Source organism: Pristis pectinata, chromosome 5, assembly GCF_009764475.1.
Source record: "Pristis pectinata isolate sPriPec2 chromosome 5, sPriPec2.1.pri, whole genome shotgun sequence".
Classification (NCBI taxonomy): Eukaryota; Metazoa; Chordata; class Chondrichthyes; order Rhinopristiformes; family Pristidae; genus Pristis; species Pristis pectinata.
This window is the reverse complement of record NC_067409.1, coordinates 4880726-5169083: the sequence shown is the minus strand read 5'-3', so window position 1 is coordinate 5169083 and position 288358 is coordinate 4880726. Positions and strand designations below refer to the sequence as shown.

The 288358-nt window shown below is 45.0% G+C and overlaps 5 protein-coding genes across 8 annotated transcripts; 4 read left to right on the top strand and 1 right to left on the bottom strand.

Annotated features, from left to right (window-relative positions):
* Window positions 1-2363: 2363 nt before the first annotated feature.
* Window positions 2364-52696, top strand: LOC127571023 (leucine-rich repeat-containing protein 24-like). The gene is given in 6 exon segments (XM_052017005.1): window positions 2364-2421; window positions 26927-27094; window positions 30025-30303; window positions 48241-48409; window positions 51437-51832; window positions 51835-52696. Coding segments are annotated over 5 exon segments (1551 nt in total). The 5' UTR covers window positions 2364-2421; window positions 26927-26944; the 3' UTR covers window positions 52392-52696.
* Window positions 52697-63597: 10901 nt separating this feature from the next.
* On the top strand, window positions 63598-87387 carry LOC127571022 (leucine-rich repeat-containing protein 14-like). Its single transcript, XM_052017004.1, is given in 7 exon segments — window positions 63598-63683; window positions 70575-70678; window positions 70681-70810; window positions 70813-70951; window positions 72649-72690; window positions 80382-81023; window positions 84451-87387. Coding segments are annotated over 6 exon segments (1581 nt in total). The 5' UTR covers window positions 63598-63683; window positions 70575-70624; the 3' UTR covers window positions 85025-87387.
* Window positions 87388-98367: 10980 nt separating this feature from the next.
* On the top strand, window positions 98368-166887 carry recql4 (RecQ helicase-like 4). The gene is made up of 25 exons (XM_052016991.1): window positions 98368-98459; window positions 102235-102371; window positions 104713-104746; window positions 105951-106081; window positions 107779-107925; window positions 108827-110040; window positions 115124-115226; window positions 116866-116992; window positions 117909-118034; window positions 120983-121123; window positions 123471-123563; window positions 131159-131295; window positions 134297-134380; window positions 135401-135589; window positions 140814-140996; window positions 145005-145209; window positions 147199-147476; window positions 149670-149807; window positions 151944-152121; window positions 154358-154487; window positions 157869-158044; window positions 160073-160259; window positions 161432-161588; window positions 163107-163215; window positions 166014-166887. The coding sequence occupies exons 2-25, from the start codon at window positions 102288-102290 to the stop codon at window positions 166136-166138; spliced, it is 4476 nt and encodes a 1491-aa protein (XP_051872951.1). The 5' UTR covers window positions 98368-98459; window positions 102235-102287; the 3' UTR covers window positions 166139-166887.
* A 1320-nt stretch (window positions 166888-168207) lies between these two features.
* On the bottom strand, window positions 168208-213982 carry parp10 (poly(ADP-ribose) polymerase family member 10). 3 transcript variants are annotated; one of them, XM_052016994.1, is made up of 11 exons: window positions 213826-213982; window positions 199311-199494; window positions 196792-197037; window positions 194278-194508; window positions 188497-189362; window positions 187295-187504; window positions 181726-181858; window positions 177534-178571; window positions 176468-176604; window positions 173394-173562; window positions 168208-171333 (listed from the first exon to the last, which is right to left on the bottom strand). In XM_052016994.1, exons 2-11 carry the CDS (start codon window positions 199483-199485, stop codon window positions 171044-171046), a joined length of 3495 nt encoding a protein of 1164 aa, XP_051872954.1. In that variant the 5' UTR covers window positions 199486-199494; window positions 213826-213982; the 3' UTR covers window positions 168208-171043. The 3 variants fall into 3 exon arrangements, with proteins under 3 accessions (XP_051872954.1, XP_051872952.1, XP_051872953.1); XM_052016992.1 differs by having other exon boundaries at window positions 168569-171333; window positions 181726-181861; window positions 213826-213953; XM_052016993.1 differs by lacking the exon at window positions 213826-213982 and adding an exon at window positions 199612-199664 and having other exon boundaries at window positions 168569-171333; window positions 181726-181861.
* Window positions 213983-226005: 12023 nt separating this feature from the next.
* Window positions 226006-276118, top strand: grinaa (glutamate receptor, ionotropic, N-methyl D-aspartate-associated protein 1a (glutamate binding)). Of its 2 annotated transcripts, none has more exons than XM_052017007.1 (7): window positions 226006-226162; window positions 255592-255962; window positions 258415-258530; window positions 265507-265707; window positions 267727-267855; window positions 268649-268792; window positions 270491-276118. In XM_052017007.1, exons 2-7 carry the CDS (start codon window positions 255617-255619, stop codon window positions 270638-270640), a joined length of 1086 nt encoding a protein of 361 aa, XP_051872967.1. In that variant the 5' UTR covers window positions 226006-226162; window positions 255592-255616; the 3' UTR covers window positions 270641-276118. The 2 variants fall into 2 exon arrangements, with proteins under 2 accessions (XP_051872967.1, XP_051872968.1); XM_052017008.1 differs by lacking the exon at window positions 226006-226162 and adding an exon at window positions 226185-226251.
* Window positions 276119-288358: the final 12240 nt, after the last annotated feature.

Below are 288358 nucleotides of genomic sequence, written 5' to 3'. Positions count from 1 at the left end.
CGTAGAGTGTTCTGGGGGCAGCCCGCAAGTGTCGCCACATTTCCAGCGCCAACATAGCCCGCCCACAACTTCGTAACCCGTACGTCTTTGGAATGTGGGAGGAAACCGGAGCACCCGGAGGAAACCCACGCAGACACAGGGAGAACGTACAAACTCTTTATTGACAGTGGTCGGAATTGAACCTGGGTCGCTAACCGCTACACTACTGTGCCTGCCCTATAACACATGTCCTAAAAGACATTTGGACAGGTATTTGTATAGGAAAGGTTTAGAGGGATATGGGTCAAATGCAGGCAAATGGAACTAGTTCAGATGAGCAACTTGGTCGGCATGGATGAGCTGGGTGAAGGGCTGTGCTGTGCTATGATTGTCTGAATACAGGATAAGTGTAAATGGGTGATGTGTAAATGTACAAGAACTGCAGATGCTGGAATCCGAAGCAACATGCAAAAAGCTAGAGAAACTCAGCGGGTCAGGCAGCATCTGTGGAGAGAAATGGGATTGAATTGAATTGGTTTATTATTGTCACATGTACCGAGGTAGAGTGAAAAACTTTGCCTGCCATCCATACAGATCATTTTATCACAACAGTGCATTGAGGTAGTACGTTAGCATGCTATATTGGCGCCGGAAGTGTGGCGACACTTGCGGGCTTCCCCCGGAACATTCTACACAAAGATGCATTTCACTGTGTGTTTCGATGTACATGTGACTAATAAAGAAATCTTATCATTATCTTGATAGGGTTGTTAAGAAGGCGTATGGTGTGTTGGCCTTCATTAGTCGGGGTATTGAGCTCAAGAGCTGCCAGGTAATGTTGCAACTCTATAAAACTCTGGTTAGACCACACTTGGAGTATTGTGTTCGGTTCTGGTCGCCTCATTATAGGAAGGATGTGGAGGCTTTAGAGAGGGTGCAGAGGAGATTTACCAGGATGCTGCCTGGATTGGAGAGCATGTCTTATGAGGATAGGTTGAGCGAGCTAGGGCTTTTCTCTTTGGAGAGAAGGAGGATGAGAGGTGAATTGATTGAGGTTTACAAGATGATAAGAGGCAAAGATCTAGTGGACAGTCAGAGACTTTTTCCCAGGGTGAAAATGGCTCACACAAGGGAACATAATTTTAAGGTGATTGGATCAAGGTATAGGGGGATGTCAGAGGCAAGTTTTTTACACAGAGTGGTGGGTGTGTGGGCGCACTGCCAGCAGAGGTTGTGGAGGCAGATACATTTAAGAGACTCTTAGATAGCCACATGAATGATAGAGAAATGGGGGCTATGTGGGAGGGAAGGGTTAGATGGATCTTAGAGCAGGATAAAATGTCGGCACAACATCGTGGGCCAAAGGGCCTGTACTGTGCTGTAATGTTCTATGTTCTTATCTTATGCAAGGGTAAGCAATAACAGAATGCAGAACAAAGTGTTACAGTTACAAAGAAAGTGAAGTGCAGGCAAATGATGTGCAAGGCCGTAACGAGGTAGATTGTGAGATCACAAGACAAAGGATCAGAAGTAGGCCATTTGGCCCATCGAGTCTACTCCGCTACCTCACCATGAGCTAAACTATTCCCATCTAGCCCCAATTTCTGGCCTTTTCCCCATATCCCTTGATACCTTGCCTAATTAGATACCTATCAATCTCCTCCTTAATCACCCCCAATGATCGGGCCTCCACAGCTGCATGTGGCAACGAATTCCACAAATCCATGACCCTCTGGCTAAAGAGATTTCTCCTCATTTCTGTTCTAAATGGGTACCCTAATGGAGTCCACCTTGTCGTACTAGGGGACCGTTCAATGGTCTTATAACAGCGGGATAGAAGCCGTCCTTGAGCCTGGTGGTACGTGCTCTCAGACACTTCTGGTCGAGAACTTGGACAGCACGGAATAGGTGGGCTGGAGGGCCTGTTTCGGTGCTGTACGCCTCTAAGGCTCTTTGAGTGCAGGGTGAGAGTAAGTGGGTGATGGGTGTGTTTGATGGACAGCACAGACTAGATGGGCTGAAGGGCCTGTTTCTGTGGTGTTTGGCCATGGCTGAGGACGTGGCCCGTTGGGAACAGGATATAATGAAGAGGGATGAAAGGTTGTTCCCTTACCTAAGCTGCAGATCGGTTGCCTGGTAACAGTCACCCTCACCACCCCCACCAACCTCCCCCCCCCCCACCCCCAGCTCTGCTCTGACATCATCCCGGGAGCCTGCGGTTGGCCAGTACGAGGGTGATGCCAACGGGCTTCAGCCAATCGGGGAGAGAGGAAGGCGGGAGGTTTGCTGGCTGGAGGTTGGGTTGGGTTGGGGTTGGTGGGAGGGGGAGAGAAGTCAGTGAGATGGCAGGGAGAGTGGAGCTGGGGGAGTGGGGCCATGGGACATGTTCCCACTGACTGTCCCCCTGAACAACAGTTGCTTAGAGAAACCCCAGCGCGTCAGGTAAGGACAGTGTGTGTGTGCGCTTCATGTTAGACAATGCAGCCAGGGAGAGCCCTGCTGACAGACAGTGCATTGTGTTCATTTAACTGCATGCAACTCTTGTCTCATCCACAGCAGCCCAGGCACCGTCACCCTGACTGACGGCCACACTCAGTTTGGGCTGAAGCCAAAATATCAGGCGCCGGGAGTGCAGGTGATTCGGATGGCAATATTCCATCTTGGGTACGGGGATTGCGGTCGGGACGTGTTAAGGTGTTGGGAATATTCCCTGTTCAGGGCGAGGGTGTATCCCATGGGAATATTTTCAGGGACAGGACGTGGCAGAATGTCCTGCATAGGGGGCGGGAAATGTTCCATGTGTTGGGTGTGGGAATATTTTACCTGCGGGGGAGGGAATTTTTCATTTACAGTGCGTGGGAATGGTCCACGTGCAGGGATTGGGAATGTTCCCTGTTGCAGGGATTGGGAATATTCCATGTATGGGGCGTGGGATTTGGCCACATGCAGTGTGTGGGAATACCTCATGGAAAACGTGGATGTTCCATGTGCAGGAAGTGGGAACGTTCCAGATTTGGGACATAGTGTGCCATGTATGATGTGGAAACATTCCTAGCGTGGTGTTGGTCACACAATACATCGACAGGTCATGGGAAATGTCCCTGTGTAACACATGAGGATGTTCCATATGCAGGATGTATGGATTATTCCCACTGAGGAAGGTATCAGTGGGAAAAACAAGTCCAGGATGTGGGAATTTTCTATGCACGTGGATGGGATATTCAAAGTACACAACACTGCAACATTCCACGTGGAGAGGACAGGAAAGTTTTGTGTGTAGGGCCTGTTTTATGGACCAGGCACATGAATATTCTACGTAGAGGGTGGGGAACAGCGTGGGATCTTTCCATGCACAGGATGACGGCAGTATCCCACAACAGGATTTGGAGAATAATCCATGTATCGGGTTTAAGTACTGACAGGATGCAAGGCTTCATGTTACTTAGGCAGCGGGAATTTTTGCCTGTGTGGGGAGTGGGAATTTTCCCTGTGAGTGGGATGTTTCGTGTACAGGTGATGTGAATGTTCTACATAAATAGTGGAAGGAAATCTTATGGGTAGAGTGTGGGATCTTTCCGTGCACAGGATGTGGTGGTGATCCATGTTTCCCACAAGGTTCATGGAAAACTTCCCATGCAAGCTGTGGGAATAATGCCTATGCTGCACATGCAAATGTTTCCTGTATGGGGTGAGGGAATGTTTTGTATTCCTTCTTGGGATCTCACCATCGTTGGCAAGGCCAGCATTTATTGTCCATCCCTAGTTGTCCTTGAGAAGGTGGTGGTGAGGTCCCTTAACGAACCACTGCAGTCCTTCTGGTGAGGGTACTCCCATGGTACTGTTGGAGAGAGAGTTCCAGGGCTTGGATCCAGTGATGATGAAGGAACACCAATGTATTTTGGGGGTGTGTGACTCCAAGGAACCCATGCACCTGCTGCCCTTTTCCTGGATTTGGGAAGTGTTGTCCTAGCAGTCTGAGACAGTATCTGCCCAGGACCGCAAGAAACTGCAGAGAGTTGTGGACACAGCCCAGTGCGTCGTGGAAACCAGCCTCCCCTCCTTGGACTCTGTCTTTACCTCTCGCTGCCTTGGTGAAGCAGCCAGCATAATCAAAGACCCCACCCACCCGGGTCATTCTCTCTTCTCTCCTCTTCCATGAGGCAGAAGATACAGGACCCTGAAGGCATGTACCACCAGACTTAAGGACAGCTTCTATCCCACAGTGATAAGACTATTGAACAGTTCCCTTATACGATGAGATGGACTCTTGACCTCACAATCTACCTTGTTGTGATCTTGCACCTTATTGTCTACCTGCAATGCACTTCCTCTGTGGCTGTGACACTTTACTCTGTACTGTTATTGTTTTTACTTGTACTACCTCAATGTACCCTGTACTGACTCAATGTAACTGCATTGTGTAATGAATTGACCTGTACGATCGGTATGCAAGACAAGTTTTTCACTGTACCTTGGTACAAGTGACAATAATAAACCAATATCAATACGTGCCTTGTAGATGGTACAGAGTCTAACCATAATGGGCACTGGTGGAAGGTGGGAACATTCAGAGTGGTGGTCTGCCAGTCAACTTGGCGACATTGTCCTGACAGTGTTGAGTTTTCTGAATCTGCAGGAGCTGCACTTGTCCACACAGTTGACAAGTACTCCATCATGCTCCTGATTTGCACCTTTTACAGATGGTGTCAAGAGATGAGTCACTCACTGCAGGGTACGTAGCTAGCCTCTGACCTGCTCTCATAGCCATGGTGTTTGTGTCTGGTCCAGTTGAGTTTCTGGTCAATAGTGAACACCCCAGGATATTAATGGTGAGGGACTCAGCAATGTTAACATGGTTGAATGTCAATGTTATATGGTTGGACTCTCTTCTGTTGGTGATGGTCATTAGCACTTTTGTAGCACAAATGTTACTTGTCAGCCATACCCGAAGGTTATCTGTCTGTACACATGGGCTGAGGGGTCGCAAACAGAACTGAAAATTGTCCAATCATCAGTGACATCTGACCTTAGGATGGAAAGAAGGTCATTGGTGAAGAACCTGAAGATGGTTAGGTCCAGGACATTTCCCTAAGGAACTCCTGCAATGATGTCCTGGGGATGGGACGATTGACCTCCGACCATCTTTCTCTGTGCAAGCAATGGCTCCAATCATTGGAATCTTTTCCCCTTGATGTCCAATGACTTCAGTTTTATCAGGGCATCTTGATGCTACACTTGTTCAAACTTTTCCTTGATATCAAGGGCAGTCATTCTCACCCACCCCTGTCCAGAATTCAGCTCTTTGGTCTGTGTTTGGACCAGACTGTGATGAGATCTGGAGCCAAGATGTCCTGGTGAAACCCAAACCAGACATCAGTGAGCAGGTTATTGGTGAGTAGGTGCACTGTCGGCGATGGTGACTCGGATCAGGCTGACTGGGCAGTATTTAGCCAGATTGGATTGTCCTGCTTTCCTTTTTTGACATTATTGATTCCAAGATTCTTTCATATATATGGCAGAATAAAAACCCAAGGTTAAGTAAGAAATATTTACAAAGATTAAAAAAGGATGGTGGTATGGCTTTGCTTAATTTTAGATTTTACTATTGGGCAATTAATATTAGATATTTAATTTTCTGGGCACAAGATTTAGATGCAACTCATTGTCCCTGTTGGGTACACCTTGAGTGTGAATCAGTGCAAGGATTTTCATTAGTTTCTACTTTAGGAGCTTCATTCCCTTTTGCACTTACTAAATTGAGTAAACAAGTGGCTAATCCAATAGTTAAACATACAATATGGATATGGTTTCAATTTCGTAAATTCTTTGGATTGAATAAATTTAATTTATCAAGTCCTATTCAATCTAATTTTTTCTTTCAACCATCTAGAATTGACTCAGCTTTTTGTTTATGGAAGATGAAGGGTATAACATGTTTCCAAGATTTATTCATTGACAACTGTTTTTTATCTTTTGAACAGTTTTCTAATAAATACAATCTGCCTAGATCACATTTTTTTTCGATATTTACAGATTAGAAATTTTTTAAAAGTTACTTTACCTTCTTTTCCGACACCATATAAAATTGAAATTATGGAAAAAAATTTCAGTTTTAATCCTTATCAGAAGGGCCTGATAGCAATAATTTATGATTGGATTATGAAAATACGTTCAGAGGAACTTGATAAAATTAAGAATGAATGCGAAAGAGAACTCCAGATACTTTTACCTACAGAGACATGGGAGAAAATTCTTCAGTTAGTTAATATATCTCCTATGTGTGCCAGATGCTCTTTGATACAGTTTAAAGTGGTTCACAGGACCCATATGGCCAAGGACAAGTTAGCCTGTTTTTATCATCATGTAAATGTGACAGATGTAATTCGGAGGTGGCTTCCCTGACACATATGTTTCGGTCCTGTCCCCTTTTGGAAAAATATTGGAAAGATATTTTTAACATTATTTCATCTGTATTGAACATTGATTTACAACCTCATCCTATCACTGCAATTTTTGGGTTACCAGTGATGGAATCTCGCCATTTGTCTGCTTCTGCTCATCGTACGATCGCCTTTGTTACATTAATGGCCAAGCGATCCATTTTGTTCAAATGGAAGGATCCAATACCCCCCCACCACTTTTCAGTGGTTTTCTCAAACTATAGCTTGTTCAAACTTAGAAAAAATTAGGAGTGGGACTGTTGATCCTTCGCTTAAATTTGAGGAAGTTTGGAGTCCATTTATTCAATATTTCCATATGATATAAGCTGACCTTTCTCAGATCCCTCTCAATAACCCTTGAATGCAGAGGAGCGGAGATGACGACATAGTAATGTTTCTCTTTCTTCTTAATTGAAGAAATATCAGTCCAGTTTTTTTTTGAAGTTTTTGGGTTTTTTTTGGTTTATTATCAAAATTTTTTTTGATTTGGGGCCCTTCTTTCATAGAATTAAATTTCATTTCTTTTCAATCTTTCCTTTTGTATTTGTTCACTTAACAAGAGAGCAGGAGGTCTAGATTACTTTTTTTTCCTCCTTGTGATTATATATTTTAACTGTTATGATTGCTATCATGATCTCCCTGCACCAGATGTAGAATTACTAATGTTATATATATTATTTTGTACTAATTTGAGAATTAGTAAAAAGATTGAAAAAGGATTGTCCTGCTTTATGTGGACCGGCCGTCCCTGGACAACTTTCCCCATTGTCGGGTAGATGCCAGTGCTGTAACCGTACAGGAACAGCTTGGCTGGAGTCACAGCTATTTCTGGGGTGCCGGTCTTCAGTACAATAGCTGGGACATTGTCCAGTCCCAGAGCCTCTCCTGTGATTGTTGCTCTCTGCCATTCCTGGATAACACCCGGAGTGGGTTGAACCGGCTGAAGACCGGTTTCAGTGACGGCGGGAATCTCGGGAGGAAGCCGCGATCAATCATCCATTCGGTGCTTCTGGTTGAGCGCGCTTCCGAATGCTTCAGCCTGGTCTCTGTCACTGGTGAGCTGGTCCCACCATCTCCGAGGATGGAACAACCTCCTCCATTACCTGTTCAATGGTCCACCATCATTCACAATGAGATGTACTGGGACTACAAACCTTTGATCTGGTAATTGGTGGTTGCTTTATTGTTACGTGTGCTGAGGTGCAGTGAAAAACTTAGTTTTGCAAGCCATCTATACAGACAGTTTCAAAATATAAGTACATTACATGCAGGCACGGTAGTGTAGAGGTTAGTGTAACGCTTTACAGCGCCAGCAACCCGGGTTCAAATCCGGCCACTGTCTGTAAGAAGTTTGTACGTTCTCCCCGTGTCTGGGTGGGTTTCCTCCAGGTGCTCCGGTTTCCTCCCACGGTTCCAAAAGATTTGCAGGTTAGGAAGTTGTGGGCATGCTATGCTGGCACCGGAAGCGTGGTGACACTTGTGGGCTGCCCCCAGAACACTCACTGTGTTTCGATGTACATGTGACTAATAGAGAGATATTAAAATAAATCTCTTAAAACATTGAGATAGTAAAAAAAAGCAATAACAGAATGCAGAATATAGTGAACTGAGAAAGTGCAGTGCAGGTAGACAATAAGGTGCAAGGGCCATGACGAGATAGATTGTGAGGTCAAAGGTTCTATTCAATAGTCTTATAGCAGTGGGATAGAAGCTGTCCTTGAGCCTGGTGGTACGTGCTTTCAGGCTTTTGTATCTTCTGCCCAATGGGAGGGGGAGAAGAGAGAATGTCCGGGGTGGGTGGGGTCTTTGATCAAGTTGGCTACTTTACCGAAGAGTCCATGGAGGGGAGGCTGGTTTCTGTGATGTGCTGAGCTGTGTCCAAAACTCTCTGTAGTTTCTTGTGCTGTGGTCCATGAGTTGTGGGAATGTGTGGCTCTATCTACTGGATGCTGTTCTTACAGTTTAGCACGTGGATAGTCTGGTATTGCAGTTTCACCAGGGCTGGTCCCTCACCATTTCTGGGCTGCTCCCAACATGCCCTCTGCCCCCCTCATGGAACCAGGCCTGATCCCCCGGCTCTGGGGATGGGACATACCAGCCCGTGAGGTTACAGAGTGTGGTCTACGTTCTGGCTGCTGCTCCTGGGTGCCCAGTGTTGAGCTGCCCGAGACGTTCTGAATCTATCCCATTCAGTACAACTACAGTCCCACACAACATGAAGTTGTCCTCAGTTTGAAAGTGGGACTCTTATCTCCACAAGGACTGTGCAGTGGTCACTTCTACCAATGTTGGCATAGAGATACACCCACCAGTGATGGATGGGCAAGAACAAGGTCCAATTGATAAGTGAGTGAGCCAATGCCTTGTGTTCGATCACCCACTTCTTGCTGCAGGGTATGGGAATGTTTCCTGAGCAGGATGTGTGAATGTTGCATGTGTAAGTAGCAGGAAATTCCATGGGAATACTCCACGTGCAGAACATGTGACTATTTCATGAGGAGGATGTTAGAATAGTCTATTTACAGCTTGTCCAGGTACAGGCATTGGAAATATTCCATGGGCAGTGCTGGTAAATATTCCACATGTGTTCCATGTAGAGGATATGGGAATATAAGATAAGTTCAGATATCTTTATTAGTCACATGTACATCGAAACACACAGTGAAATGCATCGAGTGTTCTGGGGGCAGCCCACGAGTGTCGCCACGCTTCCGGCGCCAACATAGCATGCCCACAACTTCCTAACCAGTACATCTTTGGAATGTGGGAGGAAACCGGAGCACCCGGAGGAAACCCACACAGTCATAGGGAGAACATACAAACTCCTTACTGACAGCGGCTGGAATTGAACCCTGGTCGCTGGCGCTGTAATAGTGTTGCACTCTTTAAGTATTTAAAAGGAAGTTCAGCTACTGAAAGCTATAATGGTGCATATATGTCATTCGCATAATTTCTGCACTTTGTATTTGAAAGACTGAGTAAATTATGTCACCACCTTTTCTCAAGAATGATTTTGGTCTTTCAAGTAGAACACCACTGATCCTGAATAACATATCTGTTATGGTGTACAGCGCATGTGCACATCTGGACATGCATTTAAGGTGAAAAGGAGAAAGTTTAAAGGGATGTGCAGGGCAAGTTTTTTATACACAGAGTGGTGGGTGCCTGGAACAGACTGCCAGGGGTGGTGAAGGAAGTAAATATGATAATGCTGTTTAAGAGGCTTTTAGAATGGAGATGCATGCAGAAGAGATTTAGATAGGTTAGATTTCTTTATTAGTCACATGTACATCGAAACACACAGTGAAATGCATCTGTTGTGTAGAGTGTGCTGGGGACAGCCCGCAAGTGTCGCCACACTTCCAGCGCCAACACAGCGTGCCCACAACTTCCTAACCCGTATGTCTTTTGGAATGTGGGAGGAAACCGGAGCACCCGGAGGAAACCCACGCTTATACGGGGAGAATGTACAAACTCCTTACAGACAGCGGCTGGAATTGAACCGGGGTCGCTGGCGCTGTAATAGCGTTATGCTAATCATTAATTTGGCATCATGTTCTGTGCAGAGGGCCTGTTCCTGTGCTGTACAGTTCTGTGTTCTTTGTTCTATGATGTTGTTTACTGGTCTTCTTTAGCTGGCCACCAGGAATGGGGTGAAGTGTATTCACCATTGCTGTTCAGGTACCGAAGGTACTTTCTCAATTGTACTGGAGTCATAGTGTTATACAGAACAGCAACAGGCCCTTCAGCCCGACTTGTCCATGCCGACCAAGTATGAGTTTGTCCCATTTGCCTCACATACCCCTTAAACCTTTCCTATCCATGTACCTGTTAAAATGTCTCTTAAACATTGTAACTGTACCCACCTCTACTGCTTCCTCTGGCAGCTCGTTCTATACACCCACCACCCTCTGTGTGGAGAATGTTGCCCCTCAGGTCCCCTTTAAATCTTTCCCCTCTTACCTTAAACCATGCCCTCTAGTTTCGGACTCCTCTACCCTAGGAAAAAGACTGATCATTCTCCCTATCGATGCCCCTCATGATTTTATAAACTTCTATAAAGTCACCCCTCAGTCTCCTACGGTCCAGGGGGAAAAAAGCCCCAGTCTGTTCATTGTCTCTGTGTAACTCAAACCTTCAGTCCCAGAAACATCCTCGTAAATCTTTTTCAAGCCCCCTAGTTCCAGCAATGTCTCAGGTGCCGTCTGGCAGGATTTTGAACAATGGATCCGTGAATGTGTAATCCTAGTGAGAGCATTGGTGAGATGCCTGGGGATGTGTTACAGGCTGATGGAGGGGATGATTTATATACAGAATAGCAGATTCAGATTAGTTTATTGTCATATACACCAGGGTGCAATGAAATTCCTTGCTCACATGAAGCTCACAGAGTAACCAGTCTACATGGTCATAATACATACTGCAATAAATGCACCCATTGTTGAAAAACAGCAGAAGAGTGCAAACTGAAGCAGTGCAAAACTGGATGCTAAAGTAACAATAACGGAATTAATAAGATAAGATTTCTTTATTAGTTACATGTACATTGAAACACACAGTGAAATGCATCTTTTGCGTAGAGTGTGCTGGGGGCAGCCCGCAAGTGTCACCACGCTTATGGCATCAACATAGCATGCCCACAACTTCCTAACCTGTACGTCCTTGGAATGTGGGAGGAAACCGGAGCACCAGGAGGAAACCCACACAGACACAGGGAGAATGTACAAACTCCTTACAGACAGCGGCGGGGATTAAACCCAGGTCACTGGCGCTGTAATGGCGTTACACTAACCGCTACACTACCGTGCCTGCCCACAGAGGTAACGGAGGTAGAATTAAGAGTTCGAGAATACGGCAGCACCACCAGGAAGGGGATGTGAAAGAGGTGAGTGGTTCAGAAGTCTGACAGCAGTGGGGAAGGAGCTGCTCTTGAGTCTGGTCGTCCGGGCTTTCAAGCTCCTGTATCTTCTCCCAGAAGGTAGGAGAGAGAAGAGGGAATGGCCGGGGTGGGAGGCATCCTCGACGATACTGTTAACGTTCCTGAAGCAACACACGGTGAAGGTGGACTGGATGGAAGTGTTGAGTCTGTGACGGACTGGGCAGTGTTTACCGCTCCCTGCAGGTTCCGTTAGTCCAGAGCAGAGCAGTTACCGTACCAGGCTGAGAAACAACTCAGGTACTTTCTGTAGCACATTCGCGGACAAGCCAAATCTTCTCGGGCGCCTAAGAAAATACATGCCCTGATGCATAAGCAGATACCTAGGAATGAGTTACAAGGTTGTGGAGGCAATTTTCATGATGAGCCATAATCACATTGGATGGCAGGCAGGTTTGAAGGGCCTAGTGACCTGTTCCTGGTATCTTTCTTGTGTTCTTGTATCCAGGGGATTGGGGGTTTATATTATAGAATAACAGATCCCAGGAGTGAGTTACAGGCTGCAGCCTCTATGAAAGGTTTGGGGATTTATATATAGAATAACAGGAGTCTCTGATTTGTGTTTTTTTGCACTAGGATGGACTTGTCTTTTTTTTTGCAATAATATCTTGTTTTGCATGTTTTTTTCTCTTCACTGTCTTGAATAATTTATGTATATTTTATGTATAATTTATGTTTTGTGTGTTGTCTGAATCTACATGCCTGTGATGCTGCTGCAAGCAAGGTTTTCATTGTCCCTGTACCTCACCGTACTTGTGTGCATGACAGAAAACTCGACGACCTGATTTTGCAGGTTGGAATTTAATCAAGGGAATGGGGCATTTCAGATGTAGAATAATGGATGCGCAGGAATGAGTTACGGGTTGTAATCGAGAGCACAAAATTCCAAAAACACTCAGTTAGCATCTCAGGAGAGAGAAACAGAGTCAAATGTTTCAGTTCAGTGACATTGTGTTTACAGTGAGGGGCAGGGGGATGGAGAGTACAGGAGGGAATTCTGTGACGGACTGGAGAACAAGGCCGGCCAGGTGACATAATTGTTTTTAGTGCAGTTTTGTTAGTGAGGACTGACTTCACTCCTTCATAACTCAAAGATGTTACACCTTTGCTGCCAATTTCAATCCTGCTCTCATTTTCACATGGTCCATATCAAACTCCTCCCTCCCCCTTCCTGCCCTCTCTTTCGCCCTCTCTGGGATGTTCGCGATCAACAGACCCCCACAGCTGCCTCACCTACGCCTCCTCCCAATTTGCATTTCTTTAGTTAACATCTGTTGCTGTACGAAGCAGTCTCTCTGGGTCAGCGGCATCCAAAGAAGCCATCTGCAAAACGCATTCTCAGTGCAGGAAGTGACTTCTGTCGACTGAATCAATTTGTTGCATGAAAAGTTCTAAACTGCTTCTCTACATGTGAAGGGTAGCAGGGGATAAATTGGAGCAGTTAACCTCAATGTAAGACCTGGCTCTCTTTAGTTAATTATAATTGTAGTAGGAAGCATACTGCCTTAGTCAATAGTAATGGAAGGAGATGTCCTTTGCAGGACATCAAGGACACCTTCACGAGGTGGTGCCTCAAGAAGGCAACATCCATTATTAAGGACCCTCACCACCGGGGACATGCCCTCTTCTCATTACTACCATCGGGGAGGAGCTCCACACTCAACGATTCAGGAACAGTTTCTTCCCCTCCGCCATCAGATTTCTGAACGGTCCATGAACCTATAAACATTACCTCATTATTCCTCTCTTGCACCATTTATTTATTTTTGTAACTTGTAGTAATTTTTATGTCTTGCGCTGTACTGCTGCCACAAAACAACAAATTTCACGACATATGTCAGTGACAATAAACCTGATTCTGATTTTGTTCTCGGTGTATGATGTAACTTCTGTCAACTGAAGCAATTTTCCAATAAGAGGCATTCTAATCCATTCCATTCTCTCAGTTTCTCTGCCTCTGTCATGTCTGCTCTGGTACCAAGAATTTCCATGACGTTGCCTCTGGGAGGCCTTCCTTTTCCCTGCCAGAAGTGACTTCCCTTCTAACATAACTCCCAGCTGCAACCACTCTCCTCCTTGGAAGTATATCGCCATCATCACTGGGTCTCAATCCTGGAACTCCCTCCCCATCAGCACAGTGGGAGCACCTTCACCAGGAATGCAGTGGTTCGAGGATGCTCAAGAGACGGCAGATGCTGGAACCTGGAGCAACATGCGACCTGCTGGAGGAACTCGGTGGGTCGGGCAGCATTTGGGGGGGGGAGGGGAAGGAATTCTCGACGTTTCAGGTCGAAATCAGGGTTGTAATGATGCGGTGTTTAGACTCGAAACATCGACAATTCCTTTCTACCCTCCACAGATGCTGCTCGACCCACTGGGTTCCTCCAGCAGGTTACTTGGTGGTTCAAGAAGGCAGCTCACCACCACCTTTGAGGGCAATTAGGGGTAGGTAATAAATGCTGGTCTTGCCAGTGACACTCAGATCCTGAAAATGATCTAAATATAAACACTTTGTTCCCTTGCCAACCTTTTCGAGCCTGAATCTCCTGTCAGTCTCTGTTATCTGGTTGTTCCTGGCGTTTTGATACATGCTCATTATCTGTTTACTATGGAGCAGAAGTAATTGAAGCTGTCAGCTCCTGATGTTCGAGGGTTTGGTACAGACACATTAGTTCCCTGAGAATGAATGCAGTCACACCAGGCCACCGAAACCAGGTCACATTCCTCGGCTCCTTCCAACACCCGGCATTTCCATCGGGAAAAATGCTGAGGGGTTTGAAGTCTTTCAAGTAATGGGTGTATTAATTTGGTCAAAGGGATAATGAATAAGGAGGAAAGGACATCAGTAGATCCCTGGTGACCCATTAATGAAGAAGGGGCAAGAAGATCCAGTAATAGATTCCATAGGATCTGTTACTATCACCCAATGTTAGAAAAGATGTAGTTAAACTGGAAAGAGTGCAGAAAAGATTTGCCAGGATGTTGCCAGGACTACAGGGCCTGAGATATAGGGAGAGGTTGGCCAGGCTACATTCCTTGGAACGTAGGAGAAAGAGCGGTGACCTTATAGAAGTGTTTGAAATTATGAGAGTCAGATGGTAACAGTCTTTTGCCCAGGGTGGGGGAGTCCAAAACTCGGGGGCGTAGGTTTAGGGTGAGGGGGGAAAGATTTAAAAGGGACCTGAGGGGCAACTTTTTCACGCAGACGGTGGTGGGTATATGGAACGAGCTGCCAGAGGAAGTGGGTGAGGCAGGTTCAATAGTGTCATTTAAGAAGCACTTGGATAGGTACATGGAGGGGCAGGGCTTGGAGGGACATGGGCCGAATGCAGGGAATTGGGACTAGCTGGTTGGGCACCGTGGTCAGCAAGGACTGGTTGGGCCAAAGGGCCTGTGTCCGTGCTGTATTGCTCTATGACTCTATGTGTGATGAAGGTAGATTAGGAATCCAGGATAGATCCCATTGCATGTACAAAATTCAGTACTGGCTACCCTTTAGTGTGTGATCCTGTAATAGATCACAGAGACAGGATGATAAAGAAGGAGATCAGTGGCTCTCTCACTATAGTGGGACCTGGGATCAAGTAACAGATTCCAAGGAATGTATGTTAAGAACTAGACAGTACCATCTGTTAGTGGATTCCTGAAATTGTGTGGTGCAGTGACCTGCCTGGAGATTATGTGTTAAGATAGTGGATTCCAGTAATAAATTCTTCGGGATGTGTGTTGTAGTAGATCCTACCAGAAGAGAGCAGGAAATAGTTTTATTTATTAATTAATTTGTTCACAGAATGTTTGACAGCATTTATTCCCGTCTCAAACTGTCCCAGAACTGAGAGCCTTGCTGAGCCATCACAACAGAATCACCATGCTTTAGGGTCCATAGATAAGGACAGGAATTTCCTCACTCAAGGACATCAGGGAAGTAGCTGGATTTCAGAATCAGATTTATTATCACTGACATATGTCGTGAAACTTGTTGTTTTGCGGCAGCAGTGCAGTGCAAGACATAAAAGTTACTATAAGTTACAAAAATAAATAAATAATGCAAAAGAGGAATAATGAGGTAGTGTTCATGGACCGTTCAGAAATGTGATGGCGGAGGGGAAGAAGCTGTTCCTGAAACGTTGAGTGTGGGTCTTCAGGCTCTTGTACCTCCTCCCTGATGGTAGTAACAAGAAGAGGGCATGTCCCGGGTGGTGAGGGCCGTTAATGATGGATGCCGCCTTCTTGAGGCACCGTCTCTTGAAGATGTCCTTGATGATGTGATGGAGCTGGCTGAGTCTACAACCCTCTGCAGCCTCTTTCGATCCTGCGCATTGGAGCCTCCATAACCAGGCGGTGATGGAACCGCCTGAATGCTCTCCACTGTATATCTGTAGAAATTTGCAAGAGTCTTTGGTGTCATACCAAATCTCCTCAAACTCCTAATGAAGTAGAGCTGCTGGCGTACCTTCTTCGTGATTGCATCAATGTGTTGGGCCCAGGATAGATCCTCTGAGATGTTGATGCTGAGGAACTTGAAGCTGCTCACCCTTTCCACCGCTGACCCCTCAATGAGGACTGGTGTGTGTTCTCCCGACTTCCCCTTCCTGAAGTCTACAATCAATTCCTTGCTCTTGTGGATGTTGAGTGCAAGGTTGTTGTTGCAACACCACTCAACCAGCTGATCTATCTCACTCCTGTACATCTCCTCATTGCCATCCGAGATTCTGCAAACAGTGGTGTTACAACAGTCCAACAGTTTCATGTTTCCCATTCCCAATACCAGATTTTCACTTCAGAATCACTTAATTCCCCACTTCTGTGCTGAGAGTTTTAGTTCCATAGTAATAGCATGCCGCCATGGATCCTGCAACAAATCCCTGGGAATAAGAGATACAGGGAAGGTGTGATAAGGAAAGATCCAGTTAGGGATCCTGGGATTATCAGGTGTGGGATTGAGGATTTAAGGGAAAGGTAAGGGAGCAACTCCTGGGATCAGGCCAAGGTTGGTTGTACCTGGAATGCAGAGTCAGATTTATTATTGCTGACTTGTATGACAGGAAATTTGTTGTTTTGTGGCAGCAGTACAGTGCAAAGACATAAGATCACTATAAATTACAAAATAAATAATGCAAAAAAAAAAGGGAATAATGAGGCGGTGTTCATGCGTTCATGGACCGTTCAGAAATGTGATGGCGGAGGGGAAGAAGCTGTTCCTGAATCGTTGAGTGTGGGTCTGCAGGCTCCTGTACCACCTCCCTGACGGAGGGCATGTCCTGGGTGGTGAGGGTCCTTAGTGATGGATGCCACCTTCTTGAGGATCCACCTCTTGAAGATGTCCTCGATGGTGGGGAGGGTTGCGCCTATGATGGAGCTGGCTGAGTCTACATACAACCCTCTGCAGCCTCTCGTGATTCTGTACATTGGAGCCTCCATACCAGGCGGAGATGTAACCAGTCAGAATGCTCTCCACTGTACATCTGTAGAAATTTGTAAAAAGTCTTTGACAGCCTGAATCTCCTCAAGCTCCTAACCAAGTAGTGCTGCTGGTGTCCCAGTGCCAGGCTGTGGGATTGTGCAGTACAGGGCAGGATGTGGGATGGGATTGGGTGTGGGGTTTGAGGGTGAGTGGGGAGACCCTCACAGTGGTGAGCAGTGTGGCAGCAGATTGGAGAAGAGCTGGACAAAACCCTCCGTGCACTGTGCTTGTCCCGCTGCCACTCGGAAGTCGTGGTTCGAAGAGCCTGCTAACTAATCCCTTCTGCCTACACAATGTCCATATCCCTCCATTTCCCTCACATGTGCCTATCTAAGAGATTCTTGAATGCCCCTATCGTATCTGCCTCCACCACCACCAGCTCATTCCAGACACCCACCACTCTCTGCATAAAAAAAATCTTGCCCCACACATCTCCTTTGAACTTACCCCCTCTCACTTTAAATGCATGTCCTCTGGTATTAACCCTGGGGAAAAGATACCGGCTGTCTACTCTATCCATGCCTCTCATAATCTTATAAACCTCTGTCAGATCTCCCCTCAGCCTCCGCCGCTCCAGAGAGAACAACCCAAGTTTGTCCAACCTCTCCTCATAGCACGTGCCCTCTAATCCAGGCAGCATCTTGGTAAAACCTCTTCTGCACCCTCGGGGTGTGGTCTGGGGGCTCTGGTATTGCTGCCTGCAGGATTTATTCGGCATGCTGCCCCAGCTGATGCTCACAGTGTCAGCTCCCACTGGAGTCTATCACAACACAACCAATCCTCTCTTTTATTTAAGAGCCATTTTGAAGCACGTCTCAACCTGTCAACTCAAATCTGTGAGCGTTCCCTTTGACAGGTTCTCCCGGGACTGACGCTTTAGATCTTCTCGCATGTCAGCTATCACCAGCTCCCCGTCAACACTCGAAGCTTCCCTGCCTTAGTTGCACGAGAATCATAAAATCTACAGAGATGGGCTCGTGATCCCGAGCCGAAGACTGGCGCTGGTAGCAGGCAACCTCACCCAGCCATTCAAATTCAAGTCCGTCTGCCCAGAGCTGATGTTGGGAAACACTTCTTCCTGTGAACAGCAGTGGAAATCTGGAAAACCCTTCCTCGAAGAGCTTTTGTGGCTGGGCATCAGGGAAGGGGGAGTGGTGAATGGAGAACTGGAATTGGTGGATTTTTGAAGACGGAAGAGAGATACAGACTCGAGGTAGGCAAATAGAGTGAAGATTCCAATCAGCTGTGGTCTGACTGAAAGTGGGACAGGTTTGAGGGGCTGAATGGCCTCCTGTCTGATGTACCTTCCTATGGAGGGTGGAATCACTGTAGTATACACGGGGACATCATTGTATCTGGTTTCCTTCTTGGGATAAGGTTTCCCCTGTCCAAGCAGCTTTTATTGGCCACTGTGTGGCCTGGGACAGGAGTTACTTGTAGGCCAGACTTTCTCAGAAAGTGGGCAGAGCTTCCAGCAGACACAAGATCCGCCAGGTATCAAATCTAGTCCAGATGAAAGGCCTCGACCGAACGTCGACTGTCCATTTCCCTCCACAGATACTGTCTGGCCCGCTGAGTTCCTCCAGCAGATGGTGTGTTGCTCCAGATCCCAGCATCTGCAGTCTTTGGTGTCTCCATCAAATCCAGTTCCGTTGTTTGTCTTGAGTTCATTTTTTGGGAAATTGGACGGTGCTGCCAATGCCAGCAACTTATTTGCCCTGAGGTCAACTCCGTGAACCGCTTTTGGTGGAGGTGTTCCCTCAATGGTACTGGGGAGTGAGTTCCAGGACTTAGACCCAGTGACGATGAAGGACTGGTGATAGATTTCAAAGTTAGGATGGCGTACAGCTTGGAGGAGCGATGTTCCCCACCACCTGTTTCCCTTGTCCTTGGTGGTTGCGTTGTGGGTTTGGGAGGTGCCTGGGTGAGTAACTGCGGTGCATTTAATAGACAATGCACACTGCATTGTGCTTCGGTGGTGGAGAGAGTGACTGTTTCAGGTGGTGGGCTGGGATGTCAATCCAGTGGGCTGCCTTGACTTGGATGATGTCAAACTTCACGAGTGTTGTTGGAACTGCACTCAACCAGGCAAGTGGAGAGACTGCCATCACACTCCTGACGTGTCTCGCAAGTGGTGAAAAGTCCTTGGTGTATCTGAGGTTTTTTCCTGTGTAACAGTTATAGGTTTACTTGTCACAGATCAAAACGGTTCATGGTAAGATTTCAGGTAACGTGCCTGGGCACCTGGTCCACCATATTTCTTGGCCTCACATTAATGGGGATCAAGAACCAGCCATCTTACTCTTGAGGATGTTCCTTGATCTCCTTCTTGGAGGCTTCATCCATGTTCTTAATCGTATCCCACCTGAGAAACCCACTACCCACTCTCACAACGTTTAAGAAGCATCTAGGCAAGCATTTGAATCACCAAGGCTCTGGACCAAGGGCTGGAAAATGGGACTCGTATGGATAGGTACTTGATTGGCACAGATATGATGGGCTGAAGGCCTGGCCCTGTGTTGTATGATTCTAATCTGTTAACCTGGGGCCCAGTCTCTAACTCAGAGCTGAGTGTGCTGCCTTTTGAGGCCAAAGTAAGACATCAGGGGCAGGGATACAAGGGCTAAACCGGGGAGAGGAGAGGGGGAGGATGAGGGGGAGAAGGGAAGGGGAGAGGCAGGGAGATGAAGGGAGAGCAGTGGGATTCGGTGGATGTGCGAGAAGGAGGAGGGCGGAGGTTCCGTGAGGGGAGGGGAATGGAGTGGGATGGTGGGAGGGAGAGAGAGGGCAAACCGGTAAGGAGTGGTACTGGAGTGGGAAGGGGAAGGTAGGTTGGGGGGGGGAGATGTTCTGAGTATTGGGTAGGATGGAGGGAAAGAGGGAGAAGGGTAGGGAGAAAGGAGGGTAGGGGTGTGGAATCAGAGGGGAGGGGGTTGGGGTAGGGGTAAGAGCAGGTGACGGGTGGGGAGGGGTGAAGGGCAGGGGGATGAGGGGAGGGAAGAAGTGGGGAAGTGGAGGGAGGGTGATGGTGAGGAGGGAATATTGAAGGGTAGGGAGGGGAAAGGAAGGGGACAGGTGGGGAGAGAGGAGGAGTGGGAGGTGAAGGGGTGGGGGGAAGGGTGGCGTGGGAGGGGAAGAGGGTGGGGAAGGGAGGGTGTTTGGGGGGTGTTAGGGGAGGGGTGGGATGGGTGGGGAAGGAACGGTGTTTGGGGAGGGGTGGGGAAGGGAGTGTTTGGGGAGGGGAGGGTTGGGGTAGGGAGGGTGTTTGGGGAGGGGAGGGGTGGGGAAGGGAGGGTGTTTGGGGAGGGGAGGGGTGGGGAAGGGAGGGTGTTTGGGGAGGGGTGGGGTAGGGAGGGTGTTTGGGGAAGGGAGGGGTGGGGTAGGGAGGGTGTTTGGGGAGGGGAGGGGTGGGGTAGGGAGGGTGTTTGGGGAGGGGAGGGGTGGGGTAGGGAGGGTGTTTGGGGAGGGGAGGGGTGGGGTAGGGAGGGTGTTTGGGGAGGGTTGGGGCAGGGAGGGTGTTTGGGGAGGGGTGGGGAAGGGAGGGTGTTTGGGGAGGGGTGGGGAAGGGAGGGTGTTTGGGGAGGGGAGGGGTGGGGAAGGGAGGGTGTTTGGGGAGGGGAGGGGTGGGGAAGGGAGGGTGTTTGGGGAGGGGAGGGGTGGGGTAGGGAGGGTAATGGAGTGGTGGATGTGGGGGGGTGGGGGGGTGTGGTGAAGCGAGAAGGGGTGGGGGAGGGGAGGGAGTGGGATGGTGAGGGAGGGGGGTGGAGGGGTGGGGAGTGAAAGGGGATGGGAGGGCTGGGAAGCGGGAGGGGAATGTGGGCAGGGTAAGGGGGTGGGGTGAGGAGGATGGGGGAACAGGAGGGCTGAGCTACCTCACCGCTCTGCTGAATGTTTGGCAGTGATATCCAGCCCTGTGAGCGGACACTGAGCTCTCTGTCCCAGCCCCGCAGCGTGTGCCCGTCCTGAGCTGTGAGACCGGGCGTGGTGCCCGTCCTGCCAACACCACTGGCTGGCTGAGTCTGTCATAACTAAACCATCGACATCCAGGCCATCTGCAGGGCTGGACCGGCAGGGGAACGTTCTCCACAGAGAAACGGCAGGCAGACCTCTTTCTTTTTTATAATTTATTTCTCCTTCCCTGATTCCAGGCAGCTTTGAACCCCTGTGGGGTAGATGTCCCAGGGAGAGCCCTGAGCAGGTTCCTCCCCGAGGGATATTAGTGAACCAGATGGGGCTTTGCGACAACCCAGTGGTCTCACGGTTCCTATTGCCAGCTGTATTTTCAACGTCCACTGTTACTTAATTACTTGAATTTAATCCTGTCCGTGAACCGGGCCTGCATTACAGATCCCTCGTGACCAGCAGTGGCAGCAGAGATCTGTCCACAGATGTTAAGGCAGTGACCCACGTCTGTGGGAGGCAGGCTGCAGGTTAGGTATCTTTATTAGTCACATGTACATCGAAACACACAGTGAAATACATCTTTTTGCACAGAGTGTTCTGGGGGCAGCCCGCAAGTGTCGCCACGCTTCTGGCGCCAACATAGCACGCCCACAACTTCCTAACCCGTATGTCTTTTGGAACGTGGGAGGAAACCTGTGTGTGGCAGGGGTGTGACTGGGAGTGAAAGCCACAAGTTCATCTTTGCTCAGTGGCCAATATCCTGACTTGTACCAAGTCCCGTCCAGCGATTAACTGAGCTGGAGTGACTCCTGGTCAAACAGGACATTTATCCCAACTTCTGAAATCCCTCCCTGAGCTGTCCTACCTTTGTAACTTCCTCCAGCCCCACAACCCTCAGACTTCTGCCTCAGAGACGTGGAAACAGCTGGGAAACAGGCCCTTCAGCCCATCGAGTCCATGCCGACCACCAGCCACCCATTTACACCAATCCCACACAAATCCCATTTATCCTCTCCACATTGGGGTCAATCTACAGTTGCCGATTAACCTTCCAACACGCCTTGTGGGAGGAAACCGGAGCACCCGGGGGAAGCCCATGTGGACACAGGGAGAATGTGCAAACTCCGCACAGACAGAGCCGGAGGTCAGGATCGAACCCAGGTCACTTGCACTGCAAGGCAGCAGCTCTACCCGCTGCGCTACTGTGGTGGTCCAGTTCTGGCCTGTTCTGCTGTGTAACTGCTCCACCACGTAGCCAGCCAAGATTTCAAGCTCTGTAATTCGCTCCCCAAACTTCCCTGCCTCACTACCTCTCCTTTCTTTAAGGCACGCCATAAATTCCAGCTCTAGTCATCTGAACTCACCTGGCTAGCTGTCAAATCTTCATTGATAATGATGTTTGTGGGATGTTTTAGTGTGCTCTAGGTGTGATTGAAACACACTGTCTCCTCTGCTTAAATTCCTGCTGCAGCTGTATAAAACTTTGATTAGGCCGCACTTGGAGTATTGTGTGCAGTTCTGGTCGCCCTGTTAAAGGAAGGATGTGGAGGCTTTGCAGAGGGTGAAGAAGGGGTTTTGGATTAGAGGGTATGAGCTATAAGGAGAGGTTGGATAAACTTGGGTTGTTTTCTCTGGAGCAACGGAGACTGAGAGGAGACCTGATAGAGGTTTATAAGATTATGAGAGGCATAGACAGGGTAGATAGCCAGAGTCTCTTTCCCAGGGTAGCCATGTCAAATACTAGAGGGCATAGTTTTAAGGTGAGAGGGGGTTAGTTCAAAGGAGATGTGCGGGGCAAGTTTTTTTACACAGAGAGTGGTGGGGGCCTGGAACGGGCTGCCAGGGGTGGTGGTAGAGGCAGATACAATAGTGGTGTTTAAAAAGCTGTTAGACAGACACATGAATATGCAGGGAATGGAGGGATGTGGATCACGTGCAGGCAGAAGAGATTCAGTTTAATTCGGCATCATGTTCAGCACAGACATTGTGGGCCGAAGGGCCTGTTCCTGTTCTGTTCTATGTGAATGACACCAGCTGGTCACTGTGCAGGTTAAAGGGACTGCAGATGCGGGGATCTAGAACATAAACACAACGCTGGAAGAATTCAGTGGGTCGAGCAGCATCTGTGGATGCAAAAGGTGTACGTCGATGTTTCAGGTGGAGACCCTGCAGTGGGACTGAGAGGGAGCAGTTTAGGGCAGTAAGGTAAGATATCTTTATTCGTCTCATGTACATCGAAACCCACTGTGAAATGCATCTTTTGCCTTGTGTGTTCTGGGGGCAGCCCACAAGTGTCGCCACGCTTCCGGCGCCAACATAGCACGCCCGCAACTTCCTAACCCGTACGTCTTTGGCATGTGGGAGGAAACCGGAGCACCCGGAGGAAACCCACGCAGACGCGGGGAGAACGTACAAACCCCTTACAGACAGCGGCCGGAATTGAACCCGGGCTGGCGCTGTAATAACGTTACGCTAACCGCTACACTACCGGGTGGGACGGCGTGGTGGACAAAGGCAGCAGAACAGTGCAGGTTACACATTAGCTGCTGACTGGGCGTGAGGCAGTAATGAAGGCCCTTGAACAAAGGTCAGGATGTTTCGGGAAGTGCTGGTTCAGGGAGTGGCATCAGTGAGTCGTCCTTCCCACCGACTTACGGACTCACCCAGAGGAGGAAGGTCCAGGAGGGTTTCAAGAGTCCTTGACAGGAGCAGGCAAGAGGTATTCATTTATACTGTACTGTATTCATTTGTTGTGGATTGACAGCACATGGAGCGGGGACTGATCTGGTACTTCGCTTCTGTACACACGCCCTTTGCAGTGAGGGCAGGTTCAGTCCTGGACGTGTACTTGAATCACTGAGGCAGATGAGGTGACCGACCAGATGTTGGTAAGTGGGAGTAGTGTTGATGGCCAGTCTTGACATGGTGGGCCGAAGGGCCTTATCTATGCTGCATGACTCTAGTTCTTGCAGAGAAGTGTGTGGCTATGTCAGCCTTGTTTTTGTTAGCTGGCATAAGGCTTCTTTTTGTCATGGAATCACACAGCACAGAAACAGGCCATTCAGCCCAACTCGTCCACACTGACCAGTGTGCACTCTTCCGTGGTGATCCCTTCATCCAGCACTTGGACAGTAGCCTTCGAAGCCCAAGTGATTTAAGTGCTCGTCTTGAGTTCTGGGGGCGACCCAGTTTCAACTACTTCCTCAGGTAGTGTGTTCCAGGTACTTACCACTCATAGATGAAATCTATCCCAGGGGGATCAAGAGAAGCAAGGGAGGAGATTGCTGGAGGTCTGGCAGAGATTTTTGCATCATCTTTAGCCATGGTTGAGGTACCAGAAGACTGCTGGGTGGCTAATGTTGTTCCCATATTCAAGAAGGGCAGTAGGGGTAAGTCAGGAAACTATAGACTGGTGAGCCATATGTCAGTAATAGAAAGACTATTGGGGAAAAAAACTTTTAGAGATAGGGTTTATGATCATTTGGAAAGGCAGGGATTGATTAGAGGTTTTGTGCATAGAAAATCTTGCCCCTGAAATCTGAGGAGGTTACTAAGAAAATTGATGAAGGCAAGGCGGTAGATGTTGTCCACATGGACTTTAGCAAGGCTTCTAACAAGGTTCCACATGGCAGGCTGGTCCAGAAGGTTGAATCTGGGTCACTGACAGCATTTTAGAAGTGTCTAGACGAGCACTTTACTCGCTTAGGCATAGAAGGCTGTGGACCAAGTGCTGGGATTAATTAATACACCCTCTGGTCGGTGTGAACAACTTGGGCTGATTGTCCTGTTTCAAACGCAACTCTCTGAGATCAGTGAGAATCATCAAAGGAGCATTGGTGGATCGAGTAGAGCAAGATTTAGTTAAGTTGAACAATGAGACATTGATTAGCAGATCCTTTTTGTTCAACTACAGAGCGACACCACATTCCCCTACAGGTTGTACTCGTGTTAACAGGCAGAAGGCTCAACCCACGATAGTTTAGCTCGGCCAAATCCACAAACCTCATCATCCACATCTGGGGAGGGAGCAGGATGGAAGAGAAGCAATTCAGACAGAAATAAAATTGTGACTCAAGCTATGTGAGAGACATATTACACCATGTGACAGTTTGTGTGATAACACCACTTAATGAATTTGACATTTGGAAAGAGGATGTTGGGGTGATAATTTGGACATGCAGTTAAAAAGTGTGAAAATAGGAGACAGAATTAGAAGTGTAAATCACCCTAATCCCTGTCAGAGAATACCGGAGGGTAATGTGATGATGAATGTATTCGATAAGTTGATCCAGTGACAACTATGGAAGAAACAACACAAGATGTAACACCTTCTTCAAGACAGGAGGTGGATATAATGCCAATGATGCAGGTTCCTTTGAGAAGATCAAAGAAATCCCACAGAGAGATTAAATTTTATATAGTGTGAATATGTGAACCATTCTTCATATTCAAACAAAACAAGGTGTGTTGTGTGTGAATGTCTGACATGTATGTTCTATGTGAACACGTGCAGAGTGGTTGAAGATGATTTAATAAACAATGTTTTAGTAGTTCTCCATGCTTCATGGAGATTCAGCATAGTCCTGGCACAATGTGCAGTTGGAATAAGAGCCCCACACACAATAATCTTCCAGAATGGGCTGGAGAGAGAGAGTGCAGAGGAGATTTACCAGGATGTTGCCTGGATCGGAGGACTTTTGTTATGCGCAAAAATTGGACAGGCTGGGACTGTTTACTCTGGAGAGGAGGAGGCTGAGGGGTGGCCTGACCAAGATTTATAACATTATGAGAGGCACCGATAGGGTAAGTAGTCAAACTTTTTTTTCCCCATGGTATCAAAAACAGGAGGGCATGGATTTAAGCTGAGAGGAGGAGTTTTAAAGGAGACCCAAGGGTTTTTTTTTATACAGAGAATGGTGGTGGAATCAGATATGATCACTTTGTTTAAGAGGTATTCAGACAAATAGGCAAGGCATAGAAGGATGTGGTCCTAATGTGGGCAGGTGGGATTACTGTAGCTGGGCATAAAAGGTCGGCAAGGACCAGGTGGGCTGAAGGGCCTGTTTCTGTGCTGAACGACTCTCTGAATCTTGTTACCACTGCTTTTTGACCTTCCGAGGAATCTTCCAGGGAGAGACTGGTACAGGAAGGTGAACCTTCAACTGCACCTGTCAAAGCAACAACCTCCAGCGGAACCAGCTCCTTGGGAAAACACTGCCACTCCTTCCCTCACCACAGCAGTGTCTAAATCCTGGAATTCCATACCTGAAATATATTAACCAGGAGCAAAAATCCACAGATACTGCAAATCTGGAGTAAAAACTGAAAATGCTAGGTCAGGTAGCATCTGTGGAGAGACAAACAAGAGGTAATATTTAAGGTTGATGACCTTTCATCTGACATATATCACCATTTCTTCATCATCCTGGAACCCCTTGGCTGAAATACATCTTTATTCCATCACTGTTACTGGGCCCGACACATAGATGCAATCACGAAGAAGGCACACCAGTGGCTCTACTTTGTTAGGAGTTTGAGGAGATTCGGTACGTCACCAAAGACTCTTGCAAATTTCTACAGATGTATGGTGGAGAGCATTCTGACTGGCTGCATCACAGCCTGGTATGGAGGCTCCAATGCACAGGATCGCGAGAGGCTGCAGAGGGTTGTAGACTCAGCCAGCTCCGTCACGGGCACAACCCTCCCCGCCATTGAGGACATCTTCAAGAGGCGGTGCCTCAAGAAGGCGGCATGCCCTCACCATCCGGGACATGCCCTCTTCTTGTTACTACCATCGGGGAGGAGGTACAGGAGCTTGAAGACCCACATTCAATGGCTTAAGAACAGCTTCTTCCCCTCTGCCATCAGATTTCTGAATGGTCCATGAACATTACCTCGTTATTCCTTTTTTATTGCACTATTTATTTATTTTGTAATTTATAGTAATATTATGTCTTCTCACTGTACTGCTGCTGCAAAACAACAAATTTCATGACATATAATTCAGTGATGATAAACTGATCCTGATTCTCTAACTTCTTAACTCCCTACCTGAAACCATGGAGAGATACCTCCACAAGGGCAACAATGGATGGGAGTCATCCAGAGTGATTGAAATGACGTGGATACCAGATGCTAGTTGCAAAGGCCTGTTAAGTGGGGACTATCTACATGGAAGTTGGTCAACTGTTTATTTTCACACAGGTCCTCCGGTCTGGCTGGATGGATTTCATTGCCACACTTGTATTACTCAGTGTCCAGGGCTTCAGGTCCTGGGGTTGCCTGGCAGGATGCCGGTGCTACAGTACGACGGTGGAATGTGGATCTCTGGGCTTGACGGCCGTTCCAACCAATATTCCTGCTTTTACCCAGGTAAGGTCCTGAGCCAAGTGATGCAGCCTGCTATTGGGAAAGATGCCATTAATCTGGAAAGAGTGCAAAGGAGATTTACGAGCATGTTGCCGTGTCTCGAGGCACTGAGTTATGGAGAGAGGTTGAGCAGGTTGGGACATTTTTCCATTGGAGCGTAGGAGGAGGGGTGATCTTATAGAGGTGTATAACATCATGAGAGGCATAGATAGGGTGAATGAACACAGTCTTTTCCCCCAGGGTTGGGGAATCAAGAACTTAGAGGGCATAGGTTTAAGGTGAGAGGAGAGAGATTTAATAGGAACCTGTGGGGCAACTTTTTCACCCAGAAATGCCAGCAAATGGGACTAGCTTAGATTGGCATCTTGGTCGGCATGGACCAGTTGGGCTGAAGGGCCTGTTTCCAGGACTTCCAGAAGGAGCATTGCATGCAGCAACAGCTATGGCTCCGTGCTTAGCATTCTCACCTCTGACCCAGGAGGTTGTGAGTTCCCGTCGCATCCCCTAGATGTGAGCACGTGCATCTCCTCCAATGCAGCTCTGAGGTGTGCTGCATGATTGGAGGTGCCTTCTTTTGAAAGTGATGTTAAACTAAAGCCTTGTCTGCTCCTTCAGGTAATAAATCCTGTGAATCAATCCCCAAAGAAGAGCAGGATTCTTCCCGCTGTCCTGGCCAGCAATTATCCATCTGTCAACAGTTTGTGGGAGCTTGCTGTGTACAGATTGGTCGCTGAGATTTCCTACCACAGGACAACACCTTATAAAGGACCTCATTGGCTGTAAAGTGCTTTGGAACAATCTGACATTACAGAAATAGAAGATGTTCATTTTGTACACAATACAGTGGTCATTCTTCCTACAAATTTAATATTGGCACTAGAATTAAAAAGGGAAAGGTTCGGGCAATTATCTTAATACATTTGTTGTAAGGAATAGGACAACTCGACATTAAACACGACCATTTTTTTTCAGAACTTCAATGTGACAGCCAATGAGATGCAAATTGTGTGCTGTTATCTTGGTCGGCATGGACAAGTTGGGCCGAATGGCCTGTTTCTGTGCTGTATGACTGTATAACACTGCTTGTGTCAGCTTTTTCCCGTCCAGAATCCTGGGTGATCTCCCCTCCAAATGCTGACCAGGTACAATCTGCCTAGCGAGGTAGTCACAGGGATCATCAATCTCTTCAGAGTTTATAATGACCTTGAAAATCTGAGATTTTTAGATAAGATAAGATTTCTTTATTAGTCACATGTACATTGAAACACACAGTGAAATGCATCTTTTTGTGTAGAGTGTTCTGGGGGCAGCCCGCAGGTGTCGCCACGCTTCCGGTGCCAACAAAGCATGCCCACAACTTCCTAACCTGTACGTTTTTTTGGAATGTGGGAGGAAACTGGAGCACCCGGAGGAAACCCATGCAGACACAGGGAGAACGTACAAACTCCTTACAGACAGTGGCTGGAATTGAACCCGGCTCGCTGGCGCTTTAAAGCGTTAAGCTAACTGCTACACTATTGAGCCTGTTGTCTCTTTTGTAACTCAACGATGTCCAAAAGCCAATGAAGTACATTGAAGTGTAATGGCAACTAATTGAACACGGGAGCTCCTACAGACAGCAACAGACCAGATAATCTGGTTCACTGAGGTTAGAGGTGAAAGTGTTCCAGGAAGAACTTCCCTGCTCTCCTTCAAATGCCACAGTGGACCTTTTGCATCCACTTGGGAGGGCAGACAAGGTCTTGGGTCAAAGTCTCAGCAGACGTTTGGCTCCAGTGCTGCTTGAGTTCGGGTGTTAGGCAGATCTACATCGGGGGGACTTGGGCCAAGAGCTTCAGAGGAGGTCATGCTCCCAACCAACCCAGGACAGATAAAGAACCTTTATCTTAGCATGAGTAATGGACATGCATATTCCTGTCAGAAAGCTAACAGCTGAAAGGCTTCCCTCTGTGTTAACAGGCTGAAGATGTGCCTCCCCAGGTGAAGGGCTGCTCCAGTGGTAAATTGGTTTATTATTGTCACTTGTACGAAGGTACAGTGAAAAACTTGTCTTGCATACCGTCCATACAGATCAATTCATTACACAGTGCATCAAGGCAGTACAGGGTAAAAACAATAACAGAATGCAGAATAAAGTTACAGAGAAAGTGTAGTGCAGGCAGTGCATCTTATCGTACTGGGGACCGTTCAATAGTCTCATAACAGCAGGATAGAAGCTATCCTTGAGCCTGGTGGTACGTGCTTTCAGGTTTTTGTATCTTCTGCCTGATTGGGGGGGGGGGTAGAAGAAAGAATGTCTGGGGTGGGAGGGGTCTTTGATTACGTTGGCTGCTTTCCCGAGGCAGCAGGAAGGGTAGGCAGTGTCAATGGAGGGGAGGCTGGTTTGCGTGATGGACTGGGCTGTGTCCACAACTCTCTGCAGTTTCTTACAGTCTTGGCTAAAGCAGTTACTATACCAAGCCGTGATGCTGCTGGATAGGAACTGGTATTAAAAACTTGTAAGAGTCTTCAGGGACATGTCAAATTTCCTTACTCTTCTGAGGAAGTAGAGGCATTGGTGTGTTTTATTGGCTGTAGTATCCACGTGGCTGGACTAGGACAAATTGTTGGTGATATTTACACCTTGGAACCATCTCCACCTCGGCACCACTGATGTAGACAGGGGCACGTACACCACCCTGCTTCCTGAAGTCAATGACTAGCTGCTGCATAACCACGAAACAATGCGAATGCTGCAAAATCCCACCTAATTCACCCAAGCCCTTGCCCGGTCCTATTTATGTGACCCCAAGCGCACAGCTATGAATTTGGTTTGATATCGCCCAGCCAGCCTCCCAGTCCTGGGACACAGGCATGGTCAACCGATGTTGACGGTGACCACACTCCATGAACAAATAATTAAAAGGAATATTTTTCTTCTTGGATTCTTTCAGACAATATTCCTGCAAGACAATAGTATCACTCGCATCCGTTGTAAGGACTTTTCCCATCTCTCCAAACTCCAGAACCTCTACATTCAGAACAACAGCCTGGACACTATAGAGGCTGGAGCCCTGACCCAACAGCGCTCCCTGGTGGAGCTTGCGCTCAATGGCAACCGGATCCAACAACTGGACCGCAGCATCTTCAAGGGGTTGCAGCACCTACGGGTCCTGTACCTGGCAGCCAATCAGATCACCCAGCTGGCAGGCTTCACCTTCCACGAACTTCAGGTAAACTGGGGGAGAGAGTGGGCGTGGGGGGAGAAGGGGAAGTGGGGAGAGTCAGGAATGGTTCCAGAGGACTGGAAAATTGCAAATGTCACTCCATCCTTTTTAAGAAGGGAGGGAGGCAAAAGACAGGACATTATAGGCCAGTTAGCCTGACTTCAGTGGTTGGTAAGGTTTTAGAGTCCATCATTAAGGATGAGGTTTTAGGGTACTTGGAAGCTCATGATAAAATAGGCCAAAGTCAGCATGGTTTCCTCAAGGGGGGATCTTGCCTGACAAATCTGATGGAATTCTTTGAGGATGTAATAAGCAGGATAGACAAAGGAGAGTCAGTGGCTGTTGTTTACTTGGATTTTCAGAAGGCTTTGCCGAGGTTCCGCACATGAGGCTGCTAAACGAGGTAGGAGCTAACTCATTTCGAGAGGACTAGAATATAAAAGCAAGGGTGTAATGCTGAGGCTTCATAAGGCGTTGGTCAGACCACATTTGGAGTATTGTGAGCAGTTTTGGGCCCCATATCTAAGGAAGGATGTGCTGGCAGTGGAGAGGGTCCAGAGGAGGTTTATGAGAATGATCCCAGGGATGAAAGGGTTAACGTATGACGTGCGTTTGATGTCCCTGGGTTTGTACTCGCTGGAGTTTAGAAGAATGAGGGGGATCTCATTGAAAGACATGGATAGAAGATTGGCTGACTGGCAGAAGGCAAAGAGTGGGAATAAAGGGGGCCTTTTCTGGTTGGCTGCCGGTGACTAGTGGTGTTCCGCAGGGGTCAGTGTTGGGTCCACTACTTTTCACGTTCTAGATCAATGATCTGGATGACGGAATTGATGGCTTTGTGGTCAAGTTTGTGGGTGATACGAAGATAGGTAGTGGGGCAGGCAGTGTTGAAGCAGGGAGTCTGCAGAAGGACTTGGACAGGTTGGGAGAATGGGCAAAGAAGTGGCTGATGGAATACAGCGTAGGGAAGTGTACGGTCATGCACTTTGGCAGAAGGAATAAAGGTGTAGACTATTTTCTAAATGGGGAGAGAATTCAGAAATTGGAGCTGTAAAGGGACTTGGGAGTCCTAGTGCAGGATTCCCTGAAGGTTAACTTGCAGGTTGAGTCGGCAGTAAGGAAGGCAAAGGCAATGTTAGCATTCATTTCGAGAGGACTAGAACATAAAAGCAAGGATGTAATGCTGAGGCTTTATAAGGTGTTGGTCAGACCACATTTGGAATACTGTGAGCAGTTTTGGGCCCCATATCTAAGGAAGGATGTGCTGGCATTGGAGAGGGTCCAGAGGAGGTTTACAAGAATGATCCCGGGGATGAAAGGGTTAACGTATGAGGGGCGTTTGCTGGCTCTGGGCCTGTACTCACTGGAGTTTAGATGGATGAGGGGGAATCTCATTGAAACCTAACAAATATTGAAAGGCCTGGATTGAGTGGACGTGGAGAGGATGTTTCCAGTGGTGGGAGAGTCTAGGACCAGACGTCACAGCCTCAACAGAAGGATGTCCCTTTAGAACAGAGATGAGGAGGAACTTCTTTAGCCAGAGGGTGGTGAATCTGTGGAATTCATTGCCACAGATGGCTGTGGAGGCCAAGTCATTGGGTATATTTAAAGCAGAGGTTGATAGGTTCTTGATTAGAAAGGGCGTCAAAGGTTACGGGGAGAAGGCAGGAGAATGGGGTTGAGAGGGAAAATTAAATCAGCCATAATCGAATGGCAGAGCAGACTCTATGGGCTGAATAGCGTAATTCTGCTCCTATGTCTTAGGGTCATATGGAGAGAGGGGGTCGGGGGAGAGCAGGGGCAGGGGAAAGAACAGTGGGAGGAACTGCAGGGGAAAGATGTGAGAATGGGGAAGATAGAGGGGTGGGGGAGGGAGGGATCAGTGGAGAGTGGGGGCAGGAAATAGAATGGGGAGAGTGAGGCAAGGCGAGGGGGGGAGAAAGAGCGGGGTCGGGGAAAAGATGAAGGAGAGAGCGGGGGCACAGGAGAGTGGGGACAGGGAGAGCGCGGGGGTTGGGGAACAGAGGGGATTGGCGAAGGGATATTTCAGATTTCCAAAGTTCACAGTGCTTTTGCTTTTGAGAAAGGTGTGATTAACAGACCCCTTGTCTGTTTTCATGGTTGACTGGCAAATGAGATTTTGTCATTGAGTCTCACAGCCCAGAAACAGGCCCTTCAGCCCATCGTGTGTGTGTTGACAATCAACTACCAATCTCTACTAATCCCATTTACCAGCTCTCGGTTCATAGCCTTCTATGCAACCATGTTTAAAGTGCTCATCTCAATACTTCCTAAGCGTTGTGAGAGTACCTTACTCTAACACCCCCTCAGGGAATGATTTCCAGATTTCAACCATCCTCTGGGTGAAAAATTCTTCCTTAAATCCCCCCGAAGCCTCCCATACCTTGTATAAAGTCAGAAACAGGCCCTTCAGCCCAACTCATCAAGGTGCCCACCCAAGTCAGTCCCATTTGCCTGTGTTTGGCCCATGTCCCTCTAAACTTTTCCTAACCATGTACTTATCCAAATGTCCTCTGTATTAAACCAGTCCCCTCTGGTCATTGACACCTCTGTGATGGAGAAAGATTTCTCACCATCTTCCCAATATTTGACCCTCATAATATTTTATACATCAGTCAGGTCCCCCCTCAGCCTCAGCTGCTCCAAAGAAAACAAGCCCAGCCTCTCCGGATAACTGAACTGGGAGCCAAGAGACAGAGTGAAAACATCGAGAACAAAGAGGCAATTAACACCTACCAGAAGAAACACCTTTGGTGTTAGTTTATTATTGGCACTTGTACCGAGGTACAGTGAAAAACTTGTCTTGCACACCGATCGTACAGGTCAATTCATTACACAGTGCAGTTACATTGAGTTAGTACAGAGTGCATTGATGTACAGGTAAAAACAATAACAGTACAGAGTAAAGTGTCACAGCTACAGAGAAAGTGCAGTGCAATAAGGTGCAAGGTCGCAACAAGGTAGATCGTGAGGTCACAGTCCATCTTATCATATAAGGGAACCTTTCAATAGTCTTATCACAGTGGGATAGAAGCTGTCCTTGAGCCTGGTGGTACGTGCCCTCAGGCTCCTGTATCTTCTACCTGATGGAAGAGGAGAGAAGAGAGAATGACCCGGGTGGGTGGGGTCTTTGATTATGCTGGCTGCTTCACCAAGACAGCAAGAGTCCATGGAGGGGAGGCTGGTTTCTGTGACGTGCTAGGCTGTGTCCACAACTCTCTGCAGTTTCTTGCGGTCCTGGGCAGAGCAATTGCCGTACCAATCCGTGATGCATCCGGATAGGATGCTTTCTATGGTGCATCGATAAAAGTGGGTAGAGGCCTCCCGAAGCAAGAACTCTGGCTTGATGTGAGCGTCCTTGACTCCATCCCACAATCAACCAATTCAGACTAGTCTTTGCCATTGCTCCTGACCGATAAGCAGTTGAAAAGACCACATCCCAGCTAAAAATAAACAAGGGATCAGGTGGCACTCCACTTCAAAAAAAAGGATCAGATAAGTACCCCCATGAAATTGACAGCGAACAGCTTCAAATCCACAACCTCTTTGTCCAAGTCAGGGAAACGGATATACCAGAGGACCTCAGAGATGGCATAATCCAGACCAAATTCAAGAGAGTGATGAGTCTCCCTGCCGTCTGCCACAGGGAAAGTCACCGGGAGGGTCCTCCTGCCTCATCCCAGTGACTGGAGGACTCCTTCCCAAATCACAGTGTGGAGGCACCCTGGACGTGATCATCACCATACACTGCTTCAAGAGATGGGCAGCCACACCCACCACACCTGGACTTCATCAACCTCACTAAAGCCTTTACCCTCAACCAGGAGAGACTGTCAAAAAAAGTTCAAAGTCAGCTGCTGTTGTGAAGCAGATTTGAGGTCTCGAAGGACAAGGACTCTGAGCACAGCGATAAATGATTTATTTACAAAGACAAATGTGGGGAAAGGGTAATGGGAATAACACACACGCGCATCAGTGATAGCGAGCGTGGGAAAATAGCAACAGAATACACGCACACACGCGCACACACACACAGACACACACGCGCACACACACACAGACACACAGACACAGGCGCACAGACACACGCACGCACACACACACACACACACGGTACAGATACCCGCCATACCCACACTAAGATGCTCCCACCCCTCTTAACAATGCACACTTTACCAACGATTTCTCCAGCACCGTTTCACAGTGCTCGGCCTGGAGCGAAGCAGGGTCATCCCTCGGAGACTGAAGAGGCCAAGCCAAGCACATGTGGCACTCTTTATAGGGCTGGGGGGTGTCCAGCCCAGGTAATTTAAAAAGGCCAATGGCCAGGTGTGTGCTGATGGGTGGGGCAGGACCAAACCTTGATTGGCAGTGGTGTATCTTCTGACCAGGTAGGGGCAGTGCTGTCATCTGACCAGGTAGGGGCAGTGTTGTCACGCAACAGCCACGACCCTCCACAATACAGCTGCCCACAGAAATGTGTCTTTACCGTATGCCTGCCCTACAATAGCCTGCGAGCTCTGATCCTAACTAACGGGTGTACAACTGAGCCAATCCCGGTGAAGACCTGCTTGTGTTGCAGTCCGGCACATTCTTCAATCTCTCTTGCTGCATCTAAACTCGAAAGGGAGTGCAGCTGATCTTCAGAACTCACGGGAAGCTGTTCAATGTACAGCCACTGCAGTCCAGAACCAAGGTCTCTGGCAGAGTGATGGTGCTGCCTTATTACAGCTCCAGCGACCCGCATTCGATTCTGACCCCTGGTGCTGTCTGTGTGGAGTTTGCACGTTCTCCCTGTGACTGCATAGGCTCCCCCCCCACCCCCGGATCAGTTGGTTTGCTTCCGTGTCCCGCAGAGGTGCGGGTTGGTAGGTTAATTGGCTCCTGTAATTACCCCTCATGTAGATGAGTGATCGGTGAATCAGGGTAGAATTGATGGGTGTGTAATAGAAGATGATTTAGGGGGAAATAAGTACGGGATCAGGACTGATGGGAGTGCTCTGAGAGCCAGCATTACATCCGATGGGCTGAATAGCCTCTTCCTCTGTAATAAGCTACCATGGACCTGAGTAGTCAGGCTATAGTATGCAGGCAAAGTTCAACCCGTGTGCTCTCAGAGGCTAAACTCCAAGTCATCATCGATTGTTCACTGAAGATTACAAGAGGATAAGTCTTAACATCCACAAGCAAAGGACCTCTACCAATCTAATCCCACTATAAACATTTCCAAGCGAGCTCTTGGAGAACGTGAACCACTTCAGCAAAGTCGGGCATCAATTCCAAAATTCACTATTGCCTTTAATGCACCAGCACAGCCTTTGGTTGGTGCTTAAATATCAACACCTCAAACCTGGTAGAAAACTCGTGGTCTACCAGGCAGCAGTGTTCCCTGCCCTTCCATATCCTTCTGAGACCTGAACTACTTGCAAAAGGGACTTCAAGGCACCGGAAAAATACCATCAATGCTGCCTCTGCTAAATCCTCCAAATTCAGTGGCAGGACAAGCAAACCAACGTCAGTGTCCTCTCCCTGAACTACATCCCCAGCATTAGATTAGTCAAATATGCCAGGGTGCAATGAAATTCCTTACTCACGCGAAGCTCTCAGAGTAAGCTTTATACATAGTAATAATAAATACAGCGAGTGCAAAACAGCAGAATGGTGCAAAGATCGTAGTGCAAAAAGAAATGCTAAAGTGACAATAGTAGATTAAACAAAAGAGATAGAATTAAGGGTTCAAGAATGTGGCAGGACCACCAGGGAGGGGATATGAAAGAGGTGATTGGTTCACGGGTCCGACAGCAGTGGGGAAGAAGCTGTTCTTGAGTCTGGATGTCCGGGCTTTCAAGCTCCTGTATCTTCTCCCAGAAGGTAGGTGAGACAAAAGGGAATGGCCAAGGGTGATAGGCATCCTTGACAATACTGTCAGCCTTCCTGTAGCAACGCACCACGAAGAGGGAGTGGATGGAAGGAGGTGAGGAGCTTGTGACGGACTGGGCTACGTTTACCACTCTCTGCAGGTTCCGTCGGTCCAGAGCAGAGCAGTTACCAGACCAGGCTGAGATGCTTGTTGCATCCTCCACGTCTTACGTTCGCTCAACAATAGCATGCAAGCCATCATCCTCACCAACGAGTCTACAACCAAATTAATCTTTCGGATCTACTAGAAAAAGAATAATTAAATGCAGTCAGCTGTGCTGGGGAGACCATTTTGTTCACATGCCTGACAGCAAACTCCCAAAACAGACACTTTGTTCCAAGCTCGAGGAAAAGATTGAAGGGTGTGTTCAAAACCTCCTCGACAAAGTACAACATCCCGACTGATTCTTAGTAATCCCTCTCCCAGGACTACTCAAAGTGAAGAAGGAACATTCAGAGTGGTAATGAAAGCCTGGAGTCCATGCACACAGAAGCCCAGCATGGAGGATGGAATGAACACAACACCTCACGAACTACCTACCCACCCCACTTGTGGAAGAGTCTAAACCTCTCTCATTGGCCTTATCCGAGAACCCATAAAACAGGAATGGGGGCGTATCTCAGAAAACTGTTGAGCGTAATGCTAACTCATTAGGGAAGCACGTCTGTTGATTCAGTCAACTGAACCTAAAGCAGAGGGTATACAATATTGCATAATCATGTGACTGTTTCTTAATTTAGTAGGAAACCCACCAACCTTTTTAGTTGCACTTAAGTTCAAGTTTATTGTTGTCATAGGCATATGTACATGGTATAACTGCCATGAAGATTAGCTTTTTGCAGTAGCACAGTACGTTACAAGACAAGGACAAGCATAGTTAACATAAACTTAAATTAACATCCATCATCAAAGATCCCCACCATCCAGGCTGTGCCATCTTCTCACAGCTCCCATTAGGCAGGAGGTACAGAAGCCTGAAGTCCCACACCACCGGGTTCAGGAACAGCTACTTCCCTTCAACCATTCGGTTCTTGAACCAACCGGCACAACCCTAGTTACAAGATCACAAGACAAGGGAGCAGAAGTAGGCCATTCGGCCCATCAAGTCTGCTCCAAAGAAAAGGGGGAAAAAAAGAAAAAGAAATGAGAAATGGTGGGGGGGGGGGGGAATGAGAAGAAAAAAAAACATTTCTAGCCCCAATTTCTGGCCTTATCCCCATATCCCTTGATACTTTGACTAATTAGATATCTATGTATCTCCTCCTTAAACGCCTCCAATGATCGGGCCTCCACAGCTGTACTTGGCAAGGAATTCCACAAATTCACCGCCCTCTGGCTAAAGAAATTTCTCCTCATCTGTTTTAAACCCGTACCCTCTAATTCTAAGATTGTGCCCTCTGGTCCTGGACTCACCCACCAAGGGAAACAGCCTAGCCACATCTACTCTGTCCTTTCCTATCAACATTTTAAATGTTTCTATGAGGTCCCCTCTCATTCTTCTGTACTCCAGTGAGTACAGTCCAAGAGCCGACAAACGCTCATCATACGTAAGCCCTTTCATTCCTGGAATCATCCTCGTAAATCTCCTCTGAACCCTCTCCAACATTAGCACATCCTTCCTAAGATAAGGGGCCCAAAACTGTACACAGTATTCCAAATGAGGCCTCACTAGTGCCCCGTAGAGCCTCATCAACACTTCCTTGCTATATACACTATACCTCTCGAAATGAATGCCAACATAGCATTCGCTTTCCTTACCACCGATCCGACCTGGTGGTTAACCTTTAGGGTATCCTGCACGAGTACCCCCAAGTCCCTTTGTACTTCTGTACTTTGAATTTTCTCCCCTTCTAGATAATAATCTGCCTGTTTATTTCTGTTTCCAAAGTGTACAACTGCACATTTCTCAACATTGAATCTCATCTGCCATTTCCTTGCCCATTCTCCTAAACTATCTAGGTCTCTCTGCAACCTTCCTGTCTCCTCAATACTCTCTACTCCTCCACCTATCTTGGTGTCATCCGCAAACTTAGCCACAAAACCATTTACTCCATCATCCAAATCATTAATGTACAAGGTAAAAAGAAGCGGCCCCAGCACCGACCCCAGCGGAACACCACTAGTAACCGGACCAACCAGAACAGGATCCTTTTTATTCCCACCCTTTTCTTCCTGCCAACCAGCCAATGCTCCACCCATTCTGTTATCCTACCTGTAATTCCATGACCTCTCATCTTATTAATCAGTCTCTCATGCGGCACCTTGTCGAAGGCCTTTTGAAAGTCTAAATACACAATATCTACCGCCTCTCACTTATCCACCCTACCTGAGATTTCTTCATTGGTTGGTCAGGCAGGATCTACCCTTCATGAAACCATGTTGGCTTGGACCTATCTTGCCTTGCACCTCTAGGTATTCCATAACCTCATCCTTGAGGATCGATTCTAATAACTTTCCCACATCCGACGTCAGACTAATAGGTCTGTAATTTCCTTTATGCTGCCTCCCACCTTTCTTATACAGCGGAACTACATTTGCGACCCTCCAGTCCTCCGGAACCATGCTGGAGTCTATCGATTCCTGGAAAATTATCACCAATGCCTCCGTTATCTCTAAAGCCACCTGCTTCAGAACCCAGGGATGTACCTCATCCGGTCTGGGAGACTTATCAGTCTTTAGTCCATTTAGTTTTCCTAGCACCTTCTCTCTAGTAATCTTAACTGAACTCAGTTCCATTCCGTGAGACCCCTGACTAACCGGCACATTGCTGATGTCCTCCACGGTGAAGACCGATGCAAAATACTCATTTAGTTCCTCTGCCATCTCTTTATCATCGATTATAATCTCTGCCGTACCGTTATCGATTGGTCCTATATCAACCTGTGTCTCTCTTTTCCTCCTTATATATTTTTTAAAAACTCTTAGTATCCTTTTGAATGTTATCTGCCAACTTCCTTCCATAATTCATCTTTTCTTTCCTAATGACCTTCTTAGTTTATTTCTGTAGGTTTTTAAAAGTTTCCCAGTCTTCTGTTTTCCCACTAATTTTTGCTTCCTTGTATGCCCTCCCTTTTGCTTTTATTTTAGCCTTCACCTTTGTTATCCACATTTGTGCCTTTTTTCCATTCAAAACCTTTTTTCTTGGAATATATCTATCTTGCATTTTCCTTATTTCTTGTAGAAATTCCTTCCATTTCTGCTCTGCCGTCCCTCCAGCTAGCTTACTCTTCCAATCAATTTGGGCCAACTCCTCTCTCATACCACTGTAATTTCCTTTGTTCCACTGAAATATCGATACACCAGTTATCAGCTTCTCCTTCTCAAATTTGAAACTGAACTCAATCATATTGTGATCACTAGTTCCTAATGGTTCCTTTATCTTTAGTTCCCTAATCACCTCCGGTTCGTTACACAGCACCCAATCCAAAACAGCCGATCCCCTGGTGGGCTCATCAACAAGTTGCTCCAAAAAAACCGTCCCATAGACATTCCACAAACTCACTCTCCTGAGATCCACTGCCTTGCTGGATTTCCCAGTCCACCTTCATGTTAAAATCCCCCATGATTATCTTCACGTTGTCACTCTGGCACACTTTTTCTACTTCAAACTACAACTTATGGTCCACTTCCTGACTACTATTAGGGGGCCTATATATAACTGCTACTATTGTCCTTTTACCCTTGCTATTTCTTAGCTCCACCCAGAAGGATTCCACCTCCTCTGACCCAATGTCCTTCCTTTCTATTGATTTTATATCATTACTAACCATCATGGCCACACCTCCCCCTCTGCCTACCCGCCTATCCTTCCTATACACCTAGAGGTCCTACTTCTCAACTTTCTTCATAACTCCTTATATTCCTTCTTCAGGACCTCTTCTCTTTTTCTACCTATGTCATTGGTACCTACATGTACCAAGACTTCTGGCTGATCACCCTCTCCCCTCAGAATATTCTGGACCCGGTCCGTGACATCCCGTACCCTGGCACCAGGGAGGCACCACACCATCCGAGATTCATTGTCGGTTTCGCAGAATCTGCTATCCGTACCCCCCACTATAGAATCCCCAATAACCACTGCATTTCTCTTTCCCCGCTGGACCACAGTACCAGGCACGGTGCCAAGGTCCCGGTTGCCGTGGTCTTCCTCCGTCAGGTCATCCTCTGCAACGGAATCTAAAATGAGATACCAATTTTCGAGGGGGACCACCACAGAGGTACTCTACAAACTCTTTATAACTCCTGTCTATTTCCTGCTTGCTCTCCCTAATCAGCTGAAGGTCATCGAGCAGCTGCTCCAGACTCTCAACATGTTCCTTGAGGAGCCGCATCTTGGTGCACTTTGTGCCAATGTAGTTATCGGGGAGGCTGGTAGTCTCCCAGGGTCCCCACATCTGGCACTCCAAATATAAGACCAACCCCAGATGCATACTGCTAAATACCACTGAGATAAATAAATAAACTAATAACTTACCCCCTCTCTAAATCTCGCCTCTTACCCGGTCTCGCCGAAGCCCGTTGAGCCAAAGCCCAAACCACTCTGCTCCCTCTCACTCAGCTGCCCGCTCCGACGCTGCCCGCTGGATATGGCAGTCTTCCTTTTAAATCGCCCGCGCACTTCCGAGTGACGTCATGCGCCTGCGCAGTCACTCGCCGCTATCCCCAACGCTAGAAACAAAAACTCACTCCTCATTAATTTCTGGCACTCTCCGCTCTCTCGTCGCTGGAAAGAAAGCCTAAGGTGGTACTCTGACTTTTAAATCGCCCGCGCACTTCCGAGTGATGTCACATGCCTGCGCAGTCACTTGCCGCTATCCCGAGCACTGGAAAGAAAATAATAAGTCACTACAGTTTAGCAATAATATGATCACCTTGCACTAAAATGGACTCTTTTGTTCTAATTGTGTTGTTTCTTGTAAAAATTGTGTATAATTTATGTTTAATTTGTTTTCCTTAAGAATGCTGCTTATATTATACTACGTGCCTGTGTCACAAACCAGCAACAAAAGAAACACACTGAGCATGATTCAGTGTTAAAAACTATTTTATTAATCACTACTTATGGTAATACGTAAAATAAAAGTAAAAAAAAATGTTAGTATGTTAGAATTCAAGAATGTTAAACCTCGAACGTTAACCCCAAAACTAAACTCTTCGTGTGTGTGTGTGACAAAGTCCAAACTCCCAGTTCCTGAATGGTTCTTAAAGTTCAGTTCCGCAAGCCATAAGGTGAAACGTGAGCAAGGGCTTCTTCAACAACCACCGTTGTCTGAAGATAAGATGTAGACGTAGAGAAACATAGAGAGAGAGTACATACGAAATCCAAATGTTCCACGATGGAACCCAAACGACACTTCAGTGTTTACTCGGTAGTGACTTCCTCACCCCGAAAAGCATCCGAACCGTGGTCGTCCACACACAAATACCTGTTTCCTTCTACAGGTCAGCAACAAAGTGAACTCCACCGGATTACTTCCAACTTCCATACATGGATTTCAGTGGCAAACACAGTTATTGTTTCTCATCCATCGATAGAGAAAACAAGCAGGCTGGTGTCTCTCTCCCTTCTCTCTCTCTCTTTCTTCTTCTAACTTCTTCAACAACGTCATTACGTCCTTTATCTTCTATTGACGTAAGCACGCCCCACACACACACATACACACACACTCTCTATCTTAAAGGGACTTTCACTGAGTCCGTAACACCTCCCACCTAAAAAAAAATTTTTCCAAGAAAATTTTAACCGCGCATAGTTAGTAATTTTAATAATTATCATGCTACACAACTACAGACTATCAGATTAGTACAGATACATGTTCCCATTTAACATCGGGAAAGACAATCAGCAATCACATTATCTTTGCCTTTAATGTGAGTTATCATGAGATCAAACTCTTGCAAAATTAAACTCCAGTTTAACAGCCTTCTGTTCTTGTTTTTGACTCGGCTCAGAAACACCAATGGGTTATGATCTGTATACACAGTCAATGGTTTCTGAGCGGTGCAAACATATACACTGAAATGTTGCAAGGCTAAAACAAGCGACAGTAATTCTTTCTCTATGGTGGAATAATTCTTTTGATGCTCATTAAATTTCTTTGAAAAGTAAGCTACAGGATGGTCAATATCATCAAGGTCACCCTTCTGCAACAACACAGCTCCTGCAGCTTCATCACTGGCATCTACTGCTAATGAAAATGGCTTTTCAAAGTCAGGTGTTCTGAGCACAGGATGGTAGCATAAAATGGCTTTCAGCTTCTTAAATGCTTCTTGACAAGAATCTGTCCAAACAAACTTTACTCCCTTCTTCAGAAGATTAGTTAGGGGAAGAGCAATATCAGCAAAATTTTGTAAAAATTTTGCTGATATCCAACCATTCCCAAAAATCTTCTAACAGTCCTCGTACCTGTGGGAATAGGGAACTCAGATATTGCTTGAACTTTTGCCTGAACAGGAGCTTGCTTGCCTTGACCTACAACATAACCAAGATACGTCACAGTGGCATGGCCAAATTCACTTTTAGCCCAGTTAACTGTAAGGTTAGCCTTGGAAAGTCTTTCAAACAACCTTTCTAACGCAGAGATGTGATCCTCCCATGTATCATTCCCAGTCACTAAGTCGTCAATGTAGGCATCTGTATGTTTTAACCCATGAATCACTGAATTAATCATTCTTTGAAATGTTGCCAGAGCATTTTTCATTCCAAATGGCAAAACATTGTATTCATACAATCCAGAAGGGGTTACAAAGGCTGAAATTTCCCTTCCTCTATCTGTTAATGGAACACACCAGTACCCTTTTAATAGGTCAATCTTGTAAGAAATTTTGCCTTTCCCACTCTGTCTATGCAATCATCCACCCTAGGAATAGGGTAAGCAATCTGACTTGTTACAGCATTCACTTTCCTGTAATCTGTGCAAAATCTAACAGTTCCATCAGGTTTAGGTACAATAACACAGGGCGAACTCCAATTTGAACTAGAATGTCTAATAATATCATTTCCAACACATGTATTTTATTTCCTGATGATCAAGTTTACTTTTTTCCACATTCATTCGATATGGGTGTTGTTTGATTGGTTTGTGCCTCCCCAACATCAACATCATGGGTAATTATCGATGTCCTGTTTGGAACATCTGGGAACAGATTTTTAAATTTTAAAATTAATTCTCTCATCTGTTGTTTTTTGTGAAACTTGTAAATGGTCCAACTTCGTTTCAAGGTTCTCCATGATATTTTGGGTTTTTCAGTTTCGATGGAACAATATTTGGTCTAAATTGGCCTTCCTCAACATCAACATCAGGCATTCTAGAAACAACCTTTACACCATCCACCAAGGCCACAACTGAATCCCTCTCATAATAAGGTTTTAGCATGTTTACATGACAGAGTTGTGTTTTCTTGCGTCTATCTGGTGTTTTGATTATATATGTTAGATCAGTCACTCGAGATTCAATAACGTAGGGTCCAGAAAAACGAGCTTGCAAGGGATTATTTTGGCTAGGGAAAAATACCAACACCTTTTGCCCCACTGCGAATGTCCTAGGCCGAGCACGTCTATCAAAATATGTCTTCATTCTTATCTGGCTTGTTTTCAGATTCTCTCTCGCTAGCTGGCAGACTCTCTCCAACCGAGTTTTAAATTTTTGGACATAGTCCAACAGACTCAAGTGAACTTCCTCATTAACCCATTGCTCTCTCAACAACTCCAAAGGTCCTCTCACCCGATGTCCAAACACAAGCTCAAACGGACTAAATCCTATTGACTCCTGGATCGATTCTCTAACGGCAAACAAAAGTAAATGGATACCTTCGTCCCAATCCTTGGTGTTTTCAAAGCAATAAGTCTTCAGCATATTTTTGAGAGTAGAATGAAATCTCTCCAGAGCTCCTTGAGATTCTGGGTGATATGCAGATGATACAATCTGCTTTGCTCCCAGCTCATAGACTATTTGTTGAAAAATTTTTGACATAAAATTACTACCTTGATCAGATTGGATTTCTTTTGGCAAACCAAACAAGGTAAAAAATTTTACAAGAGCCTTTGACACCGTCTTGGCCTTAATATTTCTAAGGGGTATTGCCTCTGGAAATCTAGAAGTGGCACACATGATGGTTAACAAATACTGATTTCCAGTCTTAGACTTTGGTAAGGGGCCAACACAGTCCACAATCACCTTCGAAAAGGGTTCACCAAAAGCAGGAATTGGTTTCAAAGGAGCCACAGGGGGTTTTTGATTTGGTTTACCTACCATCTGACATGTGTGGCAGGTTCGACAAAACATCACCACATCTTTTCTCAAACCAGGCCAATAGAATTGTTTCAAGATCTTCCCTACAGTTTTATTCACACCAAAATGACCACCCAAAGGCATACTATGGGCCAGGTTTAAAATCTCATCCCTATAAACTTTTGGAACAACAACCTGATGAATAACTTCCCATTCCTCAGTAACAGGAACATGAGGAGGTCTCCATTTCCTCATTAACACTCCATTTTTTGACATAGTATCCAGTTGGCACTTTCTCAATCTCCTCACATGAGAGAGCTTTTCCTTTCAATTCTGTCAACCTCAGGGTCCTTTGTCTGTTCCACCCATAAAATCCTTCCTTGACAAAGACAAATCTTTAAATTCAGGCTCACTGTAAGGATGTTGATCCTCCAGTGAAGACAGAAAAGTCTCAGATAAGGCATCATAATTTTCTTCCTGTTTAGACTGTCCACAAGGAACCACATCAGACTGCACCGGACTGTCTGTCTTGGCTAATTCTTTAGCTCTAGCTCGAGTCACCGCACATGATGGGTAAACATCTGGATCATTCTCAGACTCATCAATCCTTGGTTTGGTTGTTAACCGTACCACAGGATCACTTTCTCCATTTGCAAGGTCATTTCCCAATAACAAAGAACTCCTTCCATGGCAAACTAGGTCTTATCCCTATCTCGACTGTCCTTCTACGAACTTTGACTTTAAAATCCACCCTGTGAAAAGGGACAGACATGTCTCACCTGTAACGCCTCGTACTAGATTTACTTCACCAGTGTCACTTTCTTCACCAAAATTTAAAACACTGTCCAGCAAGAGAGATTGACTAGCCCCAGTATCTCTAAGAATTTTCACTGGCACCTGGGGTGACTCATCATTCAGTGAAACAAACCCTCTGATACATACGAACGGAATTCCTTTCTCACCTCCTCCAACTTTTCCGCTTTTTCCCTCTTGCAAGGACTGATCTTTAACAGCATCTCCTAAACCTTCTTGATTTTTAATTGCCTGAAAGCAAGCATTGGGCCAGCTTCCTTCTTTTTCTTCAAAAGGGCACAATTAGATATCACTATGGCCAGGTTTCCTACAGTAATAACAAGTACGCTCAACAGGTTTCTCCAGCCCTGGCTTCTTTTCATCTTTTCCTTTTTGATTACCTCACAATTTAATCTCTGGTTTACCTGGATTGTCTTTGTAACTCTTTTGAAAGGTTTAGGTTGTCCCCATTTGGATTTATGGGTTAAAGCATAATCATCTGCCAACCTAGCAGTTTCTTGTAAAGTTTCCACTGCCTTTTCATTTAAATATGTTGTTAATTCAGCTGGAACACATCTTTTAAAGTCTTCCACTAGTATCAATTCTGTCAATTTATCATAATCCCCATCTACATTTTTAGCCAGCACCATCGTTCAAAACATATTCTCTTTCATTGGCAAATTCCATATAAGTCTGATCTGCAGATTTCCTCAAGTCTCTGAATTTTTGTCTATAAGCCTCAGGGACCAATTCATAGGCCTTCAAAATAGCTTGTTTTACCTTGGTATAATCAGCTGCATCCTCAACAGACAAAGCAGAATAAGCTTTTTGAGCTTTACCTTTAATCACACTCTGTACCATAAGAGCCCATCCTTTCCTTGGCCAGTTTGAACTCACAAAACCTTTTCAAAATGTTGGAAATACTGATCAACCTGATCTTCTTCAAACGGAGGGACTAATCGAACCTCCCTGCTGGCTGAAAAACCATCATCAGAATCAGATTCCGAACTCCTACGCTTCATTTGTAACTCATGCTGTCTCTTTTTCTCCCTCGTTATCCAGCTCCATCTGCTTCATTGCTAGATCAGCTTCTATCTTCATCTGAGTTATCTTTTGTTCGGCCTCTAATTTCTCTCGTTCGGCCTCTATCTTTAACTGGGTTTGTTCTCGTTCAGCTTCTATCTTTAACTGGGTTTGCTCTCGTTCAGCCTCTATCTTTGCCAGCTGCACCTGTGCCTCAGAAATTGCTATTTCACTGCCAGGAAACTGTTTTAACACTTCCTTCTCAAACACCTTCTTTTCCACATAATGGCCAGCTATCAATCTCTGAATATCTGCCTTTCTCATAGACTGCTTTACTTCTGTAAGGTTTAGCCTTGTAGCAATCTTTATCAAATCATCCTTTTTCGCCACCTCCAATCCCTTTTGGGTTGGTGACTCCAAAAATGCCTTAATATCCATTGCTGCTGGTTTCCACACACACAAGCCAATTAAAAGAATTTATCAGACCTCCCTCAAAAATCTTTGGATTGAATCCCGAACAAATCTCGTCAATCTGGGGTACAATCCCAGACGACACTCGTTAACCTTGGGAACTATCCCGGACGAGCCCCCAATTTTGTCACAAACCAGCAACAAAAGAAACACACTGAGCATGATTCAGTGTTAAAAACTATTTTATTAATCACTACTTATGGTAATACGTAAAATAAAAGTAAAAAAAAATGTTAGTATGTTAGAATTCAAGAATGTTAAACCTCGAACGTTAACCCCAAAACTAAACTCTTCGTGTGTGTGTGTGACAAAGTCCAAAACTCCCAGTTCCTGAATGGTTCTTAAAGTTCAGTTCCGCAAGCCATAAGGTGAAACATGAGCAAGGGCTTCTTCAACAACCACCGTTGTCTGAAGATAAGATGTAGATGTAGAAAAACATAGAGAGAGTACATACGAAATCCAAATGTTCCACGATGGAACCCAAACGACACTTCAGTGTTTACTCGGTAGTGACTTCCTCACCCCGAAAAGCATCCGAACCGTGGTCGTCCACACACAAATACCTGTTTCCTTCTACAGGTCAGCAACAAAGTGAACTCCACCGGATTACTTCCAATTTCCATACATGGATTTCAGTGGCAAACACAGTTATTGTTTCTCATCCATCGATAGAGAAAACAAGCAGGCTGGTGTCTCTCTCCCTTCTCTCTCTCTCTTTCTTCTTCTAACTTCTTCAACAACGTCATTACGTCCTTTATCTTCTATTGACGTAAGCACGCCCCACACACACATACACACACACTCTCTATCTTAAAGGGACTTTCACTGAGTCCGTAACACCTGTGATGCTGCCGCAAGTAAGTTTTTCATTGCACCTGTGCACACATGGACTTGTGCCTGTGACAGTAAACTCGACTTTGACTTTGACATAAATTAATTAACAAATACACAGCCACAAACCAATATACAAATATTATGCATATCATCTGCAAACTTCTTTATTGTGCTCTGACATTTAATTCTGAATCATTAAATTATGCAATATAAAGGGACTGATAACAGAGTTTTGCAATGACATTCAGTCACAAAAATATCGGTCAACCCGAAGTAAAAGACAGACTGCTGGAGGAACTCGGTGGATCAAGCAGCAAGGATGGGAGGCAGAGGGAGGGTCAACAACTCAGGTCAAAACCCTTTGCTTCCTGCTACTGAGCCAATTTGACACCTTCTCTTGTGTCTCAAGGGCTTTTACTTTCTTGACTGGTCTGTGAGGCAGGAACCTGTTCATAAATTCCATGTAAACTACATCTACTGCTCTACATTTATCGACCCTCCTTGTTACCCTCTCAAAAAAAAAATCCATCACATTAGTCTGATTATAAGCTTCCTTCCAGCGTCAATAAGGAGATCTGGCTGAGTAATGTGGAGTTGGGTTATTGAAGTTAGAAGATTATTTTTTCAATTGAGTCTGCCTTTGGCTTTCAGAGATTGCAGGAGCTACACCTCCAGGAGAACAACCTGCAGTCCTTGGATGACCAGGCTTTTGTGGGGCTCTCCTCGTTGGCCTTGCTGGACCTGAGCAACAACTGCCTGCACACACTGCACCAGGCATCCCTGCAACCCCTGAGGAGCCTGCAGGAACTGCGACTGATCGGTGAGAACAAGGTCCCCACACGGGCGAGGACTGTGTTCAATGTCCCTGGTGGCCATGTCATAGTCTTGGAAACAGGCCCTTCAGCCCAACTTGTCCATGCCAACTAAAATGTCTGTCTGAACTAGTCCCATTTGCCTGCGTTTGGCCCATATCCCTCTATCCATGTACCTGTCCAAATGTTTAGTAAATGTTGTTATTGTACCCACCTCTACCACTTCCTCTGGCAGCTCGTTCCATGCACCCACCACCCTCTGTGTGAAAAAGTTGCCACCCAAGTCCCTTTTAACTATTTACCCTCTCACCTTAAACTATGCCCTCTAGTTTTAGATTGCTACCCTGGGGAAAAGACTGTGACATTCACATTATCTCTGCCCCTCATGATTTTATAAACCTCTATAAGGTCACCCTTCAACCTCCTACACTCCAGGGAAAAAAGCCCCATCCTATCCAGCTTCTTCTTATAAGTTAAGCCCTCCAGTCCTGGGAACATCCACATGAACCTTTTCAGCTTAGTGACATCCTTCCTATAGCTGGGTAACCAGAAATGCACACAATGCTCCAAGTGCGGTCTCACCAATGACTTCTTGTCCCAGATGAAGGCAAGGATGTCAAACACCTTCTTCACCACCCTGTCCACCTGTGTCGCCACTTTCAGAGAACTATGTACTTGTACCCCTAGGTGTCTAGGGGTGTGTCTGACCAACTGCACAAGATGGACTCACTGTGAAGCATCAGTGATGCTGGGAATATTGTGGATAGCACATTTAGCAAGCTGGTCCCACCACAGTACAGAGCGATGGGTGACCACCAGGAAGAGCAATAGGCAGATAGTGCAGAAGTTCCCTGTGTCCACCCCCACCCCACCCCCCAAACAGGTTTGGATATTGTTGGGGGGGGTTGTCTTTTCAGGGGAAAGCTGTAAGGGCCAGGTCTGTGGCACCACATTTGGCTCTGCTCAACAACAAGACAGAGAAAAAGATTAGGCAGGCAATAGTGGTGGGGGACTCGACGGTGAATGGAGCAGACAGGCATTTCTGTGGCCTTGAACAAGCCTCCCGAATGGCACGTTACCTCCCTGGTGCCTGGGTCAGGGATGTCTTGGAACGGCTGCAGGACACTGAAAGGAGAGGGTGATCAGCCAGAGGTTGTGGTCCACGTCAGTAGAAAGAGGGATGAGGTCCTGCAAAGTGAATTTAGGGAGAGAATTTAAGGAGCAGGACCTATTAAGTAGTAATCTCTGGATTAGTTTCTGTGATGGCAGATTATTGGATCTTCTGTACAGAGGAAGGTCAATCAGAATAAATAGAAATGCATGGATGCCAGAACAGTGGAAGAGATTGGGAGGGGGGAGGTGAGTTTTGAGGAGGACTGGAGCAGGAGAGAGAGTAGGGGGTAAGGAAGAGAATCCCAGTCGGTAGAATTCCAGACAGCTGAAGTATCAAAAGAGCAGATAGGAGAGGCCAGTATCAGAAGGAGGCTACGCCTAGAGAGCAGGAGGGGAGATTCCATGTGAGGGCTCATCAGAAGGGGTTACTTTTGCATAGAATGTAACGACACTGTAAAATGCTTTGATGGGATCTCCATTTGAAAAGAGACTACTGCAACATTCAAAAATGGGCTCAGTAAATGGGTGAAGCAAAGGCAATGCCAGGGTTCCATTCCCACAATGGTTCGTGACAGGAACAGTTTGCAAGTCAGAAAAGCGGCCACGATCCGAGTTCCCAGGCTGCAGAAGATGCTTGCAGCCCTGCAGCAACTGGCAAATCCATGCTGCCAAATGTCCTGTATGGGCTGTACACAAGTTGGGTGGTCATACTCTGGGGAGGATCTGTACCAACTACTCTTTGAGTGAAAAACTTACCCTTCAAATCCCCTTTAAATTTCCTCACTCTCACCTTAAACCCATGCCCTTTTGTTTTAGACACCTCTACGATGGGAAACAGACACTGACTGGTGAAGGGTCTCGCCCCGAAACGTCGACTGTTTATTTCCCTTCATAGATGCTGCCTGGCCTGCTGAGTTCCTCCAGCACTTTGTGTGTGTTGCTCCAGGTTCCAGCATCTGTAGAATCTCTTGTGTCTTCCCTGTCTATGTCCCTCATAATTTTATAAACCTCTATAAGATCACCCCTCAGCCTCCTTCGCTCCAGGAAAAACAGACACAGGTCTCTTCTTATAACTCAAACCCTCCAGTCCAGGCAACATCTTTGCAAATTTTTTCTGCCCCCTCTCCAGCTTAATCACATCTTTCCTGTAGTCTGGTGGACACAATAGTCCACACAATACTGATGAATGGTTACATTTCTTCAAGTAGCAACACACAAAAAGCTGGAGAAACTCAGTGGTTCAGGCACCATCTATGGAGAGAAATGAACAAGGAACGTGGACTGTCCATTTCTCTCTACAGATGCTGCCTGATCCTCTGAGTTCCTCCAGCATTTTGTGTGTTGCTCCAGATTCCAACGTCTACGTCTCTTATAGAGTCACACCACATGGAAACAGGCCCTTTGGTCCAACTGGTCCAAGCTGACCTAAGATTCCCACCTAAGCTAGTCCCATTTGGCACATGTCCCTCTGAACCTTTCCTGTCCTCTCCTATTCCTCATGTGTCTACATCTTTCCTGTAGTCTGGTGACCAGTTGTACACAATAATGATCAGATTTCTTTATTAGTCACATGTGCATCGAAACACACAGTGAAATGCATCTTTTGCGTAGAGTGTTCTGGGGGCAGCCCGCAAGTGTCGCCACGCTTCTGGCGCCAACATAGCACGCCCACAACTTCCTAAACCGTACGTCTTTGGAATGTGGGAGGAAACCGGAGCACCCGGAGGAAACCCACGCGGACACAGGGAGAACATACAAACTCCTTACAGACAGCGACCGGAATTGAACCTGGATGACCTGGATTCATATCTTTATGTGTCTGGGGGTGGGTGTTTAATAATGATGGTGTTGTAAAGGGGGCAGGATGTTATTGAGGGCTTCTCCCTGAGGGCCGGTGACTGTTTAACCCTTTCCCATTGCAGGGAACCGGTGGCGGTGTGACTGTGGCCTGCACTGGCTGAGGGCCTGGATCGTGAGGGAAGGCCACCGGCTCCTGCTGGGCAAGGCCATTCTGTGCGCCGAGCCCCCACGGCTGGCTGGCCAGGACCTGCTGGGCGTCCCCGGCACCAGCCTGGTCTGCATCCCACCAGCAGTGCAGCTGGACCGCAGCGAGGTGGCGGCCCAGCCGGGAGAGGAGCTGCGCGTCACCTGCCGGGCCTCGGGTTACCCGCAGCCGCTGCTGGGCTGGAGGAGGCCCGGTGAGGCCTGGTCGTCGGTGGCAACGGCGGCGGTGGACTCGGCTCGTGGAGGCGGGATGCTGGTGCTGCGCAACGTGACGGCCTCGCAGGCAGGCAGCTACGTGTGCGAGGCCCGCAACGCCGCGGCGCGGCTTCTGCCACCTTCACCCTGCTGGTCAACGCGTCGAGGCTGGCCGGGGCCCGTGGTCGGTCCCCGGGCCTCAGCCAGGAGCCGCTGTACGAGAGCGTGGACTTCGGGGCGCTGGGCACCGCCAGCCAGACCGCCATCGCGGCCGGTATCTCGCTGCTCGCCCTGACGGCGCTGCTGCTGCTGCTGGCCGTGATCTGGCGGAGGCGTGGCTGGCGGGGGAAGGCCGAGCGGGCGGCAGCCGAGGGCCAGGAGGCGCCGTGCGGCCTTTACCTCAATGACTACTCGGATGGGCCCAGCACCTTTGCCCAGCTGGAGGAATACCGAGACGGCACTGGCCGGGAGATGTTCGTCATTGACCGCAGCAAGAGGGACATCCGCACCTACAAGGACTCAGCTGAGCCAGGCAGGCTGCTGCTGCGGCCGGGGCCTCCGCAGGACGAGGCCACGCAGACGGCCGAGGCCGAGGCCCGGAGGCCGCAGCAGGCCGACGTCTTCGAGAACCGTGGGACGGTGTTCAAGGAGGAGATCGAGTACGAGATCCACTGCTGAGCGCAGGCCTCAGGGCTAAATTTTGACCCTCTGCAGGGATCTGGGGTGGTGGTGTTGTGAGGCCTCTGCCACCGGGCTGCACAGTCAGAGGACGTGGAGAGCAGGGCGACCCGGCCAACGCTTATCCCTTTAAAGCAGTGTTAACAGACAAGTTATTTGGTCGCCGTCTCATTACAGTTTGTAGGATCTTGCTGTGCTCGAATTGGCTGCCCTTGCAACAGAGCTTGATCGGCTGTGAAGTGTCCTGGGACTCCCTGCCCCGAGTCCAGGAGAAACAGGATGGGGATCAACGCACAAGACACTGGAAGACCTTGGCAGGTCAGGCAGTATCTACGGAGGGAAGTGGGCAGTGGATGTTTCAGGTCGACTGTCCACATCCCTCCATAGATGCTGCCTGACCTGCTGAGTTCATCCAGTATCTTGTGCGCTGCTCCAGGTTCCAGCATCTGCAGTCTCTTGTGTCTCGAAACAGGATGGGAGTCTACGTCTTTCTAGAACTGGGGCAGAAGGTTCAAAAGCCTTCTCTGGGGGCTGTCCCGCTCCCAGATGCTGCCTCTCCTACAGCTGGGGACATACAGCAGATTGGAAGAGCAAAGGTTCCAGGTGAATTTGTGAATCATCGGATAATACTGCCCATCGAGTCTGTGCCAGAGTGAGTGAGGAGCTTCGTTGAGAGTGCAGGAGGCAAGGGAAGGTGCAGCTGAGGTGTGCCAAAGTAAATCGAAAGATATGAGTGTGTTTGGGGTAAAATACTAAAATAGAAACTGTGTATTCCTGTGTGCACAGGCACTAAATTGAGTTTTATTCATTTTGGAGATGGACTGGTTAAGGATCTGATATTTGAACTTCTGTTACTCACCATCTTCTTCATATAGCCACTTGAACCTGACCTGGTTAAAGCAGAATGGCTCAGACTGGCTAGTGACAACCCCAGGATTAGAAATGGGGTCTGATCATTGCACTAACCTTCATTTGGGAAGCTTATTCTCTGGAGACTGGGGAGACCCTTCGGCTGATATCAGGGTTTACTGATGTGTGTCAACTTCAAGTCTGAGGCCATGGATGGGGCTCTGGTCCTCATTACATCCTTTGCATTGGGAGGGGTGGGGGTGAGGGTCAGACACACAGTAACACCCCCACCCCCGTCAGAAAGTCAGATCCCAACTGATGGCTCATTCCAAGGGCCAAACGTCACAAACAGAAAAGTCGCTCTCCCCAGATCGAAACCCCGTGCAGAAGGATTGTCTTGGACTTACTGAATGCACTGCATTAGATCTTCCTAACGTAACTTCAGTTGCTAATAAAACGGTGAATTTCTTAAACTTTTCGATCTGTTTTATTTCACTGTCAGTGTCTGAAATTGTTCTAACTGACCAAAAGGTAATTCAGGAGGAACTTCCTTATACAGAGGGCGGTCACAATGTGGAATCTTGTGACCCCATCGAAGACAACTTGTGTCGGTGTATTTGGCGAAAGATGACAAACAAGGAGAAGCAGTAACTGTGAGGAAGGGGTTGGGAAAGAGGTTTGTCTAAAGCAATTGTGCTGAATATTCTATTCTATGTATTTCAGTTTAGGGGGTGGGGTGGGGTGGGCTTGCCAAGTAGTAAAGGCCCTGTTACTGGCACATACGGAGCTTTTGCTCTGTGTATTGCATGCTATTCTGATACTTAAATGTTATTTTACCCTCTTGAAGGGCAAGGACTCCAGACACAGTCTTTAGAGTTAAAATGATTTATTTATAAAAGACAAACATGGGACAGGATAACGGGGGCAATATACGCATATACACACAGGTGATCACGATCGTTGGGGGGGGGGGGTGTGGAATCGCAACAAGGGTGAGATGCGCGCGCGCGCGCACACACACACACACACACACACACACACACACACACACACACACAAAACAAACTGGGTACAAACAAATCAAGGAAGAAACAACATGATGCCTGCCACCCTCCTTGACTCAGTGCGAGCATTGGTTCTATGCTAGAGGGATATTCTAACTAATTACTCTTAAGCAGTGCACAGCTTACCTCAACATCCCTCGGAGAAGACAAAGAGACAGAACCAAGCATGTGGCACTCTTTATACTGCTGGAGGGCTGGGTGGTCCAGCCCAGGTCGTTCAAAGGGGCCAGCGGCCTGGTGCCAGCAAGGATAAAGGTGCTTAAAAGGGCCAATGGTTCAGGTGTGCACCTGATGGGTGGGGTGGAGCCAAACCTCGATTGACAGTGGTGTGTCTTCCGACCAGATGAGCAGTGCTGTCATTGTCACGTGACAGCCATGACGCTCCATGATACAGTGGAGGTGTGGGCTAGCCAAACAGTAAAGGCCCTGTTACTGGCACGTAAAGAGCTTTTGCTCTGTGTATTGCATGCTATTCTGATACTTAAATGTTATTTTACCCTCCCCATCAACAACTGCCTGTTCTGTATTCTATCCCCTTCATAAGAAAAGTAGTAATAGGTGTTGGTCATTTGGTTCCTCATCCCCGCCCCATTCAGAATCCCAGAATCAGAATCAGGTTTATTATCACTGACGTATGTCGTGAAATCGGTCTTGCTGACGTTGAGTGGGAGGCTATTGTTGCGACATCACTCAACCAGCCGATCTACCTCACTTCTGTACATCTCCTCATCGCCATCTGAGATCCTGCCAACAACAGTGGTGTCATCAGATGGTGTCTGAGCTGTGCCTAGCCACACAGTCATGAGTGTAGAGAGACTAGAGCAGTGGGCTAAGCACGCATCCTTGAGGTGCGCTTGTGTCGATTGTCAACGAGGAGGAGATGTTGTTTCTGATCCACAGTGACTATGGTCTCTTGATAAGGAAGTCGAGGACCCAGTTGCAGAGGGAGGTACAGAGGCCCAGGTTTTGAAGCTTGTTGATTAGTACTGAGGTGTTGAATGCCGAGCTGTAATAGATAAACAGCAACCTGGTGTATGTTTTGCTGTTGTCTAGGTGCTCCAAAGCCAAGTGGAGATCAAAAAGATCATGGGCTATCTTTTACCTCAGCACAACTTTCCTTCACAATCTCCATTCCCTCAATGGCCCGTTTTATTCAGTGACAGTCTGGCGATAATTGCCACCAACATGGCTCTGTGATTTGCCCGCTCAGTGGCCAGGGGATTGGCAATGTGACTTCCAGCGAGGGTGGGCAGGACCTTCCACTCACCGCAGGGTGAGGCCTGAGTCAACAGCTTCTCTGAGAACTCTTCCCAACCCAGGTGGGACTCTCATCACCAGGAGGGGATTGTAAAGAGCAGGGGGGGGGGGGTAGTTTACCCCTCTGGCCCACTTCACATTTCAAGTACCTCTCATAGAAGGAGTCATTGAGCAATACAGCACGGAAACAGGCCATTCGGCCCAACCGGTTCATGCCGACCAAGGTGCCCATCTAAGATAGTCCCATTTGGCCCATATCCCTCTAAACCTTTCCTATCTGTGTATCTGTCCAAATATCTTTTAAGTGTTGTTATTGTATCTGCCTCAACCACTTCCTCTGGCAGCTTGCTTCACACTCGTGAAGAAGTTGCCCCTCGGATGCCTTTTAAGGCAGAGGTCACGAGTGTGATGCAGTAACCTCCAACTTTCTGCAGTAGCCACATCCACCCAGGCAAACCAGCAATCCAAACCACAAGACATTCACTCCCTCTGCTGCTGGGCTAATAGAACAGTACAGCACAATACAGGCCTTTTGGCCCACAAAGTAGCCAAAGTAGTAGTCTTCTGTAAATAGTCAGTCTACCCAAGATAGCAAGTCTATAACTAGATGAACTAAAACAGGTTTAAGGTGAGGGGGATCTGAGGGGCAACTTTTTCACCCAGAGGACTGTGGATATATGGAAGGAGCTGCCAGAGGAGGTGGTGGAGGTGGGGACAATTACAACGTCCCAAAACATTTGGATAGGGGTTTAGAGGCATATGGGTCAAATGCAGGCAAATGGGATTAGCTGAGGTCAGCATGGATGAGTTGGGCCGAAGGGCCTCTTTCCATGCTGTGTAACTTTCTGAACCTAAATCTCTCCCCTCTCACCTTAAACTGCCCTCTAGTTTTAATTCCCTTTCCCTGGGAAAGCACTGTCGATAAGGTCACGGATGCTGTGATCAGCCCGTCAGTTCCAGTCTGACTACCAGCAGAGCAATCCTATCAGTTGCAGGGAAATGGATCGGGAGTTGTAAGCGACAAAATCGTTGCTAAGAAATCCCTGATTTCTCTGTAACTGTGCACCTTATTTGGTCTCATAATTTCAGCAATTCCCATTCGATTCATTTAGCTATACTATGGAGTAATTTAGAGCAGCCAAACTTAGAGCAGTCTCTCGGGTGTGGTAGGAAGCTGGAACACCTGGAGGAAACCCATGCAGTCACTGGGATAACATGCAGACTCTCACAGACAGTGGCGGAGGTCAGAATTGAACCCAGGTCACACTGGAGCTGTGAGGCACTACTGTGCCATCCCATCACAGCTGATCTCCAATTCATTAGTCCGCTTACATTCTGTGTCCCTTGTCTAACTGAAAATCAGAATCAGGTTTATTATCATTGACATATGTCGTGAAATTTGTTTTTTAGTGGCAGCAGTACAGTGCAAGACATAAAAATTACTACAAGTTACCCAAAAAGAAATAAATAAAACTGTGCAAAAAAGGAATAATGAGGTAGTGTTCATGGGTTCATGGACCGTTCAGAAATCTGATGGCGGAGGGGAAGAAGCTGTTCCTAAAATGTTGACTGTGGGTCTTCAGGCTCCTGTACCTCCTCCCTGATGGTAGTAACGCAAAGAGGGCATGTCCTGGATGGTGAGGGTTCTTAATGGTAGATGCTGTCTTGTTGAGGCGCCACCTTGTTGAGGCACCGCCTCTTGAAGATGTCCTTGATGGTGGGGAGGGTTGTGCCCATGATGGAGCTGACTGAGTCTACAACCCTCTGCAGCCTCTTTTGATCCTGCACATTGGAGCCTCCATACCAGGCGGTGATGCAACCAGTCAGAATGCTCTCCTCTGCACATCTATAGAATTTGCAAGTCTTTGGTGACATACCGAATCTCCTCAAACTCCTAATGAAGTAGAGTCGCTGGCATGCCTTCTTCATGATTGCATCAATGTGTTTGGCCCAGGATAGATCCTCTGAGATGTTGACGCCCAGGAACTTGAAGCTGCTCACCCTTTCCACCACTGACCCCTCAGTGAGGACTGGTGTGTGTTCTCCCGACTTCCCCTTCCTGAATTCCACAATCAATTCCTTGGTCTTGCTGATGTTGAGTACCCGACCTGCTGAGTTCCTCCAGCAGATTTTTTTTTGATGCAAGTGGATAGTTGGAGACAGGTTGTGCAGAGTACTGTCTAATTACAAATCATTTTAGTTTGCAAATAAGTAGTTGAGATTGAATAGGTTAACAGGAATGGTGGAGGTCAAGTTGAGGTCTGGAAGACCAAGAAAACTTTCCTAGAGACCTACTTGTAGGATTGCTAGAAAGGCAAATCAAAACCCCGTTTAACTGCAAAAGACCTTCAGGAAGATTTAGCAGACTCTGGAGTGATGGTGCACTGTTCTACTGTGCAGCAACACCTGCACAAATATGACCTTCACGGAAGAGTCATCAGAAGAAAACCTGTCCTGCATCTTCACCACAAAATTCAGCATCAGAAGTTTGCAAAGGAACATCTAAACAAGCCTGATGCATTTTGGAAACAAGCCCTGTGGACTGATGAAGTTAAAATAGAACTTTTTGGCCGCAATGAGCAAAGGTATGTTTGGGGAAAAAAGGGTGTAAAGTTTCCTGAAAAGAACACCTCTCCAACTGTTAAGCACAGGGGTGGATCGATCATGCTTTGGGCTTGTGTTGCAGCCAGTGGCACAGGGAACATTCCACTGGTAGAGGGAAGAATGAATTCAATTAAATACCAGCAAATTCTGGAAGCAAACATCACACCTTCTGCAAAAAAGCTGAAGGTGAAAAGAGGATGGCTTCTACAACAGGATAATGATCCTAAACACACCTCAAAATCCACAATGGACTACCTCAAGAGGCACAAGCTGAATGTTTTGCCATGGCCCTCACAGTCCCCCGACCTAAACATCATCGAAAATCTGTAGATAGACCTCAAAAGAGCAGTGCATGCAAGACAGCCGAAGAATCTCACAGAACTAGCAGCCTTTTGCAAGGAAGAATGGGTGAAAATCCCCAAACAAGAATTGAAAGACTCTTAGCTGGCTACAGGAAGCGTTTACAAGCTGTGATACTTGCCAAAGGGGGTGTTACTAAGTACTGACCATGCAGGGTGCCCAAACTTTTGCTTCAGGCCCTTTTTTGTTATTTTGAAACTGTAAAAGATGGAAATAAAGAAGTAATCTTGCTTAAAATATTAAAGAAATGTGTCATCTTTAACTTTATGCCTTTTGGAAATCAGCTCATCTTTTACTCGCTTAGCTATTCACAGTAACAGAAATTTTGACCAGGGGTGCCCAAACTTCTGCATGCCACTGTAAGTAGTTGAGATTGAATAAATCACTGGATTTGAACTATGAGAGATTACAGCTTTATATTGCCTCTTGGTTGATATTAATCTCTCTACACAGGCTACTAAATTCCAGAATTTTAAAGTCATTCACAGTAATTGCTTCTGAATATTGTATTGACGTTCTACAGCAGTGTTGTTTTGCTTCTTAAATCATTTGAAATCATTCTGTACAAAAAATCCTCTCATCATTGTCAAGCTGCATTATTTTCATCGTACTTGTGTGTTGAAGTTGTGGTCCGTGCACTTTCCTATTGACATTCAGCTGCATCTTGCACAGTATAGGGCAGAATGTAAATTGGTTTATTATTGGTACAGTGAAAAATTCTTCTGCATGCATCCATACAGATCATTTCATAATGCAGTACATTGAGGCAGTACAAGGGAAAACAGTAACAATGCAGAATAAAGTGTTACAGTTACAGTGCAGTGCAGGTAGACAATAAGGTGCAAGGCCATAATGAGGTCAAGAGTCCATCTTATACTAGGGAACTGTTCAATAGTCTTATTACAGCGGGATAGAAGCTGTCCTTGAGCCTGGTGGTACGTGCTTTCAGGCTTTAGTATCTTCTGCCCGATGGGAGGGGGGAGAAGAGAGAATATGTGGGGTGGATGGGGTCTTTCATTACGTTGGCTGCTTTACTGAGGCAGGGAGTAGTGTAGACAGAGTCCATGGAGGGGAGGCTAGTTTCTGTGATGTGAACAGCTGTGTGCACAACTCTCTCTCAAGGATGTGCCTCCATGCACATCTTCAAGGTGTTACCACATTTCAAACTGCCACCACTTTGTCTTACAACCACCATTTTGTGTCACACACGACTGCACATACTTACGGAGGAATCAGAAACGACTTCTGGCTAATTTAACTCTTCCTTCCAATCATTCACCTGCCTGTGTCTCCCAACTCCAGCCCCCACTCTCCTACCTGTCCCTCATCCTTCACCCCTCCCCAGTCCACCAATCACCTCGGGCTCCTGTCTCAGCACTCCCCCTTCCCCTCTGTTTACCGGCCACCTCCCCTCTCCACTCTCAGTCCTGGCGCAGGGTTTCATCCCGAAACGTCGACAGACTAGAGTTTAGGGTTCTTCTGCCACTGGAGAGGGAGGGGCGGGGTCAGGCAAGGAAGCCCCTTAAATGTTGTAAGTACGGGGATTGGGGTAGCACCCCAGCGAGCCACACGAGCTGTGTTTTTTATATAAAAAGGTAACACTGATGATTGATCCGTACACGAATGTAAAAGTGTGCACTGTTTTACTGTTCTATATAGTTTGTTTTTTATGATGAATAAAGTTTATTTTGTTAAAAAAAAGTTCCCTCCCCTCCACAGATGCCCCTCGACCTGCTGAGTTCCTCCAGTGGTTTGTTGCTCTGGCGCCAGTGTGGCAGCAGCCGGTGTCAGTTCAGGACCAGCAGCCGTGGTTCTCCTCTCCCGGAGGAGGGGGTACAGGCAGGGCTGTCCGGCTCTGGACCTCCGGCCGGCTCTGGCGGTTCAGGACGATGCCCCCTGACGCTCCTCCTGACCTTCACCTCCTCCAGCTGGGGCAGGTTCAAGAGGCTGAAGACCAGACACCGGGAGATGTCCAGGGACTCCGGCGATGTCCGACTCTGGGGATGTCCGGGGTGACCTCCGGGTCCTTGATGGGGACGAGGAAGTGGAGGGTCAGCCTCTGCAGCTGGGGCAGGGACTGGCCCAGCTCCTGCACAGTGCTGGGGGGGGCCGAGGTCCTCAAAGACCCAGAAGGATGTGAGCTCCAAGCCGGCAAGGAGCCGGTCGGAGAGCTCAGACCAGCCGAAGGGCAGTCTGGCCGCCCGGAGGCGGGGTGAGGCCCAGCCAAGGCTCCCCAGCAGGCGCTGGTAGTTGGCGACTTGCTGCTCCGTGGTCAGGCCCATCTGGGTCAGGCAGGGCCGGCCGCGGGCGGCGGGAGGCTCCAGCAGGCTCAGCGTCTCCCTCCACCCGGCGCTGGCAGTCCCAGGCCCGGGCCCAGCGGCCTTCCACTCCCGCCCGCTCAGCGGCAGGACGTCCACCTGGGCACTACGGGTCGGAGGTACGCATCAGCCGGCACCGGGAGAGGCACACCAGGGCCGCCAGGCACCTCTCTGCCTCCCGACAGGACGGAGAAGCAGTGGAGCTGGCACTCCGGGGGGGGCAGGGCCGTGAACGGGAAGTGCCAGACCCCTGCCCCCCTGGACCCCGGCACCTCTCCCTCACCCACTGCCAGTAGGGCAACCCGAGGCCGCTCCTCTCCCTCGCTTGCTCCTCGGCGGCATCAGTCAGAGGCATTGGTGGTCCGGGTCTGGCCGAGACTCCCATCCGTCCATAGTCGGATCCAGAGCCTTGGTCACTCCTGCTGGTTCTACCCTCCTGCAGGGGTGGGGAACACAGAAAGATGATCCTGACTGGTTGGATCAGGGTATGTAAATTGGTTTAGAACATAGAACATTACAGCACAGTACAGGCCCTTCAGCCCATGACGTTGTGCCGACATTTTATCCTGCTCTAAGATCTAACCCTTCCCTCCCACATAGCCCCCATTTCTCTATCATTCATGTGTTGTTCTAAGAATCTCTTAAATGTCCCTAATGTATCTTTCCCCACAACCTCTGCTGGCAGTGCGCCCACACACCCACCACTCTATGTGTAAAAAAAACTTACCCCTGACATCCCCCTTATACCTTCCTCCAATCACCCTAAAATTATGTCCCCTCGTGTTAGCCATTACCGCCCTGGGAAAAAGTCTCTGACTGTCCACTTGATCTATGCCTCTTATCATCTTGTACACCTCTATCAAGTCACCTCTCATTCTCCTTCTCTCCAAAGAGAAAAGCCCGAGCTCGCTCAACCTATCCTCATAAGACATGCTCTCCAATCCAGGCAGCATCCCGGTAAATCTCCCCTGCACCCTCTCCGAAGCTTCCACATCCTTCCTATAATGAGGCGACCAGAACTGAACACAATACTCCAAGTGTGGTCTGACCAGAGTTCTATAGAGCTGCAACATCACCTCATGGCTCTTGAACTCAATACCCCGACTAGTGAAGGCCAGCACACCATATGCCTTCTTAACAGCCCTATCCACCTGGTTTATTATTGTCACATGTACCGAGGTACAGTGACAAACTTTGTTTTGCCTGCCATCCATACAGATCATTTCATCACAACGGTGCATTGAGGTAGTACAAGGGAAAACAATAACAGAATGCAGAATAAAGTGTTACAGTTACAGAGAAGTGCAGTGCAGGCAAAATCAAAGCTGAGTTTGTTATCATATGCAGAAGTCCCTGTGTGCACAGGTGCAATGAAAAACTTACTTGCAGCAGTATCACAGACACATAGCATCAGATAAGGAGCAGCATTTACAAGAAAAACAGAAATTAAACAAATTATACACAATTTTTACAAGAAAGAACACAATTGGAACAAAAAAAAATCAAGGTTCATTTTAGTGCAAAGTGATCAAAGTGGTCATAGTGTGGCTAAGCTGTGGTGATTAGGGTTCTGCTGGTTGAAGCGAAGTAGTAGGTCTTGAACCTGGTGGTGTAATGAGGTACGTAGATTGTAAGGTCAAGGGGATTGTACAAGGGAACCATTCAATAGTCTCATCACAGTGGGGTAGAAGCTGTCCTTGAGCCTGGTGGTACGTGCCCTCAGGCTCCTGTATCTTCTGCCCGATGGGAAAGGGGAGAAGAGAGAATGTCCGGGGTATGTGGGGTCTTTGATTATGTTGCTGCTTCACCGAGGCAGCAGAACTGGTACAGCAATTCAAATGCTCAGGGATGCAAGAGGCTGCAGAGAGTAGCGGACTCAGCCCAATACATCTTAAAATTATGTCCCCTCGTGTTAGCCATTGTTGCTCTGGGAAAAAGTCTCTGACTGTCCACTCGATCTATGCCTCTTATCATCTTGTACACCTCTATCATGTCTCCCCTCATCCTCCTTCTCTCCAAAGAGTAAAGCCCTAGCTCCCTTAGTCTCTCCTCATAATGCATACTCTCTAAACCAGGCAGCATCCTGGTAAATCTCCTCTGCACCATTTCCAATGCTTCTCCATCCTTCCTATAATGAGGCGACCAGAACTGAGGCAAATCAGCTCTGATGATACAGAATGCATAATCAAAGACCCCACCCACCCGGGTCATTCTCTCTTCTCTCCCTTCCATCAGGTAGAAGATGTAGGAGCCTGAGGGCACGTACCACCAGGCTCAAGGACAGCTTCTACCCCACTGTGATAAGACTATTGAACGGTTCCCTTATACAATGAGATGGACTCTGACCTCACGATCTACCTTGTTGTGACCTTGCACCTTATTGCACTGCACTTTCTCTGTAGCTGTGACACTTTACTCTGTACTGTTATTGTTTTTACCTGTACTACCTCAATGCACTCTGTACTAACTCAATGTAACTGCACTGTGTAATGAATTGACCTGTACGATCGGTATGCAAGACAAGTGTTTCACTGGACCTCGGTACAAGTGACAATAATAAACTAAAACCAAAACCAGCTCAAGTTCCTCGTCCCAGTCATCAGACCGAGTTTGCGCAGTGGTTGAAACGTGCCACTGCCCCTCCGGTCCGCGGGCGGCGCTGTGGGAGGACAGCCCCAGCGCGCCACGCCCCCCCATTACGTCACAATGCGGAGGGCCGGCCGGGAGGGAGATGTGCGCAGGCGCGTCCGCCGCGGGACATGGCAACGGCCGGTCGCCATGGCGTCTCGGCGCTGAGCCGCCCGATCCCGAGTCTCAGCCGCGGCCCGACAGCAGGCGAGGTGCGTGCGGCCCCTGGGCGGGGGTGTGCGGCGGGCCGGTGGGCACTGCACGCAGCCTGAGGGGAGGGGCCCGGGGGAGGGGCTGAAGTGAGGCCTGGGCTGAAGGAGAGGCCTGGGCGTGGCCCGGGGACGGGTGTGGGGGCTGCCCCGGGGGGACGGGTGTCGGGGCTCGGGTGACAGGTGCAGGGCGGACCCTGGGGGGGACGGGTGGGGGGCCCGGGGGGGGGCGGGTCTGGGGCCCGGTTGGTGGACAGGTGCAGGGTGACCCGGGGGGACAGGTGCGGGGGGCGGGGCCCGGGAGGAGAGGGGCGGGGACGGGTGTGGGGGGGCGGGTCTGGGGAGTGGTTGGGGGACAGGTGCAGGGTGGGCCTGGGGGGGTGACCCGGGGGGGTGGGTGAGGGGGGCGGGTCTGGGGAGTGGTTGGGGGACAGGTGTTGGGGGGTGACCCGGGGGGACGGAGGCGGGAGGGTCACCAGGGGGGACGGGGGTGGGGTCTGGGGAGTGGTCAGGGGAGAGGTGTGGGGGGCCGGGCCTGGGGGGACAGGTATGGGGGGGGGGCTCTAGGGGGCGGGTCTGGGGAGTGGTTGGGGGACAGGTGCAGGGTGGGCCTGGGGGGACAGGTGTGGGGGGGGTGTGACCCAGGGGGACGGGTGAGGGGGGCGGGTCTGGGGAGTGGTTGGGGGACGGGTGAGGAGGGCAGGTCTGGGGAGTGGTTGGGGGACGGGTGAGGAGGGCAGGTCTGGGGAGTGGTTGGGGGACAGGTGTTGGGGGGTGACCCGGGGGGACGGGGGTGGGTCTGGGGAGTGGTCAGGGGAGAGGTGTGGGGGGCCGGGCCTGGGGGGACAGGTATGGGGGGGGGGGCTCTGGGGGGCGGGTCTGGGGAGTGGTTGGGGGACAGGTGCAGGGTGGGCCTGGGGGGGACAGGTGTGGGGGGGGTGTGACCCAGGGGGACGGGTGAGGGGGGCGGGTCTGGGGAGTGGTTAGGGGACAGGTGTGGGGGGCTGGGCCCGGGGGGACAGGTACGGGTGCGGGGGACGGGTCTGGGGAGTGGTTGGGGGACAGGTGCAAGGCGGGCCCAGGGGGACAGTTGTGGGGGTGGGTCCTGGGGACAGGTGCGGGGGCTGGCCCCGGGGAGTGGTCGGGGGACAGATGCGGGGGTGGGTCCTGGGGACAGGTGCGGGGGCTGGCCCCGGGGAGTGGTCGGGGGACAGATGCAGGGTGGGCCCCTGGCTTGGGGAGGTTGGGGTTGGCTTTGGGGGCATGGGGGAAGGCCTGGGGGCAAGTTTGGGGTGGGGAAGGCGTGACGGGGCTGAAGCTGCCTCCTGACCATTGGGTGGAACTCAAAAGCGGGGTAGGCACAAGTTGGTGATAGGTGGATGCAGGTAGTAGGTGATAGTAATAGGCAGGTGAGAGGAGGAGCAGATTCACCGGGGATGGGTCAAAGGTAAGGAGGGAATATGGGGAGGGGGGTGCTAGAAAGAAGAGAGAGGCTAGGAAAGGTTAAAAAAAAGTGTGGTTGTGCCTACCTCACCTCCCCTCTTTTGTCCACCTATCACTGCTCTGCTTTTCCCTCCAATATATTGGGCTTCCCCTTTTCCTATCTTCCGCCCTGAAGAAGGGTCCTGACCCAAAACGTTGACTGCCTGCTTTTCTCCCTGGATGCTGCCTGGCCTGCTGAGTTCCTCCAGCATCATAGTGTTGATTTCTACACCCTTCGCAACTTCAGGAAATTGTGTAGTGCTTTAAAGCCACTGATTTACTTTTGAAGTTCTGTCGCGACTTGTAAATTGCATTGTTTTGTACACAGCCAGCTCCTGCAAGCAGCTATTTCTTGAGTTGTAAATGCTGGGCTGGACGTCAGCGATAATCTCTGCTCTGGAATGATCGGTTGTTATTTTCTCTTATCATTAGTTCTGTACTTTCTATAAGGTCCAAAAGGTTAGAGTCCATGGGATCCAAGGCAAGCCACAGAGTCATGTAGGAGATACAATGTGGAAGCAAACCCTTCTGCCCATCCAGTCCACATCAAGCATCCATTTTACAATAATCCTACATTGATCCCATTTGTTTCTATTCTCATATTCTCTTCAACTCTCCTTGGATTCTACCACTCACCTACATACTCGGGGTAATTTACAGTGACCAATTAACCTACCACCTGCACTTTGGGTTGTGGGAGGAAACTGGAGCACCCAGGGAAAACTCTCACAAGTCACAGGGAGAACATACAAAGTAACACACAGCGCTGGAGGTCAGGATTGAACCCGGGTCTCTGGTGCTGTGAGGCAGCAGCTCTACCAGCTGCTTTCCTTTGCCCTCGGGTTGGCCAGTTGGATCCAAATGCTGAAAGTTGCCTCACAGGTGGATAGGGTAGTTAAGAAAGCTTATGGGGTGTTAGCTTTCATAGGGGCAGCACGGTAGCATAGCGGTTAGCGTGACGCTATTACAGCGCCAGCGATTGAGGTTTGATTCCCGTCGCTGTCTGTAAGGAGTTTGTACGTTCTCCCATGTATGCGTGGGTTTCCTCCCACATTCCAAAGATGTATGGGTAGGTTAATTTGGGTTTAAAAAATGGGTGGCATTGACTCGTTGGGCCAGAAGGTCCTGTTACCATGCTGTAAATAAAATTTTAAAAAAGTCGGATCGAGTTTAAGAGCCACGAGGTAATGATGCATTTCTACAAAACCCTGGTTAGACCACACTTAGCAAACTCAGAGGAGGACACAAAACACCTGCAGAGCTAAATCAATGGATTGAGTGGGCATGAATTCAGTAAATGGTGTATAATTTTGGAAATTATGAGTTCATCCATTTTGGGAGGAAGAATGAAAAGGCAAATTATAATTTGAATGGAGTGGGACTACAAAATGTTGTAATACAAAAGGATCTAGTACATGAACTCTAAACTCTGGTTAGAGTACTGTGTTCAGTTCTGGTCGCCTCATTATAGGAAGGATGTGGAAGCATTGGAAAGGGTGCAGAGGAGATTTACCAGGATGCTGCCTGGTTTAGAGAATGCATTATGAGGAGAGACTAAGGGAGCTAGGGCTTTACTCTTTGGAGAGGAGGAGGATGAGAGGAGACATAATAGAGGTATACAAAATATTAAGTGGAATAGATAGAGTGGACAGCCAGCGCCGCTTTCCCAGGGCACCAATGTTCAATACGAGGGCATTGCTTTAAACTAATGGGTGGGAAGTTCAAGGGAGATATCAGAGGGAGGTTTTTTACCCAGAGAGTGGTTGGGGCATGGAATGCGCTGCCTGAGGCGGTGGTGGGGGCTGGTACTTTGGTCAAATTCAGGATATTACCAGGTAAGCATATGGAGGAATTTAAAATAGAGGGATATGTGGGAGAAAGGGGTTAGATAGCCTGCGGTGTGGTTTAAAGTTCCGCACAACATGGTGGGCCAAAGGGCCTGCATTGTGCTATTCTGTTCTATGTTCTAAAATTGGCTTAGTAATAAATGGGAATGATGGTGAAGATTTTTTGTGATTGGAAGTTGTGATCAGTGGTGTACCACTGTGATCGACGCTAGGATCCTTAACATTTGTTATGTACATGAATTGGATGTGATTGTAGGAGGTATGATGTTTGCAGATTACAAGGAAATTGGTGGTGGTGTTGATAGTGAGCATGATATTGATCAGATGGGAATATGGTTACAGAAATGGCTGATGGATTTTAATTCTGTTAAGTTGAGGTGGTGTATTTTGGGAGGGCTATTAATGTAGGACATATACAATAAATGGTAGGGCCCTAGGGAATACTGAGGAACAGAAGGACCTTGGTGTACAAGTCTAAGAATTCCTGAAGATGGTAGCACAGGTAGATAAGGTGGTGAAGAAGGTGGGGGATACTAGCCTTCATTGGTCAGGGCATGGATTATAGGAGCTGGGATGTTATGAAACATTTTTTAATGCCATTGTTGGAGAACTGTTTATGGTTCTATTCACCACACAATAAAGAATGTGGCTGCATTAGAGAGGGTGCAGGAGAGATTCACCAGGATGTTGCTGGGGGTGGAGCATTTTTTCATGCGGAGAGACTGGATAGGCTGGGTTTGTTTTCTTTAGAGTGCAGGAGACTGGGTGGGGAGGTAAACAAAATCATGTAGGGTATAGGTGGTACAAAACTTTTCCCCATAGCAGAGGTGTTTAAAAATTAGAGGACATTGATTTAAGATAAATCTAGGTTTGCTGATGACATGTAGGTGGGAGAACAGGCTATGAGGACATTTGGATTCTGCAACAGGATATAGATGAGTGAGTGGGTGAAAACTTGGCAAAGGGAGTTTAATGTAGGAAAGTATGAGAACATGCACTTCGGTATGAGGGATCAAAAGGTAGACTGTTATCTAAATGGAGAGAGATTGGCAAGGTTGTTCTACTAGGAGCTGGCATAGACACATTGACGTGAATTACCGGTTCTTGTGCTGTAATAGTTTTGATTTTATTCTGATCTTTTAAGTTTTTTTTCCCCCACCAGTTGGTAACTCAGTGCAGATTAATTTCTCCTGTTTTACTTTTTGAAGCGACTACACTTCTGACTCTAAAGCACTTTATGATGTCCTTGGATCATGAAAGCTGCTCTAGAATTACTAGTCCTTTTTCTTTACCTTATCAAAACCCCTCCATGGTTTCAAACTCTTCCATGTCTCCTCTTGATCATCTCTAATATAGTCATGCAGCATGGAAATGGGCCATTTGGCTCACCATGTCCATGCTGACCAGTGAGCACCCATCCATATTAATCTCATGTTCCAGCAATTGGTCTGTAGCCTTCTATGCTTAGGTGATTCAAGTACTCATCTAGACACTTCTTCAGTGCCCTGGTTTCTTTAAGAACAGAAACAGAAACTGTCTACGAGAAGAGGCAATGACAGATAATGTGCCTTAAGGTTGAATGTACCCAAGCTGTTTCTGAGCAAAGTAACAGGTGACAACCTGGGTCCTGCCAAATATTGCTTTTGCATTAGAAATATAGGCACCCAGTTATTGTCACTAAAGCAGATGTAAGGCTCATTGGTGAGACTGATTCTGCTACACCAAGGCTAACAGCGGTAATAGGATCTGCCAATGTAAACTTGCCAAACTGTCATCAGCCACTTCTACCATTCACTGCTGAAGGTTACGTCCCATTCTTTGTGAATTTTAAACACTAGTTCCAGAAGTAAGTACTCAGGTCTAATATTAGACTGAAGCAATGGTGAGTAGAAATTCCTCAGGCTGCATTTTAGCTAAGGTGGTGTGGATCAATCCCAGGAGGAGCTGAGTGCACATGTGCTGGAGTGGCACGGCTCAGGACTATTGTGTGTTTTTGGGAGTAGTTCATTCATTAAAAATACTTACCAAGTTTGCTACCAGTGCATTGAATAAGGTTAGAGACAGCAGTGTTTTATTTTAGTAGTTTAGTGTGGCACTAATGTTATAAGTTTTATTTATTCATTCAAGGATGTTGTTTCTCTCTGAGTGCCTTGTTTGGCCATTTCAGTGGGTAGTTAAGTCAGCTATGTTGAGTTTCATGTGGACCATTTCCTTAAGGGATATGAGTGAACTAGTTTGGTACTTATGCCAAATGGTAGTTTTATGGTAATCATTTCTGATGGTTTTAATTCTATATATTTAATTGCTTGATTTTAAATCCCTCAGTTTCCATGTTGGGATTTCGCTTATCTCTGGATATTAGACCAATTATTTAATCACTTTGAGCAGCAGGCTACTGTGCCAAGAGAATTTGGTGCCGTATTATCGCATAACATTACTGTCGGTTATTGAAACAATTCATTAAGTTATCCAGTTTAAAAAGAACTTGATGTCAGGTTATGCCTAACGTAATGCAGCGTTTAATAGTTTTCCACTACTTGCCCCAAGATTGCAGTGGGCTTTGTACTTCAACAACTGATTGCACCATTTTGGGGATATTTTTGATGCTGGGTGAGGAACTTCAGGAATATGGCCCATGGTGATGTGGGAATGATCTATTAATGACTGGATGGTGTGTCACTTAGAGATAATGTTGCTGCTCTTGTCCTTTCTGCTGGCAGAGGCTGTGGGGCAGGAAGGTGCCACGGACCTAACACTGGCCAAGAATGAGAAGAGCTGTGGGAACGGCAGCCTGCATTGCGACTGGCAAGTCTGGTGAATTTTCTCCTCTGCTGATAGCGATAGTTGTTGCATGTACAGTCTCTGTGGAACTGGATCTGCAATGTGAGCTTGAGCCTGCATTATGGTTTTTTTTTTGGGGGGGTGGTGGGTGGTTGAGTGTATTGGTTTATTATTACAAGATTGTGATTGTTACAAGATATTTAAAGAAAGCAAGCTTGCATTTTTTTGTTCTTTGCAATCACACCATTACTGAGATGGATGTGCAGCCAATCAACTATAATTGTGTTTAACACCTCATCTGAAAGTTGGTAAACAGGTCGAGCTAGTGTTTTTTTTTAAAGATTTTGTGTAGTTAACAGCCTTGGGTTGAGGATTACCATTTTATATAAACCTCTAACTGTGATGATGCAAGTACTCAGGAGCAGTTGATTTGATCTTCATGTGCCACCATTGAGGAGATGAAATGTTCTGACAAGGTTTAATCTTATCTTTTAGTTGCCCACTGCATATTTGCCACAGCTCAAGAGCGATTGCTCCTTTAGTCAATACAGGAAACCTGTTTAAAGCAAGTTATGTATAATTAATAATGTCTATTAATGGGCTGTATATGGTTGTACTGGGCAGCTGACCACAGTTCAGTTGGGATCAGATATTTTTGTACAGTTTCCTCTTGCCTCTGAGGTACAAGACTAAAAGTAAATAGAGGCAATGGTACAAAAATCAGTTGTGTTTCTTTGGTCTGACTATGACTTTCTCCACCTTCCACCCACACCCCTTGCTGCAGCCATCTCTTGAAGGTGACACCAGCGTGACCTGGACTGTTTGTTTGGAAGGATGCATTCTCTGGTCTTCTTCTGCGCACAGAAAGTGATCTCAGACCATGCTTCAAACTCGCAAAGCCCTGGGACTACATACCTCGCGAAATCTACCCAGTATTGTTCAAAGCAGCGTTCCTAGACCTGCGGACACTGGTGCTGCGGGATGTGGTGCAGAGGTGGCCCTTCAGCGTTCTCAACTTCTCTACATCCTGAAGAGGTGCAAACACTGTGACCGTGATGTCATCCGGGAGAAACCCAACAAACAGTGCTTGCAGGCAGTGATAATGGGAGTGAAGGACTATCTACTGAATGAGCTGCGACAGAACAGAGCCATCACCAGCAGGTACTTGTTTTTATTCATTTACAGGATGTGGGCATCACTGGCAAAGCTGGTGTTTATTGCCTATCTCTATAATTGCCCTTAAATTTTGAGTGGTTTGAGAACCCATGTCAGAGGTAGGTCAGAGTTGGCCACATTGCTAAGGACCTTGCTGTTAGATCTAGGCCACACCGGGTAAGGATGGCAGATTCCATTCCCCATGGACTGTAGTGACTCTGGTAGTTCCATGGTCACCATCACTGATGATTGCTTTTTACCTCAGCTTTATTTAACCAGCATTCTGTATGTCCACTTCTCCAGGCCTCTGTTGTTACTAACACAGAAGCATAAGCAGCAATTTATGATCTATTATTGATTTGCCAATTGCACAGATAAGAGGCATAGATCGAGCGGACGGTCAGAGACTTTTTCCCAGGGCGACAATGGCTAACACGAGGGGACATAATTTTAAGGTGATTGGAGGAAGGTATAAGGGGATGTCAGGGCTAAGTTTTTTTACACAGAGAGTGGTGGGTGCGTGGAACGCACTGCCTGCAGAGGTTGTGGGGGCAGATACATTAGGGTCTCTTAACTCTTAGACACATGAATGATAGAAAAATAGGGGGCTATGTGGAAGGGAAGAGTTAGATAGGGCAGGATAAAATGTTGGCACAACGTTGTGGGCCAAAGGGCCTGTACTGTGCTATAGCATTCTATGCACAGATGGAAATTACTTCTTAAAAATAAAAATCAAAACCATTTTGTTTGCTCCACAAGCAGGTTAAAAACTATAACTTAACGGGGTTACCCTGACTCCCCAATCACCCCTCCCTTCTGCCCTGCCTAACCATCAACAAAAGAACAAAAGTCTAGATGAGCTGTGAAGCCACCACATCCCGTCCCAGCTACGCGACTAGTGGTGGAAGAACAATGGACCTTTACTCTGTCTGCTCACACATGAGGTGTCTTGGCTGAGGTATCCTTGGTGCCACAGTTCTGTGAACTTGCATCCTGGCACTTAAGAGGAGTAGCAGAAATAGAACTGAAACTTGGGCTGGATTTAAATTTGGATTTTGGGTGGGAGTTGCACCCCCTTGCAACTAATCAGGATGGAGGCAGAAGAATTTTCAAGAACCAGTTGAATTACTGTGTGTTCCATGTTTTGTTACTGGCCATGGTCTGATGTGGATGAATTCTGTCTTCTCTTGGCCACTTCCTAATGGCTTGGCGCACTGTGCTGAAGCGTGAGGCTGCTGGGGAGTGGATTTGCATCCTCCTGCTCTCCAGTTCAGCCATGCTGTTGTAGGGAAATGCTGAGAAGTGGGTAGGAGGGAGAGAAAATTGGAAGGCACGTAGCCTCGAAATCACTGTGGTGTGCAACCCAACAGTGGCTCAGCTGCTCTCAGTTTCTTTGCGCTGTACGGCAATGTTGAGGAAGATTATGGGGTGGGGTGTAATAAAACGGAATTTTGACACTTTCTCCTTTTTAAAAAAAAACCCACATGTTACTGAGTTTTATGTTGCGTGCATTCATCTCTGATTTCTGGTTATCCAGGGTGCAGTCTGTTATTTATTACATATTTGCCCAGAGTGTATCCATTCATAGAAATGGGTGCTGGGTGTGGTGGAGGGAGCTTAGAGTATGTTGCTGACTTTAGGGGAGGAATTGGGGGCAAAAGAGACCAGCTAGAATTGTTAACTTCATTTTTATTATTTTGCAGAAAAACAAAAGCATCAACGTCTCAGGACAATTACAAGCTTAGGTACAGCATATGTTCTTAATCTGTACAAGAAAGAAAGCACAGAATGATCTTCGGAGGCCTTGTCCCTACCTGTAGTGTTTTTAGTGATTCTTTAACTGAATACTTGATCTAACTGTCATGTGTTTTCTGGAAGAGTCAAAGGTCCTTCTCTCTTCCTAGTGGGAGAGTCATTGAATCCTCACTACAGGATTGTTCTAGACCCTCCCCTCCATCCCTGGATTCTCCATATTAGCCTGTGAGAGAGTGACAGGTATTCCCTCGACATCTGAGCGTCCATTCAGCCCAGCTGGAGAATCATAGTTTCCTCCCCTCCAACCAAGGAGCCTCCATACAGCTGAATAGTGAGTCATGGATCCTCCACCTTGGGGGCCAGTGGCAGAGAGTGTTGGTGTCCTACACCAGGGCCCTCGATACAACCCTGCAAAAGAGTCGTGTATGCTTGGACAGCACAGTGGCACAGCTCAGAGAGTTGCTGCCTCACAGCACCAGCAACCTGGGTTCAGTCCCGACTTCAGGCACTTTGTGTGTGGAGTCTGAACGCTCTCCCTGTGTCAGTGTGGGTGTCTCTCGATGCTCTGGTTTCCTCGCACATGCCAAAGATGTGCAGGTTGGTAGGTTAATTGGCTGCTGTAAATTGCCCCTAGTGTGTAGGTGAGTGGTAGAATCTGGGGGGAGTTGATGAGAATGTAGGGAGAGTAAAACTAGGATAGATGTAGGATTAATGTAACTGGGTGGCAGATAGTGCTGATTCGGTGGGCTGAAGCATCTGTTTATGTGCTTAATGCCTCTATGACTCTGATTGACCTGGATCCTCCCTGCAGCCATTTGGAGTGCTCATGGACCCTCCTTTGCACACAGGCCTCTGTGAGAGTGACAGCAACTCCCCTCCATCCCAAGGGGTCATTGGGAGAATATTGATTCTTTCCCTTTGGCGGATTCCTCTGCAATGTCCTGGTTAGGGAGGGTGTAATTTGGCTGGTTCGTGCCCAGTTAACCTTACTGACCTGTTTCAATCTGTGTTGTTCATCTCCCACTGCAATCGCCAATGAATTGAAGAAAATGGGTCTAAAGATGAGTCTAAAAGGCTGGAATGTCATCTACCTAGGAGGAGTGTCAAAAAAGGTTGATAATATCAGTGAAATGGTACAAAGGTTGCAGTTATGAAGTAGTTGGAGATTAGGCATGAGGAAGAGGGTTCATTGGGTGTGGTACTTGTATCTTGCTGACAAAAGGGGGAAGAGCCTCTGCAGATGTAAGAGCAGTACCACTGTCTTCAATGGAAGTCATTGTCTTTGTATACAAAGCCAGGGCTTTTTGGTGGCAGGATAGATATAAAGGATAAATGTAATAGCTCATCACAGAGAGAGAGTCCCAGAATGTTAAGTCTTGAACGAGAAACAATCTAATCAACAAAACTAGTAACGAAGAGGAAGAGAGAAAAGATAAGTAAACTACAGGAACAATCTGTGTTGCAGTTGGGCTGATTGATGGGGAATTGAGGTTGTTCTGGATTGCAGACTATTAGTGCTACCTGATGAATGACCAACTGTTGGAGATGAACACTGGAGTTGCAGTGTATGCTGACTTCAGCAGAGAGGAAAGTGGGAGAATAGGATTTTATAGAATCCTAGAATTGCCACATCATGGGAGATCAGGAGTTGACCCAACATGCCTGAGCAGGCATTTGAAAGATTCCACTCCCTGCTTTATGCTTCCCCACTCTCCCCCCCCCCCCCACCCCCCAAAGTGTGTCCTCCCAGGGTTCTGACTTTTGAAGTTTCCTTCTCTTGCGTTTTAAACATTTTTGATCTTGCTTCCAATGCCCAATCTAAAACTATATCGATCTCTGTCTTGAATATACAGAGCAAACTAAGTCTCCTTTTGCTAGGGAATTTCAACAGATTCACTTCCCTCTGGGTGAAAAAGTTCTTTTACAATTTTGTCCTCAGTGATCAACCCCTTATTTTGAGACTGTGACCCTGGGTTCTAGACACTCTGGCCAGGGGAAACACCAGCTTTGCATCTACCCTGCCAAGCTGCTTAAGAATTTTGGTGTTTTAAACTCGAGGGAGCATGGCAAGTGATTGCATAATGTCTCATATCACAAACACGCAATCCCAGAAATCCATCTGATGAACCTTCGCTTCAGTTACAGTTATATCCTTCATTAGGTAGTGAGATAAATCCTGATTTTCAAGATGTAGTTTCACCAGGGTCTATGTAATTTAAGCAAGGCTTATGGTCTCTTGTACCCAAAGCCTCTTGCAATCCATTTGTCTGCCCTATTAGATGCAAATAAGGGATGCCATCTTCATTATTTTTCCACATCATGCTCTCTTTTCCATGTCTACACTAATCCCACTTCATTCTCCCCACACTCCTTTTAAACCCCCGTCCCCAGATGCTAGCAGTCGCCTGCACTCTAGGGGCAATTTAGTGACAATTAACCTGCACGCCCTGCATATCCTTGGGATGTGGGAAGATGCCTGAGCACCCGAGTTAGGCCCATGTGGTCATGGGGGAGAATCTGCAAACTCCATGCAGATACCAGATGTCAGAATTGAACCTGGAGTCGTGTCACTGTGCTGGCCAGAAATGAATGTATTTTTTTGTTGGTAGATTTGTAGTTGGGGTGATGTGGACTGTTTGATTGTTCAAAACCAGGGCAGTATAACGTTGTGACTATGATTCCCTCATTTATGATCCAGCTGCTCTGCTGAGAGGGTAAGGGAGAATCAGAGCGTGCCACCTCAACACGCTTGGGAACTTCCTTAAGGCTAAACTGAGTGTGGTAGCTGGTGGAGCATCCCTTTACTATCTTTACTATGTATAACATCATAAAACAAAAAAAAACAAATGTATGTAGCTGTGAGGAAAAAAAAGGGACGCCCCCCCCAACCTCTCCTTTCTCCGTCATGTTTCCACGTTCTTGCTCTTTCACATAACCCCCTGTCTAAACGCCACCCCCCCCCCCCCCGGAACTTTATGTATCCTCCTTGCAGCGTCACGCTGCCACTTAGTTGTTGTTACATCAACAAATGTGGATATAATGCACTTGATCTGCTCGTCCAGATCATAGATATAGATTGCAAACATTTGGGGCCCCAACACCAACTCCTATAGCACTGTGCAGATAGACACTGAAATATGTGTTTAATTGCTCTGACCTTTCCTTATTCGGTAAGGAACATTAGCAGCAGCGTGGACCTGCTAGGACCAGACATGACCATTACTGTGCTACTCTTGCTCTGCGTGCTTCTGTTTGTGGAATCCAGCTTTAAGAAGATGATACAAGTAGATGTGGAGACATGAGACTGCAGATGCTGGAATCTGGAGCAAAAAGCAATCTGCTCGAGAAGCTCAGTCGGGTCAGACAGCATCTGCGGTGGGAAATGGGACAGTTGATGTTTGACCTGAAACGTTGAATGTCCACTTCCCTCAGAATCAGGTTTATTATCACTGACGTTGTCGTGAAATTTGTTACTTTGCGGCAGCAGTACAGTGCAAGGCATAAAGACATAAAAATACTATAAGTTACAAAAATAAATGGTTCAAAAGAGGTAGTGTTTGTGGGTCATGGACCATTCAGAAATCTGATGGCGGAGGGAAGAAGCTGTTTCCTGAATTGCTGCGTGTGGGTCTTGGGGCTCCTGTACCTCCTCCCCGACGGTAGTAACGTGAAGAGGGTATGTCTTGGATGGTGAGGGTCCTTAATGATGGTTGCCGCCTTGTTGAGGCACCGCCTCTTGAAGATGTCCTTGATGACGGGGAGGGTTGTGCCTGTGATGGAGCTGGCTGAGTCTACAACTTTCTGTAGCCTCTTTCGATCGTGCACATTGGAGCCTCCATATCAGACAGTGATGCAACCAGTCAGAATGCTCTCCATTGAACACCTGTAGAGATTTGCAATGGTCTTTAGTGGCATACCAAATCTTTTCAAACTCCTAATGAAGTAGAGCCGCTGGCATGCCTTCTTCATGGTTGCATCAATGTGTTGGGCCCAAGATAGATCATCTGAGATGGAGCGGAACTTGAAGCTGTTCACCCTTTCCACTGCTGATCCCTCAATGAGGACTGGTGTGTGTTCTCCCGACTTCTCAGTGAAAAATTTTTTTGCATGTCATCCATACAGATCATTTCATTATGCAGTACATTGAGGCAGTACAAGGGAAACCAATATCAGAATGCAGAATAAAGTGTTACAGTTACAGAGAAAGTGCAGTGCAGGTAGACAGTAAGGTGCAAGGCCATAATGAGGTGGATTGTGAGGTCAAGAGTCCATCTTCTCATACTAGGGGACAATTCAATAGTCTTATTACAGTGGAATAGAAGCTGTCCTTGAGCTTGGTAATACGTGCTTTCAGGTTTTTGTATCTTCTGCCTGATGGGAGGGGGGGAGAAGAGAGAATATGTGGGATGGGTGGGTTCTTTTATTATGTTGGCTGCTTTACCAAGGCAGCGAGAAGTGTAGTTAGAGTCCATGGAGGGGAGGCTGGTTTCCATGATGTGCACAGCTATGTGCATAACTCTCTGCAGTTTCTTGTGGTCACGGGCAGAACAGTTGCCATACCAAGCCGTGATGCATCCGGATAGGATGCTTTCTATGGTGCATCTACAAAAACTGTGAGGGTTAAAGGGGATGTGCTAAATTTCTTTAGTCTTCTGAGGAAGTAGAATGAAATAATGCATGTAATTTTAATTTATAGAACTATAGAACACTACAGCATGGAAAACAGGCCCGTTCCACACTCCCACCACTCTTTGAGTGAAGAAGTTCCCTCTAATGTTTCCCCTAACCCTTTCCCCTTTCACCCTAAAGCCATGTCCTCTCGTACTTGTACTCGTATACTTTAGAACAGACTATGGTTCGGATTGTAATGTGGACCATTTTATTTCGGAAGCTATCCATTTTAAAGTTCTAAAAACAGAAGGACAAATTATAATCTGAATGGTGAGAGATGGGGAAAAAGGATGGTGCAACAAGACCTGGGCGCCCTTGAAGCTTTCAGGTGCTACAAATCAAGGATTTCAATACAGGTGCAAGAATGTCTTGCTGCAGCTGTACAGGGCCTTGGTGAGATCCCATCTGAATTTTTGTGTGTAGTTTTTGTCTACTTATCTGAGGAAGAACATTCTTGCCATGGGGGTGGAGTGCAACTAGACTGATCCATGTGATGGTAGGACTGACAAATGAGAGTTTGGCTTGGTTAGGCTAATGAGAACTGGAATATAGGAAGGATGTGATTATGCTGGAGAGGTTACAGAGGAGATTCACCAGGATGTTGCCTGGATTGTAGCTTTTCAATTGGATAGGCTGGGTGACCTGATTGGGGGTATACAAATCTAGGAAGGGATTAAATAGTGAGAATCTTTTTACCGTGGTGGGGGTCTCTAAAACAAGAGAGCATAGATATAAGGTGAGAGAGGTCACTTAGAGGGAATTTTTCGGTGTTTGGAATCTGGAACATGCAGCCTGAGGAGGTGGTGGAGGCCGGTACATTTAAGAAGCATCTGGACAAGCACTTGTATTGCCAAGGCATAGAAGGAGAAAGGGGACTAGCAGAGATGAGTACAGTGGTCAGCATCAGCACGATGGGCTGAAGGGCCGGCTTCTGTGCTGTTTGACCCTATGAATGGGAGGGGATCTTGTAGAACCCTATAAAAATCTGACACAACTAAATAGGTTAGATTCAAGAAGGATGTTCCTGGTGACTGGAGAGATCAGAAACATTGGTCACTGCCTCAGGATATGGAGGATGCCATTTGTAACTGACACCAGTAGAAATATTTTCACCAAGAGGGTGACAAATCGATGGAATTCTCTACCACAGAAGGCAGTCATTAAATACCTTCTGGAAGGAGGTAGATATATTTAATGTCAAAAAGGATTAAAGGGATATATGGAGAACAGGAACTGTTAAATGGTGTAACAGGGCTGAATGGTGTGGTCCTGCAGGAAGAGGAGAGCTTTGAATTTAAGATGTAGTGGATTTTTGCTTTGCGGTTCAGAACGGAAACGGTGGGGCTTGGTTGGATGAGGTAGATTTGATGTGCTGAGCCTTTAGGTTGTATTTTGGTTGTTTGTCTTAGAAATTGTCTTGAAATATGTTTCTCCTCATTCTTATTGGGTAAAGAATTATAATGGCACAAAAGGCATTGAGTCTATATAGACACCTTGTAGGCATCTGATCAATCACGTTCTCTGCTATTTTACCTGTAGCCTTGCATGTTGTTCCTCCTTTTGCCCATCTGAATCCCATTTGAAAGATACGATTGACTCTGTTTTCACCACTCTTATTAGCAGTGAGTTCCAGACCATAGCCACTCTAATTCTTTGTACAGGATTCTTTCTCTATATCCTCTTGTTTTTGCCCATTGCTTTGAATCTGTCCCCTATACATTAATGGGAAAGGTTTCCTCTACCCCATCTAAACTCATTGGTCTTGTACACTACCAAATTTCCTCTCGCTCTTTCCTGTGTCCAACTTCTCTAACCTAACCTTGCAGCTAAAACCCCTCATCCCTGGAACCATTCTGAACCCTCTCCGGAACCTTCACATCCTTCTCAAAGGATGTTGATTAGAATATTATGGAATACAGAAAATGCTAAAGTACTCAACAGGTCAGGCATCAGATGAGAGGTCACTGACCTGAAACACTAACTCTATTTCTCTCTCCAAAGATGCTACCTGACTTGCTGAGTATTTACAGCTTCTTTGTTTTTATTTCAGATTTTTAGCATCTGCAGTTTTTTTTCCTTTTCAATAGGTTAAGACACCGTCAGTATTTTTCAAAGGTTCACGTAATCTCCCCTTTTACTTGCACTTTTGAAAACTAGGAACTAATCAACTTTTTCCAAAAGAACCTGCTAGTTTATGCACAAAGATTTATGCACGCATACATTTGGTTCTCTGTTTGTGAACTGCTTATATTTTCCATCCCATTTCCAAAATGTATTGAGCTTCATCTGTCACTTCTTTGCCCTTTCTGTTCGCCTACGCCTTCTTGCAGTTGATTGCTAACCCACTCCTACAGCTGTGGTGTTGTCAGCAGATTTTGAATGTTACCCCGCACATCCATAGCCAAGTCCTTAATAATTGCTAAATAAAAGCAATGACCCTCCATTGACTACTGTTTACCATCTTCCAATCTGAGTAACAGCAGTTTACCATGATTTTCTGTTTTCTGACCTTGAGACGATCTTTTCATTCATGCTGTCACCAACCCTTTTATTTCCACGGGCTTCAATTTTGATAGCCAACCTTTTGTGTGGAACTTGGTCAAGCGTTTTCTAGATATAGAAACTTCATTTACTGCATTCCCTTCAACGTTCTCTCACCCCAGTAAGACAGTGCCTTTAATACAATGCCTTTGTGCTGGCAGTCCATTATTATGTTGAAACCTTCCCTCCTGCTATTAAATTTTTTTTCTCTGATTATCATTTCTAAAAGCTTCCCCACCATTTGGCCATTAGTGAAAATATTTCCAAGTACCCAACCGCCCCTCGCACTGCACTTTTATACAACAAAGAGCCTCATTGTTTATGCTTGACAAACTTCAGTGCAAAATATTATGTTTCCTCTTATTCATTCATGGAGTGCGAGTCTGACTAATTAGATAGTCGAATTGTTACAATAGGGCTGTGTTAAGCCTTAATATGTATCTCATTGGTTTCCATCCTTAATCCACAGGAAGCATCGATCACTCCGTGTCGTAGATCTCACAGGACTACAAGATGATGGGGACAGGCAAGATGCAGATACCATAGGCCAGTGGTCCCGAACTGTGGCTTTGGCTAAAGCCTGCATTGAAATATCTCGGACTAGCAGGAGGGATGAGTTCAGTCCATCTAAGCGGAGGAAGGGAAAGAGTGGGAGTCCTTTGGAAGGAGCATACGACAGCCAGATGTGTGTGGAGATACATGCCAATCTCTTTGTCACAAGTAACTCTTATGGGACAGTCAAGGATGCACTGCTAGTGGGAAAAACCTCTCCCTTGTGTCTGAAATGCCGGGACCTACGAGCGGAAGAATTATCTGCCAAAAAAACTATCAGTATCTTGGAGCTTTTGGACACCGTGGTTCTCAGGAAGCTTGAGTTACGCTACAACAATCTCGGTCTTTGTGGTCTCAGTACAGTGTTCCCTTACCTACCTATGTTCGAGAATCTGATCAGTCTGAAACTCCCCTACAGTAATATTGATGTAAGGCACATGACTTCAGAGATGGAGGAATCCTTCCAAAACATGGTGTCAGTGTTCAGTCAGCTGCCTAATGTGAAGGAGTTAAATTTGGCATCCTCCAGGTTATCAGGAAGGATCCGTGAACTGCTGAGGTAAGCATTTGATGTCATTTTTCTCCAGCTGCTCCTATTAAAAGCCTCTGGATGATCACAGTAACAATATTAAATGTAAATGATACTTTGATAATAAAGAATAGAGCTCTCGAACTGGGCAACTACACTCTATAATTGGGTAATAATGAGTGGAATTCAAGTTTCTTGTCAGTGGGAGCCCTTTTTCCTAGATCAACTCAACAGGCAAAGCATGATTAAGTTTTTTTTTTCTCCACCAGTTTCCCTACTTTTGCTTACAAAATGGCTTGGTGATAAAAGCCCTTACTGAGTGAATTACTGAGAGAGTGCACCATTGTTCGGTATGCCATCTTCAGATATGAAAACATCTTGCTTTCAATGTTGTACAATATACAAAATACTTCGTGAGCAAAAATTGATATTGAGCTATGTAAGATACTGGAGCTGATGACCAAAGGCTTTAAGCATGCAAGTATCAGAGCCTTGGATGGCCTTTTGCTTTATTAAGACTGGAATGAGGGAGGTTGACCATGATGGTGCTGGAATAGTTGTGAGTGGAGGTACAAACCTGTAGATGAGTATTTCGGCTGTGGCAAGGCCAGCGTCAGGTGATGTTACAAATACAGACTGGCGTAGAAATGAGACTGATATGAGGTCAATGGATTTCGGATGCTTCCAGGAGTAGCATGAAAAACAGGAAAGAGCCAAGGATAGATTCTTGGGAGACACCAAAGGGAATGGTATGGGTGGAGAGAAGGGAAGCCATTGTTGGTAATTCTTTGGCTATGATTGCATAAATGAAATGAATGGGACCAGATGAATGATTCCAGTCGTTGGGAAGAGGATTCTGTATTTAATACGATCAAAGGCTTTGCAGTCTAGTCACGAAGGCCAAGGAGAGTTTGGTTTATCTAGCGAGTCCCAGAATATCATGTGACCATGATGGGAGCTGATTCAGTATCATGTCTACGGTACAAATCAGATTAGAAGAATAAAACAGTAATTTGCAAAGACAAGAGTCAAGTGATGGCACCAGGTTTGAGGGTGAAGGGGATAGTGGCTAAGGAGCATTATCTCCATACAGCTTCAAACTTTCATCCTTTGTATAGAGGAAGGGAGAGGCTTGGCTTTAAAGTGGACTGGGCTATCAAAGGCGGTATGGGCTTTGTAGTTGAGAAAATAGGTAGAAATATCCATTCCATCCCTCTTCATGTCACTCTTGGGCTCAACTAAACAGTTTGCAATGCTGTCAGACTCAGTCCTACTTGATGCTGAGCTGATTTCTTAACTCCGTATCTGTCCATTTGCTGAACTGACTATATTTTGCAGACCTTTTCTTTGTTACATCCAGACCTAACTGCTCTGGTGGTCTCCAGCTCCATTCCATCATTCATAAATTTGAGCTGATTCAAAACCCAACTGTCCGTATCCTAACTTGCAACAAGTCCTGTTCACTTCTTCCCATCTCCAAAATTTTCAACTGTGGTTTCTTGTACATCAGTGATTCTTTTCATCCCAACAGTAGGGCTGTGTCTTCTGTGTTCGAAGCAAGGAGCTCCTCCCTCCCTACTCCTCCATAAATCCCTCTTATTCCGCCTTCAAACCTGCCACTTGACCACCTGTCTTTGAATTGGCCAGCTGCTTATCTGAAGTACCTAAGGGCATTCCATTTTACAGATGTTGTTTTAATATATTTCCCACAGTTAATCTTGTACCTTTTGACCCTTGCTCATTCTCATTTGCTGCCAGTATCTTCTTTTCCACAGATATGGACTGATCTAATAAATCCAGCAATTTTTTGGTTTTTTTTTTGTTAATTGGGTTCACTTTTGATTGCAGTGGGGTTTGTGGCTTCAAACACTTTTACTGGAGGTGACAAGGTGGAGTACTGAAGGACTGCTTCTCTGACGAAAGGTGTCATCTTTCTGCCTGTTGTGACTGAATGTTGTCAGATTATCTCCAGATTAGTGAAGGGACAAAAACGATCCTAATGTTCTGCAACCAACCTGTCCACATAATGCGTTAACTTGTTTTGCCATTCCTCATGAAGGTAACTTGGAAAAGGAACCAGAAGAGAAGAGATTTTTGTACACTATGACAGTTGCTTGGCATTCGGGATGAAGTAGCCAATTGGATTCAACATTGGCTTAGTGGGAGAAGCCACAGAGTGATTGTGGATGGCTGCCACTCTGACTGGAGGCCTGTGACTAGTGGTGTGCCGCAGGGATTGGTGCTGGGTCTGTTGTTGTTTATCATCTATATTAATGATTTAGATGATGATGTGGTAAACTGGATCAGCAACTTTGCGGATGACACCAAGACTGGGGGCATAGTGGACGGCGAGGAAGGCTATCAAAGCTTGCAGCATGATCTTGACCAGCTAGGAAATGGGCTGAAAAATGGCAGATGGAATTTAATGCAGACAAGTGTGAGGTGTTGCACTTTGGGAGGACAAACCAGGGTAAGGCCTACACAATGAATGGTAGGGCTCTGAGGTGTGTGGTAGAACAAGAGGGACCTGGGAATACAGATCCATAGTTCCTTGAAAGTGGCATCACAGGTAGATAGGATCATAAAGAGAGCTTTTGGCACTTTGGCCTTCATTAATCAGGGCACTGAGTACAGGAGTCGGGATGTCATGTTGAAGTTGTACAAGACATTGGTGAGGCTGAATTTGGAGTATTGTGAGCAGTTCTGGTCGCCTACCTACAGGAAAGATATCAATAAGCTTGAAAGAGTGCAGAGAACATTTACAAGGATGTTGTTGGGACTTGAGGACCTGAGTTGTAGGGAAAGGTTGAATAGGTTAGGCCTTATTCCCTGGAGCGCAGGAGAATGTGGGGAGTTCTTATAGAGGTATACAAAATTATGAGGGGTATAGATAGGGTGAATGTATGCAGGCTTTTTCCCCTCAGGTTGGGTGAGACTAGAACTAGAGGTCATAGGTTTAGGGTGAAAGGTGAAATATTTAAGGGGAACCTGAGGGTGGTGCAAGTGTGGAACGAGCTGCCAGCGGAAGTGGTAGATGTGGGTTCAATTGTAACATTTAAGAGAGGTTTGGATAGGTACATGGATGGGAGGGGTTTGGAGGGATATGGTCCAGGTAGATGGGACTAGGCAGAAGATCAGTTTGGTCTGGACTACATGGGCCGAAGGGCCTGTTTCTGTGCTGTAGTGCTCTATGACTCTTCGAGTTATGACCTTGTGTGTTCTGCTTGAAAGGGTAGAGAAGTAGATTCAATAATAGCCTACAACAAGGATCAGCATTTGAAGGGAATAAATTTGCAGTTAAAAGAGAACGGGGAAGTGATTGAGCAGCAATAAAATTGGCTTCCAGCTCAGTCCATATTCTTCAGTAAACTGTTTGATTCTCTTGCATATGATGCAGAATAACTTTGTATCAGATTAATTGTATTTATGTGAAATTTAAATGATTTGGTTCAAACAGTGTTTTGCAGAAGCCATTGGAAAGCTTGGAGCTCCCCTACTGCTACCTTCTTCCAACAGATGCAACCTATCTTGCTAACAGCCATCATGCCCCTTTCCTGAGAAAGCTGGATTTGAGTGGTAACAACTTGTCTGATGTCCTCCTGAACCCTTTTTGCCAGATTTTGCAGCAGGCCTCCAACTCACTGGTGTACCTGGACATCATGGAATGCAGGGTGATGGACAGACAGCTCACCTCCTTCCTTCCTGCCCTCAGACACTGCTCTCAGCTTCAGTACTTGAGCTGTTTTTGTAACCCTATCTCCAGCCAAGGCCTCAAGACCTTGCTTCATACTGCAGTGCAGTTGCCATCTCTTAAAATTGTTGTGCACCCTATCCCGGTTGACTGCTATGAAGAAGGACTCCCCTGGCCCCCATCTACATACGACCTTATTGACTACAGTATCGATCAACAGAAGCTCAGTAGGGTTGATGCAGAGCTGAACGAGATACGCTTGAAGGCAGTGAGAACAGATATTGTTACAACAGTTGAGCTATACAATGACTTCTCACTTGATATGTTGCAGTTGTACTGAAGTAAACCCCCCTTCATTTTTAACAACGGGAACATCTTGTATTAAATGCGTCTGAGACACATGCAATTTATATGAATGTTTATATTCACAAATGTCTGCTTAAAGGTCAAAAAGAAGTTCATTTCATTGACACCTTTTCATGGAAGCAGTAAAGATGAACCAATTTATTTAATGCCTTCCCCAACTTAGCCTTGTGCATCCTATATATGCAGACTTCGGGAAGTATCTTGTTTTCCATTCCCCATCTTAACAGGCCATTATGTAGTGGGTTTGGTTCAAAATGAGAGGTACCTATTACAGGAGTAGGCATCATATTGAAGTCTGAATGAGAGCACTGAGTAGTTTTGTAGATTGGGGAGGTGTAGGATGTCTTTCAACAGACCTCTTTGCAATTAATTTCCATTGAGGAACTGATTGAACAAGAAACACACTGGTTTCTGTCATCTTAAATGGATGTGGAAGTGATAAGTGTGTGTTTCGAAAATTCTTCTACATCTCCAGGTCAATATTTCGGAGAACACCCAAACAATATGTGCACTTTGAGATAGTAAATAGTGGGAAAAAAATCTCAAATGTGCTCAGAGAAGTAGCTTATTGTGCCCCGAACATTTATCTATTTTCTGCAAAATTATTTATAACAAAAGCTGCTGAACTGTTACTGATAACCTGTTCTTCACCTTGCTTGGTGAATCAGCTGGATGTTAAGTAGCAGCTTGCTAAATTGCTGCCTTTCATTTTAAAGAGTTGAAGAGTAGAATAATGAGTAGAGCCTGGACATTGGGGTGTATTGATAAACCGAGCATTTCTGCTTGTATTTTAAATTCTGGTGAGCGTCAGTCTTGTTGCTGACAAATGCTTTAAGTAACTGGTGCTACAGTTAACCCTTGTTCAGTTCATTGCCACATTAAATCAGGAGGTATTGAGTTGCAGTTACTTAGGGGAAGAGTCATAATGTTGCACTTGTGTTCAGAATGGAACATGTAAGTATTTCCCAGTGGTAGCAGTCGTTGTGTGAAACGTTTAGAACAGAGGTTGGTCTCCAGTGAGAACACAGTATTCTGCCCTGCATCTGATTCATGGAGATTAAAGAAGGAGGGAACAACTGCGGTTTCCAAGACCCTAACCCGGCCTGGAATTTACTCAGTTGGCTTTGGCTGTGCTAGAAGTTCTGGGCACAAGTTTTTAACACAATCACAGTTTTCAGGGGAAATAGTGAGACCCAGGAGAAATATTGCAGTACTGTAATCCGCCGAAGAATCCTAACTGCATCTTAGCGAGCACAGGATACTTTAATGGTTGATTATTCACCCATAAAAATTAGCAGGATTACTCAACTGAGACTAAAATTCTGCTGAGTTAATGTTATCCTCTCGTCACCAGTGATCTGGATTGGGTTTGTTACATTCCACACTGCTGTTACTGTATTGAAACAGTTGAATGCAAAGTTCATAAAATGGGTCTGTAACCGTTTTTTTTTATCAGATTAGCTATTTAAATATATGCCCTTGTATCTACCAGCTTGTGAGCAATGTTACACTTGCCCAGAAATAAAGCCAGTCTTTATTTGACAGACAGTAAAAGGCAACCTAGCCACTCAAACCAGAGAGCCCATGGTTTAAAAGGAAACTGGAATGATCGACCACTTGAGTGTCAAGCACCAGTGGGAAGTATTTAATCCCCTACCTCGGATATCAAAGCAAACAAACTCAGCTGATGCTGGAAATATGAAAATGCTCAGGAACAAACGTGACAAGAGAAATACTAATGTTTCAAACTGATGACTTTGTCATTATGGCTTTTTCTTTTACCCCTCCCACCATCTCACCTGCTGAACCACTCTATTTCCCAACATTCTTCCGGAGCTTTGAAAAAGGTCATTGATCTGAAATGTTAAGTTTCTCAGATGCTACATGACCTCCTGAGATTTTCCAGCAGTTTATGACTTTTACATTAGCTGTAGAATAAAACCACCTGTAGTGCTGACCCATCATGAATTAGAATCTTGAAGTTTATGAGGAAGGTCATTTCCATTAGATTTATGATCCTGTAAGTGAAAATAAAACAAAACTATGTGGATGCTGGAAATCTGAAATAAGAACAGAAAATGTTGAAAATACTCAGCAGGTCTGGCCCTGTCTGAGCGAAGGGAAACAGCTGATGTTTCTGATGAAGGGTCTTTGACTTGAAACGTTAGTTCTGTTTCTCTCCCCACAGATAGGACCAGACCTGCTGAGCATTTCCAGCATTTTCTGTTTTTATTTCATATTTATCATTCTGTTTGTGTAAAGTGCATATTTTTTAAATGGGCCAAAAGCATTTAGCTGCATAAGGAAACGTGCATTAGATTTGAGTCCATTTCCCTAAGTGTCCTTGTTCATCTATGTTGTAATACTTAAGAAATGTATCTATTAAAATTCAACTATTTTTTCTTTTTTAATTATTCCATTTAGTTTTTTATTATTCCATTTGTATACTTGCTGTGCTAGAACTTCTTATTTAGTGCTATGTTACTGGGGATCATTATTGATGCACCATATAATTTTACACACAGCAAGAAAGACTTGGTCACCGCAATACTTTAAATACTTTCAACTGAGAATAATTGTCAATTTTGAATAGAATTTTTTGATTACTGCATGTTTTTAATTAACCATTGGTCAAGCAAATGTTAAATCAATTTACCACTCTGTTCTCATATATTTTAGACACTTTCCTTTCATTCAGTCTTCACTGTAAATGTCTTCTAAACGCTGTAATTGCATCTGCCTCTACCACCTCCTCTGGCAGCTTGTTCCAGATAACCACCACCCTGTGTGGAAAAACATGCCCCTCAGATCTCATTTAAATTTCGCCCTACCATGATTTTGCAGACTTTTTTTGTCTTTATCTCTTTACCTTCCTCACCCCTCAACTTGATTCATCTCTAATATTATCCAGTTCCAATGAAAGATCATTGCCTTAAAATGTTGCCCCTATAAAGTGTTAACTCTGGCTCTCTTCCCAACAGATACTGCCTGAACACGTGTGCATTTTCTGCTTTGAACTGTAATTGGGTAAATAGACACTACTGAAAACAGAAATTCCTAATTACACAAAATTTAAGAGTGCTAAATTGATTTCAGAGAATTGTACGTGCAGGCAACAATGAGTCAGAATTTCAGAGTTAACATCCAAACCCCAAACCTCCATCAACACCTCATTCAGCTGGATGAAATCATTACCAATGTAAAATCAAAAAGCTGCCACCTGTGATTAAAAACAGAAAACGCCGTAAACACTCAGCAGTTCAGGCAGCATCTGTGGAAAGAGAAGCAGTTAATGTTTCAGGTCCAGAATTTTTTTTATCAGGACTAGGATAGGGAGAAAAACAAGTTATTTTTCAGTAGGAGAGAAAGCAGGGGAGGAATGTGTAGATCAAAGGAAGTATCTCTGATAGGGTATGTCCAAATGGGTTATGGGGGAAGTTACTAGCACATTGTTTCTTTGTGTGATGTGTTGTGAGGGACATGCCCAGCAAACCAGACTATATGTAATGATAATGGGCAGAAATTGTCGGTTCTGATACAGACAAAGAGTGAGCTACCTGAAGGTGGAAATTGAATATGGAGTCCAGAAGGCTTCAGCCTGCCCAGATGCAAGATGAGGTGTTCCTTGAGCCGACATTGGGCCTTGCAGGAGGCCACAGCTGCAGATCAGAGTGAGAATGGGATGGTGAATTAAAGTGGCAAGCAACTGGAAGGTCAGGGTCACTCCTGTAGACTGAGTGCATGTGTTTGCAAAGTAATCCCCCAATCAGTGTTTGTTTTCTACAATGTAGAGACCACATAGTGAACACTGAACGCAGTACACTAGATGGTAGAAAACTAAAGTGAATCAGCGCTTCACGTGTTTGGATCTCTGGATGGTGGGAAGAGGTGTAAGGATAGGTGTTACCTCTCGTGTGGAAGATGCAGCATCTGTCAGCATCAGTTCTTTTGATTTTTGTAAGCTGCTGTCAGTCCAGACTTGCACCACGATCTGTTCACAACGCCCCATGTGTTTGCTGACTTACTGTAGCCCCATGGGACATTTTGGTTATATTAAGTGTTATAATTTTTTGTAAATCTTGTCAGTTGCTACCAGATCCTTGCAAGTAGGATCCTGCACAAATGTACTGGATAAAATACTCATTATATGAGGCTGAGTAATTAATAATGGGAAATGGAGAAATGGCAGAGATACAAAGTGTTTATTTGCATTGGTCTTCATGTACTAACAACACCCCAATAATAAATGAACTTCAAGGGGTTATAGGGAGGGAGCAAATTAAAACAATCTCTTACACAAGGAAAAAAAAAGTACCAAGTCCCCTAGGTCTTAGAGTGTGGCCCCAGCAATTGTAGATGTGTTGGTTGTAATCTGCCAAAATTCCCTGGATCCTGGAGAGATATCAGAAGATTGGAAAACCTCAAATGTAACATCACTTTTCAAGGAAGGAGGGAGGGATATAGATGGCAAAAAACTATAGGTCAGTTAGCCCAACATCCATCATTAGGGGACTGCTGGATATTTAGGATATTGTTGGACAATTAAGTGGCGTGAATAGGAATTTACGAGAGGGAAATCATGTTGGATAAATTTACTGGAGCAATGGATGTAAAATAAAAGGGAACCAGTAGATGTAGTATATTTGGATTTGGAGGTGGTCTTTAATAAGATGTATAAAAGGGTATTGCACAAGATAGGTCCATGTGGTGTTGGGGTTAATATTGGCATGGATGGGCAGTGGTCAATAGAGGAAAATAGGATAAATGAACCATTTTTGAATTGGCAATCAGTGCCTGGTGGGGTGCCATAGGGATCAGCTTCAACAAATTATAATCTATATTAATCACTTGGCTGAAGGGATTGAGTATACTGTGGTCAGATTTGTTGATATTCAAGATAAATGGGGTTAGCAAGCTAAGAGGAGGACACAAAACACCTGCAGAGGTAAATCAATGGATTGAGTGGGCATGAATTCAGTAAATGGTGTATAATTTTGGAAATTGTAAGTTTATCCACTTTGGGAGAAAGATTGAAAAGGCAAATTATAATTTGAATGGAGTGGGACTACAAAATGTTGCAATACAAAAGGATCTAGTACATGAACTCTAAGCTCTGGTTAGAGCACTGTGTTCAGTTCTGGTCGCCTCATTATAGGAAGCGCTGGAAAGGGTGCAGAGGAGATTTACCAGGATGCTGCCTGGTTTAGAGAGTATGCATTATGAGGGGAGACTAAGGGAGCTAGGGCTTTACTCTTTGGAGAGAAGGAGGATAAGAGGAGGCATGATAGAGGTATACAAAATATTAAGTGGAATAGATAGACAGCCAGCATCTCTTTCCCAGGGCACCAATGCTCAATACAAGAGGGCATGGCTTTAAAGTAATGGGTGGGAAGTTCAAGGGAGATATCAGAGGAAGATTTTTTACCCAGAGAGTGGTTGGGGCATGGAATGTGCTGCCTGGGGCGGTGGTGGAGGCAGGTACATTGGTCAAATTCAAGAGATTGCTAGATAAGCATATGGAGGAATTTAAAATAGAGGGATATGTGGGAGGAAGGGGTTAGATAGTCTTAGGTGAGGTTTAAAGGTCAGCGCAACATTGTGGGCCGAAGGGCCTGTATTGTATTGGTTTATTATTGTCGCTTGTACTGAGGTACAGTGGAAAAACTTGTCTTACAAACTGATCATACAGGTCAATTCATTTACGCAGTGTAGTTACATTGAGTCAGTACAGAGTGCATTGATGTAGTACAGGTAAAAACAATAACAGTACAGAGTAAAGTGTCTGCAGTGCAATAAGGTGCGAGGTCAAACAAGGTAGATCGTGAGGTCATAGTCCATCTCATAGTATAAGGGAACCGTTCAATAGTCTTATCATGGTAGAAGCTGTCCTTAAGTCTGGTGGTACGTGCCTTCAGGCTCCTGTATCTTCTACCCGATGGAAGAGGAGAGAAGAGAGAATGTCCCGGGTGGGTGGGGTCTTTGATTATGCTGGCTGCTTCACCAAGACAGAGAGAGGTAAAGACAGAGTCCAAGGAGGGGAGGCTGGTGTCCGTAATGTGCTGGGCTGTGTCCACAACTCTCTGCAGTTTCTTGCAGTCCTGGGCAGAGCAGTTGCCGTACCAAGCCATGATACATGCTCTCTATAGTGCATCTGTAAAAGTTGGTGAGAGTCAAAGGGGACAAACCAAATTTCTTTAGCCTCCTGAGGAAGTAGAGGCGCTGGTGAGCTTTCTTGGCCATGGCTTGTACTGTACTGTTCTATGATTCTCTATGAAGCACAGAAGGATAGTTTCAGGTCCAGCAGATAATTAGGAAGACTAATGGAATGTTAGCCTTCGTTCCAAGGGGTATGGAGTATAAATATAGGGAAGGTTTAGTGAAACTTTACAGAGTGCTGGTGAGACCACACCTGGAGTACTACATGCAGTTGTGAGCTCCATAATTTCAAGGATGGATGTACTTACATTGGGAACAGTGCTGATCACCTGGATGAAAGGTTGGGCCTATACTCCTTGGAGTGTACGACAATGAGTGATGATCTTATTGAAACACTGAAGCTTCTGAAGGGGATTAACAGGAAGGGAGTTTCCCCTAGTGGGAACACAGGAGTATAGTTTCAGAATGAGGGGGGTTGTCTGTTTTGGATCGAGATGAGGAGGAGTTTAATCTCTCAAAGAGTCATGAATTCTCTGCTCCAGAGAGCTGGGGGGTGGGGGTAGAGTCATTGAAAATATTAAATGTGGGGGCTGACAGGTATTTAAATTACAAATCAGTGAAGGGATATAGGCCAAGATTAGATCACCCATGATGTTACTAAATGACAAAGCAGGCCCACTCCTGCTCCCTGAAGGCTTACCTTGGCTCCTCTCTCCACAGATTCTGCCTGACTTGCTGACTGTTTCTAGCATTTACTGATTTTATTTATGAAGCCCCAGTCGTCGGCTCAATTTCTCATATTTCCTTTTGATACAGAAGGTGGCATTCAGCCCATCAATTCCATGTCAATTCCCAGAGCATTCTGATCATTCCCATTCCTCATTTGTCTCTCCCTGTGACCTTGTGCTCTTATATTGTGTAAACCAATATTGAACTGAAAACATAACCTAAGAAAAGCAGGACTTAAACTCTACAAAATAAAATCAATTTTACTAGGTCTTGGCTCCACAGAAACACAAACGTTATTAACATTCACATAATGTACTTGCAATAAGAGATTGAAAAGTTAATTCAGCAAGATAGGTTTCAGATAAAAACACCGACTGATAACCTTTAGTTTTTCACCAACAGACAAATATCCTTGCCCACCCTCTCAGAATGGGTTCCACAGATTGACTAAGTCAATTCTAAATTCAAATTATAGCAAAACAATATCATAGAGTTAGTATACAAATGCTTAAACGGAAAGCCAGAGGTCAGCCTCACAGACGGTACACAGATAACAGCACCAGGTTAACTAATCAGAATGTGAGCAGACAGTGAAAATGAAATAAGAAATCCAAGCAAATTAGTCAGAAGCAGGCAGTGAAGGATTTAGAGCACTATCGGAAAACAGCTGCTAATTATAGATTTAATCAGGTCAACCCAGGATCACAACAGCTTGGGTATAGATGAAGTCCAGTACAGCAATTAAAATAACGGCGAGAAAAAGCCTTATCCCAATGAGCAAACAGGTCAAGTTGGCAGTTTGCTTCTGTCTCAATTACAAGACCAGTCAACTCAGAAGTCCCATGAGTGGCAGAAGTGACACTTACACCTCAGCCAAGAATAACAGTCAAGACAACATAGGGCAAGAGGTGGAGCCAGTCAATGGGAAAACTTGTCTTGGGAGGGGGTGGGTAAGCTGTTAGAAAGGATTCTAAGGGATAGGATTTATGAACACCTAGAGAATCATGGACTGATTAGGGACAGCCAGCATAGCTTTGTGAAGGGAAGATCTTGCCTCACAAGCCTGATAGAGTTCTTTGAGGAGGTGACCAGGAAGATCGATGAGGGCAGTGTGGTGGATGTGGTTTACATGGATTTTAGTAAGGCATTTGATAAGGTTCCTCATGGTAGGCTTCTTCAGAAGGTCAGAGGCCGAGGGATCCAAGGAAGCTTGGCTGTGTGGATTAGGAATTGGCTTGCATGTAGAAAGCAGAGGGTTGTGGTGGAAGGAGTGCCCTCGGATTGGAAGGCAGTGACTAGTGGTGTCCCGCAGGGATCGGTTCTGGGACCTCTACTTTTTGTGATATTTATAGATGACTTAGATGAGGGGGTGGAGGGCTGGGTTAGTAAGTTTGCAGACGACACTAAGATAGGCGGTGTTGTGGATAGTGTGGAGGGCTGTCGGAGCTTACAGAGGGATATTGATAGGATGCAGAGCTGGGCTGACAAGTGGCAGATGGAGTTCAATCCGGAGAAGTGTGAGGTGGTACACTTTGGAAGGACAAACTCCAGGGCAGAGTACAGGGTAAACGGCAAGGTACTTGGCAGTGTGGAGGAGCAGAGGGATCTGGGGGTTCATATTCACAGTTCGTTGAAAGTTGCCTCACAGGTGGAAAGAGCAGTAAAGAAGGTCAATGGGATGTTGGCTTTCATAAGTCGCGGGATTGAGTTTAAGAGCCGCGAGGTTATGATGCAGCTTTACAAAACTCTAGTTAGGCCACATTTAGAGTACTGTGTTCAGTTCTGGTCGCCTCATTATAGGAAGGATGTGGAGGCATTGGAGAGGGTGCAGAGGAGATTTACCAGGATGCTGCCTGGATTGGAGGGTATTGAATATGAGGAGAGGCTTAAGGTGCTAGGGCTTTATTCACTGGAAAGGAGGAGGATGAGAGGAGACATGATAGAGGTATATAAGATATTGAGAGGAATAGATAGAGTAGACAGTCAGCGCCTCCTTCCCAGGGCACCAATGCTCAAGACGAGAGGTCATGGCTTTAAGGTTATGGGTGGGAGGTTCAGGGGAGATGTCAGAGGGAGGTTTTTCACCCAGAGAGTGGTTGGTGCATGGAATGCACTGCCTGGGGTGGTGGTGGAGGCAGATACATTGAACAGGTTCAAGAGCTTGTTGGATAGGCATATGGAGGAACGTGAGATAGAGGGATATGCGGGAGGAAGGGGTTAGGTAGTGTGAGGGTGGTCTGATGGACGGCACGACACGGTGGGCCGAAGGGCCTGTTTTGTGCTGTATGGTTCTATGGTTCTATGGGGGGAGAAATCGACAGATTAACACATTAATGGACTGCTCACCTGGTAAATGTGACAACACATTCCAGTTTTCCAAGGTTTTAAGAAATTATGTGACTATTCTGATATTACTGGCAGTATAGAGAAATCCTGAAGTAGAACTGGAGAGAGGCGTGTGTGGAGAGAATACTTGGATCAGCTGCAAAACAGAACGTTCAACAAAATCTGCAAATGAAATGGAGGACCCAACCGTGTGGGATGTATTGAACAAACAAAATCAGCCCATTCAACTGACTCATTCCTACGTCCCTCATCAGCAAAGCAGTAAACTCACTGATTGTATCCCATTGCCATACTGTATATAACATATAGTGACACCAAAATAAAATGAGGTAAGTGGGGATTTGGAAACTTTTTTTATGTATTCATTTTTTGCTGTGTGGGCTTCACTGGGAAGGCAAGTATTTATTTGCCCATCCCTAATTCTCCTTGAGAAGGTGATGGTGAGCTTCCTTCTTGAAGTGCCGCAGTCCTTTTGGTGAAGGTGCTCCCTCAGTGCCATTAGGCAGGAAGTTTCAGAAATTAGACGTAGTGATAATGAAAGAACAGTGATATATTTCCAAGTATGTCTGGTGTGGAATTAGTTGGTAGTGTTTCCTTGCACCTGCTGCCCTTGTCCTAGCTTCGTACCACTCCAAAACAGTGCATTCACCCACTGATTCTGCATTAGCAAGCACCCATTTACAGTAAACTTCCACTAATTCCATTTTATTGTCCACATATTCCTCTCATATTTCTCCCCCATCCTCACTCTTCAGATTCTACCACTGGGGGCTATTTACAGTGCCAGTTAATCTACCAACCCGCATATCTTTGGGATGTGGGAGGAAACCCACATGGTCACAGGGAGAACATGCAAACTCCACACCATCAACACCAGAGGTTGGGATTGAACCTGGGGTCATGCTGGGCTGAAACAGGGGGCACAGCAACCTCCGCTTGCTGTTGCCCCTGTGGTGTCCATTGCTGGTAGAGGTTGGGGGTTTGGGAGGTACCGTCAAATTAGCTTAGATGAGTAACTGTAATGCATTGTGTCCTGTCAGTCATATTGCAGTCACCACATCTTGGATGAGTAAAATAATGATCAACTTGCACCTTTCAAGTTCAAGTTACTTTATTGTCATTCACCCATATGCGATAAAACCACATGGAGGAACGAAATGTCGTATCCCCCAGACTCACACAACAGAGGACGTACATAGAACAGAGCACATATAATAAATGCAGACAAAAAAATTGTGCAAGTACAAATAGTGCAAAAAACGGTATATACAGAATACAGTTTAGTGCAGCATTAGTGCAAAACCGAGTTAGACGAAGAAAATACAGAACTCAGTGTGTTACACTAATTGTATAAACATGTTCAGCAGCAGCCAAAGTTCTTATACACTGTTGTGCAAACTAGGGCTTTTGACTCGGCATTTGTCTGAAACTGTCTCCAGGGTATTCAGGAGCCTGGGGGGAGAAAACTGTTGTACAGTCTAGTAGTTGTACAGTCAGACGGCAGTGGGACAAATAGGTCGTGGGAGGGATAAATTAAGTAATAATTAATTAAGTAATAATGGGCGTAGTGTCTTTAGCTCTGGTTCGTGATCACATTCACACTGTAAGGAAAGTAACTGAGGTACTGATGTATTATTAGAGATGTCTGGTAATATGTTAGGCTCTTCAGCATGTGGAGAAGCAGAACTGAGAGATATTTATTGACCTCCTCAACAACTGCCTTTTCATTAAATTGAAAGCACAACATACAAGGAGACAAACCTTTACAACAGCGGAGACAAACTGTAGGAGGAAATTTATAGGCAAATCAGGAGTAGGAATAAAATTATTCTGGAAGATCTTAAATATGGCAGTACGAGCAAAATTGCTTCTCAAACTATGTATAAATTTGTCTAAAAGATTCCACATCAGAACAGGAAGTGCTGTTAGAAGTGAGGAAGCAGGGATGCTTTAAAAATAATTTGTATCAAACACAAGGAATAAAAATAAATCTGCATGGGGAACGGGTTAGAAATCAGCTTCCAGGACCAAGGAACTACAATGGAAGGATTTAAAAAGTTCTGAAGTCTGAAGAAACACACAGGACAGGCAGACAATCATAGAAGACCCAGGACAAAAATAGCAAGGCATAAGGAAATCGAGGAGTGCTTAAGGCCTTGTTTCTGATGGAGGCTGCAGTGTACATGGAATTCAGGAACAGCATGTTGATGGCTGTATTTTTAAAAATAAAATTATTTTTACAAACTGAGTGGTCATTTTAAAGGCACCATTGAACCAATAGTCTAACCAACTGACCCAGACATGATGTGGACTTTCTGTTTCCTCTATCATGAATTTACAGTTGCAGTTTACAGCAACTGTGCCCATGTCCATTCCGTTTCCTGCACTCCTGCTCTTCCCATTTCCCACTTCTAAAACCCTTGTCTTCACTTTCCACCTGATCACCCTTCCAATATCGGACCCCTCCACCTTTCCCATTCTACCCCTTTCAGCATTCCAAAAGAACAATTCTGTCCCAGAAGTTCTAGTTCACTCCTCCACTTTCCTCAAAGCTCACTTCTCTTCTCAAGTCACCTCCCCAGTGAAACACCTGCCCATTTACCTCCTCCCTTCTCACTGTCCAGGGCCCAAGCACTCTTTCCATGTGGAGCAGCAATTACTTGTACTGAGCATCATACAGCACAGAAACAGAGCTGTTGGCCCATCGTGTTTGTGCCAACCATCAAGACCTATTAATTTAGTGTACAGATGTGGTTTCCTGTACATTATGGAAATGAAATGCAGACTGAATGTAAAGCAGTCAACCAGTCTGTAAGCCAGACCCCAAGCTCCCCATCCTCTCATTATCCATGTCACTCTCAGTCCCACCTCTTTGTCCTGTCCTTTTACACCACCCTAATGAAAGCCTGGAGGAACACCTCATCTTCCGACTACTATGTTACAGCTTTCTAGACTCAACATCAAGTTCAATGATTTCAAATAATCAGCATTTCTGCATTTTAAGTAATTGGTAAATTAGTTTATTATTGTAACATGTACTGAAATACAGGGAAAAATTGTGTTTTATGTGCCATCCATAAAGCTCATTTCATCACATCAGCGCCTGGAGGTAGTACAAGGGAAATTAAACAACTGAATACAGAATATAGTGTTACAGTTACAGAGAAATTGCCCAAGATTAGATGTGATAGAGGTCTGAAACTCACAGAGTGGAAGAAGTAGAGACCCAATCACCCAAAGTCAAAGTCGAGTTTATTGTCATACTCACGAGTACATGTATGCACAGATGCAATGAAAAACTTACTTGCAGGTACACAGCATCATGTGAGCAGCATCCAGAAGAATTATACACAGTTTTTACAAGAAAAAAAATTAGAACAAAATAAAACGAAATCCACTTTAGTGCAGTGATCAGAGTGGTCATGGTGTTGCTAGACTGTAGTGGTGATTAGGGTTTTGCCGGTTGGTTTAAGAAGCGAACGGTTGAAGGGAAATATAGGGAACCCGCAGGTATTTTTAAAATGTCCCCTTATTCAAAAAAGGTAGTAGGGATAGTCCAGGGAATTATAGATCAGTGAGCCTTATGTCTGTGGCAGGCAAGCTGTTGGAAAGGATTCTTAGAGATAGGATCTATGGGCATTTGGAGAATCATGGTCTGATCAGGGACAGCCAATGTGGTTTTGTGAAGGGCAGATCATGTCTCACAAGCCTGATAGTGTTCTTTGAGGAGGTGACCAGGCAGATTGACGAGGGTAGTGCAGTAGATGGGGTCTACATGGATTTTAGTAAGGCATTTGACAAGGTTCCACATGGTACCCTAAGGTCTGAGGGCATGGGATCCAGGGAGGCTTGGCTGTGTGGATTCAGAATTGGCTCGCCTGTAGAAAGCAGAGGGTTGTGGTGGAGGTACATTTAAAAATGTATTACATTTTCCAGAATGTGCATGTGGTTGGCAAGTATTGCTGATCCCTAATTGCCCTTGAGGAGGTGGTGTGGTCCTTCTGCTGAAGGTGCTGTCGGGCAGGACGTCCGAGCGTTTGGACCCAGAGGAGGAGGAGGAGGGACAAGTGGGCGGCGCCTCGCGTCACGTGACGTGGGGAGGCGGGGAGGCGGGAAGCTCGAGTCGGAGCCCGCGCTCGAGCGGCGGTGGCGGCAGCAGCGTCCCGCCCCGGCTGCCGGTAAGTGTCGCCGCGTTTTCACCTCCAGGCGGGAATTTTACGGAGGAATTGCCGGCGCGGAGGGATAACAAACCGGCCCCACCTTCTCGCTCCCCGCACTGGCTCCTCCGGTTCTGTCCACCGTCGCGTTTCCTCCTGCCCGCGGCCGGCGAGAGGGGAGGGAATGAGCCGCGCAGGCGCAGTGGCGCTCCTCCGGCCCGTTGCCATGCCGACGGAGTGACAGGTGACGCGCGGACGCTGCAGGGAAATGGTTCCCCTGGTTGCCTTTAATTTTCTGATTAACTTCACTAAATATTGTTTTAAGTTTCCAATCACTGCGAATGTAGAGCAGTCTGGAATTTTTTTTTCTCTCGGATGCCTGATTTGTGAATTTAAAGCATTTTCTCATGTTCTCAATCTTGTTAATCATTTTTAAAGTAGTCTTCATTTTCATCATTTTAGAAATATATTTAATCTTTATTTTAAAATTCTTTTTCAATGAAGTGTAATGTGCTTCTGTTAAATAATATATGGAATTATGTAGTGATCGGCACAACATCATGGGCTGAATGGCCTGTCCAGTGCTGTACTGTTCTATGATTGGTATTGGTTTATTATTGTCACTTGTACCGAGGTACAGTGAAAAACTTGTCTTACAAACTGATCGTACAGATCAATTCATTACACAGTGCAGTTACATTGAGTTAGTACAGAGTGCATTGATGTAGTACAGGTAAAAACAATAACAGTACAGAGTAAAGTGTCACAGCTACAGAGGAAGTGTAGTGCAATAAGGTGTAAGGTCACAACAAGGTAGATCCTTACCCTCCTAGTGGAAAACAAATACAAATTTTGACAAGGTCCCGCAGGGTAGGCTGATCCGGAAGGTAAGACGACATGGGTGGGCTGGACAACTGGATGCAAAATCAGCTTGGTAGTAGGAGTCAGAAGGTGGTAGTGGAGAGTTGTTTTTCAGATTGGAGACCTGTAATCACTGGTGTGCTGCAGGGTGTGTGCTGGGTCCACTGTTGTTTGTCTTGTTTGGAAGATGAGAATGTACGTGGCATGATTAGTAAGTTTGGGGATGACACCAAAATTGGTGTGTTACGGACTCAGTGAAAGTCCCTTTAAGATAGAGAGTGTGTGTGTATGTGTGTGTGGGGCGTGCTTACGTCAATAGAAGATAAAGGACATAATGACGTTGTTGAAGAAGTAAGAAGAAGAAGAAGGAGAGAGAGAGAAGGGAGAGAGACACCAGCCTGCTTGTTTTCTCTATCGATAGATGAGAAACAATAACTGTGTTTGCCACTGAAATCCATGTATGGAAGTTGGAAGTAATCCGGTGGAGTTCACTTTGTTGCTGACCTGTAGAAGGAAACAGGTATTTGTGTGTGGACGACCACGGTTCGGATGCTTTTCGGGGTGAGGAAGTCACTACCGAGTAAACCCTGAAGTGTCGTTTGGGTTCCATCGTGGAACATTTGGATTTCGTATGTACTCTCTCTATGTTTTTCTACATCTACATCTTATCTTCAGACAACGGTGGTTGTTGAAGAAGCCCTTGCTCATGTTTCACCTTATGGCTTGCGGAACTGAACTTTAAGAACCATTCCGGAACTGGGAGTTTTGGACTTTGTCACACACACACACGAAGAGTTTAGTTTTGGGGTTAACGTTCGAGGTTTAACATTTTTGAATTCTAACATACTAACATTTTTACTTTTATTTTATGTATTATCATAAGTAGTGATTAATAAAATAGTTTTTAACACTAAATCATGCTCAGTGTGTTTCTTTTGCTGCTGGTTTGTGACAGAATTGGGGGCTGGTCCGGGATAGTTCCCAAGGTTAACGAGATTTGTTCGGGATTCAATCCAAAGATTGTTGAGGGAGGTCTGATAAATTCTTTTTAATTGGCTTGTGTGTGTGGAAACCAGCAGCAATGGATATTAAGGCATTTTTGGAGTCACCAACCCAAAAGGGATTGGAGGTGGCGAAAAAGGATGATTTAATAAAGATTGCTACAAGGTTAAACCTTACAGAAGTAAAGCAGTCTATGAGAAAGGCAGATATTCAGAGACTGATAGCTGGCCATTATGTGGAAAAGAAGGTGTTTGAGAAGGAAGTGTTAAAACAGTTTCCTGGCAGTGAAATAGCAATTTCTGAGGCACAGGTGCAGTTGGCTGAACGAGAACAAACCCAGTTAAAAATAGAGGCCGAACGAGAACAAAAGAGATTAGAGGCTGAACGAGAGCAAAAGAAATTAGAGGCCGAACGAGAACAGACCCAGTTAAAGATAGAGGCCGAACAAAAGCTAACTCAGATGAAGATAGAGGCTGATCTAGCAATGAAGCAGATGGAATTGAAGAGGATGGAGCTGGATAGTGAGGAGAAGGAAAAACAGAGGCAGCATGAGTTACAAATGAAGCGTAGGAGTTTGGAATCTTATTCTGATGATGGTTTTTCAACCAGCAGGGATGTTCGATTAGTCCCTCCGTTTGAAGAAGATCAGGTTGATCAGTATTTCCAACATTTTGAAAAGGTTGCTGTGAGTTCAAACTGGCCAAGGAAAGGATGGGCTCTTATGGTACAGAGTGTGTTTCTTTTGCTGCTGGTTTGTGACAGGTGGTGTGGTGAAGAAATTTCTCTAAGGTTGCAATAGGATCTAGATCAACTGGGAAAAGGTAGTTTTAAAAGAAGGTGGCATCCATCATTAAGGACCCTCACCATCCAGGACATGCCCTCTTCTCGTTACTACCATTGGGGAGCAGATACAGGAGCCTGAAGACCCACACTCAACGATTCAGGAACAGCTTCTTCCCCTCTGCTATCAGATTTCTGAATAGTCCATGAATGCTACCTCATTGTTCCTTTTTGTTTAGCACTATTTATTTATTTTATAATTTATAGTAATTTTATGTATTTGCACTGTACTGCTGCCAGAAAACGACAAATTTTAGGTCATATAAGTCAGTGATAATAAACCTGCTTCTGGTCCTTGGACAGGTACATGGATAGGAAAGGTTTAGAGGGATGTGGGCCAAACGCAGACAAATGGGACCAGCTTAGATGGTCAGCATGGACCAGTTGGGCCAAAGGGCCTGTTTCTGTGCTGTATGACACTGACCAAGAGATTGCAGATGCCGGACTCTGGAGCAAAAAAAACAAACTGCTGGAGGAACTCAGTGGGTCAGGCAGCATCTGTGGAGGGAAATGGACAGTCGATGTTTGGACTCCAGGTGAAGAAAGGTCACGACCTGAAACATTGACTGACCTCTTCCCTCCGTGGATGCTGCCTGACTGGCCGAATTTCTCCAGTGGTTTGCTTTTTGCTGAAGGTTGCTGAGTCCAGGTTTGGAGACAGCTCTGTTGCCCTAGCCTTGAATACATGTAAATTAAAATTAAACTAATTGCTGAATTGGTTTATTATGGTCACATGTGCCGAGGTACAGTGAAAAAATTTGTTTTGCATCCCATCCATACAGGTCATTTCATCCATCAGTTCATTGAGATAATACAAGGGAAAAACAATAACAGAATGTAGAATAATGTGTTACAGTTACAGAGAAAACGCAGTCAGGCAGACAATAAGGTGCAAGACCATAATGAGGTGGATTGTGATTAGCTCCACATTACACATGCAGACCCATTCATCGAGGCACCTGTAGTGGAATGTTTATCAAAAATGGAAAACAGCTTTTTAACCATCAGATAAATTTTCAATTTCCCACACCTAAACTTGCTAAAAATTGCATAATGGATATTTGACATTAAATATTCTTTTTCTCCTCTGCAGAGATATGTCACATGGTGCAGGAGAGAGATCTGTGAAGGTGGTTGCAGGGGGGGATGGATCGACACGATGAGCTAAAACTTCTGCTGAAGAAGTGGGAAACTTTGTTCTTTGAGGAACATAAGCGCAAGCCAAATAAGGTAGGTATTGTGCCCAAAATGTCAACCCTTAAAAACCCACCAGAATTTCTTCTGATCAAGTTAGAGGTTCTGAGGGTCTTGGACTCCAGATTCCAGTATCTCGTCAAATAATTTTGAACCACCTCCCCCCACACTGACGAACCCTAGTATTGAGGACATTGGTCCCAGCTCTCCATCTGGCCTGTAGAGGCCACACCACCCCCAGAATTAGATGCATTGCCACAAGGGGTATAAATACATAGTTCCATGAAAGTGGTGACACAGAAGGCATTTGGCGCGCTTGCCTTCGTTGGTCAGGGCATTGAGTACAGGAGTTGGGACATTATGTTACGGCCATACAAGATGTTGGTGAGACCGCACTTAGAGCATTGTGTGCAGTTCTGGTCGCCTGGTTATAGGAAGGATCTCATTAAGCTGAAAAGGGTGTAGAAAAGATTCACAAGTATGTTGCCGGGACTGGAGGGCTTGAGTTATAAGGAGAGACTGGATGGGCTGGGACTTTTTTCTCTGGAGTGTAGGAGGCTGAAGTGTGACCTTCACACTTCATAAGATCATAAGGGACATATATAAGGTAGATGTTCACAGTCTTTTCCCAGGGCATGGGAGTCTAAAACTGGAGAATGTAGATCTAAGGTGAGAGGGGAAAGACTTAAAAGGGACCTGAGGGGAAACATTTTAAACATAAACATAGAACATTACAGCACAGTACAGGAGCTTTGGCCCACAATGTTGTGCCGACATCATATCCTGCTCTAAGATCGATCTCACTCTTCTCTCCCACATAGCTCTTCCCCACCCCCCCGCCCCCCCATTTCTCTATCATTCATGTGTCTATCTGAGAGTCTTTTAAATGTCCCCAATGTATCTGCCCTCGCAACCTCTGCCGGCAGTGTGTTCCATGCACCCACCACTCTCTGTGTTAAAAAACACCCCTGACATCCCCCTTATACCTTCCTCCAATCACCTTTAATATTAGGTCCCATTCACAGAGAGGGTGGTAGGTATATAAAGTGAGCTGCCAGAAGAAGTGGCAGAGGTACAAATACAACATTTAAGACATTTAGACAGGTTCATGGATAGGAAGGGTTTAGAGGGATATGGGACAAATGCGGGCAAATATCACTAGCTCAGGAAGACACCTTGATTGGCGTGGATAAGTTGGGCCGAAGGGCCTGTCTTCCATGCCGTATAACTGTATGTCTCTCTAAGTTTCCTGCGGTTTTTGTCTTGGAATCCTTTAACACCAGATGAGGTCAGATCCTACAATTGTAGTTGGGGTATTTAAATAGTGTAAACTTATGTTTTTTATCGTGTGTGTATACATATATATAAAAAAAGGAGCAAGAGTAGGCTAATTGTCTCCTCGAGCCGGCTCACATCCATCCAATCACCTTAGCAAGACCACTTTCTCAAACTCTCCACGTACCCTTAAACGAGGGAAAAGTTGAGGGATAATACATTCTTTGTTCTCGGGATGTGGATGTGATTAGCATCTATTGCCCTGAGCTGTAGAGGTAGTTAAGAGTGTAGATCTGGAGCCAAATATAGGCCAGACCAGGTTGGGATGGGCAGATTTCCTCCTCTGAAGGACATCAGCAAACCAAATAGGTTTTTGCAACAATGCAGTAGGTCTAATGGTTATTGTTACTGATGTCTTTGTATTCTGGATTTTATTTTATTACTTGAATTCCAGAGCAGGTGTGATGGGATTCAAATTCACGTCTCTGAATCGATAGTCCAGTGATTTAATTGCGATGCTAATGCAAATCCTGATACAGAACCCTGCCTGCAGTCTCACCAAGGCCACGTAGAAACGAAGGGTCTTTGTCTGGAAATGTTGACTGTGTTTCTATCCTCACCCATGCTGGCTGACCTGCTGAGTGCTTCCAGCATTTTATTTCTGTTTTGGATTTCCAGCACCTGCAGTTTTTTGCTCCATTTTCAAAAATTACTTCTTCCTTGTGCACTTGCTTTGTGCTTGTCACACTGCCCATTTTGAACTGAACTGACCACACTCTGACCTGCCCATTATAATCTACAAAATAATTACCATTTGATGTGTATTCCACACTCTTCCCCCAAAATTTACATAGTTATCCAAATTCTGTTCCATGTTCTGTCTGTACGCAGCCTGTCAAAATTCCTTTGGATTGTTGTGATTTGGGACAGATTATTTGGTATAAAATTTCATCATTGGTCAGTACTTGCTTCTGTGAGGGCTATACAGCGTGTGATAGCACAGGGGCAGAGATTTGTTTTCTGTTGCACATGTGAAGGGAATGCTTCCATACATACATGTCTTCATGGCAAGCTTATGTTCCCCAACTTTTCCCTCATTTAGGTGGATGTGGCCAGTGCTTCGGAGGAGACACAAAGTAAGTAATAAATGAAAGATTAAGTAGTCATTCTTTACTTGAGTTTTTGTTTAAATTGAGGATTAGTTGGGGTAAGTGAAGGGAATCTTTCAAAGCAAATATATAATCTGTGGAATGGGGGGAATGCATGCAGCAAAGATCTGGAGTAGAAATTAAGCAGCAAATTATCTTTTGTAAATTTTATTTCTCTGTCCTCCTGTTCTCGTTAATTGAACACTTAAAGCATGTCTCTTTGTTAATGCATTGCCTTGTTTGCGCACTTTCATATGTTGGTCATAAGTACGGACAGACGTTTCATGTTTAATAGGCTATTATTTATCTAGGGAATGAAGAAGTCATAAGTACAGACAGACGTTTCATGTTTAATAGGCTATTATTTATCTAGGGAATGAAGAAGTGAGGAATATTGATGAAGCATCTCAGGATATGGAGTCCACTTATGAGGAATTTCTTCTGAATCTTTGGAATTCTCTGCTTGAAAGGACTATGAATGTTATAGGTTATAGGTGAAAAGGGAAATATTTACAGGAAATCTAAGGGGCAAGTTTTTCGCACAGAGGGTGGTGGGTGTATAGAACGAGCTGTCAGAGGAGGCGTGTACAATCACAGCACTAAAAGAGCATTAGGACAGGTACCCGGAAAGGAAAGGAATAGAGATATATGGGGCAGACGCAGGAAAATGGGAGTAACGTAGATCGGCACCTTGGTCGCCACGGACGAGTTGGATCGAAGGGCCTGTTTCTGTGCTGTATAACTCTCTGAATCTATGAAATTGTGAATCCTGTCAACACTGAGGTTAGAATCATGTGCAGGATAAAACTTTCAAAACTTTCAACCATGGGTCATTCTGTGTGGCCCAGTGGGACATCACACCTCATTTATCAACTATACTACTTTCCTACAAATCCCCATGTATTAGTTCTTTCAGGAGTTCTGATATTTGGTGTCATGGATCCGGTTTTGAGTTTGGTCCCTTTCAAGCATGGTGATGTGTCTGCAAGGAAGATGTAAACATACTTCTATCTCTTCATACTAGATCTTGGGTCTTGGTACTTTGAGAGTGAAGAGTCTCCATTGGCACATTTTATCTGCAGGAGGGCCATCTGTTGTGGATAGATCTTATTTTTAGCATAACATGTTGTAAGTTAATTCTGTGATTAAATTAAAGCCCTGTAGAGATAACTTATACTTTCTGAATTCACAGAACTATATAGAGAGTACAGGGCTATAAAGAAAAGTAGAGAAAGCCTTGCTGCAGAAGAAGATCGAAGTCCACATTTGGAATCTGTGAGTAAGTGCTCACAGGGCAGTAACCAAGATGAGAAGAAGGAAAAGGTAAAGCTGGTTTTCTCAGTCATATGCCTTGTCTCTATCTTTTCCTGTAACATTTTCCCATTTAGAATTCCTCTCTCAATTGACTGCAGAGATGATCCAGATCCTCCTTGTGTCTCCATGTGACCAGATAAATGGTGATACAGTTTCTAACCAAGCAGCAGACTGGGTTGTGAAATCTGACACAGCAACATGTGAGCTAATCAGGCTCCTTGGACTCTGTCTTTACCTCTCGTTGTCTTGGTGAAGCAGCCAGCATAATCAAAGACCCCACCCACCCAGGTCATTCTCTCTTCTCTCCTCTTCCATCAGGTAGGAGATACAGGAGCCTGAGGGCACGTACCACCAGACTTAAGGACAGCTTCTACCCCACTGTGATAAAACTATTGAACTATTCCCTTATATGATGAGATGGACTATGACCTCATGATCTACCTTGTTGTGACCTTGCACCTTATTGCACTGCACTTTCTCTGTAGCTGTGACACTTTACTCTGTACTGTTACTGTTTTTACCTGTACTACATCAATGCACTCTGTACTAACTCAATGTAACTGCACTGTGTAATGAATTGACCTGTACAATCAGTTTGCAAGACACGTTTTTCACTGTACCTCAGTACAAGTGACAATAATAAACCAATACCAATACCTTCTGCCCACCAATGCCAAGGACTGCAATAGCCCTAGATGGAAAATGTTGTGCTGTTCCTCAACATTACATTGTCCATCATTGAAACAGTGTAGGAGGCTAAGGACAGAGAGGTTAGAGTGGCAATGATATGAAGAATTGTAGGGTCACCCATGTGGACTTAACAAAGGTTTTCTGCAAAGTGGCATTGAATAAGGAGGGGTGTATAAACACGTTCTGGTTGCCAAATCCAGTCTGTCCAACTTGGGACAACTTTTACATAGACTGGTGCAAGAAGCAGATTTTAATGCAGATTCGGTTTGAAATCTTCATTAAGACTTATATTCTATATATCACAATAGTCACAGTCTAGAAGTATCCTTACCAGTGATTCATAGAGTAATACAGCGGGGGAACAGGTCCTTTGGCCCAATTGGTGCATTTAGTAAACAAAAAAAGTTTATCTAATCATCACCTTTTATGATGAGTAAGATAAGATAAGATCTTTATTAGTCACATGTACGTCGAAACACACCGTGAAATGCATCTTTTGAGTAGAGTGTTCTGGGGGCAGGCCGCAAGTGTCGCCACGCTTCCAGCGCCAACATAGCATGCCCACAACTTCCTAACCCGTACGTCTTTGGAATGTGGGAGGAAACCGGAGCACCTGGAGGAAACCCATAGTTAGTAGAACTGCTGTCTCACAGTACCAGAGACCCAAGTTCAATCCTGTCTGTGTGGAGTTTACATGTTCTCCCTGTGACTGCAAGTTTTCTCTGGGTGCTCCAGTTTCCTCTCTCATCCTAAAAACTTGCAGATTGATGGGTTAATTATTCACTGTAAATTGCTTCTCATGTGTAGGTGAGTGGTAGAACCTGGGGGTGAGGTGGGGTGGGGTGGGTGCTCGGAGTTGATGGGAATGTGAAGAATGGGGGAAAAAAATGGGATTTTGTAGGATTAGTGTAAATGGATGGTTGATAGTCAGCACAGATTCAGTGGGCCGAAGGGCTGTTTCTGTGCTGAATATCTTTATGACTCTATGATTATAATCAGCTGATTTCAATTTCTAGACTTGTGAATCTGATGTTTGGGGATCACATCTAAATCGTCGGAACAGTCTTGTTCAGGAGCTTACATTACAGGAACACAGAACCATCACCACATCAGCCCAGTATTATGGAATGAAACTGAAGGAGAAACTTGGAACAGCAGGAAAAGTAAGGCTTTTATTTCCTTTTTCTTGTTATCTCTCTCTTCTCCCCATCCATCTTAAAAGCTGTTGACTTCTTACTGTGACGTGATTTCATGGGTGCCAGTCTCCTGGTCTTATCTCAGTCCAGTGCTTACTGCAGCCATGTGCAGACCTGGCTACCTTTGTAATGCAGACTTCTGTGCATTGCTATTGTGAGGGCACTCATCGTGGCACACAGTCCACACAACTAAGCAGACTGCTGTGTGGCGCCTGTCCTCTAATGGCCTTGTTGACTTGGAGAATGAGTTTGCTGCTTAAAGTAGTGGTAGGATCATTTGACAGTTTATCATGTGCGCCCTGTGGATTGAAGGGAAACTGTGTTCTTTAACTTTGCAGGGGACAGGATCTCCACCAACAACGCCTTTATAAAAGTCTCTTCACAATCTTAATAATGTGTAACAGCGGCCCTGAGAGAGGAAAAAAACAATCAGTGGGGTTGTTACAAAAATTTGCACTTTATTCACAGTTAACCTGATAGAGGTTTATAATGTCATGAGGGGCATAGATAAGGTGAATAGTTGCAGTCTATTCCCCAGGGTAGGGGAGTCCAGAACTAGAGGGCATAGGTTTAAGTTGAGAGGGGAAAGATTTAAAAGGGACCTGAGGGGGAACTTTTTTGCACAGATGGTGGTGGGTATGTGGAACAAGCTGCCAGAAGAGGTGGTAGAGGTGGGTTCAATTACAGTGTTTAAAAAGCATTTGGACAGGTACATGGATAGGAAAATTTTGAGGGATATAGGCTAAGCGCATGCAAATGGGACTAACTCAGGTGGGAAACTTGGACAGCATGGACAAGTTGGGCCAAAGGGCCTGTTTTCCGTGCTGTATGGCTCTATGACTTTAAAATAAATGTTATCTTTTGAAAGGAGAGGCCGGTCTCCCTACGCAAGTCAATAACTCCAAGAAGAGCACGGGTGCCCAGAGAGATTAAGGACAATGAAGTTAACCAGGTTGTTGGAACAGAACCTGCCACCCCTCAAGCTTCACCAAGTCTGCAGACTGCGACCAAAGAGTCTCTTGATGGGCCTGAACAGCTGGAATTACTACACTCAACCGTGAAGGGTATTACTCCTTCAAAAATTCTCTTAACCCAGGCTCAATCCCGACCTGTAAATAAATTACAACAACTGCAACAGAACGTATCGAGAAGAATGTCTTCACTTGACCTTGGCTGGTTAGACAGGTGCCAGGAGAGAACACAACTGGGTGCAGCGTTGCCCATTTTGAGCAGCTGTTCGTTACGAGCCAGTGGGACAAATGTTGGGGCGGGTGATCCTGATTTGGATCATAGGAAGCCATCAGCCAAAGGCAAGTCACTGTCTTTAAGTGACTCCACACCAGAAGCCAATGACAAACCTTTGTGCTTAAGTGACAGTACTCATTTGGCCAGTGGAATGGATCAAAATGACAAATTTCCTACAATCAATAGAAAATCGTGTCCACTGAGCTGCATTTCAACATTAGCTGATGGTGCCTCAGCATTACTGGACAATGTTCCTTTCAAAGATGCCTGTGAATCTGATCCTTGTGTAACTGGTCGTGGAAAGCTTGCAGAATCAGAGAATGACTATTTAATGGATGCTGCTTCTCGCCAAATAAAGCCCACTAAAGTAAAAATCCAAAACACAATGGAAAATATACCGGAGTGCCAATTAAACCACGATTCAGTAACCATGGGGCAGAGAACTTCCTGTGCCCGGGATTGTTCCCAAGAGATCAATGACATAGTGAAACCTGACTCGGGCACCGAGTTAAATACTGGCCATGAGAAAGAATTGAGCAATGTTAAAACAAGGAGCAGAAAGAGATGGAGAGCAGACACAAAGCAGAGTGCTGAAGCTTGTGGAGGTGAGATCAAGAAACGTAGAAAAACAACCAAACCTTCAGACACTTGCCCAGCTCAGAAAACAGAGAAGAGGCAAGTACTCAAAGCTGGTTCCAAACTTGAGGTGGATGAAAGCTCTCCCACTGAGGATGATGGCGGGAATAAACCAAAATCTGAGACTCCACAAGAGAATCTGTACGGAGATGTGGAAGAGGGGAGCCTCCATTCAGAATCAAGAAGGTGCACTGCAGCAAGGTATGTACAGACACTGTGACTTCGCACTAAGATGCCAGGAGGCATGAAGTATATTTGCTTTGCTTTTTTAAAAATTAATTAAAGGAATAAAATCTTATATGATTGTAGTTTTATCACCTTGTTTAACTTAATCAGTTTTGAGATGGAACCACTTGTTTTACTGTAGTTGGGAGGAGTTGTAGTCGGAGTGGACTGCAGGGTAGGCGATGTTCTGTTCATGTTAATTTCTGTCATTCCTATCTCTGGTCTTTGCTTTGTTCCAATCTGCAGTTAACACACCTAAGGCCTCTTGGGGTTACTGAATCAGCTTTCTCTCATCAGCTGTCAGTAAACAAATTCCCATCTATTGGGCATTGGGCACCAAAGAGTTCTCAGAATAACTTGCTTCTCACTTAGATTTCTGGAAGCATTCCCTGCATTTCTTAAAGACTTCGTGTGGCAAATCACAAAGGCAACAGCAAGGCTATTATGTCATGGAACATTGTAATAGTGTAAAACCATGCACTGTTTGATAGAGATATTATGTTCAGTTCTGGTCGCCTCATTATAGGAAGGATGTGGAAGCTTTAGAGAGGGTACAGAGGAGATTTATCAGGATGTTGCCTGGATTGGAGAGCATGTCTTATGAGGATAGGCTGAGGGAGCTAGGGGTTTTCTTTTTGGAGAGAAGGAGGATGAGAGGTGACTTAATAGAGCTGTACAAGATGATAAGAGGTATATATCGGGTGGACAGTCAGAGACTTTTTCCCTGGGCGACAGTGGCTAACAGGAGGGGACATAATTTTAAGGTGATTGGAGGAAGGTATAAGGAGGATGTCAGGATAAGTTTTTTACACAGAGAGTGGTGGGTGCGTGGAATGCACTGCCTGCAGAGGTTGTGGGAGCAGATACATTAGGGATATTTAAGAGACTCTTAGATAGCCACATAAGTGACAGAAAAATGGGGGCACTTATGTGGGTGGGAAGGGTTAGATGGATCTTAGAGCAGGATAAAATGTTGGCACAACGTTGTGGGCCGAAGGCCTGTACTGTGCTGTAATGTTCTATGTTCTATGTACAGTACGGAACCATGTCCCTCAGTCCACTGAGTCCGCACTGACCATCGCACACCCATTTACACTAACCCTACATGAACCCCAGAGGGACCTGTTGCAGGTTTCGACCTGAAGTGTCGGCAGTTCCTTTCCCTGCACAGCTGCTACTCGACCCGTTGAGATCCTCCAGCGGATTGTTTGTTGCTCTACACTAACCTAATTTTTTTATTCTCCCCACATTCAACAATGTGTTCCTAGGATTCTCTGGATTCAAGTTACCAACATTTGAGATTTTTCTCTTTTGAGAATAAAATTTGTATAACCCAGCCAAATTTAAAACGTTTACTTTATAATTTGGTGTTTGTTTTAGATGAAACAAATGATTTGAATCCAGGAGATCTGACCGGCTCTGTGGATTAGACTTGTCTAATGCTTAAGAGATAATCTGTAGAAGAATAGATAAATCAGGCATGTTGAGAGGGATTCCTCAGTAATGCTAAACCATAATTTTTTGTGTAATGTTTTCTATGGAATGCTCATTTCTGTAGACTGTCCCAGATTTTATGAACCTATAAAACCATAAGCATACTTCTATAGAAACGGTGTAGTAAAGAAAAAGGGAATAAGAGAATTAGTGATGCATTCCACCTATTTAGAGCTGTTTGTATTGATGGTTTTATTGTTTAATAAGTAAAACATCAAGCTGCATTTCCGAGGGTGGAAGCTTGAAATCTTCTCCCCCTAAAAGCAGTGGATGCTGAAATTACCCAACCTTGCAGGACTGTGGTTGATGAGGTTTGTGTCGGGTAATTAGAATCAGGTTTATTATCACTGACGTATGTTGTGAAATTTGTTGTTTTGCAGTAGCAGTACAGTGCATGGCATAAAAATTACTGTAAGTTACAAAATAAAGTGTAAAAGAGGAATAACAAGGATGGGTTCATGGACCATTCAGAAATATGATGGCAGAGGGGAAGAAGCTGTTCCTAAAACATTGAGTGTGGGTCTTCAGGCTCCTGTACCACCTCCCCAATGGTAGTAACGTGAAGACGGCGCGTCCCGGATGGTGAGGGTCCTTAATGATGGATGCCATCTTCTTGAGGCACCGCCTCTTGAAGACGTCCTCAATGGCGGGGAGGGTTGTGCCTGTGATGGAGCTGGCTGAGTCTACAACACTCTGCAGCCTCTTTTGATCCTGTGCAATTCTGGGGTCCTCCTCATCTCTGGTTTTCATTGCAACAACGTTGGTGGCCATGCCTTCAGCTTCCTGTGCCCCAAGATTTGGAATAGGACAACTTGTATACAGGGTAGGGTGGGCAGATGTGGTGAGGGGATGAGAAAGTTAAGAGTAACAGGAAAAGATTTAGGTGGTGTAAGCTCGAGTGGCACAGTGGTGCAGCTGGGTCACTGGGACTCTGTCAGGTTTGATCCTGACCTCGGCTGCTGTCTGAGTGGAGCACGTTCTCCCTGTGACTACATGGGATTCCCCTGGGTGTTCCAGTTTCCTCCCTCATCCAAAGTTGTGCAGGATGATAGGTTAATTGAACACTGTAAGTTGCCCCTTGTGTGTAGGAGAACAGTGGAATCTGGGGGGAGTTGATGGGAATATAAAGTGGATTGGTATAGAATTAGTGTAAATGGGTGCTTGATGATTGGTACAGACTTAGTGGGCCAAAGGACCTATTTCCATGTATGGCCCGAAATATTGACAATTCTTTTCCCCGACAGGTGCTGCTCGACCTGCCGTATTCCTCCAGCAGATCATTTGTTAGCCCTCTATTTAGTTGGTTTGAGCATTAAGCCTAATGAAGACAAAGAAATTTGGCTGTGTACTTTTAGCAGATTGGGGTTTCAGTCACTGAATCCTGTCTTAGATAATAGTGGTTAGTATAGAGGGTGAACTGATTTTGCTCAGTGAAGTGAAGTTAGAAAGGCCAAGAATTAACAGTGAGGTCAGTGCTAATTGCCAGTAATGCCTTGCAGAGACCATGGAAATATGAGGTGAGGGTACAGGTAGCAGTTTTCCAATGGTGGTGAGGAGGGCAAAAGAATTAGAGGCTAGGGCAGGAGGTTTCAACCTTTGTGACAGAGATCCAGAACAGAAGGGGGCATCATCAGTGAATGAGAGAAAGCAGCCTCGATACTGTGATCACTTCTGAATTTAGTCTGCATTGGCAGCTGTGGGACTGAAGACGATGGATCTGTTTTATTTAGTATTGAGCTAGAAAAAAGTTTACTTTCATTCACTTCTTAATGTCTGTTAGAAAGGTGGGGCAGGTGATGAGGTACAGGTGAATGTGGTGCCTGTGGTTTGGGGTCTTGGATTATGTTTTTGATGCGATATAATGAAGGGAAGATTGGAACAACAGCAGTTAATAAATTCTCGTGTCTCATCCAGAGCATAATTGTTTGAATTCTGTATGTAACACCACATCCTGGTTGTTTTTCTTTGCCCAATGCTAACAGCTATTGATCATTGCAATGTAACAGGTGATCAATTGGTCAATTGTTCACAAAGTTTGATATTCCTATGTCTTTTTACTTTATCCTTTTTGTATCTTTTTAATATTCAGGCATTCAGTTCTAGTCAAATTTTACAGTCTCGAATAGTGCTGAAAATTTCATGAATGTACTGGCAAAACAATCGTATTTTTAAAAAAATTCCTGTGAAGTGTTTAGAAGACATTTTATTAAAGGTGTCATTGTTCCTTTATTGATTGCCTATTTTTAATCATTTTACCACAACTTTTCACTTTTTAACCCGTTCCAAATGACACAGTGGCACAGCTAGTAGCGCTGCTGCCTCACGGCTCCACCAACTGGGGTGTAATTCTGAACTCCCATTGCTGTCTCTGTGGAGTTTGCGCGTTCTTCATGTGACCATATGATTTTCCCCAGGTGCTCTGGTTTCTTCCCACATACAAAGAAGTGCAGATTGTTAGGTTAGTTGGATTCTATAAGATCCCTTATTGTGGGGGTAGGTGGTGGAATCTGCGTGGAGAATAGGTTATGGGGAAATTAGTGTGGGAACGGGATTGCTGTGAGATCTGGCATAAACACGATGAGCCAAACTCGCTGTCTCCTGTGCTGTAAGGAAATATGGGCAATGTTTTTATAACTATCATTGAAATGGTCACATGGGACACAAATTTAACGTAATCATTAAACGATAAGTTACAAAAATCTATGGTCAGAGGGTGATTAAAAACGTGGAATTTTCTGTCAGTAAGTGTTGCTGGTGTCCATAAATTCTCCCAATGATGGGTAAATACTTAAGTACATAGAAGAGTGGAGTAAAACTTGGTGTGTGGTGAAAGATAGCATAGAGTGGATGGGCTGAACAATCTGTGACCCATTGTACGATCTTTTAGTTTTATCTTTAAGTGATTTCCTTAAATGGAAATCAGCTAAATTAGTCAAGCTACACCTGTGCTTTTGCAGATCTGTGCAAAGTGCACCAGATGAATCCATTGTTTTCCAATGTCATCCCACACAATGTGTTTTTTTTTAAATCCAGTTACCTAAGTATTGGTATTGGTTTATTATTGTCGCTTGTACCGAGGTACAGTGAAAAACTTGTCTTGCATACCGATCGTACAGATCAATTCATTGAGGTAGTACAGGGTAAAAACAATAACAGAATACAGAGTAAAGCGTCACAACTACAGGGAAGTGCATTGCAGGTAGACAATAAGGTGCAAAGTCAAAACAAGGTAGATTGTGAGGTCAAGAATCCATCTCATCGTTTAAGGGAACTGTTCAATAGTCTTATCACAGTGGGATAGAAGCTGTCCTTGAGCCTGGTGGTATGTGCCCTCAGGCTCTTGTATCTTCTGCCTGATGGGAGAGGAGAGGAGAGAGAATGACCCGGGTAGTCTTTCACGATGCGTGAGCTTTCAGAGATCATAATGGAGAAGTGGTGTCAGGGCTTTGGCTTCAATCTTTTGGCTTGAATGTTGAAATGACACTGAATTCTGAACAGGTGTAATATTCAGCCCAAATTAAGTTACTCCAGCAACCTCTCTTGGTATTGATTGCTTCTTTTTCAGGGGTGCACCTCCTAAAAAGGATGGAAACTTTGTGAGGATCAACCTAAAGAAGAAATCACATGTCAGGGGTGGTGTGTTAAGAGGAGCCTATCTTCGCAAACAGGTACAGTGTTCCAGCGAGTGTTGGTGCAGACTATGTACAAGTCAGGTCCTTTTTTAGTTGTTTAATCCAGTAATGGCTCTTATGGGATAATTTCTTTACTTAAATTGGAACTGATATGATTCAGAAAAGCACATTTTTTGTTCTGCGTTTCCAGTTTGCAGCTTTAAAGTTTTGGTTTCATTTGGAGAGCTGCAGAATACATTAAGAGAGTGGCACAGTGGCACAAATAAAGGTAGCTGCTGCCTCACAGCACCCGAGACCCAGGTTCAATCCTACCTGCGGAGCTGTCTGTGTAGAGTTTGCACGTTCTCACCGTGACCGCATGGGTTTCCTCTGGGTGCTCTGGTTCCCTCCTCACATTCCAAATGCAGGCAGGTTAGTAGGTTAATTGGCTGCTGTAAGTTGCCCCTAGCATGTAGATGAGTAATAAAATAGGTCATGAGTAATAAAGGAAGTTGATGGGGTCTGTGAAAGTCGACCCACACTGTAATAAATCAGATAACAGCAGAACCAAGGAGCATATAATTAATGCTTTATTATTTTAACGCTGGCGGGAGTGAGGGACACAGAGAAAGAGTAAACAGTGTAACCCGAGCTTTGTATTGATCCCCACTCGGAGATTTACGTGTTAGTGTCCCTCCTTTTATACTTAATCTAAAGATGCCTCCGTGGGAAACTGCACATACTAGGGCAGTTGCTTACAGCAAACTTTTAGCAAAGCAAGATATTCCTTAAGAGCTTCTTTGTTTCTCACCAGCACCTGCACAACTTGTAGCCATAACTATAATCACACCATTGTTGAAGCAATATCACGCCATGGTGGAAGAATAGCTGCACGCCATTAACCCTTACATTTCCAGTCATTAACCCCTACATTTCCAGTTACCTTTTACAGGTCTGTCCACCAAAAAAGATTTTTCTCTGGGTTATGTGAAATTTACTGAATTACATTATTGAAATGTTTCACAGGGGAGCTAACTGTTAATTGGTGACATAAATGAGCTGCTTTAAATGAAAAGTTTTGTTCTGTTGTATTAGCCATGGAGAGATGCAGCACAGAAACAGGCCCTCCAGCCCACTGTGTCCATGTTGACCGTCAAACACCCACTTACACTAATTCTACTCGAGATGTGAAAGTCGGCCTGTGCTCTGTAATAAATCAGACAACAGCAGAACCAAAGAACTTACGATCAATACTTTATTAGTTTAATGCTAGCGGGAGTGAGGGATACAGAGAAAGAGTAAATAGTGTAACCCAAGCTCTGTATTAGACCAACTCAGAGATTCCCCAGTTAGTGTGTACCTTTATACCCCCTTTGTGAGAAATCTTTGTGGGAAGTTGCACTTACTGTGGCAATTGCTTACAGCAAGCTTTGGCAAAACAAGATATGTCTAAGAAAACTATTTCTTTCTCACCCACATCTGGTCTCACTTCAGCCATAACTATAGTCACCCCATGGCTGAGGTAATTCTTTACCATGGGAAGAATAGCTGACTATCAGGAGAATAGCTGCATATCATTAACCCTTATATTACCAGTCATTAACCCTTGCATTCCCAGTTATCTTTTACAGAGAGAGTTTTGTGTTCACTGTAGTTCACCCACTAACATTTTTTTGCATGTTGTGGACTTCCATAGGCCTGGAAGCAGAAATTTCAGATGAAAGGGGAACGTTTTGGTGGTGGTGGACGATTTAATCGGAATGGAGACACGTGTTTCCGCTGTGGAGCAACAGGTCATTGGGCAAAGGACTGCAGGGCTCAGGGTAGGTGCATGCACGGATTAAATTTTTCTGTTCCAGAATTTTTGACTTCACTGCAAGTATTAAGAGCACAATACTTAAGGGGGTGTGGGAAGACCACAGTCCGCAGTCTGACAGATCGGTGGGGGCACAAGAAAATGGCAGGAGGATGCAGTAGGGGGTGAACAGTGAATGTATTTTGCTCGATTCTGGAACTCCCTCCCTGCTCCTGCTAAGCCTCTGGTCTGGCTGCCAGGGGAAGTGGTGGAGGCATACATGATAGCAATGTTTAAGAGGCATTTAGACAGGCGCAAGAAGAGGCAGGGAATAGAGGGATATGGACCATGTGCAGGCAGATGGGATTAGTTTAGTTTGGCATAATGGTTGGCACAGACATGGTGGGCCAAAGGGCCTGTTCCTGTGCTGTACTGTACTGTTCTATGGTTGATAATGGCAGAGCCTGATGCTATCATCAGAGGTGATCTGCAAAATGTGAAATGGGACCTGATTCCTTCCTGCTTAGTACAGCCTCTCAGTGGGAAGGAATCTGGATCAGTGAAGGTAACTGATAAGCTTCTCATTTTTCCCCATCTCCTTGCACCTCTTCCACACCCAAACTCTATTTCTGCCAAGTGACAGCGGTTAAAATGCAGTCCAGGGTTACTGTCTCAAGAACCACTTGTTAATAAACATATTGATTGTTCCTGTAACCTGGAGTTGGTCATATTTCATGCACCAGTCGCTGTCAAGAGGCAGTTTTTCTGGTGGCTAAATGAGACTTCTGAATGACAGTCTGAATTTAATATTAATTTGTGCATAGTTTCATTTTGTGGCTACTTGGATTGGGTTGAGCATGCCTTAAAATTGCTCAAGCCAACATAAAAGGGAGATCTGATTGGTTAGAAGCAAATCACCCTGGTTACATCACTCATTCCCTCAGGGCGGAATACCGGGTTTAAAGCAGTATCCGAGGAGAAGGTGGAGACTTCCGAGGAGAAGGTGGATGATGACGGTTCTCCACTGCCAACTCTGGAGGAGGTGGCTCGTATGACATCCACAGCTAATGGTAAGAGCACACGAGGAGGACTGCTGACCATTTTGTTTCAGTAAAATACCATTTTCTTAGCCAGACTGAGTAAGAATCAGATTTACTATCACTGACGTATGTTGTGAAATTTGTTGTTTTGCAGCAGCAGTACAGTGCAGGACATAAAAATTGCTCTGTTACAAAAATAAATAAATAGTGCCAAAGAGCAATAACGATGTAGTGTTCATGGAATCTGATGGCGGAGGGGAAGAAGCTGTTCCCAAAATGTTGAGTGTGGGTCTTCAGGCTCCTGTACCTCCTCCCTGATGGTAGTAGAATGAAGAGGGCATGTCCCGGATGGTGAGGGTCCTTAGTGATGGATGCCGCCTTCTTGAGGCGCCGCCTTCTTGAGGCACCGCCTCTTGAAGATGTCCTCGATGGCCGGGAGGGTTTTGCCCATGATGGAGCTGGCTGAGTCTACAACCCTCTGCAGCCTCTTTTGATCCTGCACATTGGAGCCTCCATACCAGCAACTGATCAGAATGCTCTCCACTGTACGTCTGTAGAAATTTGCAAGAGTCTTTAGTGACATATCAAGTCTCTTCAGTGAAGGTAGGGAGATAAAGGCTTTGTGAGATAGCGTTATATATGTGCGTAGAATGGAAAGAGATGAACTAATTCACTGATGTGAATGTTAACAAAGGCACACATTAATTGCTCATTATTGGTGAGCTTGCAGCATACAGCAAGGCTATGCTGTAAAATGGTTGATATTTCTATTTAATCACAAATGGTTTTCAAGGCAGGTTCTATTTATGGAGAGGACAGGTGAACCTTGGTAATATTCAGAAGACTATAAGATATAGGAGCAGAATTAGACTATTTGGCCCACCGAGTCTGTTCCGCCCTTCAGTCATGGCTGATATTTTTTTCAACCCCATTCCCCTGCCTTCTCCCTGTAACCTTTAACCCCCCTTACCAATCAAGAACCTAACAATCTCTGCCTTACATACACCCAATGTCTTGGCCTCCCTCCCTCTGTGGCAATGAATTCCACAGATTCACCACCCTGTGGCTGAAGAAATTCCTCCTCATCTCAGTTTTAAAGGGACATCCCTTTATTCTGAGGCTGTGCCCTTGGATACTAGACTCTCCTGTTATCACCAAATTCTTAATTACTATAAACCGCGATCATCACTCAGAAATGTTTTCAGGACCAAACTTCTTTATTTCACTGCAGAGATAGAGAACTCCGTTGTTACCCTGACTCACTGTTGGCTACAGCTGGTCGGAGTCAAAGGGAGTCTGTCTGTACATTGATTAGCTAACAGATTTATACAGTTCAAGAACGTGGGAAATGGGGGTGTTCACGTTCTGTGGTGGTCTACAATATTACTCTTTAATTTGTACTACTTGTTATCCTTGGCTACAAGGACATCTACAACCGCTTGCTGACAAGTTCTTACCAAACAAAGACTTGTTATTCATTCTTTACTCATCCTGTTATCCTGATAGTGTGTCCATACCTTTATTTCTGTACACCATCTGTTTCAGCATTTTTTAAGCTTTCCACGGCTCTAGCCCTGAATTTTTAACCCTTTGAGCACTTTATTTTACAAAAATCTCATCACTCCTACTAATGGAAACATCCTCTCCATGTCCACGCTATCCAGGCCTTTTGGTATTGGTATTGGTTTATTATTGTCACTTGTACCGAGGTACAGTGGAAAAACTTGTCTTGCATACTGATCGTACAGGTCAATTCATTACGCAGTGCAATTACATTGAGTTAGTACAGAGTCCATTGATGTAGTACAGGTACAAACAATAACAGTACAGAATAAAGTGTCACAGCTACAGAGAAAGTGCAGTGCAATAAGGTGCAAGATCACAACAAGGTAGATCGTGAGGTTATAGTTCATCTCATTGTATAAGGGAACCGTTCAATAGTCTTATCACAGTGGGTAGAAGCTGTCCTTAAGTCTGGTAGTACGTGCCCTCAGGCTCCTGTATCTTCTACCTGATGGAAGAGGAGAGAAGAGAGAATGTCCCGGGTGGGTGGGGTCTTTGATTATGCCGGCTGATTCACCAAGACAGGGAGAAGTAAAGACAGAGTCCAAGGAGGGGAGGCTGGTGTCTGTGATGTGCTGGGCCGTGTCCACAACTCTGCAGTTTCTTGTGGTCCTGGGCAGAGCAGTTGCCATACCAAGTGGTGATACATCCAGATAAGATACTTCCTATGGTGCATTGGTAAAAGTATCTGGTATGTTTCAATAAGATCACCCTCATCCTTCTGAAAAGAAGTGGATTCAGTAGGATATCTGGGCAGACTGGATGTACAAATCCCACAGGAATTTTGCTACTGAATGTTTTATGGGGAAGTTCTGGAAATCTCCCATCTTCCCATTAATCCACTCCTGTTTTCTTTGTGTTTCTCTTCAACATGTTTAATCAGGACATGATCAAAAACACGCTTCTATCACCTTGTGTTCTGATGTCATTCAAAAGTAAAAGTCAAGGCATATTTCCTGTCAGATCGAAGCAGTTAAAATTGACCCAAATCTAGAATGAATTTCAAAAAAACTGCAGATGCAGGTATAAAACTAATATTAAACCATAAGGTGCTGGATACGCTCAGCAAATCTGAAATGTTAACTCTGTTGCAACAACCAATCTGCAGGAAGAACCGAGGGGGCCAAGCAGCATCTGTAAAGGAGGAAGGAATTGTTGACATTTTTGGGTTGAAACCCTTGTTTCTTTTGCCCCACAGATGCAGCTCGACCTGCTGAGTTCCTCAAGCAGATTGCTTGTTGCTGTAGATTCCAGCATCTGCAGTCTCTTATGTCTCCATTTTAACTTTGTTTCTCTTTCTACAGTTAATGTCAGACCTGCTATGTGTTTCTAGCATTTTCTGTTTTTGCATAATGTAGAATCTTTGTTATTAAGCTGTAACAAGGGTACAGGTATTATTTGCATCTTCATTGCAGGTATCTCTGCTCCTGAGGAGCTCGAACTGATGCCTGACGCTGAGGTGCTGCTGAACACTGTTCGTCCTTCGTTTGAGCAGTCAGAAGCTCCACCAGCGGTGGAACCTTTATACAAGCTTGGAGAGGATAGAAATGTTATAGGTACGTCATCTAAATAAATTCTTTACCAGATGGTGCCCGTGAAGCTTGTACAAATATAGAAAATCCCAGCTCTTTGAATTATGCAATTGATGTTCTATATTTTGCATTGCTTGAATGTCTGGCTGTCTTATTTGCGTAATGGTATAAAGCATGTTATTGGTATTGGTTTATTATTGTCACTTGTACTGAGGTACAATGAGAAACTTGTCTTGCATACCGATTGTACAGGTCAATTCATTACACAGTGCAGTTACATTGGGTTAGTACAGAGTGCATTGAGGTAGTACAGGTAAAAACAATAACAGTACAGAGTAAAGTGTCACAGCTACAGAGAAAGTGCAGTGCAATAAGGTGCAAGGTCACAACAAGGTAGATCGTGAGGTCAGAGTCCATCTCATCGTATAAGGGAACCGTTCAATAGTCTTATCACAGTGGGGTAGAAGCTGTCTTTAAATCTGGTGGTACGTGCCCTCAGGCTCCTGTATCTTCAACCCGATGGAAGAGGAGAGAAGAGAGAAGAGGGGTCTTTGATTATGCTGGCTGCTTCACCAAGGCAGTGAGAGGTAAAGACAGAGTCCAAGGAGGAGAGACTGGTGTCTGTGATGTGCTGGGCTACGTCCACAACTCTCTGCAGTTTCTTGCGGTCCTGAGCAGAGCAGTTGCCGTACCAAGCCGTGATACATCCAGATAGGATACTTTCTATGGTGCATTGGTCACAATATTACATGGAATTGTTATGCTGTTATCCCTATATGCCACTCTGGAGCAGACTGAAGCTATAGCAATATCGTTTGTTAGGTTCTGAATGAGGGAATCCTCCACTCCCACTCCCAAAACCGCAGTAAACTACAGTAACACTCCATTTGATTTATAGTGAGCTTGCAAATGGATATTATTCCAGTGCTATTGTTTCAAACATTTACTTCCATCACATTAATTCCATTTGTTTTAAATTCAAAATCCATTTCCAGAAGCAATTGAGTTTGGTGAAGGTTTGTTGTAGCCCAGGGACTAAATCCCAATGTTGTCACTGGCTGAGTGAGTTTAACCAGTAGGGCTACTCTGAAAGCTTAGTCCGGAGTTTGAAACCAGCCCGTGCTGACAGAAGTGGGTGGTCTCACTTCCTCAGACAGATCTATGGAGGATGGCAGGAACTTCCAGCTTCTGCAGTTCTCTTTGCATTCCTGACTGGGTGCTGTCCATGTGGGAGTTTGCACCTTCTCCCCTGTGACTGCATGGGTTTCCTCCAGATGCTCTGGTTTCCTGCCACATCCCAAAGATGTGCAGGTTGGTAGGTTAATTGGCTGCTGTGAATTACCTCCAGTGTGTAGGTGAGTGGTAGAATCTGGGAATGTGAGAAGAATATGGAGTTGTGGGCATGCTATGGTGGCGACACTTGCGGGCTGCCCCCAGCACGTTCTCAGTAACGCAAAATGAAAGCATTTCATTGTATGTTTCAATGTACATGTGACTGATAAATAAATAATAAATGATGGGATTAGTGTACATGGCTGGTTGATCATTGGTGCAAACTCAGTTGCCCGAAGGGCCTATTTGCTCTATTTCCCCATGACTCTATGATGATATCTGTTCATTCCCTGTTCATTTTATCCTCTTGTAACCATGTCATTTATGGAGTGTGCATCATGGTTCTTAACTGGGGAGGAAAATTAGCTCTCGGCTATTAGATTCACTTATGGTCTTTTTTTTTACATGTGAATACATAGGTAACTTGGAAACCTCTTGAGCAGCTTTATGCTGGAATTATTATCTCGAATTTCTGAATTACAAGCACTGCACATAAATTAATTACAAAATATGATCATACTGACCTTTCAGTTTTGTATCTTTATAACAGGGGCACTCCTCAGGGTAAGGAAGAGAAAATAAGTACAGAGTGCTTTGGGATGAGGCTCCTAATTGTGTAAAATTATGAGATAAAAGTTAGAAAAAAAAGACATGTTTCTAAGGTGTCTCTTTAGGACATTCCAGAGTGGGTTACAGCTAATGAAGTGCTTTTGTAGCATAGCGTCCTTTGCAATGTGGGGAATGTCGACTTGCTTACAACAAGCTCCTATTAACGGTTGTAGGATCATGAACTTCCATCCTCTTAAATGCTGGCATTGGACCTTTCATACCCAGCTGTGAGAGTAACAGGTCTTGGTTTAATGTCTCATCGGAGAGACAGCATCTCTGACGGTGAAGCGCTCTCTCAACACAGATATCAGGTTAGGTTTGGTGGCTGTTGGCTTAAACCTACAATTTACAGGCTTGGGTGACAGCTGATGCTAATATTAGGGATTTGGGTTCTGTTCGGTTTAATGATGTTTCTTATTCTCTCTGTCAGCTACTCCACCAGAAGTGCATGATGCCCTTTTGGAGCTGGGGTACCAGTCTTTCAGACCAGGCCAGGAATTGACTGTTATGAGAATTCTATCAGGTATGTGAGTAAAGGAGTTTTTCGATCTGTGCGTTCCCATTTCAGTGTCGTGGAAGTGGAGTTTATCTATGCATGATTTCTGTTCACGTGAGTTAGCCATTGCACACCCAGCAACCTCATGGGCTTGAGGGAGCAAGGTGTTGATGCGGTGGCAAGGAGATCCAGGAAGTGTGGAGACCAGGCTCTGCTGCATAGACATTAATGCATACATGTAGGTGGATGTGCATGGGCACCTGTCAGCATCTGTACATGCATACACACGTACTCTCACACTCATTCTTGCATGCCCATGTGCTGTCTTTCAAGTGTACACTCTTGGGGATTGATCCCCTTGCCTACTTCCTCTTCCTCACATTCCCACACTCACAGAAACCAGCCTCCCGTCCATGGACTCTGTCCACACTTCTCACTCGGTAAAGCAGCCAGCATAATCGAATACCTCTCCCACCCCGGACATTCTCTCTTCTCCCCCCTCCGATCAGACAAACAATACAAAAGCCTGAAAGCACATACCACCAGGCTCAAGGACAGCTTCTATCCACCTGTTGTAAGACTATTGAATGGTCCCCTAGTACAATAAGATTGAGTCTTGACCTCAGTCCACTTTGTTATGACCTTACACCTTATTGTCTGCCTGCACTGCACTTTCTCTGTAACTGTAACACTTTATTCTGCCTTCTATATTGTTTTACCCTGTACTACCTCAATGCACTCTGTATGAACGGTATGCAAGACACGTTTTTTCACTGCATCTCAGTATATTTGGCAATAATAATAATGAATGAATCTGTAAACCACTCCCTTCGACCCCTCGAGCTTGATTCTCCCTGTCCTACGATCTCTTCTCCTTCAGTGTGCTGCACGATCGCCAAACCTCTGATCCCTTCCCTCCAACCTTCATCCTTCTCCCTCCAACCCTTAAACCCACCCCCTCTCTCTGGTATACCACCCCTTGGCTCCCTCCTTCCCTCCCTACATAGGGCACCCCACTCCCTGTGTTCCCACCCCACCCTGTACCTTCTCTTCCCCCACTTCAGATTACATCCCCCCGCCCCCAGCAAGTTCTTCCTTTGCCCTCCAGACCTGAGTTACAGCTTTGTGCCTCCTTTTCCACTACCCTGTAACACTATGACCCATCACTGAGTGGCAGTCTCTGGGTGGCAGATGGATCTGTACCACATTACCACACCGTCCACCTTCCCATGCTCCAGGGTAATGGTATCATGCTTACCTTCAACACTTTATTTCTAACTGTAGTGCAGTACCTTCTAGCTTTTTAATCTTTAGAATCATAGCATCACAGAAGGAGTCCAGTTTCCTTGTGGAAGTCACTATTGAATCTCCCTCCATTCTCCTTTCAGGCAGTTTGGTCCAGATTGTGATGTCTTTTGTGTGGGGTGATACAAAAATTCTCAACTCTCCATAGTTCTTTTTGAACTGACTCTGCTGACAGTAGGAACAGCTTCTCCCTACTTGCTGTAGACTGGTGGAAACAGAATCAATTGGGGCTTTAGAAGGGCAATTAGATAGGCGAGAGGAAGGGTGACAAGGTCCTGCAAAGTGAGTTCAGGGAGTTAGGTGCTGAGTTAAAAGACAGGACCTCCAGGGTGGTGATCTCAGAATTGCTACCAGTGCCATGTGCTAGTGAGGCAAGAAATAGGAAGATAGTGCAGTTTAACACGTGGCTAAGGAGATGGTGCAGGGGGGAGGGCTTCATTTATTTGGATCATTGGGCTCTCTTCCAGGGCAGGTGGGACCTGTACAAATGGGATGGTTTGCACCTGAACTGGAGGGGGACCAATATCCTCATGGGAAGGTTTGCTAGTGCTGTTTTGGGAGGGGAGGTTGAGAGTTGCGGGGGGGGGGGGGGCGGGCGGCAGGGGGTTGGTGGGGGGTGTTGCACTGGGGTGGGAACCAGAGTGGCAGGGCAGCAAGTGGAGAGGCTGTGGGGAAAAAAGATGTTAAGCCTACAAGCAGAGACAGGAATCAACTGGTTGATGAGCATGGTGGGACTAATGTTCTGAGATCTGTCTATTTCAATGCAAGGAGTATTGTTGGGAAGTCAGATGAACTTAAAAGCATGGATCAGTACGTGGAATTATGATGTTGTAGCCATTAGTGAGACTTGGTTGCAGGAGGGGCAGGACTGGCAGCTCAATGTTCTGGGGTTCCAGTGTTTTAGACGTGATGGAGAGGGAGGTATTAAAGGGGGAGGGGTGGCATTACTCATCAGGGAAAATGTCACGGCAGTGCTCAGACATACTGGAGGGCTCGTCTACTGAGGCAGTTTAGGTGGAACTGAGGAATAAAAAGGGGATGACCACGTTAATGGAACTATATTGTAGACCTCCCAATAGTCAGTGGGAATTAGAGGAACAAATTTGTAGAGAGATAGCAGACAGTTGTGAGAAGTATATGGTTGTGATAGTAGGTGATTTTAACTTCCCACATATTGGCTGGTTCTCCCATACTGTGAAGGGATTGGATAGAATCAAGTTTGTCAAATGTGTTCAGGGAAGTTTCCTAAATCAACATGTAGCGGTCCCATCTAGAGAGAATGCGATACTGGATCCTCTTACGGAATGAGGCAGGGCAGGTGACAGAAGCATGTATTGGGGAACACTGGATCTAGAGATCATAATTCCATTAGTTTCAAGATAATCATGTAGAAGGATAGGACTGGTCCTCTGGTTGAGATTCTAAATTGGAGTAAGGTCAATTTTGATGGCATCAGAAGGGATCTGGCCGGCGTGGATTGGGGGATAGGCTGTTTCCTGGCAAAGAGATGCTTGGTAAGTGGGAGGCTTTCAAAAATTGAGAATACAGAATCTGTACGTTCTTGTTAGAATAAAAGGCTAGGCTAACAGGTTCAGGGAACCTTGGTTATTGAGGCCCTGGTAAAGAAAAGGAAGGTGGTGCATATCAGGTATAGGCAGTTAGGATCAAATGAGGCACTTGAGGAGTATAAGAAATGCAAAAGAACACTTCAGAGAGAAATCAGGAGGGCACAAAGAGGACATGAGGTTGTTCTGGCAGAGAAGGTGAAACAGAATCCCAAGGGGTTTCCATAGCTATATTAAGAGCAAAAGGGTAGCAAGGGACAAACTTGGTTCTCTTGAAGATCAGTGTGTTCATCTATGCATGGAGCCGAAAAAGATGGGGGAGATCTTAAATGAATTTTTTGCATCCATATTTACTCTGGAGACAGACACAGAGACTATAGAACTGAGGCAAAAGAGTAGTGAGGTCATGGATCGTATCTGGATTACGGAAGAAGAGGTGCTGACTGTCTTGAGGTGAATGAAGGTGGATAAATCCCCAGGGCCTGACAAGGTGTCCCCTCGGACCTTGTGGGAAGCTAGTTCAGAAATTACAGGGGCCCTGGCAGAGATATTTAAAACAACATATTTAAAAGTGTCAGAGGACTGGAGTTAATGTTGATTAAGGCTAGTTAATTAGTTAAGGCTAATGTTCTGTTGTTCAAGAAAGGCTCTAAGAATAAACTGGGAAATTATAGGCTGGTGAGCCAGACATCAGTTCTGGGTAAATTATTTGAAGGTATTCTAAGGGACAGGGTATATAAGTATTTGGAAAGACAGGGCCTGATTAGAAATAGTCAACATGGCTTTGTGCGTGGCAGGTCGTATCTAACCAATCTTATAGAGTTTTTGAGGAGGTTACCAAGAAGGTTGATGAGGGAAAGGCAGTAGACGTTGTCTACATGGACCAGAACGTTAAGTCACTTGACATTCAGGATGAAGTAGTCAACAGGATTCAACATTGCCTTAGAGGAGAAGCCAGAGTGGTAGTAGATGGTTGTCTCTCTGACTGGAGGCCTGTGACTAGTGGTGTGCCACAGGGATCGGTGCTGGGTCTGTTGTTGTTTATCATCTATATTAGTGATTTCGATGATAATGTTGTAAACTGGATCAGCAAATTTGCGGATGACGCCAAGATTGGGGGCGTAGTGTACAGTGAGGAAGACTATCAAAGCTTGCAAACTGATCTGGACTAACTGGGAAAATGGGCTAAAAAATGGAAGGTGGAATTTAATGCTGACAAGTGTGAGGTGTTGCACTTTGGGAGGACAAACCAGGGTAAGACTTGTACAGTGAATGGTAGGGCTCTGAGGTGTGTGGTAGAACAAAGGGACCTGGGCATACAAATCCATAGTTTCTTGAAAATGACGTCACAGGTAGATAGGGTCGTAAAGAGAGCTTTTGGCACATTGGCCTTCATAAATCAGGGCATTGAGTACAGGAGTTGGGATGTTATGTTGAAGTTGTACAAGACGTTGGTGAGGCTGAATTTTAAGAGAATTTTGTGCATTTCTGGTCACCCACCTGCAGGAAAGATATCAATAAGCTTGAAAGAGTGCAGAGAAAATTTATAAGGATGTTGCTGGGACTTGAGGACCTGAGTTATAGGGAAAGGTTGAATAGGTTAGGATTTTATTCCCTGGAGCACAGGAGAATGAGGGGAGATCTTATAGAGGTATACAAAATTATGAGGGGTATAGATAGGGTGAGTGCATGCAGGCTTTTTCCCCTCAGGTTGGGTGAGTCTAGAACTAGAGGTCATAGGTTTAGGGTGAAAGGTGAAATATGAATCTGAGGGAAAACTACTTCATTCAGAGGGTGGTGTGAGTGTGGAACGAGCTGCCAATGGAAGTGTACCTGCAGGTTCAAGTGTAAAATTTAAGAGAAGTTTGGATAGGTACATGGATGGGGAGGGGTTTGGAGGGATATGGTCCAGGTGCAGCTAGATGGGAATAGGCAGATCAGGTCAGCATTGACTGGATGGGCCGAAGGGCCTGTTTCTGTGCTGTAGTGCTCCATGACTCTATAAAACAATTTTCAGGGTTCTGGGGGATTGGAGCTGATCAGATTGTTCAGCCAGGAACCAAGGAATGTTTGACGGGCTTAGTCACAGAGTCGGGCCATTCACCCCACCACGTCCATGCTGACTCTTTTTGCCCATCCACACTAATCCCATTTGCCCTCATTTGGGCTGTTTCCTTCTATGCTGTGGCTATTTAAATGTCTCTCTAAACAGCTCTTAAAAGTAGTAGTTATTTTTTGATTCCACCAACTCCTCTGGCAGCTCGTTCCAGATACAAACCACTACCTGCTTAAAAAAAACTTAACCCCAAAGATCCCCTTTAAAACTCCTACCTCTCACCTTAAACCTATGCCCACTTGACTTTGATACCTTTTCCATGGGGAAAAAAGATTATGACTGTCTACCATATCTATGCCTCTCATAATCTTGTGTAGTTCTATCAGGTCACCCTTCAGCCTCCTTTGTCCCAGGGAAAACAAGCCCAGCCCCTCCAATCTCCGCCCATAACTAAAGGCCTCCAATCCAGACAATGGCTGGTGAATCTCCTCTGCACTCTCTCAAGATTGAATAGCCCCTGTGCGTTAACTAATCCTGTGATACTCTATCAAACTCCCTGATGACTTTGAATGACTTTAAATCTTCCCTTGACTTTCTCAGCTGTGAGGAGACTGAATTCTGATGTTACTTTGCATAGCCCACGTAGATTTCATTTATGTTGGGTGTTGTCTGAACCCGTTTTTAATGTCAGGTGGCCAAGTTAATGATGGTTGAGAAAGAAAGGTTGTTTGTTAACTGATTATTCAGGCAGCATTAATACATTAATAGCCAATGACAACTTTGACCACTTTGCATTACAATGGACTTTCTTTGTTCTAATTGTGTCCTTTCTTTTGTAAAAACTGTGTATAATTAATGTTTTTCTTGTGGATGTTGTGCGCCTGATGGTATGTGCCTGTGATGCTGCTGCAAGTAAGTTTTTCACTGCACCCTGTGCATACATGTACTTGTGTATATTGATAATAAACTCGATTTTGGAGGAATTCAGCAGATCAGGTAGCATCTGTGGAGAGAAATGGACAGAAGTCCACAGGTAATCTGCTGGAGGAACTCAATGGGTCAAGCAGATTGTTGTTGCTCCCGATTCCAGCATCTGCAGTCTCTGTGTCCTGATATTGATCTTTGATTTTTGAAAAGATGACTACTTTGGGTCAGCTCTAGCCCCTGGCTGGGTCTGGGAGTAGGGAGAGGTCAACAGGAGACTGTGAGAGTGGCTGTAGAGTTGCTCAGGATACAGAAGGAAGGCTCTAGCCCTTCCACCATCACATTGTGGTAACTGAAAATGTTTTCCAATTTGGCTGTACCCTGCTGATTTCCTTTCTCTGGGGGGAAAAAAACCGGTTTAGTCTGCTTGAGGCCCAAGTGAAATGGTTGGCGCATGTGGCAGCCAGGAGCATATCATGGCTAAATGGTCATTTGGAGTCAGTGGAGGTGGTTGGAAAAGAGTCGGCAGTGTTGATGCATTGGGAAAAAATCTTACGGGATTGTGAATGGAAGAGAATTTCCAAGGTCTGAAAGTATAGGGAGTGAGAGCATGGTGTTGAGATATGGGAGAATTGGTTTGGTACTGGGGGCTAAATGATGAATTCTTTCTATGAGAAAGATCAGAATCAGGTTTGTTGACACTAACGTATGTCGTGAAATTTGTTGTTTTGCAGCAGCAGTACAGTGCAAGACGTAAAGACATAAAAATTACTATAAATTACAAAGATAAATAGTACAAAAGAGGAATAATGAAGTAGTGTTCATGGGTTCATGGACCGTTCAGAAATCTGATGGTGGAGGGGAAGAAGCTGTTCCTGAAATGTTGAGTGTGGGTCTTCAGGCTCCTGTACCTCCTCCCCGATGGTAGTAACGTGAAGAGGGCATGTCCCGGGTGGTAAGAGCCCTTAGTGATGGATGCTACCTTCTTGAGGCACCACCTCTTGAAGATGTCCTCGATGATGGGGAGGGTTGTGCCCATGATGGAGCTGGCTGAGTCTACAACCTTCTGCAGCCTCTTTCGATCCTGCACATTGGAGCCTCCATACCAGGTGGTGATGCAACCAGTCAGAATGCTCTCCACCATACATCTGTAGAAATCTGCAAGAGTCTTTGGTGACATACCGAACCTCCTCAAATTCCTAATGAAGTAGAGCCACCGTCGTGCCTTCTTCGTGATTGCATCAATGTGTTGGGCCCAAGATAGATCCTCTGAGATGTTGACACCTGGGAACTGAGAAGAAGACCTGTGGTTGCTGGGGATTAGGAATTCTAATCTGCCCTGAATTCCTGAATTCTTTACATTTTAAATTGAGTAATGTCTGTAGTATGTGAATTTACTTCATCCCTACCAGGTAATGAAGAGTCAAAGTTGTGTTTAAATATTGGTTTAGAATTGGTTTATTATTGTCACATGTTCTGAGGTACAGTGAAAAACTTGTCTTGCATATCGTTCATACAGATCAATTCATTACACAGTGCATTGAGGTAGTACAGGGTAAAACAATACAGAATGCAGAATAAAGTGTAACAGCTACACAGAAAGTGCAGTGCAGGTAGACAATAAGGTGCAAGACCATGATGAGGTAGATTGTGAGGTCAAGAGTCCATGTTATTGTACTAAGGAACCGTTCGATAGTCTTATAACAGCGGGATAAACTTGGGGATCCTGATATCGTTTCATGCCATCCATTCGATTCTTCACTACAAACTAGGTCTTTCCACTTTGGTTGTGCTTTCCACTGGAATGGGGAAATCGTTTTGCTACCAGCTACCTGCATACCTGTATGCCAAGAGGTCAAAGTGCATCACCTTGGTGATTTCACCTCTCGTCTCGCTTATGGATGACCAGGTAAGGATTTTGTTTATATTTCCAATTTTCTGCACTGTTTTTTAAGCGAGCTACTCAGGCTGCATTCTCAATTCTCTGTGTCATCAGAAGGACAAGAAAGATAGTGAGATCAGGGAAGGGAATGAAGATATTCTAGGCTATGTTGATATCAAGGAGGAGGTGTTGGGTCTCTTGAAAGTGGATAAATCCCCAGGGCCTGTTGGGATCATAGAAAACATAGAAAGCCCACAGCACAATACAGGCCCTTCAGCCCACAAAGCTGTGCTGAACATGTCCCTACCTTAGAAATTACTAGGTTTACCCATAGCCCTCTATTTTTCTCAGCTCCATGTACCTATCCAAAAGTCTCTTAAAGACCCTATCGTATCCACCTCCACCACCGTTGCTAGCGGCACATTCCATGCACTCACCACTCTCTGAGTAAAAAAACTACCCCTGACATCTCCTCTATACCTACTCCCCAGAACCTTAAGCCTGTGTCCACTTGTGGCAACCATTTCAGCCCTGGGAAAAAGCCTCTGACTATCCACACGATCAATGCCTTTTATCATCTTATACACCTCCATCAGGTCACCTCTCATCGTCGCTCCAAGGAGAAAAGGCCGAGTTCACTGTACCTGTTTTCATAAGGCATGCTCCACAATCCTGGCAACATCCTTGTAGATCTCTTCTGCACCTTTTCTATGGCTTTCACATCCTTCTTGTAGTGAGGTGACCAGAACTGAGCACAGTACTCCAAGTGGGGTCTGACCAGGGTCCTATATAGCTGCCATCATATTTGACGTACCAAAATGAACCACATCACACTTATTTTGGTGAACTCCACCTGCCACTTTCCAGCCCAGTTTTGCATCCTATCTATGTCCCGCTGTAACCTCTGATAGCCCTCCACACTATCCACAAGACCTCCAACCTTTGTGTCATCAGCAAAGGTTCGATCCCAGGTTACTGAGGGAGGCAAGAGAGGAAATTGCGGAGGCCTTGACAGAAATCTTTGTATCCTCTGTAGCCGCAGACGAGGTCCCAGAGGGCTAGAGAAAAGTCAGTGTTGTTCCTTTGTTTAAGAGGATAATGGGGAATAACTAGGGAATTATAGATCAGTGAGTGGTAGGGAAATTATTGGAGAAAATTCTTAGGGATAGGATTTACTCGCGTTTGGAAAAGCATGGATGTTGGGGATAGTCAGCATGACTTTGTTTAGGGGAGGTTATGTTTGCAAACTTGATTGAGTGTTTTGAGGAGGCGATGAAGAATGATTGATGAGGATATGGCAATAGATGTTGTCTACATAGACTTTAGTAAAGCATTCGCCAAGGTGTCTCATAGAAAGCTGATCCAGAAGGTGAATGCACATGGGTGAGTTGGTGGATTGGATTAAAAATTGGCTTGGCCGTAGAAGACAAACGATAGTGGTGGAGGGGTGTTATTCTGACTGGAGGTCTGTGACCGCTCGTGGTGTTTGTAATGTATTAGTGGTTTGGATGAAAATGTAGGTGGGCCGATTGGTCAGAAATTGGTGGAATTGTGGACAGTGAGGAAGGTTGTCCAAGGATACAGCAGGATGTAGATCAGTTGGAAATTTGGGCAGAGGAGTGGCAAATGGAATTTAATCTGGACAAGTGTGAGCTGTTGCAGTTTGGGAGGACAAATGCAAGAGGAAAGTATACAGTGAATGGCAGAACCCTGAAGAGCATTGATGTACAGAGGGATCTTGGGGTGCAAGTCTCTAGCTCCCTGAAAATGGATAGGGTGGTAAAGAAAACAAATGGCATGCTTTCCTTCATCGGTTGGGGCATTGAGTACAAAAGTTGGAAAGCCATGTTGCAGCTGTATAAAACCTTTGGTTAGGCCACATTTGGAGCATTGTGTGTAGTCCTGGTCACTGCATTACAGGAAGGATGTGGAGGCTTTGGAGAGGGTGCACAAAAGGTTCACCGGGATGTTGGAAGTGGAATTGGTTTATTATTGTCCTATATACTGGGGTACTGTGAGAAACTTGTCTTGCATACCGTTCATACAGATCAAGTCCTTACATAGTGCATTGAGGTAGTACAAGGGAAAACAATAACAGAATGCTGAATAACGTGTAACAGTTACAGAGAAAGTGCAGTGCAGGTAGACAATGAGGTGCAAGGTCATAATGAGGTAGATTGTGAGGTCAAGAGTCCATTTTATCCTACAACTCACATTATAGCTAAAACTCTATAATTCAGGCTCAAGGATAGCTTCTATCCTGCTGCTATAAGACTATCAATAGAAGCTGTCCTTGAGCCTGGATTAGACACTTTTAGCTATAATGAGAGGTTGGACAAATTTGGATTGTTTTCCCTGGAGTGTCAGAGGCTGAGGGGCGACCTTACAGAAGTTTATACAATTATGAGAGGCACGGATAAGGTAGATCGTCAGAGTCTTTTTCTCAGGGTGGAAATGTCAAATACTAGTGAGCAAAGATTAAGGTGAGAGGGGGAAAGTTTAAAGGAGGTTTGCAAGGCAAGTTTTGTTTTTACATGGAAAGTGTTAGGTGCCTGGAGTCTGCTGCCAGGGGAGGTGGTGGAAGCAGATATGATAGCAAAGTTTTAAAGAGGCATTTAGACGAGCACATGAACAGGCAGTGAATGGAAAGATGTAGACCACGTGCAGGCAGATGGGGTTAGATTAATTTGGCATCATGGTCACCATTGACATTATGGGTTGAAGGGTTTGTTTCTGTTCTATGTTCTATGAAAATGGAGTGGAAGCAAGTCATCCAAGAAATGCCTAAGAAGTTGTTTCCTACATTGATACTCTTCAGACTATTAATGAGTGATGAAGTGCTTTAAGATGTCCTGTTATTATGAAGAGAATAATACAAATAAATACTTGTTTTCCCTACTGTGCGTAAGATATGCGGATATATTTCTCAAGGACGTATCCAAGAAGACTTGTGTTGTTAGAGTTTGAGTTATTCAGGTTATTGGCAATGAGCCACTTAACTGGTGCATACTTTGTATCTTTACCACAGGTGTCCGGGCTCCCTTCCAAATTAAAGGCTGTTTGCATCCACTCCAATATGACGAGAACACAGAGAGATGCAGCTGTGGAAAAGGTCAGCTGGAGATTTAGTGGTTAATTATGATCCTTGAATATGCGTGACAGTTATTACAGACAAACTTTGCCCTTTTTATGCTATGACAGACGGCAAGTGCCCAGCCTATCATAGCAGTGACAGGTCTTTGAAGGAGGTGTCTAAGTAGTTACCCTTCCCACATCTCCCCTTAAGCTTTTATTTATACTATTCAAGTATGTAACCAATTCCCTGTGGCAATTAAGTCCACCAGGAGTACCGAGTGGTTTTATTTCTTTATGTCTGCATGGAAAGACTATTATTTGTCGCTGTTATATATGCAGATGTAGTTTCACAGAGATGAGCTAGTCGTATTTGGAACTGTAAATGTTAAGAACAGTGGGACTGTTATCAGCATAAAGGCAAATGCTGATTTGCTTTTGAGCATTCTGAGAAGAAATTTATTATGAAGTACTGATTTTCTTAAAATTATGGCACAAAAGTGTCAGGCAAATTACCTTCCTACGGAGTTCATTTGCATCATCATTATCTCCCAACATTGACATCTTAGGGATTGTTTGATCAGAAATTCAGCTGAGCCAGCTGCGGTTACTAGTGTTGCCAGATATTTGGTATTCTTAATGGACCGCTGGACTCCCCAATTGCCCATGAGATATGGTGATGTTTACACTTTCAACAACACTCAAGGAAATTGACTATATCCCTTGGTTGCCATATTAGACATCCATTCCCTCTGTCACTTGTACGCTGGCTGAAATGTGCACTGTTGAGAACACCTTCCTCTGCTCAAGTACTAGACCATCTTGGCAAGCTGCCTTCAACAAGGTCTGAATGTGTTGAGATGTTTGAGCAGATAGCTGTGAGTAAGGGATGCATTATGTTGCTTGAAAATGCTCAGCGCTGATGCTGTGGGACTGGTGCTGAATTCCCCCACCACATGAACACAAATACACTCCAGTAGGTAAGGTAAAGTAAATTGGCAGCTAATAGGATAGACATTTTTAATTCGCATCTGATCATGTGTTCACCTTTGACCCACAGGTGAAAGAGGGGAAGGTCCATGTTCTGCTGCTATCCCCTGAAGCGCTCGTTGGAGGTGGCCAGGCTGGATCGAGCTGCCTTCCACCTGCACGCGACCTTCCCCCAGTGGCTTTTGCTTGTATTGACGAGGCGCACTGTGTCTCTGAGTGGTCACATAACTTCAGACCATGCTACCTGCGTCTGTGTAAGGTAGGAGAGGAGCAGCTTGGTTTGACCATCTGGAAGGTGAACCACGTGTAGTGCAGCTGTGAAAGTCGACCCGCACTGTAATAAATCAGACAACAGCAGAACCAAGGAACGTACGATTAATGCTTTATTAGTTTAACACTAGCAGGAGTGAGGGATACAGAGAAAGAGTAAACAGTGTAACCTGACCTCTGTACTGATCCCCACTCGGAGATTTACAGGTTAGTGTCCCTCCTTATATACTTAATCCGTGGGAAGTCGCACATACTAGGGCAGTTGCTTACAGCAAACTTTCAGCTAAGCAAGATATGCCTTAAACACTTCTTTGTTTCTCACCAACACCTGCACAATTTGTAGCCATAACTATAGTCAAACCATGGTCGAAGCAATATCACGCCATGGTTGAAGGAATAATAGCTGCACACCATTAACCCTTACGTGTCCAGTTTAACCCTTACATTTCCAGTTACCTTTTACACAGCTGTGAATTAGTGATCCGAATTATTATCACTGTGGTTGAATCACAGGGCTAGTATCTGGAGCTATGGATCTGGAGAATGAGTTCGCCTGCACAAGTAATTAACTCTGAAATAAAAATTAATAGTCACCATGAAAACCCATCTGGTTCACCTGCACCCTTTTAGGGAACAAACTCTGCCATCCTTACCCAGTCTAGTTTATATGCGACTCCAGAACCACTGCAGTATCATTGACTCTTAACTGCTGTCTTAAATAACCTAGCCAGACATTCTGTTCACGGACAATTAGAGGTGAACAGGAAATGATAACCTCTCCATCAATGGCCACGTCTTGTGAACAAATGACACTCTCCTTGTTCGTCAACAGGTCTCTTGACTTCGTGTTGACTGTGGTACTGTTTCTGTGCTTGCCCAAGTTTTACTCTAAGGACATTGGACAGAAGGACTTGTTGACAGGCAATAAGCAATGGCATCCCCAGCTGATTCCTGGCCTGCTGTTGTGGAGATCAGTTGTGGGCGTTTCGGTGATGCATGTGTCTCTAATGAGCCAATGTAACTGACCTATTAGAACCAGAAATTTTCAGTGCAGAAAATCACTGTAACACTTGCACAATTAATAATCAAAAAACCTGCAAAGACATTGTCCTTTATTTCCAGAGAGTTGGTAATACAGCAGTATGCTTCAGTTTTGTATAATCCCTTAAATAAAAACAGAAAATGCTGGCCAGGCAGCATCGATAGAGAGAGGAACCGATAAAGCTTCAGGTCTGGGACCCTGCTTCAGTCCTGGACCTGAAATATTAACTGTTTCTCATTCCACAGATGCTTCTGAGTATTTCTACCATTTTCTGTTTCTATATCAGAATCAGGTTTATTGTCACTGACTTACATAATGTACAACTTGTTGTGTTGCAGCAGCAGTACAGTGCAAAGACATATAAAAATTACTATAAATTGCAAAATAAATAAATAGTGCAAAATAAAGGAATAACGAGGTAGTGTTCATGGGGTTTCAGATTTCCAGTGTCTGCAGTTCATTTTGATTTTCACTTATGAACCTGTTGTTTGATCTGCCCTCTCTCCTTCAAGTCGATTTGTTTAATTGTAATGTGCACAACTACAGTGAGGTAAGGGTACAGTGAAAAGCTTGCTTGCAGCAGCATCACGGGCACATAGGTGCAGACAACACACCACCCCTTTCCCCCTCCCCACCATCCCACACCTCACTCTTCCTCTGTTCCCACCTGGAGAACTGTGATTATAACCTTCAGCTAAGGGCTACAGCAGCTTCACTAGAATTTACCAGGGGTTAAGGTATTAAATTACTTACTTATTACGACACAGGAGGAGGCCATTCAGCCAATCAGGGCCATGTCAGCTCCCAAGAGAACAATTCCATAATTACCATTCTTCCTCTCCTTAGTTGCTTCTCACTCTGCACTTTATTTACTCTCTCGCATGCTCATCAACTCCCCTTTTTTGCCACTTGCCTACACTTTACAGTAGCCAGCCAACCAACCAGATAAGATATCTTTATTGGTCACAATAAAGATGTACATCGAAACACACAGTGAAATGCATCTTTTGCATAGTGTGTTCTGGGGGCAGCCCGCAAGTGTCGCCACGCTTCCGGCGCCAACATAGCATGCCCACAACTTCCTAACCCATACGTCTTTGGAATGTGGGAGGAAACCGGAGCACCCGGAGGGAACCCACGCAGACACGGGGAGAACATACAAACTCCTTACAGGCAGTGGCCGGAATTGAACCCGGGTCGCTGGTGCTGTAATAGCGTTACGCTAACATCTACACTACTGTGCCTGCCCCAAGCAGGGTGTCTTTGGAGAGGAGTTGGTTTACATGTGGCTTCTTTGGAAACTGTAAGGCTGATCTGATAGTGTGCTAAAGGGACTTGACAAGACAAATAAAGAGAAACATTTGGCTTTGAAGGGGAACTGGGAATAAATCAGGAAGCAGCACATGATATGAATGGAAATTAGAACTTCCTTTTCTCAACACAATCAAAAGGCTGCAAACACAGGGCCATTGGAAGCTTTAAGATTTAGGTTGTTAGATTTTTGTTGGGCAAATGTAGACAGGGATCTGGGAAACCAGGTTCAGATTAGTTGGGAAAGGGGGAGAGGGTTTAAAATCAACCCTTTGTTACCTGGAGATAGAGGAAATGAGTAGATACTTAGATGAGATGAGTCAATGGCCATTATCATTGGAACTGAACCCTATCATAAATCAGCAGCTTCTGGAAACCAAAGAAAGTAGCACAGTGGGCAGAGGCGAGGTGCTGTCTCACGGCTTCAACGGCCCAGGTTCAATCCTGACCTCTGGCGCTGTCTGTGTGGAGTGTGCATGTTCTCTCTGTGACTCTGGGGTTTCCCCTGGGTGCTCTGGTTTCTTCCACATTCCAAAGATGTGAAGATTGGTAGGTTAATTGGCTGCTGTAAATTGCTCCTAGTGTGTTGGTTAGTGGCAGAATCAGTGGGATATTCCTGGGCAACCAACAAGATGCTGGAGGAACTGAAGGGTCTCAACCCAAAACGTCAACTGTCCATTTCCCTCCACGGATGCTGCCTGACCTGCTGAGTTCTTCCAGCATCTTGTTGGTTGCTCCAGATTCCAGCATCTGGATATTGATGGGCATGTGAGAGAGAATAGGTTACAGGGAAATAAATGGGGGAATGGGATTGCTCTGAGAGTTGGTATGGACTTGATGGGCCAAATGGCCACCACCTATGTCGTGAAGAAATATGGAATTAAGAAGGTTATTGGATAATGGGAAAAACATAAAGATTTGTATTAAAATCACTTGGTGACTTTGGTTTATTGTTGTCACGTGTACCAAGGGACAGTGAAAAACTTGTCTTGCATATCGTTCATACAGGTCAATTCATTACACAGTGCATTGAGGTGGTACAGGGTGAAACAATAACAGAATGCAGAATAAAGTGTTACAGTTACAGAGAAAGTGCAGTGCAGGCAGACAATAAGGTGCAAGGCCATAACGAGGTAGGTTGTGAGGTCGAGTCCATCTTATCACACTAGGGAACTGTTCAATAGTTTTATAACAGCGGGATAGAAGCTGTCCTTGAGCCTGGTGGTACGTGCTTTCAGGCTTTTGTATCTTCTGCCTGATGGGAGAGGGGAGAAGAGAGAATGTCTGGGGTGGGTGGGGGCTTTGATTATGTTGGCTGCTTCACCAAGGCAGCGAGAAGTGTAGACAAGAGTCCATGGAGGGGAGGCTGGTTTCCGTGATGTGCTGGGCTGTGTCCACAACTCTCTGCAGAGCAGTTGCCATACCAAGCCGTGATAGGATGCCTTCTATGGTGCATCAATAAAAATTGGTGAGGGTCATTTATAACAAAAGACTTATGATGACTGCTGACTTCCCTTTCAGCTTAGCTTTGAGTACTTTAGAGTCAACAGCATGGAAACGGGTCATTCGGCTATTAAGTCCACCCTGACCAGTGGGCACCCATTGATCCCATCTTCCAGCACTTGGCCCGTAGCCTTTTGTACTTAGGCAATTCAAGTGCTGTCAGTAATTGCTTCCACCAGTCTCTCAGTGAGTGTGTTCCCTGTACTCACCACTCTCTGGGTGAAAAAGGTCCCGTCCCCATCACCCCACACCCCCAGATCCCCTCTTCCCCCTTGCCTGAAATCTATGTCCTCTAGTTTTTACCTACCACTGATATGGGGAAAAGTTTCCTGCAGTCTACCCTATCTATGCCCTTCATAGTTTTGTACCTCAGTCAAATCCCCTTTTAACCTTTTCCACTCCAGAGAAAATAGACCCAGTGTCTCTCGTCTCTCCTCGTAACTGAAACGCTCCATCCCAGGCAACATTTTGAATCTCCTCTTCACCCCCTCCAATGCTATCACATCTTTCTCAGAGTGTGGTGACCAGAACTGCACCCAGAACTCCAGTTGAAGTCTGACCAATGTTTTATAAAGTTGGAGCATAATCTCCTTGCTCTTATATTCAATATCCTGACTAATGAAGGCCAGCATTGCATATGCCACCTTAACCATGTTATATCTACCTGCATTGCAACCTTTGGACTTGCGTACCACTTAAAGGATCTGTAGACTTGTACACCAAGTTTTGTAGCCAGTGAAATTCTTTTGCAGTGTAGTCACTTGTGATGTGATAAACTTGGTTCACAACATTCTTCTACAAGCAGCAATCTGACCTGTATTTTAAATAATATTCAGCTAGGGATTGGTAAGTATAGGCCATTGACAATCAAAGAACTGCAGATGCTGGCAATCTAAAATATAAAGAGAAAATGTTGAAAATATTCAGTAGGTCAGGTGGCATCTGTGGAAAGAGATCCTTTAACGTTTTGGGTTGAAACCCCTTCTTCAGAACTGACCTGTTGTGAGTTTCCAGTATTGTCTGCACTTATTATAAATAAAGCCCAGGCCACTGGGTTAACTGCCCTGCTCACACTGAGGTTAGTTCTTTCATGCCCAGTTCAAAGAGCTGGCATGGCCTTGGTTTAACACAGCACCTACAGGGCATTTGGCTTGGATTTTTAACTCCTGATTTGGAAGTGGGAGAGTTTGACTCACCAACTTACAGCTGAAACTATTAGCCAGCAGATTTTTGTAATTCTTTTCAGTAATTAGTGACAGATCTCCAACCACTAGATTAACAAATTTAAACCATGACCAGTGTATGCTGAATTGTTTGTAATTTATTCACTAGATATATATTTTTGCTTGATAAGTAGGTGCTGAAGGAACGTCTAGGGGTGAAGTGCCTGCTGGGATTGACGGCGACGGCCACACAAGCAACAGCCCAGAACGTCGCTCATCACCTCGGGATCCAAGAGGTAGAAGGGATAGCTGTACGGTCTGCTGATGTGCCAGCCAATCTTTTCCTCAGTGTGTCCACGGACCGAGACAGAGACCAGGTACAAGCTTCTATCCAAACAACACAAAAGTGTAAGGAGAGAGTAATCCAGCTGAATTTTGAGTGCAGCAGCTTCACTGTGGAATGAAGGCTGGTCTTAATAGGTTGGGAGTGCATAAATTTGGTTCCTTCCTCCTGCTCTATAAGCAGGCTCAAGAGCATAATGTGTTTCCTACCTGGTGTCAGGACAAGAGACACCTTGAGTGGACCATTGGTTGTTGGAGGAAGCAGAGGATCTCATTGTTCATTTACAACAAAGGGAATGGTAGACAAGATGACCTCTTCAGAAAGAGTGTTAGGAGCCAAGACCTTGTTATAGTGGTAGAAATTCGCCTTTGGTTGTTCACAACACCACCTTCCTGTTGGAATCAAACGTAGGGAAAGAAGTGCAAGAGTAGTCAGTACTACAGCATCAGTTCAATACCAGGAACAGGAGAGCTCTCTGACTGAAAGCGTGAATCAGCACATTGCAAAGTACTGGGAGATTAACTTGAAGAGCTGTGACCTACAGGGTTATGGACCCAGTGCTGTAAGATCAAGTTAGGCTGGTTGGCTTTTTTTTCGACGAGACTGAGTCAATGGCCTCCTGTGTTCTGATTTCTATAAATATGTATTTCATAGTTTAGATTATGCCTTAAAATTAATGTAGGGATATGTTAGGTGAAGACGTGGCTTGGGAAGTAATGTATGAGTGGTTGCATTGTAATTACTGTGACAGGAAGGAACGGTGCTGTTGGGACAGGATTCATCTTAAACTGGAGCCTGGGGTACAAACTGAAAGCATAAGTTGGGTGGTTGCAGGATCTTTAACACAATAAATTGTGGGAGGACCCAGGTGAAAAATAAAAATAAAACAAATGGATGGGAAGAGATGGAAATTGTCCTTTTAAGTACTTCAGATAAAGGGACATATAAAAGTAGTATAAAGAAGATTAAATCGGAACCAAAAAGTAAATGTGTAAGTGAAAGAATATTAGCATAGAAGGACCCCTGAGCGATGTGTTTGTACAAATGCACATGCTGAGTAAACTACAGGCACCAATTGAACTTTGAGGGTATACATGGTAACCACTGCTGAGTCATAGTTGCAATATGGTCAATGCAGGGAAATAAATATTTCAGTTTTTAAAGATCTACAAGAGCAATAGTCACCTCTTTGGCAGCCTCCGAGAGAGCATGAGGAGGCACCCTTTACATAGGTTTAAGAAAATGTGTAAGACTGTGGCAATATCACCAAAAGACATTCTGGTTACAATTGTGAAGTGGCAGAATGTAATAATGCAGAAATTAGATAAGCGTTTGGGAAATTAAAACAGCTCAAAAAGGGGGTTTGTAACTTTCATATAAATTGGGACAGACTAAATGATAGCAAAAGTAATTTCTGCAACAAATTAGCCAAGGGAGCAAGCCCTGTTGGATTTAGTAATTTGGTTAGCATACTCATGGTGTGAGAGCATCCATCTAATTTTCTAAACTAAACAATTTAATGTTTACACCTTTAAGTTGCAAGAGCTCTTCTTGTTAGAAATTGAACAAGCATGCTTGAACAAGGAGCTGAGGAACACGTACAGTTAAACAAGCCAGAGGAGAGTAATGGAAAGGAGAGCATAGAACCTAAACCAAGAGAGAGATACAAAGAAAGGCAAAGGGTGACAAAACATACCATCAGAGATAGAAGTAGGGAGAATGAAAGGAAATGTGCAAGTAAAGTTAAAATCACCACAAAATGTTTACAGTTAGGAAAAAGAGGAGATTGAGATCAAGATGTATTAGAAATGAAAATGGAGGAGTTGTACTTGAGTTAATAATTGCAGAAATGTATTTTGCTGTAGAATTAAAGGGTAACATACCAGACACCCTGTCAAACCTAATTAACCTGGGGATAGAGACCCATTATAATGAACATAAACAGATTAGCAGTAATAGAGTCATAGAGCAATACAGCATGAATACAGGCCCTTTGGCCCAACAAGTCCATGCCAACCACAGTGCCAACCCAACCAGTCCCAACTTCCTGCGTTTGGCCCATATCCCTCTAAGCTCCACCCCTCCATGTACCTATTCAAGTGCTTCTTAAATGACACTATTGTACCTGCCTCAACCACTTCCTCTGGCAGCTTGTTCCATATACTCACCACCCTCTGCGTGGAAAAAGTTGCCCCTCGGGTCCCTTTAAATCTTTCCCCTCTCATCCTAAACCTATGCCCCCTAGTTTTGGACTCCCCTACCCAGGGGAAAAGACCGTTACCATCCACCTTATCTATGCTCCTCATGATTTTATAAACCTCTATAAGGTCTATGACCTCTATAACCTCTATAATGAAGAAAATAATGACATTAAATGGTGACACATTCTCAGAACCTGATGCTTTTCATGCCAGGGTTTTAAAGGAAGTAAGTGAGAACGTTGCCAATGCCTTAATTTAAATCACCAAAGTTCTGTTGATTCAGGAACTATTTCTTGTACAAGCCACAGTGAAGAAGGCATATGGCATGCTTGCCTTTACTAGTCGAGGCATTGAGTTCAAGAGTCATGCAGTTATGTTGCAGCTTTATAAAACTTTGGTTAGGCCACATCTAGAGTATTGCATTCAATTCTGGTCGCCCCATTATAGGAAGGATATGGAGGCTTTGGAGAGGGTGCAGAAGGTGTTTACCAGGATGCTGTCTGGATTAGAGGGCATGTGCTATAAGGAGAGGTTGGGCAAACTTGGGTTGTTTTCTCTGGAGCGGCGGAGGCTGAGGGGAGACCAGATAGAAGTTTATAAAGTTATGAGGGGCATAGATAGAGTAGACAGCCGATATCTTTTCCCCAGGGTCAAAATGTCTAATACTAGAGGCATGCATTTAAAGTGAGAAGGAGTAAGTTCAAAGATGTGAGGGGCAAGTTTTTTTGCACAGAGAGTGCTGGGTGCCTGGAATGTGCTGCCAAAGGTGGTCGTAGAGGCAGATACGATAGAGGTGTTTATTAGGCTCTCAGATAGGCACAAGGATATGCAGAGAATGGAGGGATATTGACCATGTGCAGGCAGAAGGGATTAGTTTGATTAGGCATCATTAGTTTAATTGGTTCGGCGCAACATCGTGGGCTGAAGGGCCAGTTCCTGTGTTCCATTACCACGGTTTAAGAAAGCTGAGAGGAATTTTAGGTTAGTTAACTTCCATCTGTTGTCAGGCAATTACTAGCATTGGTGTCAATAACTAGTGATAGAAGGGCACATATGCGGCACAGTGGTGCAGTACTACAGTCGCTGCCTCTTAGCTCCAGAGACGCAGCTTTAATCTTGACCTCTGATGCTCACTAGAATCTGGGTGGAGTTGAACAGAAAATAAAATGAGATTAGTGTAGGATGAGTACAGTACAGCGTCAATGGGTACAGTACAGTGGGCCAAAAGACCTCCTTCTGTGCTGTATAACTCCATCACTCTATGGAATATTTTCAGCTATTTGGGGACCAGTATGGGTTTGTGAACAAAGTCATTCCTCACCAGCCTCAATAAATATTTTGAAGAGGGGACTAAAGTTGCGGAGAAGGGAATGTCGGGAATATTGTTTATATGGACAATTAATAAAAGATTTAACGTAACTGAGGTTAAAGATTGGACAATTTTCTCTAAATTGTCTAATCTTTAACTTCAGTTGTCAATGTCTGATTTGATGAAGAGCTAGACTAATTAGCAGGACCCAGACCGTAGGAATGAGGGAACCAATTTTTCTAGGACTAGGGGACATAGCCAATTCTTTGTGGAGTGAAGCTAGACAATGTCTCCATGCAGAGAGTGGTAGTGAGAAATCTACAAATGGAACAATGCTAAGTGAACTGGTAATATTAAATCTGACTTGTGTTAACCAAAGTTACTACAGTTCGAAGGGCCATAGATGTAAGGAGTTAGATGGCAGGTCAAGCATGATCTGGCTGAAGGGCGGATTGGACTGGAGCAGGTACCCCTGCAGCTGTGTTTCCTGTTGATGTGTTGGTTTTCGGTAAATTCTTCACTTTTCCTCTAGGCCCTGGTGGCTTTGATCCGAGGCGAACGGTTTGCCTCCTTGGACTCCATTATTGTCTACTGCACTCGGCGGGAGGAGACAACTCGCATTGCAGCTTTGCTTCGGACATGTCTGCAGGGAGTAACGCTAAAGGAGCCATCGTTTGAACTGAGCAATGAGGGGGAGATGCCCGAAGAAATCATAGCAAAAAGGAAAAAGGCCATGGGTAAGTCCACCAAACCCCTGGAGTAGGAGATACTGGGGAAAGTAGAACAAACCTTGCGCTGTTTAAAACACAGTTTGGAGAAGAAATTGAGAAGATTCACATCTATTTAGGCTGAAAATCCAGTGGGGAAAATTTCTAAGCTGGGACTGAGAGAGGACCAATTTATTAGGACTCACTTTTATAAACAAGTTCTTCACTCGAACCAGCACACACAGAAAAGGTGAGAAGCTCCTGAAATGTTTGTTGGAGCAGTTTGATGTTTTGAAGGAGGAAGGAGAATGTGATTAGTTGAAGGGGCTGTGTAGTTATTTTGCAATATACTCATGGACTGAGCAACGAAGATCACTCAGTTGTTGGATTCAGTTAAACATGGATTGGAAAGTAATATATGGACCCCGATGTTTAAGAAAGGAGGGAGAGAGGAAACTGGGATCTAGTAGGGTAGATACTATGGTCTGATATCTGTTAACTCAAAGATCAATGGATTTTGGGGTGCTAATAGGGCAGGACTGTTGACATAGAAGTTCAGCCAGGACTTTATTGAACTGTGGAGCACACTTAATGGTAAACACCAGTTGTTATTTCTCATGCAAACCAGTACCAAAGCAGAGTGAACTTCGCATGCATTGCAGAGGCTCACTGCTGTTCCCTAGGCAATGTATTCTACAGCTGAAACAGTTGGGAGGCTTGATATTAGATATTTATTTATCAGTCACATGTACATCAGAACATACAGTGAAATGCATCTTTTTGCGTTACTGAGAATGTGCTGGGGGCAGCCGGCAAGTGTCACCACACTTCCGGCGCCAGCATAGCATGCCCACAGCTCCAAACCTGTATGTCTTTGGAATGTGGGAGGAAACTGGAGCACCCGGAGGAAACCCATGCAGAAAATACTGACATGTCTTGACTGACTGGATGTGGAAAGGATGTTTCTCCTGGCTGGGAGAGCCAAGAGCAAAGATAACACAGTGGAAACACAAAGGTAAAACAGTCTCAGGATGCAGGGTAAGACGCTTAGGACTGAGATGAGAAATTTCTTCACTTGGAGGGTGGTGAACCTGTGGCTTTCTCTACCACAGAAGGAATTGGATGGATTTCTAGACAAAAGGCATAGCCCATAATGGGAGAGAGCTGGGGTCTGAGACGGGCAGAACAGGTTCAGAGGGCTCTGACATTGTGTTTCCGTTTTTTAGAAGTCGTTAATGGCACGTTAGTATAGCGGTTAGCGTAACACTTTACAGTGCCAGCGACTTGGGTTCAATTCCGGCCACTGTCTGTAAGGAGTTTGTACGTTCTCCCCGTGTCTGCGTGGGTTTCCTCCGGGTGTTCCGGTTTCCCCCCACATTCCAAAAAGACGTACGGGTTAGGAAGTTGTGGGCATGCTATGTTGGTGCCAGAAGCGTGGCGACACTCTTGGGGACAGCACAGTTGGGCAGCGGGTAGAGCCACTGCCTCGCGGCTCCGGAGACCCAGGTTCGATCCCCACCTCTGCCGGTGTGTGTAGTTTACACATTCTCCTGTGATAGATATTTACTTCCCAGGCCCCCAAGAAAAGCTTATGGATGGCACGGTAGTGCAGTGGTTAGTGTAATGCTATTACAGCGCCAGCGACCCGGGTTCAATTCTGGCCGCTGTCTGTAACGAGTTTGTATGTTCTCTCTGTGTGTCTGCGTGGGTTTCCTCTGGGTGCTCTGGTTTCCTTCTACATTCCAAAAAGACGTACGTGTTAGGAAGTTGTGGGCGTGCTATGTTGGCGCCAGAAGAGTGGCGACACTTGCGGGCTGCCCCCAGCACATTCTCAGTAACGCAAAAAGGCGTATTTCACTGTGTTTCGATGTACACGTGACTAATAAATAAATATCTTTAAAAATATCTTGTATCTTAATGGCATTAGAAAAATATGTTGGCACATTTTTTTTGTTTCAGGAAAGGTTCTACATGGACAGATTTCCTTATTTTAATCTTTCTTTTTCTAAAACTTCTAAGCCAGGAAGAAGGTGAGGCAGCCTTTAAAGTGGATCGCTGATTGTTATCACGCTGGAATGTCTGCAAGTGAGCGAAGGAGAATCCAGAACAACTTCATGAGCGGGCAGCTGCGTATTGTCGTGGCAACAGTGGCGTTTGGCATGGGGTTGGACAAGTCTGATGTCCGAGGGATCATTCACTACAACATGCCAAAGGGTTTTGAGAGCTACGTGCAGGAGATTGGCCGCGCTGGGAGAGATGGAAAGCTAGCCCATTGCCACCTCTTCCTTGACCCAGAGGTGAGGAGGTGACTGAGGTTACTGAAACCCTGAACCCTTCCCCTGAAGGCAATCACTGACTTGGTCGGCATGCTCCCATGGGTATCAGTGACCCAACCAGGTTATTACCAGAGTGGAACCAGGGCTGAGGGAGATAAGCAGAGGTAAACTGGGATCGATCTTAGAAGAATGAAGGAGACTGCACATGCTGTAATCTGGAGCAAAAAAAGGTTAAGGGGAGATATATTCATCGATCAGATAGAGATTTCTTTATCAGTCACGTGCACATCGAAACACACAGTGAAATGTACCTTTTGCGTAGAGTGTTCTGGGGGGCAGCCCGCAAGTGTCGCCATGCTTCTGATGCCAACATAGCATGCCCACAACTTCCTAACCCGTACGTCCTTGGAATGTGAGAGGAAGCTGGAGCACCCGGAGGAAACCCATGCGGATACGGGGAGAACGTACAAACTTCTTACAGACAGTGGCCGGATTTGAACCTGGGTTTCTGGCGGTGTAAGGCGTTACGCTAACCGCTACACTATCGTGTCTGCCCAATTATACAGCATAAAAACAGGCCCTTCAGCCCAACATCCATGCCGTCCAAAGTGTCCTCCTGAGCTAGTCCCATTTACCTGCATTTGGCCCATAACCCTCTAAACCTTTCCTATCCAAGTCCAAATGAGTTTTAAATGTTGTAATTGTACCTGCCTCTACCACTTCCTCTGGTAGCTCATTCCATATACCCACCATCCTCTGTGTGGAAAAAAAACTTGTCCCCTTTAATTCTTTCCCTTCTCACCTTAAACCTATGTTTTAGAGTCTCCTACTCTTGGAAAAAGACTCTGATCATCCACCTCATCTGCCCTTCATGATTTTATAAATCTGTAAGGTCACCCCTAAGTTTCCTTTGCTCCCAAGGAAACAGACCCAGCTTATCCAGTCTCTCTTCATAACTCATGCTGTCCAATCCCAGCAACATCCTTGTGAATCTTTTCTGGATCCTCTCTAATCACATCCTTCCTGTAGTAATTTATGTTTAGTTTATGTTTTACTTGTGAATGCTGCTTTTATGATGCTATGTGCCTGTAATGCTGCTGCAAGTAAGTTTGTCATTGCACCTGTGCATACATGTACTTGTGCATATGACAGTAAACTCGACTTTTGACTTTTATAAACAGAACTGCACACAATACTTCAAGTGAGGTCTCACCAGCATCTTGTACAGCTGTAACATGACGTCACTACTCTTCTACTCAGTGCCCTGTCCAATGAAGGCAAGTGTGCCATTCGCTTCATCACCATGCTCTGTACCTTTCAGTGACCTGTATACTTCTACCCAGCAAGGCAGGTAGGCGCCACAGGTTTGAGTCTGCGCCCACCTCTAGTTCCGTGTGGGAGCCCTACACCACCACATGTTGGCACAGTTCTCCGACTCAAAGTGGCTCTTGGATCAGGTGTACGCAACAGCCCATCTTGTGGATCAGCTGGGATTCCCAGTCCACCTACAGTCCATGCCTGCCCCGAGACTGTAGAACACAGTACACCAACTGACGTAGCCATCACATGTACCAGGTCTTCACTTGTCTTATTGTATTCCCCATGTTATAAAACACAAAATTCTATTAGGTCTCTTGATTGCCTCTATTTACCACCATTAGACGCAGTGTTCCCAACCCTCCCAGATTGGGCTGGAGTTTCTCACCAGGATCTTTTGAAGGAACAAACCCAAGGGAGAAATCACAGGGACTTTATTTTTACTGAAACATTAGTCCCAGTTGGAGAGAAGGGACAGAAGTCCAGTGGTAAGTACCTGGAATGAGAGACACGCATTTGCGTGTCTAGGCATAGAGGGCTTGTGGACCAAATGCTGGGTGACTGGGGTTAATACAGAAGGGTGCCCACCGGTCAGCAGGGGTGAACTGGGCCGAATGGCCTGTTCCCCTGCTGTATGATTCTATGAAATGTCCTCCAGTTGGATGAATAAAGAGTCTGCCTTTTGACTGGTGGGGGAGGTGATAAATCCGCAGGTGATCAAGGTGCAAAGGTGGCAGTGGAGGCATTGTGCTGAGGTGTCCATTTGAATGCCAGTAAAATGTGTGTTGCAGTGTGGAGAACTGAAAACCGGTCCTGTTGTGTCTTTCTGCACACACGTGCATTTTCACCACTGAAGTATCAACAACGGAATCGTGCCATTCATTATCTTTTGCACAGGGTGGGGATATGAACGAACTACGACGGCACATCTATGCTGACACCGTGGATTACTACACGATCAAAAAACTGGTCCAGAAAGTACTCCCTTCCTGCAAGTGTCGTGAAATCTATCAGAAACAGCAGGACATCATCAGTGTAAGTCAAAAAAATTACTTTCAACTACTAGGTGACATTTCCTTTTCATTTTGATTATAATAATACTTTTCATTTAATGTTTTTATAATCATATTTAAAATTTGGTGCATTTTGTATATTCGCTTTTACGTAACATTTATAACAATTAAAATCCTAGTACATGTGTGAGAAGTGGTAAAAGTTTACTGCTGATCTTAAAGTGGTTGAGTGAAGGAACAATCCTCAATTTTCTGGTTTATGCAGTACCTGCCAATTTTATGATATCAATGGCAGCTCCAAACATTGTGTGCAGTTCTGGTCACCTACCTACAGGAAAGGTATCAATAAGCTTGAGAGAGTGCAGAGAAAATTCACAAGGATGTTGCCGGGACTTGAGGACCTGGGTTATAGGGAAAGGTTGAATAGGTTAGGACTTTATTTCCTGGAGCGCGGGAGAATGAGGGAAGATCTTATAGAGGTATACAAAATTATGAGGGGTATAGATAGGGTGAATGCATGCAGGCTTTTTCCCCTCAGGTTGGGTGAGACTAGAACTAGAGGTCATAGGTTTAGGGTGAAAGGTGAAATAAGGGGAATCTGAGGGGGAACTTCTTCACTCAGAGGGTGGTGCGAGTGTGGAACGAGCTGCCAGCGGAAGTGGTGGATGCAGGTTCAATTGTAACATTTAAGAGTGGTTTGGATAGGTACATGGATGGGAGGGGTTTGGAGGGACATGGTCCGGGTGCAGGTAGATGGGACTCGGCGGAATATCAAGTCGGCATGGACTAGATGGGCCAAAGGGCCTGTTTCTGTGCTGTAGTGCTCTATGACGTGATGGAGGTTTTACTATCACTAAACGCTATCAGATTAGTTTAACAGTGAAATATTTGTGTAATGTTTAAATTACTGGATTAGTAACCAGATACTTTAGTTACTGATCTGGAGACTGAATAATTTTTAAAACTGTAATTAGGAGCATTTTTTTTAATCCTCAAGGCCAACATGTATTGCCCATCCCAAATGTTTGAATGGTACGGTCTGTTGATTCAATGGTGGTTCATTGTTTGCGTTTGCTAAAAGCTGAGGGTTTAAGTCCTTCTCTAGATACTTGAGTGCAAAGTCATAGCCATACAGCATAGGAACAGGCCCTGCAGCCCACCATGTCTGTGCCAACCATCACGTGCCTATCTATACTAATTCTGTTTACCAGCACTTGCTCTCTACCCTTTTATGCCTTGGCAATTTAAGTCCTTGTCCAGATGCTTCTTAAAAATTATGAGAGTATCCCTCTAAACTTTCTACCCATGAACCTGTCCAAATGTCATTTAAACATTGTTATTGTACCTGCCTCAACCACTTCCTCTGGCAGCTTGTTCCACCTATCCGTCACCCTCTACCTGCCCCTTGGAGCCCCTTTGAATCTTTCCCCTCTCACCTTAAACCTAAGACATAGAACAGTACAGCACAGAACAGGCCCTTCGGCCCACAATGTTGTGCCGACATAGCTAATCCCTCCTACCTACAGAATGCCCATATCCCTCTCATTTTCCTCTCATTCATGTGCCCATCCAAGCCCCTCTTAAAAGCCACCAATGAACTTGCCTCCACCACCCTATCAGGCAACACATTCCAGGCATCTACCACTCTCTCAGTAAAAAACATACCCCTCACGTCTGTTCTGAACCTACCCCCCTCACCTTAAATGCATGCCCTCTGGTATTGGATCACAAATAATGGGAAAAAGATATTGCTTGTCCACCCTATCTATGCCCCTCATAATTTTATACACTTCCAACCGATCACCCCTCAGCCTCCGCCGCTCCAGAGAAAAGAGCCCAAGTTTGTCCAGCCTCTCCTGATAGCACATGCCCTCTAATCCAGGCAGCATCCTGGTAAAACTCCTTTGCATCCTCTCTAAAGCCTCGACATCCTTCCTGTGGTGAGGTGACCAGAATTGCACGCAATACTCTAAATGCGGCCTAACCAGAGTTCTGTAGAGATGCATCATAACTTCTTGACTCCTATACTCAATACCCCGATTAATAAATGCAAGCATTCCATAAGCCTTCTTAACCACCCTGTCCACCTGTGTAGCCACTTTCAATGAGACCTCTAGCATTAGACTCCACTACCCTGTGCCCATATTTTCTCCTACAGAGTGGGGAAATTGCAGACGATGAGATGATGGAAATACCTGACCCATCTGAAGACGTGTCCACTGAGGAAGTTCGGCCCCTCAAAGAATCCGACAGGACTCCTCCAAGGATCTGCCCTGGGCACGAGAGAGCATTGCCGATACAGAAAACCGTGGAAATGTTGGATATCCGTGAGGAAGGTAAGCAGCTGTACTTGCTACTTTAGGAATTACATCTGGCTTTCACACCTCCCTGACTGTGAAAGATCTTATCACCAGCGAAGAATGCTGATCATAATCCGGCCCATTCAGTTTATTTTTCTGTTGAAGATAAAAGCAAGGAAATGTTTTAAATGCAGAAATTGGAAAAATCGGCACTGGGATAATGAATAATATATTATCTGTAAGCCTGAATTCACCTTGCATTGGATTGGATATTGCACTTTCCAAGGAAATCTTTGTTAAACCTCCTATATGTGGGTTACACAAGACCAGGGCTCATCGAGTGTCCAGGTGGTCAAACCAACAACAGCTGAGATGTTGTTGAGCCTTTTATTTGTCTTCACCTGCCAGACTATGACATGTCCACTTTAGCAGATTGCAGTGAAGAAACTAGTTATTTGGCTGTGATATTTTTTGTCTCTACACTTTAGAACATAGAGCAGTACAGCACAGGAACAGACCCTTCAGCCCACCAGGTCTGTGCCGACCATGATGCTAATCCAAACTAATCCCATCTGCCTGCACATGGTCCGTATCCATCCACTCCTTGCCTGTTCATGTGCCTGTCTGAATGTCTCTTGAACATTACTACCATATCTGCTTCTCCCACCTCCCCTGACAACTTGCCATGCAAATCTCCTTTATTCCCCCACTCACTCTCAACCTATGCCCTCTAGTATTTCACATTTCCACCCTGGGGAAAAAGACTGACCCTCTACCCTAGCTATGCCTCTCATAATCTTATAAACTTATTTCAGGTCTGCCCCTCGGCCTTTGGAGCTCCAGAGAAAACAACCCAAGTTTGTCCAAGGCAGCTGTTTCAGGGAGCTGTGAACATGGACCCCAAGATCCCTCTGTACATTGATGCTGTTAAGGGTCCTGCCTGTATACTTTCCTCTTGCGTTTGACCTCCCAAAGTGTAACACCTCACACTTGTCCAGATCAAATTCCATCTGCCTTTTCTCTGCCCATATCTGCAACTGATCCATATCTTGCTGTATCCTTTGACAGCCTTCCTCATTGTCCACACCGCCATCAATTTCAATGTCAACTGCAAATTTACCAATCAGACCACTTACATTTACATCAAAATCATCTATATATAGATCACAAACAGCAGAAGTCCCAGCACGGATCCTTGTGGAACACCACTGGTCACAGACCTCCACTACCCTATCACCATTTTCGTCATGCTCCTCGCATTCCCATCTCGCGTCTCGCCGTGGTTGGGTCAAAGCTTGGTGGGGTGATCTCGTCGCGTGTTAGTTGTGATGTTCAATACTGTTTTATCACAAGAGGGTCTCTGTCTGTTTTGCTGACACCGTGGTCACCTGATGTTTTGTCTGACGGATAAAACCTGCCCTGCTACTTTGAACGATTTGTGTGCATGTACACCAAGATCTCTGTTCCCACATCACAGTTTGAATTGTTCCCTCTAATTATATTTCCACTGTTTCTTTCTGTCGATGGGTAATACATCATATTTTGCTGGATTATGTTGCCTGCCGTGTGCCTGCCCTTCTACCAGCCTGTCCCTATCTTTGCATCCAGTTTAATGAAGTTTAGCCACTGAAGAGCTACTAATATATATTATACTTTTTCCTGTATCCACCTTTATTTTGCTTTACGTTTTAAGCTTTTCCTTTTAGTTCTGTTTAAAACTGATTTTTTTACATTCGTTATCCTATGCCAGTTTTCCTGGGGTCAAATTTCTGCATTCGATACAAGAAGTAAACTAAACTAAAGGAAACTGACCTGATAGAAGATAAGATTTCTTTATCAGTCACATGTACATCGAAACACACAGTGAAATGCATCTTTTGCGTCGAGTGTTCTGGGGGCAGCCCGCAAGTGTTGCCACGCTTCCGGCGCCAACATAGCGTGCCCACAACTTCCTAACCTTTACGTCTTTGGAATGTGGGAGGGAACCGGAGCACTTGGAGGAAACCCATGCAGACACAGGGAGAACATACAAACTCCTTACAGACAGCGGCTGAAATTGAACCCGGGTCACTGGCACTGTAATAGTGTTACCCTAACCACTACACTACCGTGCCTGCCCTGATGATGATGATCAGTACTCCTTGTTGATGATTGGATATTTTGATGTTGCACTCTTGCACTAATCGAATTACCCACTAGGGAGAATGATACTTAATGGCATGTGCTGTTGCTTTTAGCGCAGTGGTGACTCCTGTACACTTTGTTTCTGTAGGAATTGAGACTCTGCTGTGCTACTTGGAGCTCCATCCCCAACACTGGCTGGAATTGATCTACCCAACTTATTCAACCTGCCGCCTCACCTGCTACAACGGACCCTCGCAGCTCAGAGCCATGGCAAGAAGGTAGATGTTGTCCCTGCTCTGGTAGGAGGTAATGGCAGAGCTTGCAGAGTTGAGCATCATGAGTTGAAAACCATAATTCTAAAAATAGTTATGGAAAAAGATAGGACTGGTTAAACTCATAAATGTTGCCAGAACTTGAGGGCTTGAGTTACAGGGAGGGGTTGGGCAGGCTAGGACTTTACTCATTGGAGTGTAGGAGACCGAGGGGTGACTTTGGACAGGAGCGTAGGAAACCGAGGGGTGACCTTATAGAGGTGTATTAAATTATGAGGAGCATAGATAGGGTGAATGCACAATCTATTTCACCCAGGGAAAGGGAATCTAAAACTCGAGGGAACTAGGTAGAAAGATTTAAAAGGGACCTGAGGGACAAATTCTTTACGCAGAGGGTGGTGCGTGTATGCCAGAGGAAGTGGTTCAGGCAGGTACAATAACAATGTTTAAAAGACACTTGTACAGGTACATGGATAGGAAAGGTTTAGAAGGATATAGGCCAAATGCAGGCAAATGGGACTAGCTTAGATGGGCATCTTGGTTGGCATGGATGAGTTAGGCAGAAGGGCCTGTTTACATGTGATAAATGGACAAATGAGAGTCTGTCACAATAAAAGACAAACATATAATCTAGACACAGATATATTGGTTTCATACAGCTGATAGATTGTGAAGTGCATGATAGCTTAGAATTGGATATTTACCAACTCAATGCCACACTAGGGCTTACCTAAAGCAATTACAGTACAACTCTGAGAGAACGGTAAGTATGAGGCAGCTCGCCATCTTCTACCGGCTACATGTGCTTGCTGTCGTAAATGTCTGTTAGAAAAATTGGTATTTAGGGAGTGTTTTGAAGCTAATAAGGCCTCCCCAAGGTTTCTAATTGTTCATTTCTCTGCTCTTTTGCTGCACTTGGTCTTTTGTAGCTCCTCCCCTTCCCAAATCAGCTGACAACTTGTGTTTATCAAGGAGTTTTTTTTCCATTCACACATCTTTTGTTGAGCCTGGAGTACCTGTTGGAAAAACACAATGATGCCGGAGGAACTCAGCAGGCCAGGTAGCATCCGTGGAGAAAAGCAGGTGGTCAACGTTTCAGAAAAGTTTAGAAGGATTTGGGCCCAACACGGCAAATGGGACTAGCTTGGACAGGCATCTTGGTCGGCATGGATCAGTTGGGCTGAAGGGCCTGTTTCTGTGCTGAGTAACTCTATGACTCTACTACGTGTTTCTGATCTCCCCAAATGTAGAGTCAGAGATGGAGTCACAGAGTCTTACACGGGCTGAAGGGCCTGATCCTGTGCTGTACTGTTCTATGTTAGCACAGAAACAGGCCCTTCTGCCCACCGCATCCACGTCGATCTACACTAACCCCATTTGCCCACATTAGGACGTATCTTTGTCTATTAAAGTGTTTGTCTAAGTGCCTCTTCAATGCAGCGATTGTATTTGATTCAACTACCTCCCTTGGCAGTGAATTCCAAATATCAACCTCTCTCTGTGCTTAAAAAAAATACTTGCCCTTCAGATCCCCTTTAAAACTCCTGCTCCCCTTAAACCTATGCCCTTTTATTTTTGATGCCCTTCCATGGGATTAAGATTTTGACCACCTCCCCTATCTATGCTTCACATAACCTTATATACTTCTATCCAGTCATCTCTCAGCCTCCTTCACTCCAGGGAAAACAGATTGTCCTGGCCTATCCAATCTTTTCTGATAACTCAAACCCTCCAATCCAGGCAATATCATTGTAAATCTTTTCTGCATGCTCTCCAGCTGATACATCCTATCTGGATGTATCACGGCTTGGTACGGCAACTGCTCTGCCCAGGACTGCAAGAAACTGCAGAGAGTTGTGGACACAGCCCAGCGCATTACAGACACCAGCCTCCCCTCCTTGGACTCTTGTCTTTACCTCTCGCTGCCTTGGTGAAGCAGCCAGCATAATCAAAGACCCCACCCACCCGGGACATTCTGTCTTCTCTCCTCTTCCATCGGGTGGAAGATACAGGAGCCTGAGGGCACGTACCACCAGACTTAAGGACAGCTTCTACCCCACTGTGATAAGACTATTGAATGGTTCCATTATACAATGAGATGGACTATGACCTCACGATCTACCTTGTTGTGACCTTGCACCTTATTGCACTGTACCTTCTCTGTAGCTGTGACACTTTACTCTGTACTGTTATTGTTTTTACCTGTACTACATCAATAGACTCAGTACTAACTCAGTATAACTGCACTGTGTAATGAATTGACCTGTACGATCAGTATGCAAGACAAATTTTTCACTGCACCTTGGTACAAGTGACAATAATAAACCAATACCAATACACCGTTCTTGTGGCAACCAGAACTGTACACCATATGCAGTGCAGCCTAACTAGTGTTTGCAACATAATGTTCCAACTCTTGTATTCTAAGGCAATGACCATTTTGTCCCTCGAGAACACAGAACATTACAGCACAGTTCAGGCCCTTCAGCCCACAATGTTGTGCCGACATCTTATCCTGCTCTAAGATCTATCTAACCCTTCCCTCCCACATAGCCCTCCATTTCTCTATCATTCATGTGTCTATCTAAGAGTCTCTCAAATGTCCCTAATGTATCTGCCCCCTCAGCCTCTGCCGGCAGTGCGTTCCACACACCCACCACTCTCTGTGTAAAAAAAAAACTTACCTCTGACGTCCCCCTTATACCTTCCTCCAATCACCTTAAAATTATGCCCCCTCTTGTTAGCCATTTTTGCCCTGGGGAAATCTATGCTTCTTATCATCTTGTACAGCTCTATCAAGTCACCTCTCATCCTCCTCCTCTCCAAAGAGAAAAGCCCTAGTTTGCTCAACCTATCCTCATAAGACATGCTCTCCAATCCAGGCAGCATTCTGGTAAATCTCCTCTGCACCCTCTCTAAAGCTTCTACATCCTTTCTATAATAAGGTGCCCAGAACTGAACGCAATACTCCAAGTGTGGTCTGACCAGAGTTCTAGAGAGCTGCAACATCACCTCGTGGCTCTTGAACTCAATACCCCGACTAATGAAGGCCAACACGCCATACGCCTTCTTAACAACCCTATCAACCTGCATGGCAAATTTGAGGGATCTATGGATATGGACCCCAAGATCCCTCTGTTCCTCCACACTGCTAAGTGTCCTGCCATTAACCTTGTATTCTGCCTTCAAATTTGATCTCCCGAAGTGTATCACTTCACACTTTTCCGGGTTGAACTCCATCTGCCACTTCTCAGCCCAGGTCTGCATCCTATCAATGTCCTGTTGTACTTAGCTCAGCATGAGAACTTAGTTTTTTTATCACTTGTTAAGTAACTGAGCACATTGATGGTTCAATAGCCCAGGTGACGATTACGTCTTTGTTTACAGGTGCCCTGCTGTGGCAGTGGCCCTCGCCAAGGAGCGTTTGTCGGGCGTCGATCATACCCACTCCAGTTCAATCGAGTTCGATGTGGTGGAACTGGCGGATTCAATGGGATGGGAGCTGCTCCCAGTCAAACGAGAACTAAGGCAACTGCAGTGGATGACGACTCAGTGCAAGCGAGGTGACTATTGAGGAGGCTGAGTTCGGGCTCAGCCAGTGGGTACCTGAGATAATACTGAGACTTCTTTACACAACATCTGCGTTTCAGGCTGGGAAATAACTCCTTGCGGTTTCTCTCTGGACTTCTGATCTTTCCCTGTTGTCTCCCCTGTGTCACGAACCAGCAACAACAGAAACACACTGAGCATGATTCAGTGTTAAAAACTATTTTATTAATCACTACTTATGATAATACGTAAAATAAAAGTAAAAATGTTAGTATGTTAGAATTCAAAAATGTTAAACCTTGAACGTTAACCCCAAACTAAACTCTTCGTGTGTGTGTGTGTGGGTGTGGCAAAGTCCAAAACTCCCAGTTCCGGAATGGTTCTTAAAGTTCAGTTCCGCAAGCCATAAGGTGAAACATGAGCAAGGGCTTCTTCAACAACCACCGTTGTCTGAAGATAAGACGTAGACGTAGAGAAACATAGAGAGAGTAAATACGAAATCCAAATGTTCCACGATGGAACCCAAACGACACTTCAGTGTTTACTCGGTAGTGACTTCCTCACCCCGAAAAGCATCCGAACCGTGGTCGTCCACACATAAATACCTGTTTCCTTCTACAGGTCAGCAACAAAGTGAACTCCACCGGATTACTTCCAACTTCCATACATGGATTTCTATGGCAAACACAGTTATTGTTTCTCATCCATCGATAGAGAAAACAAGCAGGCTGGTGTCTCTCTCCCTTCTCTCTCTCTCTCCTTCTTCTTCTTCTTCTTCTGACCTCTTCAACAACGTCATTACGTCCTTTATCTTCTATTGACGTAAGCACGCCCCACACACACATACACACACACACTCTATCTTAAAGGGACTTTCACTGAGTCCGTAACACCTGACACTTTGTTTCCCACTAGCTCCACGCAATCCTTTACCGTGACAGGTCAGGGGTGCATCCTCCCACTTGGGACGCCCCCCCCCCCCCCCCCACAGCTGCAGAAACCCTAACCAGGGTCACTCTTCCATTTCCACAGCCAGTGTCTCTCCTTTTGAGGTGCAGACGTATTCGCTGCTCACTCCCGTAGTCTTCTCAAGAGCATTTATTTGTTGGACGTTCTTGCCTCCATAATGTTTTCCTGCACTGGCTTCTCCTGTGTGGAGCAACTGGTTTGATTAGCACCTCAGAAGCAAGTGCCTCAAGCCTGCTTTACTAGAACCATAGAACACTACAGCCCTTCTAGTCTGTGCTGAAACTTTATTCCGCTAGTCCCATTGACCTGCACCCGGTCAATAACCCTCCAGACCTCTCCCATCCATGTGTCTATCCAATTTATTCTTAAAACTTAAGAGTGAGCCCGCATTTACCACGTCAGATGGCAGCCTGTTCCACACTCCCACCACTCTCTGAGTGAAGAAGTTCCCCCTAATGTTCCCCCTAAAGCTTTCCCCTTTCACCCTAAAGCCATGTCCTCTCGTACTTACCTCTCCTATCTCTTCTCTTTGATAAGATTACAGTGGCATTCACGCCTCTTCCCTTTGTCTTTTGATATTCCCCTAGGGTTAAAAATCCATCAGTCTCAGCTCAAATTTACTGCAGTTCTGGTTGCTGTGTTACAGAGAAGGATTGGAGAGGGTGCAGGAGAGGTTCACCAGAATGTTGCCTGGATTTGAGAGCATCAGGCATAAGGAGAAGTTGGACAAACTTGGGTTGTTCTCCCTAGAGTATCGGTTGCTGAGGGGAGACCTGACAGAAGTTCTTATAATTATGAGAGGCATAGATAGGGTAGATCGGATCTTTTCCCAGGGTGGAAATGCCAACTGGTCCTCGTTGCTGCCTCCTTGAGCCATCACTCACATGTTTCTCCAGATGTGGGCTCACAGGAGCTCCGTGCTGATCTAGCGAGGCTCCCTGATTCTGGGCTTCCTCGTGGTAAAGACCCAGCCTTTCTCGCTTGGCAAGATCTCTGGGGCTTGCACATCTCCTCTTCGGAGTCAGCTTGTGTTCACTCAGGCATCTGCTATCCCTCCTGCTCTGATTTGCTAGGAATTCCGGGCACAGGGAAGAGCGGAGTCCTGGTGGAGTTCAGCGACCTCTCCTTCCACTTCCGATCGTACGGAGATCTTGACCACCATGAACTAGACGGGATCTGTGAATTTCTGCACCATCGGGTTCTGTCCCACGAGAAGTCTGCACTGCTCCGCCTCAAGTCTTCCTTCAAGTCATTTCACAGGTGAGAGCGCCCCTCCTCCGGGAGGGAGCTGGATGGGTGCTGGGGGGGGAGAGGGAGGGAGCTGGATGGGTGCTGGCAGTGAGTGAGAGGCTGGGAGGGAGTTGGATGGGGGCTGGGGGGGGGGAGTGGGAGGGAGCTGGATGGGTGCTGGCAGTGAGTGGGAGGCTGTGGGGGAGAGTGGGAGGGAGCTGGATGGGTGCTGGCAGTGAGTGGGAGGGAGCTGGATGGGTGCTGGCAGTGAGTGGGAGGCTGGGGGAGAGTGGGAGGGAGCTGGATGGGTGCTGGCAGTGAGTGGGAGGCTGGGGGAGAGTGGGAGGGAGCTGGATGGGTGCTGGCAGTGAGCGAGAGGCTGAGGGGGATGGGAGGGAGCTGGATGCTGTTATTTACTGTGGGGTTAGTGCAGTGACTGGGTGTTCCTACCTGGTGCAGCAGTACAACCAGGCGACCTTCTCTGTTAAAGAGGTCGTCAAGGATTGAAGCAAAAAAAAACGCAGATGTTGGAAATTTGAAACAAAGATCGAAAATGCCAAGACACCCAGCAGGTCAGTCCTTCTGTTGAAAGGTCACTGACCTTAAAGATTGACTTATTTTCTCTCCTGCCTGACCTGCTGAGTGTTTCCAGCACTTTCTGTTTTTGTTTGAAGTGGGTGGCTGTCATAAAGTCACACAGCACTGAGACAGGCCTGTTGGCCCATTGGGTCCATGCTATCGAGCTCCCATGTACACCAATCCCACACACACTAAACCAATTGTATTCTGCCCACATTCTCATTAACTCTCCTACTCACCGACACACTGGGGGAATTTTACAGGAGTCAATTAATGCACCAACCCACAAATCTTTGGGATGTGGGAGGAAACCCACATGGTCACAGGGAGAACGTGCAAACTCCACACAGACAGTGCCCGAAGTCAGGATTGAACCCATGTCTCTGGAGCTGTGAGGTAGTGGCTCTGCCACTGTGCCACCCAGGGCTTTATAACAAAGAGGACTGAGTTAATGGACATTGTGGTGTTTAGGTGGTTAGTCGTGCTCCTGACTCTCCACCTGCCTGTAGTTCGGTGAGGATTCTCTCAGTTGGTGATAGAAGTTAGCGTTTGGTCAAGTGTTCTAATCAATGTCTCAGGCCTCTCCATTTCTTTGTGTCTCTCTCACCGTCTCCCTTTTTCAGTGTGGCCTTTAAAAACTGCAGTATCTGTGCAGATGCTGTTGACATGGAGAAAAGCTCACAGCTAAAGCAGCTGCTGAAGGACTATTTTGACCAGAACAACAACCAGGATCAACTGGCGAGCTACCCAGAGCAAGAAGACGAGCTGGACAGAGTGAAGGTTGGTGCCAAACTCCTGGCTTTTGGGTGTTGCCTTAGCTGGAAGTGAGCTGACTCTAGTTAGGTCTCACTGATGGACTCTTGTTTGCATATCCTTGGTGTAATATGGTGACTAGAACCCTACAGAGAATCTGACTAAGCCTAAGTCCAGTTGCCAGGAGAGATTGGAGACACGAGAGACTACAGGTTCTGGAATCTGGAGCAACACACAAAACGCTGGAGGAACTCGGCAGGTCAGGCAGCATCTGTGGAGGAAAACGGACAGTCGACATTTCAGGTCGACACCCTTCATCAGGACTGCCTTTTCCCTCCATAGATGCCACCAGGAGAGATTGGTTGGACTTGGGCTCATAGAGTCTCAGAAGGTGAAGGTGTTGACCACAGAAACCATCCTATCCAGATGTATCACGGCTTGGTAAGGCAACTGCTCTGCCCAGGACCGCAAGAAACTGCAGAGAGTTGCGGACACAGCTCAACATGTCACGGAAGCTAGCCTCCCCTCCATGGACTCTTTACCTCTTGCTGCCTTGGCGAAGCAGCCAGCATAATCAAAGACCCCACCTACCCGGGACATTCTCTCTTCTCTCCTCTTCCATCGGGGTAGAAGATACAGGAGCCTGAGGGCACGTACCACCAGACTTAAGGACAGCTTCTACCCCACTGTGATAAGACTATTGAATGGTTCCCTTATACATTGAGATGGACTCTGACCTCACGATCTACCTTGTTGTGATATAGAACATAGAACAGTACAGCACAATACAGGCCCTTCAGCCCACAATATTGTACCGACCTTTAAGTCTCACCTAAGACTATCTAACCCCTTCCTCCCACGTATCCCTCTATTTTAAATTCCTCCATATGCTAATCTAGTAATCTCTTGAATTTGACCAATGTACCTGCCACCGCCAGCACATTCCATGCCCCAACCACTCTCTGGGTAAAAAACCTTCCTCTGATATCTCCCCTGAACTTCCCACCCATTACTTTAAAGCCATGCCCTCTTGTATTGAGCATTGGTGCCCTGGGAAAGAGGCGCTGGCTGTCCACTCTATCTATTCCTCTTAATATTTTGTACACCTCTATCATGTCTCCTCTCATCCTCCTCTCCAAAGACTAAAGCCCTAGCTCCCTTAGTCTCTCCTCATAATGCATACTCCCTAAACCAGGCAGCAACCTGGTAAATCTCCTCTGCACCCTTTCCGATGCTTCCACATCCTTCCTATAATGAGGCGACCAGAACTGGACACAGTACTAAGTGTTGTCTAACCAGAGTTTTATAGAGCTGACCTTGCACCTTATTGCACTGCACTTTCTCTGTCGCTGTAACACTTTACTCTACTGTTATTGTTTTTACCTGTACTACATCGATGCACTCTGTACTAACTCAATGTAACTGCACTGTGTAATGAATTGACCTGTACAATCGATGTGCAAGACAAGTTTTTCACTGCATCTCGGTATAAGTGACAATAATAAACCAATACCAATACTTCACCTAAAGGTGTCTCTGTTTCAGTTCAACGACTGGGAGAATCAGCTGCGAGCTGACATCCGCCTGTTGTTGTCTCTTCGCCTTGACGAGAAGTTCTCGGGCAGAGCCATTGCAAGGATACTTCACGGGATTGGTAAAAATTTTTTTCCATTGTTTTGGTATCAAGGCCCAGTGGAATGGGATTAAGTTTGTGTCTATGGATACCCTTTGCTTCTGGTAACTTACCCAAGTTTTCACGTGAATGCTAGTGGTGAGGCCAAATGCATCCTCCCTGAATTGTAGAGTTATACAGCATGGAAACAGGCCCTTCAGCCCAACTCATCCATGCTGACCAAGATGTCTATCTAAACTAATCCCATTTGCCTACGTTTGGTCGATATGCCTTTCCTATCCATGTACCTGTCCAAATGTCTCTTAAATGTTGTAATTGTACCCGCCTCTGCCACTTCCTCTGGCACCTCGTTCCATATTCCCACCACCCTCTGTGGGTAGAAATTGCCCCTTAGATCCCTTTTTAATCTTTCTCTTTTCATCTTAAACCTGTGTCTTCAAGTTTTAGACTCCCCTGCCCTAGAAAAAAGGACTGTGACCATCTACCTTGTCTGCACAAATCTCTATAAGGTCACCCCTCAGCCTCCTTCGCTCCAGGGAAGTTAGCCAGTTCAGCCTCCCTTGGTAACACAAGCTCTCCTGTCCCAGCAGCGTCCTCGTGAATCTTTTTGCACATTCGCTAGCTTATTCACATCCTTCCCATAGTGTGGCGACCAGAACTGCACACAATACTCCAAGTTTCATTCAGCTGTAACTTGACGATTGGAAACAGAAGTAAAAAATAAACTTCTGGAGGAACTCGGTGGGTCGAGCAGCATCTATGGAGGCAAAGGTGTGGTCAAAAGACCCTGCATCAGGATCCTGCTCGACTCGCTGAGTCCTTCCAGCAGTTTGTTTTGCATCCTCCCTGACTGAGGGGCGCGCTCTCTTCCAGTGGGGTACCTCGGCTGTGAGCAGGAATGGGCACCCTGGCTAGTTTGATTTCATTCACTGGCAGTAGGACCCAATGTCGTTGGCCTCAAGTGATTCAACCCCACAATTCATTTGACTTCAGAGTGGGTACCGACAGTGGGTTCTTTCCTCGAATGGAAAGTGATCCAGTTGGACTCTGGCAGTTCCTGTGGCTGTGGTCCATGAACTGGCACAATCAGAATGTGGGTCCCTCTGCATTGGTGTTTGAGAATTGATGATAGCAGTGATGCAGTGTGTGTGATTACACCTCTACTTACTCTGCCTGGAATCAGCTATCTCGGTTTAGAGGTGTATGTGGGTGTCTATATTGGAATTGGTTTATTATCATACTGGAGAACCGTTCAATAGTCTTATAAGATTGGGGTAGAAGCTGTCCTTGAGCCTGGTGCTATGTGCTTTCAGTCTCCTGTATCTTCTGCCTGATGGGAGGGGGAGAAGAGAGAATGTCCGGGGTGGGTGGGGTCTTTGATTATGCTGGCTGCTTTACTGAGGCAGCAAGAAGTGTAGACAGAGTCCATGGAGGGGAGGCTGGTTTCCGTGATGTGCTGAGCTGTGTCCACAACTCTCTGCAGATTCTTGCGGTCACGGACAGGACAGTCGCCATACCAGGCAATGATGCATGTGGATAGGATGCTTTCTATGGTGCGTCAATAAAAATTGGAGAGGGTTGACAGGGACATGTCAAATTTCTTTAGCCTCCTAAAGAAGGAGAGGCGCTGGTGAGCTTCCTTGGCCGTGGTGTCTACGTTAGACCAGGACAGGCTATTGGTGATGTTCACTCCTAGGAACTTGAAGCTGTCAACCCTCTCAACCTCAGCACCAATGATGTAGACAGGGGCATGTACACTGTCCCCTTTCCTGAAGTCAATGACCAGCTCTTTTGTTTTGCTGACATTGAGGGAAAGATTGTTGTCATGACACCATGTCACTAGCCTCTATATATATCTCCTTCCTGTACTCCTACTCATCGTTGTTTGAGATATGGCCTACAATGGTGGTATCACCTGCAAACTTGTGGATGGAATTAGAGTGGAATCTGGCCACACAGTCATGAGTGTATAGGGAGTAGAGGGCTGAGGATGCAGCCTTGTGGGACACCAGTATTGAGAATATCTTGGCTATTATAGTAATACAGCAAGAACAGCTTCCATCTCACTGTTATCAGACTCTCGAGCAGACCTCTTATATGCTAAAGGATGAACTCTTGATCTCCTAATCTACCTTGTCGTGGCCCTTGAACTTTGTCTGCCTGCACTGCACTTTCTCTGTAACTGTAACTATATTCTGCATTCTATTTTCTTCTTACTACCCCGATGTAATTATGTATGGAACGATCTATATGGATGGCACACAAACGAAAGGTTTTCACTGTGTCCCGGTACATGTGTCAATAATAAACCTATACCAGCACAGACATGGGCTCATCAGCCCATTGAGTCCACACCTACCATCTACCACCAATTTACATTAGCCCATTTTTTTTATTCTCCCCACATTCCCATCAACTCACCAACACGGGGGGGGAGGGGGGGGGCAGTTCACAGTGGCCAATTAACCTACCAACCCACACGTCTTCGGGATGTTGGAGGAAACTGGAGGAACCCCACTCAGTCACAGGGAGAATGTGCAAACTCCACACAGACAGCGCCCAAGGTCAGGATCGAAGCCGGGTGGTGACTGTGAGGCAGCTGCTCGACCTACTGAGCCAGTGTGCCATCTCTTCTCACCATCGTCTCCTCATTCAGGTCACTCCCTTGGACTTCTGGCTGGAGAGTAAGTGCACCGATCAGCTTTGTGTTTAAGGAATCTATTCGAAGCTGAGCTTTGATTTGGTCTCGGGAATCATGGAAAACCAACGATTGTTCAGCATTTTTATATTAACTCTTTCCTGACCTCTCTCCTCCCCAGAGAGTCCCTGCTACCCAGCCAAGGTTTATGGACGGGATCGAAGATTCTGGCGAAAGTATCTCAAGTTTGACTTCAACAAAATAATCCAGATTGCGACAGAGGAAATAATAGCAATGAAGTGTTGAGGGATTCTCATTGTGGAAGGACGCCACATCTTCCGCGGCAGCAGCAGCGGTTTCGAAATGTTCCGCACATTCGGTGGCCCCGAAGTGAGGGATTTGGCAGCTGCGGTGGTTCAGGTGATTTTTAGAAAGGTAGCCGTTTCCTCAGCTGTACCTGGCAGCAGCTGAGGGTGTGTGACAATGGCTCCCGTTCTCTACTTTCCATCCAGCCCAAAGAAAGGCAGAGGACTAAAATGTGTGTTGTAACAGTGTCATTGGTGAGACTCGACACCACTATGTGCTGGGCAGAAACCATCAAACAGAGAGAAAAACATGATGAAGGATAAATTAATTCAGCCGAGGCAGATCCTGTCTAGAGTAAAGATTCTTCTATCTCTAGACTTGTAGAAAGACCTGCTGTCTGTTTCTATCCCTTTCTCCTTAATTATTTCTAATAATCTTTTCCTCTGAGCACAGTGATGTGTTTGAAAGAAAAGACAGTTTTTGAAAGCCTTGTGATCGTTTTCAACCTTGGTTATTAATTCAGTTGCCTCTTCCACTGTGGTCACAGACCACGTGCCTCAATGTGAACAGAGCAGAAGACAGCTCGTGTGTTTACACTGGGCAGGTGGACTATCTGGTCTTTTCAAACTTATCACAAAACACTCTTTTTGAAGTACAGAGCTTCCAATGCCAGTGGTAAGATCTAACTCCCAAAAGAAACTTTTTAATTTTTTATAGCTTATTTTATGATAAATAAATTTTGCTATATTAAAGAATGATTGTGGTCTCTCTTTCTTGAGTCCTGTCATTGTTCTGTGTGATGAACTCCTAACTAAAGCGATCAATGTATGGGCTTAAGGAAAAGTAAGAACATGTAATCAAGCCACTTTCAGGGAGCTACGAACTTGGACCCCAAGATCCAGCACCTCTTTCCCAGGGCACCAAGAGGGTATGGCTTTGAAGTAATGGGTGGGAAGTTCAGGGGAGATATCAGAGGGAGGTTTTTTAACCCAGAGACTGGTTGGGGCACGGAATGCGCTGCCTGGGGCGGTGGTGGAGGCGGGTGCGTTGGTCAAAGTTGGAGGATTGTTAGATAAGCATATGAAGGAATTTAAAATAGCAGGATATGTGGGAGGAAGGGGTTAGATAATCTTAGGCGAGGTTTAAAGCTTGGCACAACATGGTGGGCTGAAGGGCCTGTATTGTGCTGTAATGCTCTATGGTTGTTTTGTTTTTAAAAACTATTGTATTACATAAAGGTACTTGGGGACAAATGATGGGATGTGGACAGAACTGCTCGTGCGTAGCTGGGAGCGGCCTTGGAGTCATCAGCAAGGTGACGTGTACATGAGTTGAATTTACAATTAACTTTAAATGGTGCAAGGCTTAGAATACAGACTAGATCACTGCTTGGTGTTTTGAAGCAATACCTCAGTTCTTTATTTTTTATAATAAATTTTGGGCTATACTGTTGACTAGTTTTACCACACTCTGATGGGTTTGGGCTGTAGTCAGTGGAAGCCTGTGAGCAGTGGGTCATGAGGTGAACTCACTTTCTTCCCCCACCTCCCTCCAACGGCGAATAACTGCATCAGTTCAGACTGTGGCCAGAACCCAGAGCCACCTCAATCTGTGGGGCTCAGTCCGAGCAGTTAAAGCAAAGGCCTTTTGCTTTTCTTCCTTTGACTTTTACCTGTGGTACCTGAACAACCATACAGCAGGTGGGGTTAGTTTGGATTGGCATCATGATGGGCTTGAAGGGTGTTCCTGTGCTGTACGTTCTACATTCTTACAACTCCAACCACCCCCCCCCCCCCCCCCCCCCCCCCCCCCCAGTCTGAACAACTGATCTGCCCTATAACTTCCTTGGTACCACTGGCTGGCGCGCGCGCACGTGAGCACACGCACACACAGGAAGCCCTTGCCTGGCTCAGGCATCAGCCTAGTGGCCACAGCGCTGAAGATCACAACAGGGGGCAAGTCTCTCCTGGGGCCACCTCCACAGTAAGTAAACCTTTGAACCATCTTACTATCATCCGGGTAATGGGCCCCAGACACAGAGAAGCAAAACTCCACAGAAACATTCACAATTCAGTTTGAAAATAAATCTTTAATGAATCAATGAAATTAAAGTGGCTCCAATGACCACACTGCCACACAGAGAGCGAGCCCTACAGTTCATGGCTTGGAAACCACTGACGTGTGGGATTCCTCCACCAGCCCCTCATGAAAATGGTGAAGCTTCATCCCCACCACCCTCTACACTGCCCTCAGTCGCATCCGTTCACCTTTTACCAACAAGGGCTAGAGTCAGGTCTGAGGCAGAAAGCTGCTGGGTTCAATTGCTTATGGCTTTGAATTTTTTTTTAAAGATTAGCTGCAGAGCATTTCACCAATTAAACAGGAATGTCTGGTTGTTAATTTTGTTTTTAACCCTTCAGCATTTTCACCACAGTCTGGTTCTTGCTTCAATGCCACCCAGATTCCAAAAACAAACAGAAGCCAGAAGTACAAAGGCTGCGTGGCCAAGCTTCAATGTAGGACGGCAGTGTCAAGCCCTGAATGGTGGGGAGTAGGAAGCAGAAGCTAGCCGTGGTAATGCACTCATACAATCGTGTGTCTTTCACCAGGTTAAACCAGTCACTGTGTGGGGAGCTGCCCCATTCAGTCTCGACTTGACCCATTCTGTGAGAGTCTTGACTTGACCCATTCTGTGTGACAGAAAAGCAAAACTGCAGATGTTGGACATCTGAAAATAAAAACAGAATGCTAGAGATACTCAGGCAGTCAGGCAGCCTTTGTGCTAACAGAGTTAATGTTTGAGGTCAATGATCGTTCAGGGAAGTGGGAGCAGGCTCATCTGGAGTACAAACATCAGCACTGAATGGCCTGTCACTGCTCGCTTATCATGGCTAGGTAATGTTAAAGTTTAACAGTCCAGTCATCTCTAAAAATTAGATGGTTAATATTGGCCTTCCTCTCGCAGGAAATACAGAACAGGGTGTACGACTTGCTACAGGTACAGAAAGCTCCAGTTACACCCATTTCTGGGACATGTCTGCTCTGGGCACCTTAGAAGGGGGGGGGGGGGGGGGGGTTTAATCTGAGTGAACCTTCTCCTCTCTAAAACGGCTGAATAGGAAGAATAGTTTTGTTTTTTTCTCTCCTCAAAGTGCAGAAGATTAAGGGATATTCTAGATGATTAAAAACATAGGATAAGGTAGAAACTACTTCCTCTGCTGGGAAAATCCAGATGCTACAAGGAGGATTAACTAAGATTGGAGCCAGGTCCTTCAGTACCTGATACCAAGGTCTGTGGAGATCAGTGACACGCCTCGGCCGCCTTTTGAGAAGAGGTGGTTGATTGAAATTGATCGATTTTTGTTGGGCAGATGCACTAACAGTTGCTGAAGCAAGGATGGTGTGGGAGGGCTAAATGGCCTCCCACTGGTTCTCTGGATCAGGCTCGATACTTCACTTCTTGCAATAGGAGCCTGCATTTAGCTCATCGAGTCCCATTTCCCTACAATCAATTCTCCCCACATTCCCACCAATTTCACCCTGGATTCTACCACTCACCTACACACTCCGCATAAATTATAGCAGCTAACTAACCCACGAAGCAGCACAACTTTGGGATGTAGGAGGAAACCGGAGCACCTCGAGGAACCCCAAGCAGTCTCAGGGAGAACATACTTGAGACTGTGCCAGAGGTCAGGATCGAATCCAAGTCCCTGGAGTTGTCAGATAGCTCCGACACCGTGCCACCCAGTGGAATGATCTGTGTAGCAGGAATGATGGGGCTGAATGGCTGTCTCCTCCTTATGTTTCTACTTTTCCTTTATCCTAAGTAACTCTAACCATGACCGGATCTCACCTTCACCTTCTGCTCCAACAGTTTTCACCTCATTGTTGAACGTGCCCTAGCTTTGGAAAGCCATCCATAAACTTTTCAAAGGCTGGGGCTTTTGACTCCTGGAGTGGAGGAGGCCCTATAGAGCATTATAAAATCATGAGGGGCATAGATGAGACGGTTGGTCTTTTTCCCAGGGTAGGGAGTTTAAACCTAGAGGACATAGAGTTGTGAGAGGGGAAAGATTTAAAAGGGACCTGACGGGCAACTTTTTCCACACAGAAGGTGGTTGGTACATGGAACAAGCTGCCAGAGGGAGTAGCAGAGGTGGGTACAATTACAACACTTAAAAGACACTTGGACAGGTACATAGATAGGAAGGGTTAAGAGGGATATGGGCCAAATGCAGGCAAGTGGGACTGGCTCAGGAAGGCGAATTAGATAAGTTGGTACCAGTCTGACTCTAATCTTCAGATTGGGTCAAGTTTCCAACAGCCTACCCTGCAATGAGTGGAGGTTCAGCTTCTACCACTCCTTATAAAGAATGGGAGGATAATTTGATGAAAGTGATAGGTACTTTATTCGTGGCCGAACACTGAAGGAAATTGGCAAAGACACAACAGAAATTGGAGATGTGCCAGGAGGAGAAGAGAACTTCTCCATCCGACCCCACCACAAAAAACCCAATTCTTTCATTTTACAAACACAAATATTCTATTTCACAATCTCCCAAACTGAACAGAGAAACAGCGGTAAGGCAGATGCTTAGAATTCTAATGAGTGTCCCAACCCTGTGACAATCTGCCCTTTACTTCCCCTGTGAATGCAGAAGGTCCAGCTCATGCAAGCTTGGGGCTTGTGATGAAGAAAGAGAGCCAAGTCCAGGGATCGATGGGCTCCCAATGCAGCCAGAATCCTATTCTTCACCCCTACAGGCAGTGGATTAAGGCTGGATGAAGCTCCCCAGGCTGCAGCGGAGGCTGGATTCGGTGGGGCTAAAACAACGGCAGAGTAACCTTGATGCACAGGGTGGGCACATAGTGCAATCTTCATGGAAGAGTTGTGCTGAAGGGTCACTTCCACTGGCAGGTTATGAGGTACTGAGGGTAGGCCTGAGTGTCGTGGAAAACCACAAATATCTTAGGATTATCGCAGTTGTCTACCAGGGAGTCATACCTGAGCGACATCTTACTGTCTTTTAGTGGCGGGGTCTTCATCTTGCCATCCCCTTTTGTGTAGGATCCAGTCAGGACATTCACCACAAACACAAATTTATGCCCGTCGGGGTTGGGTGGCGAATACTGGTTGTCCACCGAGACAATGGAGCTCGCCGCAAAATATACACCTTGCCCATAGACGGCCGCTGAAAGTCAAGCACAGCAAACCATTTAGTCGTTTCCTATTATTGTTCCCGTTAGTTCTCTCCCTTCCTACAGCTGGGGCAGGGAGGACACTGGTTGTGGAAAGGTGAGGGTACAAATTAATCAGTACAAATCAATAATTAATACAAGCTGTTAGTGAGGCTGCACCTGGAGTATTGTGTACAGTTTTGGTCACCTCAGGAGGCTAAATAAATTTGGCATGTCCCCATTGTTGTTTTCCCTTGTACTACCTCAACTGTTGTAATGAAATGATCCGTATGTATGGTTTGCAAGACAAGTTTTTCACTGTACCTCAGTACAGTAATAAACCAATTTACCAATAATAAGCCCAGTTATAGGAAAGATGTCATTAAGCTGGAGAAAGCGCAAAGAAGATTTATGAAAATGTTGCCAGGACTCAAGGGCCTGAGTTATAGGGAGAGGTTGGGCAGGCTAGGACTATATTCCTTGGAGCGTAGGAGACCGAGGGGTGACCTTATAGAGACGTACAAAATCATGAACAGCATAGATAGGGTGAATGCACTCAGTCTTTTTCCCTAGAGAAAGGGAATCAAAAACTTGAGGGGCATAGGTTTAAGGTGAGAGGGGAAAGATTTAAAAGGGACCTGAGGGGCAACTTCTTCACCCAGAGGGTGGTCAGTACATGGAACGAGCTGCCAGAGGAAGTGGTTGAGGCAAGTACAATAACATTTAAAAGACACTTGGACCGGTACATGCATGGACAGGAAAGGTTTAGAGGAATATGGGCCAAGTGCAGGCAAATGGGACTAGCTTAGATGGGCACCTTGGTCAGCATGGACCAGTTGAGCTGAAGGGCCTGTTTCCATGAGGTGTAGCTACATCACTCTAAGCAGTGATACTGGGGGCTACAAGCCGAATTGTGAGGAAAGGCTGCGTTAATAGGCTTGTAGTCTCGGGTTCAGAAACTGGAAAGTAGATCAAACTAGGGTCATACAGTACAGAATGCAGCTGGAACAAGCTGCCAGAGGAAGTGGTGGAGGCAGGTACAATTACAATGTTTAAAAGATAGCTGGACAGGAAAGATTGAGGGATATGGGCCAAACGCAGACAAATGGGACAAGCTAAGGTAGACAACTTAGTTGGCATGGACGAGTTGGGCTGAAGGGCTGGTTTCCATGCCGTACGACTCCGTGACTAATCCCCGCACCCACTTACACTAATCCTACACTAATCATTGGAACCCTCTTCTCCAAAGGACAGTGGAAGCAGAGTCTTTGAATATCTTTACAATAAGTAGGTAGATTCTTGACAAGGGGGCGATAGGTTACCCGGAGGAGCAGGAAATGTGGAGTTGAGGTTACAATCTGATCAGCCAAGATATTAAGTGATGGGGCGGGCTCAAGGGGCTTCTAATTGCTGTGTTGCATAAATTGGTTTGCAGACTCTTGTGGGGTAGATCTAACCAGGGCCTTAGGATCTCAGGAGTCGATGGAGGAGACAGGAAAACTTTCTCTGGAGGAGAAATCTTAAAGTTTGAAGTAGACTGAGGAGACCATTCAGAAAGTATTTGGGCCAAGAGGGGTGGCGGAAGCCAGGTTGGGACGTTGGCTGGGTTGTAATTTTCAAGACAGTGACCGATGGAATTTTGTTTATTAAGAGAATAAGGAATACATAGGTAGAAGGGAACCAGCCAAGGTTGAACTGTATGATGGGTCAGATTCAAGGGGTTGAATGGACTCCTCGGTTATTATTGTGGTCCATGCACAGATCCCACTGACACTGGATGGACCACTATTATTCCCATCCCTGACTGCACCAACTCAGCCAAGTGCTGACGGACAGGAGTTGCCTGTGGAGGGATTCTGGTGGTAACGGCCTCTTTCTAAAGGACATGTGCAAACCACATGGGTTCACAGCAACAGTTCATTCTCTCTGATGCCAGAGCAGAGAGCCACACTCTGCACAGCTATTTATCCATGACAGGGACTGAACTGAGGAACAACCAGATTCAATGACACTCCTTCACAGACTGTTAGCTCGCCCCGAGTGGCCTCACTCTGCAGGGTTCTTTGATGCTTACCGTTCTTCCCACAGAAGCTCCTGTTGAAACCATGCGTGTAGATCTCCTTGGCGCTCTCCTCACTTGTTCCATGGTACAGGACTCGCTCGACATCAGACTGGGTGGCCACCATGCTGGCCTTTTTCAGCATGTACTGTTGGTACAGCAACGGGTTATTCACCTTCTCCACCTGGGCCAACAAGCAAGGGTAAATCTCGTTAAACTCCAATTCAATCCCCACGTACCATTTAATTCAGGTCAACTACAATGGTACATCAACTCTTCCTCACCTGGATCCACTTATCACTTGCCAGCTCCTGACTCATCCCTCCCCCAGAAACCGGCCATCTCCCCTATACACTCTCAGTCCTAATGCGGGGTCTCGACTCGAAACGTTGACCGTCCCTCTGCCTCCACAGATGCTGCCTGACCCGCAGCTTGTCTTCCTGCTCCAGATTCCAGCATCTGCAGTCTCGTCTCTCTACAATGACCCACTTGTTGACCAAGGATCCACAGCCTCCATTAAAATATGCCATGTTACAAAGCATAATGTTTTAACCATAATAAAATATCATATCTCTGATCAACCAAGGCACGAAAAAGCTATCAAAAGCCTTGCATCCTTCACTACCCTAGCATACTCGCTGCCCAGGAACCCAAAATTTACAAGCAGCAAAACCTGCAAATCAGCAGAAATTTCTTCATCACTGGAATTGGTTTATAATTGTCATTGTACTGAGGTACAGTGAAAAACTTGTCTTGCATACCGATTGTACAGATTAATTCATTACACAGTGCATTGAGGTAGTACAGGGTAAAACAATAACAGAATGCAGAATAAAGCGTAATAGCTACAGAGAAAGTGCAGTGCAGGCAGACAATAGGGTGCAAAGTCTTAACGAGGTAGATTGTGAGGTCAAGAGTCCACTTTATCGTTCTATGGGATTGTTCAATAGTCTTATAACAGCAGGATAGAAGCTGTCCCTGAGCCTGGTGGTACGCGCTTTCAGGCTTTTGTATCTTCTGCCCAATGGGAGAGGGGATAAGAGAGAACGTCCGGGGTGGGTGGGGTCTTTGATTACATTGGCTGCTTTACCGAGGCAGCGAGAGGTGTAGACAGAGTCCATGGAGGGGAGGCTGGTTTCCGTGATGTGCTGGGCTGTGTCCACAACTCTCCGCAGTTTCTTGTGGTCACAGACAGAGCAGATGCCGTACCAAGCCCTGATGTATCCGGATAGGATTCTTTCTATAATGAGGAACCTGTGGAATTCTCAACCACAGAAGGAGGTGGGGGCCAAATCATTAAATGTATTCAAGGAGGTGGATGCAATTCTTAATGCTAAAGGGCTCAAGGGAAGGGAAAAACGTAGGCATTTGGTACTGGTTGGCCATGGTGGTGTTGAATGATGCTGCAGATGTTTAGGGCTGAATGGCCTACACCCGCTCATAGTTTCTATGACTGACCTCAGCACTTTATATACGATTGTGATGTTGAGTTTGCCCATTTAGATCAGTGACTATAAGTGGGCTGGGTCATGTCAGCAGTTAAATATGACAGTGCTGCTGCATTTGCAGTCTCACACTTCACCAGTAACTCCACAAAGCAGAGTCTGAATAAACATTCACCTTGCTGCATTGTGGACTGTTTGTGCAGAAGGGTTAATGCATTGTTTCCATTCTTGAAAAGCATTTTATTCAACTGCGCACCATGTTAGAACATAGAACAATTACAGCACAACTCAGGCCCTTCGGCCCACAAAGCTGTGCCGAACATGTCCCTACCCTAGAAATTACTAGGCTTACCCATAGCCCTCTATTTTACTCAGCTCCATGTCTAACAGTCTCTTGAAAGACCCTATCGTATCAGCCTCCACCACCGTTTCCGGCAGCCCATTCCACGCACTCACCACTCTTTGAGTAAAAAACTTACCCCTGACATCTCCTCCATACCTAATCCCCAGCACCTTAAACCTGTGTCCTTTTGTAGCCATCAATTCAGCCCTGGGGAAAAGCCTTTGACTATCTACCCTATCAATACCTCTCATCATCTTATACACCTCTATCAGGTCCCCCCTCATCCTCTGTCTCTCCAAGGAGAAAAGGCCGAGTTCCCTCAACCTGCTTTCATAAGGCATGCTCCGCATCCCAGGCAGCATCCTTGTAAATCTCCTCTGCACACTCTCTATGGCTTCCACATCTTTCCTGTAGTGAGGCAACCAGAAGTGAGCACAGTACTCCAAGTGGGGTCTGACCACGGACCTATATAGCTGCATCAATACCTCACGGCTCCTAAATTCAATTCCCTGACTGAAGACATACGCCTTCTTAACCACAGAGTCAACCTGCGCAGCCGCCTTGAGCATGTTGATGTGTAAAGACTTTAGATGAAGCAGAGTTAAAGAGTGGGGAGATGATTAGACTAGGACTTACCTCTTGGTTTTAAAAGTAATAATTAAAACATAGAACAGAACAGCACAGGAACAGGCTCTTCAGCCCACGATGTTGTGTCGAACTAATTAAACTCGTAACTAAACTAATCCCTTCTGCCTGCACAAGGTCCATATCCTTCCAGTCTCTGCACATTCACGTGCCCATCTAAGGGCCTCTTAAACACCTCTGTTGTATCCGCCTCCACCACCACCCCTGACAGCCTGTTCTTCCCACATCTCATGTCATATTTAATACCACTTATGAGAATTTTACTTGTATATGCACATCTATCAAAGTCAACATTTCTAATTTATATCAACTTAAGAATCGCAGAATCAGAGATACAGGCCCTGTGGCCCACTGTCCCTGCTGAGCACCAATCTGTCACAGTGTAATTCCAGCCTCCCGTCAGCAGTGGCGATATCTCTGTGAGACCGCATGTCGCTGAAATTGGAACACTGCGTTTGTTGCCTTTGGGAATTTCCCTGCATTTTGTGTGGAGCACATAATCCCCACAAGGAGTCAGTATCACCCCGTTAGCCGTGGCCAAATTCAAGGCCACATCCTGGAAGTGAAGCGACAGGGTCAACATTTGCCCCACAGACATTCTTTGCTGGCGGTAGACAAGGTTGCCATTGACAAGAGTTGAAATTGCTTCATCTGACCTTTATAATCTTGATTTTATCGTGCCGGTCCTTCAGGGTTTTGAAGAAGTGGGCAGTCATTTTGGTGTATTCCTCAGTAGTTTCATTCACTTGGACAAGTTCAACGCATCCAGAGGCCATAGGCAGCATGTCTACATCTGTGGAAATGACATTAGGGTTGGAGTAAATTAAGTACACGTAGTGTGACATCAAACGTCTCCACACCATCACCAGGCTCAAGGACAGCTTCTATCCCACGGTGATAAGACTATTGAATGGTTCCCTTATACAATGAGATGGACTCTTGACCTCACAATCTACCTTGTTATGACCTTGCACCTTATTGTCTACCTGCACTGCACTTTCCTGTAGCTGTGACACTTTACTCTGCATTCTGTTATTGTTTTTACCCTGTACTACCTCAATGCACTGTGTAATGAATTGACCTGTACGATCGGTACGCAAGACAAGTTTTTCACTGTACCTCGGAACAAGTGACATTAATAAGCCAATGCCAATACCATTCAGACTTAAGTTGACTTTGTAAATAACTATAACACCCGAGGGTGAAATAGAACAGGCAGGTGGGAGGTGATGGCGGATGTTTACGTGGTGCAATGATAATGAGAGTTGGTAACTAATTAGAGAAACCATCATCTGTTTATTGGCTTACAACAGACACCACAATCTGAGAGAGCCTCTTTGTCAAGTGTGGGGAAGATGTATTCTAAGATCACGCTGCACTAAGCACATGTCACATTTCAAAACTCTGAGATTATGATTCCACAAAGAACAGAGGCTGAACTAACCTATACAAAGACCTAATCCAATCTGCCAAACCAAGTGTTTCTCTTGCCACAGATACTGTCTGGCCTGCTGAGTATTTCCGGCAGTATTTGCAGTCGTTTTACTTTCTGATTCTTGCCATATTTCACTTTGTATTCTATGGTCTTATTTAAGTTTCTTTGGAGATATCTCAATACTAAGAGAGCAGGTTCCCACCAACATCCACACAAAGAACGGTAAAAATTCTGATGAATCATTCTCTACATTGATATATAATAGTAGACATTGAAAATATAATTACCAACAGGGCTGGTCAGAGACTTCCTCACAACTGAAAGGGATTCTGCTGCCCCCACATTGTATTCTGTCATTTGTTCAAAGTCAATGGTGTAGGGCTTGTTGTCAAATATCACATCAATCTTCTTCTGCTTCTGTTGAAAGGCTTTCTCAATGAAAGCATTGGCTTTCAATGTGTAAGAGACAGCAACACCTTGCTGGTTGTGCCTCACCCATTGGACTGATTTGGCCAAGGTGGCCTCTTCAGCTCTGGCCACCTCGTCTTGGATGACCCACTGCACGAGTTGAGTAATATCTTCCTTGGCGGCCACAACGTAGTCCACAAATCCACGGACCGTGACTTGGCTCCCTTGTCCAACGATAGCAACAGCATGCTTCCGCTGAAGGTATTCCAGGTAACTCTTGAAGTCATTGGGCAAGTTCTGGAGGCAGGGATGCTGCACTGATTTTTCACACATAAATGATTGGATTTTCCTCTCCAGTTCATCTACCAACTGGTTGAAATTCATGTCAGTGCTACCATAGATTGTTACGTGGGCTGAATTGGAAGCTCGCAAGGCTTCAGCCATGGACATTTTGATGGCCTCTTCAAGTCCGGCCTCAGAGATCTCAATTTTGGACATACGAGTTGCAAGTTCCAAATCACTTTCATCCACGCCAGTGGCCATCTTTGAAAGTTCCAAGGCTCTCTGAAACTCCTCCTCCTCTTTGCTCTGCTGTAGTCTGCTGTCCATAGAGTACTGCAGGGCAAGGTATAATTGGGGATCGTCATCCGCATCAATTGCCTCAGAAACAAGCCCGCAAGCACCATTGTTGTTGTTATCTCCGTCCTGCAGCCTTCTGTTACCATTGTCAATGGGAGCTTCCTCGATATCACTATCTGACCCAGGACACACGATGGGTAGCTGGTCAGTGTAGATATCCTCATCATCTGAAGCATCTGCACTGCCACCTGGCGCTCTTTGGGAAGTCAAAGTGGTTGCGTCTTCACCTCTTTTCTGATCAGTCTCTTTGATTGATGCAAGCAAACTTCGGATCTCATCTGTAAAACAAAGGCAAAGAAATTACATTGGTGCTGATTTCTCTGCAATAATTACAACTGTTGCTTGATGTCACAAAATGACCATCTCCAACAAGACAGTCTACCCACACAGCCTCGACTCTCACTGACATACTATGGCTGAATCCCTCAACATGAATACCCTGGGGGGGGGTTACCGTTAACCAGAAACTCAACTAGATTAGGCACGTAAATATTGTGGCTGGTATAAGGGGCGCTGGGAATCCTGCAATAGGTGACACCACCACCCCACCCCCCACCCCCCCCCCGAAAAACCAACACTATCCACATAACCTTTGATTAACGTCCAGAAATCTATCAATCCTCAGAGTTTCATTGCACCCTTTGCTGCACTACAATCTCTGCATCATTCTGTGGTTTGTGCTTGGTGTATTTATTGCAGTATTTATTATGACCATGTAGACTGGTTACGCTCTGAGCTTCATGCAAGCAAGGAATTTCATTGCACCCTGGTGTATATGACAAACTAATCTGAATCATAGAGAGTCATCGAGTTATACAGCATGGGAAAAGGCCCTTCAGCCCAACTTGTCCATGCCAGCCAAGGTACCTACCTGAACTAGTCCCATTTGCCTGCATTTGACCCATATCCCTCTATACCTCTCCTATCCATGTACCTATCGAAATGTCTTTTAAATGTCGTAATTGTACCCGCCTCTGGCAGCTCATTCCATATACCCACCACTCTCTGTGTCAAAAACTTGCCCCTCAGGTCCCCTTTAAATCTTTCCCCTCTCACCTTAAACCCCTTAAGTTTTAGACTTCCTTCCTGCCCGTCCTTCCTAAAGGTCAAGTATCCCTGAACATTGCGTTCCCAGATCTGAAGTACACATACGTCAAAGACAGAAGTTTGGGTAGATCAGATACAGCTGATCAGGTTTCCTACCCAGGGGGAAAATGACCCTCAAGATTTTATAAACCTCTGCAAGGTCACCCTTCAGCCTCCTTCGCTCCAAAGAAACAGTCCCAAACTATCTAATCTCTCCTTATATCTCAAACCCAGTCCCGACAACATCTTTTCTGCATCCTGTCCAGCTTAATCACATCCTTGTTTTGAATGAACGATTGAGTCTCCAGAGCTCTCCAGGAGAGTTCCAGAAATTCATCACCTTCCGAGTGAATTTTTCTTTCTTTATCTCAGTTCTAAATGGCCCACACTTTACTCTCAGATTGTATCCCTTGGCCTTAGACTCCTCAGTCAGGGGAAACAGCCTCTCTGTATCCAGCCAGTCAGGCCTTCAAGAATTTTGTATGTTTTCATGAGCTCCTGGAAGCACCATTGGGAAGGTTTTTACAGTCTTCGATGAAGATAGATACAAAATATTTGTTAAAAGCTTTTGCCATTTATTTCCCAATATTAATTCCCGAGTCTCCTCCTCCAAGGGCCTGATGTTCGCTTTATCTATTCTCTTCCTTTATATACACTTGTAGAATCCCTGCCTGCCTTTTTCATGTGCTGCCCAGTAAGTTTACCTCAGTGATGGGCTACTGGGTTGTTATTGCCATCAATTATCACACATGATGTCCTACCATCCTGTGCCCTGGCTCATCGACTGGTCCCACCATACACTGAAGCTCCGTCCACCCCACATTGGCACCAGCTCTCTGCCAGCCTGCTGTCTACTGAACGAGAAGCTAAGTTGTAATGTGGAGTCAGAGTCACACAGCACGGAAACAGGCCCTTCGGGACAACCAGTCCATGCTGACCAAGCCCATCTAAGCAAGTCCCATTTGCCCTTGTTTGCCATATCCCTCTAAACCTTTCCTATCCATGTACCTGTCCAAGTGCCTTTTAAATGGTGTTAATGTACCTGCCTCACCCACTTCCTCTGGCAGCTGGTTCCATATACTGACCACCCTCTGGGTGAAAAACTTACCCCTCAGGTTCCTATTAAATCTCTCCTCCTCTCACCTTTTTGCCCTCTGGTTCTTGATTCCCCAACCCTGGGGAGAAGACTGTGTGCACATTCACCCTATCTAGGCCCCTCATGATTCTATACACCTCTACCACATCTCCCCTCATTCTCCTGCACTCCAGTGAATAAAGTCCCAGCCTGCTCAACCTCTCTCCATAACTCAGTCCCTCAAGTCCCAGCAATATCCTCGTAAACCTTTTCTGCACTCTCTCCAGTTTAATGGCATCTTTCCTATAGCAGGGTGACCAAAACTGAACACAACACCGCAAATGCAGCCTCATTCCATGCACTGTGCTGCTGCTGCAAAAAGCTAATTTTCATGGCATTTATACCCTGGGTGTGTGTACCTGTGACAACAATAAATCTGAACTTGAACTAGTTGTTAGCGGACTGCCATTACTGAGAGCCTGTAGTATGAAAGCACATGGCTGTCACGTGACAGTGGCAACACTGACCCCTCTGTTCAGAGGAAAGCATTGCTCATTGGACCAGAACTGACACCACTGTCAATCAAGGTTTGGCTCCACCCCACCCATCAGGTGTGGGCATAGGGATTGGCCTTGGAGAGCACCTTTGTTCCTGAACCTGCCTGACCATTGGCCTTGGTAAACACATTTGTCCTCGACTCCCAAGCCATTGGCCTGTCTAAATTACCTGGCCAGGCTCCACTCAGCCTTCCAGCACTATAAAGAGTGCTGCACATTCCTGGCTCTTTCTCTTTCAACTGCCCCAGGAATAGTGAGACAATGCTGCAGAGACCACTGGTAAGAGTGTGCACCACCACGTGGTTTGGGAGTCAGATTCCAGGGAGTGTTAGGGCCAAGGTGTTCAGGCATTGAAGTGTTTATCCCTTGATAAACTGTGAGTGTGAGTATCTCATCCTTGTTGCAATTCCCCCTCACGCTCGCGGTCTCCTGTGAGAGAGAGCGAGAGAGAGAGCGAGAGAGTTCCCATTCATTCTGTTTCTGCGTTTGCCTTTGCGATTATACTATTTTTAAAATCCAAAGCCTGTGTCCAGACTCCTCCATCTTTAAGATCCCAAAAGAACCTTTTTCACACAACAGAGCCATAGTGACACATGTCCTCAAACCCATTAACACAGCCGATTGTACACAAACCCTGGTAGCTTTGAAGATGGAACATAATTCTGGATAATTGCTTCGTATTCATTGATACAAACTCAGAAATCTCGTGCTCACCGAGGTCAGGGATGTTCTTGTTTGGGTCGGCAGCATCCGCCGACTGCTGTAGCAACACTGGGAGCTCTGTAGGAACAGAAGCAGTTCTCTCAAACCTCGGCGTTCCCTGGTTCCTTTGGGTTTCCAGGGGATGCTGCTGGAGAAAGGCAAACTCAGGGTTAAAGACAGAGAGGTGAGAGGGGTGGGATTGGGCCATCGGAGCTTCCAGACCCAGCACAGCCACTGCTGAGCTCAATATCCAGCACTGAGATACCATTGATATCCTCACAGGGATGTCACCGGGACTCAAGGTCTTGAGTGATAATGAGAGACTGGATAGGCTGGGACTATTTTCCCTGGAGCGTGGGAAGCTGAGAGGTGACCTCATGTAAAATCACAAGGGGCACAGATAAGGTGGATGACCACAGTCTTTTTCCCAGGGTAGGAGTCTAAAGCTGGAGGACATGGGTTTAAGGTGAAAGGGGAACGATTTTTCCACACACAGGGTGGTGAAGATATGGAACGAGCAGCCAGAGGAAGTGGTTGAGGCAGGTACAATTACAACATTTAAAAGACACTTGGACAGGTACATGGATAGGAAAGGTTTAAAAGGGATTTGGGCCAAACACAGACAAATGAGACCAGCTTAGCTAGGTGCCATGGTCGGTATTGATGAGTTGGGCCGAAGGGCCTGTTTCCATGCTGTATGATTCTCTGACAGAGAGCAACCCGCTGAGGTCACAAACCAGAGGACCCATGTTGGATCAGCAGATCATTTTTTTCTTATACTGTTTTTTCTTATACTGAATAGAAAAGGCTCAATTGCCATGACAGGGTAGGAGCAGGGATGTGCCCTTTGGTTTGGGGGGGGGGGGGGGGGGGGTGTGTGGGGGTTTTCAAAATAAGGAATCAGTCATTCAAGACAGATGGAAAGACATTACTTCAACTAGAGGATGGTGAATCTTTGGAATGCTCTACCCTAGAGGGTTATGGAGGCAGAGTCGCTGAATATATTCATCACAAAGAACACAGAAAAGTACAGCACAGGAACAGGCCCTTCAGCCCACAATATTGTGCTGAAACAATTACATTGGTAATAAAATGCACAACTAAACTAATCCCTTCTGCCTGCACAATGTCCGTAGCCTACCATTTCCCTCACATTCATGAGCCTATCTAAGAGCCTCTTGAACTCCCTACCATATCTGCCTCCTCCACCACCACCCCAGGCAGCGCATTCCAGGCACCCACCACTCTCTGTGTAAAAAAAACAACTTGCCCTGCACATCTCCTTTAAAATTACCCCCTCACCTTAAATGCATGCCCTCTGGTATTAGATATTTCAACCCTGGGAAAAAGATACTGGCTGTCTACTCTATCTATGTCTCTCATAATGTTATAAAGCTCTGTCAGGTCTCCCCTCAGCCTCCACCACTCCAGACAGAACAACCCAAGTTTGTCCAACCTCTCCTCATGCCCTCTAATCCAGGCAACATCCTGGTAAGCCTCTTCTGCACCCTGTCCAAAGCCTCCACATCCTTCCTATAATGGGGTGACCAGAACTGAATGCAATACTCCAGATGCAGCCTAACTAGAGTTTTATAAAGCTGCAGCATAACTTCCTGACTCTTGAACTCAGTGCCGCGACTAATGAAGGCAAGCGTGCCATACGCCTTCTTCACCACCCTATCAACCTGTGTAGCCACTCTCAGGGAGCTATGAACTTGGACTCCAAGATCCCTCTGCTCATCAACACTGTTAAGGGTCCTGCCATTAACAGTGTACTGTCTCTTTACATTTGATCTCCCAAAGTGCAACACTTGACCAGGTTGAACTCCATCTGCCACTTCTCCGCCCATATCTGCAACTGATCTCTATCCCACTGTATCCTTTGCCAGTCTTCTACACCATCCACAACACCAATCTTTGTATCATCGGCAAACTTACTAACCCATCCATCTACGTTTTTATCCAGGTCATTTATATACATCACAAACAGCAGAGGTCCCAGTGCAGATCCCTGAGGAACACCACTAGTCACAGACCTCCAGCTAGAACAAGTCCCATCGACCACTACCCTCTGTCTTCTACGGACAAGCCAGTTCTGAATCCAAACGGCCAATTCATCGTGGATCCCATGCATCTTAATCTTCTGGATGAGCCTCCCATGAGGGACCTTGTCAAACGCCTTACTAAAATCCATGTAGGCAACATCCACAACTCTACCATCATCAATCACCCTCGTCACCTCGTCAAAAAACTCAATCCAGTTAGTAAGACACGACTTGCCCCGCACAAAGCCATGCTGACTGTCCCTAATTAGGCTATGGTTTTCCGAATGCTCAAATCCTATCCTGAAGAATCTTCCCCACTAACTTCCCTACCACTGATGCGAGACTCACTAGTCTATAGTTACCAGGATTATCCCTGTTTCCCTTCTTGAATAATGGGACAACATTAGCTACTCACCAGTCCTCTGGAACTTTGCCTGTGGCTAGAAAGGACATGAAGATATTGGTCAAGGCCCCAGCAATCTCATCTCTTGCCTCTCTCAATAACCTGGGGTATATCCCGTCAGGCCCTGGGGACTTATCCACCTTAATGCTCTTTAATAGACTCAACACTACCTCTATCTCGAAATGCCCTAGCATATTAGCATGCTCCACACTGATCTCCCTATCCTCCACGTCCTTCTCCTTGGTGAATACTGATGCAAAGTACTCATTAAGGACCACACCCACCTCCTCCACTTTCAAGCACATCCTCCTTTACCCTCTCCCTAGTTATCCTCTTGCTCTTGATATATGCATAGAATGCCTTAGGATTCTCTTTAATCCTACTTGCCAAGGGCTTTTCATGGCCTTTCTTGTGAGTTCCTTTCTGGCTTCTTTATAATCAAGTGCTCTGTTTGATCCCAGCTTCCTAAACTATACATACTTTTCCTTCTCGACTAAATTCTCCACCTCTCTTGACATCCAAGGTTCCCTCACCCTGCATCCTTGTCCTTCCTTCTCTAACTGTTCTCCCACTGAAAGGTCAGTCACCTGACCAGGCTCGTTACCCAACACCAGGTCCAGTATGGCCCCTCCTCTCATCGGACTATCCACATTGATTTAAGAAACCCTCCTGGATGCACCTAACAAATTCTGCCCCATCTAAACCTCTTACACTAAGGAGGTCCCAGTTTATATTAGGGAAGTTGAAGTCCCCCACTACAACAACCCTATTAGTTTTACACCTCTCCCTAAACTGCCTGTATATCTGTTCCTCAACGTCCCAGTGGCTATTGGGGGTCTGTAGTATAATCCCATCAGAGTGATTGCAGCTTTCTTATTTTTGAGTTCTACCCATATAGACTCAGTGGACGAGCCCTCCATTATGTCTCCTCTGAGTGCAGCTGTGATATTGTCCCTGATTAGTAGTGCAACTTGCCCCCTCCCCCACCTTCTCACCACCCTTTTACCTCCCTCTCTGTCTTCTCTAAAACATCAAAACCCAGGAACATTAAGCACCCATTCCTGTCCCTCCTAAAGAAATTTGGTTTGTCCCCTTTGACTCTCACCAACTTTTACTGATGCACCAGAGAAAGCATCCTATCTCAATGTATCACAGCTTGGCACGGCAACTGCTCTGCCTGGGACCGCAAGAAACTGCAGAGAGCTGTGGACATAGCCCAGCACATCACGGACACCAGCCTCCCCTCCATGGACTCTGTCTTTACCTCTTGTTGTCTTGGTGAAGCAGCCAGCATAATCAAAGACCCCACCCACCCGGGTCATTCTCTCTTCTCTCCTCTTCCATCGGGTAGAAGATACAGGAGCCTGAGGGCACGTACCACCAGACTTAAGGACAGCTTCTACTCTACTGTGACAAGACTATTGAACGGTTCCCTTATACAATGAGATGTACTATGACCTCACCACCTATCTTGTTGTGACCTTGCACCTTATTGCACTGCACTTTCTCTGTAGCTGTGACACTTTACTCTGTACTGTTATTGTTTTTACCTGTACTACATCAATGCACTCTGTACTAACTCAATGTAACTGCACTGTGTAATGAATTGACCTGTACGATCGGTTTGTAAGACAAGTTTTTCACTGTACCTCGGTACAAGTGACAATAATAAACCAATACCAAGTCTGTAACGGCCACAACATCATAGTTCCATGTACTGATCCATGCTCTTAAGTACATCACCTTTACCCATAATTCCAGCATTCAAATACACCACTTCACCCTGTCTGTCTATTACTCTGCTCCTGCCTGTTTTTAATGGCCCTGACATCTACCTCCGTCTGAATTCCTCCACTTTCTGACCCAGTGCTCTGGTTCCCATCCCCCTGTAAAACTAGTTTAAACCCTCCCGAGTAGCACTAGTGAACCTCCCAGCCAGGATATTGGTTCCCCTCCAGTTGAGGTGCAACCTGTCCCTCTTGTACAGGTCACCCCTGTCCCAAAAGAGGTTTCAATGATCCAAGAACCTGAAACCCTGCCCCCTGCACCAGTACCTCAGCCACTCATTCATCTGTTCTATCATCCTATTCCTGCCCTGACTAGCAATTGGCACTGGGAGTAATCCAGAGGTTACTACCTTGGATGCCCTGCTCTTCAGCCTCTTTCCTAACTCCCTATACTCGCTGCGCAGGACCTCTTCCCCCTTTCTATGTCATTGGTGCCAACATGCACCACGACCTCTGGCTGCTCACCCTCCCCCTTGAGAATATTCTGCAGCCGCTCTGAGACCTCCTCGATCCTAGTACCTGGGAGGCAACACACCATCCTGGTGTCTCTTTCACAGCCACAGAACCTCCCGTCTTTTCCCCGTTACCATCGAGTCTCCTTTCGCTATTGCTCTGCCTGATTTTACCCTTCCCTGCTGAGCCACAGAGCTGACCACAGTGCCACTGACCTGACAGGTCATCCCCCTCCCCCAGCAGTATCCAAAAGGATAACCTCGTTGCTGAGGGGAATGGCCACAGGGGAACCCTGCACTGACTGCTTACTCCCCTTACTTCTCCTGGTGGTCACCCATCTCTCTGAAGCCTGTACCCTGGGTGTGACCACCTCGGTGAAAGTCTCATCTATGAGGTTTTCAGCTTCCCGGATGGTCCTGAGTACATCCAGTTCCGTAAACCGGTCAGTCAGGAGCTGCAGCTGAGTGCACTTCCTGCAGACATAGTCATCAGGGAGACTGTGAGGTTCCCTGACATCCCACAGGAGGAGTATTCCACTGCCCTAACTGCCATCCTGCTTACAATGAATCAAGGACTAAGGATTTACAGACAACAAAATAAAGACCTTGAGAAACAAAGGACTGCAGATGCTGAAATCTAGATGAAAAACATGATGTTGCTGGAGGAACCCAGCAGGCCAGGCAGCATCCGTGGAGAAAAGCAGGCGGTCAATGTTTCGGGTCAGGACCCTTCTTCACGACTTCAGTTTGTTTACCATTTCCTCCTACACTTTTGCCTGACAGTCAACCTTTTGCCCTTAATTATTTATCAGGCCCCAGAGTTATCTACCTTGATGTACTTTAAGACCACCAGCAGCTCTCCTTTTGTAAAGAAGCCAAGTAAAGATACTCTACCTCGGACTGGGGTATCCAGCAAGCTCTCTCCAGCCCGATCGTACACTTGTACTTCCCCTCCAGCTGCTTCAAGATGTCGGCCCCAGTTTTATCGAGCAAGAAACGAGAGATGCCGGGTTCCTGGAGGGTCACCGTTCTGGAGCGGATGGTTGAGATGATGCTGCGGAGAAGCTCGTCCATCGTTTGACAGGAACTTGCCTGCCCAGTCACCTATCAAAAGACGAGAGGGGACTTGCTTAATTCACTGCTGGCACATAATGAAGATATAACAATCAATACAGAGCAAATTCACTCCTAAATATTTCAGAAAGCAAACCAATGATTGTATTTATGTCGTAAAATGCCTCAAGGGCCTTCACAGGAATACAATCAGGCAATATTTCATGCTGAACCACAGACACAGCTATTACGATTGGGCACTGATATTTGTCTTGAGGAGCATCTCCAGAGCTGAAGGGTGTAGGAGGGAGTTACAAAGCTTTTAAGGGTTTAGTCATCTGGAATTAAAGATTTAGGGGAAGCGCGAGAGGCCAGAATTGGAGGAACAGGGAGCTTTGCAGAGCTTGGGCAGGTTACAGTTAGGGAGGATCAAGGGAAGTCAACAGTCGGAATTTGACTTTTCAGGCTACAGTGGCAACCTTGAATGACCAGGGCAGAGTGGGTTCAAGTCTCTGCATTGAATGTCGTGTTATCCCAGCGCGTACATTGTTGTTTAACATGAGCTGTGGGGAGGATCTGCATCATTTTATTTGGTGTTGGGGGAAGGAGCTCCCAGTGCTCTAACAGTATCTGGGGTGGGAGAGGTCACCCTGTGTTGCCATGGCGTTTGGGGTGGGTGGGTTGGGTTTCCTGTGTTGTCATGGTGCTTGGGGTGGGATGGATCTTCCTGCACTCCATTGGTGTTCAGATTGATGAGGCGGAGGTGGAGTGTTGCCATGTTTCTGGTGACCCTGGTGTTCTGGAGCTTTCTCAGAAGTGCATCCTAAAAAAGGTCATAGGATGCAGGGAAGGAGGGGAGGAAGTAATGTGACTGGGTAGGCAGCAGAGATAATAACAAAAGGAAGGGTGGTGCAAGCGTGTAATGTGTGAGAGTGTAACGACAAAAAGACAAGGGGTGGGTCTGGAGGCAGTCTCAGTGGAAATGGCCCACCTGCTACCTCGAAAACGAAACACAAAGAAAGTTGATCAGATTGGAAGCCTACCCTTAGCCCAGTGATGTCACCTTCCAACGGGTAAAGGGAAACCTGCCCGTTCCCCGTGAGCAGATCTTGGTTGTAGTCCTGCAGGTATCGCAGCTTGCCGGGTTCCATCACTATTACCGACTCCTGCAGAACCGCCTCGTTCAGCAGGTTCTCCACCCGTTTCTCATTCTCTGCTCTGAAACAAGCGAGGGAGATGAACCAGACTTGATCCCCGGCATCGGTCAGCCGGGTGCTGCAGCACCTCAGGGACGACAGCAGCTTCTCCCACTCTGGAGAGGTGAGCACGTGGAGCTGCTGGTCCGTGACCGAGACGCTGAACTGGGAGACCTGCTGCTCGATCAGACAGGCAGCCTCACGAGCTGCTGGAAGTGACGGGCCAGTCACCGTCATTGTACAGTCAGTGACGGAATAACAAAACAACGGTTCCTTTGTACCCAACAAGGTCTGGAAATAATCCTGAATGTCGGTCCTGGAAAGGAATTTCGACAGGTCATGGCTGATGGGGACGTCCACTTGGGCTACGTTGTTCAGGAATTCCAGAATCCGGCTTTTCACCTTCTCAATCTGCTGGAGGTCCCTTCCGCTGACATGGATAATGTTCCCATTGTCTGCCTCCACAGACAGATCCAGATATTCGTTCGTCAGATCCTGCAGGAGCCTGCTGGATCGCAGGACTTTCATTTTCAGCATGCCGGGGACATTTATCATGCTCGAGTGTTGGGTGGCTGGCGCCTCGGCTGTGACCTCCTCCCTCCTCTCATCACATTCCTGGCCAGTGCTGGGGAGATGGAGGAAACTGTAGTAAGGGCGAACGATCAGCTCCCGTTGCTGCAGGGTCTGCCTCTTCTGGAGAACTCTGTCCGCAACTGCAAGAGAGGCAGGCAACTCGATGACTATTTACGAGAGCACATCAGCTTACGGCAGCGCAGTGCTTGGTAAAGAACCCAGCCCAGGAGTGAAAATAATTTTAAATTCCTTACATACAGTTGTATGGCTAACAGTGGAGACACAGGAGACTGCAGATACTAGAATCTGGAGCAACAAACGATCTGTTGGAGGATCTCAAGTGGTCGAGCTGCACGTGTGGGAGGAAAGGAATCGGCGAGACCTGATGCAGGGTTTTGAGCTGAAACGTCGTCGATTCCTTTGTTCCCACAGATGCTGCTCAACCAGTTGAGTTCCTCCAACAGATTGTTTGTTGGGTATGGCTAACAATGCTGACTTAACCCATTAGTACTAAGTGTTTCAGCCACTTTCTTACTGGTATACCATGCTGCACTTTCACCTCTTGACCTAACCACCCTGTAATTAGGCACACCATGAGATTTAACAAACACAGTCACTTACACTAATGGTTCAGCAGCCATTTAGATTACAACAACGTTCCTACCCTGCACAAGCGCTCTCCCACTTCACCAAACCCCATCAGCGAATATTTTACATGTTGTTTCGAGGACCCATTCCTAATCACCCTTGAACTGCTGCAGTCCTTCTGCTTAAGGACTCCCACAGTGCTGCTGGGGAGGAAATTAAGGGATTGACACTCAGCAATGTATTTCCAAGTCAGGATGGCTTGCAGCCTGGAGCAGAATCTGCAGGCGGTGGTGTTCCCCCCCACCCCCCATCCTTTTCCTTCTAAGTCACAGAGGTCAGAAGTTTGAGAGCTACTATTGAAGCTGGTGTGCTTTCGGCAGCCACTGTATGCTGGTGGTTACGGGAATGAACGTCAGGCTGGTAGATGGGGTACAAGCAGGCTGCCTTTTTCCAGATAGTGCCAAGCTCCTTGAGTATTGTTGGAACTTCATCCATCCAGACAAGTAGAAAATATTCCATCAGATCTGTAAACAGTAGAAAGGCTTTGGGATGTCGGGAGAAGAGTACTCATCACAGGATACCCTCTCAACTGCTCATTTAGCCATAATATCAGTGTCTGGAACAGTGAAATTTCTGGCTGGTGACAACTCCTAGGGTGTTGGTGAGGGACCCGGCATCAGGGTAGGTGGTTAGACTGCTGGTGGATATAAAACCAGGGCTGTATTACCTGGAATTTAGCAGATTGAACGGTAATTTGTTCTCCAAAATTTTAGAAGGGACCCAAGAAGATAAACTGAGAGAACCAATTTCTACGTGGTTAGGAATTGCTTCTACAGAAGGAGAGTGGTAGGAGTTTGGAACTCACTTCCACAAGCAGAAAGTGATATTAAATCAATTGTTAAGTTTAAATCTATGACTGATATTTTGTCAACCAAGTATATTCAGAGTATAGGGTAAAAGGCAGCTTTAGACAGAGTTCGGTCACAGATAAGCCATGTTTTGTTTTGAATGGTGGCACAGGATTGAGGGGCTGAATGGCCTCCCTTTATTCCTACGTTCCCGTGAGTCTCGCTGGAGATGGCCATGGCCTGGAATCTTTGTGGCACTAATGTTATTTGCCCAGTTTTCAGCCCATGCCCAAATGTTGTTTGGGTTTTACTGCATGGAGCCATGGGCTGCTTCATTTGCTGAGGGGTTTGGAATGGAATTAAACACTGTGCACCCACCAGTGAACATTCCCACTTCTGACCATTTGATGGAAGGAAGTCTTCAATGAAGCAGCCAAAGATGGTTGGGCCAAGGACACTGCACAGAGGAACCCCTGCAGTGATGTTCCAGGGCTGGGGTGATTCACCTCCAACAATCACAACCAGCAGCCTTTGTGCGAGGCAAGATTCCAACCACTGCAACGTTACCCCTTTGATGCACATTGACTTCAGTTTTACCCGGTCAAGGAGCCACAGTGTCAAATGGCTCCTTGACTTCAGGATTAGTCACTCTGACCTCACCTCTAGTTCAGCCTTTGGACCAAGGCTGTGAGGTGGTCTGGAGCCAAGTGGTTAGAGTCATAGAGTACTACAGCACAGAAACAGGCTCTTTGGCCCATCTAGTCCAGGCCAAACTGATCTTCTGCCTAGTCCCATCTACCTGCACCCAGACCATATCCCTCCAAACCCCTCCCATCCATGTACCTATCTAAACTTCTCTTAAATGTTACAATTGAACCCACAACTACCACTTCCGCTGGCAGCTCGTTCCACACTCGCACCACCCTCTGAGTGAAGAAGTTCCCCCTCAAATTCCCCTTAAATATTTCACCTTTCACCCTAAACCTATAACTTCTAGTTCTAGTCTCACCCAACCTGAGGGGAAAAAGCCTGCATGCATTCACCCTATCTATACCCCTCATAATTTTGTATACCTCTAAGATCTCCCCTCATTCTCCTGCGCTCCAGGGAATAAAGTCCTAACCTATTCAACCTTTCCCCATAACTCAGGTCCTTAAGTCCTGGCAACATCCATGTAAATTTTCTCTGCATTTTTTCAACATTATTGATATCCTTCCTGTAGGTAAGTGACCAGAACTGCACACAATACTCTAAATTTGGCCTCACCAATCTCTTGTACAACTTCAACATAACATCCCAACTCCTGTACTCATTGCCCTGATTTATGAAGGCCAATGTGCCAAAAACTCCCTTTACGACCCTATCTACCTGTGATGCCACTTTCAAGGAATTATGGACCTGTATTCTCAGGTCCCTTTGTTCTACTGCACACCTCAGAGCCCTACCGTTCACTGTGTAAGTCTTACCCTAGTTTATCCTCCCAAAGTGCATCACCTTACACTTGTCTGCATTAAATTACATCTGCCATTTTTCAGCCCATTTTCCTAGCTGGTCAAGATCACGCTGCAAGCTTTGATAGCCTTCCTCGCTGTCCATTACGCCCCCAATCTTGGTGCCATCAGCAAATTTGCTGATCCAGTTTACCACAAAACAACAACGGACCCAGCACCAATCCCTGAGGCACACCACTAGTCACAGGCCTCCAGTCAGAGAGACAACCATCTACTACCACTCTCTGGCTTCTCCTGCTAAGCCAGTGTTGAATCCAATTGGTTACTTCATCCTGAATGTCAAGCGACTTAACATTCTGGACCAGCCTCCCATGCGGGACTTTGTCAAAGGCCTTGCTAAAGTCCAATGTAGACAACGTCCACTGGCTTTTCTTCATCAACCTTCTCGGTAACCTCCTTAAAAAACTCTATAAGACACGACCTACCACACACAAAACCATGTTGACTGTCCCTAATCAGGCCCTGTCTATCCAAATACTTATATATCCTGTCCCTCAGAATACCTTCCAATAATTTACCCACGACTGATGTCAGGCTCACCAGCCTATAATTTCCCAGCTTATTCTGAGAGCCTTTCTTGAACAATGGAATATTAGCTATCCTCCAGTCCTCTGGCACCTCACCTGTGGCTAATATCTCTGCCAGGCGCCCTGGAATTTCTACACTAGCCTCCCACAAGGTTCAAGGGGACACCTTGACAGGCCCTGGGGATTTATTCACCCTACTTCGCCTCAGGACAGCCAGCACCTGCTTTTCCGTAATCTGGATACGGTCCATGACCTCACTACTCTTTTGCCTGGAGAAACCCGGACTGGGCATTAGTGAACAGGTTATTGGTGAGTAAGTACTACCTGATAGCCCCGTCGTGACACCTTCCATCACTTTGCTGATATTGGTTGGGTGGTAATTAAACACATTAGATTACTCATGTCTTTTATGGACAGGATGCACCTGGGCAACATTCCATACTTTTGGGTAGATGCAGGTATTGTAACAGTACTGGAACAGTTTGCCTCGGGGCCACTGGTTCTGGAGCAAAGATCTTCAGCTGCTGAGGTGTCGTCTACTCCCACAACCTTTGATGATACTCAGTGCCCTCAGCCACTTCTTCAAATCACAAGGAGCAAATTGAATTGGTTGAAGGCTGGCTTCAAAGGGCACTGCACTGTTGGGAAAGGACTACTAGATAGTTAATTTATTAGGTGGTATTTAGTTTTCAATGGGACATTGATACATTCTGCCAACAGTTCAGTCAGCAGCTGGAGCCAGTGGGCATGTTCCACTTCTGTCCCAAAATGCCCAACTCTAGGGCTCCAAGCGGGAAGAGATCACATGGTCACCTGCAACATCCCACTCTGTAGCAGTGCATTGCAGGTGACATCAGAGCAGGCAATGCACTTAAGCCCCATGTTGGAGGTCAAGGGGCTTCTTAAAAAAGAGCCACCCTCCACAACTCTCCAGGTAGTGAAGACAAGAGACTGCAGATGCTGGAAATCTGGAGCAACATCCACTTTGCTGCTCCACTACGAAGTCTCCTCGAGGTGTGCCTGCCTTCCTTCCTCTCTGTGAGACCCCCTCTCACTGCTCCCCGGCTCTTTGACCATGTGCTCACCCAGACTCTCCTATCAGACTGCATCTTCTTTAGCTCTTTGTCACTTCTACCTGTCACCTCCCAGCCTCTTGCATCATCCCCACTTTCCCCCCTCCCCTCACCTGCCTATCACCACCCCCCTCGCCTGGATCCACCTAACACCCACTAGCTCTTGCTCCACCCCTTCCTCTATATACCGGCCATCTCCCCTTTTTCCTTCCAGTCCTGATGAAGGGTCTCAACCCGAAACGTCAACTGTCCATTTCCCTCTGTAGATGCTGCCTGACCTGTTGAGTTCCTCTCGTGCCTTTGTGCGTTCCTCCAGGTAGAGAATTCCAGAATTCTCCACCCTCTGCCAGAACTTTCCATGCATCTCATTTTTAAATGCCAATCATCTTGTCTTATAATTCCCACGCCAAACAACAACCCCCCCTCACCCCCCCCCCCCCCCCCCCCCACCACCAATCCTCCTCCCCCACCCAACCCCAAGCTTGTAATTGAATATGTCAGTCAGGACCTTTCCAATCCTGGAACTCAACGATGGCTTTTCCACCCGGAAGCATGGTGACGTTGAGCACGTTCCCCCCATTACTTCGCCGACTCTCAAAGTAAAGGCGCATGATCTCCTCGTCATCCGTGGGACCGAGGTTTTCCACCAGGATGCGGTCTGTATGGGGGAGCTGTTCCACTTGTATGGTGGCACCTTGCAAACATTTGCTGCTGGTTTTTCTCTTCATTTCTTCGATAGCTGAAATATTAAAAGTTTGTTGAAAGCTTTCCAAGTAGCAGTCAGTACATTCGTATGAAAATATCTCATGTGTGGGTATAGCATAATGACATAACAGTACCTGTGATATAGGCACACATACTGGTAGCTGTTCTGAATCTACAGAAAGGAATTGGCACATGCTCAAACGCTCCCAGAGATTACTCAGTGCAGTGTCAGTCATACCGCACAGGAATAGGCCCTTTGGCCCACCACGTCTATACTGGCCATCAAATACCCATCTATACTAATCACATTTACTAGCATTTGGTCGATAACTTTTCTGCCTTGGCAGTTCAGGTGTTGGTCTAGTTGATGCAAGTGTCTCTGCCTCCACCTTCCCCTCAGGCAGTGTGTTCCAGATTCTAACCAGCCTCTGGGTGAAAAAGTTCTTCCTTAGACCCCACCTTCTCCTTCCTCTGGTTTCAAATACCTCTGCTGTGGGGAAGTTTCTTACCATCTATGTCCCTCATAATTTTGTGCGTCTCCATCAAGTTCCCCCACAGCTCCAAGGAAAACAAACGTAGCCCATCCAGTCTCTCCTCATAACTGAAATGCTCCATTTCAGGCAGCATCCCAATGAATCTCCTCTCCAGTGTAATTACACCCTTACTCTGGTGTGGCAACCATGGTATTCCAACTCTGGCCTAATATTTTATAAAGTTGTACCAAGATCCCCAGGCTCTTGTATCTGTGTCTCGGCTAATGAATGCCAGCATCCTGTATCTTTCTTAACCTCTTTATCCACCTCCGCTGCCACCTTCAGGGATCCTTGGATTGTACACCAAAGTCCCTCTGTTCCTCTATACTCCCTAGTGCTCACAAGCTGTACAATAACTGAACCTCCCAATATGTCATACATGAGACTGACCCAGAATCTATGGCTGAGATCCTGGTCTTCCCCTCACCAATCCCCAAATCTTCACACCAACCCACCACAATCCCTCTTCTGTCTAGGCTCCCACATGTTACCTCTTCTTTTCCCAATGCTTCCCACTTGTTCTCCTTCTTAGGCAGTCCCTTTAGATTGAAGATGACTCACTTCCAGCCATGATTATTACACTGCTCTTTTTACATGCTCCATTGTATCTTAATTTATACTTCGTCCTACAGAACAGCTGCTGTTTGGGGGAGCAGCTAACATAATGGGAGGGGAGAGAAGAGACAATGTCCCAGGTAGGTGGAGTCTTTGATTATTGATATTGGTTTATTATTGTCACTGTACCGAGGTACAGTGAAAAACTTGTCTTGCATACTGATCATACAGGTCAATACATTACTTCGCACTTCACTCTATATTCTGTTATTGTTTTAACCCTGTACTACCTCAATGCACTGTGTAATGAATTGACCTGCATGATCAGTATGCAAGACAAGTTTTTCACACCTCGGTACAAATGACAATAATAAACCAATACCAATAATCAAAGAGGCACGGTAGTGTAGTGGTTAGCGTAATGCTTCACAGCACCAGCAACCCGGGTTCAAATCCGGCTGCTGTCTGTAAGGAGTTCTCCCCGTGTCTGCATGGGTTTCCTCCGGGTGCTCTGGTTTCCTCCCACATTCCAAAGACGTACGGGTTAGGAAGCTGTGGGCATGCTATGTTGGCACCAGAAGTGTGGTGACACTTGCGGGCTGCCCCCAGAACACTCTACACAAAAAGATGCATTTCACTGTGTTTTCCGATGTACATGTGACTAATAAAGATATCTTACCTAGGACATTGTCTCTTCTCCCCCCTCCCATTGGGCAGAAGATATAAAAGCCTGAAAGCATGAACCACCAGGCTCAAGGACAGCTTCTACCCCACTGTTATAAGACTATTGAATTTTCCCCTAGTAATGATAAGATGGACTCTTGCCTTCACAATCTATCTCTTCATTGTCTGTCTGCACTGCACTCTCTCTGTAACTGTAACACCTAATTCTGCATTGTGTTATTGCTTTTCCCTTGTACTACCTCGATGTACTGATGGGATGAAATTATCTTGATGTGATGAAAAGTGCTTGGATCTGCATGGATGGCATGTAAAACAAAGTTTTTCACTGTACCTCGGTACATGTGACAATAATAAACCAATTTACCAGATTGTTTTTTTAAGAACAGAATTCAAATTTCACGTCTGCCCTAGTGATAATTAACTCTGGAGTTTTATGGCAGGCCTTTGGGTTGCTAATGCAGGAATATCATTACCATCTCAGCACATTCCATCACCTTGGGGACCAAACACCCAAGACACGAGTCCACTCTTATTCTTACACTTACCTCCCGCAGACAGCGCTTCCTGGAAATGAACGACCACTTGTGATCTGTCCGGGTTGAAGTGCATTGTGAATTTTTCACCGTCAAGTCCAGTGATGTTCTCCAGAAAGAGCATCAGTACGTCATCCGAAATCTTGGGCCTCAGGTCACTGAGCACAATCACTCTTGGATTGTTGGGCGGGACCTTCTTCACAATGAGCCTGATGTCCTGGAATGTGTGCTCTGGCTTCGACGCGACCTGCTGAGCATCTGCAACCAGGAGAAACGGGGAATACCTCAGGATGGAACTGAAAAATCGGAATTGTACAGCACAGAGTGGGGCCCTTTCGGCCCACCACGTCCAAGTCGACCGTGATGCCCATCTTCGCTAATCCCAGTTGCCTGCATTAGGCTCGTAACCCTCTACACCTGTCCTTGAACCAACCGGCACAACCCTAATCTCTACAGTTTAACAACACTAATGACCACTTTGCACTAAAATTGACTTTGTTTTTTTTTGTTCTGTGTTCTTTCTTGTAAGAATTGTGTATAATTTATGTTTCATTTACGTTTTTCTTGTGAATGCTGCTTATCTGATGCTATGTGCCTGTGATAAGATATTTATTTGTCACATGTACATTGAAACACACAGTGAAATACGTCTTTTTGTGTTGCTAAGAATGTGCTGGGGACAGCCTGCAAGTGTCGCCACGCTTCCGGCACCAACACAGCATGCCCATAGCTCCTAACCTGTAGATCTTTGGAACGTGGGAGGAAACTGGAGCACCCGGAGGAAACCCATGAAGACACAGGGAGAACGTACAAACTCCTTACAGGCAACAGCAGGAATTGAACCCAGGTAGCTGGCGCTGTAATAGCATTATGCTAACTGCTATGCTACCATGCTGCGCATAAAAGTAATCGCCCGAACAGGGACTTGAACCCTGGACCCTCAGATTAAAAGCTTGATGCTCCACAGACTGAGCTATCTGGGCACTGCTGCTGCAAGTAAGTTTTGTCATCGTATTTGTGTAAATGTGTACTTGTGCGTGTGACAATAAACTCAACTTTGACTTTCCTATCCAAGTACTTGTCTACCAGCTGCATTTGGTCTTTATTTGCACAGAAATAATTTAAGGAAACCATCGATGCAAAAGAGCTTATATGACACCCAAATTAAGGTCCCGCCCCCAAGCATTGGAAAGGACAGAGTGAGGAGGCGGCAGTGGGTGGAGAACAGCTCCAGGGCTCAGTCCTCGAACGGGAACAGGGATTGTCCAAGCCAAGGCATGGATGACAAAACAAAAACAAACCACTGGGGGAACTCAATAGGAATGCATCCTGACCAGCTGAGTTCCTCCAGCAGATTGTTTTTGCTCCAGATTCCAGCACCTGCAGTTTCTTGTGTCTCCAGACATGGATGGGATTGGTGAAATCTATTGGCTGGCCAATAGATAAGATTTCTTTTTTTGTCACACGTACAGTGAAACACACAGTGAAATCCACAAATTTGCAGATGATACCACCATTGTAGGCCATATCTCAAACAGTGATGAGTCGGAGTACAGGAAGGAGAAAGAGAGCTTAGTGACATGGTGTCATGACAACAACCTTTCCCTTAGTGTCAACAAAAAAGCTGGTCATTGACTTCAGGAAAGGGGGCGGTGTACATGCACCTGTCTACATCAATGGCGTTGAGGTCGAGAGCTTCAAATTCCTGGGGGTGAACATCACCAACAGCCTGTCCTGGTCAAATCATGTAGATGCCACGGCCAAGAAAGCTCACCAACGCCTCTACTTCCTCAGGGGGCTAAAGAAATTTGGTTTGTCCCTTTTGACTCTAACCAACTTTTACAGATGCACCATAGAAAGCATCCTATCTGGATACATCACGGCTTGGTATGGCAACTGGTCTGCCCAGGACTGCAAGAAGCTGCAGAGAGTTGTGGACACAACCCAGCACATCACAGACACCAGCCTCCCCTCCTTGGACTCTTGTCTTTACCTCTCATTGTCTTGGTGAAGCAGCCAGCATAATCAAAGACCCCACCCACTCGGGACATTCTCTCTTCTCTCCTCTTCCATCGGGTAGGAGCACGCACCACCAGACTGAAGGACAGCTTCTACCCCACTGTGATAAGACTATTGAACAGTTCCTTTATACAATGAGATGGACTACGACCTCATGATCTACCTTGTTGTGACCTTGCACCTTATTGCACTGCACTTTCTCTGTAGCTGTGACACTTTACTCTGTACTGTTATTGTTTTTACCTGTACTACCTCAATGCACTCTGTACTAACTCAATGTAGCTGCACTGTGTAATGAATTGACCTGTACAATCAGTTTTTCACTGTACCTCAGTACAAATGACAATAATAAACCAATACCACGTTCAGTGAGATCCAATATTTGACCACAACTTGACTCTCTTCCCCTATCTCTTGACGTTCGCCCATACATGTGCCATTACTGGCTACTTTCCAACCTCCCCTTCCCCTCCTTTCCCTCCCTCCCCCAACTCTTCCCCTGGGCTTTTCACCTGCCGGGTTCTCGAAGGTGATCACAGCGTGGTCTCCTTCCCGTCTAATGGATGAAATGGTTCCTCCCCCTGAGCGTCGCTTGTTCTCGAAGTACAAGGCGAGAACGTCAGTGGATATGTTGCCGATGCCGTGCACCTCCAGCACCCGATCGTCACCGGGACATTGCTCCTCCATCTTGGCTTCCTGGGACACAAAGAGCAGCTAAAGGTTAGTCGAAAGATTCCCTCAATTTGCCACCACTTGAAACCCTAAAGTTGCCTGTTCAAGACAGAGAGCGTAATGCAACTAAAGTAAACTTACCACCAGGGTCAGAACACGTACCACCAGGCTCAAGGACAGCTGCTATCCCGCTGTTAAAAGACTCTTGAATGGACCTCATACAATACAATGGCTACAAGAGTAGGTCCGTGGTTGGGTATCATGCAGTGAGTGACTGACCTCCTGACACCAGTGATACAAAAAAAACAGCGAGAAGGGGTTCCAGATGACATTGCTCACAGGGACCGTCTAACCAGCAATGCAAAAATTTAAGGCGAGCAGTCAAATACCAGCCTTACAAAACAGCAGGAGTATTTGATGCACTGATTCACACCCCGCTTACCCTTTTAGACATAGCTCATAATTGTGAGATTCAGGGTTAGAGGATGGTAGCTCAGTTATACCAAGCAAGTTCCATTCCAACTTTGATGCAGGCAATTTCACACAAAAACAAAAGAGAGGTAATGTTGCAGCTCTATAGGACCTTGGTCACACCCCACTTGGAATACTGTGCTCAGTTCTGGTCACCTCACTACAGGAAGGATGTGGAAGCCATAGAAAGGGTGCAGAGGAGACTTACAAGGATGCTGCCTGGATTGCGGAGCATGCCTTATGAAAACAGGTTGAGGGAACTCGGCATTTTCTCTTTGGAGCGACAGAGGATGAGGGGGGACCTGATAGAGGTATAAGATGATGAGAGGCATTGATCAGGTAGATAGTCAGAGGCCTTTTTCCCTGGGCTGAAATGGTGGCCACAAGAGGACACAGGTTTAAGGTGCTGGGGAGTAGGTATAGAGGAGACGTCAGGGCTAAGTCTTTTTTACTCAGCGAGTGGTGAGTGCGTGGAATGGGCTGCCGGCAACGGTGATAGAGGCGGATACGATAGGGTCTTTTAAGAGACTTTTGGACAGGTACATGGAGCTTACTATGGGTAAGCCTAGTAATTTCTAAGGTAGGGACATGTTCGGCACAGCTTTGTGGGCTGAAGGGCCTGAATTGTGCTGTAGGTTTTCTATGTTCTAAAAAAATTTGGAGAGTACCAAGCAGGGATCTCCCTCAGGAACAATGGCTTTGGTGATCCAGTAACTGGTGGATTGATTGACCTTTTCGGGAAACAAGGGGAAATCCCTGTAGCCATAAACCAGTCAGCAAACCAGCAAATGGTGGGGTTACTCCAAGAGCAAGATGTTAATCAGGCTAAGCTGACAAGGTACAAGGATGGATTTTGCTGGGAAATTTTGCACGTAATTGAATAGCAACAGGTCCAGGAGTCCTGAAAGTGGAACTCCCAAGCTCAGTGGCCGCACTCAACAGATATTTCTCAACTGCGCTGACATTGGACTCCTTATCAAGCCAGCAGCAAAGTGGGAAATTCCCAACACCAGCACTTTGGAATTTGCCCAAATAAACAAGTTTTGCAGCTTTTTAAACAAAACATTTCAGTAAACATGTCCACATGGCATATTTTAAACAGTGCAATCAAAAGCCCCTGTTACCATTTCTGTCCTTTGTCACCAGACTGGCAGCTCCAAAACCAGATAGGCCGATTGCAACAAGCCAGAGTGGCACTTTGTAACTGTGGCACCTTGTAACTGTGGCACCAACAATTACGTCAAAGTACAGCTGGATAAAGGCAATGAAGTAAATGCAGGATTCCAGCCCATTTAACTTGTGCTCGAGAACTGTAGAACAAGGGAAATGGGGGAGAATATCTAGGAAGAGTGCTTTTTTTTCCTGAATGTTGACGGGGTAAACTTGCCTCCAAACATCCAGCATTCAGTGAAGACCTCCCAAGGTTACTGCCAAGCCAGATGGCATGTGCACAAGAAAAAAAAGTAGCTGCGCATTAAAATGTACAGCTGTTCAGCAGCATAATACAGCTGGTGTTTTTAGATGATATTTGGATGTGAAAATATATTTTCACATCCAAATGTTTAAAAATACAGTCACTCATAACTTTGGGCATTGAGATTAAATCTCCCCTCTTGCCTCCTCTAATCCAAAGAAAACAACACATGCCAGCAGTTTCTTCGTAATTATATCTCTACAGCCTTGGCAATATCCCTATCAATCAATCGTACCCAGAGCCATAACATGTTTGGACACAGTACTTTACCACAGCCTGACAGATGGGCCTTCCCTGTCCTTGTATTCTGTGCCTGGGCTGGTGAAGGTAATTATATCATGTGCCTCACCAACCATCGTATCTACCTTCAGCAATCAGTGGACATACATTCAATTCCTTGGTCCTCTGCACCTTTCAGGGAAACAAGGGGATTGTTGCTTTCCTCTGCCTTGTCTATTCTCTCCAAATGTTTTATCTTAACTTTCACTGTAGTAAAAGCCACTTGCCATTTATTAGCCCAACTATATTCTCTCCCCATTTCTTCTTAGAGTGTACAGCTGCCTCCTCACACCAGAACATGAGCCCGAAACAAGAGAGAGTCTAACCGCCTACTCTTGACACTCAATGACATCACCATCATTGAGCCTGCAGCCATTTGGCTCGAGGACAGCTTCTACCCCGCTGTTATAAAACTATTGAACGGTTCCCTAGTACAATAAGATGGACTCTTGACATCGCGTCGTTATGGCCTTGCACCTTATTGTCTGCTTGCACTGGACTTTCTCTGTAACACTTTATTCTGCATTCTGTTATTATTTTCTCTTGTACTACCTCAATGCACTGTTGTAATGAAATGATCTGTATGGATGGCATGCAAAACAAAGTTTTTCACTGTACCTCAGTACATGTGACAATAATAAACCACTTTACTATTAATATCCCAGGGATCACCACTGGGCAGAAGCTCAAATGGACCAGCCACAAAAATACATTGACTATAAGAGCGGGTCAGAAGCTGGGTAACATGCAGTGTGGGGGACTCATCTCTTGACACCACAAAGCCTTACCTACAAGTCATAAGTCAGGAGTGTGATGGAATGATCATCACTTAGAGTCATAGTCACATGTTAAACTGCACTGTCTTCCTATTTCTTGACTCACTGGCACATGGCATGGGTAACAATCCTGAGATCACCACCCTGGAGGTCCTGTCTTTTAACTGCGCACCTAACTCCCTGAACTCACTTTGCAGGACCTCATCACTTTTCCTGCCTACGTCACTGGTACCAACGACCTCTGGCTGCTCACCTTCCCCCTTAAGAATGTTATGGACTCAATCCAAGACATCTGTGACCCTGGCACCTGGGAGGCAACAGACCATCCAAGAGTTGTTCTTGTCCACAGAACCTCCTCTCTGCTCCCCTGACCAATGAATCCCCTATCACTACAGCTTGCTTCTTCCCCTCCCTTCCTTATCCATAAGATAAGGATGCATGGAATTGGGGGTAATGTATTAGCATGGATAGAGGATTGGTTAACCAACAGAAGGCAAAGAGTTGGGATAAATGGGTGTTTCTCTGGCTGGTAATCAGTGGTGAGTGGGGTGCCTCAGGGATTGGTGCTGGGACTGCAACTGTCCATGTTATACATTAACGATTTGGAAGAGGGGACTGAGTGCAGTGTATCTAAGTTTGCTGATGACACTAAATTTAGTGGAAAAGCAAATTGTGTAGAGGATGCAGAGAGTCTGCAGAGAGATATAGATAGGTTAAGTGAGTAGGCAAGGGTCTGGCAGACGGAGTACAATGTTGGTAAATGTGAGGTCATCCACTTTGGAAGGAAAAATAGAAGATCAGATTATTATTTAAATAGTGAAAGATTACAGCATGCTGTTGTGCAGAGGGACTTGGGAGTTCCTGTGCATGAATCGCAAAAGGTTGCTTTGCAGGTGCAACAGGTTATCAAGAAGGTAAATGAAATGCTGGCCTTCATTGCTAGAGGGATCGAATTTAAGAGCAGGGAGGTTATGCTACAACTGTACAGGGTACTGGTGAGGCTGCACCTAGAGTACTGCGTGCAGTTCTGGTCTCCTTACTTGAGGAAGGAAATACTGGCTTTGGAGACAGTGCAGAGGAGGTTCACCAGGTTGATTCCAGAGATGAGGGGGTTAGCCCATGAGGAGAGATTCAGTTGCCTGGGACACTGGAATTCAGAAGAATGAGAGGGGATCCTATAGAAACATATAAAATCATGAAAGGGATAGATAAGATAGAGGCAGGAAGGTTGTTTCCACTGGTAGGTGAGCCTCAAGATTCAGAAGAATAGATTTAGGATGGAGATGAGGCCAAACTGCTTTTCCCAGAGAGTAGTAAGTCTGTGGAATTCTCTGCCCAGTGAAGCAGTAGAGGTACAGTTAGATAGATCTTTTTGCATAGTAGGGGTATTAAGGGTTCCCCTACTATGCAAAAATGTATGGGGAAGAGACAGGTGGGTGGATCTGAATCCACGGCCAGATCAGCCACGATCTTATCGAATGGCGGAGCAGGCTCGACAGGCCAGATGGCCGACTCCTACTCCTATTTCTCATGTTCTTCCCTTCTGAGCCACAGAGCCAATCAGTGGTCACACTCAGCGCCCGAGACGTGACCGCTGTGGCTTTCCTCTGGTAGGTCATTCCCCCCAACACTATCTAAAACTACATACTTGTTATTGAGGGGAATGGCCACAGGGGTACCCTGCACTGACTGCCTATTCCCTTTCCCACTCCTGACATTCCCAGCTGCCTCCTGCCACTTAGATGTGACTGCTTCCTGTTAACTCCCGTCCATTAAGCCCTCCTTCTCCCGAACGATCCGAAGGTCATCCAGTTCCCTAACATGGTCTGTAGGGAGCTGCAGCTGGATGCACTTCTCGCAGGTGTAGTCATCAGGGGCACTGGAGGTCTTGCCTGAATGAGTGCAGCTCCAACAACTCTCACGAAGTTGGACACCATCCAGGACAAAGCAGTCCGCTTGAGTGGGTCCATCAACTAACCTAAACATTAATTTCCTCCACCACAGCACATAGTGGCTGCTGTGTGCACCAACTACAAAATGCACTGCAGTTGGTTGCTGAGAATACTCCGACAACATCCTCCCACCACAACCTCTACCACCAAGAAAAGCAAGGGCAGTGGGCACATGGGAACACCACCACTTCAGGTTCCCCTCTAAGTCATGCACCAACTGAAAATGAAAACGCTTTGATATTTTCTCTACATCCTGAAACTCACTCCTCAATACTAACTGTGGGAGTACCTTCACCAGAAGAGGACAGCGGTTCAGGAAGGTGGTTCAATACTTCTCAAGGGCTATTATGGACTGGCAGCAAATGCCAGTCCTGCCAGTGAGGCCCATATCTCAAAAAGGTGAATAAGAAAGAAATTGCTGAATAGTTACAGTATTTTCAGTACAAAAATGACAGCTGCTTATTCATCCATATGTAGGCCTGAAATCAGGGCCTTTCTCAGGCATTTTCCAAAAGAATCCATAAACTGTCACGAACCAGCAACAAAAGAAACACACTGAGCATGATAATACGAAAAATAGAAGTAAAAGTGTTAGTATGTTAGAATACAAAAATGTTAAACCTTGAACGTTAACCCCAAAAACTAAACTCTTCGTGTGTGTGTGTGTGTGTGGCAAAGTCCCAAACTCCAAATTCAGGAATGGTTCTTAAAGTTCAGTTCCGCAAGCCATAAGGTGAAACATGAGCAAGGGCTTCTTCAACAACCACCGTTGTCTGAAGATAAGACGTAGACGTAGAGAAACAGAGAGAGAGTAAATACGAAATCCACATGTTCCACGATGGAACCCAAACGACACTTCAGTGTTTACTCGGTAGTGACTCCCTCACCCCGAAAAGCATCCGAATCGTGGTCGTCCACACACAAATACCTGTTTCCTTCTACAGGTCAGCAACAAAGTGAACTCCACCGGATTACTTCCAATTTCCATACATGGATTTCTGGGGCAGACACAGTTATTGTTTCTCATCCATCGATAGAGAACACTAGCAGGCTGGTGTCTCTTTCTCTCTCCCTTCTTCTGACTTCTTCAACAACGTCATTACGTCCTTTATCTTCTATTGACGTAAGCACGCCCCACACACACACACACACACACACACACACTCACACTCTACCTTAAAGGGACATTCACTGAGTCCGTAACACCTCCCACCTAAAAAGAATTTTTCCCAAGAAAAATTTAACCGCGCATACAGTTAGTAATGTTAATAATTATCATTCTACACAACTACAGACTATCAGATTAGTACAGATACATGTTTCCCATTTAACATCGGGAAAGACAATCAGCAATCACATTATCTTTACCTTTAATGTGAGTTATCAGGAGATCAAACTCTTGCAAAATTAAACTCCAGTTTAACAGCCTTCTGTTCTTGTTTTTGACTCGGCTCAGAAACACCAATGGGTTATGATCTGTATACAGTCAGTGGTTTCTGAGCGGTGCAAACATATACACTGAAATGTTGCAAGGCTAAAACAAGCGACAGTAATTCTTTCTCTATGGTGGAATAATTCTTTTGATGCTCATTAAATTTCTTTGAAAAGTAAGCTACAGGATGGTCAATATCGTCAAGGTCACCCTTCTGCAACAACACAGCTCCTGCAGCTTCATCACTGGCATCTACTGCTAACGAAAATGGCTTTTCAAAGTCAGGTGATTTGAGCACAGGATGGTAGCATAAAATGGTTTTCAGCTTCTCAAATGCTTCTTGACAAGAATCTGTCCAAACAAACTTTACTCCCTTCTTCAGAAGATTAGTTAGGGGAAGAGCAATATCAACAAAATTTTTGATAATATCCAACCATTCCCAAAAATCTTCTAACAGTCCTCGTACCTGTGGGAATAGGGAACTCCGATAATGCTTGAACTTTTGCCTGAACAGGAGCTTGCTTGCCTTGACCTACAACATAACCAAGATACGTCACAGTGGCATGGCCAAATTCACTTTTAGCCAAGATAACTGTAAGGTTAGCCTCTGAAAGTCTTTCAAACAACCTTTCTAACGCAGATATGTGATCCTCCCATGTATCATTCCCAGTCACTAAGTCATCAATGTAGGCATCTGTATGTTTTAACCCATGAATCACTGAATTAATCATTCTTTGAAATGTTGCCAGAGCATTTTTCATTCCAAATGGTAAAACATTGTATTCATACAATCCAGAAGGGGTTACAAAAGCTGAAATTTCCCTTCCTCTATCTGTTAATGGAACACACCAGTACCCTTTTAATAGGTCAATCTTTGTAAGAAATTTTGCCTTTCCCACTCTGTCTATGCAATCATCCACCCGAGGAATAGGGTAAGCATCTGACTTTGTTACAGCATTCACTTTCTTGTAATCTGTGCAAAATCTAACAGTTCCATCAGGTTTAGGCACAATAACACAGGGCGAACTCCAGTTTGAAGTAGAATGTTTAATAATATCATTTTCCAACATGTATTTTATCTCCTGATCAACAAGTTTACTTTTTTCCACATTCATTCGATATGGGTGTTGTTTGATTGGTTTTGCATCCCCGACATCAACATCATGGGTAATTATCGATGTTCTGTTTGGAACATCTGGGAACAGATTTTTAAATTTTAAAATTAATTCTCTCATCTGTTGTTTTTGTGAAACTTGTAAATGGTCCAACTTCGTTTCAAGGTTCTCCAGGATATTTTGATTTTTTTAGTTTCGATGGAACAATATTTGGTCTAAATTGGCCTTCCTCAACATCAACATCAGGCATTTAGAAACAACCTTCACATCACCCACCAAGGCCACAACTGAATCCCTCTCATAATAAGGCTTTAGCATGTTTACATGACAGAGTTGTGTTTTCTTGCGTCTATCTGGTGTTTTGATTATATATGTTAAGTCAGTCACTCGAGATTCAATAACATAGGGTCCAGAAAAACGAGATTGCAATGGATTATTTTGGTTAGGGAAAAATACCAACACCTTTTGCCCCACTGCAAATATCCTAGGCCGAGCACGTCTGTCAAAATATGTCTTCATTCTTATCTGGCTGGTTTTCAAATTCTCTCTCGCTAGCTGGCAGACTCTCTCCAACTGAGTCTTAAATTTTTGGACATAGTCCAACAGACTCAAATGCACTTCTTCATTAACCCATTGATCTCTTAACAACTCCAAAGGTCCTCTCACCCTATGTCCAAATACAAGCTCAAACAGACTAAATCCTATTGACTCTTGGATTGATTCTCTAATGGCAAACAAAAGTAAATGAATACCTTCATCCCAATCCTTTGTGTTTTCAAAGCAATAAGTCTTCAGCATATTTTTGAGAGTAGAATGAAATCTCTCCAGAGCTCCTTGAGATTCTGGGTGATATGCAGATGATACAATCTGCTTTGCTCCCAGCTCATAGACTAGTTGTTGAAAAAAATTTGACATAAAATTACTACCTTGATCAGATTGGATTTCTTTTGGCAAACCAAACAAGGTAAAAAATTTTAAAAGAGCCTTTGACACCGTCTTGGCCTTAATATTTCTAAGGGGTATTGCCTCTGGAAATCTAGAAGTTGCACACATGATGGTTAACAAATACTGATTTCCAGTCTTAGATTTTGGTAATGGGCCAACACAGTCCACAAACACCTTCGAAAAGGGTTCACCAAAAGCAGGAATTGGCTTCAACGGAGCCACAGGGGGTTTTTGATTTGGTTTATCTATCATCTGACATGTGTGGCAGGTTCGACAAAACATCACCACATCTTTTCTCAAACCAGGCCAATAGAATTGTTTCAAGATCTTCCCTACAGTTTTATTCACACCAAAATGACCACCCAAAGGCATACTATGGGCCAGGTCTAAAATCTCATTCCTATAAACTTTTGGAACAACAACCTGATGAATAACTTCCCATTCCTCAGTAACAGGAACATGAGGAGGTCTCCATTTCCTCATTAACACTCCATTTTTGACATAGTATCCAGTTGGCACTTTCTCAATCTCCTCACATGAGAGAGCTTTTCCTTTCAATTCTGTCAACTCAGGGTCCTTTGTCTGTTCCACCATAAAATCCTTCCTCGACAAAGACAAATCTTTAAATTCAGGCTCACTACAAGGATGCTGATTCTCCAGTGAAGACAGAAAAGTCTTAAGGTATCATAATTTTCTTCCTGTTTAGGACTGTCACAGGGAACCACATCAGGCTGCATAGGACTGTCGGTCTTGGCTAATTCTTTAGCTCTAGCTCGAGTCACCGCACATGATGGGTAAACATCTGGATCATTCTCAGACTCATCAATCCTTGGTTTGGTTGTTAACCGTACCACAGGAACAATTTCTCCCTCTGCAAGGTCATTTCCCAATAACAAACAAACTCCTTCCACAGGCAAACTAGGTCTTATCCCTATCTCAACAGGTCCTTCTACGAACTTTGACTTTAAAATCACCTTGTGCAAAGGGACAGATATGGTGTCACCTGTAATGCCTCGCACTAGATTTACCTCGCCAGTGTCAGTTTCTTCACCAAAATTTAAAACACTGTCCAGCAAGAGAGATTGGCAAGCCCCAGTATCTCTAAGAATTTTCACTGGCACCTGGGGTGACCCATCATTCAGTGAAACAAAACCCTCTGATACATAAGAACGGAATTCCTGTCTCACCTCCTCCAACTTTTCTGCTTTTACCTCTTGCAAGGACTGATCTTTAACAGCATCTCCTAAACTTTTTTGATTTTTAATTGCCTGAAAGCAAGCATTGGGCACAGTTTCCTTCCTTTTTTTCAAAAGGGCACAATTGGCTATCACATGGCCAGGTTTCTTACAGTAATAACAAGTCCGCTCAACAGGTTTCTCCAGCATTGGCTTCTTTTCATCCTTCCCTTTTTGATTACCTCCCAATTTAATCTCCGGTTTACCTGGATTGTCCTTGTAACTCTTTTGAAAGGTTGTCTCCATTTGGATTTATGGGTTAAAGCATAATCATCTGCCAACCTAGCAGTTTCTTCTAAAGTTTCCACCTCCTTTTCATTTAAATAGGTTGTTAATTCAGCTGGAACACATCTTTTAAAGTCTTCCACTAATATCAATTCTTTCAATTTATCAAAATCCCCATCTACATTTTTAGCCATGTACCATCGTTCAAAACATATTCTCTTTCCATTGGCAAATTCCATATAAGTCTGATCTGCAGATTTCCTCAAGTCTCTAAATTTTTGTCTATAAGCTTCAGGTACCAATTTATAGGCCTTTAACACAGCTTGTTTTACCTTGGTATAATCAGCTGCATCCTCAACAGACAAAGCAGAATAAGCTTTTTGAGCTTTACCCTTAATTACACTCTGTAACATAAGAGCCCATCCTTCCTTTGGCCAGTTTGAACTCACAGCAACCTTTTCAAAATGTTGGAAATACTGATCAACCTGATCTGCCTCAAAAGGAGGGACTAATCGAACCTCTCTGCTGGCTAAAAACTCATCATCAGAATCAGATTCCAAACTCTTTCGCTTCATTTTTAACTCATGCTGCCTCTGTTTCTCCTTCTCCTCGCTATCCAGCTCCATCCTCTTCAATTCCATCTGCTTCATTGCTAGATCAGCCTCTATCTTCATCCGAGTTAGCTCTCGTTCAGCCTCTATCCTTAACTGGGTTTGCTCTCGTTCAGCCTCTAATTTCTTTTGCTCTTGTTCAGCCTCTATCTTTGCCAGCTGCACCTGTGCCTCAGAAATTGCTATTTCACTGCCAGGAAACTGTTTTAACACTTCCTTCTCAAACACATTCTTTTCCACATAATGGCCAGCTATCAGTCTCTGAATATCTGCCTTTCTCATAACTCGCGTTACTGCCTCAAGATGTAGCTCTGCAGCAATTTTCACCAAATCAGGCTTCCTCATCCCCTTCAATCCTCCAGGAGTGGGTTTTCCCAAAAATGTATCCATTGTTGTTGGTTTCCACGCACACAAGCCAATTAAAAAGAATTTATCAGACCTCCCTCAACAATCTTTGGATTGAATCCCGAACGAATCTCGTCAATCTGGGGAATGATCCCAGACGACACTCGTTAATCTTTGGGTTGTATCCCGGACAAGCCCCCAACTTTGTCACGAACCAGCAACAAAAGAAAGACACTGAGCATGATAATACGAAAAATAGAAGTAAAAATGTTAGTATGTTAGAATTCAAAAATGTTAAACCTTGAACGTTAACCCCAAAACTAAACTCTTCATGTGTGTGTGGCAAAGTCCCAAACTCCAAGTTCAGGAATGGTTCTTAAAGTTCAGTTCCGCAAGCCATAAGGTGAAACATGAGCAAGGGCTTCTTCAACAACCACCGTTGTCTGAAGATAAGACGTAGACGTAGAGAAACATAGAGAGAGTAAATACGAAATCCAAATGTTCCACGATGGAACCCAAACGACACTTCAGTGTTTACTCGGTAACGACTCCCTCACCCCGAAAAGCATCCGAATCGTGGTCGTCCACACACAAATACCTGTTTCCTTCTACAGGTCAGCAACAAAGTGAACTCCACCGGATTACTTCCAATTTCAATGCATGGATTTCTGTGGCAGACACAGTTATTGTTTCTCATCCATCGATAGGGAACACTAGCAGGCTGGTGTCTCTCTCCCTTCTCTCTCTCTCTCCCTTCTTCTGACTTCTTCAACAACGTCATTACGTCCTTTATCTTCTATTGACGTAAGCACGCCCCCCCCCCCCCCCCACACACACACACACACTCTACCTTAAAGGGACATTCACTGAGTCCGTAACAAAACTAACAAGACATAACACCAAAAGAGAGTAAACTAACCCATGGAGAGGGAGAAACATTTATGGCAAAGCTTTTGCAGAGTAAAAGGAAAAGGAATGTACAATTAATGGTGGGATATGAATCAGTGTGGGGAACCAGAGGGATTGAGTGCACCTTTATTTATTCCTGAAGATAACAGATCAGAGAGAAAGGTGAAGAGACATGTGGTATATTTACCTTCGCTAACCCAGGCACAAGAGTGCAAGGACAGGGAGATTCCATTCGTTAGACCACACTAGAGTAGTGTCCAAGGAAGTTACAGCACTAAGGAAGCTCTGATTGATAAGGATGTTACCAAGGCAAAAGAAATTCAATCATGAAGAAAGACTGGACTGGCCTGTGCTGTTTTCTTTGGAGAGATACAATCAAGCCATATAAAATTATGACCTGGAAAGTAAGCATGATCAGGGAGAGTCCTTAAATAGAGGTCACAGAAATAGGGATTAAAGGTGAATTGGGAAAAGATTATTTAACTCAATAAGTGCTGAGGGGGTTTGGAACACCCAGCCCAAGACGGTGAGAGACAGGAACCCTCAACGCATTTGAACAGTACCAGGACGAGCTCCTCTGCAGGTTCTACAGATCAAGAACTGAGATGTAGGATTAGGCTGATTTCCTTGGCCAGCACTGGTAAATTGTTAAATTGATTTATTATTGTCACGTGTACTGAGGGAAAACCAGCAACAGAATGCAGAATAAAGTGTTACAGTTACAGAGAAAGTGCAGTGCAGGCAGACAATAAGGTGCAAAGCCATGAAGAGATAAGATTGTGAGGTCAAGAGTCCATCTTATCGTACGAGGGAACCGTTCAATAGTCTTATAACAGTGGGATAGAAGTTGTCCTTGAGCCTGGTGGTACGTGTTTTCAGGCTTCTGTATCTTCTGCCCAATGGGAGGGGGGAGAAGAGAGAATGTCCGGGGTGGGTGGGGTCTTTGATTATGTTGCTGCTTTACCAAGGCAGTGAAAAGTGTAGCGTCCATGGCTGGTTTTCGTGATGTGAATGAAACATGGACATGGCCTGGTGACATGGACTGATGGTTGAAAGGACTTCTGAAGAAATTCACTGATTCTATCCCATAACACTTCCAACCCACATCTACCTCTCACCTCCACACATCAAAAAAAAGGTCCAAAGTGCAGACCAACAGGTATGCCAAGGGTTATATTTATGAAGATCTGGCTATTTTTTTGCTCAGGGTCTCTTTCCCACTCTCCAGACTGCAAGTTTATACAGTTCCCACATCCATGCCAAATTTCACTTGCAAACTGGGAGGGAACTTGAGTAAATCCCCCTCCACACTCAGAGCAGGTGAATGGCTTTTCTCCAGTGTGAACTCACTGCTGCCCCAGCCAGTCTGATAACTGAGTGAACTACCACGTCACATTTGAGGAATTCAGCGGGTCAGACAGCATCTATGGAAGGAAATGGACTGCCCAGGACTGCAAGAAACTGCAGAAAGTTGTGAACACAGCCCAGCGCATCACAGACACCAGCCTCCCCTCCTTGGACTCTGGCTTTACCTCTCGTTGTCTTGGGGAAGCAGCCAGCATAATCAAAGACCCCACCCTCCAGAGTCATTCTCTCTTCTCTCCTCCTCCATCAGGTAGAAGATACAGGAGCCTGAAGGCACATACCACCATACTTAAGGACAACGGTGATAAGACTATTGAACGGTTCCCTTTTACCTTGTTGAGACCTTGCACCTTATTGCACTGCACTTTCTCTGTAGCTGTGACACTTTACTCCGTACTTTTATTGTTTTTACCTGTACTACATCAATGCACTCTGTACTAACTCAATGTAACTGCACTGTGTAATGAATTGACCTGTACGATCAGTTTGCAAGACAAGTTTTTCACTGTACCTCGGTACAAGTGACAATAATAAACCAATACCAACATCTTGGGTCGAGAGAAGGATCTCGCCCCGAAATGTCGACCGTCCATTTCCCTGCATAGATGCCCTCTGACTTCCACCAAAACTTTGCGTGTCGCTCCAGATTCCAGCATCTGCAGTCTCTGCCACGCCACATCTCCCCAACATCCATTGCAAAGTCTTTGGAACAACGCTTGCACCCATTTGCAGGCATTGGCCCTCTTCCCAGGTGGGGCAGTGAGGCGGGGGCTGAGTGCCTGGCGGGGGCTCAAGCTGCCCGTTCGCACCCCCCTCAGGCTCGGGGGTCCCACCTCCCACCACCCCAGGAGAGGGCGGGCCAGGGCCCGGGCCCAGGCCCGGTACCGACCAGACGCGAGGCAGCGGCCGAGTGGCCCCGCTCCTGGGAAGGAGGGAAACGAAATCGAAAGTAAAACTGATGGGAACGCGGGGCTCGGGTGAGGGGTTCCCCCCAAACCCCTGGCCGGTAACAGCCCACCCCCCAACCCCTCTCCTCCGCCAACTACCCCCCCCCCAACCCGCCCTCACCTCTCTAGCCCTCCGACCGGGCGAGGGAGTGACAGTGAAACCCATCCCCCTTCCCTAACAACCGAACATCCCCGGCCATTCCGTTCCGGCCTGCACCCCGGCTTAGATTTTACACCCCCCCGGGCCCCGTTGCCCGGGGAGATGGACACCTACCGATCAACGGCCGGGATGCGGGGCCGCGACGGCGGCCTCCGAGCGCAGCGACAGCCCGGAACTTCCACTGGCCGGGGATGTGCCCGCCCTCCCGCTCACACATCGGCGGCGAACACTCCCACCGACCCGCCCATCCAGAGGTGCGCACCCCTTGGTCGGAAACGAAGCCATTCGGCCCACTTCGTCTATCCCGGACAATCCCAGTCCAATGCCGCCCTCCTGCACCTGTTCGGGCAATTTGGGTTTCGTGTTGGTGAATTGGTTTATTATTGTCACTTGCACCGAGGTACAGTGAAAAATTTGTATTGCATACTGATCATGGAACATAGAACATACAGCACAATACAGGCCCTTCGGCCCACAATGTTGTGCCGACCTTTAAACCTCGCCTAAGACTATCTAACCCCTTCCTCCCACATATCCCCCTATTTTAAATTCATCCATATGCTTATCTAGCAATCTCTTGAATTTGACCAATGTATCTGCCTCCACCACTGCCCCAGGCAGCATATTCCATGCCCCAATTACTCCCTGGGTAAAAAAACCTTCCTCTGATATCTCCCTTGAACTTCCCACCCATTACTTTAAAGCCATGACCTCTTGTATTGAGCATTGGTGCCCTGGGAAAGAGGCGCTGGCTGTCCACTCTATCTATTCCTCTCAATATTTTGTACACCTCTATCATGTCTCCTCTCATCCTCCTTCTCTCCAAAGAGTAAAGCCCTAGCTCCCTTAGTCTCTCCTCATAATGCATACTCTCTAAACCAGGCAGCATCCTGGTAAATCTCCTCTGCACCATTTCCAATGCTTCCACATCCTTCCTATAATGAGGCGACCAGAACTGGACACTGTACTCCAAGTGTGGTCTAACCAGAGTTTTGTAGAGCTGCATCGTGCAGGTCAATTCATGTATTCCTTGGAGTTTTAGGAAAATGAGAGGTGATCTTATCCAAATGTGTAAGATCCCAAGGGGAGACACAACAGACTGCATGAGATCCCAAGGGGGCTTTACAGGGTAGATGGTTATCGATTCATAGAGTAAAATTGCATGGAAGCAGGCCCTTTGGCCCAACACGTCCATACCAACCAAGATGCCTATCTTAGCCTCACCCAGTTCTTCTTTCACCCACCCCAGCCCCCCATCACCTTGTTTCTTTCCCTTGCTCTGCCCACTCCATCTGCCCATCACCCCCTTGCTTCTTCCACTGGTTCCCCTCACCCCACTGTTCCCATCTGCCCTCCTCAGCCTTGAATCCATGCTCCACCTTCCTCTCCTATCAGATTCAATCTTCTGCAGCCCTTCCTCACCTCCACCCATCACATCCCAGCCTCTGTTGCAATTTCCACTCTTCCCTCCTCCATCTACCTGAATCCACATATCACTTTCTATTCCTTGCTCCACCCCTTCCCTTTACCTTTTTATACTGGTTATATCTCCCCTCTATCTTTCCATCCAGATGAAGGGTCTCCACCCAAAACATCAACTGACCATTTCCCTCCACAGATGTTGCCTGACCCGCTGAGTTCCTCCAGCATCTTGTTTGTTATTCCAGATTCCAGCATTTGCAGTCTCTTGTGTCTTCAGGATGTCTATCTCATTTACATAGAACAGCACAGCACAAGAATAGACCCTTTGGCCCATGATGGAGACACAAGAGATTCTGCAGATGCTGGAATCTGGAGCAACACACACGAAATGGTGGAGGAACTCAGCAGGTCAGGCAGCATCTATGGAGGGAAATAAACAGTCGACGTTTTGGTTCTTGATGAAGGGTCTTGACCTGAAACGTTGACTGTTTATTTCCCTGTACAGATGCTGCCTGACCTGCTGAGTTCCTCCAGCATTTTGTGTGTGTTGCTTTGTCCCACGATTTTGTGCCAAACTAATTAAGCTAATGAGGCCTAATTATACTAATCCCTTCTGCCTGCACAGTATCCATATCCCTCCATTTCTGCATATTCATGTCCTGATCTAAGAGCCTTTTGAACACCTCTATTGTATCCACCACCAACCCCTGGCAGTGCATTCCAGGCACCCACCAGTCTCTGTGTAAAAAAAACTGTATAAAGCTGCAACATAACTTCCTGACTCGAGAACTCAGTGCCTTGACTAGTAAAGGCAAGCATTCCATACACCTTCTTCACCACGCTATCAACTTGTGTGGCTTGAGTTTGGCTCATATCGCGCTTAACCTGTCCTATCCATGTACTTGACCAAATGTCTTTCAAATATTGTTGAGATGTTTTCACCAATGGGTGAGTCATGGACAAGGGTGTGATGATATTGAGTGTACTGTCCAAGAGCTCTAAACTTAAGTCAAGACTTTAAGTTCTATCTGGCTTAAAGATAGAAGCATCTATAGAGGGTATCTATAAAGTAGATACATTAGGTATCTACGAGTACCCTCACCATAGGGAGATTATACTGTGTCAACCTACACTTCAAGGACTTCACTACTTTAGTCTCTACAGAAAAGTCTACCTGTCAATAGTCCCTATTTTGAACAGTGGGTTCCTCCTCCCGACCAAAGAGAAGATACTTCCAGCTAACTAAGTAGTTTAAGCACAGTTTATTTTATTTTAAGTGAGACACATTTAATTCTAATAAGTAATTCTTAACGAATTGTAACTTACGAAGTATTTCCAAACACAAGTACAATTCTTACAAGCTAAAAAGTCATACCAACAAGTTGCAGGCAAACAAGTCGTCTGTCGCAAAAACCAAATGCTGAGGAATGAATTCTAGGTCTTCTTTCTGTAACCCCTTCTCCCTGTTATTCCCCTCTACCCTGATTGCTTTCTAACATTTATACTGTTTTGTCACTTAGGGGAGGGGACCCCATTGTTCTCTTGTTTATGTTCAGAGGCTGAGCAGGGAATATTGGTTCGAAGTTTAACTTAACAAACAGCAAACATCTCGAGCCTTGGACAATTTCTGCTGTTTTTGCAGAAGAGATTTTAGCTTAATGAGCAGCCACATCTTGACCTTTGAATGGGTCATGCTGCTGTGCTATAAAGCTGAGGTTAGCAATAAACCTTTTTGGGATTTACCATAGAACCATAGAACAATACAGCACAATACAGGCCCTTCAGCCCACAATGTTATGCCGACCTTTAAACCACACCTAAATCTATCTAACCCCTTCCTCCCACATATCCCTCTATTTTAAATTCCTCCATATGCTTATCTAGTAATCTCTTGAATTTGACCAATGTACCTGCCTCCGCCACCGCCCCAGGCAGCGCATTCCATGCCCCAACCACTCTCTGGGTAAAAAACCTCCCTCTGATATCTCCCTTGAACTTCCCACCCATTACTTTAAAGCCATGCCCTCTTGTATTGAGCATTGGTGCCCTGGGAAAGAGGCACTGGCTGCCCACTCTATCTATTCCTCTTAATATTTTGTACACGTCTATCATGTCTCCCCTCATCCTCCTTCTCTCCAAAGAGTAAATCCCGAGCTGGAGGAACTCAGCAGGCCAGGCAGCATCCGTGGAGAAAAGCAGGCGATCAACGTTTTGGGCTAGGACCCTTCTTCAGGAAGTAAGACTCACTGGTCTATAATTCCCAGGGATATCCCTACTCCCTTTCTTGAACAAAGGAATAAATTTTTCCACCCTCCAATCATCTGACACTACTCCTGTGGCCACTGAGGACGCAAAGATCATCACGCAGGGCTCAAATATCTCTTCACATGGTATCCTTGGATATATCCCGTCTGGCCCCAGTGACTTATCTATCCTAATGTTTTTCAAAGGTTCCAGCACATCCTCTTTCTCAACATTGACACGTTCTAGCTTATCAGCCTGTTTTGCGTCATCCTCATAAATGTCAAGGTCTCTCTCACAGGTGAATACTGAAGCAAAGTATTCATTAAGGACCTCCCAACTCCTCTGACTCCAGCCACATGTTTCCTCCTCTATCCCGAATCGGTCCTACACTCATTCTAGTCATCCTCCTGTTCTTCACATACAAGTAGAAAACCTTGGGGTTTTCCTTAATCCTACTCGCCAAGGCCTGCTTATGCCCCCTTCTAGCTCTCCTAAGTCCATTTTTAAGCTCCTTCATGGCTACCTTGTACCTCTCTAGAACCTTGTCTGATCCTTGCTTCCTAAACCTTGAGTAAGCTTCCTTCTTCCTCTTCACTAGATATTCCACATCTCTTGCCAACCATGTTTCCTTCAACCTACCATCCTTTCCCTGCCTCAATGGGACAAACATATCCAGAACCCCATGCAAGTGATCTCAAAACAACCTCCACGTTTCCATTGTGCATTTCCCCGAGTACATCTGCTCCCAATTTACACTCCAGTTCCTGCCTAATAGCATCATAATTCCCCCTCCCCCAATTAAATACTTTCCTATACTGTCTGCTCCTATCCCTCTCCAAGGCAAGGGTAAAGGTCAGGGAGTTGTGGCCACTGTCTCCAAAATGCTCACCCACTGAGAGATCTGACACCTGACCAGGTTCATTGCCTCGTACCAGATCCAGAATGGGCTCTCTAGTCAGCCTGTCTACATATTGTGTCAGGAATTCTTCCTGGACACACGTAACAAATTCTGCCCCATCCAAACCTTTTACAATAAGGAGGTGCCAATCAATATTTGGGAAGTTGAAATCACCCATGACAACAACCCTGTTATTTTTGCATCTTTCCAGAATCTGCCTCCCAATCTGTTCCTCAATGTCTCTGTTGCTATTAGGGGGAGCCTATAGCATACTCCCAATAGAGTGATTGCTGCCTTCCTATTTCTGACTTCCACCCACATTGACTCAGTAGATAATCCCTCCAGGACATCTTCCCTTTCTGCAGCTGTGATACTATCCCTGATTAACAATGCCACTCCCCAATGTCTTTTACCTCCCTCCCTGTCCCCTCTGAAACATCTAAACCCCGGAACGTCCAGCAGCCATTCCTGCCCTTGTGACGGCCAAGTCTCTATAATGGCCACAATGTCGTAGTTCCATGTACTGACCCATGCTCTAAATTCATCACCCTTGCTCCTGACGCTTCTCGCATTAAAATAGACACACTTCAGCCCATCCAACTGACTGGAATTTTGCCCAATCAACTGCCTATCCTTCCTCACAGTCTCTCTACATTCTGCATCAACCTGTACACTAACTGCCCCACCCTCTGACCTATCACTCGGGTTCCCATCCCCCTGCCAAACTAGTTTAAATGCTTCCCAACAGTTCTAGCAAACCTGCCCGCAAGAATATTGGTCCCCCTCCAGTTCAGGTGTAACCCATCCCTTTTGTATAGGTCGTACCTTCCCCAGGAGAGATCCCAATGATCCACAAATCTGAAACTCTGCCCTCTGCACCATTTTCTCAGCCACGTATTCATCTGCCAAATCAACCTATTCATACCGTCACTGGTGCATGGCACAGGCAGCAATCCAGAGATTACTACCCTTGAGGTCCTGCTTTTCAGCTTCGTACCTCGTTCCCCATATTCACCTTTCAGGACCTCATCCTTTTCCCTACCTACGTCATTGGTGTGTACCATGACTTCTGGCTGCTCACACTCCCCCTTTAGAATAGAAACAAAGGACTGCATTTTTTCCCATGAAAAAGCAACAGGATGCTGGAGGAACTCAGCAGTCCAGGCAGCATCCATGGAGAAAAGCAGGCAGTCAACGTTTCAGGTCAGGACCCTTCTTCAGGACTGAAGATAGGAAAAGGGGAAGCCCAATGTATTGGAGAGAAAAGCAGAGCGGTGATAGGTGGACAAAAAAGGGGAAGTGGGGTGGGCACAAGGTGCTGATAGGTAGATGCAGGTAAGAGAATGATGTGTTGGATACATAGGCTGGTGGGATGAAATGTCTTATGTCTCTCTCTCCTTCCTCGATCTTTCTGTCTCCATCTCAGGAGATTCCTTATCCACAAACCCACTGACGCCCACAGCTACCTCGATTACAGCTCCTCCCACCCTGTCTCTTGCAAGGATACTATCCCTTTTTCTCGATTTCTCCACCTCCGCCGCATCTGCGCCCATGATGAGGCTTTCCACTCCAGGACATCTGAGATGTCCAACTTCTTTTCAGACCCAACAGGGATAGGGTCCCCCTCCCCCGTCCTCACATTTCATCCCACCAGCTAACGTTTCCAACACATCATTCTCAGCCACTTCCGCCATCTTCAACGGGACCCCACCACCAAGCATATCTTCCCCTCCCCACCCCTTTCTGGCTTTCACAGGGACTGCTCTCTCCGCAACTCCCTCGTTCACTCCTCCACCACCCCCCCATCCCACTCCCACCCTGGGAACTTTCCACTGCCTCCGCCATAGGTGCAAGACCTGCCCCTACACCACCTCCATCACCTCCATCCAGGGACCCAAACGGTCCTTTCAGGTGAGACAGAGATTCACCTGCACCTCCCTTAATATCATCTACTGCATTCGGTGCTCCAAATGTGGCCTCCTCTACATTGGTGAGACCAAACGCAGACTTGGTGACTGTTTCGCAGAACACCTGCGCTCTGTCTGTAACCGTGACCTGCATCTCCCCGTTGCCAGTCACTTCAACTCCCCCTCCCACACTATCACTGATATGTCAGTCCTCGACCTCCTCCACTGCCAGGAGAATTCCAAGCGCAAACTGGAGGAACAGAGCCTTATTTTCCGTCTTGGAACCTTGTAGCCTAATGGCATGAACATTGAATTCTCCCACTTTAGGTAATCCCCACCCCCACCCCCCCACCATACTTCCATTCTTCCCTTTCCTAGCCTCTTCTTCCCCCCTTTCTCTTCTTACCTTTGACCCATCCCCTGGTGGATCTGCTCTCCCCTCCTCCCCCCGCACCTGCCTGTTACTATCTCTTTCCTGCATCTACCTATCACCACCCTGTGCCCACTCCGCCTCCCCTCTTTTGTCCACCTATCACTGGTCTGCTTTTCCATCCTATATATTGGGCTTCCCCTTTTCCTATCTTAAGTCCTGAAGAAGGGTCCTGACCCGAAATGTTGACCGCCTGCTTTTCTCCATGGATGCTGCCTGGCCTGCTGAGTTCCTCCAGCATAATCGTGTTTTTCATCAAGTTTATTAGAGTGTTCAGTGACAAGCCAAAGCTCCTTAACCTCCTAAGAAAGTAAAGACGCTGGCGCACTATCCTTATGATTGCATCATACATCATTTTGTCCACTTTCGATTACTTTAATCCAACAAGAGGTAGTTCAGAAAATTAATTCACAAAATGGTGGTCACAAGAACAGTCTCACAAAACAACTGATGAAGGGTCTCAGCCCGAAATATTGACCAATTATTTCCCTCCATAGATGCTGCATGACCTGCTGAGTTCCTAAAGCATTTTGTGTGTGTTGCTCACAGAACGACAGCCTCCTCTTCTTCCATCACATGGCGAGAACAAAAACATTTGTTTTGTCTACCTCGTCCGCTGTCCTTGGACTTGTAGATTTTTAATTTCATCAGGCCAACAAGCCTCATCTCAACAACAGATGTGTTAGAGACCAAGAAAATGAGAGTATGGGGTGGTGACTGCACTCTCAATCCTGATGCAGGATCTCGACCCGAAATATTGACAACCCCTTTGCTTCTACAGATGCAGAGTTCCTCCAGCAGTTTGTTTTTTGCTCCAGGCTCCTGCATCTGCAGTCTCTTGGTCTTATGCATGACTAGCCTGATTAAACAGCAATATAATAATAACCAGATAATATTTTTATTAGTTATCATTTCATTAACCCACAATGAAAGTATGGGATTTGTACTCAGAACCAAGATACTGAGGAAGGCAAAGTAGGAAATTGCTGGGCTCATCTGAGATCTTTGTATCCTCTTTACCTGCAGGCAAAGTCCCAGAGGCAGAATAGCCAATATTGTTCCTTTGTTTTGGAGGGGCAAGTGGGATAATACAGCAAATTATAGGCCAGTGAGCCTTATATCTGAGGTAGAGAAATTATTAGAGAAGAATCTTAGGGACAGGATTTATTCACATTTGGAAAAGCATGGATAGTCAGCAGGACTGTATGGAGAAGGTGATGTTTCACCAGTTTTTTGAGGAGGTAACAAAGATGATTGATGAGGGTAGGACGGTGGATGTTGTCTACATGGACTTTAGTAGGTCATTTGACAAGGTCCCTCATGGTAGGCTGATCCGGAAGATCAAGTCATACGGGAAGCAGGGCGACTTGGTAGGTTGGATTCAAAATTGGCTTGGTCATAGAAGACAGAAGGTACTGGTGGAGCGGTGTGATGTTGATTGGACATCTTTGACTAGTAGTGTTCTGCAAGGGTCAATACAGGGACCTCTGCTGTATGTAATATGTATATATTCATGAAAATGTAGGTGGCCTGATTAGTAATTTTACAGGTGAAACAAAAATTGGTGGAATTGCAGATAGTGAGGAAGGTTGTCAAAGGATGCAGCAGGATATGGGTAAATTGGACAATTTGGGTGGAGGAATGGCACATGAGGTTAATCCAGAAGTGGATAAGGCAAGTGCAATAGTATCACTTAAGCTCTTGGATAGGTACATGGAAGAGTGAGGCTTGAAGGGATATGGGCTGAATGCAGAAAGTTGGGACTGGCTGGGCTGAAGGGCCTGTATATGTGCTGTATTGCTCTATGACTCTGTGTGAAATGACTCTGTGTGGAGGTCAAGTGCAAAAGGCAAGTATACAGTAAATGGTAGGACTCTTAGGAGCATAAACGTACAAAGGGATCTTGGGATGCAAGTCCATAGCTCCCTGAAAGTAGCAACACAAGTAGATAGGGCAGTAAAGAAAGCATCTGATATACTGGCCTTCACTTGGTCATGGCACTGAGTATAAAAGTTGGCAAGTCATGTCACAGTTGTTTAAAACTTCAGTTGGGCCCCATCTGGAGTATTGTGTTCAGACTGCACCACTTTACAGGAAGGATGTGGAGGCTTTGGAAAAGGTGCAGAAGAGGTTCACCAGGTCATTGCCTGGATTCGAGAGTATTAGCTATAAGGAAAGGTTGGACAAACTTGGATTGTTTTCTCTGGAGTGTAGGAACTGAGATTGAAGTATATAAAATTATGAGAGGTATAGATTAGGTAGATGGTCAGAGTCATTTTTGCAAGATGGAAATGTCAAATACTAGAGGGCATAGCTCCCCCTGCAGCTGGATCCTTGACTTCCTGACCTACAACTGCAATCAGTAAGGACAGGCAACAACACCTCCACTACAATTATTCTCAACACAGGTGCTCTGCAAGGTTGCATCCTCAGCCCTCTACATTACTCCCTATACACTCATGACAGTGTGGCCAGATTCTGTTCTAACTCCATCTACAAGTTTGAGATGATAGCACCGTAGTGGGCTGTATCTGGAGTATAGGGAGGAGATAGAGATCTTAATAACATGGTATCAATGACAACAACCTTTCCCTCAGTGTCAGCAAAACAAAAGAGCTGGTCATTGACTTCAGGAAGGGTGGCAGTGCACATGCTTCTGTCTACATCAACGGTGCTGAGGTTGAGAGCTTCAAGTTCCCAGGAGTGAACATCACCAACAGCCTGTCCTGGTCCAACCATATAGACGCCATGGCCAAGAAAGCTCACCAGTGCTTCTATTTCCTCAGGAGGCTAAAGAAATTTGGCATGTCCCTGTCGACCCTCGCCAATTTTTATCGATGTACCATAGAAAGCATCCTATCTGGATACTTCATGGCTTGGTATGGCAACTGCTCTGCCCGTGGCTGCAAGAAACCGCAGAGAGTCGTGGACACAGCTCAGCACATCACAGAAACCAGCTTCCCCTCCATGGACTCTGTCTATACTTCTTGCTGCCTCCGTAAAGCAGCCAGCGTAATCAAAGACCCCACCCATCCCGGACATTCTCTCTTCTCCCCTCTCCCACTGGGCAGAAGATACAAAAGCCTGAAAGCACGTACCGCCAGGCTTAAGGACTGCTTCTACCCCGCTATTATATTGAACACCAAGTACGATAGGATGGACTCTTGACCTCACAATCTACTTCGTTATGATCTTGCACCTTATTGTCTGCTTGCACTGCACTTACTCTGTAGCTGTTACACTTTATTCTGCATTCTGTTATTGTTTTCCCCTGTACTATGTCTCATGTCAGTTGATCTTGATTATTACAACAGGCCATTTGGTCCATTATGTCTATGCTGACTCCCAACAGAGCAATCCCATCAGTCCCATTCCCTCCTCGTTTCCCTGTAATTTATTCCATCTCACATACCCACCAACTCCCGTTTGATTCCTTTGCCACTTAGCTATACTAAAAGGTAATCTATTGTAGTCAATTAATTGCAAGCACCCAACAGAAAACCATGTGGTCTCGGGAAGAGCTTGCAAAATCAGCTCAGATGGATCTGAGATCAGGATCGGACCTGGGTCTCTGGAGCTGTGAGGTAGCAGCATTAACTGCTGCACCATCACACTATTGCTTCCAGTAATTCACTGGATTTTGGAGGAGCCAGGGAAATGGGACCCTTTGAAATGAACAGCACATAAGAATGGAAGGAATAGATGCAAGTGTGGGGCATCTCCCAAGATATACATTGACACAAAATCTGTCGGCAGTATGTGTTCTCTTTATAAGTAAATTCTAAGTAATGCTTTGCTAACAACTCATACAAGTGCAGCCAATGTAAAGAGATTATCAATAGTCCGGTGTACATTTTATCTCCTCTTTCCCTTAAGGGAGAAATATTTGTGAAATTAATCTTTGTTTTAATATGGCATTTAAAGTAAAGCTAAATAAACAGAAAAGGGAGAAAGGGAGAAACAGACAAGGGACAAGGCTGGTAGCATAGGGAACCATGGTTGACGAGGGATATTGAGGTCCTGGCCGGGAAAAAGGAGTCATGGGTCAAGCACAGACAAGTGGGATCAAGTGAATCCCTGAAGGAGTAGGGGGGATGCAGAAATGTACTAAAGAAAGAAATCAGGAGGACAAAAAGGGGTATGAGATAACTTTAGTAAAGAAGATTAAGGAAAATCCAAAGAAATTTTATAAGTATATTAAGAGAAAAAGAGTAACTAGAGAGAGTATAGGGCTTCTAAAAGACCAAAGGTGACACCTTTGTGTGGAGCCACAGGAGATGGGCAAGGTCCTCAATGAATATTTCTCCTCTGCTTTAACCATGGAGAAAGACACGAAGTCTTTGGAACTAGGAAAAGTAAATGGGGAGGTCTTGGTGATAGTCCACATTACAGTAGAGAAGGTGCTGGATGCTTTAAAAGGTATGAAGGTAGACAAATCTCCAGAGCCTGACAAGTATATCCAAGAACACTGTGGGAGGCTACGCTATCCTGTCTCCCTGACCAATCCCACACCTACTCCATCCCCAATTTACCCCTCACTCCCAATCTCCCAAATCCACCTCCACCTCACCCCTAGTCTCCCTCCATCCCCCTCCTCTAATTCCCCTCCATCACCATCACCTAATCCCCCTCCATCCCCCTCTCCCCAATCCTCCTTCATCCCCCTCCCCTAACCCTCCGTGCCATCCCCTCCTCTATCCCCATAACCCTCTCCGACCACCTCCCCAACCCCCCTCCAACTCACTTCCCTCACCCTCCATCCACCACCCTAACCCACACATCCCCTCCCCAACCCTCCTTCATCCCCCTTCCCCAATCCTCCTTCATCTCCCTCCCCCTCCCCATAACCCTCTCCAACCACCTCCCCAACCCCCCTCCAACTCACTTCCCTCACCCTCCATCCCCCTCCCCAACCCTCCCTCCATCCCTAACCCCCCTCCATCCCCCTCCCCTAACCCTCCCTCCATCCCCTCCCCTAAAGCCTCCCTCCATCCCCCTCCCCTAACCCTCCCTCCATCCCCTCCCCTAAAGCCCCTCCATCACCCTCCCCAACCCTCCCCTAAACCCCCTCCATCCCCCTCCCCTAACCCTCTGCCATCCCCCTCCATCCCCAACGCCCCTTCATTTCCCTCCCCTAATCTCCCTCCCCCTCCTCCTCCTCCTCCTCCCTCCCCTTCCCCTCTCCCCCTCATCCTCCCCCCATTCCCCCCTCATCCTCCATCCCCCCCATCCTCCCTCCCCTCCATCCCCCCCATCCTCCCTCCCCTCCATCCCCAATCCTTTAACCCCCAATCTCCTTCTAATCCCCCCAATTCTCCCTCCTCCTCCTCCTCCTCCCGTCTCCGTCTCCCGCCCCCTCGGGCGCCCCCTCGCGCCGCCCGCCGCCTGTTTCTGCTGCGCGCCGCCGGCGAGCGGGAGCGCGCACCGTGACATCGAGCGGCGGACGGGCTCGGGCTTGGGGGGGGGGAGTCGTCGCTAAGTCGTCGACCGAGGCGGAGGAAGAATCCGAGGTGCGTCGGGGATCGGCGGTGTGGAGTCGGGCCGCGGCAGGTAGGCCTGGGTCAGGGCTCCGGCTCCTCTGCGGAAAGTCATCGGGGGAAAATGATGGGAGCGGGGACTCAGGTGGACGGGCCTTCGCGGTAAACGATGCGCCAAATATCCGAATGATCCGTGTTTATTTCTGATAACATTGAACTGATATTTAATGTAATAATTTCCCCCTTCTGCTATGTAAACTTCTTTTTCTTGGTGCGTCAGAGAGGATGAGGAGGCGATACTGTAAACTGCAAGGAGGAGGAAGGGGACATGGAGGTATTTGTGGGGTTGGAGGAGCAGGGAGAGAGGGACATGGAGGTATCTCCGTGGGTTAGAGGCATCGGTGAGGATGGAGGAGGAGGTATCTCCGTGGGTTAGAGGCATCGGTGAGGATGGAGGAGGAGGTATCTCCGTGGGGTAGAGGCATCGGTGAGGATGGAGGAGGAGGTATCTCCGTGGGGTAGGGGCAACGTTGAGGATGGAGGAGGAGGTATCTCCGTGGGTTAGAGGCATCGGTGAGGATGGAGGAGGAGGTATCTCCGTGGGGTAGGGGCATCGGTGAGGATGGAGGAGGAGGTATCTCCGTGGGGTAGGGGCATCGGTGAGGATGGAGGAGGAGGTATCTCCGTGGGGTAGGGGCATCGGTGAGGATGGAGGAGGAGGTATCTCCGTGGGTTAGAGGCATCGGTGAGGATGGAGAAGGAGGTATCTCCGTGGGGTAGGGGCATCGGTGAGGATGGAGGAGGAGGTATCTCCGTGGGGTAGGGGCATCGGTGAGGATGGAGGAGGAGGTATCTCCGTGGGGTAGGGGCATCGGTGAGGATGGAGGAGGAGGTATCTCCGTGGGGTAGGGGCATCGGTGAGGATGGAGGAGGAGGTATCTCCGTGGGGTAGGGGCATCGGTGAGGATGGAGGAGGAGGTATCTCCGTGGGGTAGGGGCATCGGTGAGGATGGAGGAGGAGGTATCTCCGTGGGTTAGAGGCATCGGTGAGGATGGAGAAGGAGGTATCTCCGTGGGGTAGGGGCATCGTTGAGGATGGAGGAGGAGGTATCTCCGTGGGTTAGGGGCATCGGTGAGGATGGAGGAGGAGGTATCTCCGTGGGGTAGGGGCATCGGTGAGGATGGAGGAGGAGGTATCTCCGTGGGGTAGGGGCATCGGTGAGGATGGAGGAGGAGGTATCTCCGTGGGGTAGGGGCATCGGTGAGGATGGAGGAGGAGGTATCTCCGTGGGGTAGGGGCATCGGTGAGGATGGAGGAGGAGGTATCTCCGTGGGGTAGGGGCATCGGTGAGGATGGAGGAGGAGGTATCTCCGTGGGGTAGGGGCATCGGTGAGGATGGAGGAGGAGGTATCTCCGTGGGGTAGGGGCATCGGTGAGGATGGAGGAGGAGGTATCTCCGTGGGGTAGGGGCATCGGTGAGGATGGAGGAGGTATCTCCGTGGGGTAGGGGCATCGGTGAGGATGGAGGAGGAGGTATCTCCGTGGGGTAGGGGCATCGGTGAGGATGGAGGAGGAGGTATCTGGGTTAGAGGCATCAGTGAAGAGGGGGTGTTGGAGGAGGAGCTATCTCTGTTAGGGATGCCAGTGGGAGGGGGTGGTGGAGGAGGAGAAACGTTTATGGGTTAGAAGTGTCACTAAGGTTGTGTGGGAGGTCCAAGGGCCTTGGGTTTTCTCTGACCCAGGATAGCTGTCAGGATTAACAAGACAGAGAGTTAGATTTCCTGACTGGAAGCACAGCCTGCATAGAGTGGTTGTCAGGGCTTGTCCTTCTGTTTACAGTTTATAGGTAACACTTACTTTTAAAGGAACTCAACTGACTGGACTGTTGCTGATCCAGCAATGCTCAGAGCATCTGGCATCTCATTGATTTCCTCATCCTGATGAGCACTAGAATCGCCAAGGCTGTGGGCCAAGGACTGGAAAATGGGATTAGTTAAGATGATTACTAGATGGTTGGCATGGAGGTGGCAGGTGGAAGGATCTGTTTCTGTGCACTATGACTGTGTAGAAATATTAACATTGTGCCTTGGAGCTTGTAGAGTGACGGGGTCTTGCTGTAATTCACTGTAATGAATTGATCTGTACGAACGGTATGCAAGACAAGTTTTTCACTGTACCTTTGTACAAGTGACAGTAATATACCAATTTCTCATGTGAATGTCGGAGTTTGGTATTTGGAAATATCGGTTTACTCAGACCAGTTTGAGATTCAGAGCACTGTTTACACTTGCTGGCTCCATGGATTCTTTTTTATGTACTGGCAGGTACAATCCAGTTCTGAGCTGCTTGGAAGTGACGTAATTGTGATCAAAGGCTAGGTATTTCTTGGGTAAAGTCGTCCAGCAAAGTGCACAGTGTCTGAATACGTTTGGAACAATAACCATGGAAGGCTGAGATTAGATTGTTTTCTAAACTGGTCAAGTCCTTGATGTGTTGAAAGAGGATTGTGGTTTTTAGATGACGTTGATTTCCCAGCATAGTAATTTTTAAATTGTACTGGTATGTCCCATTTCTTAAATAAGCCAGTTTTCATAACCATCTGTGTATGGAAGTTTGGTTCATGTGTGGCCGCTCCCCACAGATTGGGACCTTGTTTTTAATGAGGTGATTTGCAGTGGCAAGGTTCTGATAGTACACATTGAGATGTCCAGATATAGAGATCTAGAATCTTGATTTTGCAGACTCAAATGGATCTTGTATTCTACCTATGGGTCACTTGCAGCCACTTATTTACTCTATCTCTTATGTGGATTTAGTGTGTTTAATTAAAAAGGCACCTGTGCTGATGAGTAATTGAAGTTGCCAGTGTTTGTATGACATCGAGTAATGGTTGAGCAGAAATTTCATCCAACTAAATATTGGAAAACCCAAAGTTCCATCACAAACTTAATTCCTTTCCTGTAGACTGTACCCCTATCCCTGTCAAATGTTTGGGAAAATGCCAGAATATTCACAGTCTCAGTGTTATGTTTGACCCTGATGTGAGCTTCAGACCACATATCCACACACTAGGGCTGTTGCCATCTCCATGATATAGCTCTACCCTGCCCTTTCTCATTTGCTGAGACTCTTATCTGTGCTTTTTTGTTATTTCTGGATTTCAAGATTGTCCCAGCTGACCCTTATTACACTTCATCTGAAGCTTCAGTACTCCAACCTTAACTTGTACTAAGCCCAGTTCATCCATCACAATTTCTGCTGATAATTATTGACTCCCAGGCTGGAAATACTTGTATTAAAATCTTGTTCTTGTTTGTCAATCCCTCCATTGCTTTCCCTTTCCAGTTGAAAGTCTCCATTTTGCTGCTCTGCTTCTAAGCATCTTTGACAGTAATTCTCTTCACTTCCTCTTTACAGTTCTCCTTTTGATTATGTTGTATTTCTTGGTGTTAAACTTTAAGTGCTCTTATGATGTTTTGCCATTTTATATAAATTAAAGTTATTGTGGTAATAAACTATTCCGAGCTCTGCAATTCTTTAATTAAGGACCTCTCCTAATCCCCCTCCTCAGTTACTTGGACCCATTAAATCAACTCTATTTGCTTCTTCAAAACCCTTCACTTAAAAAAAAAGTTGCATCTTTATACTTAGCTGTACCCCATTCCTGTTGTTTATTAGTTTTATGAATCATCCTGTTGATAATTTGAGAGGATCCTTTAGGCGTAATATGTCTGACTCGTGATAACCCATTCTAATCAGTATGAAACTGCAGGCCTGCACAGGGTAGTGATGTAATGCAATGCACCAGAATGCAGAGATTGTCCTTGGATAGGGTGAGAGTTTTTATGTCCTGGATCATCATTCTACTCTCCTTTTGTTAAGTAGACACTCTTTCTAACTGAATTTATTGTTCAGTTCATGGATGGAATTAATATATCAGAGGTGGATCAATGTTCACTTCTTTTGCTGACTTCAGCTTGAATGTTGGGAAAGAAAAAAACATATAATGTTCCTGTTGCCAGGTATTTAATTTTCATACTTATCATTTTAGTTGTTAAGCATTCTTCCCTAGCTGTGTAGCCAAAATAACCAGGGATCTTTTTCACTACTTTTTTTACATTTATTTCTTATGATAAGAGCCTTCATACTTCACTCCCACCTCCCACATTTTTTGCTGTCTGCTTTGAATATTTTGGTCATTACAGTCTATTGGCATAATTATTTCTCCCTATTCTGTTTTAACTCTCTTTTTATCATCCATATATCTCTATTGGGAGCAACAACGATTTCGCAGTTGTAGTACTGTGCACAAGATGCACATTTAACAATAACTGCAGTGTTCTTGCTTGGGTGACTGAATAAATCAACTGGGATTGGTTTAATGACATCTTTTAGCATTTGCCATGTCATGGTACTGTGTAAGATTGATATAGTTTCTGACCTATTTGGGCAGTAGGCTTACTTGTTTTCTGTCAAGTTTCAATGAAGCAGCAAAGTTGTGCATAGCAAGATCCTGAAGAGCAGTGAGAAGAATGAAATGGTTTTGTATGATTTGATAAACCCTGTTTTTTTTCTCAGTAAAACTGATAATCTGAACATTGAGAAGATTCTATTGAAATAATGAAATCTGTGCTCTTCTGGAACCAGCAGACAGATTTTTGGCTCATCAGGAAGATGGACATTTCAATATTAGCAGCACTTTCTATGCACTTCTGAAATGTTGATCTGGAATATGTACTTAAAATGTTGGTTAAGGGACCTGAGTTAGTGGTCAGTTGACCGACAGTGTGGATGCTGTTATTGAATCTGATGGAGCATTAAACTCTGCTTTGTGGTAAATAATCTAATTTTTTTTTGAAAGGGGGGGGGAAAAGGTGATACAGCCTTGGGATTACATATGGATTTCTCCTTATTTGGCTGTAGGGTACCATTCTGTCCTTTAATTTCCTTTTCTGCTTTGTTTCTCCCCTTGTTACTTCCCCTAAAAATGTTTCTCTTCAGGCTTCTGATTTGGATATTAATTTGAATAATTTGTTGTCATCAGTGACAGGGTAGCAATTAAGGATAGTGCAGTGAAGGATGCAGCACTTCTGAAAGAGCCTGGGGTTTTCCAGGAGAGGTGGAGTAGGCAAGTAGTGCTCCACCAAGCAGGAGGAGCAATGCTTGCCACTCCCATGACACAGGATATTGTGGAGCCCTGCGATCATTATAAATTATTCCCAACTCTCCAGTGCTAATATAGTGAGCTCATTGATAATACTTGCACAGATAGCATTAGCTTGCAGTACAAAGTATCTGTGAAATAATTTCTAATTATTGAGATTGATTAGGTTCAACATTGTCGACTATGATTTAGTGGGTGGCGATTTTCCATCTGAGTCAGATTTGTGAGCAGGTAGGGAGTATGCTGTCTTTCGGCTGAGATGTGTTCAGATATGAAAGATTCCATTGAGCTTGCTTGAAGAATAGTGGATGAGTTATCCCGGGGATTCTGGGCAGCATCTGTTGTTCAGTCAAAACCAAGCTATCTGGTCATTATGCTATTTGTGGGACCTTGCTGTGCAAATATTTCTGTATTGAGGAAACAAAGCAGCCAATGACTGCACCCAGGAAGTGTTTCAGTGTAAATGCTTTAGACATTCTGAAAGGGATATGAAAGTTGCAACGCAATGCTCTTTTTCAGTGATTAAATTGTGTTTTTTTTATAGTCTGCAGTTATTCAGTTTATTCAACAAAGCGGTGGCACATAACTTCGTTATCAAACACTTTTGAAGCAGTTGTTACCTTGACAACTATTGGTCTGCATGCTATCACAGGCACTTCCTCTGTTTTCTCCACCATCTCCTCCCCAATTTAAAACACATTTGTCTACTCACTTGAAAAATAAAAATCTGCAGATGCAGGAAATCTAAAATAAAAACGAAAAATGCTGTAAATACTCAATCCCACAGTGCTGCTAGGTGGGGTTCTGACTGGATTTGAACCCAGCAACAATGAAGGATTTATTGGGATGATATGCGACTTGTAGGTGTTGGTGTACCCACATTGCTGCTGCCCTTGTCCTTCTACGTGATAGAAGGCTCAGATTTGCGAGGTGCATTTGGAGCCTTCGTAGGTAACTGCTTTGCATTTTGTAGGTAGCACACACTGCAGTCACCGTGTGCTGGTGGTGGAGGGAATGCATGGGGTGCAAATCAAGTAATGGTCTTGGGCTTCTTGAGAGTTGTTGGAGCTGCATTTGTTAGAGCTAGTAGAGAGCATCTCGCCATGCTCCTGACTTGTGCCCGGGTGTGTCAGGAGGTTAGTCACTCATTGTAGGATGGCTTTTTGTTTTGAAGCTTTGAAAAACGTGGTTGCTCCAGTTAAGTTTCTGGTCAGAGGCTCCCAGGATGTTGGTGGTAGAAGATATGGCAATGATAATCTTGTTGGTTAGACACTCTATTAGTACTAATCTTCATACCTGACGCTTGAGTTGTGAATACTACTTATCAGCTTGTGTCCCCATTTGTCCAAGCCTTGCTAAATGCAGGAATGGGGTTGCTTCCTCTTCTGAGGAGTTGTGAATAAAATTAAATTTTGCTTAATCAGTGGTGAACATCTGCATCTAGATCTTCTCTCCTGTTTTATTATCTTAAAATGCTTATTGGGAACTTTGGTCTACATCATTAACAAACTTAAAACATGTCTTTTATGCATGACATCTTGTTCAAGTTTGGTTTTGGACAAAGCATTGCTACATCCTTATCATAAACAGTTCTCTGTCCCATAACAGATTGATCTGATCTTAAGAGGTCTCCTGTAATTTTGCCTCCAGCTACATACTTGTGACGCCCTGACATTGGATCAGTCCTTCCTCTGTTCCCTGATTATAGGCTGATGATTCTTCTGTACAGCTTTCCTGAAATCCTCTGCTTTCAAAAGTGTTTACCATGTAACAAACATAGAAATGTACCTCCAGTGGAGAAACCTAGAAATGTATATTCAGCCATCAACAAAGCCTGTGGCCTTTCTCAATGGGAATTGTGATTGGATGCAGTCTCAATTACAGCCCAGAAGCTAACAATGTGGGAGTGGTGGAGAGGAGAGTCATGCGAAAGTAGTGTGGTGGTGTTAGTATTTTTGTATATTGGAGAGAAGAACTAACATAGAACATAACAGCACAGTACAGGCCCTTTGGCCCACAATGTTGTGCTGAAATTTTATCCTGCTCTAAGATCTATCTAACACTTCCCTCCCACATAACCCTCCAATTTTCTATCATGCATGTGGCTATCTAAGAGTCTCTTAAATGTCCCTAATGTATCTGCCCCCACAACCTCTGCTGGCAGTGCGTTCCACGCACCCACCACTCTATGTATAAAAAAAAACTTAACCCTGACATCCCCCCCCCCCATGCCTTTCTCCAATCACCTTAAAATTATGCCCACTTGTGTTAGCCATTTTTGCCCTGGGAAAAAGTCTCTGACTGTCCACTTGATCTATGCCTCTTATCATCTTGTACACCTCTATCAAGTCACCTCTCATCCTCCTTCACTGCAAAGAAAAAAGCCCTAGCTCGCTCAACCTATTCTCGTAAGATGTGCGCTCCAATCCAGGCAGCATCCTGGTAAATCTCCTCTGCACCCTCTCTAAATCTTCCACATCCTTCCTATAATGAGGCGACCAGAACCAAACACAATACTCCAAGTTTGGTCTAACCAGAGTTTTATAGAGCTGCAACATCACCTCGTGGCTCTTGAACTCAATACCCCGATTAATGAAGGCCAACACATCATAAGCCTTGTCTTCTTAACAACCCTATTATCACCCTGCACGGCAAACTTGAGGGATCTGTGGACGTGGACCCCAAGATCCCTCTGTTCCTCCACACTAAGACTCCTGCCATTAACCTTGTATTCTGCCTTCAAATTCGATCTTCCAAAGTGTATCACTTCACACTTTTCTGGGTGAACTCCTCTGCCACTTCTCAGCCCAGCTCTGCATCCTATCAATGTCCTCTTGTAACCTACAGCAACTTTCTACATTATCCACACCACCACCAACCTTTGTGTCATCTGCAAATTTACTAACCCACCCTTTCAAATCCTCATCCAAGTCATTTATAAAAATCACAAAGAGCAGGGGTCCCAGAACAGATCCCTGCGGAACACCCCCAGGCAGAATATGCTCTGTCTGCAACAACTCTCTGTCTTCTATGGGTGAGCCAATTCTGAATCCACACAGACGAGTTTACCTGAATCCCATGCCTCCTGACTTTCTGAATGAGCCTTCCATGAGGAACCTTCTCAAATGCCTTACTAAAATCCATGTACACCACATGCACTGCCCTACCTTCATCAATGTGCTTTGTCACATCCTCAAAGAATTCACTCAGGCTTGTGAGGCATGAGGTCTGTCCCTAATCAGCCTATGCTTCTCCAAATGTCCATGAATCCTGTCTCTAAGAATCTTCTCCAGTAATTTGCCCACCACTGAAGTAAGACTCACTGGCCTGTAATTCCCAGGGTTCTCCCTACTCCCTTTCTTGAACAAAGGAACAACATTTTCCACCCTCCAATCATCTAGCACTACTCCCATGGTCAGTGATGACACAAAGATCATTGCCAAAGGCACAGCAATCTCTTCCCTTGCTTCCTGTAATAACCTTGCATATATCCCGCCTGGGCCCAATGATTTATCTATCCTAATGTTTATCAAAAGTTCCAGCACATCCTCTTTCCTCACGTTGACATGCCCTAGCGTATCAGCCTGTTGTATGCCATCCTCAAACATTAAACGTAACATACCCTGTTGTACGCCATCCTCACAAACGTAAACAAATTAATTAGAAAGTAAACTCTTCAACTTTTTAAACATTTGTGTATTGAAAAGAACCATCAAACATCAGAGAGACAAGATGCTGCAGATGCTGGAAATCTGGAGCAACATGCAAAGGTGCTGGAGGAACTCAGCGGGTCAGGCCAGCATCTATGGAGGGAAATCAGAGTCCTGATGAAGGGTCTCGACCCGAAACGTCACCTGTCCACTTCCCTCCACAGATGCTGCCTGACCTGCTGAGTTCTTCCAGCTCCTTTGTGTATTGCATCAAACCTTAGAAAGCCTTTACACAAGCAATTTGCAAGTTCTGAGCTTTGGCAGGGATTAACATAAAGATACTAAATAAAAATATGTTTTAATCTTGTCAGCACTGTGCCCATCACATTAAGACTCTTCATTTGAACTAGCTTTGTCACTGCTGGCTGTGGAATTTTGAGTGTTAGTTGGTTATTTTTAATATGTAAGTGAAATCTCTGGCGACTGTTCCTGTTGGTTGAACTTGGAAAACTCATGATTTTTCTCTTCTGTCAGATGTTACAGTGCCTTAACTTTGTGAATACACTTCATTTTATTCATGTCGTGCAATGAATTGCCTAGCAACACCAGTGTTTGTGCATTAGTGGCACGAAGATGGGCTTCTGTTCAGTGGAAGAAGGATAATTCCTTCACCACCATCTCAAAATAGAATTGGGTCAATTTTCAAATTATTAGGCTTTGGTTAACAAACTGCTGGTAAAGTGTAGCCAGTTTGCTTTCAGAAATGCTGAGTAGCATGCATTCCTTTATAATTAGGTTTAGTTATGCTGTGTTTCTGAAGCACCCACATGCTGATGTAACTTCATGTGATCAGTTCATAATTGGAAACTCTTTCGCTGGGGGAAGACTGTAGGATTTCTAATTTGGCAGCTGTGTTCTGAATTCTGCTGGTCTGAGCTAGGGCAACTTTGTTCTGCTGTTATCTGTCTGTGAAGTACACAATGACTTCGCTCCATTGTAATTTACTTTTTAAGGAATAAAATTCAGAAATTATGGACTTTTTTTGTTTCAGTACTTTTATTTACTTGAGCAATGAATATTTCATTTATGAATTGGCCTAATTTTAAGCATTGTTTGAGTCCTGAATTCTTTGGGCCTGTTTTCAAAATACTTGGGTAATGTGCAGGTGGATAGTAAGTATTTGGTGCTGTTATCATTTACCCACTAATTCTAAGAACCACAGACTCAAGAATCAGTGGGTCAATGATAACAGCACTAAATACTTACTATCCACCTGTACATTTTCCAAGTATTTTGAAACCAGGCCCAAAGAATTTGATTTGAATATTTGTTTTGCAGTGTAGATGAGATTTTTAGGTAGATAAGATGAATATGTCAAATTCACTTCATTGCATAGGATCCTGAGAATTTACAACGTTTTATCTTCATACTTTCTATTGTCCAGTCTATTGGGAATTTGAGCCACTGTATTATGGTGTTAAATATGAAACTCTGTTCACCTGAGATCCCAAATTTTGCAAAACATTCTGGGGTTGGCATTGTTGTGCATCAATGTTCAGTTATTGTGGGTATCGTTGCTACTAATCATGATGTAGTTCAGTTGCCCGGAAGAAAACAGTTAAAAATGCACTAAAATTTAAAATGCAGCCTGGAATTCAGTCTGCTGATACCCGTATAAGGTGGCTTTGTTTAATATGACTGATAAAATATAACTTCGCTAATGTACGTTCTCCCCCTGTCTTCGTGGGTTTTCACCATGTGCTTCAGTTTCCCCTCTCATTCCAAAGACATATGGGTAGGTTAACATAGGTTTAAATGGGCGGTGCAGACTCGTTGGGCTGGAAGGGCCTGTTACCCTGCTGCATACATAAAGTTTAAAGGTTTTCTCCATTTTAACATTTTATTTTCTACTTCATGTTGTGGTTTGCACATATCTATGCCTTCATAAGCTAAAATGTTGTTTGGTATGTGGTCTGAGTACACAAGTTGTATTAATGGCAGTAAATTTTGTGTACGAGTGGTATCCGTACAAGGGTTTCTGTGTTCCTACTAGAGCTTGTAATGTTGCAAACCAGTTTATTCCTTTTATCAAAGAAACTTCACAATAAGAGTTACAGAGACAATTTTCATTGCACTGACTAAACCCTTTTCCCCAACCCCCTTGGCTGGGGATGGGACATTTGAGATGCAGTATTTATTGCCTTTTATAACTGATCGTACTTCGCTCTGAAATGCTTTGAACTATTGAGGAAGAACTGTATGAAAACAAATATTTTATTCATGAGACACTGTAATTGAAATTGGAACAGTTGCTCCAGAACTGTGGTTTAGTCGTGAATTGTACCAAGGTTGAAGGTGCTGATCTTTTACTTTGCCCACCACCCTGTTAAGTATATGGAGGCTACTATTTATAGACCTGTTTTGCGTAGGATCCTGTGACTGGCAGTCTTAAATTCCAGTGCTATGACTGTCCTTGGTACAGGGAAAAATTTGTTGGGAAATAGGAACTGCAAAAGGTACACAGAGAGTTGTACTCCTCCTATTGTGCAAATGGTCGTACTGAGATTTTAAAAAAATTGTGTGGGGAGCCAGGGTGCATTTCACGAATGAGATTTCAGTTATGTGGCAAGAATACAATCTGATTTTAGTGGAATAAAGTGGAGATCTGATAAGTTATTCAGGAGCTATAACTATAGGTTATTCAAATAGTTGGGGGGGGGGGGGTGGGTAAATTGATTATCTGATGAAACCACAGAGTTATCTCCAAAGAACAAAAGGAAGGGCTTGGAGAAAATGTACTAAGTGAGGTGTGTTGTGACATTAGGATACCAGAACTGCAGAAACAGGTTTTAAAACAGACATCTTCAAAAAAAAATCATAAAGATTCAAAAGAACCTTTTTGAATCTCAGCCTTAGATTAGGTAAATTCAAGGTAATTTAGGTAGAACACTTTTTTTCAGTCTAAAGAGTGGTGATGCTCTGGAACTTGCCACCTAGAAGGTTGGGAGAGATGGTAAACCTGATATTATTTAAAATGTAATTGGAAAGACACCTAAGATGCTGAAACCTACAAGACTGAAGATTGTGAGCTGCTATTTAGGATTCATTTAAGAAACTCATTTAGTTGGCATGAATGTGATGGGTAGAATAACCTGTTTCTGTGTTTTAAATTTGTGATTCTATGAGTACAATTATGACATTTTAAAGGCATTTGGATAGTTACATGGATAGGAAAGGTTCAGAGGGATATGGGCCAAACTCGGACAAATGGGGCTAGCTCAGTTAGGCAACTTGATCAGCACGGATGAGTTGGGCTGAAGGGCCTGTTTCCTGTGACTCTATGCCTATGGGCATAGCGCTACCTCCGCCTAGCATGGCAGTGTCAATTTTTGTGCTCAAGTCTCTGGATTGGGAATTGAATTTGCAACCTTCTCACTTGGAAGTCATCAATTGAGGCTTAAACACATTGTTAAGCATTTCAAGCATTAGCGTGAAAAAAATTTAAATCTGATGAAGTTTGGTCAAAGAGAGGGTTTGAAGGAACGTCATAAAACAGGAGAAATGGGTAACAAAGTGTGAAGGGCATTCCAGAGGCTTGGTTTCCAGGCAGCAGAAGATGCATATATTTCTGTTAGAGGGATTAAAATCTGAGCTCTGGTGATTTAATTGGATTGTAGGACTGGAGGATGGGACAGAGGCAGGGAGAGACGAGGCTTAATGGGCATGTAATTTATAAAATGTGTTGCTAGACTGGGAGCTGGTGTAGATCAGCGAGTACAGGGATGATGTGTGCATGGGTTTCAATATGAGTTAGGATCTGAACAGTGGAATTTTTGATCACGTACACCTTGGAAGGGGGAGGGGAATCTTCAGAGTTACTGGTGCAGGAATAGAAGCCACTGTAGGTGGTTTCCTGCCTGTGGATAGATAAGAATGGAACAAGGCAAAAATAGAAAACTCAGCTGGAAGATGGAGAAGAGGCATTTGATGAGGATGGTGTGATCAACTGTGTCAGTTGCAGGCAGTTGGAGGAGGATGAAGAGTTCATCATTGTCACAGGATGCTATTTATAATTTTTGTAAGGTGTTGTTCCAGCACTGGAAACTTGATTAGAAGGGCTCAAACCATGGGAGTTGAAGAAAGAGATAAAAGATGATGATGTGGGGGGGGGGGGTGGTGGAGAGCAGGAAAGATGGGGAGCATTTACAATGTCGTGAGCCCAGGAAGGGAGATAGGGTAGTCAACAGTTTGTTGGGAGTATGAATTGAAGGAATAGGTATTGGCTGATGAGAAAGGCTGAGATTGTAGAGTGAAGGGGAAGATGGGATGAAACCAGAAAGGTGTGAATTCAGGATTAAGACTGAGTAAAAAAAATTGGATTTTGTTGGGCTGAGAAAGGAGTCAAGCATAAGAGCTGTCGGAGGTGAGGGAAGCCAAGGCAGGAGGTTCCAGATAGTTGTTGAGAAGCTGGGAGTTACCTGCTGTATTTCAGGGTGATCCTGGAATAATGAGAAATTTTGGCAGAGTTGATAAGGAACAGAATACTTCATGTGGTCTGACTACATCTGACAAATCATAAAATCACAAGAGGCTACAGCAAAGGAGGAACCAAGTTCAGATAAGGTCTCAAATCAAGGGCTTTAATTATGGAGGTGAGAGTTTGATTGAACAGATGATACAATCTGAGTCTCTGTTATATCGCATCTCCAGAAGGTTGAGGTAGATTGAGGCCCACAGGTTGAATCATTGACATTGAAAATGTTATTTGTTAATGTCTTAAGGATTAACGTAAAGGAAGTGGTGTGAGGTAGCAGATGTAAGTAGAGAATAACGCAAGCGAAGTGGTCAGATATTCCAGTACGTGATCTTTTGTTTGCTCTGTGTGTGAGGAAATCTCGAGATTGGTTGGGCTAAATTGTTACAAACATTGTGAGTTTCGTTTATTAACTTGCTTAATCTGAAATTGGAGTTTAATTTGGAGTATGATGAAATGCAGCTGTTCATTGGGAAAGAAATGGCATCATCCAAGGTTGTAAGCTGTTTGTCGTGTAAATTGGCCTATGAAAAGATTTGTCTATTCATATGAATATGTACCAATTTGTATGCATTTGCAATGTCCTATATGTAGCACTTACTACTGTGAATTCTTTTTAAAGGAAAGAATATATACTTTTTCAGATTTAAGGTGAGAGGCAAAAAGTAGAGATGATTTGAGCAGCCGCCAATTTTATTAAGCAACCTTGTTGTGATCTGGTAATGCTCAATGGGTCAGGCAGCATCTTTGGAGAGAGAACCTAGGTTAACATGTCCGATCAATAACCCATCAGATGACTAGACAACTTTCAGGTATGGACTGATAAATGACAAAGAACAGTTGTTCCACAAAAGCGCCAGACAATGAGCATTTCCAACAAGAGAGAGTCTAACCACCAATCCTTGAGATTTACCATCACTGAGTCTCCTGACATTATAAAACCTTTCCACCACCTACAAGGCACCAGTCAGCTGCAGTCCAGGACAAAGCAGCCAATTTGATTGTGAATCAGTCTTCATCCTAAATATTCATTCCCTTCACCATCGCGTTGTGGCAGCAAATGCACTGCAGTTGCTCTTAAAGTACCTCCCTAGCTCTCAACCTCTACCACTTAGGGTGGGAGCACCACTACCTGCAGATTCCCCTCCAAGTTTCACACAGTCATAACTTAAACAGTTCACTCTTTTGGGTCCAAGTTCCTATGAAGCAGCATTGTGGTGGTTCCTTCCCCAGAAGAACTGAAATCTTTAAAGAATGTAGCCCCCCCACTTTCTCAAGGGCAGTTAGGCATGGGCAGTAAAAGCTTGCTGACTTGTACCGAAAAATGAATGATCAGGAAAAGCTTCCTCAGAATACCCTTCCATCTTTAACTCTGAGTATTGACCTAACATGCTCAGCCATTCTTCATGAGACAACCTCTTCTAAGAAATTAACCAAGTGAAACTGTCTCCAAAGCAAGTCTATACTCAAACAAGAATGCTAAAATTACATGTAGTATTTCAGCTGTGGTAAGGCTTCCCTACTTTGGTACTCAATTTGTCTTGCAATAAAGGCCAACCTTCCCTTTGCCTTCCTAATTATTTGCTGTACCTGCATGCTAACTATGTATTTCTTGTGTGAGGACACCCAGGTGCCTTGTTACAGCAACATTCAAGATCCGTTTAATGACACTATTTTTCCATTCTTGAGTTTTCTTATGACAGAGGAGACCATTCAGCCCATTGAGTCTATGCTGGCTCTCTAGGCTTTTCCATTAGTCTCATTTTGTCCCCACCCCCATGTTTCCTGTTACCTTTTCTCTCTCTCGTGCCCATTAATTTCCTCCTAGTTCTCCTGAAATCCACCTACACTAGGGGTAATTCAGTGGCCAGCTAACCCACCAGCACATCTTCGGCATTTAGAAGCATCTGGAGAAAACCCAGGAGGTCGCAGGAAATTCCGCTCAGCCAGCACCTGAGGTCGGGATTGAACCTGGGTTGGTGGAACTGTGATGCACCAGCAGTAACTGCTCCATCACTGTTCTCCCTCATTCTTCCTACCAAAGTGAATAATTTTATTCCTACACTTTATAACCATTAGAATAAAACCAATAATATGTCGCCCTTAGGACTTTGGTACCAGACTAGCAGATTTTTTGCACTATTGGATATTACGCTTATTAATACCTACCACGTGTCTAATTCACCCATGAATCCTGTGAGGTTAAAGGTAGTGCAGGAAACAAAACCCTGTGAGGTTTAAAGGAAGCATGAGAATGGAACCCCAGTGAGCCAAATACTGAACCATCGGAATTTCTGAAGATAAGATATCTTTATTAGTCACATGTACATCAAAACACACAGTGAAATGCATCTTTTGCGTAGAGTGTTCTGGGGGCAGCCTGCAAGTGTTGCCATGCTTATGGCGCCAACATAGTATGCCCACAACTTCCTAACCCATAAAAACTTGAAAAATTGGATAGCAGTTTATCAGAGTGTTACTGTGGGATGTTCTCTGCATCTTAAGTTTAGTGTAGAGCTGGGAAAAGTTTGAGGCTATTCAGCCGGTTCTAAATTATATTCCCTTATGTTTAAACTTGAAGCAACTATTAGATATTAAATTTTGTTCCTTTCTTTCCTCCATCTCTAAATTTGCAGATGACACCACCATTAGTGGGCCAGATCTCAAATAATGACAAGACAAAGTACAGGAAGGAGATGGAGCTTAGTAGCATGGTTTAAAGACACAAACTTTCCTTCAATCTCAGCAAAATGGAAGAGCTGGTCATTGACTTCAGGAAGTGGGGTGGAGCACATACCTCTATCTGTATCAATGGTGCTGAGGTAGAGATTGTTGAGAGCTTCAAGTTCCTTGGTGTAAATATCACCAATAGCTTGTCCTGATCCAACCACGCTATAGCCAAGAAAGCACACCATTGCCTCTTCTTCCTCAGAAGGCTAAGGAAATTCTCGCATGCTCTTTTCTCTCCTCTTTCATTGGGTAGAAGATACTAAAGCTTGAAAATATGCACCACCAGGCTCAAGGACAGCTTCTATCCTGCTGTTATAAGACTCTTGTATGATAAAGATTGTCACGAACCAGCAACAAAAGAAACACACTGAGCATGATTCAGTGTTAAAAACTATTTTATTAATCACTACTTATGATAATACGTAAAATAGAAGTAAAAATGTTAGTATGTTAGAATTCAAAAATGTTAAACCTTGAACGTTAACCCCAAAAACTGAACTCTTCGTGTGTGTGTGTGTGTGTGTGTGTGTGTGTGTGTGTGTGTGGCAAAGTCCCAAACTCCAAGTTCAGGAATGGTTCTTAAAGTTCAGTTCCGCAAGCCGTAAGGTGAAACATGAGTAAGGGCTTCTTCAACAACCACTGTTGTCAGAAGATAAGATGTAGATGTAGAAAAACATAGAGAGAGTAAATACGAAATCCAAATGTTCCACGATGGAACCCAAACGACACTTAAGTGTTTACTCGGTAGTGACTTCCTCATCCCGAAAAGCATCCGAATCGTGGTCGTCCACACAAATACCTGTTTCCTTCTACAGGTCAGCAACAAAGTGAACTCCACTGGATTACTTCCAATTTCCATACATGGATTTCAGTGGCAGACACAGTTATTGTTTCTCATCCATCGATAGAGAACACTAGCAGGCTGGTGTCTCTCTCCCTTCTCTCTCTCTTCTTCAACAACGTCATTACGTCCTTTATCTTCTATTGACGTAAGCACGCCACACACACAAATACACACAAACTCTCTATCTTAAAGGGACATTCACTGAGTCCGTACTTGATCTCTTGATCTCTCAATCTACCTCGTCATGGCCCTTACACCTTATTGTCTTCCTGCACTGCACTTTCTCTGTAACTGTAACGCTATATTCTGCATTCTGTTACTGCTTTTCCCTTTCTACTACCTCAATGTACTTATGTTTTGAAATCATCTGCATGGATGGTGTGCAACACAAAGTTTTTCACTGTATCTTGGTATGTGTGACAATAATAAACCAATTACCAATCCATCTTGTAATAAGGCTGCCAATTTGTGTAAGTTGCCATATGGAACAACAAACGATGCTAGTACTGTGCAGATTTGGTGCCTTTTAGCTGGGGCAGCAGATGAAACTTTATAATTTGCCTTGATACGAGGGTTTGCATGGTTAATTGCCATTTAGTAGATCCATTGGAGGGCTGTTGGCCCATGGAATGAGTTCAGCAGAAAAAGCTAAAAGCTAGAAACTTGCCTAATTGGAAGATTTAACTGAATAACATGGGAAATTTTGAATTTTGCTTTTGTTATTCAGCAGAAACCCAACTGATCAGCCACAAAACAGAAGTCAGTAATCCTGCATGAAATTACTCACTTCCTGACATTTCACAGCCTTTCCACCATCTACAATAATGCACAGGTTGGGAGTGTGATGGAGTACCTTTAGCTTGTCTGGATTAAGTGCAACTCTGGCGGGGAGGGGGGGTGGGGGGTGGGGTTAGAAGAACACTTAAGGCTTGACCACTTCCAGGTCAAAGCAGCCTCTTGATTGGCACTTAATCCATCACCAAAAATATTCATTTGTTTCCATCACTGGCACACTATAGCTGCATTGCAGAATGCATTGCAGTTATGTACCGTCTACTCCAACTGTAACTGTTTAAATTGGCATCATGGTTAGCGTAGACACTAAGGGCTGAAGTGCCTGTTCCTGTGCTGTCTGCTCTGTGTTCTACATCCCAAACTGCAATTTCTGTCACCTGGCAGCCAGGTGAACACCTGAATTGCTGTTCTATTATCCTTACTGTGTCAGAATTTTGGAATTGCTTCCCCAAAAGCATTGTGGGGTTGGGAATTTCAGGATTTAGATGGTGACCACATGCATTTTAGCATTTCAAGAAGGCAGCTGACTGGGCTGGGCACTAAACGTCGGCCATGCCAGCGATGCCTATACCCTGTAAATTAATAGAACATACAGGAAAATAGGAACAGGAATAGGTGAATGAAAAGCTTAATAACTGCAGGTGCTGGAAATCTGAAATAAAACCCAGAAGATGCTGAAAGCACTCTGCATGAACCAACTGGCAAAATCCTAATCACGACAGTTTAGCAACACTGATCACTGCACTAAAGTGGACTTAGTTTTTTTGTTCTAATTGTGTTCTTTTTTGTAAAAATCGTGTATGATTTATGCTTAGTTTGTTTTTCTTGTGACTGCTGCTTATATGATGCCATGTGCCTGTGATGATGCTGCAGTAAGTTTTTCATTGCACCTGTGCACACATGTACTTGTGCATTTGGCAATAAACTTGACTTTGTTCAGCAGCATCTTTGGAAAGAGAAATGGTTAACATTTCAGGTCAGAGATCCTTTGTCAGAATAGACAAAGGGCCTTCAACCTGAAACACATTCTGTGTTTCCCAGTCCCAGACTCTACAACAACCAACGGAGATGGTTTCTGTCAATCCTATAAATTCCACTTAATCCCTTTTGGTAACTTGCCCTTTAACCTAAATTCCAAGTACAGCTCTATTTTCTTTAATTGAAGTCCAGATGTCGCTCACACTGCACTCCCTCAAAGCCAAAATATATTTCCTAAGGTGTGGCGCTTGGCTCTCATCAGTCTAACTAGGCCTATTGACAGCTATAGCATTACTTTACTCTCACGTTTCCTGGTGTTCCAGATACAAGAAATTCCATATGACCCGTTGCTTAATTTTTAGACCTTTTTATAATATCTACATGGGCACAATGTCTCTCTGGATGTCCACTGTTGACTTTTCGCTATTTAAAATATCTGATCTATCCTTTATGGATTAAAGTGAATGACCTCACATTTGACATTGAAATTTAGTTTGTCACTTAATCTATTTATGTTCTGTGAAACGTAATGCTTAGTACAGTCACCCCACTGATTAATGAATACAGTGAACAACTATAGCTCCGGCAATTACATATCCTTGTGGGATACCTCTGATCACATCCTGCCAATTTGACACATGTCCATTATCAACACTCTTAACTTCCTACAACTCAGATGACTTCTGAACCAGACTAGTAATTTGGCTACAATTCCATGGGTTTTAACTTCAGTTAAGTCTCTGAACTTTAATGAGTGGGACCTAATGTGGGAGAATATGTGCCTTGCAGAATTTTGTACGAGCTTAAAATGAGGAGTATGGATAGTAGGGAAGTTCCGTCAGGAACAGGCATTAATGAACCTTTCAGCAGCACAAGATCTGAAGTGGGTAATGTTACAGAGGTGAGGTTTGGAACCTTTATGATGAAGGTTTGGGATTGTAGTCTCAGCTCCTCTTTGAAGAGAATCAACATACAACGGTGCTGGAGGAACTCAGCGGGTCAGGCAGCATCTATGGAGAGAAGTGGACAGTTGACGTTTCGGGTCGAGACGCTTCATCAGGACTGGAAAGAAAGAGGGGAGATAGCCAGTATGCAAAGGTGGGGGAAGGGATGGAGCAAGAGCTGGCGGGTGACAGATGGATCCAGGTGAGGGAGGGGGGAGAGTGGGACTGATCGAAGAAGCTGGGAGGTGATAGGTGGAAATGACAAAGGGCTGAAGAAAATGGAATCTGATGGGAGAGGACAGTGGACCATGGAATAAAGAGGAGGAGATGAGGAGGGGAACTGGTGGGAAAAATGTATAGGTGATGGGCAGATTGAGAGGGGAAAGAGATGGAGGTGATGGGGGCCGGTGGGATAAGGGAACAAAAAAGGGGGACAGAGGGGAGTGGTTACCAGAAGTTAGAGAAATTGATGTCCATGCCATCAGGTTGGAGACTACCAAGGCGGAATACGAGGTACTGTTCCTCTAACCTGCAACTAGCCTCAACTTGGCAATGGAGGAGGCTGTGGACAGACGTGTCAGTGTGGGAATGGGAAGTGGAATTAAAATGGCTGGACACCAGGAGATCCCGGCTGGTACGGCAGATGGAGCAAAGGTGCTCGACGAAGCGATTTCCTCGCAAACTGCATCGGGTCAGTTGAAGAGGCTGCTTGCCAATGACCTCACTCAGTCTGTCTTGGCAGTTAGAAGGGAGCCTTCAGTGGGAGGGAAAGTTAGAGAGTGATGGGATGGAAGGTGCTGGATGGACAGAATGGCAGGACTAGCCAGGAGCCACAATGTTTCTGGAGAGTGTGGGGATGATACTAATGGTGAACAAAGATGTAGGTGAGAAAGATTGGCTTGGAATTTGTTAGAGGTGGGGATCTTTAGTGTGTTAAATTTTCTAAATCGTTTCCCTCTTCAGCTCAGTTCTTGGCTGAAAGTTTCTGAAGTTCAAACTGAAAGTTATGGTGAGAGAACATCTGTGACCTTGGTGAACAATGGTATCAACTGTTTATCTTGAGCAAATGAGACTTAAAGACAGAGAAACAAGAATGAAGAGGAAATACCCAAGTAGGTTAAATCAGTATAGAAAGTGAAAGATTGGAATAAGGAGAAAAGCAAACAGATATAAAATTTAGTAAATCTCAAGTTATAACATTTCACCGTTTCACTTGTTCCCTGTAATTAGTTTATTAGTTAAATCTTGTTATTAAACGATATTTTTACAGGCATGTGCCCTAAGCCAAGTTTATTGTCAAATACAGCAACTTCTTAACTCCCTGTGAGATTGAGAAAGAGCTATCTTTTAATGGTCAAGTTATGACTTCCCCGACAACTTGTGATTTTTATCTGTTCACCACACATTGTAGAGTTAACTCTCTAAGTGCTATAGGTCCATTAAATAGTGCAATTTTAACAGCAATCTCTGATCCACTGGTGTACACTTTAACTAGCAATATCAAACAGACTGGCAGGGAGGTGGGAAAGATGGGAGTTGGCAATATCAATCCTGTTGGCAAAACCTGCCAGAAACCAGATTGTTTCTCTTCTGGCAGCCATTATAAGTCTCCCTGGACTCCTTTCCAGTATTTCCACTTGTCAATTTGGAAGGCTTGTGAGTATGACAGAACATTATTTTGCTTTAATAGACAGTACTAGGCAGGAGCTGGGAGAGTAGATTAGGTGTAGCTGTTATTGGGTAAGTCCATATATGACAATTGAGGGGTCATTTCAAGGCCAGCTGATCAGAATTCAGGACCAACATCTTTCTGTGAAGAAGAAAGACAAGGATGGCAAGGTTTGGGAACTTTGAATGGTGAGATGTTGCAAATATAACTGCAAAAAAAAGGAAGGTCGAGGAAGAAAGGTTTAGGAAGCTGAAATCGGACAGCATCTTTGAAGAATAGAAAGGAAGTAGGAGAGAACTTAAACAGGGAATTGGGAGGGCTAAAAGGGGCCATGAAATGTCCTTGGTGAGCAGGATTAAAGAGAATCCCAAGGTATTTTATACATACATTAAATACAAGCAGGTAACTAGAGGGTAGGACCACTCAAGACCAAGGAGGAAATTTATGCCTGGAGCCAGAGGAACTAGGTAAAGTTCTAAATGAGTACTTTGTGTCAGTATTCACCAAAGAGGAGGAGGTTAGCAAGATTGGAGAGGAGTATGCTGATGTCCTAGGCATGTTGATATCAAGAAGGAGGCGGCGCTGGGTCTCTTGAAAAACTTTTAAGATGGATAAGTCCCCAAGGCCTAAAGGGATGGCAGTTATTGATGGAGGCAAGAGAGGATATTGCTGGGGCCTTGACAGAGATCTTTGTATCCTCTTTAGCCACAAGGTCTCAGAGGTACTGAGAATAGCTGATGTTTCCCTGTTTAAGAAGGGCAGTAGTGACAATCCAGGAAATTAGAGGCTGGTCAGTAGGAAAATTATTGGAGAAGATCCTTGGGCAAAGGATCTACTCACTTTTAGAAAAGCATGTACTTATTAGGGATAGTTGGCATGGTTTTATGTGGGGTAGGTCATGTCTTACAAACTTGATTAATTTTTTTGAGGAGGTGATGGAGATGATCAATGAGGGTAGGGCAGTGGATGTTGCATACATGGACTTTAGTTAAGCTTTCGACTGGGTTCCTCATGGTAGGTTGATCCAGAAGGCACATGAGATCCATGGAGACTTGGTAGATTGGATTCAAAATTGGTGGAGCCATAGAAGATGGAGAGTAGTGGTGGAGGGGCATTGTTCTGATTGGAGGTCTGTGACCAGTGGTGTTCAGCAAGGATCAGTGCTGAGACTTCTGTTTTTTTTTTGTGACATGATTTGGACAAAAATGTAGTTGGGCTGATTAGTATGTTTGCAGACAACACTAAAAATTGGTGGAGTTGTAGATAGTGAGGATGGTTGTCGAAAGGATTCTGCAGGATATAGACCAGTTGGAAATGTGGGCAGAGAAATGGCAGATGTTTAATCCAGACAAGTGTGAGGTGTTGCACGATGGGAGGTCAAATGTAAGAGAAAAGTATACAGCAAACAGCAGGGCCCTTGGGAACATGAATATTCAGAGAGATCTTGAGGTTCCAGTCCATAGCTCCTTGAAAGTGGCCATGCAAGTAATTAGGATGGTAAAAAAGGAACGTGGCATGCTTGCCTTCATTTATTGCAGCACTGAGTACAAGTGTCAAGAAGTCATGTTGCAGCTGTATAAACTTTGGTTTGGCCACTTTTGGAGTATTGTGTGAAATTCTGGTCGCTGCATTACAGGAAGGATGTGGAGGCTTTGGAGAGGTTGCAGAAGTGGTTCACCAGGACGTTGCCTGGATTAGACGGTATTAACTATGAGGTGAGGTTGGACAAACTGGGGTTGTCCGTGGAGCGGCAGAGGCTGAGAGACGACTTGGGAGTATATAAAATTATGAGAGGCATAAAGTAGACAGTCAGAGTCTTTTTCCCAGGGTGGAAATGTCAAATACTAGTGGGCATTGCTTTAAGGCGAGAGGGGGAAAACCTTAAGGAGATTCATAGAATATAGAACATTCCAGCACAGTACAGGCCCTTCAGATAAATCTAACCATTCCCTCCCACATACCCCTCCATTTTTGTATCATCCATGTGCCTATCCAAGAGTCTCTTAAATGTCCCTAATGTATCTGCCTCTACCAGCACCCCTGGCAGTGCATTCCACGCACCCACCGCACTTGTGTTACCTATTTCGGTTCTGGGAGAAAGTCTCTGACTGTCCACTCGACCTATGCTTCTTATCTTGTACACCTCTATCAGGTCACTTCTCATCATCCTCCTCCTCTGTTCCAAAGAGAAAAGACCAAGCTTGCTCAACCTATCCTCATAACACATGCTCTCCAATCCAGATAGCATCCTGGTAAATCACCTCTGCACCATCTCTAAAGCTTCCACATCCTTGAGGCAACAAGAATATTGTAAGTGTGGTCTAACCAGGGTTTTATAGAGCTGTAACATTACCTCACGGCTCTTGAACTCAATCCCCCGACTAATGAAGGCCAACATGCCATGTGCCTTAACAACCCTATGAACTTGTGAAGCAACTTTGAGGGATCTATGGACTTGGACCCCAAGACTCCTCTGTTCCTCCACACTGCTAAGAATCCTGCCATTAACCCTGTATTCTGCCGTCAAATTCTACCTTCCAAAGTGAATCACTTCACACTTTTCCGGATTAATCTCCATCTGCCACTTCTTAGCTCAGCTTTGCACCCTATCGATGTCCCGTTGTAACCCTTGACAACCTCCTACGCTATCCACAACACCACCGACCTTCGTGTCATCTGCAAACTTACCAACTCACCCTTCCACTTCCTCATCCAAGTCATTTATAAAAATCACAAAGAGCAGGAGTCCCAGAACAGATCCCTGAGGAACATCACTGGTCAACTACCTCCAGGCAGAATATGCTCCATCTACAACTAGCCTCTGCCTTCTATAGGCAAGTCAATTCCAAATCCACACAGCCAAGTTTTCCTGGATCCCATGCCTCCGATGTTCTCAATGAGTCTATCGTGGGGAACCTTATCAAATGCCTTGCTAAAGTTCATATACACTACATCCACTGCTCTACCCTTCATCAATGTGCTTTGTCACATTCTCAAAGAATTTAATCAGGTTCATGAGGCATGACCTGCCCCCCTCAAAGCCGTGCTGACCATCCTTAATCAGACTATGCTTCTCCAAATGCTCATAAATCCTGTCCCTAAGAATCTTTTCCAATAATTTGCCTACCACTGAAGTAAGATTCACTGGTCTATAATTCCCAGGGTTAGCCTTAATCCCTTTCTTGAACAAAGGAACAACATTTGCCACCCTCCAATCATCTGATACTACTCCTGTGACTAGTGAAGATGCAAAGATCATCACCAAGGGCTCAGAAATCTCTTCCCTTCCCATACTAACCTTGGATATATCCCATCTGGCCTGGAATCTATCCTAATATTTTTCAAAAGTTCCAGCATATCATCCTTCTTAACATTGACGTGATCTAACTTATCAGCCTGTTTTATGCTGTCCTCACAAACGTCAGAGTTTCTCTCACAGGTGAATAATGAAGCAAAGTATTCATTAAGGACCTCCCCAACTCCTCTGACTCCAGCCATGTTCCCTAATCGGTCCTACCTTCACTCTAGTCATTCTGTTCTTCACGTACGTGTAGAATGCGTTGGGGTTTTCCTTAATCGTACTCGCCAAGGCCTTCTCATGCCCCCTTCTAGCTCTCCTGTCCATTCTTAAGCTCCCTCTTGGCTACCTTGTAATTCTCTTGAACCCTGTCTGATTCTTGCTTCCTAAACCTTAAATAAGCTTCTTTCTTCCTCTTCACTGGATATTCCACATCTCTTCACCCTACCATCCTTTTCCTGCCTCAATGGAACAAACCTATCCAGACCCCCCAGCAAGTGATCTCTAAACCATCTCCATGTTTCCATTGTGCATTTTCCTGAGTACATCTGCTCCCAATTTACACTCCCAAGTTCCTGCCTAATAGTACCATAATTCCCCCTCCCCCAATTAAATACTTCCCCATACTGTCTGCTCCTATCCCTGTCCAAGGCAAGGGTAAAGGTCAGGGAGTTGTGGCCACTGTCTCCGAAATGCTCATCTGCCAAGAGACCAGGTTCATTGCCTCGTACCAGATCCAGAATGGCTTCTCCTCTAGTTGGCCTGTCTGCATATTGTGTCAGGAATCCTTCCTGGACACACCTAACTGAATTCTGCTGCATCCAAACCTTTTGCACTAAGGAGGTGCCAATTAATATTAGGGAAGTTGAAATCACCCATAACAACAACCCTGTTATTTTTGCACCTTTCCAAAATTTGCCTCCTGATCTGTTCCTCAGTGTCTCTGTTGCTATTGGTGGGGAGGGATTCTATAGCATACTCCCAATAGAGTGATCGCTCCCTCCCTGTTTCTGACTTCCACCCACACTGACTCAGTAGACGATTCCTCTGGGACGTCTTCCTTTTCTGCAGCTGTGGTACTATCCCTGATTAGCAATGCCACTCCCCTACCTCGTTTACCTCCCTCCCTGTCCCTTTTGAAACATCTAAACCCCGGAACATCCAGCAGTCCAGTCTCTGTTATGGCCACAACATCGTAGTTCCATGTACTGACTCGTGCTCTAAGTTCATCACCCTTGTTCCTGACACTTCTTGCATTTAAAATAGACACACTTCAACCCATCCAACTGACTGCATTTTTGCCCAAACAAATGTCTACCCTTCCTCATAGTCTCTCTACGTGCTGCATCAAACTGCCCCATCCTCTGACCTATCACTCGGGTTCCCATACCCCTGCCAAACTAGTTGAAACGCTCCACAACAGCTCTGGCAAACCTGCCCGCAAGGATATTGGTCTTCCTTCAGTTCAGGTGTAACCCATCCCTTTTGTACAGGTCGTACCTTCCCCAGAAGACATCCCAATGATCCACAAATCTGAAACCCTTTCCCCTGCACCAATTTCTCAGCCACACATTCATCCGCCAAATGAACCTATCCTTGCCCTCACCGGTGCATGGCACTGGCAGGAATCCAGAGATTACTACCCTTGAGGTCCTGCTTTTCAGCTTCCTACCTAGTTCCTCATATTCACTTTTTAGGACCTCATTCTTTTTCTTACCTATGTTGTTGGTACCAATGTGTACCATGACTTCTGGCTGCTCACTCTCCCCCTTTAGAATGCTGTGGACCCGATCTGAGACATCCCTGACCCTGGCACCTGGGAGGCAACATACCATCCGGGAGTCTTTCACGTACACAAAATCTCCTGTCTACTCCCCTATCAAGCCCCCTATCACTGTTGCTCTCCTCTTCTCCCCCCTTCCCTTCTGACCCAGAGAGCCAGACTCAGTGCCAGTGACCTGACTGCTACGGCTTTCCCCTGGTAGGTGGTCTCCGTCTACCACCCCCCTCCCCTCCCCGACCCCCCCAGCCCCCCCACAACAGTATCCAAAGCAGTATACCTGTTTTTGAGGGGAACAGCCACAGGGGCACTCTGCACTACCTGCCTATTCCCTTGCCTTCTCTTGACAATCACCTAGCTACCTATCTCCTGCAACTTGGGTGTGGCTACCTCCTTGTAGCTTTTATCTATTACCTCCCCATTCTCCCATATGAGCTGAAGGTCATCCAGCTGCAGTTCCAGTTCCCTAACACGTTCTGTAAGGAGCTGTAGCTGGATGCACCGCCTGCAGATGCAGCTATCAGGAGACTTCAGATCTTCCGGATCTCCCACATCTGGCAGGAAGAACACACCACTGAGCCTGGATCCATTGTCACTACTTTAGCTAGGCACTAGAGACTAAAAGACCCGCTTCTCGCTCCAAGTCATGGCCCTCGCTACCTGGAAAAGTTTTTTTTTCCTGCCAGGGAAGGTGATGGACATAGGATAGCAACGTTTCAGAGGCATTTAGACAGACACATGAACAGGCAGGGAATGGAAAGATATAGACCATGAGGAAGCAAATGGGATTAGTTTAATTTGGCATTGTGGTCAACACAGACATGGTGGGCCGAAGGGCCTGTTTCTGTGCTGTACTGTTCTGTGTGCTTAAATAAGGCCCTGCCTTTAAGGTTGCTAAGGCAGTGAATATTCAACATAGTGTTGCCTTCCCTTTTCCCCAGTAATTTCAAGGCTGCTGTGTACTCTGTTAAGGCGTGGTTATTCTTTGAAACTGTTGAATGACTTGCAGATTTGATCATGTGAGATGCATCTTGTTAGCCACTGAATTTCTCAAATGCACTATAAAGGGAAATAAATGAACATGTTTGTGTTGCAGCAGGGACCTGTAATGTTTACACGTGACCCATTATTCCATGGGTTTAATCCATTCATGTGACTCATTGAACTGAAACTGCAGATTAGAATGTCTAATTGGTTTCTGTTTCTTTTAGTTTCCACATACTCTGAAAGTGAAGATAAATTTCAAGGATGTGGTTACTTTTTTCACTTGATGCAATGTTTTATCTGTCTTGACTTTTCTGTACTGTTTACTAAAGCACATTTGGGTTGTTCCTTAACTCATTAAGACACAGGCTTTGCTTTATTAAGTGCCTCGAGTAACAAATGCAGTTGTAGGAAAGGTTTTGACAGGGCTTTTGCCCTCGGATGAAATTTTGGCAGATAGTCAAAAGATCAAAGGACTCTTGTATATGCTATAACAGACAGGATTTATTTGCATTTGGTGAGATTGGGGAGAGTCTTTGTGCATGGGAAATTGTGTCTCAAAAGTTTGATTTTTCTTTGAAGTGGTGACCAAGAGGATTGACAAGGGCAGGGTGGTAGATGTCATTTGTATGGAATTAAGGAACAACCCAGATAAGTGATTTAGTAAATGTTACAGAAAAGGCTTTTGGCAAGGTCCTGCATGGTTGGCTGGTCTTGAAGGTTAGAACACGTGATCCAGGGTGAGCTGGCCAATTGGATACAAAATTGGCTTGGTAATAGGAGTCAGGGTGGTAGTGGAGGGTTGTCTTTCAGATTGGAGGCCTGTGACTAGTGGTGTGCAGCAGGGGTTGGTGCTGGGTCCCATGTTTGTGATGTATTATGATTTGAAAGAGATTGTAGGTGGCATGATTAGTAAGTTTGCAGATGACACCAAAATTGGTGGCGGTGTGGACAGTGAAGAAGGTTATCTGTGATTGCACAGGATATTGACCAATTGGGAAGGTGGGCCAAGGAATAGCAGATGGAATTTAACTGGGACAAGCACAAGGGAAATTAAACCAGGCCAGGACATACACAGTGAATGTCAGGGCCTGGGAGAGCGTTGCTGGAACAGTGAGACTTATGGGGACACAGTCCTTCAAAGTGGGGACACAAGTAGACAGAGTGGTGAAGAAGGCATATGCTGTACTTGCCTTCACCAACCAAAGCATTGAATATAACAGGTGGGATGTCATGTTAGACCGCACTTGGACTGTTGTGTGCAGTTCTGGTTGCCATGCTGCAGGAAGGATGTGATTAAGCTAGAGATGTTGCAGGAAAGATTCACAAGGGTGTTGCTTGGACTGGAGGGCTTGAGCTATAAAGAGAGACTGGATAGGCCGGACTGTTTCCCTGGGGCAAAGGAGGCTGAGGAGTGACCTTATAGAAGAGGTTTATAAGGTCACGAGGGGCATAGATAAGGTGGATGGTCACAGTCTTTTTCCCAGGGTAGTGGAATCTAAAACTAGGGCATAGTTTGAGGAGAGGGGAAAGGTTTAAAAGGGACCTAAGCGACAATTTCTACGCACAGAGGGTGGTGGGTATATGGAGTGAGCTGCCAGAGCAGGTGGTAGAAGCAGATACAATTACAATGTTTAAACCAAAAACATTTGGACAGGTATGTGGATAGGAAGGTTTAGAGAGAGATGGGCCAAATGCGGACATATGGGATTTGCTAAGATGGGCATCTTGGTCGGCATGGATGAGTTGGGCCAAGGGGCCTGCTTCTGTGCTGTATAAATCTTTGAATCTCTATGAAGCCATGAGACTGTCTGTACTTTTAAACCTGGATGTGTAAATTTGCAGGGCATTGACAAACTTTTGAGAATGGTCTGTGCTCGAACTGAAGTCCTTGTGCCCTAATTTTAATGGAGAAAAATATATCTGTTTTCCCATCATGAACTGCAATAGTGACATTGTTTGCAACGCCAATAGGCATTTGAATGTTTACCTCTTGTTCATAATCCTATAACCAATTAGATGCACTTCATAGACTTAATTTTTCCAATGATTGTCCCAAGTTAAGTGCAACATAAAACATTATTGATGTCTTCATTTAGTAAGTAATTAGATTCTTCTTCTCATTTTATAGGTGAGGATAAGGACTGGTATTGTTGATGATGTCCCAGGAGAAGGCATACCTGGTGGCAGGGGATCCACAGCAGCCTCCATATCCACGTAACGAGATGTCTTATGGAAATGAACATTATCCACAGCAGCCCCCACCGTATGGGCAGCCTCCTTTTCCTCAGGCTAACTATGGGCAGCCTCCTTTTCCTCCGGCAAACTACGGACAGCCCCCATTTCCAGTAGCAGGATTTGGGCAGCCGTCCTTTCCACAATCTGCCTATGGGCAGCCTGGCTTACCTCAAGGATCATTTGGAGAGCCACCACAGCCAGTGTATCCACAGGGTCAGTTCCAGCAGCCACCCATGCCTCCACCTCCAATGATGCATTCAAATGGTAAGACAATTTCCTTTAAATGTTGCAGCCATTTTATCCTTTCTTTCCCTCTTTCTTGGGACCTTAGCTGTGATCTGTATTCTTGTGGAGTGCAGTTGTGCAATCTCTAGCTTTCTGTGAACACATGATGGCTCATTTTGACCGATCACTCTTTGTTAGAAGAAATATAAATGTACACATGGCAAAAAGCAGGGAGGAGGGAAGATTTTGGGATATGGAGTATGGTTTGGTACAGCATGTTCATTAGAGGAAGCTACCAATTTTAGAGTGAAGGAAGAGCTGGTAGAGAAATGTAAAAATCACCTAGTTTGGATGAGATGCATTCTAAGGTGCTGGGTGAAATACAAGTGGAAATTGTGGAAACTTTGGATTCAGTCTATCAGTTCCTAGAAATAGGATATCAGTGGTATAGAAGCTTTGAGGCAGTAATCTGGGAAAATGTTAAGTTGTAGGGATTTCTTAAAGGCAAGTAAATAAATGGTGTGCAGGATGGGGAGGGCGGAGAAAGCTGTTACAGAGCATGTGGAATTCTTGGTTTATGAACAGGGGCATAAAGTGTAAAAGCAAGGCAGCTGTGCTAAACTTTTAAAGGTAACTGGCTAGGCCTGGGCATTATTTTAAGTTCAGGTCTGTTTGCTTTATGAAGGATGTCTTGGAGTGGAGCAGAGATTTAGAACATCGAACAGTATAGCACAGTATGGGCCCTTCGGCCCACGGTAGATTTCTAGAATGATACTGGGTGTTCTCTACATAGAAAAATTAGTTTTGTGCTTGAGGTGTTAGGGAAGTTAAAGGGAACTATGAAAGTAGTGTATGGAATTGTACAGAATTTTGGTAAAGTAGAAGGTTTTAGAGGTGGAATCTGAAGTTCATTGATTCTATTGACAGTTACATCAAAGCCCAGAGGTGAGATGGTGGGGAATTTATTTTCAGAGCATTGTCATTTGATGCATTGTTTGACAGTGTGCAAGAAGCAAATCACATAAGGAAGTACTGCAATGGTTGAGAATTTGTGCAGAAAAATAGGGAAACATTAAAGAGCCTCTCAATAGCCACTACCCATGTTGTGATATTCTGTGATGTGCCAATTGTGATGGATGGAAGATTTTTAGATTTTCTGCACCGTTGCTTTACCTCCACAAACCATTAAGTGGCACTCGCAATGGATATATTTCAGATAAGTGAGCTGGATCAGTGGACATACCTATGACTCAATTCCTGATCTATTGATTATAAATATATGACTACAAAGATGTATAGAGAAACAGTTTTTCTTTTCTCCTTCTAGTAGTTGAGATCAAGAGCTTTTAAAGTGAAGGTTCTAATCTGCCACAGAATCTGGTATGTAGAGGGTGGTGTGTACAGAGTATGCACCTGTAGAAGGGTAAAGATTTGCTGTTGAAAGAGAAAGTTTTGAAGTGAACAAAGGTGAACTAGAGGGCATAGGTTTAAGGTGAGATGGGATAGATTTCAATATGAACTTGAGAGGCAACAGTTTTGCCTCTCACATACCCTTTGTGTTATGTATGTGGAATGAGCTGCCAGAGGAAGTGGTTGAGGCAGATACATTAACAACTTTTAAAAGACAGTTGGACAGGTACATGGATTGGAAAGGTTTAGAAGGTTATGGGCCAAATGCTGGCAAATGGGACTAGCTTGGATGGGGCATCTTGGTTGGCATGGGCCAGCTGGGCTGATGGGCCCGTGTTGTATAACTCCATGAACTCTATGTTTTAAACAAATCAAGAGGATTTATCCAGTGTGATGTTTGGGGGTGGGGTGGGGGGGGGGACTGCAAATTGGAGGTACATAGGAATTCAGTATTTGCCTCATGAGCTGGCACTGTAGTCCATGGGTCTGCTATTCTCTGGGAAAGAGCCATCTCCAGACATTTAACCAAGTGCTGCCATGTGTCTTGTATGGGATATTTGCAAAACTATTTTCCGTAAATATTTATCAGTATATGGGCCAAGTTATGTTATTTGATTTGAAAGACAAGGTACGTCTGAAGAGAAGGAATAGAAAAGGGGGTGAAAATAGGGCTTACATCGTTACCTCATTATTCCTCTTTTGCACAATTTATTTATTTTTGAAACTTACAGTAATTTTTGTCTTTGTTTTGCACTGTATTGCTGCCACAAAACAACAAAGTTCACAACATATGTCATGATAATAAACCTGCTTCTGATTCTACACCAGTTAAACATAGGCAAGTTTATTAGATAATCTTTGATTTCTAGTTCTAACCATGATGATTATGGATCTCTGGATACACTGATCCAGAATTTTGATAATTAAATTTTTTAAATTTCAAAAATAAACTTTAGTGGTAAAAAAGAAAAATTCAGGTGAAACTCAGTGCATGGCTCTCTTTTACATTTGTAGTGTCATTCAGTCTGTATGTTCAGTGCTGTGCCATCTAGTGGTAAGGAATTTATTTCCTTCCTTGCAGTTGGCTTGGGAAGCCCTGGCTACCATGATGATGTCCCTCCATCTTATTATGACAACGAGGAATTTAGTGCAGCAAACTTCGAAGACAAGAACATCCGACGAGCATTTATTAGAAAGGTGAGGATCTCTTGCATGGAACCTTAAAAATTTAAAAGCAAACTAATATTAGTCCTCCCCGGGTCGCAAACACACGACTTATGGGCACCCATATGTACGAACAAGCATTTGGGAGACCGGCAGGATGGATGGGGATGAATTTGGTGGTTGCTGCAGGCATTTTCTACAGGGTGGAATCGTTTTAGAAAAAATCCTTGTTTGCTGCCCATCTGTCCCTATTCCTTAATCATTAATTTTTTAAGATGTAGTAACATCACTGCCAGAAAAAAATTATTTGGTGCTTCCTGCTGATACATTAGTTCACTCATTTTTCATCTGTCCTTTTCTCATAAAGAAAGAACTTGCATCTGTTTAATACTGTTCATAACCTCCAGGCAAAACCAAAGGACGTCATAGCCATTACTCTGTTCATTTTCCTAAATGCATATTACTTGCACTGAAGTGAGTTTCCACAGACAGCAACTCTGAGCAGCAGAAACATTCACTACCACTATCTGTCTGACATATCCCTCACTTTATCAAACCAGGGGTCAACCCTGGTTCAAAGAGTGCAGAAAAGCATGTCAGGGGCAGCACCAGACATAACTAAAAATAAGGTGCTAGTCGAATGAAATTGCAAGACGCCAGCTGTGTGCTAAACAGCATGCACTAGATAAAGCTAAATGATCTTGCAACTAATGGATCAGATTGAAGCTCTTTTGTCCAACCGTATCTAGTTGTGTATGGTGCCAGACAACAGCTATGGAAGATATCCCCATCCTCCACGATTTCTGTGCCCAGCACGTGAGCAGCAAATGCAAGGATGAATCATTTGCAACCATCTTTACTGGTATTGGTTTATTATTGTCACTTGTACCGTGCTACAGTGAAAAACTTGTCTTACAAACTGATCGTACAGGTCAATTCATTACACAGTGCAGTTACATTGAGTTAGTACAAAGTGCATTGATGTAGTACAGGTAAAAACAATAACAGTACAGAGTAAAGTGTCATAGTTACAGAGGAAGTGCAGTGCAATAAGGTGATAGTGACATAGAGTTTAAATTTAAAAGTGTAGAACGATTATAGTAGTGGTAATGAGTAGATCTGTAGCGAGCAGCTTGCAACGTGTCGCCACGCTCCGGCGCCATCTGATCTATGTTGGCTTCCTTTTGAGATCCCCACTGTCACTAGTCTTCAGTCAACTTGATTCACTCTTTTGTGATAGCTATAAGGATAGAAAATTGGAAAATAGGAGCAAGAGTAGGCCATTTGGCCCTTTGAGCCTGCTCCACTATTCCAAATGATCACGGTTGATCAGCCAAATTCAGTACCCTGTTCCTACTTTCTCACCATATCCCTTGATCTCTCTAGCCAGAAGAACTCTTTCTTGAATATATTTAATGATTTTGGCCACCATTGCCTTCTGTGGTAGAGAATTCTGCAGGCTCATCACACTTTGGGTGAAGAAGTTTCTCCTCATCTCAGCCCTAAATCACCTACCCCATATCCTTAGGCTGTTACTCTGAATTTTGGCCTTTCCCTGCTTGCTGCACTTGCATGCTGAGTTTCACTGACCAGTGTAAAGGACACCCATGTCTCATTGCACCACTCCCTTTCTAAATTAATTGGCTTTCTGTCTTTGCTACTAAAGAGAATTTATCCACATTGTACTGTATCTGCCAAATATTTGCCCATTCACTGAATCTGCCTGAATCCCTCAGGAGCCTTGCATCTCACACCCCCACCCAGCTTTGTGTAATTCATATACTTGGAGATAATACATTTAATTTCCTCATCTAAATCATGAAATGTATATTGGGAAAAGCCAGAGCCCTGTAGTAACCCACTAGTCACTGCCTGCAATTTCATTCTGTTTATTTCCTGCTCTGTTTCCTGCCTGCCATCCAGTTCTCTATCAATATCAATACATCACCCCAATTCCATGTGCTTAGATTTTGCAGACCAATCTCTTATGCAGGACATTGTTGAAAGCCTTCTGAATTCCCAAATACACACAACCGCCGGTCCTTCCCCATCCACTTTACTTGTTACATCTTCGTGTTTGCCAGTAAAATCTGTCATGCATTATTTCCCTTTCATGAATTCATACTGACTTTGATCTGTGACTGGTTTTTCAATATCTCTGCTAATACAATTTTATTAATAGATTCTAGCATTTCCCCCACTACCAACATCAAGCTAACCCGTGTATAATTCGGAGACACGAGAGGTTCTGTAGATGCTGGAATCTGGAGCAACACACACAAGATGTTGGAGGAACTCAGCAGGTCAAGCAGCATCTATAGAGGGAAATAAACAGTTGACGTTTTGGGTCGAGACCCTTCATCCGGACTTGATGAAGGGTCTTAACCTGTAATGTTGACTGTTTATTTCCCTCTATAGATGATGCCTGACCGGCTGAGTTCCTCCAGCATTTTGTGTGTGTTGCTCCAGTATATAATTCCTTGTTTTCTTTTTCACTTTTTTTTTAAAGTAGTGGGTGTTACATTAGAAATGGTCCAATCCATAGGGATTGATCCAGAATCCAAAGAATGTTTGAAAATGATCACCGATGCATCCAGTATTTCTAGGGCCACTTAAATACTTTGGGTTGCTGACAATGTGTCCTGGGGATTTATCGGTCTTCAATCCCTCCATTTCCCTGCTAGTACTGATTTTCTCTAATTCCTCCCACTCACCAGACCTAGACAGAACTGAAGTATTTGTTCAATTTGTCTGCCACTACTTTGTTCCCATTTATAAATTCCTTTTCCTGATTGTTGGGGTTTTCATTTGTCTTAACTAATCTTTCTTTTTTCACATATCTGTAGAAGCTTTTACAGTCAGTTTTTTATGTTCCCTACAAACTTACTCTTGTACTCTAGTTCCCCCTTGGTCTTCTTTTGCTGAGCTCTCAACTGTTCCCTTTCCTTGGGTTTGCTGCTTTCTCAAGCTAATTTATCTGCCTCCTCCTTGGATCTAATATTATCCCTAATTTTCTTTATTTGCCATTGATGAACCACCTTTCCTGTTTTATCAGACAAGAATGAGCAATTGTAGTTTATCCACGTGTTCCTTAAATATTTGCTATTGCTGATCCACTGAGACACCACAAGCAACATTTTCCAATCTATTTCACCTCGTACCATGACAATTGGCTCTGCAGCTGCTCTGAGACGTCCCTGGATTCGGATTCTTGTCTCAGAATCAACCACAGCATTCTCTATCTTAATTAAGAATCGTCTCCTATTATGGCAGCTCCTCCCCAAGGGGACTTGCACAACAAGATTGCTAACTAATCCTTCCTCATCACACGATACCCGGTCTCGGATGGTTTGCTTTCTAGTTGGTTCCTTGACATATTGTCCAGAAAACCATCACATAAACACTCCAGGAATTCCTGCCCCACACTATTGCTACTAATGTGGTTAGCCCAACCTGCGTGCAGATTAAAGTCACTCATGATTACCACTGAACCTTTATTGCATGTGCTTCTAACTTCCTGTTTAATGGTACCTTTGGCACCACCAGTGCTGTTTGGGATTCATTATTCAATTCTCATTAGAGTTTTCCGCCCTTCAGTATTTCTTAGCACCATCATACAAATTCCCGATCATCCCAGCAGTATCCTTCTATGCTATTACATTAATCTCTTCAACTAGTAATGCTACGCCACCTCCTTTTCCTTTTTGCCTGTCTTTCTGAAATATTGAATGTAGTTCCAATGCTTGGTCCCCATGCAACCATGTCCCCGTAATCTCAATTATATCATGCTTGTTTTACATCTATTTGCACAAAGACACATTTTACTCTTGTGTTTCGATGTACGTGTGATTAATAAATAAATATCTTATCTAATTCATCCACCTTATTGCGAATGTTCAGTGCATAAATACAAGCTGAAAGACTGGATCTTATTAATCTTTTGACCTGATTTTGTTCTTATTGGTTTTGTTTCTCTCATGTCTCCTTCCTGCTACCATTTTAATATAAATCTCCACCCCCCCCCCAGCACTAGTAAACCCTTTTCTCTTCTTATTCCGGCCCCTCCCCCCCCGCCCCCCCCCCCCCCCGTGCAGCTTGTATTGGTTGCACCTCTCCCACAATCTCTTCCACTATTCCAGGAGCTTGAATTTCTTCCCTGCCAGCCATTCCTTTAGCTATGTTTATCTAATTTATCCTTCTGTTTCTGCTCAGACTAGCAATGGCGCTGATAATAATCCTGAGGTGAATACCTTTGTTGAGTCCCTATTTCTTCATAACTTCATCTTTTTTTTACTTGTGTAGTTGGTACAGATGTGCACCACAACAGCTGGCTGTTCGCCCTCCTCCAAATGCCCTCCATCTGCTCTGAGGCATCCTGCCTTTTCCCTTTATGATTGAATCCTCTGTCACTTGTGATTGAATCCCCTATTTTTATAGCTCTCCCATCACTGTCCTCCCCTCTGGGGCAGTTTCCATTAACTTGGCTGTTGCAGCCTTTCCCTGAGAAGCCATCTCCCCCAACAGAACCCAGAGTGATGTTATTGGAAGGAGGAGGTGGGGGGAGTTAGGTGGGGTTGGCCACAGAGGATTCCTGCACTATCTGCCTCCTTGTGCTTTGCCTGACGGTCACCCATTCCCTTCTTGCCTGTGCACTCTTATCTTAGTGTGACCATATCTCTAAATGTGCTGTCCATATACATCTCAGCATTGTGGGCACTCAACAATGAATCCATCCTCGATATGTTAATCAGTTGCTGCAGGTAAATACATTACCTGTACACACAGTTGTAAGTGACAGGGCAAGTGTCCCTGATTTCCCAGAAAAAGTATGCCATGGATCTGAACTTTCTGCCGTGACCTGTCCTTAATTACTTTATGGGGTACTGGTGAGGCCTCATTTGGAATACTTGTGTGCAGTTTTGGGCCCCTTATCTTAGGAAGGATGTACTGATGTTGGAGAGGGTTCAGAGAAGATTTACGAGGATGATTCCTGGAATGAAAGGGCTTACTTACGATGAGCATTAGTCGGCTCTTGGACTGTACTCACTGGAGTACAGAAGAATGAGAGGGGACCTCATAGAAACATTTCAAATGTTGAAAGGACTGGATGGAGTAGATGTGGCTAAGTTGTTTTCCTTGGTGGGTGAGTACAGGACTAGGGGGCGCAGTCTTAGAATTAGAGGGTACCCATTTAGAAAAGAAATGAGAAGAAATCTCTTTAGCCAGAGGGTCGTGGATTTATGGAATTCATTGCCACATGCAGCTGTGGAGGCCCGATCATTGGGGATGTTTAAGGAGGAGATTGATGGGTATCTAATTAGTCAGGGTATCAAGGGATATGGTGAAAAGGCTGGGAATTGGGGCTAGATGGGAATAGTTTAGCTCATGGTGAGGTAACAGAGCAGACGCAATGGGCTGAATGGCCTACTTCTGCTCCCTTGTCTTGTGATCTTGTGAAATTAAAGCCTACTAATTACACCAGGGCCTTGCTTTACTCTCAGTACTCCCCTACACAATCAAATTACCTTGTCTTTTACAACTAATAAATTGTAACAGTTGTGGAAATGGAATTGGTTTATTATTGTCTCATGTAATGAGGATCAATGAAAAACTTCGTTTTGCACGCCATGCATGCAGATCATTTCATTACAACAGTGCATTGAGATAGCACAAGGGAAAACAATAACAGAACGGAGAATAAAGTGTTACAATTACAGAGAAAGTGCAATACAGTCAGACAATATGGTGCGAGGCCATAACAAGGTAGATTGAGGTTAAGAGTCCATCTTATTGTACTAGGGAACAGTACAATAGTCTTATATCAGCAGGATAGAAGCTGTCCCTGACCCTGGTGGTACGTGCTTTCAGGCTTTTCTATCTTCTGCCTGATGGGAGGGGGGGAGAAGAGAATGTCTGGGGTGGGTGGGGTCTTTTAATTATGTTGGCTGCTCTACTGAGGCAGCGAGAAATGTAGACAGTCCATGGAGGGGAGGCTGGTTTCTATACCGTGCTGAGCTGTGTCCACGACTCTCTGCAGTTTCTTGCAGTTTCTTACAGTCTCAGGCATGCTTGCTCCTACTTAGCAATGAATTGCCACCCACGCCACATGTCATTTTATAAATTGTCAGTTCTAGCTCTGCTGCTGGTCTCCGAGATGGGTAAGCTCCATCGTAGGTGGTCCTCCCCTTGCTGCTGCCACCGATTGTAGAAACTGAGGAATGCACTGGACCAGACAACCTCCAGATGTATTACTGAAGGCCTGCCTTCAGAACTAGCTGCACCTTAGCCAAGTGGTTCCAGTACCATTACCACACTGGCATCTACCAGGCAATGGAAAATTGCCCAGGTTATATCCTGTTCATTCCAGCCAATTACTGCTCAATCATCAGAAAAGTGATGGAAGCTGTCATGGACAATGCTATCAATAGAGTCAGAGAGTCATACAAGCACAGAAAGGGGCCCTTTGGTACAATTCGTCCAAATCGACCAAGGTGCCTACCTGAGCTCATCCCATTTCCCTGTGTTAGGCCTATATCCCTCTTACTCTTTCCTATCCATAGACCTGTCCACTTCCTGTGTGGGCAGAAAAAAAACTTGCCCCTCAGATCTCCTTTAAATTTTTCCCCTCTCTTCTTAAACCTGTGCCCTCTAGTTGTGGTCCCCTGACCTGGGAAACAGATTCTGACCATCTATCCTATCCATCCCTCTCATAATTCTGTAAACCTCTAGAAGGTCACCTCTCAGCCTCCTGCATTCCAGTGAGAATATACCAAGCCTATCCAATCTCTAAGCCCTCCATTCCAGCCAACATCCTGGTGAGACTCTTCTGCACTCTCTCTATTGCTACCACATCCTTCCTGTAGAGTGGTGACAAGAACACTACAAGAAGGATGTGGTAACAACAGGGAGCAGGGGGATGCATAAGCCAAATAATTATCTGTCGGAAGTATTGGGTTTCATACTTTGATTTTCAAAGTTGAAAAGGAATGGTTGTTGTCCTCCCTTGCAGGTCTACTTGGTATTGACTGTACAACTGCTGGTGACGTTTGCCTTTGTGTGCATCTGTACATTCGTGTCTGACGCTAAGAAATTTGTGAGGCGCACTCCTTGGCTTTACTATGTGTCATATGGAGTATTCTTCGTCTCACTTATTGCCCTCAGCTGTTGTGGAGAATTCAGAAGAAAGCACCCCTGGAATCTTGTTGCTTTGGTATGTAATATCATTAACAGCTATTTGCCTTGCCAAAGCCTACTCTGAGGTAAACTGGAGCTGGATGGAGAGCAGGAGATTGGGAGGGAGGAAGGCCAATTCTGAACTGAATTAAGATGTGGATTTGCCCTTTGACCAGTGAGGACACCTTGCATTTTGAGAAACTGCAGGGTTTTCAGCTCTCATCCAGCGAGAGGGTACAAAAAGTTATCCCTTGATTTAAAGATGTTTTTCCTCTATGTTTTAACTAATTTCTATTTGTTTTCTAATCCTTTCTGAAGTAATTTTGAAAGAATATGGTTCTCTATCCATATATTTAACCATCAGTATATTCATTTTTTATACTTTCCGTAACAATATGCATTCATTTTATGGAAACTCAGATAGATACCTTTGCATTTGCATGTGATCTGCGTGATGTAAATTATTAACAGAAAATTAAATAGTAATGGTAACTGGTCTGATGGCCTAATTTTAGTTGATCTGATTCCCTTCAATCTCCTTGTATGATGGTGTAACTGTAAACAGATCTCCATATGATTTTGAACTAGATAATTCTGTCTTTCGCCTGAATCATTGAGCTGAGTTTGTTTTTCCCACAGTAATATAAAGCACTGGCTATGATCAGTTGCATTTAGTTTAATCACAACAACTTTTTGCAGTGATACAAAACACAGAACATTCCACAGCTCCCACATTAGTTGCATTTTAAACACAAAAACTTTGAAAAATTCCTCAAGTTTTCTTAGTGGAAGTTCTCACTCCAAACAATAGTATTCACCAGAGCTTTTGCTTATCCCTGACTAACTTGGACCAAGCTCTGATAATCTGTGCTGACTCACGTTAAAACTAGCTTTATGTAGTGAAAAGCAGAAGGGCATATTTCATCCGTGTGAATCTTTGCTATGAGTCAGGAATGAGAGAACTTCTGCTGCATCATTTGATCATTCTGGCCTGGTGTGAAAAGCTGGCTTTATTATGCATTCATTAATGGCCTGGGTGAAGTCTATTTATCTCAGTATTTAAAAGTAACTTTATTCCAAATCTTCCCCGGAAAAGGAGCTACATTCCCAAATTGATTATCTCATCTTATTTTTACAAGGCAATAATGGGTAGCGAGAAAATGATAGGTGGAGCAATGGACTATTTTTTTTAACACTTCTGTACCAGATATTCCCAGATCAATAAAGTTTCCACTGTCTAGTTAGAATAGCATTGTAAACTAGAGTAATGAGTTTTTGGTCCCTGTTCCCCCCCCCGCCAATCACCATTTCACTATCAGTAACTATTGCAATCAGCAAACTAAAGTGACAATTTCTCATCAGTTTGTGCAGTGAATCCTTGCCCACTGAGAATAGACTAAGACTTTAAATTTAAAATAAAAGCACAAAATCCTGAATGACTTAGCAGGTTGGCACCATCTTTGGAGAGAACAACAGATAATATTTCAGATCAATGACTTTTCATCACGTAAATTTAATGTTGGATTTTCCTCACATAAATTTTACAACCCATTATTCTCCTTTCTTCAACTTGCAACTTAAAGTGATACATCATATGAAATTACACAAAACCTACAGCACAAGGGCACGGTAGTGTAACGGTTAGTGTAACGCTTTACAGTGCCAGCGACCTGGGTTCAATTCCGGCCGCTGTCTGTAAGGAGTTTGTACATTCTCCCCGTGTCTGCGTGGGTCTCCTCCGGGTGCTCCGGTTTCCTCCCACATTCCAAAAGACGTACAGGTTAGGAAGTTGTGGGCATGCTTTGTTGGCGCCGGAAGTGTGGCGACACTTGTGGGCTGCCTCCAGAACACTATGCAAAAGGTGCATTTCACTGTGTATTTCGATGTACATGTGACTGATAAAGAAATCTTATAAGTAGTTTATTCAGCCAACCACTCAGTGTTGCCTCATTTGCCACACCAGAGTTTCGCCAACACCATTCAACTTAAAGGCATCTTCCTGATCCAAAGCCACAATGTCTTTGCAGTTCATTCACTGTTGCTTTTCTATCTGCAGTCCATCCTGACTCTGAGTATGTCATATATGGTTGGAATGATTGCCAGTTTCTACGATACGGATTCTGTAGTGATGGCTGTTGGGATCACTGCAGCTGTTTGTTTTACTGTTGTGCTCTTCTCCATGCAGGTAAGCTTTACAAATACGTTACATAGACGCGCATGACCCTGATGAGGCAATTAATGATTTTTTTAAAAAATCTGCAGGGATTCTAACATGTGATTTAAACAAAATAAATAGTTACATTAGCTGGTTGGATTACCTTTTAATTTGTCCTTTAGTTTTATAAATATCTCACTCAAGTGGTCAAAGCTGGAATGTGATTGATACCCTTTCAATGTTGAAAGGATAGCAGCCATCACAGCTGAGCCTCGAGTAAATACTCTTAGTTCATACTTGAAACTTTCCATGATAGCTCACTGGACTGTGGGTAGGAATCCTCCTTCCATTCCACTGAGACTAGTTGCTTCATTGTCATTGCAGCTGAGATCAACTTACTTGACAAAAACAATGGAACCTGGTCCCTGCTACTCTCCAACCTTGTGTTGCCTGTTTAAACCATTGGGGAACATAGCCTCTCCAACTTTTGGCTGTGCTGAGCCCAGCTGAGCGAAGTTTGAAAATTTTGAATTTGGAGATGGTCTTTATCCAGGATTTACATTATTAGTTGTGAATTGTAATGAATTATAGAGTACCTTGTGGAACAGTTAGATGGGGAATACTTGATATAATCATTCTGAATCCATTTCCTCTCCTGTTCATTTAATAATGCTACTCAATGGCACTCTTAAAAAGAAGTGATAATTTGTGAGAAATGTGTTTGGGGGGGGAGCGGGGGAAAGAGTTGGTATTTTTGGAAAGATAGACAACTATTTTGGAAATTAGACTGTTACCTGCTAATGGTTTGTTTCCTACTTCACAGACGAAGTATGACTTTACTTCCTGTATGGGTGTGATGCTGGTGTCTGTGGTCGTGCTCTTTTTCTTTGGAATTCTATGCATTTTTATGCAGAACCGGATTCTCCAAATTGTGTATGCATCAGTTGGGGCACTGATCTTTACAGTGGTAAGTATGAATGCTTCACTAAAGAAAAAAGCTCATCGTTTTTCTGCCTCTACTCTCCCATTGGTTTGGTATAATAAAAAATTCAAATTATAAGACTATATTAATATTATTTTTGTAACAAGCTGTGAGTGCAAATGGACTGAATTGGTGGCAACAGATTCTGGGAGGCACTGGAACATATTCCACCCAGCCAAAGCTATCAGTTTTCCCATCCAAGGTGCACTCAACGAGCTTACTAACTTCCTCTCAATTTAAGGCTTTAAGTATAGTCTGTCGGATGTTTGAATAGAAGTGACAATCACAGTGTTATCAAAAATGGTGATACAAAACATTTTTTGTGCTGGGTAAACTAATGAGTTGTCTAATTGAAGGAGTGAATCTTATAAACTATAAACTGGTGGTTTGTTATTGTAGCTAATGATTATGGTGTATATTTTCCCATCATTAACTTTTGGACTTCCACAACTAATTGTATCGTGAACAATAAACCAGAGGCTCCTAAACCATAGTAGCAGTTGGTTTGGCCCACTCACCCAGTGTCTTATATTCTACCAGGCTCGAGGCTCAAAGTGTCTGCTTGATCAACTGCAGCTGTGGAGAGTGGAAAATGGAGGAAGTGTAGGAGAGAGTGGGGTGGTGATGGTGTTAGAAGTCAAAACCTCTGGAAGGGGATTAGGATTGAAGAAATGATAGTCCTGATTGGAGGATTGGTGCAGGAAGGGAGAATTGAGACCTTGGGTGTGAATGGCATCACTGAGAGGATCAACACTTAATGAAGAGGATTGGAGGTCCAAGAGAGGATTGCAGGTGGTATTGGGGTGATATCGGGTGGGTATAAGTGCCTAGGGTCATTGGCAGCTGGTGGGAGTGTTTTGGAAGACTGCTTAAAATAATGAAACTGATGGCACCAGCAAAGTATAGCTCAGTGAAAAAAGACAGGGGATCGATGTCTTATTTTGAACTAATGCCATATTCCACTAAAATTTGCATGCAATTTACTGAGTCCATGTCTCCCTGAAAGTGGTGACAGAGGTGGATAGGACAGTGAAAAATTCATTTGATATGCTCGTCTTTATAGACCAAGGCATTGAGTCCAAGAGTTGGATTTGAATGTCGCTGTTGTACAAAATTTTGGTGAGGCTGCACTTTGGGTACAGTTTTGGTCACCACACTGCAGGAATGATGTGGTAACAATAGAGAATGCAGAAGAGGTTCTCCAGAATGTTGCCTGGAATGGATGGCTTTACTTATACGGACAGGTTGATAAGGCTGAGGGATGACCTTAGAGGTTTTCAAAATTATGAAGGGCACAGATGGTCAGTCTTTTTTCCCAGGGCAGGGGTATCTAGAACTAGAGGGCACAGGTTTAAGGTGTGTGCCTTTCTCTGTGTGCCTGTCTCTGTGTAGGCAGAGAAATTTAAAGGAGATTTGAGGGGTAAGTTTTTCAGAGAGTGGTAAATATCAAAGGAGTTTACAGAGGATGAGGTACAGTTACAATGTTTAAAAGGCATTTGGACAGGTACTTTGATAGGAAAAGTGTAGTGGGATACAGGCCTAATGCAGGCAAATGGGATTAGTGTAGATGGTCATCATGGTCGCCATGGATGAGGTGGGCTGTAAGGGCCTGTTTCTGTGATTCCATGAACCAGTTGGGATATATTTTATATCCAATCTAACTCTGTTACTATTCCTTTGCAGTTTTTGGCCATTGACACACAGATGATTCTGGGGAATAAACAGCTGGTTATCAGTCCAGAGGAATACGTTTTTGCAGCACTCAACCTTTATACCGACATCATCAATATCTTTTTGTTCATCATGACGATCATTGGGCATAGCAGGGAGTGAGATCCCGATGGAAGAGGAAGAATGTGCTCCTGGTGTTATGAAAAATTATCCTGAAGCCATCTTTCCTTGTATTGTCTAGGTTCTTCCTTTTGAACAGTCCAATTGCCTCCCCTGTGAATAAGCATGTTTGCATGGATGGGCAAACGTGAACGTACAGCTTCACTGTGGCCATCAGTGCTTTCAATCTCAGTTGCTTGATGGATCAGGTTTATCTGATATTCCCCTTCACCTGGATAGTGAGTTCAAGGATTCCTTGGTCCAGTTCAAAGATTTGAAGATTGCAAATAGTTCACTTAAAAGAAAATTGAGGTTTTTTTTGGAAGAGTGAGATTGAAGCTGCATTACAATTATGGTAACAAATTGAAATATTCTGAATTTAAGGCAACTTGAGAACAAAAATCCTATGCCTGTAAACATGCTGAATTCTAGTTCAGGGTCTGTATAATCCCAAGTGAACCTCAACCTGCACGTCTAGAATTTCCCAGTTGGCAAAATTAAAGTTAACTTACTAAATGTGAAACCTGTAAAATTGTGAATTATGACACTTTAATTTAGTAAAAATTATAGCTTTAATATACTAATCTTGTTGACCTATGCAGGCCATCTCTACATGAAGAATTGAAAGAATTTTACATTGCAGGCTGGACAGGGGTGTTGAGAGAGACTAGCAGTGGCTGTGAATGAGTGAATAAGGCAAACAGCAAGATCTGTGAAAATCAAGTTGTCATAGTGGCAGCTTGGGAAATGTAATAAAGCTACAGTTAGCCAGCTCTGCCCTTGAAAGAAGTTAGTGCTTAAAGAATAAAGGGACTTTTCTTTTTCAACTGAAAATAAGTTACCTTTACTATTGAGGAGAGCTTTGGATTTGCTTTCAAGTTAAATGAAAGAAGGTACCAAGTAGCGCATTTCTATTTGATAAATAATGTGCTCTTTGGCTAGCTGAAATAGGTATGTGTTCTTGGAGCGCAGGCTGTGCTTTTGGGTTAAGTAGTAGTTTCCAAGTATCGTTGCTGTGTACCATTATAATTGACTAAGACTGAATTGCATGCTCATGATTTCTTTTAATTCTTCTCAGATTTATAGATAGAAGTCAGTGATGCCATGCTTTCCCCACCCCTCCACTGCATTATTTGGTAGGCACATCAGATTAAAGAGAGCAGGCTTTGAATCCGTGTGACAATAGCTCAGTAGACTTGTTATAAGATTACTTAAAATGTTTTTGTTATACTTGAGTACTTTCATTAATGATTGAGCAGTAATGATCTTGGCTTAAGTCATTGTCCTGCCTTTCCTCCATTTATACATGTTTTCAATGTTTGCAAACACTGAAGCAATTGGGTTTTATTAATCAGGTTTAGCATGGGTGGAACTGGAAGAGAAACCTGCATAGGACAACAGATGTTAATGTTCTGTGATGCACCTAACTCCTCCAATGAAAATAATCACGTAGGATTAACTTCAGTATGCATTTTTTTTTGTATTTGTTGTAACTGCATTAGTGTGAACATTCATGGGACCATGCATCGGTAATGACATTATTGAACAATCCAGAGTTACATGCATGTAGATGGTAAAGTTTCTGTAACTGGAAAGCATGAGGTAATGAAGGATACGATTTCTTTAAAGTTGAAGACAATGAAGGAAGCTGGTCCAAAGAAATTTGCATTTTTAGAAAATAGTTTAATTTGTTACTGTTAAATGAAAGTGAGAAGAATGTATTGTGCTTAAATTTCTAAAATGTATTTTGACTGTGAACCCAGAGCTATTCAAAAATGCATGAGTAAAATTAGTTTTAAATAATGGTGTTTGGAGAAGTCTGCTGTAGTACTTGAACAAGCTGAAGGTTAGATATTTCTTTCTAATGACCATTCTTGGTATTTTTTTCTAATGTACAGTATAACCCATTTACATTCTTGACAAAGTGAAGAACTGGCTGGACTCCATGCAAGTTTGATTTTTTTAAAATATGCTTTAAAAGAAACACTTGAACATCTCTTCATAGGTGGTCATGGGACACGGAAAAGCAATTATAAGGTTTTTAAATTGTCTTTATCTTGTAACATAGTCCTGCTAACTTGTGGCTCATTTATGGTTTCAGACTAGTATCAATTTGTACTACTGAACTACAGTCTCACTAATATTTTAGGCTCCCATTTTTGGAATTTGCTTGTTCCACAATCTTAACTTTTTTCAATTGTGACTTTAAAATCACAGCGTTCTTTGCAGTCAAGGTTTCTTTAAAAAAAATACTGTTTCTTAAAAAAAAGATGCTGGAAATACTCAGCAGGTCAGGCTGTGGAGAAAAAAATGTCTCTGGTCCTTCATTTGTTCACAGGATGTGGAATTTGCTGGTAAGGCCAGCATTGACGGTCCATCAATGATTGGCCTTTGAACTGAGTAACTTGCTAAGCCCTTTAAGAGTTGATTACTGTGGGTTGGAAGTCTCTGAGCAGACCAGGTAAGAATGGCAGACTTCATTCCCTGGAGGACATTCATCAACGAGGTAGGTTATTACATTATTCTGGGAGTTTCATAGCCACCATTACTAATACTATCTGTTAAGTTCCAGATTTATTCAATTAAATAAATTTAAATTACCAATTAATGTAATGGGAATGCTCCAGGTCACCAGTCCAGGCTTGAATATACTAGTCTATCAATATAACCCAAATCTACTGTACCACCACAACACACACAAAATGCTGGAGGAACTTGGGAGGTCAGGCAACACCTATGGAGGGAAATAAACAGTCGACATTTTGGGTCGAGATCCATCATCAGGACTGGAAAGGAAGAGGGCAGAAGCCAGAATAAGGAGGTCAGGGGAGGGGGGAGGAGCACAGGCTCCTCACAGGTGATAGATGAGTCCAGGTGAGGGGGAAGGTAGGTGGGTGGGGGATGGGGGAAGATGTAAGAAGCTGAGAGGTGATACGAAGAGGCAAAGGGTTGAAGGAGAAGGAATCCGGTAGGAGAGGACAGTAGACCATGGAATAAAGGGAAGGAGGTGGGGAATAGATGGGCAGGTCATGAGGGCAGGGGAGGGGAAAGAGAAGAGCTGAGAGTGCCACAGGAATGAGGAAAATAAAGGGGGAGAAAAGGGAAAGAAAAAAGGGGGAGCTGGAAGAGGGGAGAGGTTACCAGAAGTTAGAGAAATCGATGTTGAGGCTGTCAGGTTGGAGACTATACATAGATGCTGCCTGACCTGCTGAGTTCCTCCAGCATTTTATGTGTGTTGCTCCAGATACCAGCATCTGCAGAATCTCTTCTGTCTCTGTCCTACCACAACTTTGTTTTGGCTAAAGGAAGTTGACCTGAATTGTCAACATTCCTGCTGACCATTCCAACATTTTCTATTTTTGTTTCTGACTTCCACTATATAGGCGTAAAGTCAGGATTATTATTCACCTATTTTTAGAAAGATGCTGCCTTACCTGCTGAGTATTTGCAGCATTTTTCTTTATTTCAGGATTATAATGACATGTCCAAACATGCCATATCTGCAGAAATGTTTTCAGTGCAGACCAAATCATGATTGATAAACCCAAAGGGTTTTTTGGATGGGAAAATGGGGAATGCAGTTTGAACTTGGAGTTTGTGTTTAATTACACATGATTAGTCCAATAGTATCACCTTATGCTAATAGTAGTTAGATATAGTACATGGCAACTTGACCTCAGTTGCCTAAATTTTCTTTTCCATTCTCCGTGTAGGGATAGGATGAGGAAAGAATTTTTTTTCCCCAAGTAAGGAAAAGGTTGGAGGAAGTTTTTCTTGACTAGGTTGGAATTGTTCAAACATTTCACTCAATATTTTACAACCAGCAGAGATGATCCACTCAATGTGAATTTCAGCATACACCAGTTTAGAAGCGTGGCCTATTTCTGAGCACATTAACCCTGTTTTTCTCTCTCCACAGATGCTGCCTGACTTGCTTCGAATTTGTAGCATTTTCTGTTTTTATTTCAGATTTCCAGCCTCTGGGATTTCTTGCCTTTTTGGTAATTACAATTGTGTTTGTCCTTGTCCTTTGCCAGTGAAGTCGTGCCTTTGCTCTCGTAACACTTGTTCATTGAAGGCATGTGAATACCAGGGATGTACTGTAAATTGGAATATCTTGAGATACAGCCATCTTTATTTTTGTAGCACTTTACTGTTGATACAACTTTAGGTGTACTGAGTTAATACATTTTCCTATCACTTCTGGCTCCTTGGGTCCTATTCAACTGGAAAGTGAAATGGGTGTCTCGTCTTTTCTGACTAAGAATCTTTGATGAAATGCTTGGCTTCTAGTGGAGTTGTGAAAGTGGTCTTGGCAACAAGTAGGCATTCTCATTCCAGCTACAAAAAAAAACTAGTATTGCAAAAATTGCCCTTTAAAATGATTGGGGTGAAGCAGATTGAGGGAGCGTGGGTGAGTTGTACACTGCAGGCAATTTGTATTGTAATGCTGATGTTTGCTACCTAGATGGGAAAGTGTTCTATGTGTGTGACTTTTGAAATTAACTTGCAATAAAACGTCCAAATTGTTTCTGCAAAATAAAACTTTAAGGAATATAAATTTGCAATCCAGAAAATGAGGTAATTCTAAGAATTACGTAATCATAATTCCTGTTAATTTCATGGGTCTGATTTCATAATGTCTTTCCAAAATGTTTGAACATGCACCAGATGTGTTTAGCAATTTCAGCACCTCTCAAATATAATCATTTAATTTGCCTCTTAATTGATCTGATTTTGCATTTGATTGTTTAATCCAGATTGTACCTGCTAATTTGAAAATTTGATTTTGCTGCATTTTTGCCACAAGCAATTATTGCTTCTTTAATGTTGACAGGATTTCTTGTGTCTTGTTTTTAAAGACACATCAACTCTGGTACAACTTAACAAAAATTTCAGTTTCTTTATATCCCTTACTTCAGTTAGGCAGTTTTCAACTAAACATGGTCCTGGATGTATAGTATTTATAAAATTTGAGAATATTTATTGCGTATCTTTTGCATGATATTTAAACCTGTTTGATGCAGCATTTGAGATTATTTCAAAATAACTTTTTTAAAATAGACTAAGGTTTGGTAAGCTTTATTTCTGGAATAAATTTGGGACTGCTGAATGCTTTTTTAATCCTTGATTATCCTGAAGTTGCAGCACCCTTATTTTCTATAATCTCTCTTCCTTCTGGATTATTGGGTAGGAGAGTGAGCTTTGGATGTATTCTCTGTTTGATGTAAGCTATGCACCTTAGGAAAAGTTTATTGTTCTTTCATGTTTTAAATTGGCTAAAGTATAGAGCAAAGCCACTCTAACTGTCCAGTTTTCTGAACACCTCGGTATTTACTGTTGCCGGTAAGATGTCCAGCTGATGCGACTGCCAGAGGTCTGTAAATGCAGAGGTAAATGCACTTCAGAGACGTACTGTATTACTATATTAACTTGTGCTTTGTTGCAGTGATTACACGAATAAACTTTTCATGCACTAAACAGTTTCATCCTTTGAAAACAAGTTCTTGAACCAGCTGTTCATTCTCCATTTTTGTATTGAATTTAGCTTTGACCAAAGAAATTACAGTATTTTAAAATTTCTGTAGTTATTAATTCTCCCACAAATGTTATTTATTATTTTCTGTATCTAAAAATATTTTGGAGTAGGTGGTAATAGTACTTGTATTAATACCTTCATCTTACTCGACTGACCTGATATTAAAATTTCACTCTAAATGATCTTCCAATTTCCTTACTACAACTCACAACTGTTCTGAGGGTAAGTAACTAATCTAGCAGTAGGGTCATCACATGGTGGTTATTTGTATTTAAGGAATTCGCTTGCAAAATTGATAGGACAGAAGGAACATGTAAAAAGAGAGAGAACAACAAGAAATTCTACAAGCCTTTCCTTCACAGTGATAGTGGGGAACTATGAACACACATTTCATCCTTCCCTCCCCAGCTCTGCAGCCACGTACACTGGGAGAAGCAATAAACAGGAGCTAAAGGTGAGGAATTTTCTCTACGTTCTACTTTGGTGATAGCAACTGTACAGGATATTACAAAGATAATCATTAAGCCATGAATTTGGATCTAGCAATACAAGGCCATTTGGCAGATGGGAAGAGCCCTGTTGTGTTGAAAGCTGGTCTGCAGCCCAATGTATTGGCTGCTATTCCAGAGTCCTGGTGCTATTTGTTAAAGGTTAGTATTCAGACAAGCTGTCAAATCTGAAGCAAGAAAGTAAAAATAACTTGTGTGAGAGGGGGGATTTAAATAAGGTAAATTCCGTATGTGATTTCCAGTTCGTATTTTTGTATACACTTAATAACAAGTAAAAATTAAGGAAAGGTAAAACATCTTGCAAGAGAGTGGTGACCTGTTAAGGCCACAATGAGTACATTGCAGAAAATTTACGCTTGTGGAGCCACAGAGAGACAGCAGGTAAACAGGCCATTTAGCCCACTATGTGAGCCACTTTTGGACCACCAGTTGGTCCGCTTTGAATAACTTCAATTGGAATTGGTTTATTATTGTCACTTGTACCGAGATACAGTGAAAAACTTGTCTTGCATACTGTTTGTACAGATCAATTCATTACACAGTGCATTGAGATAGCACAAGGTACAATACAGAATTGCAGAGTAAAGTGTCACAGCTACGGAGAGAGTGCAGCGCAGGCAGACGATAAGGTGCAAGGTCATCACGAGGTAGATTGTGAGGTCAAAAGTCCATCTTACTGTACTGGGGAACTGTTCAATAATCTTGTAACAGCGGGGGAGAAGCTTCCCTTGAGGTTGGTGGTATGTGCTTTCAGGCTTTTGCATCTTCTGCCCGAGGGGAGAAGAGAGAATGTCTGGGGTGGGTGGGGTCTTTGATTATGTTGGCTGCTCTACCGAGGCAGCGAGAAGTGTAGACAGAGTCCATGGAGGGGAGGGGAGGCTGGTTTCTGTGATGTGCTGGGCTGTGTCCTCAACTCTGCAGTTTCTTGCGGTCCTGGGCAGAGCAGTTGCTGTACCAAGCCGTGATGCATGCAGATAGGATGCTTTTTGTGGTCCATTGATAAAAGTTGATGAGTGTCAAAGGGGACAGGCCAAATTTCTTTGGCTGCCTGAGGAAGTAGAGGCGTAGGTGAGCTTTCTTGGCTGTGGTGTCTAAGAGTTGGACCAGGACAGACCATTCACTCCTAGGAACTTCAAGCTCTCAACCTTCGACCTCGGTACCGTTGATGTTGACAGGTGCATGTACACCACCCCCCTTCCTGAAGTCAATGACCAGCTCTTTTGTTTTGCTGACATGGAGGGAAAGGTTGTTGTCATGACACCATGCCACTAAGCTCTCTCCAAGGTGAGATAGGGAGAGTTTCAAGCCAGCCAGTTAGAGTGAAGGGCTGGCAGGATTAGGGAGCCCTGGTTCACGAGGCTCTGGTCAGGGAAAAAGGAGGCATATGTCAGGCATAGGCAACTGGGATCAAGCAGTTCCTTTGAGGAGTATGGGGGATGTAAGAGTACACTTGAGGGAAATCAGGAAGGCAAAAAGAGGACATGAGGTAGCTTTGACAGATAACTGGAACCAGATAAGGGTGGGGATGATGGGCATGTATTCTCTCTCCAGAGGCACTACCTAGTCTGCTGGACATTTCTGTTATTTTCAGGTCACAGCTATAGCTCTGTTATGCATTTTGTCTGCTTTCTTTCTAACAGCTCTCAATCAATGAACAAGAGTGCTCCATAAACTGTAGAATCACCTGGGCAACCTTGGCCACTCCCTGTGACAGATTTGCCCTTTGTCCTATTATCCCTCCCCCACTCTCTGCATAGTTTACCACTAACTTTATTAATGTAGCATTGAGTAGGTTCTTATTGTGATAGAAAACCACATTGTGCAGACACACAAGAGACTGCAGATGCTTTATTCTGGAGCAAAATACAACTGCTGGAAGAACTCGGTGGGTTGAGCAACATTTGTGGAGCTGAAGGGATGGTCAGCACATTGGGTTGAGACAATGTGTCAGGACTGAGAGTGTGGAGGGGAGACAGCTGGTATAAAGAGGTTCGAGGGAGGAGTGAGGTAGGGGCTGGCAGGTGATAGCTGGAACCAGGTGAGGAGGGGGGTGATGCCCAGATGGAATCATTTGGGGGAGGGTAATGAATGGATGATCAGACTGGCAGGAGGTGGGAGGGGAGGAAGAATCAGGAGAGAGAGAAAGGGGTTCACTGAAACAGGAAAATTCAGTGTTCATACCATTGGATTGTAGACTGCCCAGGTGGAATATGATTTTCATTTAGCCTTGCCCTGATAGTGAAGGTCAAGGACAAATAGCTTGGTATGGGAATGGGAAGGTGAGTTGAAACTGCTTGCAACAGGATGGCCATTGTGGACAGAGAATAGGCGTTCTGCAAAACTGTCGTCTAGTCTCCACTGGGTCTTGCTGATGTAGAGGAGTTCAACACCATCATTCCCTCAGTACTAATGACCAAGCTTCAAAACCTGGGCTGCTGTACCTCCCTCTTCAACAGGATCCTCGGCTTCTGTATCAGGAGACCACAGTCAGTGCAGATCGGCGCTGCCTATCAACACAGGAGCACCTCAAGGATGCGTGCTGAGCCCTCTACTCTCTACATTCATTACTGTGTGGCCAGGCACAGCTCAAGCACCATCTATAAATTCGCCGATGACACCACTGTTGTTGGCAGAATCTCAGATGGCGATGAGGAGGCGTACAGGAGTGAGATAGATCGGCTGGTTGAGTGGTGTCACAACAACAACCTCGCACTCAATGTCAGTAAGACTAAGGACTTGATTGTGGACTTCAGGAAGGGGAAGTCGGGAGAACACACACCAGTCCTCATTGAGGGGTCAGCGGTGGAAAGGGTGAGCAGCTTCAAGTTCCTCAGCATCAACATCTCAGGGGATCCATCCTGGGCCCAACACATTGATGCAATCAAGAGGAAGGCACGCCAGTGGCTCTACTTCATGAGGAGTTTGAGGAAATTTGGTATGTTACTAAAGACTCTTACAAATTTCTATAGATGGACAGTGGAGAGCATCCTGATTGGTTGCATCACCACCTGGTATGGAGGCTCCAATATGCAGGATTGCAAGAGACTGCAGAGGGTTATAGACTCAGCCAGCTCCATCACAGGCACAACCCTCCCTACCATTGAGGACATCTTCAAGAGGCGGTACATCAGGAAGGTGACATCTATCATTAAGGACCCTCACCAGCCGGGATGTGTCCTCTTCTCATCCCCACCGGGGAGGAGGTACAGGACCCTGAAGACCTGAACTCAACAATTCAGAAATAGTTTCTTCCCCTCTCCCATCAGATTTCTGAATGATCCATGAACCCATGAACACTACCTCATTATTCCTTTTTTTTGCACTATATTAATTTTTGTAATTTATAGATTTTGTACTGCTGCTGCAAAACAACAAATTTCATGTATATGTCAGTGATAATTCTGATTCTGAGACCACATCAAGAGCACTGACTGCAGTGGACGAGATAGACTCATGTACATCTCCTATGTCTGACCTGGAAGTGCTGTTGGGGTCCCTGGATGGCAGTGAGGGAGGAGGTGTAGGGATACGTGTTGCACCTTCTACAGTTGAAGGAGAAAGTGCCGGGGACAAGGAGGGCTGAGTGAACCAGGGTGTCACGGAGAGAGCAATCCCTGTGGAAAGCAGAAAGGGGTGCAGAGGGACTAGTGGTGGGATCCTGTTGCAGCTGGTGGAAATGACAAAGGATAATGTACTGGATGCAAAGGCTGGTAGGGTGAAAGGTGAGGATTAGGGGAACTTTGTTCTGTCTGGGGGTGGTGTATGGGATCAGAGCAGAAGTTTGGGAAATGGACAAAATGCAGAGGGGAAGCCACGTTTTCTGGAAGAGGAGACCACATCATGCATTTTCTTTGTAAAAGTAATTGCTCCCTAAAGGTATAATTTTATAAATATGATTGTGGTAGACACTTGCGGGCTGCCCCCAGAACACTCTATGCAAAAGGTGTATTTCACTGTGTGTTTCGATGTACATGTGACTAATAAAGATCATATCATATCATATATCATATCAAAAGACTTTCTGATATCTATGTAAACCATGTCTACTGCTCTGCCATCATCAATTTTCATAGTTACTTCCTCAAAAAACTCAATCAAATTTGTGAGGCATCATCTCCCCTGCACAGACCATGCTGACTCCTTGTAATCAGTCCTTGCCTTTCCAAGTGAACGTAAATCCTGTTCCTCAAAATCTTCTCCAACAACCTTCCTATCACTGATGTAAGGCTCACCGGGTAGTTTCCAAGCTTTATCCCTACTGTCTGTTTTTAACCAGGAAACAACAATTGCTATTGTCTGGTACCTCACCCTTGACTAACAAAGATGCAAAAATCCCAGTCAGAGCACCAGCAATCTCCTCCCATACTTTGCTTAGCATCTTTGGAAAGATCCCATCAGGCCCCGGGGAGTTTTACACCCTAATGTGCTCCAATATTTCTAACACTTACTCCTTCCTGATACAGATGTGCTCCAGAATATCAGCATACCCCTCCCTTAATTCTCCAGCCTCCACATTGTTTTCCCTGATAACTCCAATGAGGAGTATTCACTTGGGCCCTTGTTCATATTCCCTGGCTCCACAAATAGTTTACCCCTTTAGTCCCTGAGGGGACCTACTCTTTCCTTCACTACACTCTTGCTTCTAATATACTTAATAAAGGCTCTCAGATTCTCCATAATCCTACTTGCCAAGGTCATTTCAAGGCTCTGTGTGGCCCCCTAATTTCTCCTATATCCCCTAAAAATCTCGTGACTTGTTTATGACAACTTCTTATACGGATAGACACTTTCTTCTTTTCCCTGATCGAGCCTTCAATATCCTTTATTCCCTAAATCTACCATACTTACCATCTTTGATTCTTACCCTTATAGTGACACACTGACTCTAAACTCTTACTATCTCGCTTTTAGGTGCCTCCCACTTATCGGATGTCATTTTCCCCTTTAGCAGCTTCTCCCAATCTACTATAATCAGGTCCTGTCTTACACTGTTGACATCCACCTTCCCACAGTTTAGGACCCTATCTTGAGAATGAACCTTATTTTTTCCCATGAAAAAGCAACAGGATGCTGGAAGAACTCAGCAGTCCAGGCAGCATCTGTGGAGAAAAACAGATGGTCAACGTTTCGGGTCAGGACCCTTTTTCAAGGCTGAAGATAAGAGAAGGGGAAGCCCAATATAGAGGGCGAGAAACAGAACAGTGATCGGTGGACAAAAGAGGGGAGGTAGGGTGGGCACAAGGTGGTGATAGGTAGGTGTAGGTAAGATATAATGATAGGCAGATGCAGGAGAGGAGATCCACCAGGGGATGGGTGAAAGGTATGGAGGCAGATGGCATGGGGGGAGGGGAGGAGAGGAAAAGGAGAGAGAATAAAAGAGAAAAAATTGGCAAGGAGCAAGAGAGTTAAACTAGGAAAGGGAAGAAAAGAAGAGGCATGGTGGTGGGGAGGGGGTTGGTTTACTTAAAGTGGGAGAATTCAATGTTCATGCCATTAGGCTGTAAGGTCCCAAGACGGAAAATGAGGTGTTTCTCCTCCAGTTTGCGTTTAGACTTCTGGCAGTGGAGGAGGCCGAGGACTGACATATTAGTGATGGAGTGGGAGGGAGAAGTGACTAGCAACGGGGAGATGCAGATCGTGGTTACAGGCAGAGCATAGGTGTTCTATGAAATGGTCAGCTAGTCTGCATTTGGTCTCGCCGACATAGAGGAGGCCATACTTGGAGCATCGAATGCAGTAGATGATATTGAGGGAGGTGCAGGTAAATCTCTGCCTCACCTGAAGGGACTGTTTGGGTCCCTGGATGGAGATGATGGAGGTGGTGTAGGGGCAGTGGAAAGTGGGAGCAGGATGGTTAGGGAGGGAGGAATGAACCAGGGAGTTGCGGAGAGAGTGGTCCCTGTGTAAAGCTGAAAGGGGTGGGGAGGGGAAGATATACTTGGTGATGGGTTCCTGTTGGAGATGGCAGAAATGGTGGAGAATATTGTGTTGGATACGTAGGCTGATGGGATGAAATGTGAGGACAAGGGGGACCCTCTCCCAGTTGGGTCTAGGAGGGGTGGGGGTGAGAGCAGAAATGCAGGAAATGGCAGAGATACGGGTGTAAGCTCTCTTGACTACAGTAGGGGGAAGCCACAGTTAATAAAGAAGTTGGACATCTCAGATGTTCTGGAGTGGAAAGCCTCATCATGAGAGCAGATGCGGCAGGGGCGGAGAAATTGAGAGAAAGGGATAGTGTTCTCGCAAGAGACAGGGTGAGAGGAGCTGTAATCAAGGTAGCAGTTGGCGTCAGTGGGTTTGTCGAAGATGTTGGTGGATAAAGGATCTCCTGAGATGGAGAGATTGAGAAAAGAGAGAGAGGTATCAGAGATAGTCCAAGTGAATTAAAGAGCCGGTGAAAATTAGTGGTGAAATTTATGAAACTGTTGAGTTCCTCACAGATCTAAGAGGTGGCTTGCAGAAATGTCGGCGGATAAAAATTTGTAGAAGATATCAGTGGATAAAGAAGGTGACCATTTCGTAGAACACCCATGCTCCGTCGGTAACCAAGATCTGCATCTCCCCGTTGCCAGTCACTTCAACTCCCCCTCCCACTCCATCACTAGTATGTCAGTTCTCGGCCTCCTCCACTACCAAGAGAAGTCCAAACGCAAACTGGAGGAACAACACCTCATTTTCTGTCTTGGGACCTTACAGCTTAATGTTATGAACATTAATTCTCTCACCTTAAGTAAACCAACCCTCCCCCCACCATGCCTCTTCTTCCCTTTCCTAGCCTCTCTTTCTCCTCACCAATTTTTTCTCTCTTTTCTCTCTCCTTTTCCTCTCCTCCCTTCCCCCCATGTCACCTGCCTTCATACCTTTGACCCATCCCCTGGTGGATCTGCTCTTCCCTCCTCCCCCACATCTGCCTATCACTATGTCTTACCTGCATCTACCTATCACCACTTTGTGCCAACCCAACCTCCCCTCTCTTGTCCACCTTATCACTGTTCTGTTTCTCCCCCCTGTATATTGGGCTTCCCCTTCTATCTTCAGTCCTGAAGAAGGTATTGGTATTGGTTTACTATTGTCACTTGTACCGAGGTACAGTGAAAAACTTGTCTTGCATACCGTTCATACAAATCAATTCATTACACAGTGCATTGAGGTAGTACAGGGTAAGAACAATAACAGAATACAAGTAAAGTGTCACAGCTACAGGGAAGTGCAGTGCAGGTAGACAATAAGGTGCAAGGTCAAACAAGGTAGATTGTGAGGTCTAGAGTCCATCTCATCGTATAAGGGAACTGTTCAATAGTCTTATCACCGTGGGGCAGAAGCTGTCCTTGAGCCTGGAGGTGTGCGCCCTCAGGCTCCTGTATCTTCTGCCTGATGGGAGAGGGGAGAAGAAAGAATGACCGGGGTGGGTGGGTCTTTGATTACACTGGCTGCTTCACCAAGGCAGCGAGAGGTATAGACAGAGTCCATGTAGGGGAGGCTGGTTTCCGTGATGTGCCGGGCTGTGTCCACAACTCTCTGCAGTTTCTTGCAGTCCCGGACAGAGCAGTTGCCATACCAAGCCATGATGCATCCAGCCAGGATGCTTTCTGTGGTGCATCGATAAAAGTTGGTGAGTGTCAAAGGGGACATGCCAAGTTTCTTTAGCCTCCTGAGGAAGTAGAGGTGCTGGTGGGAGCTTTCTTGACCATGGTGTCTACATGGTTGGATTAGCACAGGCAATTTGTGATGTTCACTCCTAGAAACTTGAAGTTCTTAACTCTCTCGACCTCAGCACTGTTGATTTAGACAGGTGCATGTACACCACCCCCTTTCCTGAAGTCAATGACCAGCTCTTTTGTTGACATGACTCTTTTGTTGATAGCTTAGTGACACCATGTCACTAAGCTATCTCCTTCCTATACTCTGACTCATCATTACTTGAGATAAGGCCCACTATGGTGGTATCATCTGCAAACTTGTAGATGGAGTTAGAGCAGAATCTGGCCACACAGTCATGAGTGTATAGGGAGTAGAGTAGAGGGCTGAGGACGCAGCCTTGTGGGGCGCCAGTGTTGAGAATAATCGTGCTGGAGGTGTTGCTGCCTATCCTCACTGATTGCAGTCTGTTGCTCATAAAGTCAAGGATCCAGTTGCAGAGGGAGGTGTTGAGTCCTAGGTCTTGGAGTTTGGTGATGAGTTTGCTAGGAATTATAGTATATTGAAGGCGGAGCTGTAGTCAATAAACAATAATCTAATGTAGGTGTCTTTACTGTCCAGAGCTGAGTGTAGGGCCAAGGAGATGGTGTCCACTGTAGACCTGTTTCAGCCAAAGGGGAATTGCAGTGGTCAAGGTTTTCCGGGAGGCTGGAGTTAATGCATGCCATGACCAGCCCCTCGAAGCACTTCATGATGGTGGATGTCAGAGCCACTGATCAGTAGTCATTAATGCATGTTACCTTGTTTTCCTTAGGTACCGGGATAATAGTGGTTTTCCTAAAACAGGTGGGAACCTCAGATTGAAGCAGGGAGAGGTTAAATATGTCTGCAAATACCCCCGCCAGCTGATCAGCACAATATCTGAGGACACGGCCAGAGACACCATCTGGGCCAGATGCTTTCCTTGGGTTCAGTCTCTGGAAGACTGATCTTCTGTTCTCACCGGTGACCATGGGTTCAGTTGCATTGGAGGCTGTCAGGGTGGGTGGTGACAAACCAATCTCCTTTTGTTCAAAACCTGCATAGAATGCATTAAGCTCATCAGGAAGGGATGCGCTGTTGTTGACTCTGTTGCCCGATTTCGTTTTGTAGCCCGTTATAGCATGTAAGCCCTGCCACAACTGATGGCTGGTCTGGGACTATTTTGAACCATTTTGAAGAGGGTCCTGACCTCTGTTCTTCTCCACAGATGCTGCCTGGCCTGCTGAGTTCCTCCAGCATCTTGTTTTTTCATCTAGATTGCATCTGTAGTCCTTTGTTTCTCTATTATTTTTTCCATGATTACTTTACTTACCAAACAATGATCACTGTTTCCAAAGGGTTCCTCCACTGACACTTCTATCACCTACGCATCCTCATTTTCTAAAATAAGGTCAAGTACAGCCTCCTCCCTAGTAGGACTCTCCGTAATCTGCTTCAAAACACCATGGTGAATGCATTTGATGAATTACATCCCATTTAAGGCAATCCCAGGCAACTTTTGAGGGTTCATCTTGATAAATTTTTCAAGGTCGTATTTTTGTAACACTGGTCAGTATTGCAAGAATGTTGCTGACTGAGACCTCCTTGTATCTCCTGCAGGTAGTCCTGAAGGGTATCTATAGCCCCCTTGAGGACAGGACATCCCTCCATCATGTGATATTGTCAACCAGCCTCTCCAGACCTATCTCACTAGGCCTGGGAGCACACCCTATGCCCTCCTAACTGATGCAGTTACGTGTACACAATGAACAGTCTCCAGTAGCAGGAACAGTGCTTGGTGGTGTGTGCATTTGTGTCTTTAAGGGCTGGCTGAAAAGGCCTACCCTATATGGCTACAGAAAGAACCACCATACCTATGGTGTTTGAAAAAATCCTGGTTGCCAAAGGAGGTTGTTTGGTGATTGATTTGGAGTTGCATTTGTTTGAGAGAAATGTGGTTTTGATTTATGGCATATTCTCGACATTCTCTAAACTTTTCAGAGGATGCAGTACTTTCAGGTTACAGTTACCCATATTAGTTTACTATCAGAAATGAGTACATTGGGTCTTCAACATGATAGTGGGGAGTATGGTAGTACTTGCATATTAAGCTGGCAAAGACAATCCTTGATAAGAAACAATCTTCAGTGAGAAGTTTAATTTATGTATCATGAAGTTAGGATACTGGGGTGATAGGTGATTAAGACGATGCAATTTAGGCTACAGGGAATAGCATTTTGAATAAGATCAAGTTAATTGGAGTGGAAGATGACTGGCTGTTGGGAGAGGAGTTACTTAATCGTGTAGTTACAGTAAAGTTGATGAGACATGTTCCTGTACATTTAAAAATATATAGTTTATTTAAATATACAACAAAATGAGGTATAGGACATTTTAATCAACTATAGGTACTCTTTTAAAGACAATTTTGAAAGCTAATTGTGCTCAGAAATATTCTGGGCTTTCTGTTGCTCCCTTTTGTTTTGTAGTTTAGATTATCCAACATGAGTGAACTGCTTATATTATTTTTGTTGGAGTTTAGAAATAAATTTTGCACTGCAGTTCCTGAGAAATAACACAAATTCATACCTAAATGTCCAGAATATTCAAAACACCATACAATTTTAGGAATAGAACGTAAATATATAAATCGCAAATAAAGTATTGCACATATTTTGTAATAACTGTTGATAGTTTCCATGGCATTTCATTGTATACAACAGATTAAGTAAGAACCCATATCTCAGCATGATTACTGAGATATCCAGTTAATTTAATGTATTAGTTACTCATGGGCTATATGTTCATCAGTTTAATCTTTCATATAAATCTGTTGCTCTAAAACCATGATTGTAAAACTAAACATTTTTGTTTAACGTTAATTTTAAACAGTAAAGCATATCAAAATATAGGGCTGAATAGAATAATGTTGGCACACCCCTCATTAGCTATATAAAATGCACCATATCATCTGTTAAATCTCAAGGAAGTGAAATCCCATGTGAGAATAAAGACTGTAAAAAGGACCAAGTCATGTCACCAGATAGGGCGATGAATTAGGAAAGCTTTAAAAACTCTTGATGACATAGTCAAGAACCTGATATTTTTTAAAGGTGGTAATGAATTTTTACTTAGATCTGATCAGCATTTTTGAGATTTGACATATAAACAAAATATTTGCTTGATATGATGAAACAAAATCAACAAAAATATTTTAGCTGTAAAATTGAGATGTTGCATTTGTTGTGCTTCAGTATCTTTAACTCTTAGTAGCAGTATTTAGTATACCTTTTTATCATGTACTAGTAGAGTAGTATTTTGCTATACCAATGCACTGTGCCTTTGAGTTTAACCCAAAATACTTCCATAAGGAAAATTCCCAATACAGAAATTTCCTAAAATGATCAGCAAGCAAGTTATTTGAGCTGTATTGAGCACATGCAAGGTGTATAATGGAATAGGTGTAAGGCTGATGAGATGGCAAAACAATTTCTTACTTTCTGATTTTCAAATGTTACCATAATCTTTGAATGATTTAATGAATGCATTCTTGACTGTAATTAATACACACTCCAACTTGAGCCTTCACCTGAACCAATGTTTGTAAACTAGTATTTATAATTTAAAATTTGATATTGACTAACTATGCCTATGGTGTCTATGCCTGTGTTGTGTGGCACTTTCATTTGCATATTCTTTTGAAGCACGATGGCATTCGCTTTTTGCTTTCTCTATTCCCTTATTATGTTGCCAGTTGTCTTGGCAGTATTGCCTCGGATTACGTTTAATTGTTCTTCTGTGTTCTGAAGCTCCATTTGGTGGTGATTCCCTTCCTTTCTTCCTATGTTTGTTTTGAGACTGTTTGAAAGCTAGTTTCTTCTTTTCCCATTCTTCTTCCTGCAATTGTCTTTGGACCTTTTCCTGCTCAACACGTTCAATGTCTTTCCTGTCTCTCCTGTCGAATGCTTCAGCAATTAATCTCACTCTGTCCCTTCTTCTCATTCGAGGTGCTAA

What these genes read in the sequence shown, in the direction of transcription:
- recql4 (XM_052016991.1), top strand. Translation starts at nt 102,288, where the DNA reads ATGGATCGACACGATGAGCTAAAACTTCTGCTGAAGAAGTGGGAAACT. An exon ending in AACAGCAGGACATCATCAGT is followed by an intron (nt 149,808 to 151,943) that starts GTAAGTCAAAAA and finishes TTTCTCCTACAG; the next exon opens with AGTGGGGAAATTGCAGACGA. An exon ending in TCCTTCAAGTCATTTCACAG is followed by an intron (nt 160,260 to 161,431) that starts GTGAGAGCGCCC and finishes TCCCTTTTTCAG; the next exon opens with TGTGGCCTTTAAAAACTGCA.
- parp10 (XM_052016992.1), bottom strand. Translation starts at nt 199,485, where the DNA reads ATGGAGGAGCAATGTCCCGGTGACGATCGGGTGCTGGAGGTGCACGGC. An exon ending in GTGACATCACTGGGCTAAGG is followed by an intron (nt 187,505 to 188,496) that starts GTAGGCTTCCAA and finishes GTCTTTTGATAG; the next exon opens with GTGACTGGGCAGGCAAGTTC. An exon ending in GCTGGATACCCCAGTCCGAG is followed by an intron (nt 181,862 to 187,294) that starts GTAGAGTATCTT and finishes GCCTTTCTCCAG; the next exon opens with CAGCATCCCCTGGAAACCCA.
- grinaa (XM_052017007.1), top strand. Translation starts at nt 255,617, where the DNA reads ATGATGTCCCAGGAGAAGGCATACCTGGTGGCAGGGGATCCACAGCAG. An exon ending in GACGAGCATTTATTAGAAAG is followed by an intron (nt 258,531 to 265,506) that starts GTGAGGATCTCT and finishes CCTCCCTTGCAG; the next exon opens with GTCTACTTGGTATTGACTGT. An exon ending in TTGTGCTCTTCTCCATGCAG is followed by an intron (nt 267,856 to 268,648) that starts GTAAGCTTTACA and finishes CCTACTTCACAG; the next exon opens with ACGAAGTATGACTTTACTTC.